Source organism: Dipodomys merriami, unplaced genomic scaffold, assembly GCF_024711535.1.
Source record: "Dipodomys merriami isolate MVZ:Mamm:240054 unplaced genomic scaffold, mDipMer1.0.p SCAF_87, whole genome shotgun sequence".
NCBI lineage: Eukaryota > Metazoa > Chordata > Mammalia > Rodentia > Heteromyidae > Dipodomys > Dipodomys merriami.
In genome coordinates, this window is record NW_027206479.1 from 2,981,412 (window position 1) to 3,248,565 (window position 267,154).

Genomic DNA, 267,154 nt, shown 5'->3' on the forward strand with positions numbered 1-267,154 from the left:
TAGGTGAGGGTTAGGGTGAGGGAGAGGGTTATGGTTAGGTTTAGAGAGAGGGTTAGGTTAGGGGTTTAGGTTAGAATTAGGGTGAGGGTTAAGGTGAGGGGGAGGGTTAGAGTTAGGGTGAGCCTTATGGTTAATGTGAGGGTTAGGGTTAGGTTGAGGATAAAGTAAGGGTGAGGGTTAGAGTTACTGTTAGATTGAGGTTTAGGTTTAGGTTTAGTGTTAAGGTGAGTGTTAGGGTGAGGGTTAGGGTTAGGCTTAGGGTTAAGATGAGGGTGAGGGTGAGGGAAAGTCTTAGTGTGAGTGTTAGGGTTAGGGTGAGGGTTAGGTACAGGGTTAGGGTTAGGGTTATTGTTAGGCTTATGGTTAGGGTGAGGGTGAGGATAAGGTTGAGTGTGAGGGTTAGGGTTAGGATTGGTGTTAGGATGAGCCTGAGAGTGAGGGTGAGGTTGAGGGTTAGGGTGAGGGTTAGGCTAAGGGTTAGGGTTCGGTTGAGTGTTAGGGTTAGGTTTAGGGTGAGGGTGAATGTGAGGGTTAGGGTTAGGGTTAAGTTTAGGCTTAGGTTTAGGCTGAGGGTGAGGGTGAGTGTGAGGTTTAGGGTTAGGGTGAGTGAGGGTTAGGTTTAGGGTGAGGGTGTGGGTTAAGGTGAGGGTTAGGGTTAGGAATAGGCTTAGGGTTAGGCTGAGGGTCAGGTTGAGGGTGAAGTTTTGGGTTAGGGCGAGGGTTAGGCTTAAGTTGAGGGTGAGTGTTAGGGATAGGGTGAAGGTTAGGGTGAGGGTGAGTGTTAGGGTGAGGGCTAGGGTGAGTGTTATGGTGCGGGTGAGTGTAAGGGTTAGGTTTAGGGTGAGGGTGAGGGTTAGGTTTATGGTTAGGATGATGCTTAGGATGAGGGGTAGGATTAGGGTTAGGTTGAGGATTAGGGGTAGGGTGAGCGTTAGCGTGAATTTTAGGGTTAGGATTAGGGTTAGGGTTAGGCTGAGGGTGATAGTTAGCGTGAAGTTTAGGGCTGGGTGAGGGTTAGGCTTAGGGTTAGAGTGAGGGCTAGGGATAGGGTAATGGTTAGGGTGAGGGTGAGCGTGAGTGTTAGGGTGCGTGTGAGGTTTAGGGTTAGGTGTAGGGCTGGGTGAGGGTTAGGGTTAGGGTTAGGATGATGGTTAGGATGAGGAGTAGGGTTAGGGTTAGGATTTGGGTTAGGGTTAGTTTGAGGGTTGGCATTAGGTTTAGGGTTAGGATGATGTTTTAGGTGAGGGTTAGGTTTAGGTTTAGAGTTTGGATGAAGGTTAGGCTGAGGGTAAGTTTTAGGGTGAGGGTTAGGGTCAGGGTTAGGGTGAGGGGTAGGGTTAGGATTAGGGTTAGGGTGAATTTTAGGGTGTCAGTGAGGGTTTGGGTTAGGGTGAAAGTGAGGGTTAGGTTTAGCGTTAAGCTGAGGGTTTGGGTGAGGTCTAAGGTTAGGAGGACTGTTAGGTTTAGTGTTAGGCTGATGGTGAGGGTGAGGGTGACTGATAGGGTTAGGGTTAGGGTGAGGGTTAGGATGAGGATGAAGGTGAGTGTTAGAGTGAGGGTGAGGGTAAGGAAGAGTATGAGGTGTGGGGTTTGGGTGAGATTTAGGTTTGGGTGAGTGTTAGGGTGACGGTGAGGTTGAGGGTTAGGGTTGGGTTTAGGGTTAGAGTGAGGGTTAGGGTGAGTGGTAGGGTTAGGGTTAAGGTTAGGGTGAGGGTTAGGGTTATTGTGAAGGTTAGGATTAGGGTAAAGTTTAGGGTTACAGTGAGGGTTCATGTTAGGTTTAGGCTTAGTGTTAGGGTGAGGTAAGGGTTAGGTTGAGGGTTAGGTTTAGGTTGAGGTTTAGGGTTAGTATGAGGGTTAGGGCTAGGGTGAGGGTAAGGGTGAGGGTTAGGTTTAGGGTGATGTTTAGGGTGAGGGTGAGGGTTAGGGTGAGTCTGAGGGTGAGGGTTCAGTTGAGGGTTGGGTTAGGGTTAGGTTGAGTTTGAGGGTGAGGGTGAGACTTAGGGTTAGGTTTAGGGTGAGAGTGAGTGTGTGGGTTAGGAATAGGGTTAGGTTTAGGGTTAGGGTTAGGCTGAGGGTGACTGTGAGCATGTTGGTTAGGGTTAGGGTGAGGGTTAGCGTTAGTGTTAGGGTGAGGGTTAGGTTAAGGTTGGAGGTTAGGGTTAGGGTGAGGATTAGCGTTAGTGTTAGGGTGAGGGTTAGGTTATGGTTGGAGGTTAGGGTTAGGGTGAGGGTTAGAGTTAGGGGTAGGGTTAGGCTAAGGGTTAGGGTGATGGTTAGGTTTACCGTGATGTTTAGGTAGAGGTTTAGGGTGAGGGTTCGGGTTCGGGTTCAGTTGAGGGTATGGGTTAGGTTTAGGGTGAGGGTGAGGGTGAGCGTGAGTTAGAGGGTTAAGTTTAGTGTTAGGATTAGGTTTAGTGTGAGGGTGAGTATGAGGGTTAGGGTTAGGGTTATTGTTAGGCTTAGGTTTAAGCTGAGGGTGAGGGTGAGTGTGAGGGTTTTGGTTATGTTGAGTGTGAGCATTATGGTTAGGGTTATGGTGAGGGTGAGGGTTAGGGTTAGGGTTAGGATTGGGGTTAGGTTTAGGCTGAGGGTGAGGGTGAAGGTGAGTGTTATGATTAGGGGGAGTGATAGGCTAAGAGTTAGATTGAGGGTTAGGGATAGGGTGATGGTTAGGGTGAGTTTGAGTCTAAGGGTGAGGGTGTGGGTGAGTGTGAGTGCTAGGGTGCAGGTGAGGTTTAGGGTTAGGTTTAGGATTAGAGTGAGGGTTAGGGTTAGGGTTAGGATGATGGTTAGGGTGAGGGGTAGGGTTAGGTTTAGGGTGAGGTTCAGGGTTAGTTTGAGGGTTACCGTTACTGTTGGGTTTAGGGTAAGGCTTAAGGTGAAGTTTAGGGTTAGGTTTAGGGTTAGAGTGAGGGTTAGGTTGAGGGTAAGTGTTAGGGTGAGTGTGAGGGTTAGGATTAGGGTGAGGATTAGGGTTATGGAGAGGGTTAGTGTTAGGGTTAGGGTGAAGGTGAGGGTGAGTGTGTGGGTTAGGGTAAGGATTAGGTTTAGGGTTAGGGTTATTGTTAGGGTTAGGGTTACGGTTAAGGTGAGGTTGCGGGTTAGGTGAGGTTTAGTGTTAGGGTTAGCGTTAGGGTGAGGGTTAGCGTGAGGGTAAGTGTTGGTGTGAGGGTTACGTTTAGGGTGAGGCTTAGGGTGAGGTTGAGGGTTAGTGTTAGAGTTAGGGTTAGGGTGAGGTTAAGGGTTAGGTTGAGGATTAGGGTGAGGGTAAGGTTTAGGGTTAGCATTAGGGTTAGGGTGAGGTTTAGGGTGAATGTTAGGGTTAGGATAGGGTGAGGGTTAGGGTGAGGGTTAGGGTTAGGGTTAGGGTGAGGGTTGGATGAGGGTTAGGGTTAGGGTTAGATTGAGGGTTAGGTTTAGGGTGAGGGTAGAGGTTAGGATTAGGGTTAGTGTGAGAGCTAGGGTAAGGGTGAGGGTTAGGTTGAGGGTTAGTTTTAGGGCTAGGGTGAGGGTTAGGTTGAGGTTGAGGTTTAGGGTTGGTGTGAGGGTTAGTGTTAGGGTTAGGCTTAGTGTTAAGTTGAGGGTAAGGGGTAGGTTGAGGGTTAGGTTTAGGGTCAGGGTTAGGGTTAGGGTGAGGGTTAGTGTTAGGTGAGGATTAGGGTGAGGTTTAGGGTTAGGGTTATGTTTGGGATGAGGGTTAGGGTGAGGTTGAGGGTGAGGGTTGTTTTCAGGGTTTGGGTTAGGGTTAGGGTGAGGTTGAAGGTGAGGGTGACGAGTAGGGTTATGGTTAGGGTGAGGGTGACTCTGAGGGTTAGGGTTAGGGTTAGGCTTAGGCTTAGGGTTAGGCTGAGGGTGAGGGTTAGGATGAGGGTTAGGGTTAAGGTTAGGGATAGGTTGATGTTTAGGGTGAGTGTTAGTGTGAGAGTTAGTGTTAGGGTTACGCTTAGTGTTAGTGTGAGTGTAAGGGTTAGGTTGAGGGTTAGGGTTAGGGTGAGCGTTAGGGTTAGGGTGAGGGATAGGGTTACGGTAAGGGTTAGGGTGAGGTTTCGGGTGACGGTGAGGCTTAGGGTTAGGGTTAGGGGGAGGGTGAGTGTGAGGGTTAGGGTTAGGGTTAGGCTTAGGCTTAGGGTTAGGCTGAGGGTGAGGGTGAGGGTTTGACTGAGGGGTAGTGTGTGGGTAAGGGTTAGGTTTAATGAAAGGTTAAGGGTTACAGTGAGTGTTAGGGTGTAAGTGAATGGTTAGGGTTACAGTTAGGGTTAGAGTCAGGGTTAAGTTTAGGGTATGGTTGAGATTCAGGATGAGGGTTAGGGTGAGCATTAGGGTTAGTTTGAGGGTTAGTGTTAGGGAAAGAGTGAGGGTTAGGATTAGGGTTAGGGTGAGGGTAAGATTCAGGGTGAGGGTTAGTGTGAGTGTGAGAGTAAGGGTTAGGGTAGGGTTAGGGTAAGGGTGAGGTTTAGGGTTACGGTTAGGGTTAGAGTTAGGGTTAGCATGAGGGTTAGGGAGAGAGTTAGGATTAAGGTTAAGGTTAGGGTTAGGGTGAGGGTTAGGGTTAGGGTGAGGGTGAGGGTGAGGTTGAGTGTTAGGATTAGGGTTAGGGTGAGAGTTAGGATGAGGGTGAGGGTTAGGGTTAAGATTAGGGTTAGGGTTAAGCTGAGGATTAGGGTGAGGGTGAGGGTGAAGTTTAGGGTTAGGGTGAGTGTTAGGGTTAGGGTTAGGGTGAGGTTTGGGGTTAGTGTTAAGTTTAGGATGTGTTAGGTTGAGGGGTACGGTTCATATTAGGGTGAGTGTTAGGTTGAGCGTTTTGGTTAAGGATAGGTTTAGGGTTAGGGTGAGGTATAGGATGAGGGTTAGGGTTAGGGTTAGTGTTTGGGTGAGGTTTAGAGTGAAGGTTAGGGTTAGGGTCAGGGTTAGGTTTAGTGTGAGGGTTAGTGTTTAGTTAGGGTTTGGGTGAGGGTTATGGTGAGGTTTATGGATAGGGTTAGGGTTAGGGTTATAGTTAGGCTGAGGTAGTGGGTCAGGATGTGGGTGAAGATTAGGTTCAGGGTGAGCTTTAGGGTTAGGGATAGCTTTAGGATGTGGGTTTGGGTTAGTTTTAGGTTTAGTATGATGGTTAGGGTGAGGGTTAAGTTTAGAGTGAGAGTAAGGGTTAGGGTGAGGGTTAGGATGAGGGTTAGGTTTAGGAATAGTTTTAGGGCTAGGGTGAGGTTTAGGGTGAGCGTTAGGGTTAGGGTTAAGGTGAGGTGTAGTGTGACGCTAAGGGTTAGGGTGAGGGTGAGGGTTAGGTTTTGGGTGACGTTTAGGGTTAGGTTTAGAGTGAGGGTGAAGGTAAGGGTTAGTGTGAGGGTTAGGGTGAGGGTAAGGGTTAGAATTAGCATTAGGGTTAGGGTGAGGTTTAGGGTGAAATTTAGGGTTGGGGTGAGGTTTAGGGTTAGGGTGATGGTTAAGTTTAGAGTCAGGGTTAATGTTAGGGTTAGGGTTAGCGTGAGGGTGAGGGTGATGATGAGGGTTAGAGTTAGGGTGAGGGTTAGGGCTAGGGTTTGGGTGAGAGTTACGGATAGGCTTAGGGTGAGGTTTAGGGTTAGATTTATGGTGAGGCTGAGGGTGAGGGGTAGGGTTAGGGTTGAGAGAGTGTGAGGGCTAGGGTGTGTGTGAGGGTTAGGGTTAGGGTTGGGGTGAAGATTATGGTGTGGGTGAGGGTTAGAGTTAGGGTGAAGGTTAGGGTTAGGTTTAGGGTGAGGTTTAGGGTTAGGGTTAGTGTGAGGGCTAGGGTGAGGTTGAGGGTTTGTGTTAGGGATAGGTGACGATTAGGGTTAGAGTTACGGTTAGGGTGAAGTTGAGGGTGAGGGTGAGTGTAGGTTTAGCATTGGGATTAGGGTGAGGGTGAGGGTTAGGGTTAGGGTTAGGGTGATAGCTAGGGTGAGGGTGGGGCTTAGGTTTAGGGTCAGGGATAGAGTGAGGATTAGGGGTAGGGTTAAAGTTAGGGTGAGGGTTAGGTTGAGGGTGAGGTTTAGGGTTAGCATTAGGGTTAGGGTTAGTATTAGGTTGAGGGTTAGTGATAGGTTTAGGTTTAACTTGAGGGTGAGGGTGAGGTTTAGCCTTAGAGGTAGAGTGAGGGTTAGGTTTAGGATGAGGGTTAGGGTCAGTGTTAGGGTGAGTGTGATTTTGAGGGTTAGGGTTAGGGTGAGAGTGAGTGTGAGGGTGAGTGTTAGGGTTATCATTAAGGTTAGGGTGAGGTTGAGTTTTAGTGTTAGGGTTAGGATGAGGTTTAGGTTTAGGGTGATGGTTAGGGTTAGTGTGAGGGTTAGTTTAAGGGTTAGGGTCAGTGTTAGGGTGAGGGTAAGTGTTAGTGTGAGGTTTAGGATTAGGGTGAGGTTTAGGGTTAGGGTTAAGTTTAGGATTAGAATGAGGGTGATGTTTAGGGTTAGAGTTAAGATTAGGGTGAGGGTTAGAGTAAGGGTTAGTGTTAGGGTTAAGGTTATGGTGAGGTTTAGGTTGGTGGTTAAGGTTAGGGTTAGGATTAGGATTAGGGATAAGGTGAGGGTGAGTGTGAGGGTTAGGGTTAGGGTTAGGGTTAGGATAAGAGTTATGGTGAGGTTGAGGGTGAGGGTTAGGCTTAGGGTGAGGGTTGGAGTTAGTGTTAGTTTCAGGGTTAGGGTGAGGGTTAGGATTAGGCTTAGGGTTAGGGCATGGGCTAGGGTGAGGGTGAGGGTTAGGGTCATGGTTAGTGTGAGGGTTAGTGTGAGGGTTAGGTTTAGGGTTAGTGTTAGGGTTAGGGTTGGGGTTAGGGATAGGCTTAGTGTTAGGCGGAGGGTTTGGGTGAGGGTAAGGTTTAGGGTTAGGGTGAGGATGAGGTTTAGGGTTAGAGTTAGCATTAGGGTGAGGGTTAGTGTTAGGGTTATGGTTAGTGTTACCGTTAGGGTTAGAGTGAGTGTTAGGGTTAGGGTTAGACTTAGGGTGAGGGTGAGGGTTAGTGTTAGGGTTAGTGTGAGGGTTAGGGTGAGTGTGAGGGTTACAGTTAGTCTTAGGCTTAGGCTTAGTTTTAGGCCGAGCGTGAGTGTGAGGGAGAGGGTTAGGGTTAGGATGAGGGTTAGGGTTTTAGGGTTATGGTGAGGTTTAGGATGAGGTGTAGGGTTAGAATTAGGGTTAGGGTGAGGGCTAGAGTGAGGGAGAGGGTTAGGGTTAGCGTTAGGGTAAGGTTTAGGGTTAGGGTCAGGGTTACGTTGAGGGTGAGGGTTTGGGTTAGGGTGAGGGTTAGGGTTAGTGTTAGGGTGAGGGTGAGGGTTAGGATTAGGTTTAGGGTTAGGGTTATTGTTAGTTTTATGGTTAGGGTTAAGTTTACAGTAAGGGGGAGGGGGAGGTTGAGGGTTAGGGTTAGGGTTAGGGTTAGGGTTAGGGTTAGGGTTAGGGTTACGGTGAGTGTGAGGGTTAGGTTTAGGGTTAGGCTGAGGTTTAGGTTTAGGGTTAGGGTTAGCGTGAGGGTGAAGTTTAGGGTTTGAGTTATGCTTAGGGGAAGGGTTAGGGTGAGGTTTAGGGTTAGTATTAGTCTTAGTGTTAGGGTTAGGGTGAGGGTTAGGTTGAGGTTTAGGGTTAGGGTTAGGGTTAGGTTTAGAATTAGGGTTACAGTCAGGGTGAGTGTGTGGATTAGGGTTAGGGTTAGGCTTAGGCTTAGTATTAGGCTGAGGGTGATAGTGGAGATGAGGATTAGCTTTTGAATGATGGTTAGGGTTATGATTAGGTTGAGGGTTAGGATGAGGGTTAGGGTTAGGATTAGTGTTAGTTTGAAGGCTAGGATGAGGGTGATGTTTAGGGTTAGGGGTAGGCTTAGACTTAGGGTTAGGCTGAGGCTGAAGGTGAGGGTGAGGTTTAGGGTTACAGTTAGGGTGAGGATTAGGATGCGGAGTAGGGTTAGGGTGAGGGTTAGTTTGAAGGGGACAGTAAGGGTAAAGTTGAGGGTTAGGCTGAGGGTGAGTGTTATGGTAATGGTGAAGGTTTGGGTTAGGGTGAGGGTTAGGGTGAGGGTTAGGGTTAAGGTTAGGGGGAGGGGGAGGGTTAGATTGAGTATTAGTGTTAGGGTTAGTGTGAGGTTTAGGGTGAGGATGAGGGTTAGGGTTAGGATGAGGGCTAGGTTGAGGGTGAGGTTTAGGGTTAGGGTTAGGGTGAGGTTTAGGGTTAGTTTGATGTTTAGGGTTAGTGTTAGGGGGATGGTTAAGGTTAGGGTGAGGGTTATGGTTAGGGTGAGTGTTAGGGTTAGGGTTAGGGTTATTGTTAGGATTAGGGTTAGGGTTACATTTTCGGTGAGTGTGAGTGTGAGGGTTAGGGTTAGAGTTAGGGTGCGGTTTAGGTTTAGGGTTAGGGTTAGAGTTAGAGTTAGGGTGATGTTGAGGTTTAGGATTAGAGTTACGGTTAGTGTTAGGTTTATGGTTAGGGTGGGGGTTAGGGTTACGGTTATGGTTAGGCTTAGGCTTAGGCTTAGGCCGAGCTTGAGGGTGAGGGTTAGGGTTAGGGTGAGGGTCAGGGTTAGGATAATGGTTAGGGTTATGGCGAGGTTGAGGGTTAGAGTTAGGGTGAGTTTTAAGTTTAAGGTGTAGTTTTAGGTTAGTGTGCGTGTTAGGGTTAGGGTTAAGGTTAGTTTTATGGTGAAGGTAAGTGTCAGGGTGAGGTTTAGGGTTAGGGTGAGGTTTAGGGTTAGAGTTAGGGTTAGGGTGAGGGTTAGGTTTAGGGTTAGTGTTAGTGTTAGGGTTAGGGTGAGGTTTAGGGTGGGTGTGAGTGTTAGGGTTAGGGTTAGGATTAGGATAACATGAGGGTGAGTGTGAGGGTTAGTGATAGGGTTAGGATTAGGATAAGAGTTATGGTGAGGGTGAGGGAGAGGGTTAGGGTTAAGGTGAGGGTTGGGGTTAGGGTTAGAGTGAGGGTTTGGCTGAGGGTTGGGGTTAGGGTTAGAGTGAGGGTATGGGCTAGGGTGAGGGTGAGGGTTAGGGGCAGGGTTAGAGTGAGGGTTAGAGTGAGGGTTAGGTTTAGGGTTAGTGCTAGGGTTAGGGTTGGGGTTAGGCATACGATTAGTGTTAGGCGGAGGGTAAGTTTGGGGGTGGGGTTTAGAGTTAGTGTGCGGGTTAGGTTTAGGGTTAGTGTTAGTGTTAGGGTGAGGGTTAGTGTGAGGGTTCGGTTAGGGTGAGTGTTACTTTTAGGGTTAGGGTGAGGGTGAGTGTGAGAGTAAGGGTTAGTCTTAGTCTAAGGCTTAGGCTTAGTCTGAGCCTAAGGGTGAAGGTGAGGGTGAGGGTTAGGGTGATGGTTAGGGTTAGGGTGAGGGTTATGGACAGGGTGAGGGTTAAGGTTATTGTTAGGATTAGGGTTAGGTTTAAAGTTACTGTGAGGGTGAGGTTTAGGGTTAGGGTTAGGGTGAGGTTTAAATTTAAGGATAGGTTTAGAGTTAGCGTTAGGGTAAGGGTGAGGTTTAGCGTTAGAGTTAGAGTTAGTGTTAGGGTTAGGGTGAGTGTTAGGGTGAGGGTTAGGGTTATGGTTAGGCTTAGGCTTAGGCTCAGGCTTAGGCCGAGCATGAGGGTGAGGGTTAGGGTTAAGGTTAGTGTGAGGGTTAGTGTTAGGGTTAGGTTGAGGGTTAGGATGAGGTTTAGGGTTAGGTTTAGGTTTAGGTTCATGGTTAGGGTTAGGGTTAGGGTTAGGGTTAGGGCGAGGGTTAGGGTTAGGGTGTGGTTTAGGGTGAGGATGAGGGTGATGATTAGTGTTACTGTTAGTGTTTTAGTGTTATGTTTAGGGTTAGGGTTAGGGTTACAGTGAGGGTTAGGGTTAGGGTTAGGTTTAGGGTTAGGGTTAGGGTTATTGTTAGTGTTATGTTTGGGTTAAAGTTGCGGTGAGGTTGAAGCTGAGGGTGAGGTTTCTGGTTAGTTTTAGGGTTAGGCTTAGTGTTAGGGTTAGGGTTAGGCTTAGTGTTATGGTTAGGGTTAGGGTGAGGTTTAGGGTGAGGTTTAGGGTTAGGGTTAGAATTAGGATTAAGGTTAAAGTGAAGGTGAGTTTGAGGATTAGGATTAGGGTTACACTTAGGATTATAGTTAGGGTGAGGGTGAGGGTTGGGATTAGGTTTAGAGTGAAGGTTAGGGTGAGGGTTAGGCTCAGGCTTAGGGTTAGGGTATGGGCTAGGGTGAGGGTGAGGATTAGGGTTAGGGTTAGGGTGAGGTTAGGGTGAGGGTTAGGGTTAGAGTTAGGGTTAGTGTTACGGTTAGGGTTGGGGTTAGGTTTTGGCTTAATATTAGGCGAAGGGTTAGTGTGAAGTTGAAGGTTAGGTTTAGGGTGAGGTAGAGGTTTAGGGTTAGAGTTAGGGTGAGGGGGAGGGTTAGGCTTAGGGTTAGGGTTAGGTTGATGGTGAGGTTGTGGTTTAGGGTAAGGTTTAAGTTTAGGCTTAGGGTTAGGGTGAGGTTGAGGTTGAGGTGAGGGTTAGGGTTAGGGTGAGGCTGAGGGTGAGGGTTGGGGTTAGGGTTAGAGTTAGGGGTAGGGTAAGGGTTAGGGTTAGGGTGAGGGTTAACCATAGGTTTAGGATTAGGGTTAGGGTGAGTGTGAGGTTTAGGTTTAGGGTTAGGGTTAGAGTTAGGATAAGGGTTAGGGTGAGGGTGAGTGTGAGGGTTAGGTTTAGGGTTAGCCTTAGACTTAGGGTTAGGCTGTGGGTGAGGTTGGGTGTGAGGATTAGGGTTAGGATGATGGTTAGGGTTAGAGTTAGGGTGAGGTTTAGGATGTGGTTTAGGGTTAGGGTGAGGTTGATGGTAAGGGTAAAGGTGTGGTTTAGGCTGAGGGTGAGGGTTAAGATAAAGTTGAGAGATAGGGTTAGGTTTAGGGTTAGTGTAAGCGTTAGGGTTAGGTTTAGGGTGCGGTTGAGGGTGAGGGTTAGGTTGACATTTAGGGTTAGGGTTAGGGTTATGGTGAGGGTTATAGTGAGGATTAGGTTTAGGGGTAGGGTAGGGGTTAGGGTGAGGGTGAGGGGTAGGATTAGGGCTATGGTTAGGGTTATGGTGGTGGTTAGAGTTAGGGATAGGTTTAGGGTTAGAGTTACAGTTAGAGTGGAGGTTAGTGTGAGGGTGAGGAATAGGGTTAGGTTTAGGGTTAGGGAGAGCTTAAGGGTTACTGTGAGGGTTAGAGTTAGGGTTAGCGTTATGTTTAGGGATAGAGTGAGGGTGAGGGTGAGGTTTATGTTGAGAGTTAGTGATAGGGTTAGGCTAGGGGTTAGGGTGAGGGTTAGTGTTATGTTTAGGCTTAGCCTTAGGGTGAGGGTGAGGGTTAGGATTAGGGTTACGGTTAGGGTTTGGGTTAGCGTTATTGTTAGGGTTAGGGTTAGGGTTAGGTTGAGGGTGAGGGTGAAGGTGAGGGTTACAGTTAGGGTTAGGTTTAGGATGAGTGCTAGGTTGACGGTTACGGTTAGGTTTAGGGTGAGGGTAAGGGTTATGGTGAAGATTACGGTGAGGGTGAGGATTAGGGTAAGGGTAAGGGTTATGGTGAGGGTTAGGTTGAGGGTTAGGTTTTGGTTGAGGGTTAGGATGAGGCTGAGGTTTATGGGGTGCGTTAGAGTTAGGGTTAGTGTTAGCGTGAGGGTTAGTGTGAGGGTAAGGTTTAGGGTGAGTGTTTTGGTTAGGGTGAGGGTTAGGGTTAGGATTAGTGTTATGATGAGGGTGAGTGTGAGGGTTAGGGTTAGGCTTAGGCTTAGGTTTAGGGATAGGCTGAGGGTGAGGGTGGGAGTGAGGATTAGGGTTAGGATGATGGTTAGGTTTTCGGTTAGGGTGAGGTTTAGGATGAGGTTTAGGGTTAGGGTGAGGATGATGGTAAGTGTAAAGGTGTCGTTTAGGCTGAGGGTGAGGGATAAGATAAGGTTGAGGGTTAGGGTTAGGGTTAGGGTTAGTGTAAGGGTTAGGGTTAGGTTTTGGGTGCGGTTGAGGGTGAGGTTTAGGTTATCATTTAGGGTTAGGATTAGGGTTATGATGAGGGTTATAGTGAGGGTTAGGTTTAGGGGTAGGGTAGGGGTTATGGTTAGGGTGAGGGGGAGGGTTAGGGTTAGGGTTAGGGTGATGGTTAGAGTTTTGGATAATGTTAGGGTTAGAGTTACGGTTAGAGTGAAGGTTAGTGTGAGGGTGAGGAATAGGGTTAGGTTTAGGGTTAGGGTGAGCTTAAGGGTTAGTGTGAGGGTTAGGGTTAGGGTTAGCATTATGGTTAGGGATAGGGTGAGGGTGAGGGTGAGGTTTATGGTGAGAGTTAGTGATAGGGTTAGGCTAGGGGTTAGGGTTCGGGTTAGGGCTAGGGTGAGGGTTAGGGTGAGGGTTAGGATGAGAGTGAGGGTTAGGGTAATCGTGAGTGTTAGGGTCATGGTTAGAGTGAGGGTTAGGGTAAGGGTTAGGCTTAGGGTGAAGTTCAGGGTTAGGGTTTGGGTGAGGGTGAGTGTTAGTGTTATGTTTAGGGTTAGCCTTAGGGTGAGGGTGAGGGTTAGGATTAGGGTTAGGGTTAGGGTTTAGGTTAGGGTTATTGTTAGGGTTAGGGTTAGGGTTAGGGTGAGGGTGAGGGTGAAGATGAGGGTTATGGTTAGGGTAAGGTTTAGGATGAGTGCTATGTTGAGGGTTACGGTTAGGTTTAGGGTGAGGGTTAGGGTTAGTGTTAGTGTTAGGGCTAGGGTTAGGGTCAGGGTAAGGGTTATGTTGAGGGTTACAGTGAGGGTGAGGATTAGAGTAAGGGTTAGGGTTATGGTGATGGTTAGGTTGAGGGTTAGGTTTTGGTTGAGGGTTAGGATGAGTCTGAGGTTTATGGGGTGGGTTAGGGTTAGGGTTAGTGTTAGCATGAGAGTTAGTGTGAGGGTAAGGGTAAGGTGAGTGTTAGGGTTAGGTTGAGGGTGAGGGTTAGGGTTAGGATTAGGGTGAGGTTAAGGGTTATTGTGAGTATTTGGGTTAGGTTGAGGGTTAGGGTGAGGGTGAGCTTTAGGGTTAGGGTTAGGCTGAGGTTGAGGGTGAGGGTTAGGGTTAGGATTTGGGTGAGGGTTAGGATGAGGGTTAGGGTTAGGAATATTGTTAGGGTTAGGGTGAAGGTGAGGGTTATGTTTATCTTTAGGGTTAGGGTTATGGTTAGGCTGAGGGTGAGCGTGAGGGTTAGTATTTGTGTGAGGGTTAGGGTTAGAATTAAGGTTAAGGTGAGGGTTAGGTTTAGAATTAGGGATAGTATGAGGTTTAGGGTAAAGGGTAAGGTTGGGTTTAAGGTTAGGCTTAGGGTTAGTGTCAGGGTTAGGTTAAGGGTTAGGTTTAGAGTTAGGTTGAGGTTAAGGGTTAGGGTGAGAGTTAGGGTGAGGTTAAAGGTTAGGTTTAGGGTTAGGGTTAGGGTGAGGGTTAGGGTGAGGGTTATAGTGTTAGGGTTAGGATTAGGGTGAGTGTTAGGGAGAGGGTTAGGGTTAGGGATAGGGTGAGGGTTAGGTTGAGGGTAAGAGTTCAGGTGAGGATTAGGGTTAGGGTGAGAGTTAGGGTTAGGGTTAGGGTGAGGGGTAGGGTGAGTTGTAGGATTAGTGTTAGGGTTAGGGTAAGATTTAGGCTGCAGGTTTTGCTTAGTGGTATGGTTAGGTTTAGGGTCAGGATTAGGTTGAGGGTGAGGGTTTGGTTTAGGGTAAGTGTAAGGATTAGCTTGAGTGTTGGGGTTAGGTTGAGGGTTATGGTGAGGGCTAGGGTGAGGGTGAGGGTTAGGGTTAGGGTTAGGGATAAGGTGATGATTAGGATTAGGTTTAGGTTTAGTGTTAGGGTAAGGGTTAAGGTGAGGTTTAGTGTTAGGGGAATGGAGAATGTTAGGTTTAGGGTTAGGGTGAGATGTAGGGTTAGTGTGAGGGGTAGGGTTAGGTTTAGGGTTAGAGTTAAGGTGAGGGTAAGTGTTCGGGTGAGGGTTAGGGTGATGGTGAGGGTTAGTATGAGCATTAGGGTTAGGGTCAGGGTAGGTTTAGCTTTAGGTTTAGGGTGAGTATTAGGGTTAGTGTGAGGGCTAGGGTGAGGTTGAGGGTAAGGGTTAAGGTGAGGGTTAGGTTGAGGTTGAGGGTTACGGTAAGGGTGAGCTTTAGGGTCAGGGTTAGGGTTAGGATTAGGTTGAGTGATAGGCAGAGGGTTAGAGTTAATATTAGGATTAGGGTGAGGGTGAGGGTTAGGGTTAAGATTAGGGTGAGGTTAAGGGTTATTGTGAATATTAGGATTAGGTTGAGGGTTAGGGTGAGTGTGAGGGTTAGGGTTAGGCTGAAGGTGAAGATGAGGTTTAGGGTTAGGGTTTGGGTTAGGGTTAGGATGAGGGTTAGGGTGAGGAGTACGGTTAGGGTTAGGGTGAGGGTGAGGGTTACGTTTAGCTTTAGGGTTAGGGTTAGGGATAGGCTGAGGGTGAGGTTGAGGGTTAGGGTTAGGGTTAGGATGAGGGTGAGGGTTAGGGTTAGGGTGAGGGTGAGGGTGAGTTTTAGGGTTAGGGTTTTTTTTAGGCTGGGGGTGAGGGTGAGGGAGAGTGTTAGGGTTGGGGTTATGTTGAGGGTTAAGGTTAGGGTGATTGTTAGGGTGAGGGTGACTATAACGGTTAGGGTGATGATTAGGGTGAAGTGAGGGTTAGAGTTAGGGATATGGTTAGGGTGAGGGTTTGTGTTAGGGTGAGGGTTAGGTTGCATGTGAGGGTTAGGGTTAGGGTTAGGTTTAGGATGAGGGTTAGGGTTGGTGAGAGGGTTAGGGTGAGGGTGAGGGTTAGGGTTAGCATTAGGGTTAGGATGAGGGTGAGGGATAGGGTTAGTTTAGGCTGAGGGTGAGGGTGAGGGTGAGTGTGAAGGTTAGGGTTGGTGTTAGTTTTAGTGTTAGGGTTAGGGTGAGGGTTAGGGTGAGGGTTAGGTTGTGGGTAAGTGTTAGAGTGAGGGTTAGAATGACGGTGAGGGTTAGGGTTAGGGTGAGTGTAAGGGTTAGTGTGAGGGTTAGGGTGAGTTTGAGGGTTAGGTTTAGCATTAGGGTTAGGGTGAGGGTGAGGGTTACGGTTAGCATTAGGGTTAGGGTGAGCGATAGGGATAGGTTTAGGGTTAGTGTTAGGGTGAGGGTGAGGGTTAGGGTGAGGCTGAGTGTGAGGTTGAGGGTTAGGATTATGGTTAGGGTGAGGGTGGGGGTGTAGGTGAGGGTTAGGGTTAGGATTAGTGTTATCGTTAGGGTTAAGCTGAGGGTGAGCTTGAGGGTGAGGGTGAGGGTTTGGTTTACGTTTAAGGTGATGGTTAGGGTTAGTGTGAGGGTTAGGGTGAGGGGGAGGGTTAATGTTATGGTTAGGGTGAGTGTTAGTGTGAGGGTTAGGGTTAGGGTTAGGATTATTGTTATGTTTAGGGTTAGGGTTAGGTTTAGGTTGTGGATAAGTGTTAGAGTGATGGTTAGGATGAGGGTTAGGGTTAGTTTTAGGGTTAGAGTTAGGGTTAGGGTTAGGGTGAGGGTTAGGGTTAGTGTGAGCGTTAGAGTTAGGTTTAGGGCTAGGATGAGGGTAAGGCTTAGGTTAGGTTTAGGGTGAAGGTGAGGGTTAGTGTGAGGGTTATTGTTTGGTTTATGGTAAGGATTATGGTGAGGTCTAATGTGAGGTTGAGGGTTAGGGTGAGGCTGAGGGTGAGGGTCAGGGATAGGATGAAGTTTAGGGTTAGAGTGATGGTTAGGGTTAGTGTGAGGTTTAGGGTTAGGGTTAGGGTTAGGGTGAGGTTTAGGGTTCGGGTTTGCATTAGGGTTAGGGTGAGGGTTAGGGTGTTTTTGAGGGTTAGGGGTAGGCTTAGGGTTAGTGTTAGGGTGAGGGTGAGGGTTAGAGTTAGGGTTAGGATGAGGGTTAGGATAAGGGGTAGGGTTAGGATTAGGGTGAATGTTAGGATTAGGGTGACGGTTAGGTTAATGGTAAGGGTTAGGGTTAGGGTGACGTTAAGGATTAGGGTGAGGCTTAGGGTTAGTGTTAGGTTTAGGGTGATGGTGAGGGTTAAAGTTGAGGGTGAGGCTGAGGGTGAGTGTTAGGGTTAGGGTAATGATTAGTGTTAGGGTTAGTTTGAGGATTAGGGTGAGGTTTTGGGTTAGGGTGACTGTTAGGGTTAGGCTGAGTGTTAGGTTTAGGGTTAGGGTGAGGGTTAGGTTTAGTGTGATGTTTAGGGTGAGGGTTAGGGTGAGGTTGAAGGTTAGGGTGAACATGAGAGTTAGGGTTACGGTTTGGGTGAGGTTTAGGTTTAAGGTTAGTGTTAGGTGAGGGTTACAGGGAGGGATAGGGTTAGGTTTAGGGTGAGAGTTAGGATTACTGTGTGGGTTAGGGTTATGGTTAGGGTGAGGGTAAGGTTAGGGTTAGGTTTAGGGTGAGGTTGAGGATTAGGGTTAGGGTTATGGTGAGGGTTAGGGTTAGGTTTATGGTTATGTTTAGGGTGAGGGTTTCAGTGAGGGTTAGGGTTAGGGCTAGGTTGAGGGTAAGGTTTAAAGTGAGGGTTAGAGTAAGGGTGATGGTTAGGGTTAGGTTTAGGGTGAGGGGTAGGGTGAGGGTTAGGGTTAGGGTGATTGAGAGGCTTAGGGTGAGGCTTTTGGTTAGTGTTAGGGTTAGTGTTAGGGTTAGGGTGAGGGTGATAGTTAGGGTTAGTGTTAGTGTTAGGGTGCGGTCTAGGGTGAGGGTGAGTGTTAGGGTTAGGGTTAGAGTTAGGGATAAGGAGAGGATTGGTGTGGGTAAAGGTTAGGGTGAGGGTTTGGGTGAGGGTGAATGTTAGGGTTAGCATTAGGGATAGGGGGAGGGTTAGAGTGTGGGTAAGGGTTTGGGTAAGTGTTTGGGTGAGGGTGAGGGTGAGGTTTAGGGTTAGGGTTTTTGTTAGGCTGAGGGTGAGGGTTAGGGTGAGTGTTAGGGTTGGGGTTAAGGTGAGGGTTACGGTTAGTGTGATTGTTAAGGTGAGGGTGACTCTTACGGTTAGGGTGATGGTTAGGGTGAAGTGAGGTTTAGGGTTAGAGATAGGGTTAGGGTGAGGGTTTGTGTTAGGGTGAGGGTTAGGTTGCATGTGAGTGTTAGGGTTAAGGTTAGGTTTAGGATGAGGATTAGGGTTGGTGAGGTGTTTTGGGTTACGGTGAGGGATTGGGTTAGCCTTAGGGTAAGGATGAGGTTGAGGGTTAGGGTTAGGTTAGGCTGAGGGTGAGGGTGAGGGTGAGGGTTAGGGTTGGTGTTAGTGTTAGAGTTAGGGTTAGGGTGATTGATAGGGTGAGGGTTAGGTTGTGGGTAAGTGTTAGAGTGAGGGTTAGAATGAGGGTGAGGGTTAGGGTTAGGGTGAGGGTAAGGGTTAGTGTGAGGGTTAGGGTGAGGCTGAGGGTTAGGGTTAGCATTAGGGATAGGTTGAGCGATAGGAATAGGGTTATGGTTAGGGTTAGTGTAAGGGTGAGTTTTAGGGTGAGGCTGAGGTTGAGGTTGAGGGTTAGGATTAGGGTTAGGGTGAGGTTGAGGGTTTGGGTGAGGATAGGGTTAGGATTAGTGTTAGAGTTAGGGTTAGGCTGAGAGTGAGCTTGAGGTTTAGGGTGAGGGGTAGGGTTAGGGTTAGGATGAGGGTAAGGATTAGGGTGAGGTTTAGGGTGAGGGTGAGGGTTAGGGTTAGGATAAGGGTAACGGTTAGTGTGAGGGTTAGAGTTAGGGTTAGGTTTAGGGTGAGTGTAAGGCTTAGGGTTAGGTTTATGGTGAAGGTGATTGTTAGTGTGAGGGTTATTGTTAGGTTTAGGGTAAGGTTTATGGTGAGGTCTAATGTGAGGTTGAGGGATAGGGTGAGGGTGAGGGTGAGCGTTTCGGTTAGGTAAGGGTTAAGAGGGTTAGGGTGAAGATTAGGGTGAGGGTCAGGGATTGGATGAAGTTTATGGTTAGAGTGATGGATAGGGTTATGGTGAGGTTTAGGGTTTGGGTTTGCATTAGGGTTAGGGTGAGGGTTAGGGTGTTTTTGAGGGTTAGTGGTAGGGTTAGGGTTAGTGTTAGGGTGAGGGTTAGGGTTAGGGTTTGGGTTAGGATGAGGGTTAGGGTAAGGGGTAGGGTTAGGGTTAGGGTGAATGTTAGGATTTGGGTGAAGGTTAGCTTAAGGTTAAGGATTAGGGTTAGGGTGAGATTAAGGATTAGGGTGTGGGTGAGGGTTAGTGTTAGGTTTAGGGTGACGGTGAGGGTGAGGGTTAGGGCTAGGTTTAGGCTTAGTTTGAGGGTTAGGATGAGGGTTTTGTTTAGTGTTCGTGTTAGGGTTAGCATGAGGTTTAGGGTTAGTGTGAGTGTTAGGGTGAGGGTGAAGGTGAGGGTAAGTGTTAGGGTGAGGGTGATGGTGAGGGTTAAAGTTCGGGCTAGGGCTAGGGTGATGGTTAGGGTTAATGTTATGTTTAGGGTGAAGGCGAGGGTGGGGGTGAGTATTAGGGTGAAAATGAGGGGTAGGGTGATGGTTTTGGTTAGGTAAGGATTAGGGTTAGGGTTAGGGTGAGTATTAGGGTGAGGGTTAGGGTTAGGATGAATGTTAGGGTTAGGGTGAGCATTAGGGTTAGGATTAGAGATAGGGTGAGGCTTAGGGTGAGGGTGAGGGTTAGGGTGAGAGTGAGCGTGAGGGTTCGGGTAAGGTTCAGGATTCGAGTTTGGGCTAGTGTTAAGTTTAGGGTGAGGGTTAGGGTGACGGTGAGGGTTAGGATTAGGGTTAGGTTGAGGGTTAGGTTTAGGGTGAGGGTTAGGGTCAGGTGTAGGTTTAGGTTTAGGGAGAGGGTTAGGGTTAGTGTGAAGGTTAGGGTTAGTTTGAGGGTTAGGGTGAAGGTGAGTTTGAGGTTGAGGATTAGGGTGAGGGTGATGATGATGGTGAGGGATAGGGTTAGGTTTCGGGTTAGGTTTAGGGTGAGGGTTAGGGTTAGGGTTAGGGTGAGGGTGAGGGTGAGGGTTAGGGTTAGGGTTAGGGTGAGGGTGAGGGTTAGGTTGTGGGGTAGGGTTAGGGAGAGCATAAGGTTTAGGGTTAGGGTGAGTGTTAGGGTTAGGTTAGGGTTAGGGTGAGGGTGAGTGTGAGGATTAGGGTTAGGGTTAGGGTTAGGGTGAGTGTGATGCTGAGGATTAACGTTAGGGTTAGTGTGAGGTTAAGTGTTAGGGTGAGGATTAGGGTGAGGGTTAGGATTAGCATAAGGTTTAGAGTGAGGTTTAGGGTTGGGGTTAGGGTTACGGTAAGAGTTAGGGTTAGGGTAAGAGTTAGGTTTAGGCTTAGCATTAGGGTTAGGGTTAGGGTTAGGCTTAGGGTTAGGGTTAGGGTAAGGGTTAGGTTTAAGGTTAGGTTAAGTTTAGGGTTAGCGTGAGGGTTAGGGTTAGGGTGATGTTTAGGGTGACGGTGAGGGTTAGGGTGAGGGTGAGGTTGAGTGGGAGGGTGACGGTGAGGGTTAGGGTTAGGGTTAGGTTTAGTGTGAGGATTAGGGTGAGGGTGAGTGTGAGGGTTAGGCGTAGGTTGAGGATTAGGGTTAGGGTTTGGTTTAAGGTGAAGTTTAGGGTGAGAGGTAGCGTTAGGATTAGGATGAGAGTTAGGCTTATTGTGAGGGTTACAGTTAGGGTTTGGGTTAGTGTGAGGATAAGGTTTAGGGTGAGGGTTAGGTTGAGACTGAGGGTTATGGTTAGCTTTACGGTAGGGTGAAGATTAGGTTGGGGGTTAGGGTGAGGGTTGGTGTTCGGGTTAGGGTTGGGTGAGTGTTAGGGTGACCGTAAGGGTTAGGGTGAGGGCTAGGTTGAGGGTGAGGGATAGGGTTATGGTGAGGGTAAGGGTTAGGTTTAGGGTGAGAGTGAGGGTTAGGGTAAGGTTAAGGGTTAGGGTCAGGGTTAAGTTGAGGGTGAGGGTTAGGGTTAGCATTAGGGTTAGGGTTAGGGTTAGGTTGAGTGTTAGGGTAAGGTTTAGGGTTATGGTGCAGATTAGGGTGAGGCTGAGGGTGAGGGTGAGGGTGAGGGTTAAGGTTAGGGTTAGGTTTAGGGTGAGGGCAAGTGTGAGGGTGATGTTTTTGTTTAGGAAACGTTTAGGGTTAGGTTTAGTGTGAGGATTAGTGTGGGAGTGAGGTTTAAGGTGAGGGTTAGGGTTAGGGAGAGGGTTAGGGTTAGGGTTAGGGTGAGGGTTAAGGTTAGGGTGATGTTTAGTGAGAGGGTGAATGTGAGAGTGAGGGTTTTGGTGAGGGTTTGGGTTAGGTTGAGGGTTAGGGTTAGGGTTACGTTTTGGGTTAGTGTGAGGCTAAGGGTTATATTGACAGTTAGCTTGAGGGTGAGTGTTAGGGTTAGGTTTAGGCTTAGGGTGAGGGTGAGGGTTAGGGTTAGGATGAGGTTTAAGGTGAGGGCTAGGGTGAAGTTTAGGGTTAGGGTTAGGGTTTGGGTTAGGGTGAGGAGAAGGGGTAGGGTGAGGATTAGGGAGAGGGTGAGGGATAGGATTATGGTGAGGGTAAGTGTTTGGCTGAGTCTTAGGTTGAGAAGGATCATTTGTCTTAGCACAGGGTTGGGTTGAGGGTGAGGGTTAGGGTTAGGCTGATGGGTAGTTTTAGGGTTAGGGTTAGGGTTAGGGTGAGGTTAAGGGTTAGGGTGTGAGTGAGCTTGAGGGTTAGGGTTAGGGTGAGGCTTATGGTTAAGGTTAGGGATAGGGATAGGGTGAGGTTTGGATGAGTGCTAGGGTGAGTGTGAGGGTTAGGTTTAGGGTTAGGGATAGGGTGAGGATTAGGTTTAGGGTTAGGGTTAGGGTTTGGGGTAGGGTTATGGTGAGGGTTAGGGTGAGTGTGAGGGTTAGGGATAGGTTTAGGGATAGGGTGAGGATTAGGGTTAGGGTTCTGGTTAGGGTGAGGTTTAGGCTGATGGGTAGGGTTATAGTTAGGGTGAGGGTTTGGTTTAGTGGAAGTGTTAGGGTAAGGTTTAGGGTGAGGTTTCGGGTGAGGGCTCGGGTTAAGGTGTGGGTGAGGGTTAGGGTTAGTGTGAGGACTAGGTTTAGGGTTAGGGGTACTGTTACGGTTAGGGTTAGGGTGAGGGTAAGGTAAGATTTAGGGTGATTGTGAGGGTAAGGGTTAGGGTTAGTGTTAAGGTTAAAGGTGAGGTTTCAGGTTAGTGTGAGGTTTAGGGTTAGGGTTAGGGTTAGGTGAATGTGAGGGTAAGGGTTAGTGTGAGGGTTAGGGTGAGGGTGAGGGTTATGATTAGAGTTAGGGTTAGGATTAGGGTTAGGGTGATGTTGAGGTTTAGTGTTAGGGTGAGGGTTAGGCTTATTGTTAGGGTTAGGATTCGGTTGAGGGTGAGGGTGAGGGTGAGGGTTAGGTTTAGGCTTAGGCTGAAGGTGAGGGTGAGGGTGAGTTTGATGATTAGTGTTAGGGTTAAGGTGAGTGTGACGTCTAGTGTGAGGGTGAGGGCTAGGGTGAGGGTGAGGTTGAGGGTTTCGTTTACTTCAGGGTTAGGGTTAAGCCTAGGTTAGGGTTAGAGTGATGGTTAGGGTTAGGGTGTGGGTGTGGGTTAAGGTTAGGGTGATGTTTAGGGTGAGGTTAAGGGTGAGAGTGAGGGTGAGGTTTAGGGTTAGTGTTAGGATTAGGGTTAATGTGATGGTGAGGTTTACGGTTAGAGTTAGGGTTGTGGGGAAGGTTAAATTGAGGGTCAAGTTTAGGGTTAGTGTTAGGGTTAGGGTTAGCATGAGGGTTAGGTTGAGGTTTAGGTTTAGGGTTAGGGTTAGGATGAGCGTTAGGCTGAGGGTTAGGGTTAGGGTTAATGTGTGGGTTAGGGTTATAGTTAGGTTATAGTTAGTGTTAGGGTTCGGTTAGTGTGAAGGTTAGTTTTAGGTTTAGGGTTAGGATGAGGTTTAGGGTGAGGGTTAGGGTTAGGGTTCGTGTGAGGGTTAGGTTTAGGGTTAGGGTTAGGGTGTGGACTATGGTGAGGGTGAGGGTTAGGGTGAGGGTTAGGGTTATGGTTAGGGTTAGGGTCAGGGGTAGGTTGAGGGTTAGGATTAGGGTAAGGAGTAGGGTTATGCTGAGGGTGAGGGTAAGGTTGTGGGTGAGTGTTAGTGTTAGAGTGAGAATTAGAGTGAGGGTGAGGGGGAGTAGGAGAGTTTGGTTTAGGGTTAGAGTTAGTATGAGGGTGAGGGTTAGGTTTAGGCTGAGGGTGAGGGTGAGGTTGAGGTTGAAGTTTAGGGTTAGGGTGAGGGTTAGGTTTAGGGATACGTTTAGGGTGAGAGTTAGCATTAGGCTTAGGGTTAGGTTTAAGTGTAATGTCAGGGTTAGTGTGAGGGTTGGGTTTAGGGTTAGGGTTAGGGTGTGGGCTAGGGTTTAGGGTGAGGGTTTAGTTTAGGTAAGGGTTAAGGTAAGGTTAGGATGAGGATTAGGGTGAGGTTGAGATTTAAGGTGAGGTTTAGAGTTAGGGTGAGTGTTAGGGTTACTGCGAGGTTTAGGGTTATGCTTAGGGTGAGGGTAAGTGTTAGGCTGAGGGTTATGGTGAGGGTGAGGGTTAGGATTAGAGTTAGGGTTAGGGTTAGGGTGAGGGTTAGTGTTAGGGTGAAGGTTAGGTTTGGGGTGAGGGTTAGGTTTAGGTTTAGGGTTGGGGTGAGGGTGAGGGTGAGGGTTAGGGATATGGTTAGGTTTAGGGTTAGTTTTAGGCTGAGGTTGAGAGTGAGGGTGAGGGTGAGTTTGAGGGTTAGAGTTAGGGTTAGGGTGAGGGTGAGGGCTAGGGTGAGAGTGAGGGTTAGTCTGAGGGTGAGGGTGAGGCTTTCGTTTATGTCAGGGTTAGGGTTAAGTTGAGGTTAGGGTTAGGTTAAGGGTTATGTTTAGGGTTAGGCTGAGGTTTATGGTTTGGGTGATGTTTAGGGTGAGGGTGAAGGTTAGGGTGAGGGTGAAGGTTAGGGTGAGGGTGAGAGTTAGGGTAAGGGTGAGGGTGAGGGTTAGTATTGGGAATAAGGTTAGGGTTAGGGTTAGGCTGAAGGTGAGGGTGAGGCTGAAGTTTAGGGTTAGGGTTAGTGTTAGGGTTATGTTAGGGTGAAGGTTATTGTTACTCTGAGGGTTATGATTATGGTTAGGGTTAGGGTGAGGGTGAGGGTAAGGGTTAGAGTGAGGTTTCGGGTGACGGTGAGGGTTAGGATTAGGGTGAGTGGTAGGGTGAGGGTGAGGGTTAGTGTGAGTTGAAGGTTGAGGGTTTCTTTTAGCCAAGGGTTAGGGTTATGGTGAGGATTCGGGTGAGGTTGAGGAATAGGTTTTGGGTTCAGGTTACGGTGTGGGTTAGGGCTAGGGTTAGGGTGATGGTTAGGGTTTGGGTGATGTTTAGTGTGAGGGTTAGGGTTAAGGTGAGGGTGAGGGTTAGGGTGTGGTTGAGGATTAGGGTTAGTTTGAGTGTTAGTGTTAGGTTTAGGATTAGTGTGAGGGTGAAGGTTAGGGGTAGTGTTAGGGTTAGATTGAGGGTTTAGATTAGGGTTAGGTTTAGAGTGAGGGTTAGCGGGAAGGGTAGGGTTAGGGTTTGGGTGCGGGTTAGGGTGAGGGTGAGGGTTAGGGTGAGGGTGTGGGTGAGGGTTAGGGTTAGGTGTAGGGTTAGTGTGAGTTTAAGGGTGAGGCTTAGGTTTAGGAATAGTCTTAGGGTTAGGGTTAGGGTGAGTGTTAGTGTGTGGGTGAGGGTTCCGGTGAGGGTCAGGTTTAGGGTGTGGGTGAGGGTCAGGTTTAGGGTGAGGATTAGTGTTAGAGTTAGGTTTATGGTGAGGGTAAGTTTTAGGGTGAGGTTTAGTGTGAGGGTTAGGGTTAGTGTTAATGCTAGGGTGACGGTTAGGGTTAGGTTTAGGGTTAGATTTAGGGTGAGGGTGAGGGTTAGGGTTAGTATTAGAGTTAGTTAACATGAGCGTGAGGGTTAGGGTTAGGGTTACTTTTATGGGTAGGGTTACAGTTAGGGTGAGGGTTAAGTTTAGGGTTAGGGTTAGGATGAGTGTTAGGCTGAGGGTTAGGGTTAGGATCAGGGTAAAGGTTAGGTTGAGGGTTATTGTGAGGGTAAGGTAAAGGTAAAGGGCGAGGGTGAGGGTTAGGGTTAGGGGGAGGGTTAGGGTTAAAGTAAGGGTTAAGGTGAGGGTTATGGTTATGGTTAGGGTTAGGGTGAGTGTCAGGGTGAGGGTTAGGTTTAGGTTGAGGGTTAGGTTTAGGGTGAGGGTTTAGGGTTAGGATGAGCACTAGGGTGATGGTGAGGGTTAGGGTCAGGGTGAGGGTTAGGGTGAGGGTGAGGGTTAGGTTGAGAGTTAGGGTTAGGGTGAGTGTTAGGGTTAGGGTTAGGGTTAGGGTGAGACGTGAGGTGTCGGGATACGGTTAGGGTGAGTGTTAGGATTAGTGTGAAGGTTAGGGTTAGGGTTAGTGTGAGGATAATGTTTAGGGTGAGGGTTAGTTTGAGGGTGAGGGTTAGGGTGAGCGTTATGGTTAGGTTCAATGTGAGGGTTAGGGATAAGGTGATGTTTAGGGTGAGGTTGAGGGTTAGTGTGAGGGTGAGGGTGAGGTTGAGGGTTAGGGTTAGGGTGAGGGTGAGGGTGAGGTTAGTTTAGAGTTTAGTTAGAGTTAGGGTGAGGCTGAGGGTGAGGGGAAAGTGAGGATGAGGGTTAGGGTTAGGGCTAGGGTGAGGGTTAGTTTGATAGTGAGGGTTATTGTGATGGTGAGGGTCAGCGTGAGGGTGAGGGTTAGAATGAGGGTGAGGGTGAGGTTGAGGGTTAGGGTTAGGATTAGGGTTAGGGTGAGTTTAAGGTTCAGGGTTAGGGTTAGAGTTATTGTTAGGGTTACTGTTAGGGTTAGGATGTGGGTGAGGGTTATTTTAGGGTTAGGGTTAGGTTTAGGGTAAGGGTGGGGTTGAGGGTTAGGATTAGGATTAGGGTTATGGTTAGGGTAAGGCTGATGGGGAAGGGGAGGTGGAGGGTGAGGGTTACGGTTAAGTTTAGGGTTAGGGTGAGGGCTTGGGTGAGGGTGAGGGTTAGGCTGAGGTTGAGGGTGATGGTTTCGGTTAGGTAAAGTTTAGGGTTAGGGTGAGCATTAGGGTGAGGGTGAGGATTAAGCTGAGGTTAGGTTCATGATGAGGGTTATTGTTAGGGTGGGGGTGAGGGTTAATTTTTGGGTAAGGGTTAGGGTTAGGGTGATGTTTAGGGTGTGGGTTAGGTTTAGGGTGAGGGTGAGGGTTAGGATTAGGAATAGGATGAGGCTTAGGGTTAAGCTGAGGGTGAGCAACAGGGTGAGGGTGAAGGTTTGTGTCAGGTTTAGGGTTAGGGTTAGAGTGAGGGTTACAGTTAGTGTGAGGTTTATTGTTAGGGTTAGGGTGAAGGTAAGTTTTATGGTTAGGGTAAGGGTTAGGTTGAGGGTTAGGGTGAGTGTGAGGGTTTGTAATAGGTTTGTGTTAGGGTTAGGGTGAGGGTTAAGTTTTGGGTGATGATTAGAATGAGGGTGAGAGTTATGGTGAGGATTAGGGTTAGGGTGAGGGTTAGTGTTAGGGGTAGGGTTAGGGATAGGTTGAGGGTTAGGGTTAGCGTTAGGGTTAGGGTGAGTGGTAGGGAGAGGGGAAGGGTTAGGTTTAGGATGAAGTTTAGGGTGAGCGTGAAGGTTAGGTTGAGAGTGAGGGTAGGGTTAGGGATAGGGTTTGGGTTAGAGTTAGCGTGAGTTTGAGGGTGAGGGTTAGGTTTAGGATTAGGGTGAGGGTTAAGGTTAAGTTGAGGGTTAGGGATAGTGTTAGGGTTAGGGTAAGGGTTAGAGTGAGTGTTAGGGTTAGGTTTAGGGTTAGAGTTAGGGTGAGTGTGAGCGGAAGGATTAGGTTAGGATTAGGGTTAGGCTGAGGGTGATGGGGAGGGTGAGGGTGAGGGTTAGGTTTAGGGTGAGGTTTAGGTTATTGTTAGGGTTAGGGTTAGGGTGAGGGTTAAGATTAGGGTGAGGGTTAGGATGAGGGTTAGGCTGAGGGTTAGGGTTAGGGTTATGGTGAGGTTTAGGGCTAGGTTTAGGGTTAGAATAAGTTTTAGGCTGAGGGTTAGGGTTAGGGTTAGTGTGAGGGTTAGGTTTAGGTTTAGGGTGAGGGTAAAGTTTAGGGTGACGTGTAGGGTGAGTGTGAGGGTTAGGGTTAGGGTGACGGTTAGTTTGAAGTTTAGGTTTAGGGTTTGGCTTAGGGTGAAGGTTAGGGTGTGGGTAAGTGTTAGGGTGAGGATTAGGTTTAGGGTTAGGTTTAGGGTGAGTGTTAGGCGGAAGGGTAGCCTTAGGGTTAGGGTGAGGGTTAGGTTTAGTGTGAGGGTTAGAGTTAGGGTTAGAGTGACGGTAACAGTTAGGGTGAGGTTTAGGGTGAGTGTGAGGATTAGGGTTAGCATTAGGTTTAGCCTTAGGTTGAGGATGAGTGTTAGGGTTAGGTTTAGGGTTAGGGTGAAGGTGAGGGTGAAGGTTAGTATTAGGGTGAGTTTAGGGTTAGGGTTAGGGTGAGGGTGAGGTTTAGGTTGAGGGTAAGTGTTACGGTGAGGGTTAGGTTGAGGCTGAGGTTTAGGGTTAGCATTAGGGTGAGGGTGAGGGTGAGGGTTAGGGTGAAGTTTTGGTTTAAGGTTAAGGATAGGGTGAGGATTAGGATTAGGGTTAGGTTGAGTTTGAGGGTTAGGGTGAGGGGTAACATTAGAATTTGGGTGAGGGTTAGGTTTAGTGTGAGGGTTAGGGTTAGGGTTAGGGTGACGGTAAGGGTTAGGGTGATGGTTAGGGTGAGGGCGCGGTAGGGTGAGGGTTAGGGTTATGCTTAGGATTAGAGTTAGGGTGAGGGTAAGGCTTAGGGTGAGGGTTAGAGTGAGGTTGAGGGTGAGGGTTAGGGTAAGGGTGAGGGTGAGCGTAAGTGTTATTGTGAGGACTAGGGTTAGGGTTAGGGTTAGGGTGAGTGTTAGGGTTATGGTGAGGGTGAGGGTTAGGGTTAGGTTCAGTATTAGGGTTAGGGTTAATGTGAGGGTTAGTGACAGGGTTATGGTTATTGTGATGGTTAGAGTTAGGGTTAAGGTAAGGGTTAGTCTGAGAGGTAGGGTTAGGGTTAGGGTGAGGGTTAGGCTTAGTGTGAGGATTATGGTTAAGGTGAGCGTTAGGGTTAGGCTCAGGGTTAGGGTGAGGGTGAGTGTGAGGGGAAGGGCTAGAATGAGGTTTTGGGTAAGGGTGAGGGTGAGGTTTTCGGTTAGGTAAGGTTTAGGGTTAGGTTTAGGGTGAGGATTATGGTGAGTTTGTGGGTTAGGGTTAGGGTGAGGGTGAGGGTGAGGGTTAGTGTTAGGATGAGGGTTAGGGTTAGGGTTAGGGTGAGGGTGAGGGTGAGGGTTAGGCATAGGGTTAATGTGAGGGTTAGGGTTACGGTGAGGGTTATGGTTAGGGTGAGGGTTAGGATTAGGTTTATGGTGAGGATTAGGTTTAGGGTGATGTTTAGTGTGAGGGTGAGGGTTAGGGTGAGGGTGAGTATTTGGGTGAGAGTTAGGGTTAGGGTTAGCATTAGGGATAAGGTTAGGGTGAGGGTAAGGTTTAGTGTGAGAATTAGGGTGAGGGTGAGAGTGAGGGTGAGGGTGAGGTTTAGGGTTAGCGAGAGGGTTAGGCTTAGTTTTAGGTTTAGGGTAGTGTGAGGGTTCAGGTTAGGGTTCAGGTTAGGGTTAGGTTTAGGGTTAGTATAAAGGATAGGGTGATGGTTAGGGTTACGGTTAGTGTGATTGTTAGGTTTATGGTTAGCATTTGGGTTAGGTTGAGGGTAAATGTTAGGGTGAGGTTTAGGGTGAGGCTGAGGATTAGTGTTAGGGTGAGGGTTAGGTTCAGGGTTAGGATTAGGGTTACGGTTAGTGTAAGGCTGAGGGGGAAGGGGAGGTTGAGGGTGAAAGTTAGAGTTAAAGTTAGGGATAGGGTGAGGATTTGGGTTACAGTTAGATTTAGGTTTAGGGTTAGGCTGAAGGGTAGGGTTAGGGTTAGGGTTGATTGTTATGTTTAGTGTGAGGTTTAGGGTTAGGGTTAGGGTGAGGGTAAGGGTTAGGGTGAGGGTGAGGTTTAGGGTTAGCATTACGTATAAGGTTAGGGATAGGATGAGGTTTAGGGTTATGGAGAGGGTGAGGGCGAGGTTTAGGGTTAGGATGAGGGTTAGGGTTAGTGTGAGGGTGAGGGTTAGGTTTAGGGTGAGGGTTAGGTTTAGGGTAAGGGTTAGGCTCAGGGTGAGGTTGAGGGTGAGGGCGAGGGTTAGGATTAATGTGAGGGTTAGGGTTAGAGTTAAGGTTAGGGTGAGGGTTAGGGTTAGGTTTAGGTTTAGGATGAGGGTTTGGCTGAGGGTGAGGGTTAGAGTTCGTGTGAGGGTAAGTTTAGGGTGAGGGTGAGGGTTAGGGTGAGGGTGTAGGTGAGTGTTAGTGTTAGGGTGAGGGTTAGGGTGAAGGTTAGTGTTAAGGTTAGGGTGAGGGTTAGGGTGAGGGGAAGTGTTAGGGTGAGGGTTAGTGTGTGGGTGAGGGATAGGTTAAGGTGAGTGTAAGGGTTAGGGCGAGGTTTAGTGTGAGGTTGAGGATTAATGTTAGCATTTGGGTTACGGTGAGGGAGAGGTTTAGTGTGAGTGTTAGTGTTAGGGTGAAGTTTAGGGTAAGGGTTAGAGTGACGGTTAGGGTTAGAGTTAGGGTTTCGTTTAGGCTTAGGCTTAGGGTTAGGCTTATGGTGAGGGTGGGGATGAGGATAAGGTTTAGAATGATGGATAGGGTTATGGTTACATTGAGTGTTAAGATGAGGGATTGTGTTAGGATTAGGGTTAAGGTGACTGCTAAGTTGAGGGTGAGGTTTAGGGTTAGGGTTAGGTTTAGGATTAGGGTTGGGCTGAGGCTGAGGCTGAGGGTGAGGGTTAGGTTTAGAGTGATGGTTAGGGTTAACTTTAGTGTGAGGACTAGGATCAAGGTTAGGGTTAGGGTGAGGGTTTGGGTGAGTGTTAGGATTAGGGTTAGGGTGAGTGTTAGGGTTAGGGTTAGGGTGAGGGTGAGGGTTAGATTGAGGGTTAGGGTTATGTTGAGTGTTATATTTAGGGTAAGGGTTAAGTTTAGGTTTAGGGTTATTGGTAGCGTTAGGGTTAGGGTTACGGTTAAGGTGAGGGTGAGGGTGAGGGTTATGGTGAGGGTTAGGGTGAAGTTTAGGTTTAGGGTTAGGGTTAGAGTTAGGGTTAGGTTGAGGGTGAGGTTTAGGCTTAAAGTTAGGGTTAGTGTTAGGGTTAGGGTTACGGTGAGGGTTAGGGTGAGGGTTAGAGTTCAGGTTTGGCTTAGGCTTAGGCCGAGCATGAGGGTGAGGGTTAGGGTTAGGTTTAGGGTGAGGGTTAGGATGAGGTTTAGGGTTAGGTTTAGGGTTAGTGTTAGGGTTAGGTTTAGGTTTAGGGTTAAGTTTAGGAATAGGGTTAGGGATAGGTTGAGGGTTAGGGTTAGGGTTTGGGTTAGGGTGAGGGTGAGGTTGAGGATTATGGTTAGGGTCAGTGTTAGGGTTAGGGTTAGATTTAGGGTTAGGGTTAGGGTTAGGGTTACAGTGAGGGTTAGGGTTAGGTTTAGGGTTATTTTTAGTGTTATGGTTAGGGTTAAGTTTGGGGTGAGGGTGAGGCTCAGGTTGAGGGTTATGGTTAGTGTTAGTGTTAGGGTTAGGGTTAGGTTTAGCATCATTGTTGGGTTAGGATTAGAGTTACGGTCAGGGTGAGAGTGAGGGTGAGGTTTAGGGTTAGTGTGAGGTTTAGCGTGATGTTTAGGGTTAGGGTTAATGTTAGGGTGCTGGTGAGGTTTAGGTTTAGAGTTAGGGATGGGGGAGGGTTAGGGAAAGAGTTAGGGTTAGGTTTAGTGTTAGCACTAGGGCGAGGGTGAGGGTTAGGTTGAGGTTTAGGGATAGGGTTAAGGTTAGGATTAGGGTTAGTGTGATAGTGAGGGTGAGGGTTAGTGTTAGGGTTAGGGTTGGGTTTAGGGTTAGGCTTAGTGTTAGTTGGAGGGTGAGGGTGAGAGTTAGGGTTAGGGTTAGGGGTAGGGTTAGGGTGAGTGTTAGGGTTCAGGTTACGGTGAAGGTGTGGGTTAGTTTTGAGCTGAGGGTTAGGGTGAGGACTAAAGTGAGGGTGAGGGTTAGGGTTAGGGTGAGGGTTAGGTTGGGGTTTAGATTTAGGTTCAGAGTTACGGTTAGGATTAGTGTTAGGGTGAGGGCTAGGGTGAGTGTGAGGTTTTAGGTTAGGTTTAGGTTTAGGCTTAGGGTTAGCCTGAGGCTGAAGGTCAGGGTGAGAGTTAGGGTTAGGGTGATGTTTAGGGTTACGGTTAGGGTGAGGGTTAGGATGAGGGTTGGGTTTAAGCTGAGAGTTAGGATGAGGGTGACAGTAATAGTAAAGATGAGGGTTAGGGTGAGGGTGAGGGTTATTGTAAGCGTGAGGGTTCGGATTAGGGTTAGGGTGAGGGTGAGGGTTAGATTGAGGATTAGTGTTAGCATTAGTGTGAGATTTAGGGTGAGGATGAGTGTTAGGTTTAGGTGGTGCTAGGGTGAAGTTGAGGGTTAGGGTTAGGATTAGGGTGAGGTTTAGGTTTAGGGTGATGGTTAGCATTAGTGTGAGCGCTAGTGTTAGGGTTAGTGTTAGTGTTAGGGTGAGGGTAAGTGTTAGGGTAAGGTTTAGGTTTAGGGTGAGGTTTAGGATTAGTGTTAGTGTTAGGGTTAGGGTGAGTGTGAGGTTTAGGGTTAGAGTTAGGGTTAGGGTGTGGTTTCGGGTTAGGGTTAGGGTTAGGTTTATTGTTAGCATTAGGGTTAGGCTGAGGTTTAGTGTAGGGGTGAGGGTTAGTGTTAGGTTTAGGATTAGTGTTAGGGTTAAGGTGAGGGTGAGTATGATGGTTACATTAGGGTTAGGGTTAGGATTAGAGTTAGCGTGAGGGTGAGTGTGAGGGTTACGGTTAGGGTGAGTGTTGGGGTTAGGGTTAGAGTGAGGGTTAAGGTGAGGGTTAGGCTTAGGCTTAGGGTTTGGGTATGGGCTAGGGTGAGGGTGAGGGTGAGGTTTAGGGTTAGGGTGAGGGGTAGGATGAGGGTTAGGGTTAGTGTTAGTGTTAGGGTTGGGGTTAGGGTAAGGCTTAATATTAGGTGGAGGGTGAGGCTGAGTGTGAGGGTTAGGGTTAGGTTGAGAGTGAGGTTTAGGGTTAGATTTAGCATTAGGGTGAGGGTTAGTCTGAGGGTTAGGGTTAGGGTTAGTGTTATGGTTAGGGTTAAGGTGAGGGTGAGTGTGAGTGTCAGGGTTAATCTTAGGCTTAGGCTTAGGCTTAGGCTCAGTGTAAGGGTGAGGGTGGGGGTTAAGGTTAGGGTTTTAGGGTTAGGGTGAGTGTTAGGATAAAGTTTAGGTTTAGCATTAGGGTGAGGGTGAGGGTTAGAGTTAGGGTGAGGGTTAGGGTTAGCGTTAGGGTGAGGTTTATGGTTAGGGTTAAGGTTACAGTGAGGGTGAGGGTTAGGGTGAGGTTGAGGGTTAGGATTAGGGTTAGGGTGAGGGTTTGGTTAGCGTTAGAGTTACAGTGAGGGTCAGGGTTTGGGTTAGGGTTAGGGTTAGTGTTACAGTTAAGGTTAGGGTTAGAGTAACAGTGAGGGTAACGGTGAGGGTGAGGTTTAGGATCAGGGTTAGGGTGAGGTTTAGGATTAGGGTTATGGTTAGGGTGAGGGTGAGGTTTAGGGTTAGAGTTAGGGTTAGGGGGAGGGTTTGGCGGATGGTTAGGGTTAGGGTTAGAGTTAGAATTAGGGTGAGGTTTAGGTTGAGGTTTAATATTAGGGTTAGGGTTAGGTTTAGGATTAGGTTTGCATTGAGGGTGAGTGTGAGGGTTAGGGTTAGGGTTTGGCTTAGGCTTAGGGTTAGGCTTAGGGTATGGGTGGGGATGAGGATTAGGTTTAGAATGATGGTTAGGTTTAGGTTTAGGTTGAGGGCTAGGTTGAGGGTGAGGGTTAGGGTTAGGGTGAGGTTTAGGGTTAGGGTTATGGTTTGGGTTAGTGTGAGGGTGGGTGTTAGGGTGAGGGTTAGGTTTAGGGTGAAGGTTATGGTTAGGATGAGGGTTTTTGTTAGGGTTAGGGTTAGGGTTAGGGTTATGGTGAGGGTGAGGGTGAAGGTTAGGTTTAGGCTTAGGTTCAGGTTTCTGGTTAAGGTTAGAGTTAGGGTTAGGGTGACTGTGAGGTTTAGGGTTAGAATTACGGTTAGTGTTAGTATTAGGGTTATGGTGAGGGTTAGGGTTAGGTTTAGGCTTATGCTTATGCTTAGGCTTAGGCTGAACATGAGGGTGATTGCTAGGGTTAGGGTTAGGGTGGGGTTTAGTTTTAGGGTTAGGGTGAGTGTGAGGGTCAGGTTGAGGGTTAGATATAGGGTTAGAAGGAGGGTTAGGGTGAAGGTTAGTTTTGGGGTTAGAGTTAGTATTAGGGTGAGAGTAAGTGTTAGGGTGAGGGTTTGGTTTTGGGTGAGGGTTATGGTTAGTGTGAGGGTTAGGAAAAGGGTTAGGGTTATTGTTAGGGTTAGGTTTAGAATTACGGTTAGGGTGAGGGTGAGGGTAAGGATGCGGTTTAGGATTAGGGTTAGGGTGAGGGTGAGATTTAGGGTTAGAGTAGGGTTAGGATGAGGGTTAGTTTGAGGGTTAGGGTTAGTAATAGCGTTAGGGTTAGGGTGAGAGTTAGGGGGAGGGTTAGGGTTAGGGTTAGCATTAGGATTAGGGTTAGGGTGAGGGTGAGTGTGTGTACTAGGGTTAGGTTTAGGGTTCGGTTTAGGGTTAGGCTGAGGGTGAGGTTGAAGGTAAGGGTTAGGGTTAGGGTTAGTGTTAGGTTTAGGGTTAGTGTGAGGGTTAGGTTTAGGGTTAGGATTAGGCTTAGGGTAAGGCTGAGGGTGAGAGTGAGGATGAGGGTTAGGGTTAGTGTGAGGGTTAGTGTTAGGGTTAGGGTGAAGTTTAGTGTTAGGGTTAGGGTTAGAGTTAGGGTTAGGGTGAGGGTGATGTTTATGGGTAGAGTTAGGTTTAGGGTGAGGGTTAGGGGTAGGGTGAGGGTTAGATTGAGGATTAGTGTTAGGATTAGGTTGAGGTTTAGGGTGAGGATGAGGGTTAGGGTTTAAGGTGAGGGCTTGGGTGAGGGTGAGGGTTAGTGTTAGGGTTAGGGTGAGTTTTAGGGTTAGGGTTATGGTTAGGGTTAGTTTGAGAGTTAGTGTGAGGGTTAGGATTAGTGTTAGGGTGAGGGTTATGGTTAGGGTGAGGGTTACTGTTAGGGTTAGGGGTACTGTTAGGGGTAGGGTTAGGGTTATGTTTCAGGTTAGGTTGAGGGTGAGGGATAGGATGAGGTTTAGGGTTAAGGTTAGAGTTAGGGTTAGCGTGAGAGTGAGGTTTAGGGTTAGATTTCGGGTTATTGGTAGCTTTAGGGTTCTGGTGAGGTTTAGGTTTAGGGTTAGGCTTAGGCCGAGCATGAGGGTGAGTGTTAGGGTTAGGGTTTGGATGAGAGTTAAGATGACCTTTAGGGTTAGGATTAGAGTTAGAGTGAGGGCTAGGGTGAGGGTTACAGTGAGGGTTAGGTTTAGGGATAAGGTTAGGTTTAGGATTGGGGTTAGGGTAGAGTTTCTTTGAAGGTTAGGATTAGGGTTAGCGTTAGGCTTAGGGTTAGGGTAAGGGTTCGGATTAGGGTTTGCATTAGGGTGAGGGTGAAGCTGAGGATTAGGGTTAGGTTTAGGGTCAGGGTTAGGTTTAGTGTTAAGGTTAGCTATAGGGTTAGGGTTAGGCTTAGGGTTAGGCTGAGGATGAGGCTGAGGGTGAGGTTTATGGTTACCCTTAGGTTTACTGTTACGGTTAGGGTTAGTGTTACTGTTAGGGTTAGTGTTATTGTTAGGATTAGGGTTAGAGTTACGTTGAGGTGGAGGGTGAGGGTGAGGGTTAGTGTTAGAGTGACGTTTAGGGTGAGGTTTAGGGTTAGGGTGAGGGTGAGGTTTAGGGTTAGAGTTAGTGTTAGGGGAAGGATTAGGGTTAGGGTGAGGGTTAAGATTAGGCTTAGGGTTAGGCTGAGGGTGAGGGTGGGGGTGAGGATTAGGGTTAGGGTGATAGTTAGGGTTAGGGTTAATGCTATTGTTATGGTTAGGGTTAGAGTTACAGTGAGCAAGAGGGTGCGGGTGAGGGTTAGGGTTAGGGTTAGGGTGGGGTTTAGGGTCAGGTTTAGAGTGAGGGTGAGGGTGAGGTTTACGGTTAGATATAGTGTTAGGGGGAGGGGGAGGGGGAGCTTTAGGGATAGGGTTAGTGTTAGGTTTAGGGTGAGGGTGAGGGTTACGTTCTAGTTTAGGGTTAGGGTTAGGGTTAGAGTTAGTGTGAGAGTTAGTTTTAGGGTTAGGGTTAGTGTTAGTGTGAGTGTAAGTGTTAGGGTGAGGGTTTGGGTTAGGGTGATGTTTATGGTTAGGGTGAGGGTTAGGATTAGGGTTAGGGTTATTGTTAGGGTTAGGTTTAGGGTTTGGGTTAGGGTTAGAGTTAGGTTTAGGGTGAGGGTGAAGTTTAGGGTTACAGTTAGCGTTAAGGTGAGGGTCAGGGTTAGGGTTAGTGTTAGGGTTAAGGTTAGTATTAGGGTGAGAGTTAGGGGGAGGGTCAGGGTAAGGGTTAGGTTTAGGGTTATGATTATGGTAAGGGTGAAGGTGAGTGCGAAGTTTAGGGTTAGCTTTAGGGATAGGGTTATTGTTAGTGTTAGGGTTAGAGTGAAGTTGAGGGTAAGGGTGAGGGTGAGGATTAGGTTTAGGGTTAGGGTGAGGGTTAGGGTTAGGGTTAGGGTGAGGGTTAGAATGAGGATTAGGGTTAGGATTCGGGTTAGGGTGAAGGCTAGGGTGAGTGTGAGGTTTAGGGTTAGGATGAGGTTGAGTGTTTGGATTAGGGTTAGGTTTAGGGTTAGGGCTAGGATTAGTGTTTTTGTTAGGGTAAGGGTTAGAGTTACTGTGAGGGTGAAGGTGAGGGTGAGGGTGAGGGTTAGGGTTAGCTTTAGGGTGAGGTTTGGGGCTAGGGTTAGGATTAGTGTAATGGTGAGGGTGAGGTTTAGGATTAGATTTAGGGTTGGGGGAGGGTTAGGTCGAGGGTTAGGGTTATGGATAGTGTTAGAGTTAAGGTTAGGGTGAGGTTTAGGTTGAGGTTTAGGGTTAGAGTTATGGTTATGGTTAGGATTAGGGTTAGGGTGAGGGTGAGTTTGAGGTTTAGGGTTAGGGTAAGGCTTAGGCTTAGGGTTAGGCTGAGGGTGATTGTGGGGGTGAGGATTAGAGTTATGGTTAGGGTTAGGCTTAGGGTTAGGGTTATTGTTAGTGTTATCGTTAGGCTTAAGTTTGTGGTGAGGGTGAGGCTGAGGGTGAGGGTGAGGGTTAGGGTTAGGGTTAGTGTTAGTGTTATTGTTAGGGTTAGGGCTAGAGTTAGGTTGAGGTTGTGGGTGAGGGTGAAGGTTAGGGATAGTTGAGTTTTAGGGTAAGGGTTAGTGTTAGCGTGAGGGTGAGGTTTAGGGTTAGAGTTAGGGTTAGCGTTAGGGTTAGGATGAGGTTTCAGGTTAGGGTTAGAGTTGGGGTTATGGTGAGTGTGAGGTTTAGGGTTAGAGTTAGGGTTAGGATGAGGCTGAAGGTGAAGATTAGCGTTAAGGTTAGTGTTAGTTTTAGGGTTAGGGTTAGGGTGAGGGTTAGGTTGAGGGTGTGGGTTAGGGTTAAAGTTAGGATTAGGGTTAAGGTTAGGGTGACTGTGAGGGTTAGGGTTAGGGTTAGTCTTAGGCTTAGGATTAGGCTGAGGGAGAGGGTGAGGGTGAGGGTTAGCTTTAGGTTGAGGGTTAGGGTTAACTTTAGCTTGACAGTTAGCGTTCAGTTTAAGTTTAGGGTTAGGGTGATGGTTAGCATAAGGGTTACGGTGAGCGTGAGGGTTAGGGTTAGATTGAGTGTTAGGGTTAGGTTTAGGGTGAGGGTTACAATTAGGGTTAGATTGAGGGCTAGAGTGAGGGTGAGGATTAGGGTTAGTGTTAGGGTAAGGTTTAAGGTTAGGGTTAGGTTTAGGGTGAGATTTAGTATGAGGGTTAGGGTTACTGTGCGGGTGAGGTTTAGGGTTAGGAATAGGGTTAGGGTGAGGGTGAGTGTTAGCATTAGGGTTAGGGTTAGGGTTAGGTTTAGGGTTAGGATTAGTGTTATTGTCAGTGTTAGGGTTAGAGTTATGGTGAGAGTGAGGGTGAGGGTGAGGGTTAGGTTTAGGGTTAGGTTGAGGTTTAGTTTTTGGGTTAGGATTAGGGTGAGTCTGAGGGTGAGGTTTAGGGTTAGGTTTAGGGTTAGTTTGAGGGTTAGGTTGAGGGTTAAGTTTAGGGTTAGATATAGGGTTAAGTTTAGGGTGAGGGTTAGAGTTAGGGCGAGGATTAGGGTTAGGGTTAGTGTGAGTGTGAGGGTTAGGGTTAGGCTTAGGGTTAGGCTGAAGGTTAGGGTGGGGTTGAGGATTAGAGATAGGGTGATGGTTAGGGTTAGGATGAGGAATAGGATGAGGGTTAGAGTTAGGATTAGGGTTAGGGTGAGGGCTAGGGTAAGGGTGTGGGTTAGTGTAAGTGTTAGGCTTAGGCTTAGGGTTAGGCTGAGCATTTGGTTGAGGATAAGGTTTAGGGTTAAGGTTAGGGTGAGGTTTAGTGTTTGGGTTAGGGTTGGAGTTAGGGTTAGGGTGAGAGTGAGGTTTAGGCGTAGATTTAGGGTTAGGTTGAGGGTTAGGGTTAGGGTGAGGGTTATGGTGGGTTTGACGGTAAGGGTAAAGTTGAGGGTAGGCTGAGGTTGAGGGTTATGTTTAGGGTGAGGGCTAGGGTTAGGGTGAGGGTTAGGGTTAGGGTTAGAGAGAGGGTGAGGGTTAGATTGAGGATACGTGTTAGGGTTAGTGTGAGGTTTAGGGTGAGGATGAGGGTTAGGGTTATGGTGAGGGCTAAGGAGAGGGTGAGGTTTAGGGTTAGTGTTAGGGTGAGGTTTAGGTTTCGGGTGATGGTTAGGGTTAGTGTGAGGTTATGTGTTAGGGTTAGTGTTAGGGTGAGGGTGTTAGGGTGAGCTGAGGGTTATGGTTAGGGTGAGAGTTAGTGTTAGGTTTAGGGTTATTGTTAGCGTTAAGATTAGGGTTAGGCTGAGGGTGAGGGTGACGTGAGGGTTAGGGTTAGTGTTAGGATTAGGATTAAGGTTAGTGTTAGGGTGAGGATAAGTGTTAGGATGAGGGTTAGGGTTAGTGTGAGGGTTATGGTTATGGTTAGGGTTACATTGAGCGTGAGGGTTAGGGTTAGGTTGAGGATTAGTTTTAGGGTTAGGGTTAGGGTGAGGTTAGGTTTAGGGTTAGTGTGAGGGTTGGTGTTGGGGTTAGTTTTAGTGTTAGGGTTAGGATAAGTGTTAGGGTCTGGGTTTGGTTTAGAGTGAGGATTATGGTTAGGTTGAGGGTTAAGATTAATGTTAGGGTTATTGTTAGGGTTAGGTTTAGGGTTAAGGTTATGGTGAGGGTGAGGGTGGGGGTTACGGTGAGGGTTACGGTGAGGTTTAGTGTTTGCATTAGGGTTATAGTTAGGTTTTGGGTGAGGGTGAGGTTTCGCATTAGTTAGGGTTAGGGTGAGTGTTAAGTTGAGGGTTAGATTTAGGGTTAAGTTTAGGTTTAGGATTACAGTTAGGGTGAGGGTGAGTGTGTGTGTTAGGGTTAGGTTTAGTCTTAGGCTTAGGGTTAGGCTGAGGGTGATCTTGAGGGTGAGGGTTTGCGTTAGGGTGAGGGTTAGGGTAAGGGTTAGGTGGAGGGTTAGGATTAGTGTTAGGGTTAGGATTAAGGTTAGGGTGAGGGCTAGGGCGAGGGTGAGTTTTAGGGTTAGGGTTAGGGTGAGAGTTAGGTTTAGGGTTAGGGTGAGTGTTAGAGTTCGTGTTAAGTTTAGTGTTAGGTTGAGGGTTAGGTTAAGGGTTATGTTGAGGGTGAGGGTTAGGGTTAGGTTGAGGGTTAGGGTTAGGGGAAGGGTTAGGGTGACGGTGAGGGTGAGGGTGAGGGTTAGGTTTAGTGTTAAGGTGAGGATTAGGATGAGGGTTCCGGTTAGGATTAGGGTTAGGGTGCGGGCCAGGGTGAGGTTGAGGTTTAGAGTTAGGGTTAGGGTTAGGTTTCGGGTTAGGGTTAGGGTTAGAGTGAGTGTGAGGGTTAGGGTTAGGGTTAGGGTTAGGGTAAGGTTTATGCTGAAGGTGATAGTGAGGGTTATGTTTAGGGTTAGGGTAAGTGTTAGGGGTAGGGTTAGGGTAAAATTTAGGGTTCAAGTTATGTTTAGGGTTAGGTTGAGGGTTAGGGTTATGGTTACGTAGAGTGTGAGGGTTATGGTTAGGTTGAGGGTTAGGCTTAGGCTTAGGTTTAGGATTAGGGTGAGGGTTAGGATTAGGGTGAGGATTAGGATGAGGATTAGGGTTAGGGTTAGGATTAGGTTTAGGGTGAGGGCTAGACTGAGGGTGAGGTTTAGGGTTAGTTTTTGGGTGAGGTTTAGGGTTCGCGTTAGGTTTAGGATGAGGGTTAGGGTTACGGTGAAGGTGAGGGTTAGTGTTAGGGTGAGGGTTAGTGTTAGGATTTGGGTTAGTGTTAGGGTGAGTTTTAGGGTTACATTTAGGTTTAGGGGGAGGGTTAGGTCGAGGGTTAGATTTAGGGTTAGTGTTAGGGTTAAGGTTAGGGTGAGGGTTAGCTTGAGGTTTAGGGTTAGTTTTAGGATTAGGGTTAGCATGAGGGTGAGTGTGAGGGTTAGGGTTAGGGTTAGGCTTAGGCTTAAGGTTAGGCTGAGGGTGAGGGTGGAGGTGAGGATTAGGGTTAGGGTGATGTTTAGGTTTAGGGTTAGGGTGAGTGTTAGGATGAGTATTACCTTTAGGATTAGGGTTAGGCTGAGGGCTAGGGTAAGGGTGAGGTTTAGGATTAGGGTTAGGGTGAGGGTTAGGCTGAGTGTGAGATTGAGGGTGAGAGTTAGGGTTAGGGTGATGGTTAGGTTTAAGGTTAGGGTGAGGGTTAGGATGAGTTTTAGGGCTAGGGTGAGGATGATGGTAAGGGTAAAGGTGAGGTTTAGGCTGAGGGTGAGGGTTAAGATAAAGGTGAGTTCTAGGGTTAGGTTTAGGGTTAGGGTTAGGGTTAGGGTAAGGGTTAGATTGAGGATTAGTGTTAGGGTTAGGGTTAGTGTGAGATTTAGGGTGAGGATGAGGGTTAGGGTTAGGGTGAGCGTGAGGGTTAGACTTAGTGTTAGGTTTAGGGTTAGGTTTAGGATTAGGCTGAGGGTTAGGGTTAGTGTGAGTGTTATTGTTAGGGTTAGGGTTAGTGTTAGGGTGAGGGTAAGTGTTAGGGTGAGGGTTTTGGTTAGGGTGAGGGTTAGGGTTAGCGTTATTGTTAGGGTTAGGGTTAGGGTTAAGGTTACGGTGAGGGTGATGGTGAGGGTTAGGTTTAGTGTTAGGGTGAGTTTTACTGTTAGGGTTAGTGTTAGAGTTAGGGTTAGGGTGAGGGTGAGGTTTAGGGTTAGAATTAGGGTTAGGGTGAGGGTTAGGGTGAGGGTTAGGGTTAGGGTGATGGTAAGGGTGGGGGTGATGGTAAGGGTAAAGATGAGGGATAGGCTGAGTGTGAGCGTTAAGGTAAAGATGAGGTTTAGGGTTAGGGTGAGGGTTAGGTTTAGGGTTAGGGTGAGGTTGAAGGTTAGATTGAGGATTAGTGTTAGGGTTAGTGTGAGTTTCAGTGTGAGGATGAGGGGTAGGCTTAAGGTGAGAGCTAGGGTGAGGCTGAGGTTTAGGGTTAGTGTTAGGGTGAGGTTTAGGGTTAGGGTGATGGTTCGCGTTAGTGTGAGCGATAGTGTTAGCGTAAGGGTTAGTGTTCGGGTGAGGGCAAGTGTTAGGGTGAGTGTTAGGGTTAGGCAGAGGGTTATGTTTAGGATGAGGGTTAGGGTTATTTTTAGGGTTAGGGTTAGGGTTAGAGTTAGGGTTCGCATGAGGGTGAGATTTAGGGTTAGATTTAGGGTTAGGGTTAGGGTTAGAGAGGGTTAGGCTTAGGCTTAGGCTTAGGCTTAGGCTGAGCATGAGTGTGAGGATTAGGTTTTGGTTTAGGCTGAGGGTTAGGTTTAGGTTTAGGGTCAGGGTTAGGATGAAGTTTAGGGTTAGGATTAGGGTTTGGGTGAAGTCTAGGGTGAGGGTTAGGGTTAGGGATAGGGTTAGGTTTAGGATTAGGGCTAGGGTTAGAGTGAGTGTGAGGGTTAGGGTTAAGGTTAGGGTTAGACTTAGAGCTCAGGTGAGGGTTAGGGTTTGGGTTAGGTTGAGGGTGAGGCTGAGGATTAGGTTTAGGTTTATGGTAAGATTTAGGGCTAGGTTTAGGGTTAGTGTTTGTGTTAGGGTTAGGGTTACGGTGAGGGTTAGGGTTAGGGTTAGGCTTGGAGTTAGGCTTAGGGTTAGGCTGAGAGTAAGGGTGGGGGTTAGGATTAGGGTTAAGTTTAGGGTTAGGCTTAGGGTTAGGGTTATTGTTAGTGTTATGTTTAGGGTAAAGTTTGTGGTGAGGGTGAGGCTGAGGGTGAGGTTTGGGGTTAGGGTTAGTGTTATTGTTAGTGTTAGGGTTAGAGTTACTGTGAGGTTGAGGGTCATGGTGAAGTTTAGGGTTAGGGTGGGGTTTAGGGTGAAGTTTAGGGTTAGGCTTAGGGTTAGGCTGTGGGTGAGACTGTGGGTTCTGGTTAGGGTTAGGGTGATGGTTCGGGTTAAGATTAGTGTAATTGTTAGTGTTAGGGTTATACTTACAGTGAGGTTGAGGGTGCGGGTGAGGGTTAGATTTAGGGTTAGGGTGGGGTTTAGGGTTAAGGTTAGGGTTAGGGTGAGGGTGAGCTTTAGAATTGGGGTTAAGGTGAGGGCTAGGGTGAGGTTGAGGGTTGGGGTTAGGGTTAGGGTGAGATTTAGGTTTAAGGTGAGGGTTAGGGTTAGTGTGAGGTTTAGTGTTAGGATTAGGATTAGTGTTAGGGTGAGGGTAAGTGTTAGGGGGAGGGTATGGGTTAGGGTGAGGGTTATGGTTAGGGTGAGGTTTAGGATTAGGTTCAGCGTTATTGTTAGGATTAGGTTTAGGGTTAAGGTAGGTTGAGAATGAGGGTGAGGGTTAGGGTTAGGGTTAGGGTGAGGTTTAGGGTTTGGGTTAGTGTTAGAGTTAGGGTTAGGGTGAGGGTGAGGTTTAGGGTTAGAATAAAGGTTAGGGTGAGGGTTAGGTTGAGGGTTAGGGTTAGGGTTATTGTTAGGGTTAAGGCTAGGGTGAGAGATAGGGGGTGGGTTAGGGTTAGGGATAAGATTAGGTTTAGGGTGAGGGTTAGGTTGTGTGTTAGGGTTAGGTTTAGATTTAGGCTTAGGGTTAGGCTGAGGGTGAGGTTGAGGGTGAGGGTTAGGTTTAGGGGAAGGGTTATGATGAGGGTTAGGTTTAGGATTAGGTTTAGGGTAAGGGCTAGCGTGAGATTTAGGGTTAGCATTAGGGTGAAGTTTAGGGCTAGTTTAGGGTTAGGGGTCCGGTGAGGGTGAGGTTTAGGGTTAGAGTTAGGGTTAGGGTGAGGCTGAGGGTGAGGGTTAGGGTTAGGGTTAGTGTTAGGTTTAGGTTTAGGGTTAGGGTGAGGGTTAGGCTGTGGGTGAGGGTAGGGTTAGGGTTAGGATTAGGATTAGGGTTAGGGTTAGGGTGAGTGTGAGGGTTAGGGTTAGGGTTAGGCTTAGGCTTAGGGTTAGGCTGAGGGTTAGGGTGAGGGTGAGGGTTAGGGTTTGGGTCAGGGATAGTGTTAGGGTTATGGGGAGGTTTAAGGTGAGGATTAGAGTTATGATTAGAGTTATGTTGAGGGCTAGGGTGAGGGTGAGGTTTAGGTTTAGGTTTAGGGTGAGGTTTAGGGTTAGGGTTAGGTTTAGGGGTAGGGTGAGGGTGAGGTTTAGGGTTAGAGTTATTGTTAAGGTGAGGCTGAGGGTGAGGGTTAGGGTTAGTGTTAGGATTAGGATTAGGGTCAGGTTTAGGGGGAGTCTTAGGATGAGGGTTAGGGTTAGTATTAGGGTTATGGTGAGCATGAGAGTGAGGGTGAGGGTTAGATTGAGGATTAGTGTTAGGGTTAGTGTGAGGTTTACCGCGAGGATGAGTGTTAGGGTTAGGGTTAGGGCTAGGGTTAGGTTGAGGCTTAGGGTTAGTGTTAGAGTGAGATTTAGGGTTAGGGTGATGGATAGGGTTAGTTTGAGGTTTAGTGTTCTGGTTATGGTTATTGTTAAGGTGAGGGTAAGTGTTAGGGTGAGGATTAGGTTTAGGGTTAGGGTAATGGTTAGGGTGAGGCTTAGGGTTAGGTTTAGTGTTTTTGTTAGGTTTAGGGTTAGGGTTATAATTACTGTGAGGGTGAGGGTTAGGTTTAGGGTTAGGGTTAGGATTAGGGTTAGTGTTAGGGTGAGAGTGTTAGGGTGAAGGTTAGGGTTATGGTGAGGGTTATGGTTAGGTTGAAGGTCAGGTTTAGGGTTAGGGTTATGTTGAGCATGAGGGTTAGGCTTAGGTTGAGGGTTAGGCTTAGGGTTCGTGTTAAGGTGAGGTTAGGGTTAGGGTTAATGTGAGGGTTAGTGTTAGGGTTAGGGTTAGTGTTAGGGTGAGGTTAAGTTTTAGGGTGAGGTTTAGGGTTAGGGTGAGGATTATGGTTAGGGTGAGTGTTAGAGTTATTGTTAGGGTTAGGTTTAGGTTTAGAGTTAGGGTTAGGGTTATTTTGAGATTTAGGGTTAGTGTTAGATTTAGCGTTAGGGTTAGTGTTAGGGTGAGGGTTAGGGTTAAGCTTAGGCTTAGGTTTAGGCTTAGGCGGAACATGAGGGTTAGGGTTAGGGTTTGGGTTAGGGTGAGGGTTAGGGTTATTGGTATGGTGAGGGTGATGTTTAGGGTTAGGTTGAGAATTTGCATTAGGGTTAGGGTGAGGGTGTCGGTTAGGGTAAATGTTCGGCTTAGGCTTAGGTTTAGGCTGAGGATTTGGTTGAGGATAAGGGTTAGGGTTAGGGTTAGGGTGAGTTTTAGTGTTATTGTTAGTGTTCGAGTTAGGGTTAGAGTGAGGGTGAGGTTTAGGGGTAGAGTTAGGGTTATGGTGAGTGTTAGGGTTAGGGTCAGGGTTAGGGTGGGGGTTACAGTAAGGGTAAAGGTGAGGGTTAGACTGAGGGTGAGGGTTAATGTAAGGTTGAGGGTTAGGGTCAGGGTGAGGGTTAGGGTTAGGGTTAGAGTGAGGGTGAGGGTTTGATTGAGGATAAGTGTTAGGGTTAGTGTTAGGGTGAGCTTAGGGTTAGGGTGAGGGTTATGGTTAGGATGAGGGTGAGGGTTAGGGTTATTGTTAGCGTTAGGGTTAGGGTTATGGTGAGGGTAAGTGTTAGGATGAGGGTTAGGGTTAGGGTGAGGATTATGGTTAGGGTTAGGGTTAGGATTATTGTTAGGGTTAGAATTACAGTTAGAGTTAGGATTAGGGTGAGGGTGAGGGTGAGATTTAGGGTTAGAGTTAATGTTAGTGTTAGGGAAGGGTTAGGGTTCGGGTTAGGGTGCGGGTTAGGGTTATGATTAGTGTCAGGTTTAGGATGAAGTTTAGGGTTAGGGTGAGGTTGAGGGTGAGGGGTAGGGTTAGGATAAGGGTTAGGGTTAGGGATAGGGTTATGTTTAGGTTTAGGGTTAGGGTGAGGATGAGTGTGAGGCTTAGGGTTAGGGTTAGTGTTAGGCTTAGAGTTAGGGTGAGGGTTAGGTTTTGGTTTAGGGTGCAGGTGAGGTTGAGGATTAGGGTTAGTTTTAGGGTTAGATTCAGGGTTAGGTTTAGGGTTGGGGTTAGTGTTAGTGTTAGGGTTAGGGTTAGGGTTATGTTTAGGCTGAGGGTGATTGTGGGGGTGAGGATTAGAGTTAGGTTTAGGTTTAGGTTTATGGTTAGTGTTAATGTTATTGTTATGTTTAGGGTTAAGTTTGCGGTGAGGGTGAGGCTGAGGGTGAGGGTTAGGGTTTGGGATAGGGTTAGTATTATTGTTACGGTTAGGGCTAGAGTTACAGTGAGGTTGAGGGTGAGGGTGAAGTTTAGGGTTAGAGTAAGTTTTAGGGTTAGGGTTAGGGTTAGGGTGAGGGTGAGTTTTAGGGTTAGAGTTAGGGTTAGGGTCAGGTTAGGGTGAGATTTCGGGTTAGGGTTAAGGTTGGGGTTATGGTGAGGGTGAGGTTTAGGGTTAGAGTTAGGGTTAGGGTGAGGGTGAGGGTGAGGGTGAGGGTTAGGGTTAAGGTTAGGATTAGGATTAGGGATAGGGTTAGGTTGAGTGTGAGGGTTAGAGTTAGGGTGAGTATTAGGGTTAGGCTTAGGGTTTGGCTGAGGTTGAGGTTGAGTGTGAGGAAAAGGGTTAGCGTGAGGGTTAGGTTTAGGATTATGGGGATGGTTAGGATGATTGTTAGAGTTAGGATTAGGTTTAGGGTGAAGGCTAGGGTGAGGGTGAGTTTTATGGTTAGGGTTAGGGTAAGGGTGAGGGTGAGTTTTAGGTTTAGAGTTATTCTTAAGGTGAGGCTGATGTTGAGGGTGAGGGTTAGGGTTAGGATTAGGGTTAGGGTAAGGGTTAGGGAGAGTGTGAGTGTTAGGGTTAGGGTTAGGATTAGCCTTAGGTTTACACTGAGGGTGAGGGTGAGGGTGAGGGTAAGGGTTAGGTTTAGGGTTAGGGTGAGGGTGAGAATTATGGTAAGGGTTAGGGGGAGGGTTAGGATGAGGGTTAGGGTTAGGATTAGGGTTAGGGTGAGGTCTAGGGTGAGGGTGAGGTTTAGGGTTAGGGTTAGGGTGAGGGTTAGGTTTAGGGTTAGGTTTAGGGTGATAGTTAGGATTCGGGTTAAGTTTATGTTTGGGGTGAGAGTTAGGTAAGATTTACGGTGAGGGGAGGGTGAAGATTAAGGTTAGGTTGAGGGTTAGGGTTAGGATTAGGGTTTGGGTGAGGGGTAGGGTTATTGTTAGGGTGAGGGTTATGATGAGGGTTAGGATTAGACTTAGGGTGACGGCTAGGCTGAGGGTGAGGTTTAGGGTTAAGGTTAGGGTGAGGTTTAGGATTAGGGTTAGGGTGAGGGTGAGGTTTAGTTTTACAGTTAGGGTAAGGGTGAGGCTGAGGTTGAGGGTTAGGGTTAGGGTTAGTGTTAGAGTTAGTTTTAGGGTGAGGGTTAAGGAGAGTGTGAGGGTTAGGCTTAGGGTTATGTTTAGGATTAGGTTAATGTTTAGGGTGAGTGTGAGGTTTAGGGTTAGGGTTAGGCTTAGGCTTAGAGTTAGGCTGAGGGATAGGGTGAGGGTTAGCTTTAGGTTGATGGTTAGGGTTAGTGTTAGCTTGAGAGTTAGGTTTCAGGTTAAGTTTAGGGGTAGGGGTAGGGTTAGGGTTAGGGTTATGGTGAGGGTGATATTTAGGGTTAGGTTGAGAGTTTGCATTAGGGTTAGGGTGAGGGTTAGGTTTAGGGTTAGGGTGAGGCTTAGGATGAGGATTAGGTTTACGATTAGGGTTAGGTTGAGGGCTAGGGTGAGCGTGAGGCTTAGGGTTAGAGTTAGGGTAAGGTTTAAGGTTAGGCGTAGGTTTAGGGTGAGGGTTAGGATGAGTGTTTGGGTTACGGTGAGGGTGAGGGTTAGGGTTAGGATTAGGGTTAGGGTGAGGGTGAGTTTTAGCATTATTGTTAGGGTTAGGGTTAGGTTTAGGTTTAGGGTTAGTGTTATTGTTAGGGTTAGAATTTGAGTTATGGTGAGGGTGGGGGTGAGGGTGAGGGTGAGTGTTAGGTTTAGGGTTAGGGTGAGGTTTAGGTTTAGTGTTAGGATTAGGATTAGGGTGAGAGTGAGGTTTAGGGTTAGGTTTAGGGTTAGTTGGAGGCTTAGGTCGAGAGTTAGGGTTAGGGTTAGTTTTAGGGTTAATTTAGGGTGAGGGTTAGGTTGAAGTTTAGGGTTACTGTTAGAGTTAGGGTTAGGATTAGGTTTAGGCTGAGGGTGAGGGTGGGGGTGAGGATTAGCATTAGGGTGATGGTTAGGGTTAGGGTTAGTTTGAGAATTAGGATGAGGGTTAGGGTTAGGATTAGGGTTAGGGTGAGGGCTAGGGTGAGGGTGTGGGTTAGGGTAAGTGTTAGGCTTAGGCTTACGGTTAGGCTGAGCATTTGTTTGAGGATAAGGGTTAGGGTTAGGTTAGGGTGAGGTTTAGTGTTAGGGTTAGAGTGAGGATGAAGTTTAGGGGTAGAGTTAGGGTTAGGGTGAGGGTTAGGGTTAGGGTTAGGCTTAGGCTTAGGGTTAGGATGAGGTTGAGGGTGAGGTTTAGCTTTAGGTTGACAGTTAGGGTTAGGGTTAGCTTGACAGTTAGGGTTCAGGTTAAGTTTAGGGTTAGTGTGAGGGTTAGGGTTCGGGTTACGGTGAGGGTGCTGTTTAGGGTTAGGTTGAGTGTTAGGATTAGGGTTAGGGTTAGGGTTAGGATTAGAGTTAGGGTGAGGGTTAGGATGAAGATTAGGATTAAGATGAGGGTTAGGTTGAGGGCTAGGGTGAGGGTGAGGATTAGGGTTAGTGTTAGGGTAAGGTTTAAGGTTACGGTTAGGTTTAGGGTGAGGGTTAGTATGAGGGTTAGGGTTATGGTGAGGGTGAGGGTTAGGGTTAGGGTGAGGGTCAGTGTTAGGATTAGGGTTAGGGTGAGGGTGAGTGTTAGCATTAGGGTTAGGGTTAGGGTTAGGTTTAGGGTTAGGATTAGTGTTATTGTTAGGGTTAGGTTTAGATTTATGGTGAGGGTGAGGGTGAGGGTGAGGGTGAGGGTTAGGTTTAGGGTTAGGGTGAGGTTTAGGTTTAGGGTTAGGATTAGGGTTAGGGTGAGGGTGAGGTTTAGGGTTAGGTTTACGGTTAGTTGGAGGTTAGGTCGAGGGTTAGGCTTAGGGTTAATTTTAGGGTTAAGGTTAGGGTGAGGGTTAGGTTGAGGTTTAGGGTTAGTGTTAGAATTAGTGTTAGGTTTAGGGTTAGGGTGAGGGTGAGGGTGAGGGTTAGGCTTAGGCTTAGGTTTAGGCTTAGGGTTAGGCTGAAGTTGAGAGTGGGGCTGAGGATTAGATTTAGGGTGATGGTTAGGGTTAGGGTTAGGGTGAGGGTTATGATTAGGATTAGGGTTAGGGTGAGGGCTAGGGTGAGGGTCTGTGTTAGGGTAAGTGTTAGCCTTAGGCTTAGGGTTAGGCTGAGAGTTTGGTTGAGGATAAGGTTTAGGGTTAGGGTTAGGGTGAGGTTAAGTGTTATGGTTAGGGTTAGAGTGAGGGTGAGTTTTAGGGGTAGAGTTAGGGTTAGGGTGAGGGTTAGGGTTAGGGTCAGGATTAGGGTGGGGGTTACGGTAATGGTAAAGGTGAAGGTTAGACTGAGGTTGAGGGTTATGGTAAGGGTGAGGGTTAGGGTTAGGGTTAGAGTGAGGGTGAGGGTTAGATTGAGCATAAGTGTTAGGGTTAGTTTGAGGTTTAGGGTGAGGATGAGTGTTAGGGTTAGGGTGAGGGCTAAGGTGAGTGTTAGGTTTAGGGTTAGTGTTAGGGTGAGGTTTAGGGTTAGGGGGATGGTTAGGGTTAGTTTGAGGGTTAGTGTTAGGGTTAGGGTTAGTGTTAGGGTGAGGGTAAGTGTTAGGCTGAGGGTTAGTTTTAGGTTGAGGTTTGTGGTTAGGGTGAGGCTTAGGGTTAGGTTTAGGTTTATTGTTTGCGTTAGTGTTACAGTTATGATTATGGTGTGGGTGAGGGTGAGGTTGAGGTTGAGGGTTAATGTTAGGGGAAGTGTTAGTATGAGGGTTAGGGTTAGGATTAGGGTTAGGTAAGGGCTAGGGTGAGGGTGAGCTTTAGGGTTAGCATTAGGGTGAAGTTTAGGGTTAGGGTTAGATTTAGGGTGAGGGTGAGGTTTAGAGTTAGAGTTAGGTTTAGGGTGAGGCTGAGGGTGAGATTTAGGGTTTGGGTTAGTGTTAGGTTTAGGGTTAGGGTTAGGGTGAGGTTTAGGCTGAGTGTGAGGGTTAGGGTTAGGATTAGGATTAGGATTAGGGGTAGGGTTAGGGTGAATGTGAGGGTTAGGGGTAGGGTTAGGGTTAGGGTTAGGCTTAGCGTTAGGCTGAGGGTTAGGTTGAGGGTGAGGGTTAGGTTTAGGGTGAGGGTTAGGTTTATGGTTATGGGGAGGGTTAGGATGAGGGTTAGGGTTAGTATTAGGGTTAGGGTGAGGGCTAGGGTGAGGGTCAGGTTTAGGGTTAGGGTTAGGGTGAGGTTTCGGGTTAGGGTTAGGTTTAGGGTTAGGGTGAGGGTGAGGTTAGGGTTAGAGTTAGTGTTAATGTGAGGCTGAGTTTGAGGGTTAGGGTTAGGGTTAGGATTAGGATTAAGGTGAGGTTTAGGGTAATTGTGAGCCTTAGGGTTAGGGTTCTGGTTTGGCTTAGGGTTACACTGATGGTGAGGGTGAGGTTTAGGATTAGGGTTCAGGTGAGGGTGAGTGTGTGTTTTAGGGTTAGGTTTAGTGTTAGGTTCAGGGTTAGTCTGATGGTGAGGTTGAGGTTGATGTTTAGGGTTAGTTTAAGGGATAAGTTAAGGGTTAGGGGGAGGTTTAGGATGAGGGTTAGGGTTAGGATTAGGGTTAGGGTGATGGCTAGGGTTAGGTTGAGGTTTAATGTTAGGGTTAGGGTGAGAGTTAGGGTTAGGGTTAGTGTGAGGTTTAGTGTTAGTTTTAGGGTTACAGTTAGGATTAGGGTGAGGGTGAGGTTTAGGGGTAGAGTTAGTGTAAGGGTGAGGGTTAGGGTTAGGATGAGTTTTAGGGTGGGGTTTTCAGTAAGGGTAAAGTGAGGGTTAGGCTGAGGGTGAGGGTTACGATAAGGGTGAGGTTTAGGTTTAGAGTGAGGGTTGGGGTTAGTTTTAGGGTGAGGGTGTGGGTTAGATTGAGGATTAGTGTTAGGGTTAGTGTGAGGTTTACCGTGAGGATGAGTGTTAGGGTTAGGGTTAGGGCTAGGGTTAGGTTGAGGTTTAGGGAAAGTGTTAGGGTGAGGTTTAGGGTTAGGGTGAAGGTTAGGGTTAGTGTGAGGCTTAGTGTTCGGGTTACGGTTAGTGTTAAGGTGAGGGTAATTGTTAGGGTGAGGGTTAGGTTTAGGGTAAGGGTAATGTTTAGGGTGAGGGTTAGGGTTAAGGTTAGTGTTTTTGTTAGGATTATGGTTTGGGTTACTGTTACTGTGAGGGTGAGTGTTAGCGATAGGGTTAGGATTAGTATTAGGGTTAGTGTTAGGGTGAGGGTAAGTGTTAGGGTGAGGGTTAAGGTGAGGGTAAGGGTTATGGTTAGGGTGAGGGTCAGGGTTAGGGTTAGGGTTACATTGAGCGTGAGGGTTAGGTTTAAGTTGAGGGTTAGGTTTAGGGTTAGCGTTAGGGTGAGTTTAGGGTTAGCCTTAGTGTGAGGGTTAGTGTTAGGGTTAGGGTTAGTGGTAGGTGAGGGTAAGTGTTAGTGTGAGGTTTAGGGTTAGGGTGAGGATTATGGTTAGGGTGAGGGTTAGGGTTATTGTTAGGGTTAGGATTAGGGTTAGAGTTAGGGTTAGGGTGAGGATAAGATTTAGGGTTAGAGTTAGGATTAGGGTGAGTGTTAGGGTTAGGGTTAGGCTTAGGCTTAGGCTTAGGCCAAGCATGAGGGTGAGGGTTAGGGTGCGGGTTAGGGTGAGGGTGAGGGTTATGGTTAGTGTCAGTTTAAGGATGAGGTTTCGGCTTAGGATTAGGGTTAGGGTGAGGGCTAGTGTTAGGGTTAGGGTGAGGGTTAGGGTTAGGGATAGGGTTAGGTTTAGGATTAGGGTTAGAGTGAGGGTGAGTGTGAGGCTTAGGGTTAGGGTTAAGTTTAAGCTTAGAGTTAGGGTGAGGGTTAGGATTACAGTTTGGGTTAGGGTGCAGGTGAGGGTGAGGATTAGGTTTAGGTTTAGGGTTAGATTTAGGGTTAGGTTTAGGGTTAGGTTTAGTGTTAGATTTAGGGTTACGGTGAGGGGTAGGGTAAGGGTGAGTGTTAGTGGTAGGGTTAGGATTACTATTAGGGTTAGTGTTAGGATGAGGGTAAGTGTTAGGGTAAGGGTTAGGTTGAGGCTGAGGGTTATGGTTAGGGTGAGGGTCAGGGTTAGGGTTAGGGTTACATTGAGCCTGAGGGTTAGGGTTAGGTTGAGGGTTAGGTTTAGGTTTAGGGTTAGGGTGAGTTTAGGGTTAGGCTTAGTGTGAGGGTTAGTGTTAGGGTTAGGGTTAGTGGTAGGTGAGGGTAAGTGTTAGTGTGAGGATTAGGGTTAGGGTGAGGATTGTGGTTAGGGTGAGGGTTAGGGTTATTGTTAAGGTTAGGTTTAGGGTTAGAATTAGGGTTAGGGTGAGGATAAGATTTAGGGTTAGAGTTAGGGTTAGGCTAAGGCTTAGGCTTAGGCTTAGGCTTAGGCTTAGGCCAAGCATGTGGGTGAGGGTTAGGCTGCGGGTTAGGGTGAGGGTTAGGGTTATGGTTAGTGTCAGTTTAAGGATGAGGTTTCGGCTTAGGGTTAGGGTTAGGGTGAGGGCTAGTGTTAGGGTTAGGGTGAGGGTTAGGGTTAGGGATAGGGTTAGGTTTAGGTTTCGGGTTAGGATGAGGGTGAGTGTGAGGCTTAGGGTTAGGGTTAGGATTAGGATTAGAGTTAGGGTGAGGGTTAGCGTGAGAGTTTGGGTTAGGGTGCAGGTGAGGCTGAGGATTAGGTTTGGGTTTAGGGTTAGATTTAGGGTCAGGTTTAGGGTTAGGTTTAGTGTTAGGTTTTGGATTAAGGTGAGGGTTAGGGTGAGGGTTAAGGTTAGGGATAGTGTTAGGTTTAGGATTAGGGTTAGGGTTAAGGTTAGGGTGAGTGTGAGGGATTAGGGTTAGGGTTAGGGTTAGGGTTAGGGTTTGGCTGAGGGTGAGGGTGAGTGTGAGGATTAGGGTTAGAGTGAGGGTTAGGGTTAGGATTATGGGGAGGGTTAGGATGATTGTTAGATTTAGGATTAGGGTTAGGGTGAGGGCTATGTTGAAGGTGAGGTTTAGGGTTAGGGTTAGGGTTAGGGTGAGGGTGAGTTTTTGGGTTAGAGTTAGGCTTAAGGTGAGGCTGAGGGTGAGGGTGAGGGTTAGGGTTAGGATTAGGATTAGGGTAAGGGTTAGGATGAGTTTGAGTGTTAGGGTTAGGGTTAGGATAAGGCTTAAGGTTACACTGAGGGTGAGGGTGAGGGTAAGAGTAAGGGTTAGGTTTAGGGTTATGTTGAGGGTGAGTGTGTGTGTTAGGGTTAGGTTTAGGCTTAGGCTTAGGCTTAGGGTGAGGGCTAGGATGAGGGTGAGGTTGAGAGTTAGGGTAAGGGTGAGGCTGAGGTTGAGGGTTAGCGTTAGGGTTAGTGTTAGGGTTAGGGTTAAGGTGAGGGTGAGGGTTAGGCTTAGGTTTAGGTTTAGGATTGGGGTAACGGTTGAGTGTGAGGTTTAGGGTTAGGGTTATGCTTAGGCTTAGGTTTAGGCTGAGGGAAAGGGTGAGGGTTAGTTTAGGTTGACGGTTAGTGTTAGGGTTAGCTTGAGAGTTAGGGTTCAGGTTAAGTTTAGGGTTAGGGTGAGGGTTAGGGTTAGGGTGAGGGTTAGGGTTAGGATTAGGTTTAGGGTGAGGGTGAGTTTTAGCATTAGGTTTAGGCTTAGGGTTAGATTTAGGGTTAGGATTAGTGTTATTGTTATGGTTAGAGTTATGTTGAGGGTGAGGGTGAGGGTGAGGGTTAGGTTTAGGGTTAGGGTGAGGTTTAGGTTTAGGGTTAGGATTAGGATTAGGGTGAGGGTGAGGTTTAGGTTTAGGTTTAGGGTTAGTTGTAGGCTTAGGTCGAGGGGTAGAGTTAGGGTTAGTTTTAGGGTTAAGGTTAGGGTGAGGGTGAGTGTGAGCGTTAGGGTTAGGCTTAGGCTTATGCTTAGTCTTATGCTTAGGCTGAGGGTGAGGGTGGGGGTGAGGATTACAATTAGGGTGATGGTTAGGGTTAGGGATAGGATGAGGATTAGGATGAGGTTTAGGGTTAGGATTAGGGTTAGGGTGAGGGCTAGGGTGAGGGTCTGGCTTAGGGTAAGTTTTAGGCTTAGGCTTAGGGTTAGGGTGAGCATTTGGTTGAGGATAACGGTTAGAATTATTGTTAGGTTGAGGTTTAGTGTTAGGATTAGTGTTAGGGTTAGAGTGAGGGTGAGGTTTAGGGGTAGAGTTAGGTTTAGGGTGAGGGTTAGGGTTAGGGTTAGGCTTAGGCTTAGGTTAGGATGAGGGAGAGGGTGAGGGTTAGCTTTAGGTTGTCGGTTAGGGTTAGGGTTAGCTTGACAGTTAGGGTTCAAGTTAAGTTTAGGGTTAGGGTGAGGGTTAGGGTTAGGGTTGCGGTGAGGGTGATGTTAAGGGTTAGGTTGAGGGTAAGGGTTTGGGTTACGGTGAGGGTTAGGATTAGGGTTAGGGTTAGGGTTAGGATGAAGATTAGGGTTACGATTAGGGTTAGGTTGAGGGCTAGGGTGAGGGTGAGGATTAGGGTTAGTGTTAGGGTAAAGTTAAGGTTAGGGTTAGGTTTAGGGTGAGGGTTAGTATGAGGGTTAGGGTTACAGTGAGGGTGAGGGTTAGGTTTAGGGTGAGGGTTAGGGTTAGGATTAGGGTTAGGGTGAGGGTGAGTGTTAGCATTTGGGTTAGGGTTAGGTTTAGGGTTAGGATTAGTGTTATTTTTAGGGTTAGTGTTAGAGTTATGGTGAGGATGAGGGTGAGGGTGAGGGTGATGGTTAGGGTGAGGTTTAGGTTTAGGGTTAGGATTAGGGTTAGGGTGAGGGTGAGGTTTAGGGTTAGGTTTAGGCTTAGTTGGAGGGTTAGGTCGAGGGTTAGGCTTAGGGTTAATTTTAGGGTTAAGGTTAGGGTGAGGGTTCGGTTGAGGTTTAGGATTAGTGTTAGAATTAGTGTTAGGATTAGGGTTAGGATGAGAGTGAGTGTAAGTGTAAGCGTTAGGCTTTGGCTTAGGCTTAGTGTTAGGCTGAAGGTGAGGGTGGGCTGAGGATTAGATTTAGGGTGATGGTTAGGGTTAGGGTTTGGGAGGGTTAGGATTAGGATTAGGGTTAGGGTGAGGGCTAGGGTGAGGGTGTGTGTTAGGGTAAGTGTTAGGCCTAGGCTTAGGGTTAGGCTGAGAGTTTGGTTGAGGATAAGGTTTAGGGTTAGGGTTAGGGTGAGGTTTAGTGTTAGGGTTAGGGTTAGAGTGAGGGTGAGTTTTAGGGGTAGAGTTAGGGTTAGGGTGAGGGTTAGGGTTAGGGTCAGGATTAGGGTCGGGATTACGGTAATGGTAAAGGTGAAGTTTAGACTGAGGGTGAGGGTTATGGTAAGGGTGAGGGTTAGGGTTAGGGTTAGAGTGAGGGTGAGATTTAGGAGTAGATTTAGGTTTAGGGTGAGAGTTAGGGTTAGGGTCAGGGTTTGGGTGGGGTTACGGTAAGGGTAAAGATGTAGTTTAAACTGAGGGTGAGGGTTATGGTAAGGGCGAGGGTTAGGGTTAGGGTGAGGGTTAGGGTTAGTGTTAGAGTGAGGGTGAGGGTTAGATTGAGGATAAGTGTTAGGGTTAGTGTGAGGTTTAAGGTGAGGACGAGGGTTAGGGTTAGGGTGAGGGCTAAGGTGAGGGTTAGGTTTAGGGTAAGTGTTAGGGTGAGGTTTAGGGTTAGGGTGATGGTTAGGGTTAGTGTGAGGGTTAGTGTTAGGGTTAGGGTTAGTGTTAGGGCAAGGGTAAGTGTTAAGGTGAGGGTTAGTTTTAGGGTGAGGTTTATGGTCAGGGTGTAGGTCAGGGTTAGGTTTAGGGTTACATTGATCGTTAGGGTTAGGGTTAGGTTGAGGGTTATGTTTAGGGTTAGGGTTAGGGTGAGTTTAGGGTTAGGCTTAGTGTGAGGGTTAGTGTTAGGGTTAGGGTTAGTGGTCAGCGAGGGTTAGTGTTAGTGTGAGGTTTAGGGTTAGGGTGAGGATTATGGTTAGGGTGAGGGTTAGGGTTATTGTTTGGGTTAGGCTTAGGTTTAGAGTTAGGGTTAGGGTGAGGATAAGATTTAGGGTTAGAATTAGGGTTACTGTTAGGGTTAGGGTGAGGTTCAGGCTTAGGTTTAGTTTTTGGATTAGGGTAATGGTTAGGGTGAGTTTGAGGTTTAGGGTTAGGGTTAGGCTTAGGCTTAGGCTTAGGCTGAGGGAAAGTGTGAGGGTTAGCTTTAGGTTGATGGTTAGGGTTAGGGTTAGCTTGAGAGTTAGGGCTCAGGTTAAGTTTAGTGTTAGGGTGAGGGTTAGGGTTAAGGTGAGGGTTAGGGTTAGGATTAGGGTTAGGGTTAGGGTGAGGGTGAGTTTTAGCATTAGGGTCAGGGTTAGGTTTAGGGTTAGGATTAGTGTTACGGTTAGGGTTTGGGTTAGAGTTATGGTGAGGGTGAGGGTGAGGGTTAGGTTTAGGGTTAGGGTAAGGTTTATGTTTAGGGTTAGGATTAGGATTAGGGTGAAGTTGAGGTTTAGGGTTAGGTTAAGGGTTAGTTGGATGCTTAGGTCGAGGGGTAGGTTTAGGAATAATTTTACGGTAATGTTAGGGTGAGGGTTAGGTTGAGGTTTAGGGTTCAGGTTAAGATTAGTGTTAGGGTGAGGGTTAGGGTTAGGGTGAGGCTTAGGCTTAGGTTTAGGCTGAGCATTTGGTTGAGGATAAGGGTTAGGGATAGGTTAGGGTGAGGTTTAGTGTTAGGGTTAGAGTTAGGGTTAGAGTAAGGGTGAGGTTTAGGGGTACAGTTAGGGTTGGGTGAGGGTTAGGGTTAGGGTTAGGCTTAGGCTTAAGGTTAGGATGAGGGAGAGGTTGAGGGTTAGCTTTAGGTTTACGGTTAGGGTTAGGGTTAGCTTGAGAGTTAGGGGTCAGGTTAAGTTTAGGGTTAGGGTGAGGTTTAGGCTTAGGGTTATGGTGAGGGTTAGGATTAGGGTTAGGGTGAGGGTTAGGATGAGGATTAGGGTTACGATTAGGGTTAGGTTGAGGAATAGGGTGAGGGTGAGGATTAGGGTTAATGTTAGGGTAAGGTTTAAGGTTAGGGTTAGGTTTAGGGTGAGAGTTAGTATGAGGGTTAAGGTTACTGTGAGGGTGAGGGTTAGGGTTAGGATTACGGTTAGGTTGAGGGTGAGTGTTAGCATTAGGGTTATGGTTAGGGTTAGGTTTAGGGTTAGGATTAGTGTTATTGTTAGGGTTAGGGTTAGAGTTATGATGAGGGTGAGGGTGAGGGTGAGCGTGAAGGATAGGTTTAGGGTTAGGGTGAGGTTTAGGTTTAGGGTTAGGATTAGGGTTATGGTGAAGGTGAGGTTTAGGGTTAGGTTAAGGTTAGTTGAAGGGTTAGGTCGAGGGTTAGGGTTAGGTTTAATTTTAGGGTTAAGGTTAGGGTGAAGGTTAGGTTGAGCTTTCTGGTTAGTGTTAGAGGTAGGGTTAGGATTAGGGTTAGGGTGAGGGTGAGTGTGAGGGTTAGGGTTAGGGTTAGGCTTAGGTTTAGGGTTAGACTGAGGGTGAGGGTGGGGTTGAGGATTAGAGTTAGGGTGATGGTTAGGGTTAGTGTTAGGGTGAGGGTTAGGATAATTGTTAGGATTTGGATTAGGGTTACGTTGAGGTTTAGGGTGAGGGTGCGGGTTAAGGTAAGTGTTAGGCTTAGGCTTAGGGTTAGTCTGAGCGTTTGGTTGAGGATAAGGGTTAGGGTTAGGCATAGGGTGAGGTTAGTGTTAGGGTTAGAGTTAGAGTTAGGGTTAGAGTGAGGGTGAGGTTTAGGGGTAGAGTTAGGGTTAGGGTGAGGGTTAGGGTTAGGGTCAGGGTTAGGGTGGGGGTTACAGTAAGGGTAAAGGAGAAGGTTAGACTGAGGGTGAGGGTTATGGTAAGGGTGAGGGTTAGGGTTAGGGTTAGGGTTAAATTGAGGGTGAGTATTAGATTGAGGATAAGTGTTAGGGTTAGTGTGAGGTTTAGGGTCAGGATGAGGGTTAGGGTTAGGGTGAGGGCTAAGTTGAGGGTTAGGTTTAGGGTTAGTGTTAGGGTGAGGTTTAGGGTTAGGGTGAGGGTTAGGGTTAGGGTTAGGGTTATTGTTAGCGTTATTTTTAGGGTTATGGTTACGGTGAGGATTAGGGTGAGGTTGAGGGTGAGGGTTAGTGTTAGGGGAAGTGTTAAGATGATGATTACAGTTAGGATTAGGGTTAGGGTAAAGGCTAGGGTGAGGGTGAGCTTTAGTGTTAGTTTTAGGGTGAATTTTAGGGTTAGGGTTAGGTTTAGGGTGAGGGTGAGGTTTAGAGTTAGAGTTAGGTTTTGGGTGAGGCTGAGGGTGAGTGTTATGGTTAGGGTTAGTATTAGTTTTAGTGTTAGGGTTAGGGTGAGGGTTAGGCTGAGGGTGAGGTTTAGGGTTAGGTTTAGGATTAGGATTAGGGGTAGGGTTAGGGTGGATGTGAGGTTTAGGGTTAGGGTTAGGGTTAGGCTTAGCGTTAGGCTGAGGGTTAGGGTGAGGGTGAGGGTTAGGGTTAGGGTGAGGGTTAGGTTTATGGTTATGGGGAGGGTTAGGATGAGGGTTAGGGTTAGTATTAGGGTTAGGGTGAGGGCTAGGGTTAGGGTCAGGTTTAGGGTTAGGGTTAGGGTGAGGTTTAGAGTTAGAGTTAGGGTTAAGGTGAGGCTGAGGGTGAGGGTTAGGGTTAGAGTTAGGATTAGGATTAAGGTGAGGTTTAGGGTGATTTTGAGGCTTAGGGTTAGGGTTCGGGTTTGGCTTAGGTTTACACTGAGGGTGAGGGTGAGGTTTAGGGTTAGGATTAGGGTTCAAGTGAGGGTGAGTGTTTCTTTTAGGGTTAGGTTTAGGGTTAGGTTCAGGGTTAGGCTGATGGTGAGGTTGAGGGTGATGTTTAGGGTTAGTTTAAGGTTTAGGTTAAGGGTTAGGGGGAGGTTTAGGATGAGGGTTAGGGTTAGGATTAGGGTTAGGGTGAGGGCTAGGATGAGGTTGAGGTTTAATGTTAGGGTTAGTGTGAGAGTTATGGTTAGGGTTACTGTGAGAGTAGGATTCGGGTTAAGTTTAGGGTTAGGGTGAGGGTTAGGGTAAGGGTTACGTTGAGGTTGAGGGTTAGGGTTAGGTTGAGGTTTAGGGGTTAGGGTTAGGGTAAGAGTTACGGTGAGGGTGAGGGTTAGGGTTAGGTTGAGGGTTAGGGTTGGATTTGTGTTAGGGTGAGGGATAGGGTGAGGGTGATTGTTAGAGTAAGGGTTTGACTTAGGGTTAAGCTGAGCATGAGGTTGAGGGAGAGGGTTAGTGTTAGGGTTAGTGTGAGGTTTATTGTTAGTTTTAGGGTTACTGTTAGGATTAGGGTGAGGGTGAGGTTTAGGGGTAGAGTTAGTGTTAGGGTGAAGGTTAGCGTTAGGGTGAGGGTTAGGCTGGGGGTGACAGTAAGGGTAAGGTGAGGGTTAGGCTGAGGGTGAGGGTTATGGTAAGGGTGAGGTTTAGGTTTAGGGTGAGGGTTAGGGTTAGGGTGAGGGTGAGGTTGTGGCTTAGAATGAGGATTAGTGTTAGGGTTAGTGTGAGGTTTACGGTGAGTATGAGTGTTAGGGTTAGGGTTAGGGCTAGGGTTTAGTTGAGGTTTAGGGTTAGTGTTAGGATGAGATTTAGGGTTAGGGTGATGGTTAGGGTTAGTGTGAGGCTTAGTGTTCAGGTTAAGTTTAGTGTTAAGGTGTGGGTAAGTGTTAGGGTGAGGGTTTGGTTTAGAGTGAGGTTAAGGGTTAGGGTGAGGGTTAGGGTTAATGTTAGGGTTTTTGTTAAGATTATGGTTAGGATTACTGTTACTGTGAGGGTGAGTGTTAGGGATAGCGTTAGGATTAGTTTTAGGGTTAGTGTTAGGTTGAGGGTAAGTGTTAGGGTGAGGGTTAGGGTTAGGGTGAGGTTTATGGTTAGGGTGAAGGTCAGGGTGAGGGTTAGGGTTACATTGAGCGTGAGTGTTAGGGTTAGGTTGAGGGTTAGGTTTAGGGTTAGGGTGAGTTTAGGGTTAGGGTTAGTGTGAGGGTTAGTGTTAGGGTTAGTGTTACTGGTAGGGTGAGGGTAAGTGTTAGTGTGATGTTTAATGTTAGGGTGAGGATTATGGTTAGGGTGAGGGTTAGGGTTATAGTTAGGGTTAGGGTTAGGGTTAGAGTTAGGGTTAGGGTGAGTGTGATATTTAGGGTTAGAATTAGGGTGAGGTTTAGGGTTAGGGTGAGGGTTAGGGTTAGGGTTAGGCTTAGGCTTAGGCCGAGCATGAGGGTGAGGATTAGGGTGCGGGTTAGGGTGAGGGTTAGGGTTATGGTTAGTGTCAGGTTTAGGATGAGGATTAGGGTTAGGGTGAGGGTTAGGGTGAGGGTTAAGGTTAGGGATAGGGTTAGGTTTAGGATTAGGTTTAGGGTGAGGGTGAGTGTGAGGCTTAGGTTTTGGGTTAGGATTAGGCTTAGAGTTAGGGTGAGGGTTAGGGTTAGAGTTTGGGTTAGGGTGCAGGTGAGGGTGAGGATTAGGGTTAGATTTAGGGTTAGGTTTAGCGTTAGGGTTAGTGTTAGGTTTAGGGTTACGGTGAGGGTTAGGGTAAGGGTTAGGGTTAGACTTAGGGTTAGGCTGAGGGTGTCTGTGGGGGTGAGAATTAGAGTTAGGGTTAGGGTTAGGCTTAGGGTTAGGTTTATTGTTAGTGCTATGGTTAGGGTTAAGTTTGCAGTGAGGGTGAGGTTGAGGGGAAGGGTGAGGGTTAGTGTTAGGGTTGGTGTTATTGTTAGGGTTAGGGCTAGAGTTATGGTGAGGTTGAGGGTGAGGGTGAAGGATAGGGTTAGGGTGCGTTTTAGGGTTCGGGATAGGGTTAGGGTGAGGGTGAGTTTTAGGGTGAGGGTGAGGTTTAATGTTAGGTTTAGGGTGAGAGTTAGGGTTAGGGTTAGGGTGAGAGTAGGATTCAGGTTAAGTTTAGGGTTAGAGTGTGGGTTAGTGTAAGGGTTACGGTGAGGTTGAGGGTTAGGGTTAGGTTGAGGTTTAGGGATAAGATTAGATTTAATGGTGGGTGAGGGTTAGGGTTAGGGTAAGGTTTACGGTGAGGGTGAGGGTTAGGATTAGGTTTAGAGTTAGGATTTGTGTTAGGGTGAGGGCTAGGGTGAGGGTGAGGGGTAGGGTAAGGTTAGGCTTAGGTTTAAGCTGAGCGTGAGGTTGAGGGTGAGCTTTAGGGTTAGTGTGAGGTTTAGTGTTAGGGTTAGGGTTAGAGTTAGGATTAGGGTGAGGTTTAGGGGAAGAGTTAGTGTTAGGGTGAATTTAGGCTTAGGGTGAGGGTTAGGTTGTGGGTGACTGTAAGGGTAAGGTGAGGGTTAGGCTGAGGGTGAGGGTCACGGTAAGGGTGAGAGTTAGGGTTAGGTCGAGGGTTAGGGTTAGGGTTAGGGTTAGGGTGAGGGTGAGGGTTAGATTGATGATTAGTGTTAGGGTTAGTGTGAAGTTTAACATGAGGATGAGTATTAGGGTTAGGGCTAGGGTTAGGTTGAGGTTTAGGGTTAGTGTTAGGGTGAGGTTTAGGGTTAGCGTGATTGTTAGGGTTAGTGTGAGGCTTAGTGTTTGGGTTAAGCTTAATGTTAAGGTGAGGGTAAGTGTTAGCGTGAGGGTTAGGTTTAGGGTGAGGGTAATGATTAGGGTGAGGGTTAGGGTTAGGGTTAGGGTTTTTGTTAGGTTTAGGGTTAGGGTTGTTGTTAGGGTTACATTTCCGGTTAAGGTGAGGGTGTGGGTTATTGTTAGGGTTAGGATTAGGGTTAGTGTTAGGGTGAGGGTAAGTGTTAGGGTGAGTTTTAGGGTTAGGGTGAGGGGTATGGTTAGGATGAGGGTCAAGGTTAGGGTTAGGGTTACTTTGAGCGTGAGGGTTAGGGTTATGTTGAGGGTTAGGGTTAGGGTGAGGTTAGGGTTCGGGTTATTGTGAGGGTTAGTGTTAGGGTTAAGGTTAGGGGTAGGGTGAGGGTAAGTGTTAGGGTGAGGTTTAGGGTTAGGGTGAGGATTATGGTTAGGGTGAGGGTTAGGGTTATTGTTAGGGTTATGGTTAGGTTTAGATTTAGGGTTAGAGTGAGGGTGAGATTTAGGGTTAGAGTTAGGGTTAGTGTTAGGGTTATTGTTAGGGTGAGGGTTAGGGTTAGGTTTTGGCTTAGGCTTAGGCTTAGGCCGAGCATGAGGGTGAGGGTTAGGGTGAGGGTTAGTGTTAGGGTTATTGTTAGGGTGAGGGTTAGGGTTAGGTTTTGTCTTAGGCTTAGGCTTAGGCCGAGCGTGAAGGTGAGGGTTAGGGTGAGGGTTAGGGTTTGGTTAGTATCAGGTTTAGGATGAGGTTTAGGGTTAAGGTTAGGGTTAGGGTGAGGGCTAGGCTGAGGGTTAGGGTTAGGGATTGGGTTAGGTTTAGGATTACGGTTAGGGTGAGGGTGAGTGTGAGGCTTAGGGTTAGGGTTAGGGTTAGGCTTAGAGTTAGGGTGAGGGTTACGGTTAGGGTTTGGTTTAGGGTTAGGGTTAGGGTTATGGTGAGGGATAGGCTTAGGGTTAGGGTTAGGCTTATTGTTAGTGTTATGGTTAGGATTAGTGTTATTGTTAGGGTTAGGTTTAGAGTTATGGTGAGTGTGAGGTTGAGGGTGAGGGTGAGGATTAGTGTTAGGGTTAGGGTCAGGTTTAGGGTTAGGGTTAGGATTAGGACAAGGGTGAGGGCGAGGTTTAGTTTTAGATATAGGGTTAGGGGGAGGGTTACTTTGAGGGTTAGGATTAGGGTTAGTGTCAGGGTTAGGGTAAGGTTGAGGGTTAGGTTGAAGTTTAGGGTAAGGGTGAGTGTTAGGGTTAGAGTTAGGCTTAGGCTTAGGGTTAGGCTGAGTGTGAGGTTGGGGTGAGGATTAGGGTTAGGGTGATGGTTAGGGTAAGTTAGGGTGAGGGCTAGGAGGAGGTTTAGGGTTAGGATTAGGGTTAGGCTGAGGGTGAGGATGAGGTTATTGTTACGGTGAGGGTTAGGGTTAGGGTTATTGTTAGTGTAATGTTTAGGGTGAAGTTTGCGGTGAGGGTGAGGCTGTAGGTGAGGGTCATGGTTATGGTTATGGTTAGGGTTAGGGTTAGGGTTAGAGTTAAGGTTAGGTTGTGGGTGAGGTTGAGTGTTAGGGTTAGGGTGAGTTTTAGGGCGAGGTTTAGGGTTAGGGTTTGGGTTAGGTTTAGGGTGAGGGTGAGGTTTAGGGTTAGAGTTAGGATTGAGGGGAGGGTTAGGGTGAGGTTTAGGTTTAGGGTTATGATGAGGGTGAGGGTTAGGTTGAGGTTTAGGGATAGTGTTAGGTTTAGGATTAGGGTTAGGATGAGGGTTAGTGTGAGGGTTAGGTTGAGGGTTAGGCTTAGGCTTAGGGTTTGTCTGAGGGTGATGGTGGGGGTGAGGATTAAGGTTAGGGTGATGGTAAGGGTTAGGGTTAGTGTAATTGTTAGGATTAGTTTTAGGGTTAGGATTAGGGTGAGGGTGAGGTTTAGGGTTAGAGATAGGGTTAGGGTGAGTGTTAGGCTTAGGGTGAGTGTTAGAGTGGGGGTGACGTTAAGGGTAAAGGTGAGGTTTAGGCTGAGGGTGAGGGTTACGGTAAGGGTTAGGGTTAGGGTCAGTGGGAGGGATAGGGTTAGGGTTAGGGTGAGGGTGAGGGTTAGGGTTAGATTGGGGATTAGTGTTAGGGTTAGTGTGAGGTTTAGGGTGAGGATGCGGTTTAGGGTTAGGTTGAGGTCTAGGGTGAGGATGAGGGTTAGGGTTAGTGTTAGGGTGAGGTTTAGTGTTAGGGTTAGGGTTAGGATTAATGTGACGGTTAAGCTTAAGGTGAGGGTTAGGGTGAGGGTGAGGTTTAGGGTTAGGGTTTGGATTAGGAATAGGGTTAGGGTTAGGGTGAGTGTGAGGTTTAGGTTTAGCGTTAGTGTTAGGCTTAGGGTTAGGCTGAGGGTGAGGGTGAGGGTGAGGGTTATTGTTAGAGTCAGGGTTAGGGTTAGGGTTAGGGTGAGAGTTAGGGTTCGGGTTAAGTTTAGGGTTAGAGTGAGGATTAGGGTAAGTGTTACAGTAAGGGTGAGGGTTAGTTTTAGGTTGAGGGTTAGGGTTAGGGTTAGGGTGAGGGTTAGGATGAGGGTTAGGGTTTGGATTAGGTTTAGGGTGAGGGCTAGGGTGAGGGAGAGGTTTAGGGTTAGGGTTAGGGTGAGGTTTAGGTTTAGGTTTAGGGTTACGAATAGGGTGAGGGTGAGGTTTAGGGTTAGAGTTAGGGTTAGGTTGAGGCTGAGGGTGAGGGTTAGGGTTAGGGTTAGTTTACGGTGAGGGTTAGGGTGAGAATGAGGGTTAGGCTTAGTGTTAGGATTAGGATTAGGGTAAGGGTTAGCATGAGGGTGAGGGTGAGGGTGAGGGTGAGGGTTAGGGATAGGGTAAGGTTTAGGGATAGGGTTAGTTTGATATTTAGGGTTCGGGTTAAGTTTAGGGTTAGGGTGAGGGTTAGGGTTAGGGTTATGGTGAGCGTGAGGGTTAGGGTTAGGTTGAGGGTTAGGGTTAGATTTAGGATTAGGGTGAGGGTTAGGTTTAGGGTTTGGGTGAGGTTTAGGGTGAGGTTTTGGGTTAGAGTTAGGTTTAGAGGCAGGGTTAGGGTGAGGTTTAGGGTTAGGGTTTGTGTTAAGGTTAGGGTAATTGTTAGGGTTAGGGTTAGGATTAGGGTTATTGTTAGTGTTATGGTTAGGGTGAAGTTTGCGGTGAGGGTGAGGCTGAGGGTGAGGGTTATGGTTATGGTTAGGGTTAGGGTTAGTGTTATTGTTAGGGTTAGGTTTAGAATTAAAGTTAGATTGAGGGTGAGGGTGAGGGTGAGTGTTAGGGTTAGAGTGAGTTGTAGGGTGAGGTTTTGGTTTAGGGTTAGGGTTAGGGTTAGGGTGAGGGTGAGATTTAGGGTTAGAGTTAAGGTTGAGGGGAGGGTTAGGGTTAGGTTTAGGGTTTGGGTTAGGATAGGGTGAGGGTTAGGTTGAGGTTTAGGCATAGTGTTAGGTTTAGGATTAGGGTTAGGTTGAGGGTGAATATGAGGGTTAGGGTGAAGCTTAGGGTTAGGCTGAGGGTGATGTGGGTGAGGATAAATGTTAGGGTGATGGTAAGGGTTAGGGTTAGTGTTATTGTTAGGGTTAAGGTTAGAGTTAGGATTAGGGTGAGGGTGAGGTTTAGCGGTAGATATAGGGTTAGGGTGAGTGTTAGGCTTAGGGTGAGGGTTAGGGTGGGTGTGAGGGTAAGTGTAAAGGTGAGGGTTAGGCTGAGGGTGAGGGTTACCGTAAGGGTTAGGGTTAGGTTTAGGGGGAGGGATATTGTTAGGGTTAGGGTGAGGGTGAGGGTTAGATTGAGGATTAGTGTTAGGGTTAGTGTGAGGTTTAGGGTTAGGATGCGGGTTAGGATTAGGGTGAGGTCTAGGGTGAGGATGAGGTTTAGGGTTAGTGTTAGGGTGAGGTTTAGGGTTAGGGTGATGGTTAGGCTTAGTGTTATGGTGAGGTTTAGTGTTAGGTTTAGGGTTAGCATTAATGTTAGGGTTAGGCTTAAGGTGAGGGTTAGGGTGAAGTTGAGGTTTAGGTTGAGGGTTAGGATGAGGGTTAAGGTGAGAATTAGGGTTAGTGTGAGGGCTAGGGTGAGGGTGAGGTTTAGGGTTAGGGTTAGGGTGATGTTTAGGGTTAGGGTTAGGGTTACTGATTGGGTGACGGTGAGGTTAAGGGTTATTGTTAGGGTTAGGGTGAGGCTGAGGTTGAGTGTTAGGTTTAGTGTTAGTGTTAGAGATAGGGTTACAGTGAGGATAAGGGTGAGGGTGAGGGTTATGCTTAGTGTTAGGATTAGGTTTAGGGTAAGGGTTAGGGTGAGTGTGAGGGTTAGGGTTACAGTGAGCATGATTGTTAGGGTTAGGTTGAGGGTGAGGGTTAGGCTTAGGATTAGGGTGAGGGTGAGGGTGAGGCTTAGGGTTATGGTAAAGGATAGGGGTAGGGTTAGGGTGAGAGTTAGGTTTCAGGTTAAGTTTAGGGTTAGGGTGAGGATTAGGTTTAGGATTAGGGTGAGCCTGAGGATTAGGGTTAGGTTGAGGTTAGGGTTAGGCTTAGGATTATTGTGAGGGTTAGGGTTAGGGTTAGGGTGAGGTTTAAGGTGAGATTTTGGATTAGGGTTAGGGTTAGGTTTAGGGTGAGGGTGAGGTTTAGTGTTAGCGTTAGGTTTAGGGGCAGGTTTAGGGTGAGGTTTAGGTTTAGGATTACGGTGAACATGCGATTTAGGGTTAGGTTGAGTGTTAGGGTGAGGATTAGGATTAAGGTGAGGGTTAGGTTTAGGGTTAGGGTGAGATTTAGGGTTAGGTTTTGGATTAGGGTTAGGGTTAGGGTGAGGGTGAGGTTTAGGGATAGAATTAGGTTTAGGGGCAGGTTTAGGGTGAGGTTAGGGTTAGTGTTAGGGTTAGGGTGAGGTTTAGGCTTAGGGTTATTGTTTGGGTTAGGGTTATTGTTAGTGGTATGGTTAGGGTTAAGTTTGTGGTGAGGGTGAGGCTGAGGGTGAGGTTTATGGTTAGGGTTAGGGTTAGAGTTAAGGGTAAGTTGAGGGTTAGGGTGAGGGGAGGGTTAGGGTGAGGTTTAGATTGAGGTTTAGGGTTAATGTTAGGATTTGGGTAAGCGTGAGGGTGAGGTTTAGGGGTACAGTTAGGGTTAGGGGAGGGTTAGGGTGAGGATTAGGTTTAGGGTTAGGTTGAGGATGAGGGTTCCCATGAGGTTCAGGGATAGGGTTAGGTTTAGGATTAGGGTTCAGGTGAGGGTGAGTGTGAGGGTTAGGGTGAGGGTTAGGCTTAGGCTGAGGTTTAGTCTGAGGGTGAGGGTGGAGGTGAGGATTAGGGTTAGGGGGATGGTAAGGGTTAGTGTTAGTGATATTTTTAGGGTTAGGGTTAGAGTTACTCTTAGTGTGAGCGTGGGGGTGATGGTTAGTGTTAGGGTTAGTGTGAGTTTTAGGTTTAGGGTTATTTTTAGGGTTATTGTGGGGTGAGGTTTAGCGTTAGTTATAGGGTTAGGGGGAGGGTTAGGGTGAGGGTGACGGTTAGGGTTAGTGTTAGAGTTATGGTGAGGTTGAGGGTTAGGTTGAGGTTTAGGGTTAGAGTTAGGGTTAGGGTTAGTGTGAGGGTTAGTGTTCAGATTAGGGTTATTTTTAGGGTGAGGGTTTGGGTTAGGGTGAGGGTTATGGTTAGGGTGAGGGTTAGGGTTAGGATTATTGTTAGGGTTAGGTTTAGGGTTATTCTGAGGGTGAGGGTGAGGATGAGGGTTAGGGTTAGGGTGAGGTTTATGGTTAGGGTTAGGGTTAGGGTTAGTGTTATTGTTAGGGTTATGGTTAGAATTAAGTTTAGGTAGAGGGTGAATGTGAGTGTTAGGGTTAGGGTGATTTTTAGGGTGAGGTTTAGGGTTAGGGTTAGGGTTAGGGTTAGGATGAGTGTGAGGTTTAGGGTTAGAGTTTGGGTTGAAGAGAAGGTTAGGGTGAGATTTAGGGTTAGAGTTAGGATGAGGGTGAGGGTTAGGTTGAGGTTTAGGGATAGGGTTAGGTTTAAGATTAGGGTTAGGGTGAGGGGGAGTGTGAGGGTTAGGGTGAGGGTTAGGCTTAGGCTTAGGGTTAGGCTGAGGTTGATGGTGGGTGTACGGATTAAGGTTAGGATGATGGTAAGGGTTAGGGTGGGTGGGACAGTAAGGGTAAACGTGAGGTTTAGCCTGAGGGTGAGGGTTACTCTAAGGGTTAGGGTTAGGGTTAGGGGGAGGGATAGGGTTTGGTTTAGGGTGAGGGTGAGGGTTAGATTGAGGATTAGTTTTAGGGTTAGTGTGAGGTTTAGGGTGAGGATGAGGATTAGGATTAGGGTGAGGTCTAGGGTGAGGATGAGAGTTAGGGTTAGTGTTAGGGTGAGGCTTAGGGTTAGAGTGATGGTTAGGGTTAGTGTTAGGGTGAGGTTTAGTGTTAGGGTTAGGGTTAGGATTAATGTGAGGGTTAAGCTTTAGGTGAGGGTTAGGGTGAGGGTGAGGTTTAGGGTTAGGTTTAGGATTAGGAATAGGGTTATGGTTAGGGTAAATGTGAGGTTTAGGGTTAGCGCTAGTGTTAGGCTTAGGGTTAGGCTGAGGGTGAGGGTGAGGGTGAGGGTTATTGTTAGGTTGAGGGTTAGGTTTAGGGTTAGGGTGAGAGTTAGGGTTCGGGTTAAGTTTAGGGTTAGAGTGAGGATTAGGGTAAGGGTTACCTGGAGGGTGAGGGTTAGGGTTAGGTTGTGGGTTAGGGTTAGGGTGATTGTTAGGGTGAGGGTGAGGGTGAGGGTTAGGGTTAGTGTTAGGGTGAGGGTTAGGATGAGGGTTAGGGTTCGGATTAGGGTTAGGGCGAAGGCTAGGGTGACGGTGAGGTTTAGGTTTAGGGTTAGGGTGAGGTTTAGGTTTAGGTTTAGTGTTAGGGAAAGGGTGAGGTTTAGGGTTAGAGTTAGGGTTAGGTTGAGGCTGAGTGTGGGGGTTAGGGTTAGGGTTAGTGTTAGAGTTAGTGTTAGAGTTAGGGATATGGTGAGGTTTAGGGTCAAAGTGAAGTTTAGGCTTAATGTTAGGATTAGGATTAGGGTAAGGGTTAGGGTGAGGGTGAGGGTGAGGGTTAGGGTTAGGGTAAAGGTTAGGGGTAGGGTTAGGGTGAGATTTAGGGTTCTGGTTAAGTTTAGGGATAGGGTGAGTGTTAGGGTTAGGGTTACGGTGAGCATGAGGGTTAGGATTAGCTTGAGGGTGAGGGTTAGGCTTAGGATTTGGGTTAGTGTTAGGGTTAGGGTTAGGGTGAGGTTTAGGGTGAGGTTTTGGGTTAGAGTTAGGTTTAGGGGCAGGGTTAGGGTGATGTTTATTGTTACGGTTAGTGTTAAGGTTAGGGGGAGGGTTACGGTTAGGGTTAGGGTTATGGTTCCTGTTAGTGTTATGGTTAGGTTGAAGTTTGCGGTGAGGGTGAGGGTTATGGTTATGGTTATGGTTATAGTTAGTGTTAGTGTTATTGTTTGGGTTAGGGTTAGAGTTAAGGTTAGGTTGAGGGTGAGGTTGAGTGTTAAGGTTAGGGTGAGGTTTAGGGTTAGGGTTAGGGTGAGGGTGAGGTTTAGGGTTAGAGTTAAGTTTGAGGGGAGGGTTAGGGTTAGGTTTAAGGTTAGGGTTAGGATGAGGGTGAGGGTTAGGTTGAGGTTTAGGCATAGGGTTAGGTTTAGGATTAGGGTTAGGGTGAGGGTGAGTATGAGGGTTAGTGTGAGGGTTAGGGTGAGGCTTAGGGTTAGGCTGAGGGTGATGTTGGGTGTGAGGATTAAGGTTAGGGTGATGGTAAGTGTTAGGGTTAGTGTTATTGTTAGGGTTAGGGTTAGAGTTAGGATTAGGGTGAGGGTGAGGTTTAGGGGTAGAGATAGGGTTAGGGTGAGTGTTAGGCTTAGGGTGAGGGTTAGGGAGGGTGTGAGGGTAAGGTTAAAGGTGAGGGTTAGGCTGAGGATGAGGGTTACGGTAAGGGTTAGTGTTAGGTTTACGATTAGGGTTACGGTGATTGTGAGTGTGAGTGTTAGGGTGAGGGTTACCCTTAGGCTTAGGTTTAGGCTGAGGCTGAGGTTGAGGGTGAGGGTTAGCGTTAGGGTGAGGGTTAGGGTAAGGTTTAGAGGGAGGGTTAGGATGAGAGTTAGGGGTAGGATTAGGGTTAGGGTGAGGGCTAGGGTTAGGGTGAGGTTTAGGGTTAGGGTTTATGTTAGGGTTAATGTTAGGGTTAGGCTTAAGGTGAGGGTAAGGGTTATGGTTAGAGTTATGGTGAGGGTGAGGTTTAGGGTTAGGGTTATGGTTACATTGAGCGTAAGGGTTAGGGTTAGGTTGAAGGTTAGGTTTAGTGTTAGGGTGAGGTTAGGGTTAGTGTGAGGGTTAGAGTTGGGGTTATGGTTAATGTTACGGTGAGGGTAAGTGTTAGGGTCAGGGTTTGGGTTAGGGTGAGGGTAATGGTTAGGTTAGGGTTAGGATTAGGGTTAGGGTTATTGTTAGGGTTAGGGTGAGGTTTAGGTTTAGGGTTAGGGTTAGGGTTAGGGAGAGGGTGAGGTTTAGGATTAGTAGGAAGGTTAGTTCGAGGGTTAGGGTTAGGGTTAGTTTTAGGGTTAAGGTTAGGGTGATGGTTAGGTTGAGGTTTAGGGTTATTGTTAGAGTTAGGGTTAGGATTAGGGTTAGGGTGAGGGTGAGTGTGAGGTTTAGGTTTAGGCATATGCTTAGGCTTAGGGTTAAGCTGAGGGTGAGGGTGGGAGTGAGGATTAGAGTTAGGGTGATTGTTAGTGTTAGTGTTAGGGTGAGGGTTAGGATGAGGGTTAGCGTAAGGATTAGGGTTAGGGTGAGGGTGAGGGTTACTGTGAGAGTTAGTGTGAGGGTTAGGGTTAGTTTTATTGTTAGGCTTAGTGTTAGGCTGAGGGTTTGGTTGAGGATGAGGATTAGGGTTAGGTTAGGGTGAGCTTTAGTGTTAGGGTTAGGTTATATTTACGGTTAGGGTGAGTGTGAGGTTTAGGGGTAGAATTAGGGTTAGGGTGAGGGTTAAGTTTAGGGTGAGGTTTAGGGTGGGGGTGATGGTAAGGGTAAAGGTGAGGTTTAGGATGAGAATGAGAGTTATGTGAGGTTTAGGGTGGGGGTGATGGTAAGGGTAAAGGTGAGGTTTAGGATGAGAATGAGAGTTATGATAAGGGTGAGGGTTAGTGTTAGGGTGAGTGTAAGGGTTAGATTGAAGATAAGTGTTAGGGTTAGTGTGAGGTTTAGGGTGAGGATGAGGGTTAGGTATAAGGTGAGGGTAAGTGTTAGGGTGGGGGTTAGGGTTAGGGGGAGGGTTATGTTTAGGGTGAGGGTGAGGGTTAGGATTAGGGTTAGGGTTAGTGTTAGGCTGAGGGTAAGTTTTAGGATGAGGGTTAGGGTTAGTGTGAGGGTTATGGTTAGGGTGAGGTTTAGGGTTAGGGTTATGGTTACATTGAGCGTAAGGGTTAGGGTTAGGTTGAAGGTTAGGTTTAGTGTTAGGGTGAGGTTAGGGTTAGTGTGAGGGTTAGAGTTGGGGTTATGGTTAGTGTTACGGTGAGGGTAAGTGTTAGGGTCAGGGTTTGGGTTAGGGTGAGGGCAATGGTTAGGTTAGGGTTAGGATTAGGGTTAGGGTTATTGTTAGGGTTCGGTTTAGTTTTAAGGTTACAGTGAGGGTGAGGATTAGGGTTAGGGTTAGGGTGAGGTTTAGGGTTAAAATTAGGGTTAGGGTGAGGGTTAGGTTGAGGGTTAGGGTTAGGGTTAGTGTTAGGGTTAGGGTTAGGGTGAGAGTTAGTAGGAGGGTTAGGGTTAGGGTTAGGGTTAGGATTAGATTAGGGTTAAGTGGAGGGTGTGTGTTAGGGTTAGGTTTAGGCTTAGGCTTAGGTTTAGGATGAGGGTGAAGTTGACGGTGAGGGGTAGGGTTAGGCTGAGGTTAAGGGTAAGGGTTAGTTGGAGGCTTAGGATGAGTGTTAAGGTTAGGATTAGGGTTAGGGTGAGGGCTACGGTGAGGGTGAGGTTTAGTTTTAGGGTTAGGGTGAGGTTTAGGGTTAGGGTTAGGGTGAGAGTTAAGGTTCGGGTTAAGTTTACGGTTAGGTTGAGGGTTAGGGTAAGGGTTATTTTCAGGGTAAGGGTTAGGGTTAGGTTGAGGGTTAGGGTTAGGATTAGGGTTAGGGTGAGGGTGAGGGTGAGGGTTAGGGTTAGTGTTAGGGTAAGGATTAGGATGAGAGTTAGGGTTAGGATTAGGGTTAGGGTGAGGGCCAGGTTGAGGTTGAGTTTTCGGGTTAGGGTTAAGGTGAGATTTAGGGTTAGGGTTAGTGTTAGGTTTAGGGTTAGCGTGAGGGTTAGGATGAGGATTAGGGTTAGGCTTAGGCTTAGGCCTAGGCTTAGGCTTAGCCCGAGCATGAGGGTTAGGGTTAGTGTTAGGGTGAGTGTTATTGTTAGGGTGAGGGTTAGGGTTAGGGTTAGGTTTAGAGTTAGGTTTAGTGTTAGCGTTAGGGTTACGGTGAGGGTAAGTGTGAGGCTTACGGTTGGGGTTAGGATGAGGTTTAGGATTAGGTTTAAGGTTAGAGTTAGGTTTAGGGTGAGTGTAAGGTTTAGGGTTAGAGTTAGGGTTAGGGTTAGTGTTAGGGTTAGGGTTAGGATGAGTGTTAAGTTTAGGATGAGGATTAGGGTGAGGGCTATTGTGAGGGTGAGGTTTAGGGTTAGGGTTAGGGTGAGGTTTAGGGTTAGGGTTAGGTATAGGGTGAGGGTTAGGTTTAGGGTTAGAGTTAGGGTTAGAGTGAGGCTGAGGCTGAGGGTTAGGTTTAGGGTTAGTGTTAGATTAAGGTTAGGGTGAGGGTTAGGTTGAGGTTGAGGGTTAGGCTTAGAGTTAGGATTAGGATTATGGTAAGTGTTAGGGTGAGTGTGAGGGTTAGGGTTAGGGTTAGGGTTAGGCTTAAGGTTAGGTTGAGGGTGAGGGTGAGCGTGAGGGTTAGGGTGAGGGTTAGGGTTAGGGTTAGGGTGAGAGTTAGGGTTCAGGTTAAGTTTAGGGTTAGGGTGAGGGTTAGGGTTAGGGTTAGGTTGAGGGCTAGGATTAGAGTTAGGGTTACGGTGACGTGAGGGTTAGGGTTAGGGTGAGGGTTAGGTTTAGAATTAGGGTTAGGGTGAGCGTGAGTGTTAGGATTAGGTTTAGGGTTAGGGTTAGGGTTAGGTTTAGGGTTAGGATTAGTGTTATTGTTAGGGTTAGGGTTAGAATTACAGTGAGTGTGAGGGTGAGGTTGAGGTTTAGGGTGAGGTTTAGGGTTAAGGTAAGGATTAGGGTTAGGGTGAGGTTGAGGTTTAGGGTTAGATTTACGGTTATGGGGAAGGTTAGGTAGAGGGTTTGGGTTAGGGTTGGTGTTAGGGTTAATGTTAGGCTGAGGGTTAGGTTGAGGTTTAGGGTTAGGGTTAAGTTTAGGATTAGGTTTAGGCTGAGGGTGAGGGTGCGCGTTACAGTTAGGCTTAGGCTTAGGGTTAGGCTGAGGGTGAGGGTGGGTGTGAGGATTAGGGTTATGGTGATGGTTAGGTTTAGGGTTAGGTGACGGGTAGGGTGAAGGTGAGGGTTAGGGTAAGGCATAGACTTAGGCTTAAATTTAGCTTGATCTTGAGGTTGATGGTGAAGGTTAGGCTTAGGGTGATGTTTAGGTTTAAGATTAGGGTGAGTGTTAGGATGAGGTTTAAGGTTAGGGTGCGGTCAGGGTGAGGATGATGGTAAGGGTAATGGTGACCTTTACGCTGAGGGTGAGGGTTAAGATAAGGGTGATGGTTAGGGTTAGGTTTAGGGTTAGGGTTAGGGTTAGGGTGAGGTTTAGATTGAGTATTAGGGTTAGGGTTAGTGTGAGGTTTACAGTGAGGCTGAGGGTCAGGGTTAGATTGAGGGTGAGCGTTAGAATTAGGGATAGTGTGAGGGCTAGTGTGAGGATGAGAGTTAGTATTAGGGTTAGGGTTAGGGTGATGTTTAGGGTGAGGGTGAGGTTTAGGGTGAGAGTTAGGGTTCAGGGAATGGGTAGGGTTAGGGTGTAGGTGAGGGTTAGTGTAAGGGTGAGGCTTAGGGTGACCATGAGGGTTAGGGTTCAGGGGAGGATTAGGGTTAGGGTTAGTGTTCGGGTTCAGGTTAGGGTGAGTGTTAGGGTTAGGTTTAGGATGAGGGTTAGGCTTTTTGGGAGGATTAGGGTTAGGGTTCGGTTTAGGGTTAATGTGAGGATAAGGGTTAGGGTAAGGGTTAGGGTGAGACTGAGGGTTAGGGTTAAGGTTAGGGTGGGGGTTAGGGTGAGGGTTAGTATGAGGGTTAGGTTTGGGTGAGGGTTAGGGTGATTGTAAGGTTTAGGGTGAGGGTTAGGTTGAGGTTGAGGAATAGGGTTTGTTTTTTTTTGTCTTTTTTTTTTAAATTGTATTTTATTTTATTTGAGAACATACTGTACAGAGGGGCTACAATTACATGGGCAGGATAATGCATACATTTCTTACCAAGCATTGCAGCCTCCTCCTTTGTTTACCCTTCACTTCCCTTCCCCACCTCCCCCCTCCCCCCACCCAATTTTACCCCCCTCCCCCCACCCAATTATACCCCCCTCCCCCCCCACACCGACATTGTAAAGCTGGTTTTGACATGACATTTTGTACTTCTCATTGTTGCCACAGGTCCACCTGAATCCTTAAACGACTTGTTTGTCCCCATCTCCTCCACATGTTATACTGACATCAAATATAGTGAAAGCGGGGGTTACACTGTGGGGGAGGGACATACAAAGCAACAAAGAAATAATCTTATAAATGCGTTAGAAACACATGCATGAAAGAAACGAAAACATTAAAATACATATTTAAGGGTTCATTTTCCTAACATCACATTATCTGACCTTTTCCGCTTGACTCATACCTATACTAGATATTGCAAATAAGGGAAACCATGGGACCTATGCTTCTTTGGGCCTGGCTTACTTCACTTAATATAATTTTTTTCAAACCTTTCCATTTCCTAACAAATGGGGAAATGTCATTCTTTCTGATGGAGGCATAGAATTCCATTGTGTATATATACCACATTTTCTTGATCCATTCATCTACTGAGGGGCATCTGGGTTGGTTCCATATCTTAGCTATGGTAAATAATGCTGCAATAAACATAGTTGTGCTGGTAGCTTTAGTGTGGTCTTGTTTGTAAACATTTGGGGAAATGCCCAAAAGTGGGATTGCTGGATCATAGGGGAGATCTATGTGAAGTCTTTTGAGGAACCTCCATACTGCTTTCCAAAGTGCTTGAACAAGTTTACATTCCCACCAACAATGAAGTAAGGTTCCTTTCTGTCCACATCCCCTCCAGCATCTGTTGTTGTTAGAGTTCTTGATTTTTGGTGTTCTAACTGGAGTGAAGTGATATCTCAATGTTGTTTTGATTTGCATTTCTTTTATGGCTAGGGATGTTGAACATTTCTTCATGTGTCTATTGGCCATCCTTCTTTCTTCTTCAGAGAAGCTTCTCTTTAAGTCTTTCGCCCATTTATTTATTGGGCAGTTGTTTCTTTGAGGATTTGTTGTTGGGTGGTTTAATTTTATGAGTTCCAAGTATATTTTAGATATGAGACCCTTGTCCGTTGTATGGCTAGTAAAGATCTTCTCCCAATCGGTGGGCTTTCTATTGATCTTGCTAGCTATGTCATTTGCCCTGCAGAAGCTCTGCAATCTTATGCAATCCCATTTGTCCAACCTTTCTTTGATTTGTTGTGCTTCCGGGTTTCTATTCAGAAATTTTCGACCTGAGCCAAGGAGACCTAGGGTTTCTCCTATTCCATCCTGTAATGTTTTCAGAGTGTCTGCTTTGAGTTCAAGGTCTTTGATCCATTTGGAGTTGATTCTGGTGCAGGGTGATATATAAGGATCTAGCTTTAGTTTTCTACATGTAGTTAACCAATTTTGCCAGCACCATTTACTGAAGAGGCTGTCTTTCTTCCATTCTATTGTTTTAGCTTCCTTATCGAAGATTAGATGGCTCTAGGTCTGTAGGTTCATTTCTGGGTTTTCAATTCTATTCCATTGGTCCTGAGGTCTGTTCTTATGCCAATACCAAGCTGTTTTGATTACTATGGCTTTATAGTAGAGTTTGAAATTTGGTATTGATATTCCTCCAGCAGTGTTCTTTCCGTTGAGGAGCGTTTTTGCTATTCGGGGTCTTTTATTGTTCCATATGAATTTTTGGATTGCCTCCTCTATTTCCTTGAAGAATGAGGGTGGAATTTTGATAGGTATCGCGTTGAATTTGTAGATAGCCTTGGGAAGTATTGCCATTTTCACGATGTTAATCTTGCCAATCCAGGAGCATGGGAGGTTTTGCCATTTTTTAAGTTCTGTGTTGATTTCCTTTTTCAAGATTTTAAAGTTTTCATCATAGAGGTCCTTCACTTTTTGGTTAAGTTAATTCCTAGGTATTTTATTTTTTGTGGGGCTATTACAAATGGAGTTGCTTTCCTAATTTCAGCCACACTTTTCTCATTGTTGGCATATAGAAAAGCCATTGATTTTTGGGGGTTAATTTTATAACCTACTACTTTGCCAAAGTTTTGAATCAGCTTGAGTAATTTGGGAGTGGAGTCTATGGGATTTTTAAATACAAGATCATGTCATCTGCAAAGAGGGAGAGTTTTATCTCTTCTTTCCCTATTTGGATCCCCTTTATGTCTGCATCTTGTCTTATTGCTGTAGCTAGGCATTCTAATACTAGATTGAAGAGAAGTGGAGAGAGTGGGCATCCTTGTCTTGTTCCTGAGTTAAGAGGAAATGGCTTTAGTTTTTCACCATTGAGTATAATGCTGGCTGTAGGTTTGTCATATACAGCCTTTATTGTATTGAGGAATGTTCCATGGATTCCTAATTTTTCCAGAACCTTCATCATAAAGGGGTGTTGGATCTTGTCAAATGCTTTTTCTGCATCTATTGAGATAACCATGTGGTTCTTATTCTTGCTCCTGTTGATGTGATGAATAATATTAATTGATTTGCATATATTGAACCAGCTGTGCATCCCTGAAATGAATCCTGTTTGATCATGGTGTATGATTTTTTGGATGAATTGTTGAAGTCGATTGGCCAAAATTTTGTTGAGAAGTTTTAGGGTTATGTTTAGCATTAAGGGTAGTGTGAGGTATAGGGTTAGAGTTCGGGTGTTGGTTAGGTTGAGGGTGAGAGTTAGAGTTAGGGTTAGGGTGAGGGTTAGGGTTGGGGTGAGTGTTAGTGTTACGGTTAGGGTGAGGGTTTGGTTTCGGGTGAGGGTTAGGGTGTGGGTTAGGGTTAAGGTTGTGGTGAGGGTAAGGGTTAGGGTGAGATTTAGGGTGAGGGTTAGGGTTAGGTTGAGGGTTAGGGTGACGTTGAGGGTTAGGGTGACAGTGAGGATTAGGGTCAGGGTTAGGCTTAGTGTGAGGGTTAAAGTGAGGGTTAGGGTTAGGGTTGGGGTTAGTTTTAAGTTTATAGTGAGGGTAAGGGTTAAGGTGAGGTTTAGGCTGATGGGTAGGTTTAGGGTAAGGGTGAGGGAGAGGGTGAGGGTAAGGATTAGAGTGAGAGTTAGGGTGAGGTTGAGGGTTAGGGTTAGCATTAGGGTTAGGGTTTGGGTTAGGGTGAGGGGTAGGGTTAGGGTTAGGGTGAGGATGAAGTTTAGGGTTAGCATTAGGTTTAGGGTTAGGTTGAGGGTGAGGGTTAGGGTTAGGTTTAGGGTGAGTGTTAGGTTCAGGTTTAGGGTCAGGGGTAGAGTGAGGGTTAAGGTTAAGGTATGGGTTCCAATTAGGGTGAGGGTGAGGCTAAGGATTCGGGTGAGGTTTAGGGTATGGGTGAGGGTTAGGGTTTGAATTAGAGATAGGGTTAGGGTGAAGGTGAGGGTGAGGGTTAGGGTTAGAGTTAGGGTTTAAGTGAGGGTCAGGGTGAGGGTGAGGGTTAGGTTTAGGGTTAGGATTAGTGTAAGGTTGAGGGCTAGATGAGGGTGAGGGTTAGGGTTTGGGTTAGGGTGAGGGTAAGTATTAGGGTGACGGTTAGGGTTAGGGTTGGGATGAGGTTGGGGGTTAGGTTTAGTGTGAGGGTGTGGGTTAGGGTTAGGGTAAGGTTAAGGTTTAGAGTGAGGGTTAGGGTGAGAGTGAGTGTTAGGGTTAGTGTGAGAGTGAGGGTGAGGGTTAGGGTGATGTTTAGGGTGACAGTGAGGGTTAGGATGAGGGTTAGGTTTAGGTTTAGTGTTAGCGTTACAGTGAGGGTTAGGGTCAGGGTTAGGATTAAGATGAGGGTTAAAATGAGGGTGAGGGTTAGGTTTAGGTTTAAGGTGTGGGTTATGGTTAGGGTTAGGATTAGGGTGAGGTTTAGGGTGAGGGGTTGGGTCAGGGTTAGTGTGAGGTTTAGGGTTAGTGTGAGGTTTTGGGTTAGGTTTAGGGTAAGTATGAGGATAAGGGTTAGAGTGAGGGATAGGGTTATTTTTAGGGTTAGGGTGAGGATGAGGTTGAGGGTGAGGGTTCGGTTAGGGTGAGGGTTAGGGTGAGGGTTAGGGTTAGGGTAAGGCATAGGGTTGGGGTTAGGGTAAGGGTGCGTGTGAGAGTGATGGTTAGTGTTAGGTTTATGGTGAAGGTGAGCGTTTGGTTTAGGATTAGGGTTAGGGTTAATTTTAGGGTGAGGGTTAGGGTTAGGTTTAGGATTAGGGTTAGGGTTAGGCTTAAGGTGAGGGTGAGGGTGTGGGTGAGGGTTAGGGAGAGGATTAGGGTTAGGTTTAGGGTTAGGGTGAGAGTGAGGGTTAGGTTGAGGTGAGGGTTCGGGTTTGGGTGAGGGTGAGGGTTAGGGTTAGAGTTAGAGTGAGGTTAGGGTTAATGTGAGGGGTAGGGTTGGGGTTAGGGTGAAGGTGAGGTTTAGGTTTAGTATGAGGGTTAGGGTTAGTATTAGGGTTATGGTAAGGTTAAGGGTTAGGGTGGGGTTTAGGGTAAGAGTGAGGGTTAGGGTTAGCGTGAGTTGGAGGGTGAGGGTTAGGGTTAGGGTGAGGGTTAGGGTGAGGGAGAGGCTTATGTTTATGGTTAAGGTGAGGGTTAGGATGAGGGTGAGGTTTAGGGTGAGGTTGAAGTTTACGGTGAGGGTGAGGTTTAGGGTTAGGGTTAGGTTTAGGGTGTGGGTTAGGTTTAGGGTTAGTGTTAGGCTGATGGTTAGGTTTGGGGTTAGGGTAAGGGTGAGGATGACGGTGAGGGTTAGGGCTAGGTCTAGGGTGAGTGTGAGGGTTAGGTTTAAGATTAGTTTTAGTATGATGGTGAGGGTGAAGTTTACAGTTAGTGTTAGCTTTGTGGCGAGGGTGAGCCTGAGGGTGAGGTTTAGGGTGTGGGTGACAGGTTTAGGGTGAGGGTTAGGGTGATGGTGAGGGTTAGATGAGGGTGAGATGTAGGTTTAATGTTAGAGTTAGGCTGAGGGTTAAGATCAGGGTCAGGATTAAGGTGAAGGTTAAGGTGAGGTTTAGGGTTAGGGTTAGGTTTAGGGTTAGTGTGAGGATTAGGATTAGGGTGAGGGTAAGCTTTAGGGTGAGGGTTAGACTGAGGGTGAGGGATAGGTTTAGTGTTAGTGTTAGGGTGAGCATTTGGGTGAGGGTTAGGTTCAGGGTTAGGGTTAGGGTGAGTGTTGAGGTGAGGGCAAGTGTTAGGGTTAGGTTTAGGTGGACGGTGAGGGATAGGGTTATGGTGAGGTGAGGGTGAGAGTGAAGGTAAGGATTAGGGTTAGCGTTAGGTTGAGGGGAAGGTATAGGTTGAGGGTAAGTACTAGAGTTAGGCTGAGGGTGAGGGTGATGTTGAGGTTTAGGGTTAGGGTAAGGGTTAGGTTTAGTGTGAGGGTTAGTGTTAGTGTTAGGGTTAGGGTTAGTGTGAGGGTAAGTGTTAGGGTGAGGGTTTGGGTTAGGGTGAGTGTTATGGTTAGGGTGAGGGTTAGGGTCAGGTTTATTTTTAGGGTTAGTGTTATGGTAATGGTGAGGGTGAAGGTGAGGGTTAATGTTAGGGTTAGGATGAGATTTAGGTTTAGGGTTAGGATTAGCGTTATGCTGAGGGTTAGGTTTAGGGTTAAATGTGAGGGTTAGGGTTAAGGTTAGGGTGAGGGGGAGGATTCGAGTTAGGGTTTGCTTGAGGTTAGGGTTAGAGTTAGGGTGAGCGTGAGGGTTAGGGTGAGGCATAGGGTTAGGGTTAGGGTGAGGGTGAGGGTTAGGTTTAGGGTGAGGGTTACGGTTAGGTTTAGGGTGAGGGTCAGGGTTAGGTTTAGGGTGAGGGTTAGGGTTAGGGTTAGGGTGAGGGTGAGGGTTATGGTTAGGGTAAGGGTAAGGGTGAGGATGAGGGTGATTGTTAGGGTTAGGTTTAGGGTGAGGGTGAGCGTTAGATTTAGGATGAGGGTTAGGGTGAGGGTGAGGGTGAGGGTTCCGGTTAGGATTAGGTTTAGGGTGAGGCTTGGGATTCGGTTTAGGATCAGGGTTAGGGTTAGGCTTAGGGTGAGGGTCAGGGTGAGGGTGAGGTTGACGGTGAGGGTTAGGGTAAGGGTTAGGGTTACGGTAAGGGTGAGGGTGAGGGTTAGGGTTAAGGTGAGTGTGAGGTTTAGGGTTAGAGTTAGGGTTAGCGTGAGGGTTTTGATAAGGTTAGGGTTAGGGTAATGGAGAGGGTTAGGGTGAGTGTGAGGTTGAGGTTTAGGGTGAGGGTGAGGGTTAGGGTGTGGGTTAGAGTTAGGGTTAAGGTGAGTGTTAGGGTTAAGGTGAGTGTGAGGGTTAGGTTTAGAGTTAGGGTTAGCATCAGGGTTATGGTTAGGGTTAGGTTTAGGGTGATGGTGAGGTTGAGGGTGAGGTTGAGGGTGAGGGTGAGGACGAGGGTTAGGGTGAGGGTGAGCATTAGGGTGAGAGTGTGGGTTCCGGTGAGAGTGAGGCGGAGGGTTATGGTTAGTGTTCGGTTTAGAGTTAGGTTGAGGGTGTGGGTGAGGGTTAGGTTTAGGATTAGGGTTAGGTTTAGGGTTAGGCTGAGGGTGAGTGTGAGGGTGAGGTTAGGGTTCGGATTAGGGGGAGGGTTAGGTTAATGTTAGCGTTAGGGTTAGGGTGAGGGATAGGGTTAGGGTTAGGGTTAGGGTTAGGATGAGGGTTAGGCTGTGGGGTAGGTTTAGGGTTAGGGTGAGGGTTAGGTTTAGTGTGAGTTTTAGGGTTAAGGTTAGGTTCAGGGTTAGGTTTATGTTGAGGAGAAGGGTTAGGGTGAGGGTTAGGTTTAGTGTGAGGTTTAGGTTTTGGGATAGGGTTAGGGTATGTTTAGGGTGAGGGCTAGGGGGGGTGTGAGTGTTAGGGTTAGGGTTAGGGATAGGGTGAGAATTATGTTTAGGGTTAGGGTTAGAGTTCGGGTGAGTCTTAGGCTGAGGGGTAGGTTTACGGATAGGGTGAGGGTTAGGTTTAGTGTGAGGTTTAGGGTTAGTGTTAGGATTAGGGTTAAGGGGAGGGTTAGATTGAGGGTCAGGGTTAGGGTTAGTGTTAGGGTTTTGGTGAGGGTGATGTTTAGGGTGAGGGTGAGGGTTAAGGGGACGGTTAGATTGTGGGTCAGGGTTAGGGTTAGTGTTAGGGTTAGGGTTAGGATGAGGGTTAGGTTGACGTTTAGGGTTAAGGTTATTGTTAGAGTTAGGGTGAGGGTTAGGCTTAGGTTTATGGTTAGGTTGAGGGTTAGGGTTAGGGTTAGGATTATGGTAAGGGTTAGGGTTAGAGTGAGAGTTAGGTTTAGGGTGATGTTAAGGGTGACTTTGAGGGTTACGGTTAGGGTGAGGTAGAGCGTGAGGATTAGGGTGCGGGTGAGGGTGAGTGAGAGGGTGATGGTGAGGATTAGGGTTAGGGTTAGGTTTAGGTTGAGGGTAAGAGTTAGGGTTTGGATTAGGGTTAGTGTAAGCGATAAGCTGAGGTTGAGGGCAAGGGTGAGGTTAAGGGTGAGGCTTTCAGTTTGGTAAGGGTTAGGGTTAGGTTCAGGGTGAGGATTAGGGTGAGGGTGAGGGTTAGGGTTAGGTTGAGCGTTACGGTTAGGGATAGGGTTAGGGTAAGGGTTTGGGTGAGAGGTAGGGTTAGGGTTAGGATGAGGGTTAGGCTTTGTGTGACCGTTACGGTAAGGGTTAGGGTTATTGTGAGGATAAGGTTTAGGGTGAGGGTTAGGTTGAGACTGAGGGTTAGGTTTAGCGTTAGGGTTATGGTGAAGCGTTAGGTGGGGTTTAGGGTGAGGGTTAGGGTTTGCGTTAGGGTTGGGTGAGGGTTACGGTGAGCGTAAGAGTTAGGGTGTGGGTTAGGTTGAGGGTTAGGGATAGGGTTATGGTGAGGGTTAGGGTTAGGGTGAGAGTAAGGGTGAGGTTTAGGGTGAGGCTGAGGGTGATGCTAGGGTGAGGGTGAGGATTAAGTTTAGGGTTAGGTTTATGGTGAGGGCTAGGGTGAGGGTGATATTTTTGGTTAGGAAAGGTTTAGGGTTAGGTTTAGTGTGAGGTTTAGGGTGAGGGTGAAGTTTAAGGTGAGGGTTAGGTTTAGGGTGAGGGTTAAGGTTAGGGTTAGGGTGAGGTTAAGGGTTCGGATGACAGTTAGGTTGAGGGTGAGGGTTAGGCTTAGGTTTAGTGTTAGGGTGAGGGTTAGGGTTAGGGTTAAGGTGAGGGTTAGGTGGAAGTTTAGGGTTAGGGTTAGGGTTCAGGTTAGGGTGAGGGATAAGGTGAGGGGAAGGGGTAGGGTGAGGGTTAGGGAGAGGGTGAGGGATAGGATTATGGTGAGGGTAAGTGTTAGGCTGAGGCTTAGGTTGAGAGTGAACATTTGTGTTAGCATCAGTGTTGGGTTTAGGGTGAGCGTTAGGGTTAGGCTGAGGGGTAGTTTTAGGGTTAGTGTGAGGGTTAGGGTTAGAGTTAAGGTTAGTGTTAGGGTGAGGTTAAGGGTTAGGGTGAGTGTGAGGGTGAGGGTTGGTTAGGGTTAGCCTTAGTGTGAGGATGAGGGTTAGGATTAGGTTTAGGGTGAGTGCGAGTGTGAGGGTTAGGTTTAGGATTAGGGTTAGGGTTAGGGTTAGGCTGAGGTTGAGGGATAGGGTTATGGTGAGGGTAAGGGTTAGGGCAACGGTTAGGATGAGGTTGATGTTTAGGCTTATCATTAATGTTAGGGAGATGGTGAGGGTTAGGGTGAGGATGAGGGTTAACCTGAGGGGTAGGATTAGGGTTAGGGTAATAGTTAGGGTTAGGGTGAGTGTTAGGGTTACGGATAGGGTTAGGGTGAGGGGTAGATTTAGGGTTAGAGTTAGGGTGAGGCTTTTGTTTAGTGTGAGGGTTAGGGTTTGGGTAAGGGTTAGGGTGATGGTAAATGTTAGGGTGAGAGTGAAGGTTAAGTTTAGCCTAAGTGTCACGTTGTGTGTTAGGGTAAGGGTTAGGGTTAGGGTTAGGGTTAGGGTGAGGGTGAGGGTTATGGTTAGGGTTAGGGTGAGTGTTAGTGTTAGGGTGATGTTTAAGGTGAAAATGAAAATTAGGGAGAGTGAGAGGGTTCGAGTGAGGGTGAGGGTTAGGTTGTGGGTGAGATTGAGGGTTTGGGTTTGGGTGAGGGTGAGGGTTAGGGTGATGTTTAGGTTGAGGGTGAGGTTTAGGGTGAGAGTTAGGCTTCAGGGAATGGAAAGGGATAGGGTGTAGGTGAGGGTGAGGCTTAGGGTAACCATGCGTTTTAGGGTTCGGGGGAGGATTAGGGTTAATGTTATGGTTCGGGTTAGGGTTAAGGTTAGGGTTAGGGTGAGTATTAGGGTGAGAGGTAGGGTTAGGTTTAGGATGAGGTTTAGGCTTAGTGTGAGGGTTACGGTTAGAGTTAGTGTGAGAATAAGAGTTAGGGTGAGGGTTAGGGTGAGACTGATGTGTAGGGTTAGCCTTAGGGTTAGGGTGAATGTTAGGGTGGGGGTTAGGGTGAGGTTTAGGGTTAGGGCTACGGTTGGGTGAGGGTTAGGGCGAGTGTAAGGGTTAGGGTGAGGGTTAGGTTGAGGTTGAGGGATAGGGTTATGGTGAGGGTAAGGGTTAGGGCAACGGTTAGGATGAGGTTGATGTTTAGGCTTATCATTAATGTTAGGGAGATGGTGAGGGTTAGGGTGAGGATGAGGGTTAAGCTGAGGGGTAGGATTAGGGTTAGGGTAATAGTTAGGGTTAGGGTGAGTGTTAGGGTTACGGATAGGATGAGGGTGAGGGTTTGGGAAAGGTTTAGGGTCAGGGTTAGGATGAGGGAGAGGGTTAGGGTTACCATTAGGGTTACGGTTAGGTTTAGGTTGAGTGTTAGGGTTAGGGTTAGGGTGAGGTTGAAGGTTAGGGTTAGCATTACTGTTAGGGTTAGGCTTATGTTGCAGGTTAGGGTTAGGTTTAGAGTGAGGGTGAAGGTCAGGGTTAGGATTAGTATTAGGTTGAGTGTTAGGGTGACGCTGAGGGTGAGGGTGAGGGTGAGCGTGAGGGTGAGGGTTAAGTTTAGCGTTAGGTTTAGGGTGAGGGCTAGGGTGAGGGTCAGGGCTAAGGTGAGGGTTAGGGTGAAGGTGAGGTTTTCGGTTAGGAAAGGTTTAGATTTAGGCTTAGGGTGAGTATTAGGGTGAGGGTGAGTTTTAAGTTTAGGGTTAGGGTTATGGGGAGGGTTAGGGTTAGGGTTAAGTTGAGGGTTAGGGTTAGGGTGATGTTTAGGGTGAGGGTGAGGGTGAGAGTGAGGATTCGTTTGAGGGTGTGGCTAAGGGTGTTGGTGAAGGTTAGGGTGAGAGTGAGGGTTCGGGTGAGGGTGAGAGTTAGGGTGTTGGTGAGGGGTAGGGTTAGGGTGAGGGTTAGGGTGAAGGTGAGGGTTACGGTCAGGTTGAGGGTTAGGATAAGTGTAAGAGTGAGGGTTAGGTTTAGGATGAGGGGTAGGGTGAGGGGTAGGGTTAGGGTTAGGGAGAGGGTTAGGTTTAGGGTTAGGATTATGGTGAGTGTTATGGTTAGAGTTAGGATGACGGTTGGGGTGAGTGTTATGTTTAGGTTTAGGGTGAGGATTAGGTTTAGTGTAAGGGTTTGTGTTAGGGTTAGTGTAAGGATCAGGGTTAGGTTGAGGATTAGGGTGAGAGTGAGGGTGAGGGTTAGATTAAGGTTTAGGGTGAGGGTTAAAGTTAGGGTTAGCATGAGGGTTAGGGTTGGGGTGAGGGTTAGGGTTAAGGTGAGGGTGAGGTTTAGGGTGAGGGTGAGGGTTAGGGTTAGAGTGAGCGATAGGGTGAAGTTTAGGGTTAGGGTGAGTGTGAGAATTAGGGTTAGGGTTACTCTTAGGGCTATGGTGAGGGTTTGGTTTAGGGTGAAATTTAGGGTGAGGGTGAGGTTTAGGGTTAGCGTTAGGGTTAAGGTGAGAGTTAGGGTGAGAGTTAGGGTTAGGGTGAGGTTAAGGGTTAGGGTTAGGGTTAGGTTTAGGGTAATGTTTAGGGTTAGGGTGTGCATTAGGGATAGGTTTATGGTTAGGGTGAGGGTTATGTTTACGGTTAGGGTTCAAGTTAAGGTGAGTGTGAGGGTGAGGGTTAGGGTTAGGATTAGGGGTCGGGTTAGTGTTAGGCTGAGGGTGAGTGTGAGAGTTAGGGTTAGGGTAATGTTTTGGGTTAGGGTTAGTTTGAGGGTTAGGTTTAGGGTTAGGATAAGGTTTAGGGTGAGCATTATGGTTAGGGTTAGGGTGAGGGTTAGGTTTAGTGTGAGGGTTATGGTTAGGTTTAGGGTGAGGGTGTGGGTAAAGGTTAGGGTGAGGGTCAGGGTGAGGGTGAGGTTTAGGGTAAAGTTTAGAGTGAGTGTTTGGGTGAGTTTTAGGTTTAGGGTTAGGGTTAGGGTGAGGGTTAGGATGAGGGTAAGGGTTTGGGTGAGGTTTAGGTTGTGGTTGAGTATTAGGGTTAGCATTAGTCTTAGGGTGAGGTTTAGGGTTGGGTATAGCATTAGGGTTAGGGTTAGGGTTAGGGTGAGGTTAGAATTAGGGTTAAGGTGAGGGTGAGGTTTAGGGTTAGCATTAGGTTTACAGTTAGGGTTAGAGTGAGGGTGAGGCTGAGGTTTAGGGTTAGGAATATGTTTAGGGTTAGGGTGAGGCTGAGGTTGAGGATGAGGTTGAGTTTGAGGGTTAGGGTTAGGGTTTGGCTTAGTGTGAGGGCTAGAGTGAGGGCGACGGTTAGGGTGAGGGTTAGGGTGAGGGTGCGGTTTTTTGTTAGGAAAGGGTTAGGTTTAAGTTTAGGGTGAGGATTAGGCTGAGGGTGTGGTTGAAGGTGAGGGTTAGGGTTAAGGTAAGGTTTAGGGTTAGGGTTAGGCTGAGGGTTAGGGTTAAGGTGATGTTTAAGGTGAGGATGAGGTTGGGGGTGAGGGAGAGGGTTAGGGTGTCGGTGAGGGTTAGGGTTAGGTTGATGCTGAGGGTTAGGTTGAGGGTTAGGGTTAGTGTGAGGGTTAGGATTAGGGTTAGTGTGAGGAAAGGGTTCGGGTGAGGATGAGGATGAGAGTAAGAGTTAGGGTTAGGTTTAGCCTTAAGGTTAGGGTGAGGTATAGGGTTAGAGTTCAGATTAGGCTTAGGTTGAGGGTGAGGGTTAGACTTAGGTTTAGGGTGAGGGTTAGGGTTGGGGTGAGTCTTAGGCTTACAGTTAGGGTGAGGGTGAGGGTGACGGTGAGGATTCTGTTGAGGTTTAGGCTGTGGGTTAGGGTTAAGTTTATGGTTAGGGTAAGGGTTAGGGTGAGGTTTACGGTGAGTGTTAGGGTTAGGGTGACATTGAGGGTTAGGGTGACAGTGGGGGTTAGGGTGAGGGTGAGGTTTAGGTTTAGTGTTAGTGTTACAGTGAGGGTGAGGGTCAGGGTTAGGATTAGGGTGAGGGTTAAAGTGAGGTTTAGGGTTAGGCTTAGGTTTAGGGTTAGTGTGAGGATTAGGGTTAGTGTTAGGTTTATAGTGATGGTAAGGGTTAAGGTGAGGGTTAGGCTCATGTGTATGTTTAAGGTAAGGTTAGGGAGAGGGTGAGGGTAAGGGTTAGGGTGAGGATTAGGGTGAGGGTGAGGGTTAGGTTTAGCATTAGGGTTAGCTTTTGGGTTAGGATAAGGGGTAGGGTTAATGTTAGGGTGAGGATGAGGGTTAGGGTTAGCATTAGGTTTAGGGTTAGGGTGAGGGTGAGGGTTAAGGTTGGGGTTAGGGTGAGTGTGAGATTGAGGGTTAGGGTTAGGGGTAGGGTGAGGGTTAAGGTTAAGGTGTGGGTTCCGTTTAGGGTAAGGGTGAGGCTAAGGATTAGGGTGAGGTTTAGGGTCTGGGTGAGTGTTAGGGTTTGAATTAGCGTTAGGGTTAGGGTTAGGGTGAGGGTGAGGGTGAGGGTTAGGGTTAGGGTTAGGTTTAGGGTTAGGGTGAGGTTCAAGGTGAGGGTTAGGGTGAGGGTTAGTTTTAGGGTTAGGGTTAGGGTTAGGATTAGTGTTAGGGTGAGGGCTAGGTTGAGGGTGAGGGTTAGGGTTTGTGTTAGGGTGAGGGTAAGTGTTAGGGTGAGGGATAGTGTGAGGGGTAGGGTTATGGTTAGGGTTAGGGTGAGGGTTACGGTTAGCGTGAGTGTGAGGGTCAGGGTTAGGGTGAGGGTTCGTGTTAGGTTTAGGATTAGGGTTGGGTTGAGGGTGAGGGTTATGTTTAGGGTTAGGGTGAGGGTTAGGTTTAGGGTGATGTTTAGGGTGAGGTTGAGGGTTAGGGTGACAGTGATGTTTCGGGTGAGGGTGAGGATTAGGGTGTGGATGAGGGTTAGGGTGAGGGTGAGGGTTAGGGTTAGATTTAGGGTGTAGGTTAGGGTTAGGGTTAGGATTAGGGTGAGGGGTATGGTCAGGATTAGGGTGAGTTTTGGGGTTAGTGTGAGGTTTAGGGTAAGTGTGAGGATAACGGTTAGGGTGAGGGATAGGGTTATTGTTAGGGTTAGGGAGAGGATTAAGGTTAGGATTAGGGTTAGGGTGAGAGTGAGGGTTAGGGTGAGGTGAGGGTTCGGGTTTGGGTGAGGTTTAGGGTGATGGTGAGGGTTAGCGTAAATGTGAGGGTGAGGATCAGAGTAATGGTTAGTGTTAGGTTTAGGGTGAGGGTGATGTTTAGGTTTTGGATTAGGGTTAGGGTTAAGCTTAGTGTGAGTGTGAGGGTGAGGATGAGGGTGAGGGTTAGGATTAGGGTGAGGGTTAGGGTTATGGTTAGGGTTAGGGTGAGGATTATGGGTATGGTTAGGGTTAGGATTAGCGTTATGCTGAGGGTTAGGGTTAGGGTTAATGTGCAGGTTAGGTTTAGGGTTAAGGTTAGGGTGAGGCTGAGGGTTTATTTTAAGTAAAGTTTAGGGTAAGATTAGGGTGACCTTTAGGATGAGGTTGAGGGTTAAGGTGAGGGTTTCGGTTAGGGTGAGCATTAGGGTTAGGATTAGGGTGAGGGTTATTTTTAGGGTGATGTTTATGGTGAGGGTGAGGGTGAAGGTTCGGGTGAGGGGGAGGGTTAGGGTTAGGGTGAGGGTTAGAGTGAGGGTGAGCGTTAGGGTGAGAGTGAGGTTTCGGGGGAGGGTTCGAAGGAGGGGGAGGGTTATGGTTAGGGTTCTGTTTAGAGTTAGGGTGAGGGTGTGGGTGAGGGTTAGGTTTAGGATTAGGGTTAGGGTTATGGTAAGGCTGAGGGTGAGTGTGAGGGTGAGGGTGAGGGTGAGGGTTAGGGTGAGGGTTAGGGTTAGGGTTAGGGTTAGGTTGAGGGATAGGGTTAGGGTTAGGGTTAGGATGAGGGTTAGGCTGTGGGGTAGGGTTAGGTTTAGAGTAAGGGTTAGGTTTAGTGTGAGTTTTAGGGTAAAGGTTAGGGTTGAGTTAGGATTAGTGTGAGGAGAAGGGTTAGGGTGAGGGTTAGGATGAGGGTGAGGTTTAGGGTTAGTAATAGGGTTAGGGTGAGGTTAGGTTGAGGGCTAGGGTGAGTGTGAGGGTTAGGGTTAGGGTTAGGGATAGGGTGAGGTTTAGGTTTAGGGTTAGGGTGAGTCATAGGCTGAGTTTTAGGGTTAGGGATAGGGTGAGGGTTATGTTTAGTGTGAGGTTTAGGGTTTGGGGTAGGGTTAGGGTGAGGGATAGGGTGAGTGTGAGGGTTAGGGTTAGGTTTAGGGATAGGGTGAGGTTTAGATTTAGGGTTAGGCTTCGGGTGAGGTTTAGGCTGATGGGTAGGGTTACAGTTAGGGTGAGTGTTAGGTTTAGTGGGAGTGTTAGAGTTAGTTTTAGCGTTAGGGTTAGGGTTCGGGTTCAGGTGAAAGTTTGGGTTAAGGTGTGGATGAGGGTTAGGGTTAGTGTGAGGACTAGTTTTAGGGTTAGGGTTACTGTTAGGGTTAGGGTTAGGGTGAGGGTAAGGGTTAGAGTTAGGGTGATTGTGAGGGTAAGGGTTAGGATTAGTGTTACGTTAGGGTGATGGTTCGGGTTAGTGTGAGGGTTAGGGTTAGGGTTAGGTGAAGGTGAGGGTAAGGGTTAGGGTGAGGGTTAGGGTGAGGGTGAGGGTTCGGATTAGAGTTAGGGTTAGAATTAGGGTTAGGGTGAGGTTGAGGTTTAGTGTTAGGGCGAAGGATAGGGTTATTGTTAGGGTTAGGGTGCAGGGGAGGATGAGGGTTAGGGTTAGGGTAGGGTTAGGTTTAGGCTGAGGGTGAGGGTGAGGGTGAGGTTGATGGTTAGGGTTAGGGTTAGGGTGAGGTTGAGGCCTCGGATGAGGGTGAGGGTTAGTGTGAGATTGAGGACGATGCTTTCTTTTACGTTAGGGTTAGGGTTAGGGTGAGGATTAGGGTGAGGGTGAGGGTGAGGGTTTCGTTTACATCAGGGTTAGGATTAAGCTGAGGTTAGTGTTAGTGTGAGGGTAAGGGTTAGGGTTAGGGTATGGGTTAAGTTTAGAATGATGTTTAGTTTGAGGGGGAGGGTTAGGGTCAGAGTTAGGATGAAGTTTAGGGTTAGTGTTAGGATTAGGGTTAGGCTGAGGGTGAGGTTTAGGGTTAGAGTTAGGGTTATGGGGAGGGTTAAATTGAGGGTCAGGGTTAAGGTTAGTGTTAGGGTTAGGGTTAGCATGAGGGTTAGGCTGAGGATTAGGGTTAGGGTTAGTGAGAGGGTTAGGGTTCGGTTAGGGTTAGGGTTAGGGTTTGGTTAGGGTGAAGGTTAGTTTTAGATTTAGGGTTAGGATAAGGTTTAGGCTGAGGGTTATGTTTAGGTTTAGTGTGAGGGTTAGGTTTTGGGTTAGGGTGTGGACTATGGTGATGGTGAGGGTTAGGGTGAGGGTTAGGGTTAGGGCTGGGGTTAGCGTCAGGGGTAGGCTGAGGGTTAGGATTAGAGTATAGACTAGGGTTAGGGTGAAGTTGAGGGTGAGGTTAATGTTGAGCGTTACTGTTAGAGTGAGGGTTAGAGTGAGGGTGAGGGGGAGTTGGAGTGATTTCTTTAGGGTTAGAGTTAGGTTGATGAGTGTTAGGATTAGGGTTAGCACTAGGTTTAGGCTGAGGGTTAGGGTGAGTTTGAGGGTGAGGTTTTCGGTTAGGGTGAGGGTTAGGGTTAGGGTTAGTTTTAAGGTAAGGGTTAGGGTTAGGGTTAGGGTTAGGATGAGCATTAGACTGAGGGTTAGGGTTAGGGTTAGGGTTAGGGTTTGGTTAGGGTGAAGGTTGCTTTTAGGTTTAGGGTTAGGATAAGGTTTAGGATAAGGTGAGGGTGAGGGGTTAGGGTGAGGTTGTGGGTTTGGGTTATGGTTAGGTTTAGGGTTAGGGTTAGGGTGAGGGGAAGGGTTAGAGTGAGCTTTAGGCTGAGGGTAAGTTTTAGGGTTAGGGTTAGGATTAGGGTGAGGGCTAGGGTGGCGATGAAGGTTAGTGTGAGGGTTAGGGTGAGGGTTTCTTTTAGCCAAGGTTTAGTGTTATGGTGAGGATTAGGGTGAGGGTGAGGTTTAGGGTTAGGGTTAAGGTTATGGTGAGAGTTATGGCAAGGGTTAGGGTGAGAGTTAGGGTTTGGGTGATGTTTAGTGTGAGGGTGAGGGTTAGGGTGAGGATGAGGGTTCGAGTGAGGGTAAGGGTTCGAGTGATGGTGAGAGTTAGGGAGTGGGTGAGTATTAGTGTTAGGTTGAGTGTTAGGGTTAGGTTTAGGATTAGTGTTCGGGTGAGGTTTAGGGCTAGGGTCAGGGTTAGGTTGACGGTTAGGATTAGGGTTAGGCTTAGTATGAGGGTTAGGGTGAAGGGTAGGGTTAGGGTGAGGGTGAGGGTTAGGGTGAGGGTGAAGTTTAGGGTGAGGGTGTGGGTGAGGTTTAAGTTTAGGTGTAGGGTTAGGGTGAATTTGAGGTTGAAGCTTAGGTTTAGGATTAGGATTATGGTTAGGGTTAGGAAGAGAGTTTGGGTGTCGGTGAGGGTTCGGGTGAGGGTCAAGGTTAAGATGTGGGTGAGGGTTAGGTTTAGGGTGAGCATTAATGTTAGAGTTAGGTTTATGGTGAGGATAAGGGTTAGGGTGAGTTTTAGTGTGAAAGTTAGGGTTAAGTTTAGGCTGATTGTGAGGGTGAGGTATAGGGTTTGGGTTATGGTTAGGGTGAGGGTTAGGGTTAGGTTTAGGGTGAGGGAGAGGGTGAGGGTGAGGGTTAGGGTTAGGTTTTGTTTTAGAGTTAGGGTGAGGGTGAGGGTTAGTATTAGGGTTAGTATTAGAGTTAGCCTGAGCGTGAGGGTAAGGTTTAGGTTTAGGGTGAGTGTTAGGGTTAGGGGTACGGTTAGGGTGAGGGTTAGGATTAGGGTTAGGGTTAGGATGAGCATTAGGCTGAGGTTTAGGGTTTGAGTTAGTGTGAGGTTTAGGGTTAGGGTTAGGGTGAGGGTTAGGGTTAGGTTTAGGTTTAGGATAAGGGTTACGTTGAGGGTTATGTTAAGTGTTAGTGTGAGGGTTAGGTTTAGGTTTAGGGTTAGGGTTAGGGTCAGGGTAAAGTTTAGGGTGAGGGTTAGGGTTAGGGTGAGAGTAAACATTACTGTGAGGCTTGGGGTCAGGGTGAGGATTAGGGTGAGTGTGAGGGGGAGTGTGAGGTTTTGGTTTAGGGTTAGAGGTAGGGTGAGTGTGAGGGTTAGGATTAGGGTTAGCACTAGGTTTTGGGTGAGGGTGAGGGTGAGGTTGAGGGTGAGGTTTAGGGTTAGGGTGAGGGTTAGGGTTAAGATTAGGTTTAGGGTGAGGGTTAGTGTTAGGATTAGGATGAGCATTAGGCTGAGGGTTAGGGTTAGGGTTAGTGTGAGGGTGAGAGTAAGGGTTAGGGTGAGGGTTATGGTGAGGTTGAGGGTTAGGATTAGAGTTAGGGTTAGGATCAGGGTGAGGGTGAGGTGAGGGTTAGTGTTAGGGTGAGGTTTAGTGTTGGGGTGAGGGTTAGGGTTGGGGTGAGGGTGAGGGTGAGGTTTAGGGTTAGGGTTAGGATTAGGTTTAGGCTGAGGTTGAGGGTGAGGTTGAGGGTTATAGTTAGGGTTAGGGTGAGGGTGATGGCTCGGGTGAAGGTGATCGTTAGGGTGAAGGTGAGGATAAAGGTTAGTGTGAGGGTTAGGGCGAGGCTGAGGGTTAGGTTTAGGGTGAGGGTTATTGTGAGGGTTAGGGTGAGGGTAAGGGTTAGGGTGATGGTAAGATTGAGTTTGAGGGATAGCATTATGTTGTGGGTAAGGGTTAGGGTGAGGGTTATGGTGAGGGTTTGGGTTAGAGTGGGGGTTAGGGTTAGGATTAGGTTGAGGGTTAGGGTTTAGGTGATGTTTAGTGTGAGAGTATGGTTTAGGGTGAGGGTGAGTGCTCGGGTGAGCATGAGGTTTAGGATGAGGGTGAGCGTTATTGTTATAGTTAGGGTTAGGGAGAGGGGTAGGGTGAGCATTAGGGTTAGGATTAGGGTTAGGATTAGGGTTAGAGTGAGGATTAGTGTGAGATTTAGTGTGTGGGTAAGTGTTATGGTTAGGGTTAGTGTTAGGGCTAGGGTGAGGGTGAGTGTTAGTTTGTGGGTGAGGGTTTTGTTTAAGTTACGGTTAGGGATAGGGTGAGGATTAGGTTGAGGGTGAGGGTTAAGCTGAGGTTAGGTTTAGGGTGAGGGTTAGTGTTAGGGTGATATTTAGGGTGAGGGTGAGTGTTCCGTGAGGTTGAGGGTGAGGGTTAGTGTTAGCGTTAGGTTTAGGTTGAGGGTGATTGTGAGGGTTAGGATTAGGAATAGGGTTAGGGTTTGGGTGAGGGTAAGTGTGAGGGTGAAGCTTAGGGTTAGGGTTAGGGTTATGGATATTTTGTAGGTTACGGTTAGTGTGAGGGTTATGATTAGTGTTAGGTTTAGGGTTACAGTAAGCGTAAGGGTTAGGGTGAAAGTTAGGGTGAAGGTGAGGGTTAGGGTTGGGTTAGGGTTAGGGTGAGGGTGATGTTTAGGCTGAGGGTGAGGGTTAGGGTGAGCGTGAGGGCTAGGGTTAGGGTTAGGGTTAAGCTTAGTGTGAGGATCAGGGTGAGGGTGAACGTTAGCGTCAGGTTTAAGGTTAGGGTTAGAGTGAGGCTTACGGTTATTGTGAGTGTTATGGTTAGGGTTAGGGTCAGGGTAAGGGTTAGGGTGAGGGTAAGGTTTAGGGTGAGGGTTAGGTTGAGTGTGAGGGTTTGGACTAGGGTATGGGTTAGGGTTGGGGTGAGGGTTAGTGTTTGGGTGATGTCTTGAGTGAGGGTGAGGGTTAGGGTGAGGATGAGGGTTTGGGTGAGGGTGAGGCTCGGTTGACTGTGAGGGTTAGGGTGTGGGTGAGGATTAGGCTTAGGGTGAGGGTAAGCGTTAGGGGTAGGGTTAGGGTAGGTTTAGGGTTAAGGTAAGAGTTAGGGTGAGGGTAAAGGTAAGGGTGAGAGTCAGGGGAAGGGTGAGGGTTAGGGTTAGGGTGAGGGTTAGGATAAGGGTGTGGGTAAGTGTTAGGGTAAGGTTTATGGTGACGGTGCGGGTTAGCATCAAGGTTAGGTTTAGGGTTCGGGTTAGGGTGAGGGTTAAGTTTTGGGTAAGTGTTAGAGTGAGGTTTAGGGTGAGGGTGAGGGTTAGGGTTAGGGTGAAGGTAAGTGTTAGGGTTAGGGTTAGGGTGAGTCTTAGTGTTAGGGTTAGCATTAGGGTGAGGGTGAGGGTGAGAGTTAGGGTTAGGATTAGAGTTAGGGTGAGGGCAAGGCTTAGGGTGAGGGTTAGGGTGAGGTTGAGGGTTATGATTAGGGTGAGGGTGAGGGTAAGTGTTAGAGTGAGGACTATGGTTAGGGTTAGGATTAGGATGAGTGTTAGGGTTAGGGTGAGGGTGTAGGTAAGTGTTAGGGTGAGGGTTAGGGCGAGGTTGTGGGTTAGGTTTAGGGTATGGGTAAGGGTTAGGGTGAGGGTAAGGGTTAGATTGAGGGTTAGGTTGAGGGTGAGGGTTAGGGTTAGCATTAGGGTTAGGGTGAGGTTGAGGGTTAGGGTGTGGTTTAGTTTTAGTGTGAGATTTAGGTTTAGGGTTAGGCTTAGGATGAGTGTTAGGGTTAGGTTGAGGGTGAGGTTGAGGGTGAGGGCTAGGGTTAGTGTTAGTTTGAGGGTTAGTGTTAGGGTGAGTGTTAGGTTTAAGGTGAGAGTTAGGGTTAAAGTAAAGTTTAGGGTGAGGGTTAGCGTTAGGGATAGGGTTAGGGTGAGGATTAGGGTGATTGTTAGGTTTAGGTTGAGGTTTAGGTTTAGGGTGAGGGTTAGGGTTAGGGTGAGCGTTAGGGTGATGTTGAGGGTTAGGGTGAGTGTTAGGGTTAGGGTTAGGTTTAGGGTGAGAGTTAGGGTGAGGTGTCAGGATACGGTTAGTTTGAGGGTTAGGGATAGTGTGAAGGTTAGGGTTAGGGTTAGTGTGAGGATAATGTTTAGGGTTAGGGTTAGTTTTAGGGTGAGAGTTAGATTGAACATTAGGGTTAGGTTAGGTGATGTTTAGGGTGAGGTTGAGGGTTAGTGTGAGGGTGACAGTGAGGTTGAGGTTTAGGGTTAGGATTAGGGTTAGGGTGAGTTTTAGGGTTAGGATTAGGGTTAGAGTTATTGTTAGGGTTAGGGTTTGGGTTAGGATGAGGGTGAGGGTTATTGTTAGGGTTAGGGTTAGGGTGAGGGTGGGGTTGAGGGTTAGTGTTAGGATTAGGGTTATTGTTAGGGTAAGGCTGAGGGGGAATGGGAATTTGAATGTGAGTGTTAGGGTTAAGGTTAGGGTTAGGGTGAGGGCTTGGTTGAGGGTGAGGGTTAGGCTGAGGGTGACGGTGAGGGTTTCGGTTAGTTAAAGGTTAGGGTTATGGTGAGGATTAGGGTGAGGGTGAGGATTAAGCTTAGGTTAGGTTCAGGGTGAGGGTTCGGGTTAGGGTTAGGGTGAGGGTTAGGGTTAGGGTGATGTTTAGGGTGAAGGTGAAGGTTAGAGTTAGGGTGAGGGTTAGGGTTAGGGTTAGGTTTAATGTGAGGCTGAGGGTTAGGAATAGGAATAGGATTAGGGTTAGGGTTCAGCTGAGGGTGAGGATCAGGGTGTGGGTGAAGGTCAGGATCAGGGGTACGTTTAGGGCTAGAGTGAGGGTTACGGTTATTTTGAGGGTTATGGTTAGGGGTAGGGTGAGGGTAAGGGTTAGGGTGAGGGTAAGGGTTAGGGTAAGGGTTAGGGCGAGTGTGAGGGTTTGGAATAGGGTTTGGGTTAGGGTTAGGGTGAGGGTTAGGTTTTGGGTGATGTTTAGAGTGAGGGTGATGGTTAGGGTGAGGATGAGGGTTTGGTTGAGGGTGAGGGTTCGGTTGAAGGTGAGGGTTAGGGTGTGGGTGAAGATTAGGGTTAGGGTGAGGGTACGGTTGAGAGTGAGGGTGAGGGTTAGTGTTAGGGTTTGGGTTAGAGATAGTGTGAGTTTGAGAGTGAGGGTTAGGTTTAGGATTAGGGTGAGGGTTAGGGTTAGGTTGAGGATTAGGTATATTGTTAGGGTTAAGGTAAGGGTGAGGGTGGGTGTTATGGTTAGGTTTAGGGTTAGAGTTAGGGTGAGGGTGAGGGTGAGGGTTATGATTAGGTTAGGATTAGGGTTAGGCTGGAGGTGAAGGAGAGGGTGAGGGTGAGTGTTAGGTTTAGGGTGAGGTTTAGGTTTACGGTTAGGGTTAGGGTGAGGGTAAGGATTAGGGCTATGGTTAGGATGAGGGTTAGGCTGAGGGTTAGGGTTAGGATTAGGGTGAGGTTTAGGGCTAGGTTTAGGGTTAGGATAAGGGTTAGACTGAGGGTTAGGGTTAGGGTTAGTGTGAGGGATAGGCTTAGGTTTAGGGTAAGAGTTAGGGTGAGGGTAAAGGTTAGGGTGAGAGTTAGAGTGAGGGTGAGGTTTAGGGTTAGGGTAAAATTTAGGTTTAGGGTTAGGGTTAGGGTGAGGTTAAGGGTGTGAGTAAGTGTTAGGGTGAGGTTTAGGGTGAGGATGAGGGTTAGCGTCAAGGTTAGGTTTAAGATGATGGTTAGGGTTTGGGTAAGTGTTAGGGTGAGGTTTAGGGTGAGGGTGAGGGTTAGGGTTAGGGTGAGGGTAAGTGTTAGGTTGCGGGTTAGTGTGAGTCTGAGCGTTAGGGTTAGCATTAGGGTGAAGGTGAGGGGTAGGGTTAGGATTAGAGTTAGGGTGAGAGTAAAGCTTAGTGTGAGGGTTAGGGTGAGGTTGAGGTTTAGTGTTAGGGTTAGTGGGAGGGTAAGTTTTAGTTTGAGGACTAATTTTAGGGTTCAGATTAGGGTGAGTGTTAGGGTTATTGTGAGAGTGAGGGTGAGGGTTAAGTTCAGTATTAGGTTTAGGGTTAGTGTGAGGGTTAGTGATAGGGTTAGGGTTAGGGTGAGGGTCATAGTTAGGGTTAAGGTGAGGGTTAGTCTGAGAGGTAGGGTTAGGGTTAGGGTGACGGTTAGGCTTAGTGTGAGGGTTAGGGTTAGGGTGAGGGTGAGTTTGAAGGTGAGGGTTTGGGTTAGGGTGAGGGTTAGTGTTAGGGGGAGGGCTAGGTTGGGGGTTAGGGTTTGGGTGAGGGTGAGGTTTTCGGTTAGGTAAGGTTTAGGGTTAGGGTTAGGGTGAGGATTAGGGTGAGGTTGTGGGTTAGGTTTAGGGTGAGGGTGAGGGTCAGGCTTAGTGTTAGGATGAGGGTTAGCTTTAGGCTTAGGGTGAGTGTGAGGGTTCGGGTTCGGGTGAGGGTGAGGGTTAGGGTGTGGGTTAAGTTTCGGTTTAGGGTGAGGCTTAGGGTGACGGTGAGTGTTAGGGTGAGGGTGAGGGTTAGGATTTGGTTTAGGGATAGGATTAGGGTTAGGTTTAGGGTAAGGGTTAGGGTTAGGTTGAGGGTTAGGTTTAGGGTTAGGGTGAGCGTTAGGGTTTGGTTTAGGTTTAGGGTAATGGTTAGGGTTAGGATTAGGGTGAGCCTGAGGGTTAGGTTGAGGGGTAGGTTTAGGGATAGGGTAAGGGTTAGGGTTAGGGTGAGGGTTAGGTTTAGGGTTAGGGTTAAGATGAGGGTGAGGGTGAGGATTAGGGTTAGGGCTAGGGTTAGGGTGAGGGATAGTGTGAGGGTTAGGTTTAGGTTTAGGGTAAGGGTTAGATTTATGGTAAGGTTTAGTTTCAGGTTTAGGGTTAGGGTGAGGTTGATGCTGAGGGATAGGGTTCGAGTTAGTGTGAGGATAAGGGGTAGGGTGAGGATTAGGGTGAGGGTGAGTTTTAGGTTTAGCATAAGGTTTAGGGTGAGGGTTAGGGTTAGGGTTAGGGTTAAGGTTAGGGTAAGGGTTAGGGTTAGGCTTATGGTTATGGTTAGTGTTAGGGTTAGTGTGAGGGTTAGGCTTAGGGTTAGGTTTAGGGTGAGGGTTAGGCTGAGGGGTAGGGTTAGGGATAGAGTGAATCTTAGGTTTAGTGTGAGGATTAGGGTTAGGGTGAGGTTTAGGTTGAGGGTGAGGTTGAGGGTGAGGGCTATTGTTAGGGTTAGTTTGAGCGTTAGTGTTAGGGTGAGCGTTAGGTTTAAGGTGAGTGTTAGGGTTAAAGTAAGGTTTAGGGTGCGGGTTAGCGTTAGGGTTAGCGTTAGGGTGAGGGTCAGGGAGAGGGTTATGTTTAGGTTGAGGGTTATGTTTAGGGTGAGGGTTAGGGTTAGGGTGAATATTAGGATGATGGTGAGGCTTAGGTTTAGGGTGAGAGTAAGTATTAGGGTTAGGGTTAGGATGAGGCTTAGGCTGAGGCTTAGGGTTAGGGTTAGGGTGAGGTTTAGGGGTAGGATAAGGGTTGGGCTGAGGGTTAGGGTTAGGGTTAGTGTGAGGGTTAGGTTTAGAGTTAGGGTAAGTGTTAGGGTGAGGGTAAATGTTAGGGTGAGAGTTAGGGTGAGGGTGAGGTTTAGGGTTAGGGTGAGGGTTAGGGTCAATTTCAGGTTTAGGGTTAGGGTTAGCGTGAGTGTAAAGTTGTTGGTAAGTGTTAGGGTGAAGTTTAACATGAGGGTGAGGGTTAGTGTCAAGGTTGGGTTTAGGGTTAGGGTTAGGGTGAGGGTTAGGGTTTGGGAAAGTTTTAGGGTGAGGTTTAGGTGAGGGTGAGGGTTAGGGTTAGGGTGAGGGTAAGTGTTAGTGTGAGGGTTAGGGTGAGTCTGAGGCTTATGGTTAGCATTAGGGTGAGGGTGAGGGTGAGGGTTAGGGTTAGGATTAGAGTTTGGGTGAGGGTATAGCTTAGGGTGAGGGTTAGGGTGAGGTTGAGGGTGAGGGTAAGTGTTAGGGTGAGGACTACGGAAAGGGTTTGGATTAGGGTGAGTGTTAGGGTTATGGTGAGGGTGAGGGTTAGGTTCAGTATTAGGTTTAGGGTTAGTGTGAGTGTTAGTGATAGGGTTACGGTTAGGGTGAGGGTTAGTCTGAGAGGTAGGGTTAGATTTAGCATTAGGGTTAGGGTTAGGTTTAGGTTTAGGGTGAGGGTGAGTGTGAGGGTGAGGGTTAGGGTTAGGGTGAGGGTTAGTGTTGGGGGGGCTAGGTTGAGGGTTAGGGTTTGGGTGAGGGTGAGGTTTTCGGTTAGGTAAGGTTTAGGGTTAGGTTTAGGGTGAGGTTTTTGGTTAGGGTTAGGGTGAGGGTGAAGGTGAGGGTTAGTGTTAGGATGAGGGTTCGGTTTAGGGTTAGGGTGAGGGTGAGGGTGAGGGTGAGGGTGAGGGTTAGGGTTTGGGTTAAATTTCGGTTTTGGGTGAGGGTTAAGGTGACGGTGATGCTTAGGGTGAGGGTGAGGATTAGGATAAGATTTAGGGTGAGGGTTAGGGCGAGGAGTAGGGTTAAGGTTAGGAAGAGGGTTAGGGTTTGTCTGAAGGTTAGGGTTAGGGTTAGAGTTAGGTTTAGTATGAGAATAAAGGTTAGGGTGAGGGTTAGGGTGAGGGTTAGGCTTAGTGTGAGGGTTAGGGTTAGGGTTAGGGTTAGGGTTAGGTTTAGGGTAAGTGTTAGAGTTAGGGTGAGGGTTAGGTTTAGGGTTAGCGTTAAGGTTAAAGTTAGGGTTAGGTTTAGGGTGAGGGTCAGGGTTAGGGTTTGGGTGAGTGTGAGGTTTAGGTTGAGGTGTAGGGTTATGGTTAGGGTAAGGGACAGGGTTAGGGTAATGGTTATGTTTAGGGTCAGGTTTAGGGTGAGGGTGAGGGTTAGGGTTAGGTTTACGATTAGGGTGAGGGTTAAGGTTAGGTTCAGGCTTAGAGTCAGGGTTAGGGTTAGAGTGAGGGTTATGTTTATGGTTAGGGTTAGAGTGAGGGTGAGGCCGAGGTTTAGGGTTAGGGTTACTTTGAGGATAAGGATTAGGGTGAGGTTTAGGGTGAGGTTGAGGGTTAGGGTTAGCATTAGGGTTAGGGTGATTTTTAGGGTGATGGTGAGGGTTAGGGTGAGGGTGAGATTGAGCATGAGGGTTAGGGTGAGTGTGAGGGTGACGGTTAGGGTTAGGTTTAGGGTGAGGATAAGGGTTAGGGTTAGGATTAGGGTTAGTGTAAGGGTTACGCTGAGGTTGAGGGTGAGGGTTAGGGTGAGGGCTATGGTGAGAATGAGGGTTAGTGAGAGGATGAGAGTGAGGTTGATTGTTTCGGTTAGGTAAGATTTAGGGTAATGGTTAGCATGAGGATTAGGGTGGGGTATGAGGTTTAGGCTGAGGGTTAGGGTTAGGGTGAGGGTTAGGGTGAGGCTGAGGTTTAGTGTGAGGGTTAGGGTTACAGTGAGGGTTAGGGTTAGGGTTAGGTTGAGGATGAGGTTTAGGTATAGGTTAAGGGTTCGGTTACGCTGAGGGTTAGGGTTAGGGCAAGTGTTAGGGTGAGGATGAGCGTTAGGTTTAGGGTCAGGGTGAGGTTTAGGGTTAGGCTTAGGGTTTGTGTAAGAGTTAGAGTTAGGGTAAAGGTTAGGGTTAGGGTTAGGATTAGGGTTAGGGTTAGGGTTAGGGTGAGGGTTAGTGTTAGGGTTAAGGTTGGGGTTAAGGTTGAGGGTACGTGTTAGGGTGAGGGTTAATGGTAGGGTGAGGGTTATTGTTAGGGTGAGGGTTAGGATTACAGTTATTGTTAGGGTGAGAGTTTGGTTTAGGGTTACGGTTAGGGTAGGGGTTAGGGTTAGCGTGAGGGTTAGGTTTAGAGTGATGTTTAGGTTGACGGTGAGCATTAGGGTGAGGGTGAGGGTGAAGGTGAGGGTTAGGGTGAAGGTTAGGGTTAGGGTTAGGGTTAGGATTAGGGTTAGTGTTAGGGTTAGGGTAAGGTTTAGGCTGAGGGTGAGGGAGAGGATGAGGTTGCGGGTGAGTGTTTCGGTTAGGTAAGGGTTAGGTTTAGGTTTAGGGTGAGGATTATGTTGCGGGGCAGGGTTAGCTTGTGGGTGAGGTTGAGTTTTAGGTTGAGGGTAAGTGTTAGGGTGATGTTTAGGGTGAGGGTGAGTTTTAGGGTGAGAGTTAGGGTTCAGGGAAGGGGAAGGGTTAGGGTGTAGGTGAGGGTTCGTTTTCGGGGGCAAATTAGGGTTAGGGTTAGAGTTCAGGTTAGGGTTCAGTTTAGGGTTAGGGTGATTGTTAGTGTGAGAGGTAGCGTTAGGGTTAGGATGAGGGTTAGTCTTAGTGTGAGGGTTACGGTTAGGGTGATTGTTAGGGTTAGTGTGAGGATAAGAGTTAAGGTGAGGGTTAGGGTGAGACTGAGGGTTAGGGTTAGCCTTAGGGTTAGGGTGAAGGTTAGGGTGGGGGTTAGGGTGAGGGTTAGTGTTAGGGTTAGGGTTGGGTGAGGGTTTGGGTGAGTGTAAGGGTTAGGGTGAGGGTTAGGTTGAGGTTGAGGGATAGGGTTATGGTGAGGGTAAGGTTTAGGGTGACGGTTAGGGTGAGGTTGATATTTAGGGTTAGCATTAATGTTAGGAAGAGTGTGAGGGTTAGGGTGAGGGTAAGGGTTAGGCTGAGTGGTAGGATTAGGGTTAGGATTAGAGTTAGGGTTAGGGTGAGTGTTAGTGTTACAGATAGGGTGAGGGTGAGGGTTAGGGTAAGGGTTAGGTTCAGGGTTAGAGTTAGGGTGAGGGTTAGGGTTAACATTAGGGTTAGGGTTAGGTTTAGGTTGAATGTTAGGGTAAGGTTTAGGGTGAGGCTGAGGGTTAGGGTTAGCATTAGGGTTAGTGTTATGCTTATGGTGCAGGTTAGGATTAGGTTTAGAGTGAGGGTGAGGGTCAGGTTTACGGATAGGATTAGGTTTAGGGTTAGGGCTAGAGTTTGGTTTAGGGTTAGGGTGAGGGTGAGGTATAGAGTGAGTGTTAGTGTTAGGGTGAGGGTTAGGTATATGGTTAGGGTGAGTTTCAGGGTTAGGTTTAGAGTTAGGGTGAGGGTGAGTGTTAGGATTAGGGTTAGGGTTAAGGTTAAGGATAGGGTGAGGATTAGGGTTAGGGTTAGATTTAGGGTGAGTGTTAGGCTGAGGGGTAGGGTTAGGGATAGTGTGACTGTTAGGTTTAGTTTGAGGATTAGGGTTAGGGTGAAGTTTAAGTTTAGTGTGAGGTTTTGGTTTAGGGTTAGGGTTAGGATGAGTTAGGGTTAGGTTGAGGGTGAGTGTGAGGTTGAGGGCTAGGGTTAGGGTTAGTGTGAGGGTTATTGTTAGGGTAAGCATTAGGTTTAGGGTGAGGGTTAGGGTTAAAGTAAGGGTTAGGGTCAGGGTTAGCGTTAGGGTTAGGGTTAGGGCGAGGGTCAGGTTGAGGGTTATGTTTAGGTTGAGTGTTAGGTTTAGGGGGAGGGTGAGGGTTAGTGTAAGCGTTAGGGTGATGGTGAGGGTTAGGGTGAGGGTGAGGGTGAGGTTTAGAGTTAGGGTTAGGGTGAGAGTTAGGGTGAGGTGTCGGGATACGGTTTGCTTGAGGGATAGGGTTAGTGTGAAGGTTAGGGTTAGGGTTTGGTTTAGTGTGAGGATAATGTTTAGGGTGAGGGTTAGTTTGTGGGTGAGACTTAGGGTGAGCATTAGGGTTAGGTTCATTGTGAATGTTAGGGTTAATGTGATATTTAGGGTGAGGTTGAGGGTGAGTGTGAGGGTGAGTGTGAGGTTGAGAGTTAGGGTTAGGATTAGGGTTAGGATGAGTTTTAGGGTTAGGGTTAGGGTTAGAGTTATAGTTAGGGTTAGGGTTAGGGTTAGGATGAGGGTGAGGGTTATTGTTAGGGTTAGGGTTAGGGTTAGGGTGAGGTTGGGGTTGAGCATTAGTGTTGCAATTAGGGTTATGGTTAGGGTAAGGCTGAGGGTGTAGGGGAGCTTGAGGGTGAGAGTTAGGGTTAAGGTTAGGGTTAGGGTGAGGTCTTCGATGAGGGTGAGGGTTAGGCTAAGGGTGAGGGTAAGGGTTTCGGTTCGGTAAAGGTTAGGGTTAGGTTGAGGATTATGCTGAGTTTAGGTTCAGGGTGAAGGTTCGGGTTAGGGTTAGGGTGAGGGTTAGGGTTAGGGTGATGTTTAGGGTGAGGGTTAGGGTTAGGGTGAGGTTGAGGGTGAGGATTAGGGTTAGGGTTAGGTTTAGTGTTTAGGGTTAGGGTTAGGTTTAGGGTTAGGGTTAAGCTGAGTGTGATGATCAGGGTGTGGATGAAGGTTAGGGTGAGGGTTAGGGTTAGGGTTAGAGTGAGGGTTACGGTTATTGTGAGGGTTATGGTTAGGGTTAGGGTGAGGTAAGGGTTAGGGTGAGTGTACAGGTGAGGGTGAGGGTTTGGATTAGGGTGTGGGTTAGGGTTAGGTTGAGGGTTAGTGTTTGGGTGACATTTAGAGTCTGTGTGAGGGTTAGGGTGAGGATGATTGTTTGGGTGAGGGTGAGGGTTTGGTTGAGGGTGAGGGTTAGGTTGTGGGTGAGGATTAGGTTAGGGTGAAGATTAGCGTTAGGGATAGGGTTAGGGTTAGGTTGAGGGTTAGTTAGGGTTAGCATTAGGGTTAGGGTGAGGGGTAGGGAGAGGGGTGGGCTTAGGGTAAGGGTGAGGGTGAGTGTTAGGGTTAGGTTTAGGGTTAGAGTTAGGGTGAGGGTGAGGGTGAGTGTTAGGTTTAATATTAGGACGAGCGTTAGTGTTAGGTTGAGGGTTAGTGATAGTGTTAGGATTAGGGTAAGGGTGAGGGTGAGTGTTACGGTTAGGTTTAGGGTTAGAGTTAGGTTGATGGTGAGGGTGAGACTTATGATTAGGTTAGGATTAGGGTTAGGCTGAGGGTGATGGGGAGGGTGAGGGTGAGGGTTAGGGTTAGGGTGAGGTTTAGGTTTACGGTTAGGTTTAGGATGAGGGTTAGGATTAGGGTTAGGGTTAGGATGAGTGTTAGGCTGAGGGTTAGGGATAGGGTTAAGGTGAGGTTTAGGGTTAGGTTTAGTGTTAGGATAAGTGTTAGGCTGAGGGTTAGGGTTAGGGTTAGTGTGAGGGTTAGGTTTAGGGTTAGGGTAAGAGTTAGGGAGAGGGTAAACGTTAGGGTGAGAGTTAGGGTGAGGGTTAGGGTCAAGTTTAGGTTTAGGGTTAGGTTTAGGGTGAGGGTAAGGGTGTGGGTAAGTGTTAGGGTGAGGTTTAGGGTGAGGGTGAGGGTTAGCGTCAAGATTAGGTTTAAGGTTAAGGTTAGGGTGAGTGTTAGGGTTTGGGTAAGTGTTAGGGTGAGGTTTAGGTTGAGAGTAAGGGTTAGGGTTAGGGTGAGGGTAAGTGTTAGGGTGAGGGTTAGGGTGAGTCTGCTGGTTAGGGTTAGCATTAGGGTGAGGGTGAGGGTTAGGGTTAGGATTAGAGTTAGGGTGAGGGTAAGGCTTAGGGTGAGTGTTAGGGTGAGGTTGAGGGTTAGGGTTAGGGTGAGTTTGAGGCTAAGTGTTAGCGTGAGGACTACGGTTAGGGTTAGGAGTAGGGTGAGTGTTAGTGTTATGGTGAGGGTGAGGGTGAGGGTTAGGTTCAGTATTAGGGTTAGGGTTAGTGTGAGGGTTAGTGATATGCTTAGGCTTAGGGTGAGGGTTAGAGGTAGGGTTAAGGTGAGGGTTAGTCTGAGAGGTAGGGTTAGGTTTAGTGTAAGGGTTAGGCTCAGTGTGAGGGTTAGTGTTAAGGTAAGAGGGTTAGGTTTAGGGTTAGGGTGAGAGTGAGTGTGAGGGTTAGGGTTAGGGTGAGCATTAGTGTTAGAGGGAGGGCTAGGTAGAGGGTTAGGGTTAGGGTGAGGGTTACTGTTAGGTTTAGGCTTAGTATATGGGTTAGGCTGAGGGTAAGCCTTAGGGTTAGTTTGAGTGTTAGGTTTAGGGTTAGGGTTTGGCTTTTGTTGAGGGTAAAGGTTAGGGTCAGGGTTAGGGAAAGGGTGAGGATTAGATTTATGGTGAGGGTTCGGGTTATGGTTAGGATTAGGGTTATTTTTAGGGTTAGCGTGTGGGTAAGCGGAAGGTTAGGTTTATTTATAGGGTTAGGGTGATGGTTAGGGTGTCAGTAAGTGTTAGAGTGAGGGTTAGGGTGAGGTTAGTGTTAGGGGGAGGGGGAGGGTTAGTGTTAGCATTAGGGTTAGGGTGAGGGTGAGGGTTAGGTTGAGGATTAGGGTTGAGTTTAGGGATAGGGTGTGGATTAGGGTTAGAGTTATATATAGGGTGAGGGTTAGGGTTAGGATTATGGTGAGGGTAAGGGTTAGGTTGAGGTTTAGGGTGAGCGTGAGGTTTAGGGTTAGCATTAGGTTTAGGTTTAAGGTTAGGATGAGGGTTAGGTTTAGGGTGAGGCTGGGTGTTAGAGTTAGAGTGAGGGTGAGGGTGAGGGTGAAGGTTAGGATTAGGGTTAGGGTTAGGGATAGGATCAGGTTGAGGATGAGGATTAGGGTGTTTTTGAGGGTTAGGGTTAGGGTGAGGGTGAGGGTTAGGGTTAGGGTTAGGATGAGTGTTAGGGAAAGGGGTAGGGTTAGGATTAGGCTGAATGTTAGGATTAGGGTGAGGGTTAGGGGCAAGGTAAGGGTTAGGGTTAGGGTGAGGTTAAGGATTAGTGTGAGGGTGAGGGTTAGGGTTAGGGTTAGGGTGAGGGTTATGTTGAGGGTGAGGGTGAGGGTGAGGGTGAGGGTGATGGTGAGGGTTAGGGTGTTGTTTAGTGTTCAGTTTAGGGTGAGGGTTAGGTTGACGGTGAGCGTTAGGGTGAGGGTGAGGGTTAGGATACAGGTTAGGGTGAGGGTTAGAGTGAGGTGTAGGGTTAAGTTTAGGGAGAGAGTTAGGGTTTGTGTGAGGGTTAGGGTTAGGGTTAGAGTTAGGGTGACTATGAGGATAAAGTTTAGGATGAGGGTTAGTGTGAGGGTTAGGGTTCAGATTAACGTTTGGGTTAGGGTTAGGGTTACGTTTAGGGTAAGTGTTAGGGTTACGGTGAGGGTTAGTTTTAGGGTTAGCATTAGGGTTAGAGTTAGGTTTAGGGTGAGGGTCAGGGTTAGGTTTTGGGTGAGGGTGATATTTAGGTTGAGGGGTAGGTTTAGGGTTACGGTAAGTGTTAGGGTTAGGGTGAGGGTTATATTTAAGCTTAGGTTTATGATGTGGGTGAGGATGATGGGTAGTGTTAGGGTTACGGTTAGGGTGAGGATTAGGGTTAGGTTTGGGTTAGGGTAAGGGTTAGGGTTAGAGTAAGGTTTAGGTTTAGGGTTAGGGTTAGGGTGAGGGTGAGGCTGAGGGTGAGGTTTAGGGTTAGTGTGAGGATAAGGTTTACGGTGAGGTTTAGGTTGAGGTGGAGGGTAAGAATTAGCATTAGGGTTAGGGTGAGAGTTAGGGTTATGGTTAGGGTAAGGGTTAAGTTTAGGGTGAGGGTTAGGGTTAGGGTGATTTTTAGGGTGACGTTGAGGGTTAGGGTGAGGGTGAGGCTGAGCGTGAGGGTTAGGGTGAGGGTGAGTTTGAGTGTGAGTTTGACGGTTAGGGTTAGGTTTAGGGTGAGGATAAGAATTAGGGTTAGGTTTAGGGTTAGTGTTAGGGTTAGGGTTAGGGTGAGGGTGAGGGTGATGGTTAGGGTTAGACTTAGTTTTATTGTTAATGTTATGTTTAGGGTGAGAGTGAGGGTGAGGGTTAACATGTGGGTTAGGGTTAGGGTTATGGTTAGAGTGAGGGTGAGGGTGAGGGTTAGGGTTAGGATTAGTGTTAGGGATAGGTTTAGGATGAGGGTTTGACTGAGTGTTAGAGTTAGGGTTAGTGTGAGGCTTAGGGTTAGGTTTACAGTTAGGTTGAGGGCAAGGGTTAGGGTAAGGTTTAGGGTGGGTTTGAGGGTTAGGGTTAGGGTGAGGTTTATGGTGAGGGTTTGGGTGAGGGTTAGAGTTAGGGTGAGAGTTAGGGTTAGCGTTAGTGTTAAGATGAGAGTTAGGTTGAGAGTTACGGTTAGGGTGAGTGTGAGGGTTAGGGTTAGGGTTAGGGTGATGTTTAGGGTTAGGGTGTAGGTTAGGGATAGGTTTATGGTTAGGGTGATGGTTAGGGTTAGAATTAGTGTGAGTGTGAGGGTGAGTGTTAGGTTTAGGATTAGGGTTAGGCTTAGTGTTAGGCTGAGGTTGAGGGTGAGGGTGAGGGTGGGGGTTAGGGTTTGGGTAATGTTTATGTTTAGGTTTAAGTTGAGGGTTATGTTTAGGGTTAGGATGAGGGATACGGTGAGGATTATGGTTATGGTTCAGGTGAGGGTTAGATTTAGTGTGAGGGTTAGGGTTAGGGTGAGGGTAAGTGTTAGCGTGAGGGTTAGGGTGAGGGTGAGCGATAGGGTGATTGTTAAGGTTAGGTTGAGCGTATGGATGAGGGCTAGGGTGAGGGTGAGGATTAGGGTTTGGGTTAGGGTTAGGGTAAGTGTTATTGTGAGGGGTAGGGTTAGGGTAATGGTTAGGGTGAAGGTTAGGATGAGAGTGAGGGTTAGGGTTAGTGTGAGTGTGAGGGTGAGGGTTATGGTGAGGGTTCGTGTTAGAGTTAGGATTAGGGTTGGGGTGAGGGTGAGGGTTATGTTTAGGGTTAGGGTGCGGGTTAGGGTTAGGGTGATTTTCAGGGTGAGGTGAGTGTTAGGGTGACTGTGAGGGTTCGGGTTTGGGTTCAGATTAGGGTGTGGATGAGGGTTAGGGTGAGGGTGAGGGTTAGGGTTAGGTTTACGGTGTGGGTTAGGGTTAGGGTTAGGATTAGGGTGAGGTTTAGGGTGAGGGGTAGGGTCAGGGTTAGGGTGAGGTTTAGGGTTAGTGTGAGGTTTAGGGTTAGGTTTAGGGTAAGTGTGAGGATAATGGTTAGGGTGAGGGATAGGGTTATTGTTAGGGTTAGGGTGAGAATGAGGGTGAGGGTTATGGTTAGGGTAAGGGTTAGGGTGATGGTTAGGGTTAGGGTAAGGCTTAGGGTTAGGGTTAGGGTAAGGGTGCGTGTGAGGGTGATGGTTACTGTTAGGTTATGATGAAGGTGAGGGTTCGGTTTAGGATTAGGGTTAGGGTTAGGTTTATGGTGAGGGTGAGGGTTAGGATTAGGATTAGGTTTAGGGTTAGTCTTTAGGTGAGGTGAGCGTGAGGGTGAGGGTTAGGGAGAGGATTAGGGTTAGGTTTATGGTTAGGGTGAGAATGAAGGTTAGGTTGAGGTGAGGGTTCAGGTTTGAGAGAGGGTTAGGGTGATGGTGACGGTTAGGGTGAGGGTGAGGTTTAGGTTTAGTGTTAGCTTTAGGGTGATGGTTAGGATCAGGTTTAGGATTAGGGGGAGGGTTAAGATTAGGGTTAGGGTTAGGGTTAGGGTGAGGGTGAGGGTTAGGTTTATGGTTAGGGTTAGGGTAAATGTTAGGATTAGGGTAAGGGTGAGGGCTAGGGTGAAAATGAGGGTTAGGATTAGGTTTAGCGTGAGGGTTAGGGTTAGGCTGAGGTTTAGGGTGAGAGGTAGGGTTAGGGTTAGTGTGAGGGTGAGGGTTAGGTTTAGTGTGAGTGACATGGTTAGTGTTAGGGTTATGGTAAGTTTAAGGGTTAGGGTGAGGTTTATGGTAAGAGTGAGGTTTAGGGTTAGCATGAGTTTGAGGGGGAGGCTTAGGTTTAGGGTTAGTGTTTGGGTGAGGGTGTGAGTTATGTTTAGGGTTAGGGTGAGAGTTAGGGTTAGGGTGATGTTTAGGGTGAGGGTGAGGGTTAGGATGAGGGTGAGGTTTCGTGTGAGGGTGAAGGTAAGTGTGAGGGTGAGGTTTAGGGTAGGGTTAGGGTTAGGGTTAGGTTTAGGGGGAGGTTTAGGGTGAGGGTTAGGGTTATCATTAGGGTTAGGGTGAGGGGGAGTTTGAGGGTTATGGTGAGGGTTAGGGTTAGGCTGAGGGTTAGGTTTGGGTTTAGGGTAAGGGTGAGGGTGAGAGTGAGGGTGAGGTTTAGCGTGTGGGTGAGGGTTAGGTTTAGGGTGAGGGTTAGGGTGACGGTGAGTGTTAGGTGTGGGTGAGGTTTAGGTTTAGTGTTAGAGTTAGTTTGACAGTTAGGGTCAGGGTTAATATTAAGGTGAGGGTTAAGTTGAGGGTTAGGGTTAGGGTTAGGTTTAGGGTTAGTGTGAGGATTAGTTTTAGTGTGAGGGTAAGCATTAGTGTGAGGGTTAGACTGAGGGTGAGGGTTAGGTTTAGTGTTAGGGTTAGGGTGAGCATTTGGGTGACTGTTAGGTTCATGGTTATGGTTAGGGTGAGGGTTAGGGTGAGGGCAAGTGTTAGGGTCAGGTTTAGATTGAGGGTGACGGATAGAGTTATGGTGAGGTGAGTGTGAGGGTGAGGGTGAGGGTTAGGGTTAGGGTTAGGGTTAGTTTGAGGGTGAGGTACAGGGTGAGGGTTAGGACAAGGATTAGGCTGAGTTTGAGGGTGAGGTTTAGGGTGAGGTTTAGGGTTAGGGTGAGGGTTAGGGTGAGTGGGAGTCAGAGGGTGAGCGTTAGGTTTAGGGTTAGAGTAAGGGTTAGGTTGAGGGTTAGGATTAGGTTAGGACTAGGTTTAGGCTGAGGGTGAGGTTGAGGTTGAGGTTGAGGGTTAGGATTAGGGTGAGGTTTAGGGTTAGGGTTAGGGTTAGGGTTTGTTTAGGGTGAAGGTTAGTTTTAGGTTTAGGGTTAGGATAAGGTTTAGGCTGACGGTTAGGGTTAGGGTTAGTGTGAGGGTTATGTTTAGCGTTAGGGTAAGGGTGTGGGCTAGTGTGAGGATGAAGGTTAGGTTGAGGGTTTAGTTTAGGTAAGGGTAAAGGTTATGTTAGGGTGAGGATTAGCGTGAGGTTGAGGGTTAAGGTGAGGGTTAGGGTTAGGGTGAGCGTTAGGGTTATGATTATGGTTAGGTTTAGTGTTAGGGTGCTGTTTAGGGTGAGGGTGAGTGTGAAGGTTCGGGTGAGAGGGAGGGTTAGGGTTAGGGTTAGAGTTAGGGTGAGCGTGAGTGTTAGGGTGAGGGGTAGGTTTAGGGATAAGGTGAGGATGAGGGTTAGGTTTAGTGTTTGGGTTAGGGTTAGGGTGAGGGTCAGGGTGAGGGTTAGTGTGAGGATTATGGTTAGGGTGAGCATGCGCGTGAGATTGAGGGTGATGGTTAGGGTTAGGTTTAGGGTGAGGGTGAGCATTAGGGTGAGAGTGTGGGTTCAGTTGAGGGTGAGGGGTAGGGGGAGGGTTATGGTTTGGGTTCGGGTTAGAGTTAGGATGAGTGTGAGGGTGAGGGTGAGGATTAGGGTTAGGTTGAGGGTTATGGTTAATGTCAGGGTTAGGGTTAAGTTGAGGGATAGGGTTAGGGTTAGGTTTAGGATGAGGGTTAGGCTGTGGGGTAGGGTTAGGGTTAGGGTGTGGGTTAGGTTTAGTGTGAATTTTAGGGTTAAGGTTAGGGTCAGGGTTAGGATTAGGGTGTAGGTAAGGGTTAGCTTGAGGGTTACATTGAGGGTGAGGTTTAGGGTTAGGGATAGGGTTAGGGTGAGGTTAAGGTGAGAGCTAGGGTGAGGGTGAGGGTTAGGGTTAGGGTTAGGGATAGGGCTAGGATTAGGTTTAGGGTTAGGGTTAGGGTTAGGGTTAGGGTGAGTCTTAGGCTGAGGGGTAGGGTTAGGTATAGGGTTAGGGTTAGGTTTAGTGTGAGGGTTAGGGTTTGGTGTAGGGTTAGGGTGAGGGCTAGGGTGAGTGTGAGGGTGAGGGTTAGGTTTAGGGATAGGGTGAGGATTAGGGTTAGGTTTACGGTTAGGGTGAGGTTTAGGGTGATGGGTAGGGATACAGTTAGTGTGAGGGATAGGTTTTTCTGGGAGGTTTAGGGTTAGGTTTAGGGTTAGTGTTAGGGTGAGGGTTCGGGTGAGGGTTCGGGTTAAGGTGTGGTTGAGGATTAGGGTTATTGTGAGGACTAGTTTTAGAGTTAGGGTTACTGTTAGGGTTAGGGTTAGGCTGAGGGTAAGGGTTAGAGTTAGGGTGATTGTGAGGGTAAGGTTTAGGGTTAGTGTTACGGTTAGGGTGAGGGTTCGGGTTAGTGTGAGAGTTAGGGTTAGGGTTAGGTGAAGTTGATGTAAGGGTTAGGCTTAGGGTTAGGGTGAGGGTGAGGGTTAGGATTAGAATTAGGGTTAGTATTAGGGTTAGGGTGAGGTTGAGGTTTAGTGTTAGGGTGAGGGTTAGGGTTATTGTTAGGGTTAGGGTGCGAGTGAGGGTGCGGGTGAGGGTGAGGTTTAGGGTTAGGGTAGGGTTAGGTTTAGGCTGAGGGTGAGGTTGATGGATAGTGTTCGGGTAAGGGTGAGGGCTAGGGTGAGGGTGAGGGTTAATGTGAGGGTGAGGGTGAGGGTTTCGTTTATGTCAGGTTTCGGGTTAAGGTGAGGATTAGGGTGAGGGTGTGGGTTTCGTTTACATCAGGTTAGGGTTAAGCTGAGGTTAGGGTTACAGTGAGGGTTAGGGTTAGGGTTAAGGTGTGGGTTAAGGTTAGGGTGATGTTTGGTGTGAGGGTCAGGGTTAGGGTGAGAGTTAGGGTGAGGTTTAGGGTTAGTGTTAGGATTAGGGTTTGGGTGAGTGTGAGGTTTAGGGTTAGAGTTAGGGTTATGGGGAGGGTTAAATTGAGCGTCAGTGTTAGGGTAGTGTTAGGGTTAGGGTTAGGATGAGGGTTAGGTTGAGGTTTAGGGTTAGGGTTAGTTTTAGGGTTAGGATGAGCGTTAGGCTGAGGGTTAGGTTTAAGGTTAGTGTGAGGTTTAGGTTTAGTTTAGGGTTAGGGTTAGGGTTTGGTTAGGGTGAAGGTTAGTTTTAGGTTTAGGGTTAGCATTAGGTTTAGGCTGAGCGTTAGGGTACGGGTTAGTGTGAGGGATAGGTTTAGGGTTAGGTTTAGGGTGTGGACTATGGTGAGGGTGAGGGTGAGGGTTAGGGTTAGTGTTAGGGTTAGGGTTAGGTTCAGGGGTAGGTTAAGGGTTAGGATTAGGTTAAGGACTAGGGGTTAGGCTGAGGGTGAGGGTGAGGTTGAGGGTGAGGTTTAGGGTTAGAGTGAGGGTTAGATTAAGGATGAGAAAGAGGGGGAGATTTTGGTTTAGGGTTAGAGTTAGGTTGAGGGTAAGGTTTAGGATTAGGGTTAGCACTAAGTTTAGGCGGAGGGTGAGGGTGAGGCTGAGGGTGAGGTTTAGGGTTAGGGTGAGGGTTAGGGTTAGGGTTAGTTTTAGGGTGAGTGTTAGGGTTAGGGTTAGGGTTAGGGTTTGGTTAGGGTGAAGGTTAATTTTAGGTTTAGGCTTAGATTAAGGTTTAGTCTGAGGGTTAGGGTTAGGGTTAGTGTGAGGGTTAGGTTTAGCGTTAGAGTTAGGGTGTGGGCTAGGCTGACGGTGAGGGTTAGGGTGAGGATGAGGGTGAAGGATTAGTTTAGGTAAGTGTTAAGGTTAGGTTAGGGTGAGGATTATGGTGAGGTTGAGGGTTAAGGTGAGGGTTAGGGTTAGGGTGTGGGGTAGGGTTACTGTGAGGGTTAGGATTAGGGTTAGGGTGAGGGTGAGGGTAAGGGTTAGTGTGAGGGTTAGGGTGAGGGTGCGGTTTAGGGTTAGAGTTATGGTTAGGATTAGGGTGAGGGTGAGGATTAGGATAAGTGTTAGGGTGAGGGTTAGGGTTGGGGTGCAGTTTAGGGTTAGGGTTTGTGTTAGGGTGAGTGTGAGGGTTAGGGTTAGGTTTAGTGTTAGGAATAGGCTGAGGGTGAGGGTTAGGGTGACGTTGAGCGTTAGGGTTATGGTTAGAGTGATGGTGAGGGATAGGTTGAGGGCGATGGTTATTGTGAGGGTGAGGGTGAGGTTTTCGTTTACATCAAGGATAGGGTTAATCTGAGGTTAGTTTTAGGGTGAGGGTTAGGTTTAGAGGTAAGGTGAGGTTTAGTGTTAGGTGATGTTTAGGGTGAGGGTGAGGGTTAGGGTGAGGGTGAGGATTACGGTATGGGCGAGGGTGAGGGTTAAGATTGGGAATACGGTTAGGGTTAGGGTTAGACTGGAGTTGATGGTGAGGGTGAGGGTGAGGGTTTGGTTTAGGTTCGGTTTAGGGTTAGGGTGAGGGTTACGGTTTCTGTGAGGGTTATGGTTAGGGTTAAGGTTAGGGTTAGGGTGAGGGGAAGGGTTCGAGTGAGGTTTAGGGTGAGGGTGAGTTTTAGGGTTAGGGTTAGATTTAGGGTGAGGGCTTGTGGGAGGGTGAGGGTTAGTGTGAAGGTAAGGGTGAGGGGTTCTTTTAGCCAGGGTTTAGTGTTATGGTGAAGATTAGGGTGAGGGTGAGGGTTAGGTTGAGGGTTAGGTTTAGGGTGAGGGTTAGGGCAAGGGTTAGAATGAGGGTTATGGTTTGGATGATGTTTAGCATGAGGGTGAGGGTTATGGTGAGGATGAATTTTCGGGTGAGGGTCAGGGTTCAAGTGAGGGTAAGAGTTAGGGTGTGGTTGAGGATTAGTGTTAGGTTGAGTATTAGCATTAGATTTAGGGTTAGTGTGAGGGTGAGGGTTAGGGCTAGGATTAGGTTTAGGTTGACGGTTAGGATTAGGGTTAGGTTTAGTAGGATTGTTAGGGTGAAGGGTAGGGTTAGGGTTAGGGTTAGGAAGAGTGTTATGGTGTCAGTGAGTGTTGGGGTGAGGGTCAGGGTAAGGGTATGGGTGAGGGTTAGGTTTAGGGTGAGGATTAGGGTTAGAGTTAGGTTAATGGTGAGGGTAAGGGTTAGGGTGAGGTTTAGTGTGAGGCTTAGTCTTAGGGTTAGTGTTAGGGTTAGGTTGAGGGTGAGGGTGAGGTATAGGGTTTGGGTTAGGGTTAGGGTGAGGGTTAGTGATAGGTTTACGGTTAGGGTGAGAGTGAGGGTGAGGGTTAGGGTAAGGTTTAAGGTTAGAGTTAGGGTGAGGGTGAGGGTTAGTATTAGGGTTAATATTTGAGTTAGCCTGAGGGTGAGGGTGAGGGTTAGGTTTAGTGTAAGTGTTAGGGTTAGGGTTACGTTTAGGGTGAGGGTGAGTGTTAGGGTTAGGGTTAGGATGAGCCTTAGGCTGAGGTTTAGGGTTAGGGTTAGTGTGAGGGTTAAGAATTAGGGTTAGGGTTAGGGTTAGGGTGAGGGTTGGGGTTAGGTTTAGGATTAGGATAAGGGTTAGGTTCCCAGTTAGGCTTAGTGTTAGTGTGAGGGTTAGGTTTAGGGTTAGAGTTAGGTTTAGGGTCAGGGTAAATGTTAGGGTGAGGGTTGGGGTGAGGGTGAGGGTTAGGGTTAGGGTGAGGGTTAGGGTGAGGGTGAGGGGGAGTGTGAGGGTTTGGTTTAGTGTTAGAGTTAAGGTGAGTGTGAGGGTTAGTAGTAGGGTTAGCTCTAGGTTTAGGCTGAGGGTGAGGGTGAGGTTGAGTGTGAGGTTTAGGGTTAGGGTGAGGGTTTGGGTTAGGATTAGGTTTAGGGTGAGGCTTAATGTTAGGGTTAGGGTTAGGATGAGTTTGTTAGGCTGAGGGTTTGGGTTAGGGTTAGTGTGAGGGTTAGGATTAGGGTTAGGGTTAGGATTAGGGTTTAGTTAGGGTGAAGTTCTGTTTTAGGTTTAGGGTTAGGATAAGTTTTATCCTGAGTCTTACGGTTAGGATTATTGTGAGGGTTAGGTTTAGGGTTAGGGTTAGGGTGTGGGCTAGGTTGAGGGTGAGGGTGAGGGTTTAGTTTATGTAAGGGTTAAGGTAAGGTTAGGTTGAGGATTAGAGTGAGGTTGAGGGTTAAGGTGAGGGTAAGGGTTAGGGTTAGGGTTAGGTTTACTGTGAGATTTAGGGTTACGCTAAGCGTGAGGGTGAGGGTTAGGGTTAGGGTGAGGGTTACGGTGAGGGTGAGGGTTAGGATTAGAGTTAGGGTTAAGATTAAGGTGAGGTGGAGGGTGAGGGTTAGTGTTAGGGTGAAGGTTAGGGTTGGGGTGAGTCATAGGGTTAGGGTTAGGTTTGGGGTGAGGGTGAGGTTGAGGGTGAGCGTGAGGTTTTTGTTTACGTGAGGGTTAGGGTTAAGATGAAGTTAGGGTTAGGGTAAGGGTTAGGGTTATGGTTAAGGTGAGGTTTACGGTTAGTGTAAGGTTTAGGGTGAGGGTGAAGGTTAGGGTGAGGGTGAGGGTTAGGGTAAGTGTCAGGGTGAGGGTTTGGATTGGGAATAGGTTAGGGTTAGGGTTGGGCTGAAAGTGAGGGTGAGGGTGAGGGTGAGGCTGAGGGTTAGGGTTAGGGTTAATGTTAGGTTTAGGGTTCGGGTGAGGGTAATGGTTACTGTGAGGGTTATGGTTAGGGTTAGGGTTAGGGTAAGGGTCAGGATTAGAGTGAGGTTTAGGGTGAGGGTGAGGTTTAGTGTTAGGGTTAGGATTAAGGTGATGGCTAAGGTGAGGGTGAGTGTTAGTGTGAGTTTTAGGTTGAGGGTTTATTTTAGCCAAGGATTTGGGTTTTGGTGAGGAATAGGGTGAGGTTGAGAATTAGGTATTGGGTTAGGGTTAGGATGAGGGTTAGGGCTAAGGTTAGGGTGAGGGTTAGGTTTTGGGTGATGTTTAGCATGAGGGTGATGGTTAAGTGAGGGTGAGGGTCAGGCGGTGGGTGAGGATTAGGGTTAGGTTGAGTATTAGTGTTAGGTTTAGGTTTAGTGTGAGGGTGAGGGTTATGGGTAGCATTAGGGTTAGGTTGAGGGTTTGGATTAGGGTTAGGGTTAGTCTGAGGGTGAGGGTGAATGGTAGGGTTAGGGTTTGGGTGAGGTTTAGGGTGAGGGTGAATGTTAGGGTGACGGTATGGGTGAGGGTTACTGTTAGGTGTAGGGTTAGGTTGAGTTTAAGGGTGAGGTTTAGGTTTAGAAATAGGGTTAGGGTTAGGGTGAGGGTGAATGTTAGGTTTAGGGTGAAGATTAGGGTTAGAGTTAGGTTTATGTTGAGGTTAAGGGTTAGGGTGAGGTTTAGTGTGAGGGTTATGGTTAGGGTTAGGGAGAGGGTGAGGTATAGATTTTGGATTACCGTTAGGGTGAGTGTTAGGTATAAGTTTAGGGTTAGGTTGAGGGTGAGGGTGAGGGTTAGGGTTAGGTTTAGGGTTAGAATTAGGTTGAGGGTGAGGGTTAGGCTTAGTATTAGAGTTAGCCTGAGGGTGAGGGTGAGGGTTAGGGTTAGTGTGAGGGTTAGGGTTAGGGTTAGGGAGAGGGTGAGGTTTAAGTTTAGGGTTAGGATCAGGGTTAGGTTGAGGGTTAGGTTTAGGGTTAGTGTGAGGGTTAAGTTAAGTGTTAGGGTAGGGTTAGGGTCAGGGTAAAGGTTAGGGTGAGGTTTAGGGTGAGGGTGAGGGTAAAGGTTAGTGTGAGGGTTAGGGTGAGGGTGAGGGTTAGGGTTAGGGTGAGGGTTAGGATAAGGGTTAGGGTGAGGGTAAGGGTTAGGGTGACGGTAAGGTTGAGGGTGAGGGATAGGATTATGTTGTGGGTAAGGGTTAGGGTGAGGGTTAGCGTGAGGTTTAGGGTTAGGGTGGGGGTTAGGGTTAGGGTTAGATTGAGGGTTAGGGTTAGGGTGATGTTTATTGTGAGAGTATCCTTTAGGGTGAGGGTGAGTTTTCGGGTGAGCATGAGGGTTAGGATGAGGGTGAGGGTTAGGGTTACAGTTAGGATTAGGGAGAGGGGTAGGGTGAGCATTAGGGTTAGGATTAGGGTTAGAGTGAGGATGAGGGTGAGCGATAGGGTGTGGGTAAGTGTTATGGTTAGGTTTAGGGATAGGGCTAGGGTGAGGGTGAGGGTTAGTGTGAGGGTTAGTGTGAGGGTGAAGGTTTCCTTTACATTAGTGTTACGGTTAGGGTGAGGATTAGGTTGAGGGTGAGGGTTAAGCTGAGGTTAGGATTAGTGTGATGGTTAGGGTTAGGGTGATGTTTAGTGTGAGGGTGAATGTTCGGTGAGGGTGAGGGTGAGGGTGAGGATTAGTGTTAGGGTTAGGTTTAGGTTGAGGGTGATTGTGAGGGTTAGGATTAGGAATAGGATTAGGGTTAGGGTTAAGCTGATGCTGCGGGTCAGGGTGAGGGTGAAGATTAGGGTCAGGTTTAGGATTAGGGTTAGAGTGAGGGTTACAGTTAGTGTGAGGGTAATGGTTAGGGTTAGGATGCGGGTAAGGATTAGGGTGAGAGTAAAGGTTAGGGTGAGGGTTAGGGTGAGTGTGAGGGTTTGGATTATGGTTTGTTTTAGAGTTAGGGTGAGGGTTAGGATTTGGGTGATGTTTAGAGTGAGAGTGAGGGTTAGGGTGAAGATGAGGGTGCGGGTGAGGGTGAGGGTTCGGTTGAGGGTGAGGGTTAGGGTGTGGGTGAGGCTTAGTTTTAGGGTGAGGGTTAGCGTTAGGGGTAGGTTTAGGGTTAGGTTGAGGGTTAGGGTTAGGGTTAGGGTGAGGGGTAGGGACAGGGTTAGGGTCTGGTTTAGGGTGAGGTTTATGGTGAGTGTGAGGGTTTGGTTGAGGGTGAGGGTGAGGGTTAGGGTTAGGGTTTGCGTTAGACTTAGGGTGAGTTTGAGGGTGAGGGTTAGGTTTAAGATTAGGGTGAGGGTTAGGGTAAGGTTGAGGGTTAGGGATAGTGTTAGGGTTAGGGTAAGGGTGAGGGTGAGTGTTAGGTTTAGGTTTAGGGTTAGAGTTAGGGTGATGATGAGGGTGAGGCTTAGGATTAGGTTAGATTTAGGGTTAGGCTGAGGGTGATCGAGAGGATGAGGTTGAAGGTTAGGGTTAGGGTTAGGTTTAGGTTTCCGGTTAGGGTTAGGGTGAGGGTTAGGATTAGGGTTATGGTTAGGATGAGGGTTATGCTAAGGGTTAGGGGTAGGGTTAGGGTGAGGTTTAGGGCTAGGTTTAGGGTTAGGATAAGGATTAGGCTGAGGATTAGGGTTCGGGTTAATGTGAGTGTTAGGTTTAGTTTTAGGGTAAGAGTTAGGGTGAGGGTAAAGTTTAGGGTGAGGGTTAGGGTGAGGGTGAGGTTTAGGGTTAGGTTGAGGGTTAGGGTCAATTTTAGGTTTAGGGTTAGGGTTAGAGTGAGGGTAAGGGTGTGGGTAAGTGTTAGGGTGAGGTTTAGATTGAGGGTGAGGGTTAGTGTCAAGGTTAAGATAAGGATTAGGGTTAAGGTGAGGGTTAGGGTTTGGGTGAGTGTTAGGGTGAGTTTTGGGGTGAGGGTGAGGGTTAGGGTGAGGGTAAAGTGTTAGGGAGAGGCTTACGGTGAGGCTGAGGGTTATGGTTAGCATTAGGGTGAGGGTGAGGGTTAGGGTGTAGTTTTGGGTTAAGGTTAAGGATAGGGTGAGGATTAGGATTAGGGTTAGGTTGAGGGTAAGGGTTAGGGTGAGGGGTAACATTAGAGTTTGGGTGAGGGTTAGGTTTAGTGTGAGGGTTAGGGTTGGTTTACGGTGACGGTAAGGGTTAGGGTGACGGTTAGGTTGAGTGTGAGGTAGGATGAGGGTTAGGGTTAGGGTGAGGGTTAGGGATAGGTTTAGGGTTAGAGTGAGGGTTAGGGTTAGGGTTAGGATTAGAGTTAGGGTGACGGTAAGGCTTCGGGTGAGGGTTAGGGTGAGGATGAGAGTTAGAGTTAGGGTGAGGGTGAGGGTAAGTTTTAGCATGAGGACTAGTGTTAGTTTTAGGATTAGGGTGAGTGTTAGGGTTATGGTGAGGGTGAGGGTGAGGGTTAGGTTCAGTATTAAGGTAAGGGTTAGTGTGAGGGTTAGTGATAGTGTTAGGGTTAGGGTGAGGGTTAGAGTTAGGGTAAAGGTGAGGGTTAATCTGAGAGGTAGGTTTAGGTTTATGGTGAGAGTTAGGCTCAGTGTGAGGGTTAGGGTTAGGGTGAGGGTTAGGGTTAGGTTTAGGGTGAAGGTAAGGGTGAGTGTGAGGGTGAGGGTTAGGGTTATGGTGAGGGCTAGTTTTAGGGGGAGGGCTAGGTTGAGGGTTAGGTTGAGGGTGAGAGTAAGTGTGAGGTTTTCGGTTAGGTAAGTTTTAGCGTTAGGGTTATGGTGAGGATTAGGGTGAGGTTGTGGCTTAGGGTTAGGGTGAGGGTGAGGGTTAGTGTTAGGATGAGGGTTAGCGATAGGGTTAAGGTGAGGGTGCGGGTGAGGGTGAGGATTAGGCTTCGTGTTAATGTGAGGTTTAGGGTTACGGTTAGGGTGAGGGTTAGGGTTAGGGTTAGGTTGAGGGTTAGTGTTAGGTTGATGTTTAGTGTGAGGGTGAGGGTTAGGGTGTGGGTGAGTGTTTGGGTAGAGATAGAGTTAGGGTTAGGGATAGGGTTAGGGTTTGGGTAAAGTTTAGGGTGAGGGTGATGATTAGGGTTAGCGTGAGGGTTAGGGTTAGATTTAGGGTTAAGATGAGGTTTAGGCTGAGGGTTTGGGTTAGGTTTAGGGTTAGTGTGAGGGTTCAGGTTAGGGTGAGGGTTGGATTTAGGTTTAGGGTTAGTATAAGGGATAGGGTGAGGGTTAGTGTTACGGTTAATATGAGTGTTAGGTTTAGGGTTATGGTTTTGGTTAGGTTGAGGGTAATGGTTAGGGTGAGGGTTAGGGTGAGGCTGAGGGATAGGTTTAGGGTGAGGGTTAGGTTGAGTGTTAGGATTATGGTTATGGTTAGGGTAAGGCTCAGGGGGAAGGAGAGGTTGAGGGTGAGCATTAGGATTAAGATTACTGATAGGGTGAGGATTTCGGTTAAGGTTAGATTTAGGGTGAGGGTTAGGCTCAGGGTATAGGGTTAGGGTTAGGTTGAGGGTTAGGTTTAGTGTGAGGTTTAGGGTTAGGGTTAGAGTGAGGGTTAGGTTTAGTGTGTTGGTTAGGGTTAGGGTTAGGTTGAGGGTAAGGGTTAGGGTGAGGGTTAGGGTGAGGCTGAGGTTTAGGGTTAGCATTAGTTTTAAGGTTAGGGTTAGGATGAGGGTTAGGGTGAGGGAGAGGGTGAGGGTGAGGTAAGGGTTAGGATGAGGGTTATATTTAGTGTGAGGGTGAGGGTTAGGTTTAGTGTGAGGATGAAGTTTAGGTTTAGGGTGAGTATTAGGGTTAGGGTAAGGGTGAGGGTTAGGGTTAGGGTTAGGGTGAGGGTGAGGGTCAGGGTGAGGGATAGGTTTAGGTTGAGGATTAGATTCAGGGTGAGGTTTAGGATTTGGATTAGGGTGAGATTTAGGGTTAGGGTGATGTTTATTGTGAGGGTGAGTGTTAGGGCGAGTGTGAGTGTTCGGGTGAGGGTGAGTGTTCGGGTGAGGGTGAGGATTAGGGTGTGGTTGAGGGTTAGGGTTAGTATGAGAGTCAGGGTGAAGTGTAGGGATAGGGTTAGAGTGTGGATTAGGGTTAGTGTGAAGGTTAGAGTTAGGGTTAGGGTTAGCGTTAGTGTGAGGATAAGAGTTAGGGTGTGGGTTAGTGTGAGGGTGAGGGTTAGGGTTAGCGTTAGGGTTAGGGTGAGCGTTACGGTGAGGTTTAGGGGTAAGGTGAGGGTTAGGATGAGGGTTAGTGTGAGGGTTAGTGTTGGGGTGATGTTTAGGGTGAAGTTGAGGGATAGTGTGAGGGTGAGAGTGAGGGTGAGGGTTAGTGTGAGGGTGCGGGTGCGGGTGAGGGTGAGGGTGAGGGTTAGGGTTAGGTTTAGGGTAAGGGTGAGGGTTAGGGTTAGGATTAGTGTTAGGGTTAGGCTGAGGGTGAGGATGAAAGTGAGGGTGAGGGTTAGGGTTAGGGTTAGGGTGAGGATTCGAGTTAGTGTGGGGGTTAGTGTGATGGTGAGGGTCAGGGTGAGGGTGAGTTAGAATGAGGGTGAGGGTGAGGGTTAGGGTTAAGATTAGGTTAAGGTGAGTTTTACGGTGAGGGTTAGGGTTAGGTTTATTGTTAGGGTTAGGGTTTGGGTTAGGTGAGGGTGAGGGTGAGGGTTTGCGTTAGGGTTAGGGTTAGGGTTAGGGTGAGTGTGGGGTTCAGGTTTAGGTTTAGGATTATGTAAAGGGTAAGGCTGAGGGGGAAGTGGAGGTTGAGTGTGAGGTTTTGGGTTAGGGTTACGGTTAGGGTGAGGGTTACTGTTAGGTTTAGGTTTAGTCTAAGGTCTAGGCTGAGGGTAAGGGTTAGATTTAGTGTGAGTGTTAGGTTTAGGGATAGGGTTTGGGTTAGGTTGAGGGTAAAGTTTAGAGTGAGGTTTATGGAGAGGATGAGGGTTAGGGTTACCGTGAGAGGTCGGGTGAGGGTTAGGGTTAGGGTTATGGTTAGGGGTAACGTGAGGGTTAGGGTGAAGGTTAGGTTTAGGGTTAGGGTTCGGGTGTGGGTTAGGGTGTGGGTAAGTGTTAGAGTGAGAGTTAGGGTGAGGGTGAGGGTTAGGAGGAGGGTGATGGTTAGTGTTAGCATTAGGGTTAGGGTGAGGGTGAGGGTTAGGTTTAGGGTGAGGGTTAAGGTGAGGGTTAGGTTTAGTGTGAGGATTAGGGTGATGTTTAGGGTGAAGTTTAGGTTTAGTGTGAGGGTTAGGGTTAGTTTTAGGGTGAGGGTAAGGGTTAGGGTGAGGTTTAGGGTGAGGGTGAGGTTTAGGGTTAGCGTTAGGTTTAGGTTTAAGGTTAGGATGAGAGTTAGGGTTAGGGTGAGGGTGAGAGTGAGGGTGAGGCTTATGTTTAGGATGAGGGTTAGGGTTAAGGTGGGGGTTCGGGTAAGGTTTAGGGTGAGGGTTAGGGTCAGGGTAAGTGTTAGAGTGAGGGTTAGGGTTATGGTTAGGTTTAGTGTGAGGGTCAGGGTGAGGGTTAGGGTTAGGTTGAAGGTTAGGGTTAGGGTTAGGGTGAGAGTTAGGGTTAGGGTTAGTGTTAGGGTGAGGGTGAGGGTTATGGTCAGGGTTAGGTGGAGGATTATGGTGAGGTTTAGGGTTAGGATAAGTGTGAGGGTTAGGGTTAGGCTGAGGGTGAGGGTGAAAGTGAGGGTGAGGGTTAGGGTTAGGGTTAGGGTGAGGGTTAGTGTGAGGGGTAGTGTTAGGTTTAAGGTGAGGTTAGTGTTAGGGTGATGTTTAGGGTGAGGGTGAGGGTTAGGGTGAGGGTGAGGGTGAGGGTGAGGGTAAGGGTTAGGGTTTTGTTTTGGGTGAGGCAGAGGGTTAGTGCTAGGAATAGGATTAAGGTTAGGGTTAAGCAGAGCCTGAGGGTAAGGGTGAGGGTGAAGGTTAGGGTCAGGGTTAGGATTAGGGTTAGAGTGAGGGTTATGGTTAATGTGAGTGTTATGGTTAGGGTTAGGTTGAGGGTAAGGGTTAGGGTGAGAGTAAAGGTTAGGGTGAGTGTTAGAGTGAGTGTGAGGGTTTGGATTAGGGTTTGTGTTAGGATTAGGGTGAGGGTTAGGATTTGGTTGATATTTAGAGTGAGAGTGAGGGTTAGGGTGTAGGTGAGGATTAGGTTTAAGGTGCGGGTTAGCGTTAGAGGTAGGTTTAGGGTTAGGTTGAGGGTTAGGGTTAGGGTTAGGGTGAGGAGTAGGGACAGGGTTAGGGTCAGGTTTAGGGTGAGGTTTAGGGTGAGTGTGAGGGTTAGGTTGAGGGTGAGGGTGAGGGTGAGGGTTAGGGTTAGAGTTTGCGTTAGACTTAGGGTGAGTTTGAGGGTGAGGGTTAGGTTTAGGATTAGGGTGAGGGTTAGGGTTAGTTTGAGGGTTAGGGATAGTGTTAGGTTTAGGGTAAGGGTGAGGGTGTTTGTTAGGTTTAGGTTTAGGGTTAGAGTTAGGGTGAGGGTGAGGGTGAGGTTTAGGATTAGGTTATTATTAGGGTTAGGCTGAGGGTAATGGAGAGGGTGAGGTTGAGGGTTAGGGTTAGGGTGAGTTTGAGGGTGAGGGTTAGGTTTAGGATTAGGATTAGGTTTAGGGTTAGGGTGAGTGTTACAGTGAGGGTGAGGGTGAGGGTGAAGGTGAGGGTTAGTGTGTGGGTGAGGGTTAGGGTTAGGGTGAGGATTAGTTTTAGGCTTAGGGTTAAGGTTATGGTGAGGGTAAAGTTTAGGGTTAGGTTTAGTGTGAGGATGAGGGTTAGGGTTAATTTTAGGGTTAGGGTGAGGGTTACGGTTAGGGTTATGGTTAGGGTTAGGGTGAGGGTGTGGTATAGGTTGAGGGTTAGGGTTAGGATGAAGGTTAGGGATAGTGTTAGGTTAGGGTGAGGGTGAGGGTGAGTGTTAGGTTTAGGTTTAGAGTTAGGGTGAGGGTGAGGGTGAGGGTTAGGATTAGGGTTAGGGTTATGGTTAGGTTGAGGGTTAGGCTGAGGGTTAGGGTTAGGGTTAGTGTCACCGTTAGGGTTAGTGTGAGGGTTAGGTTTAGGGTTAGGGTAAGGATTAGTGTGAGGTTAAAGTTTATGTTGAGGGTTACGTTGAGGGTGAGGGTTAGGGTCAGTGTGAGCGTTATGGTGAAGGTTAGGTTTAGGGTTAGGGTGAGGGTGAGGGTGTGGGTAAGTGTTAGGTAGAGTGTAAGGGTTAGGGTGAGTGTACTGGTGAGGCTAAGGATTAGGTTTAGCGTTAGGGTTAGGGTTAGGGTAAGGGTTAGTGTGAGGTTTTTTTTTTTCACAGAGAAACAGAATTTATTTAAAATTTAAAAACAACAGTAAATTCTCAATATCATCAAGTGTCCAGATACTGTTGAAATTGTCTCGTTTCATGAATCATTTTTTTCCCAGTTCATTTGTGTTATTACCCCCTAATAAACTCTGTAGCCTGCCTTGGCTGATAAATTGCTTAAGTTGCTTTTGATCTACAAGTTTTCTGTGTGTTTGTTACTTGTTTATCATTTGAGAGCTGCTTACAATTCAATTAATGATTGTACCCTTCTGGTGGGGTTTAACATGTTCTTTTTTTTTTTTAATTGTATTTTATTTTATTTGAGAACATACTGTACAGAGGGGCTACAATTCCATGGGCAGGATAATGCATACATTTCTTACCAAGCATTGCAGCCTCCTCCTTTGTTTACCATTCACTTCCCTTCCCCGCCTCCCCCCTCCCCCCACCCAATTTTACCCCCCTCCCCCCACCCAATTATACCCCCCTCCCCCCCCACACCGACATTGTGAAGCTGGTTTTGACATGACATTTTGTACTTCTCATTGTTGCAACAGGTGTGAGGTTTTGCCTTAAGCTTAAGGATATGGTGAGGATTGGGGTTAGGGTTAGGTTTATGGTGAGGTTTAGGCTGAGGGGAAGGCTTAGGGTTAGGGTGAGGGTGAGGTTCAGTGTTAGGTTTAGGGTTAGGGTTAGGGTGACGGTAAGTGTTAGGGTGAAGGTTAGGGTGATTGTGTGGTTTATGGTTTGCATTAGGTTTAGAGTTAGGGTTAGGATGAATGTTAGGGTTATGTTTAGGGTTAGGGTTAAGGTGATGGTGAGGGTTGGGGTTAGGTTTAGTGTTAGGGTTAGTTTTAGGGTGAGGGCAAGGGTGAGGGTGAGGTTTAGGGTGAGAGTGAGGGTGAGGGTGAGGTTTTCATTTAAGTAAGTGTTAGGGTTAGGGTTAGGGTGAGGTGTAGGGTGAGGGTGTGGGTTGGGGTTAGGGTTAGGGTGAGGCTGAGGGTGAAGGTTAGTGTTAGGATGAGGATTAGGGTTAGGGTGAGGGTGAGGGTGAGGGTAAGTGTTAGGGTTAGGATTAGTGTGAGAGTTAGGGTTACGGTGAGGGTTAGGGTTAGGGTGAGGAGTAGGGTTAGGGTTATGGTGAGGGTTAGGGTTGGGTGATGTTTAGTGTGCGGGTGACTGTTAGGGTGAGGGTGAGTGTTCTGTTGAGAATTAGTGTTAGGGTTAGGAATTGGGTTAGTGTGAGGGTAAGTGTTACGGTGAGGGTTAGGGTGAGGGTGAGGTTTAGGGTTAGGGTGAGTGTTAGGGATAGTGTTATGATGAGGGTGAGGGTTAGGGTGAGCCGTAGGTTTAGGGTTAGGGTTAGTTTGCGGGTTAGGGTGAGGGTAAGCGTTAGGGTGAGGTTAAGGGTGAGGGTGAGTTTTAGGGTTAGGGTGAGTGTAAGGTTTAGGGTGAGGGTTAGGATTAGGGTTAGTGATAGGGTAAGGATTAGTGTTAGTGTGAGAGTTAGGGTGACGGTTAGGATTAGTGTTAGTGTGAGGATAAGTGTTAGGGTGAGGGTTAGGGTGAGGGTGAGGGTTAGGATTAAGTTTATTGTGAGGATAAGGGTTAGGGTGAGGGTTAGAGTAAGGGTGTGGTGTTGGGTTAGTGTTAGGGATAGGGTGAGCGTAAGGGTGAGGGTTAGGTTTAGGGTGAGGGTTATGTTTAGGTTTAGGGTGAGGGTGAGGGTGAGGTTCAGCATTAGGGTTAGGTTTAGGGTTAGGGTGAGGGTCGGTAGAGGGTTAGGGTTAGGATTAGTGTTAGGGTTAGGGTGAGGGCTAGGGTGAATGTGAGGTTTGGGTGAGGGTGAGGGTGAGTGTTTCAGTTATGTAAGTGTTAGGGTTAGTGTGAGGATTAGGGTGAGGGTGAGGGTTAACCTGAGGTTAGGTTTAGCCTGATGGTTAGGGTTAGGGTTAGGGTGAGGTTTAGGGTTAGGGTGATGGTTAGGGTGAGGGTGAGCCTGAGAGTTAGGATTAGGAATAGGGTTAGTGTTAGGGTCAGACTGAGGTGAGGGTCAGGGTGAGGGTGAAGGTTCGGGTTAGGGTTAGAGTTAGGGTGAGTGTTAAGCTTAGTGTGTGGGTTAGGGTTAGGTTTATGTTTAGGGTGAGGTTTAGGATTATATTTAGGGTTAGCATAAGGGTTAGGCTGAGGGTTAAGGTTAGGGTTAGGCTGAGGGTTAGGTGTAGGGTTAGGGTAAGTCTAACGTTTAGGGTGAGGGTTAGGATAAGTGTGAGGGTTAGGGTTAGGGTGAAGGTTAGGGTGAAGGTTAGGTTTACGGTTAGGGTTAGGGTGAAGTTTAGGGTGTGGGTTAGTGTAATGGTGAGCGTTAGGGTGAGGGTTAGGATTAGGGTTAGCATTAAGTTTAGGGTGAGCATGAGGGTTAGGGTGAGGGTTTGGGTTAAGGTTAAAGATAGGGTGAGGATTAGCTTTAGGGTTAGGTTTAGGGTGAGGGTTAGAAGGAGGGGTAGGCTTAGGGTTAGGGTGAAGGTTAGGTTTAGTGTGAGAGTTAGGGTTAGTGTTAGGGTGATGGTAAGGTTTAGTGTGAGGGTTAGGGTGAGTGTGAGGTTTAGGGTTAGCATTACGTTTAGCGTTAGGTTTAGGATGAGTGTTAGGGTTAGGTTTAGGGTTAGGATGAGGGTGAGGGTGAAGGTTAGAGTTAGGATGAGGGTAGGGGTTAGGGGTAGGGTGAGGGTTAGGGTTAGGGTTACTGTGAGGGTTAGGATTATGGTGAGGTTTAGGGTGAAGGTGAGGGTTAGGTTTAGCATTAGGGTAAGAGTTAGCTTTAGGGTGATGTTTAGTGTCCGGGTGAGGGTTAGGATGAGGGTGAGTGTTCTGCTGAGATTTAGGATTAGGGTTAGGGTCAGGGATAAGTTTATTGTGAGGGTAAGGGTTAGGGTGAGTGTTAGGGTGAGGGTCAAGTTTAGGGTTAGGGTGAGCATTAGGGTTAGGGTTAGGGTTATGTTTAGGGTGAGGGTTAGGGTGAGCGGTAGGTTTAGGTTTAGGGTTAGTTTGCGGGTTATGGTGAGGGTAAGGGTTAGGGTGAGGTTTAGGTTGAGGAAGAGGGTTAGGGTTAGGGTAAGTGTAAGGGTTAGGTTGAGAGTGAGTGTGAAGGTGAGGGTTAGGGTTAGCATTAGAGTTAGGGTGAGGGTGAGGGTTAAGGTGAGGTTTAGTTTGAGGATGAGGATTAGGGTTAGTGTGAGGGTTAGGGTGAGTGTTAGGGTGAGGGTTAGGGTTAGGGTTTGGGTTAGGGTGAGGGTGAGGTATAGGGTGAGGGTTAGTGTTAGGGTGAGGGTTAGGGATAGGGTTAGGGTTAGGGTTAGGGTTAGGGTTAGAGTTAGGGTTATGGTTAGGGTGAGTGTGAGGGTGAGAGTTAGGATTAGCAATAGGGTTAGGGTTAGGGTTAGGCTGAGAGTGAGGGTCAGGGTTAGGGTGAGGGTTAGGGTTTGGGTGATGTTTAGGGTGAGGATGAGGGTTAGGGTGAGGATGAGGGTTTGGGTGAGGGTGAGGGATCGTGTTAGGGTGTGGGTGGGATTAGGGTTATGGTGAGGGTTAGCATTAGGTTTAGGGTTAGTGTGACAGTGAGGGTGAGGAGTAGGGGTAGGGTTAGATTGAGTGTTAGGGTTAGGGTTAGGGTGATGGTTAGGGAGAGGGGTAATATTAGGTTTAGGGTGAGGTTTAGGGTGAGTGTGAGTGTTAGGGTTAGGTTGAGGGTTAGGTTTAGGGTTAGGTTTAGGGTGAGGGTTAGGGTTAGATTTAGGGGTAAGGTGAATTTGAGGGTGAGGGTTAGGTTTAGGTTTAGGCTTAGGGAGTAAGGTTATGGTGAGGGTAAGTGTTATGGTGAGGTTTAGTGTGTGGATGAGGGTTAGGGTTATTATTAGGGCTAGGGTGAGGGTGAGGGTTAGGGTTAGGTTTAGTGTTAGGGTGAGGGTGAGGTATAGGGTGAGGTTTAGGGTTAGTGTGAGGGGTAGGGATAGTGTTAGGTTAGGGTGAGGGTGAGGATGAGTGTTAGGTTTAGGTTTAGGTTTAGAGTTAGGGTGAGGGTGAGGGTGAGGGTGAGGGTTAGGATTAGTGTTAGGGTTAGGGTTCGGATGAGGGTTAGGCTGAGGGTTAGGGTTAGGGTTAGGGTTAGCACAGTGTTTAGGCTGAGGATTAGGGTTAGGCTTAGGGATAGGTTTAGGGTGAGGGTTAGGCTGACGGTAAGTGTTAGGGTGAGGTTTAGGTTGAGGTTGAGTATTAGGCTTAGCATCATTCTTAGGGTGAGATTTAGGTTTAGGTATAGCATTAGGGTTAGGGTTAGGATTAGGTGAGGATAAGGATTAGGGCTAAGGTGAGGGTGAGGTTTAGGGTTAGCATTAGGTTTAGGGTTAGGGTGAAGGTTAGGTTTAATGTGAGAGTTAGGGTTAGGGTTAGGGTGATGCTAAGGGTTAGTGTGAGGGTTAGGGTGAGTGTGAGGTTTAGGGTTAGCATTAGTTTTAGCATTAGGTTTAGGATGAGTGTTAGGGTTAAGTTTAGGGTTAGGGTGAGGGTGAGGGTTAGGATGAGGTTTAGGCTGAGGGTTAGGATGAGGGTTAGGCTGAGGGTTAGGCTGAGGGTTAGCATAATGTTTAGGCTGAGGGTTAGGGTTAGGCTGTGGGATAGGGTTAGGGTGAGGGTTAGGCTGACGGTAAATGTTAGGGTGAGGTTTAGGGTGAGGTTTCCTATTAGGCTTAGCATCATTCTTAGGGTGAGGTTTAGGTTTAGGTATAGCATTAGGGTTAGGGTTAGCGTGAGGTTTAGGATTAGGGCTAAGGTGAGGGTGAGGTTTAGGGTTAGCATTAGGTTTATGGTTAGTGTTAGGGTTTGGGTTACAGTGAGGGTTACCTTTCATGTGAGGTTTAGGTTTAGGATGAGGCTTAGGGTTGGTGAGAGTGTTAGGCTGAGGGTGAGGGTTAGGGTTAGCGTCAGCGTTAGGGTGAGGTTGAGGGTTAGGGTTATGTTAGGCTGAGGGTGAGGGTGAGGGTGAGGGTTAGGGTTGGTGTTAGTGTTAGTGTTAAAGTTAGGGTTAGGGTTAGGGTTAGGGTGAGGGTTAGAGTGAGGGTTAGAATGAGGGTGATGTTTAGGATAAGGGTGAGGGTAAGGGTTAGTGTGAGGGTTAAGGTGAGGGTGAGGGATAGGGTTAGCATTAGGGTTAGGGTTAGGCTGAGCGATCAGGATAGGGTTAGGGTTAGGGTTAGGGTGAGGGTGAGGGTTATGGTGAGGCTGAGGGTGAGGTTGAGGGTTAGGGATAGGGTTAGGGTGAGGGTGAGGGTGTGGGTGAGGGTTAGGGTTAGGATTAGTGTTAGGGTTAGGGTTAAACTGAGGGTGAGCTTGAGGGTGAGGGATAGGGTTAGGTTTAGGTTTAGGGTGAGGGTTAGGGTTAGTGTGAGTGTTAGGATTAGGGTGAGGGTTAGGTTTACTGTTAGGGTGCTTGTTAGTGTGAGGTTTAGGGTTAGGGTTAGGTTTAGGTGAGGCTTAAGGTGAGGGTTAGGGTTAATTTTAGGGTTAGGTTGAGGATGAGGGTTAGGGTGATGGTAAGAGTTAGGGTTAGGTTTTAGAGTTAGGGTTAGTTATAGGGTGAGGCTTAGGGTGAAGGGTAGGGTTAGGGTTAGGAAGAGGGTTAGGGTTAGTGTGAGGGTTAGAGTTAGGGTTAGGGTTAGGGTGAGGGTATGGATTAGGGTGAGGTTTAGTGTGAGGGTGAGGGTTAGTGTGAGGGTTTTTGTTAGGTTTAGTGTAAGTTTTATGGTTAGGTCTAATATGAGGTTGCGGGTTAGGGAGAGGGAGAGGGTGAGGGAGTGCGTGTCAGTTAGGTAAGGGTTAGGATTCGGGTCAGGGTGAGGATTAGGGTGAGGGTTAGGGATAGGATGAATTTTAGAGTTAGGCTGATGGTTAGGGTTAGTGTGAGGTTTAGGGTTAGGGTTAGGGTTAGAGTGAGGTTGAGGGTTCAGGTTTGCATTAGGGTTAGGGGGAGAGTTAGGGTGTTTTTGAGGGTTAGGGATAGTTTTAGGGTTAGTGTTAGGGTGAGGGTTAGGGTTAGGATTAGGTTTAGGATGAGGGTTAGGGTAAGGGGTAGGGTTAGGGTTAGGGTGAATGTTAGGATTAGGGAGAGGGTTAGTGTAAGGGTAAGGGTTAGGGTTAGGGTGAGGTTAAGGATTAGGTTGAGGGTGAGGGTTAGTGTTAGGTTTAGGGTGATGTTGAGGATGAGGGTTAGGGTGAGGGATAGGATGAGGGTTTTGTTTAGTGTTAGTGTTAGGGTTAGGGTGAGGCTTAATATTAGTTGTGATGGTTAGGGTGAGGGTGAGGGTGAGAGTAAGGGTTTGGGTGAGGGTTAGGTTGAGTTTTAACGTTCCGGTTAGGGCTAGGGTGAGGCTAATGGTGAGGGTCAGGGTTAATGTTATGTTTAGGGTGAGGTTTAGAGTTAGGGTTAGGGTTAGGGTGAGGATTAGGGTGAGGGTGAGGGTTAGGATGAAGGTTAGGGTTAGAGTGAGTATTAGGGTTAGGGTTAGGGTTAGATTAAGGTTTAGGGTGAGGGTTAGGGTAAGGATTAGGGTTAGGGTAAGGGTGAGGATGAGGGTTAAAGTTAGGGTTAGGGTGAGATTTAGGGTTGGGATGAGGGTTAGGGTTTGGGTTAGGGTGAGGCTTAGGGTGAGGTTTCGGATGAGTGTGAGTGTTAGGGTGTGGGTGACGGTTAGGGTTAGGGTGAGGGCTAAGGTGACATTGAGGGTTAGGGTGAGGGTGAGGGTAAGGGTTAGGGTGAGTGTGAGGATTAGGGTTAGGGTTACCCTTAGGGTTATGGTGAGGGTATGGGTTAGGGTGAGGTTTAGGGTTAGGCTGAGGGTTAGGGTTAGGTTGATGTTTAGGGTGAGGGTAAGTGTGAGGGTGAGGGTGAGGATTAGGGAATAGGTGAGGGTTATGTTTAGGGTGAGGATTAGGGTGACGGTGAGGGTTAGGGTGAGGGTGTTGAAAAGGGTTAGGTTAGGTTCAGGGTGAGGGTTAGGGTTAGGTTTAGGGTGAGGGTTTGAGTTAGTGTACGGGTTAGGGTTAGGGTTAGTGTGAGGAAAAGGGTTAGGGTGAGGATTAGGATGAGAGTAAGATTTAGGGTTAGGTTTAGCTTTAGGGTTAGGGTAAGTTTTAGGGTTAGGGTTCGGGTTAGGGTTAAGTTGAGGGTGAGGGTTAGAGTTAGGGTTCGGGTTAGGGTTAGGTTTGGGGTGAGTGTTAGGGTTACGGTTAGGGTGAGGGTGAGGGTGAGTTTTGGGTTTCGGGTGAGGGTTAGGGTGTGGGTGACGGTTAGTGTTAGGGTTTAGAATTAGTGTATTAGGTTTAGGGTTAGGGTTAATGTTATGGAGAGGGTAAGGGTCAGGGTGAGGTTTAGGGTGAGGGTGAGAGTTAGGGTTAGCATTAGGGTTACAGTGAGGGATAGGGTTCGGGTTACGGTTAGGGTGAAGTTGAGGGTTAGGATTAGTGTTAGGATGAGGTTTAGGGTTAGGGTGAGGGTTAGGGATAGGGTTAGGGTTATGGTGAGGGTTAGGGTTAGGGTTACGTTTTGTGTTGGGTGAGTATGAGGGTGAGCTTTATGGTTAGGATTAGGGTTAGGGTTAGTGTTAGGCAGACGGTGAGGGTGAGGGTGAGGGTTAGGGTTAGGGTCAAGTTTAAGGATAGGGTTAGTGTGAGGGGTAGGGTTAGGGTTAGGGAGAGGGATAGGGTTAGGGTGAGGGATAGGGTGAGGGTTAGGGTCACGGGTAGGTTTAGGGTTAGGTTGAGGATTAGGGTTAGTGTGAGGGTTAGGGTTAGTGTTAGGGTGAGGGTAAGTGTTACTGTGAGTATTAGGGTGTGGTTGACAGTTAGGGTTAGCTTTAGGTTTAGGGTGAGGTGAGGTTTCGGGTTTGCATTAGGGTTAGAGTGAGAGTTATGGTGAGGGTTAGGGTTAGGGTTAGGGTGAGGGTGAGGGTGAGGGTTAGGATTTGGGTGATGGTGAGAGTGAGGGTGAGGTTTAGTTTTAGGTTTAGGGTTAGGGTTAGGGTTAGATTTAGGGTGAGGGTGAGGGTGAGAGTTAGGATTAGGGTGAGGGTGAGAGTGAGGTTTAGGGTTAGGGTTAGTATCAGTTTGAGGGTTAGGGTTAATGTGAGGTTTAGGGTGAGGGTGAGGGTAAGGGTTAGTGTGATTGTTAGGGTGAGGGTTAAGTTTAGGATGAGGGCTAGAGGTAGGGTTAGGGTTAGGTTTAGCGTTAGGATTAGGCTGAGGGTGAGGGTGAGGGTGAGGGTGAAGTTGAGGTTTAGAGTTAGGGTTAGGGTGAGGGTGAGGGTGAGGGTTAGGTTTAGGGTTATGGTGAGTGTTAGATTTAGGTTGAGTGTTAGGGTTAGGGTTAGGTTTAGGGTGAGGGTGAGGGTGAGGGTTAGGGTGAGGGTAAGGTTGCAGGTGAGGATGAGGGTTAGGGTTAGGTTTAGGGTGAGGGTGAGGGTGAAGGTAATGGTTAGGTTGAGGGTGAGGGTTAGGGTTAGGGTTAGTGTTAGTTTGAGAGTTAGGGTTAATGTGAGGTTTAGGGTGAGGGTGTGGGTAAGGGTTAGTGTGAGGGTTAGGGTGAGGTTGAGGGTTAGGGTTAGGATCATGGTTAGCGTTAGGGTTCGTTTGAGGATTAGGGTGAGGTTTTGGGTTAGGGTGGCCGTTAGGTATAGGCTGAGTGTTAGGTTTAGGTTTAGGGTGAGGGTTAGGGTTAGTGTGATATTTAGGCTGAGGATGAGGCTGAGGGTGAGAGTTCGGGTTCTCTAACGGTTAGCTTTTGGGTGACGGTAAGGATTAGGGTTAGGGTTAGGGTGAGGTTGAAGTTTAGGGTGAGGGTGAGGGGTAGGGTTAGGGTTAGGGTGATTTTTAGGTTTAGGGTTAGTGTTAGGTGAGGGTGAGTGTGAGGGTGAGGGTGAGGGTTAGGGTTATGTTTAGTGTTAAGTTTAGGGTGAGGGTTACGTTGAGGTTTAGGGTTAGGGTTATGGTGAGGGTAAGGTTTAGAATGAGGGTTAGATTGAGGGTGAGGGTTAGGTTAGGGTTTGGGTGAGGGAACGGGTGAGGGTTAGGGTTAGGTTGGTGGTGATGGTTAGGGTGAGAATTTTGGTTAGTGTTAGGGTTAGTGTTAGTGTGAGGGTGATGGTTATGGTTAGGGTTAGTATTAGGGTGAATTCTAGGGTGATGGTGAGGGTTAGTGTTAGTGTTAGGGTTAAGTATAGGGTGAGTATTAGTGTTATGATTTGGGTGAGGGTTAGGCTGAGTGGTAGGGTTAGGGTTAGGTTTAGTGTGAGGATTCGGATTAGGTTTAGGATTAAGGTGAGGTTTAGGGTAAGGGATAGCGTTAGGGTGAGGGTTAGGTTTAGGGTTACGTTGAGGGTTAGGGTTAGGTTTAGGTTTAGGGTGAGGGTTAGTGTTAGGATAAGGGTGAGGATGAGGGTTAGGTTGAGGGGCAGGTTTAGGGATAGGGTAAGGGTTAGGGTTAGGGTGAGGATTAGGGTAAAGTTTAGGGTTAGGGTGAGGGTGAGGGTGAGGGTTAGGGAGAGGGGTAATGTTAGGGTTCGGGTGAGGTTTAGGGTGAGTGTGAGGGTTAGGGTTAGGTTGAGGGTTAGGGTTAGGGTGAGGGTTAGGGTTAGGGTGAGGGTTAGGATTAGAGTTAGGGGTGGGTTGAGTTTGAGGGTGAGGGTTAGGTTTAGGATTAGGATTAGGGTTAGGGTTAGGGTTAGCTTAAGTGTGTGGGTGAGGGTTAGGTTTAGGGTTAGGATTAGGTTTAGGCTTAGGGTTAAGGTTATGTTGAGGGTAAGTGTTAGGGTGAGGTTTAGTGTGTGGATGAGTGTTAGGGCTATTGTTAGGGTTAGGGTGAGGGTTAGGGTGAGGGTTAGGGATAGTTTTAGGTTAGGGTGAGGATGAGGGTGAGTGTTAGGTTTAGGTTTAGATTTAGAGTTAGGGTGAGGTTGAGGGTGAGAGTTAGGGTTAGAATTAGGGTTAGGGTTAGGGTTAGGATGAGGGTTAGGATTAGGTTTAGGATGAGGTTTAGGGTTAGGGTGAGGGTTAGGGATAGAGTTAGGGTTATTGTGAGGGTTAGGGTTAGGGTTACAGTTTGAGTTAGGGTGACTATGAGGGTGAGCTTTAGGGTTAGGATTAGGGTTATGGTTAGTGGTAGGCAGATTGTGAGTGTGAGGGTTAGAGTTAGGGTGAGGTTTAGGGTTAGGTTTAGGGTAAGGGTTAGGGTTAGTGTTAGGGAGAGGGATAGGGTTAGGGTGAGGGTTAGGGTCACAGGTAGGTTTAGGGTTAGGTTGAGGGTTAGGGTTAGTGTGAGGGTTAGGTTTAGAATTAGGATGAGGATAAGGGTTACTGTGAGGTTTAGGGTGAGGGTGACAGGGTTAGCTTTTGGTTTAGGGTGAGGTGAGGTTTCGGGTTTGCATTAGGGTTAGGGTGAGGGTTATGGTGAGGGTTAAGGTTAGGGTTAGGGTGAGGGTGAGGGTGAGGGTTAGGTTTAGGGTTATGTTGAGTGTTAGGTTTAGGGTGAGGGTTAGGGTTAGGGTTAGGATTAGGGTGAGGGTGAGGGTGAGGGTGAGGGTGAGGGTTAGGGTTAGGGTGAGGGTGCGGGTGAGGTTTAGGGTTAGGTTAAGGGTGAGGTTGAGAGTGAGGTTTAGGTTTAGGTTAAGTTTACGGTTTAGGGTTAGGGTTATCGTGAGGGTGAGGGTGATGGTTAGGGTTAGGGTGAGGGTGAGGGTGAGGGTTAGGGTTAGGGTTAGTGTTAGTTTTTGTGTTAGGATTAATGTGAGGTTTAGGGTGAGGGTGAGGGTAAGGCTTAGTTTGAGGGTTAGGGTGAGAGTTAGGGTTAGGTTGAGGGATAGAGGTAGGGTTAGGGTTAGGTTTAGGGTTAGGATTAGGCTGAGGGTGAGGGTGAGGGTGAGGGTGAAGGTGAGGTTTAGAGTTAGGGTTAGGGTGAGGGTGAGGGTGAGGGTTAGGTTTAGGGTTATGGTGAGTGTTAGGTTTAGGTTGAGGTTTAGGGTTAGGGGTAGGTTTAGGGTGAGGGTGAGGGTAAGGGTGAGGATCAGGGTTAGGTTTAGGGTGAGGGTGAGGGTGAAGGTTAGGTTTAGGGTGAGGGTGAGGGTTAGGGTTAGGGTTAGAGTTAGGGTTAGGGTTAGTCTGAGTATTAGGGTGAAGTTTTGGGTTAGGGTGACCTTAGGTATAGGTTAAGTGTTAGGTTTAGGTTAGGGTGAGGGTTAGGTTTAGTGTGATGTTTAGGGTGAGGGTGAGGCTAAGGGTGAGGGTTCCGTTTCTCATGAGGGTTAACGTTTGTGTGACAGTTAGGGTTAGGGTGCGGGTTAGGGTGAGCTTGAAGGTTAGGGTGAGGGTGAGGTGTAGGGTTAGGTTGAGGTTTAGGTTTAGGGTTAGTGTTAGGTGAGGGTTATAGGGAGTGTTAGGGTTAGGGTTAGGGTTAAGTTTAGGGTGAGGGTTATGGTGAGGGTTAGGTTTAGAGTGAGGGTTAGAGTGAGGGTGAGGGTTAGGGTTAGGGTTTGGGTGAGGGAAAGGGTGACGGTTAAGGTTAGGGTGAGGGTGATGGTTAGGGCGAGAGTTTTGGTTAGTCTTAGGGTTAGGGTTAGTGTGAGTGTTAGTGTGAGGGTGATGGTTAGGGTTAGGGTTAGTATTAGGGTGAGGTCTATGGTGATGGTGAGTGTTAGGTTTAGGGTTAGGGATAGGGGGAGGATTAGTGTTACGATTTGGGTGAGAGTTAGGCTGAGCGGTAGTGTTAGGGTTAGGTTTAGTGTGAGGATTTGGGTTAGGCTTAGGGTTAGGGTTAAGGTGAGGGTAAGAGTTAGGGTTAGATTTAGCATTAGGGATAGGGTGAGGGTTAGGGTGTGGGTAAGGGTCTGCGTAAGGTTTAGGGTGAGGGTGAGGGGTAGAGTTAGGGTTAGGAAGAAGGTTAGTGTTAGGGTGAGGTTTTGCGTTAGTTTGAGGGTTAGGGTGAAGGTGAATTTGAGGTTGAGAGTTAGGGTGAGGGTGATGGTGACGGTAAGGTTTAGGGATAGCAAATGGGTTAGGGTTAGGGTGAGGGTTAGGGTTAGGGTTAGGGTTAGGGTGAGGGTGAGGGTGAGGGTGAGGCTTAGGGTTAGGGTTAGGTTTAGGATTAGAGTTAGGTTTAGGGTAAAGGTTAGGGTTAGGGTGAGGTTTAGCTTTAGGGTTAGGGTTAGGGTTAGGTTTAAGGTGAGGGTTAGTGTTAGGATTAGGGTGAGGATGAGTGTTAGTTTGAAGGGTAAGGTTAGAGAGAGGGTAAGGGTTAGGGTTAGGGTTAGGGTTAGGGTGAGGGTGAGGGATAATTTTAGGGTGAGGGTTAGTGTGAGGGTTAGTGTGAGGTTTAGGTTTAGGGTTAGGGTAAGGGTTAGGTTTAGGGTGAGCGATAGTTTTACGTTTAGGAATAGGTTGAAGTTAATGCTGAGGGTTATGGTTAGTTTAGTGTGAGGATAAGGGTTAGGGTGAGGATTAGGGTGAGGATGAGGGTTAGGGTTAGCATAAGTTTTAGTGTGAGAGTTAGGGTTAGGGTTACGTTTAGGGTAAGGGTTAGGTTTAGGGTAAGGATTAGGGTTCGGCAGGTTAGGGTTAGGGTTAGGGTTAGGGTGATGTTTAGGCTTAGGGTTAGAGTTAGGTTGAGGGTTAGGGTTAAGTTTAGGGTTAGGGTAAGGTTTAGGGTTAGTGTGAGGTTTAGGGTTAGGGTGATGTTTAGGGTGATGGTGAGGGTTAGGGTGTGAGTTTGAGAGTGAGGGTTAGGGTGAGGTTGAGGGTGAGAGGGATGGTGACGGTGAGGATTAGTGTTAGGTTTAGGTTTAGAGTGAGGGTAAGAGTTAGGGTTAGGATTAGGGTTAGGGTAAGGGTTAGGCTGAGGTTGAGGGAGAGGGTGCGGTTGAGGGTGAGGATTTTGGATAGGTAAGCGTTAGGATTAGGTTTAGGGTGAGGATTAGGGTGACGTGAGGGTTAGGGTTAGGTTGAGTGTTAGGGTTAGGGTGAGGGTTAGGGTGTGATGTAGGGTTAGGGTTAGGATGAGGATTATGTTGAGGGTGAGGAATAGGGTTTTGGTGAGTGTAAGGGTTAGGGTTATGGTGAGAGTGAGGGTGAGGGTAAGGGTAAAGGTTAGGGTCAGGGTTAGGGTGAGGGTGAGGGTTAGGGGTAGCATTAGAGTTAGGGTTAGGGTAAGGTTGAGTGTTAGGATTAGGGTTAGGGTTAGGGTTAGGGTGCAGGTTAGGGTTAGGGTTACACTGAGAGTGAGGTTCAGAGTTAGGGATAGGATTAGGTTTAGGGTTAGGGTGAGGCTGAGGGTGAGGGTTAGAGTGAGGATTAAGTTTAGCGTTAGGTTTAGGTGAGGGCTAGGATGAGGGTGATATTTTTGGTTAGGAAAGGTTTAGGGTTAGGTTTAGGGTGAGGATTAGGGTGAGGGTGAGGTTTAAGGTGAAGTTTAGTGTTAGGGTTTGGGATAGGGTGAGGGTTACGGTGAGGGTTGGGTTGTGGGTAAGTGTTAGCGTGAGGGTTAGAATGAGGGTGAGGGTTAGGGTTAGGGTGAGGGTAAGGGTTATTGTGAGGGTTAGCGTGAGGGTGACGTTTATGGTTAGCATTTGGGTTAGGGTGAGGGTTAGGATGAGCGATAGGGATAGGGTTAGGGTTAGGGTTAGGGTGAGAGTGAGGGTTAGGGTGAGGATGAGGGTGAGTTTGAGGGTTAGGGTTAGGGTTAGGGAGACGGGGAGGGTGTGGATGAGGCTTAGCGTTAGGATTATTGTTAGGGTTAGGGTTTGGCTGAGGATGAGCTTGAGGGTGAGGGTGAGTGTTAGGTTTAGGTTTAGGGTGAGGGTTAGTGTTAGTGTGAAGGTTAGGGTTACGGTTAGGGTGAGTGTTAGTGTGAGGTTTAGGATTAGGATTAGGTTTAGGTGAGGGTTAATGGTAATGTTAATGTTAGGTTGAGGGTGAGGGTTAATGTGACAATGAGAGTTAGGTTTGGGTTTAGGATAGGGTTAGTTATAGGGTGAGGCTTTGGTTGAGGGGTAGGGTTAGTGTTAGGATGAGGGTTAGGGTTAGTATGAGGGTTAGAGTTAGGGTTAGGGTTAGGGTGAGGGTAAGGATTGGTGTGAGGTTTAGGGTGAGGGTGAGGGTTAGGGTTAGCTTTCGGATTAAGGTGAGGGTGAGGTTTAGGGTTTCCATTAGGGTTAGGTTGAGGGTTAGGTTGAGGTTTAGGTTTGTGTATAGTGTGAGGGTGCGGGTGAGGGTTAGGGTTAGGGTTATGGTGAGGGTTAAGGTTAGGGTGAGGGTTAGGTTTAGGGTTAGGGGGAGAGTGAGGGTGAGGGTTAGGGTTAGGGTGATGGTGAGGGTGAGGTTGAGGCTTAGGTTTAGGTTTAGTGTGAGGGTGAGGGTTAGTGTGAGGGTTATTGTTAAGTTTAGTGTAAGGTTTATGTTGATGTCTAATGTGAGGTTGCGGGTTAGGGAGATGGAGAGGGTGAGGGAGAGCGTTTCAGTTAGGTAAGGGTTAGGATTAGGGTTAGGGTGAGGGTCAGGGATAGGATGAAGTTTATGGTTGGGGTGATGGTTACAGTTAGTGTGAGGTTTAGGTTTAGGGTTAGGGTTAGGTTGAGGTTTAGGGTTCGGGTTTGCATTAGGGTTAGGGTGAGGGTTAGGGTGTATTTGAGGGATAGGGATAGGGTTAGGGTTAGTGTTAGGGTGAGGGTTACGGTTAGGGTTAGGTTTAGGATGAGGGTTAGGGTAAGGGGTAGGGTTAGGGTGAGGGTGAATGTTAGGATTAGGGTGAGGGTTCGGGTAAGTGTAAGTGTTAGGGTTAGGGTGAGGTTAAGGATTAGGGTGAGGGTGAGGGTCAATGTTAGGTTTGGGGTGATGGTGAGGGTGAGGGTTAGGGTAAGGTTTAGCCTTAGTTTGAGGGATACGATGAGGGTTTTGTTTAGTGTTAGTGTTAGGGTTATGGTGAGGTTTAGGTTTAGTGTGAGGTTTAGGGTGGGGGTGAGGGTGAGTGTATGGGTTTTGGTGAGGATTAGGCTGAGGGTTAAAGTTCTGGTTAGGGCACAGGTGAGGGTTATGTTGAGGGTTAAAGTTAATGTTATGTTTAGGGAGAGGGTTAGGGTTAGGGTTATGGTGAGGGCGATGGTGAGAGTGAGCATTAGGGTGAGGATGAGTGTGAGGATGAGGGTTTCGGTTAGGTAAGGATTAGGGTTAGGGTTAGGGTGAAGGCGAGGGTTAAGATGAATTTTAGGGTTAGGGTGAGTATTAGGGTTAGGGTTAGGGATAGGGTGAGCCTTAGGGTGAAGGGTAGGTTTAGGGTTAGTGTGAGGGTTATGGTTAGTGTGAGGGTTAGGGTTAGAGTTAGGGTGAGGGTAAGGGTTAGGGTGAGCTTTAGGGTGAGGGTGACTGTTAGGGTTAGCTTTAGGTTTAGGGTGAGGGTGAGGATTTGGTTTTGCATTAGGGTTAGGGTGAGGGTTATGGAGAGGGTTAGGGTTAGGTTTAGCGTGAGGGTGAGGGTGAGGGTTAGGGTTAGGGTTATTGTGAGTGTTAGGGTTAGGGTTAGGGTGAGGGTGAGAGTTAGGGTTAGGGTGAGTGTGAGGGTGAGGGTGAGGTTGTGGGTTAGGTTTAGGTGTAGGGTGAGGGTCAGGGTGAGGTTTAGGGTGAGGGTTAGGGTTGGAGTTAATGTGAGGTTTATGGTGAGGGTGAGGGTAAGGGTGAGGGTGAGTGTGAGGGTTAGGTTTAGGGGTAGGGGTAGATGTAGGTGTAGTGTTAGGTTTAGGGTTAGTATTAGGGTTAGGGTTAGGATTAGGGTGAGGGTGAGGGTGAGGGTGAGGGTGAAGGTGAGGTTTAGAGTTAGGGTTAGGGTTAGATGTATAGTTAGGTTGAACGCTAGGATGAGGGTTAGGGTTAAGGTGAGGCTGAGGTTGAGAATATGATTAAGACTCACCCTAGCTTTCATGGCTATGGTTAGGGTGAGGGTTGGGGGAACGGGTAGATTTAGTGTTAGATTTAGGGTGAGGGTTAGGTTTAGTGTGAGAATTAGGGTTAGGGTTAGGGTTAGGGTGATGTTAAGTGTTAGAGTGAGGGTTAGGGTGAGAGTGAGGGTTAGGGTGATGTTTAAGGTGAAGGTGAAATTTAGGGAGAGTGAGAGGTTTCGGGTGACGGTGAGGGTTAGCTTGTGGGTGAGGGTGAGGGTTAGGGTGAGCGAAAGTGTTAGGGTGAGGGTCAGGTTTAGGGTGAGAGTTAGGGTTCAGGGTAGAGGAATTGTTAGGGTGTAGGTGAGGGTTAGGGTAAGGGTGAGGCTTAGGGTGACCATGAGTGTTAGGGTTCAGTTGAGGATTAGGGTTAGGGTTAGTGTTTGGGTTGGGGTTAGGGTTAGGGTTAGGGTGAGTGTTAGGGTGAGAGGTAGGGTTAGGGTTAGTATGAGGGTTAGGCTTAGTGTGAGGGTTTCGGGTTAGGGTTAGGGTTAGTGTGAGGATAAGGCTTAGGGTGAGGGTTAGGGTGAGACTGAGGTTTAGGGTTACCCTTAGGGTTAGGGTGAAGTTTAAGGTGGGGGTTAGCGTGAGGGTTAGGTTTAGGGCTAGGGTTGGGTGAGGGTTAGGGTGAGCGAAAGGGTTAGGGTGAGGGTTAGTTTGAGGCTGAGGGATAGGGTTATGGTGAGGGTAAGGATTAGGGAAACGGTTAGGGTGAGGTTGAGGATTAGGGTTAGCATTAGTGTTAGGGTGAGGGTGAGGGTTAGGGTGAGAGTGAGGGGTAGGCTGAGGGGTAGGGTTAGAATTAGGGTCAGGGTTAGGGTGAGGGTGAGGGTTAGGGTTAGCATTAGGGTTAGGGTTAGGTTTAGGGTGAGTGTTAGGGTTAGGGTTAGGGTAAGGTTGAGGGTAAGGTTTAGCATTAGGGTTAGGGTTAGGGTTAGGTTGCAGGTTAGGGTTAGGGTTAGAGTGAGGGTGAGGGTCCGGGTTAGGGTTAGGTTTAGGATTAGGTTTATGGTGAGGCTGAGGGTGAGGGTGAGCGTGAAGGTGAGGGTTAAGTTTACCATTAGGTTTAGGGTGAGGTCTAGGGTTAGGGGGAGGGCTAGGGTGAAAGTTAGGGTGAAGGTGAGGTTTTCGGTTAGGAAAGGGTTAGGGTTAGTTTTAGGGTGAGGAATAGGGTGAGGGTGAGGTTTATGGTGAGAGTTAGGGTTAGGGTGAGGGTTAGGGTTAGGGTGAGGGTGATGTTTAGGGTGAGGGTGAGGGTGAGAGTGGGGGTTCGGCTGAGGGTGTGGGTTAGGGTATTTGTGAGGGTTAGGGTGAGGGTGAGGGTGAGAGTGAGGGTTAGGATGTTGGTGAGGTTTCATTTTAGTGTGAGGTTTAGGGTGAGTGTTATGGTTAGGGTTAGGGTGAGGGATAGGTTTAGTGTGAGGGTTAGAGTTATACTTAGTGTAAGGATAAGGGTTAGGTTGAGGATTAGGGTGAGAGTGAGGGTTAGGGTTAGATTAAGGGTTAGGGTTAGGGTAAGGGTTAGGGATAGGGTTAGGGTTGGGGTGAGTGTGAGGCTTAAAGGTAGTGTTAGGGTGAGGGTTAGGGTTTGGGTGAGGGATAGATTTAGGGTTAGGGTGAGGGTGAAGGTGAGGATTCGGGTGAGTGTGAGTGTTAGGGTGTGGGTGACGGTTAGGTTTAGGGTGAGGGTTAAGGTGACGGTGAGGGTTAGGGTGAGGGTGAGGGTTAGGGTTAAGGTGAGCGGTAGGGTGATGGTTAGGGTTAGGGTGAGTGTGAGGATTAGGTTTAGGGTTACCCTTAGGGTTATGGTGAGGGTATGGGTTAGAGTGAGGTTTAGCGTGAGGGTGCGGGTTAGGGTAAGCGTTAGGGTTAAGGTAAGAGTTAGGGTGAGGTTTAGGGTTAGGGTGAGATTGAGGGTTAGGGTTAGGGTTAGGGTGATGTTTAGGATTAGGGTGTGGGTTAGGTTTACGATTAGGGTTCGAGTTAGGGTGAGTGTGAGGGTGAGTGTTAGGGTTAGGATTAGGGTTAGGGTTATTGTTAGGCTGAGGGTGAGGGTGAGGGTTAGTGTTAATGTAATGTTTAGGGTTAGGGTTTGGTTGAGGGTTAGGGTTAGAATTAGGAGGAGGGTTAAGGTGAGAATTATGGTTAGGTTTAGGGTGAGGGTTAGGTTTAGTGTAATGGTTAGGTTTAGTGTGAGAGTAAGCGTTAGGGTGAAGGTTAGGGTGAGGGTGAGGGTGAGTCGGAGGGTGACGGAGAGGGTTAGGGTTAGGGTTAGGTTTAGGTTGAGGGTAAGAGTTAGGGTTAGGATTAGTGTTAGGGTAAGGGTTAGGCTGAGGGTGAGGGAGAGGGTGAGGTTAATTGTGAGGGTTTCGGTTACGTAAGGGTTAGTGTTAGGTTTAGGTTGAGGATTAGGGTGAGGGTGAAGGTTAGGGTTAGGTTGAGCGTTAGGGTTAGGGTTAGGGTTAGGTTGAGAGGTAGGGTTAGGGTTAGGATGAGGGTTATGCTTTTTGTGAGGTTTATGGTTAGGGTTAGGGTTAGTGTGAGGATAAGGGTTAGGGTGAGGGTTAGGTTGAGACTGAGGGTTAGGGTTAACGTTGGGGTTAGGGTGAAGGTTAGGCTAGGGGTTAGCGTGAGGGTTAGGGTTCCGGTTAGGGTTGGGTGAGGGTTAGGTTGAGAGTGAGGGTGAGGGTAAGGGTAAGTGTTAGGGTCAGTGTCAGGGTTAGGGTGAGGGTGAGGTTAGGGTTAGGATTAGGTTTAGGGTTAGGGTAAGGTTGAGTGTTAGGGTTAGGTTTAGGGTTAGGGTGCAGGTTAGGGTTAGGGTTACAGTGAGGGTGCGGGTCAGGGTTAGGGTTAGGATTAGGTTTAGTGTTATTGTGAGGCTGAGGGTGAGGCTGAGGGTGAGGGTGAGTGTGATGTTTAAGGTTAGGGTTAGGTTTAGGGTGAGGGCTAGGTTGAGGGTGAAATTTTTGGTTAGGGTTAGGTTTAGGGTGAGGATTAGGGTGAGCGTGAGGTTTAAGGTGAGGGAAAGTTTTATGGTGAGGGTTAGGGTTAGGTTTAGGGTGAGGGTTAGGGTTACGGTGATGTTTAGGGTGAGGGTGCAGGTGAGAGTGAGGGTTCGGGTGAGGGTTAGGGTTAGGGTGAGGGTTAGGGTTTGGGTTAGGGTTAGGGTGAGAGTAAGGGTTAGGATGACAGTTGGGGTGAGGGTGAAGGTTAGGGTTAGGTTTAGGCTGAGGATGAGGGTTAAGGTGAGGGTTAAGTTTAGGGTCAGGGTGAGTGTTAGGGTGAGGTTTAGGGTTAAGTTTAGGGTTCGGGTTAGGGTAAAAGTTAGGGTTAGTGTGAGTGTTAGGGTGAGTGGTAAGCTTAGGGTTAGGATGAGTGTTAGGCCTATTGTGAAGGTCATGGTTACGGTAAGGGTTAGTGTGAGGATAAGGGTTAGGGTGATGGTTAGGGTGAGACTGAGGGTTAGGGTTAGCCTTAGAATTATGGGGCAGGTTAGGGTGGGGTTTAGGGTGAAGGTTAGGGTTAGGGTTAGGGTTGGATGAGGGTTAGGGTGAGTGTAAGGTTTACGGTGAGGGTTAGGTTGAGGTTGAGGGATAGGGTTATGGTGAAGGTAAGGGTTAGAGCGACGGTTGGGGTGAGGTTGATGGTTAGGATTAGCATTAATGTTAGTGAGAGGGTGAGGATTAGGGTGAATGTGAGGGTTAGGCTGAGGGATAGGATTAGGGTTAGGGTTAGATTTAGGGTTAGGGTGAGTGTAAGGGTTAGGAATAGAGTGAGGGTGAGGGTTAGGGTAAGGGTTATGGTCAGGGTTATGGTGAGGGTGAGGGTTAGGGTTAGCATTAGGGTTAGGATTAGGTTTAGGTTGAGTGTTATGGTTAGGGTTAGGGTGAGGTTGAGGGTTAGGGTAAGCATTAGGGTTAGGGTTAGGCTTAGGGTGCAGGTTAGGGTTAGGTTTAGAGTGAGCGTGAGGGGCAGGGTTAGGGATAGGTTTAGGTTTAGGGTTAGGGTGAGACTGAGAGTGAGGGTGAGGGTGAGGGTGAGCATGAGGGTGAGGGTTAAGTTTAGCGTTAGGTTTAGGGTGAGGGCTAGGGTGAGGGTGAGGGATAGGGTAAGGGTTAGGGTGAAGGTGAGGTTTTCGGTTAGGAATGGTTTAGGATTAGGTTTAGGGTGAGGGTGATATTTAAGTTGAGGGTTAGGTTTAGGGTGCGGGTTAGGGTTAGGGTTAAGTTGAGGGTTTGCGTTAGGGTGATGTTTAGGGTGAGGGTGAGGGTGAGAGTGAGGATTCGGTTGAGGGTGTGGCTTAGGTTGTTGGTAAGGGTTAGGGTGAGAGTGAAGGTTAGGGTGAGGGTTAGAGTTAGGGTGTTGGTGAGGGTTAGGGTTAGGGTGAGTGTTAGGTTGAAGGTGAGGGTTAGGGTGAGAGTGAGGGTTAGGTTTAGGGTTAGGATTAGGGTGAGGGTTAGGGTTAGGGTGAGGGTGAGGGTTATGGTTAGGGTTAGGGTGAGGATTTGGTTTAGTGTGAGGGATAGGGTTAGGGTTAGTGTAAGGATTAAGGGTTAGTTTGAGGATTAGGGTGAGAGTGAGGGTTAAGGTTATATTAAGGGTTAGGGTGAGGGTTAGGTTAAGGGTTAGGGTTAGGGTTAGGGTGAGTGTGAGGTTTAAAGTTAGGGTTAGGGTGAGGGTTAGTGTCGGTGAGAGGGTTAGGGTTAGGGTTACGGTGAGGCTGAGGGTGAGGGTGAGGGTGAGTGTGAGTGTTAGGGTGTAGGTCATGGTTAGGTTTAGGGTGAGGGATAAGGTGACGGTGAGGGTAAGGGTGAGGGTGAGTGTTATGGTTAGGGTGAGGGTGAGGGTTAGGGTTAGGTTTAGGGTGATGTTTAGGGTTAGGGTGTGGGTTAGGGATAGGTTTATGGTTAGGTTGAGGGTTAGGTTTACGCTTAGGGTTCGAGTTAAAGTGAGTGTGAGGGTGAGTGTTAGGGTTAGGATTAGTTTTAGGGGTAGTGTTAGGCTTAGGGTGTGGGTAAAGGGTTAGGGTTAGGGTGAGGGTGAGGGATACAGTTAGTGTTGGGGTTAGGGTGAGCGTTTGGATGAGGGTTAGGTTTAGGGTTAGGGTGAGGGTTAGGGTTAGGGTTGAGTTTAGGGTTAGAATTAGGATGAGGTGTAGGGTAAGGGTTAGTGTTAGTGTGAGGAAAAGGGATATGGTGAGGGTTAGGGTGAGGGTGAGGAATAGGATTAGTGTAAGGGTTAGGGTGAATGTTTGGGTGAGCGTTAGGTTTAGGTTTAGGGTTAGGGTTAGAGTTAGGATGAGGCTAAGTGTTCAGGTGAGATTTAGGTTGTGGTTGAGTATTAAGGTCAGCATTAGTCTTAGGGTGAGGATTAGGTTTAGGTATAGCATTAGGGTTAGGGTTAGGGTTCCGGTGTGGGTTAGGATGAGTGTTAAGGTGAGGGTGAGTTTTAGGGTTAGCATTAGGTTTAGGGTTAGGATTAGTGTGAGGGTGAGGGTGAGGGTTAGGGTTAGGATTAGGTGTAGGGTTAGGGTGAGGCTGCGGTTGAGGATGAGTTTGAAGGTGAGGGTTAGGGTTTGGCTTAGGCTTATGGTTAGGGTGAGGGCTAGGGTGAGGGCGAGGGTTAGGGTGATGGTTAGGGTGAGGGTGCGGTTTTCTGTTAGGAAAGGGTTAGGGTTAGGTTTAGGGTGAGGATTAGGCTGAGGGTGAGGTTGAAGGTGAGGTTTAGGGTTAAGGTGAGGGTTAGGGTTAGCGTTAGGCTGAGCGTTAGGGTTTGGGTGATGTTTAGGGTGATGTTTAGGGTGAGGGTGGGGGTGAAGGTGAGGGTTAGGGTGTAGGTGAGGGTTAGGGTGAGGGTGAGGGTTAGGGTGATGGTGAGGGTTAGGTTTAGGGTTAGTGTGAGGAAAAGGCTTAGGGTGAGGATTAGGATGAGAGTAAGTGTTAGGGTTAGGGTTAGAGTTAGGGTTAGGGTGAGGTATAGGGTTAGAGTTCGGGTTAGGGTTCAGTTGAAGGTAAGGGTTAGAGTTAGGGTTAGGGTTAGGGTTGGGGTGAGGGTTAGGGTTATGGTTAGGGTGAGGGTGAGGGTGAGGGTTCAGGTGAGGGTTAGGGTGTGGGTTAGGGTTAAGGTTATGGTGAGAGTAAGGGTTAGGGTGAGGTTTAGGGTGAGGGTTAGGGTTAGGTTTAGGGTTAGGGTTAGTGGTACTGTTAGGATGAGTGTTAGGTTGAGGGTTCGGTTTAGGGTTAGTGTGAGGGTTAGGATTAAGGTTAATGTTAGGGTTAGGGTTTGGTTAGGGTGAAGGTTAGTTTTAGGTTTAGGATAATGTTTAGGCTGATGGTTAGGTTTAGGGTTAGTGTGGGGGTTATGTTTAGCGTTAGGTTAGGGTGTGGGCTAGGGTGAGGGTGAGGGTTAGGTTGAGGGTTTAGTTTAGGTAAGGGTTAAGGTTAGGTTAGGGTGAGGATTAGTGTGAGATTGAGGGTTAAGTTGAGGGTTAGGGTTAGGGTGAGCCTTAGGGTTATGATTAGGGTGAGGGTTAATGTTAGGGTGATGTTTAGGGTTAGGGTGAGGGTGAAGGTTCGGGTGAGGGTGAGGGTTAGGATTAGGGTTAGTGTGAGGGTTAGGGTTAGGTTTAGGGTTAGAGTTAGGGTGAACGTGAGGGTTAGGGTGAGGGGTAGGTTTAGGGTAACGGTGAGGGTGAGGGTTAGGTTTAGTGTGCGGGTTATGGTTAGGGTTAGGGTGAGGTTGAGGGTTAGGTTGAGGGTTAAGGTTAGGTTAAGGGTGAGGATGAGGATGAAGGTGATGGTTAGGGCTACGTTTAGGGTTAGGGTGAGGCTTAGGTTTAGGATCAGTGTGAGGGTGAGTGTTACGGTTAGGATTAATTTTAGGGTGAGGGTGAGGGTTAGGTTTAGGATTAGGCTTAGGGTGAGGGTGAGGGTGAGGGTTAGGGATAGGGTGAGGGTTAGGGTTATGGTTAGGGTTAGGGTGAGGGTTAGGGTTAGGGTTAGGTTTAGGATGAACGTTAGGCTGAGGATTAGGGTTAGCGTTAGTATGAGGTTAGTTTTAGCGTTGGGTTAGGGTGAGGGTGAGGGTTTACTTTAGGTAAGGGTTAGGGTAAGTTTAGGGTGAGGATTAGGATGAGGTTGAGGGCTGAGGTGAGGGTTAGGGTTAGGGTGAGTGTTAGGGTTAGGATTAAGGTGAGGGTTATTGTTAGGGTGAGGGTGAGGGTGAAGTTTCAGGTGAGGGGAGGGGTTAGGTTTAGGGTTAGCGTGAGGTTTGTGGTTAGGGTTAAGTTTAGGGTGATGGTGAGGGTTAGGGTGAGTGTGAGGTTGATGGTATGTGTGAGGTTTAAGGTTAGGGTGAGGGTTAGGGATAGGGTTAGGGTTAGGGTGAGGGTGAGTATTAGGGTGAGAGTGAGAGTTCGGGTGAGGGGGAAGGGGAAGGGGAGGGGGAGGGTTATGGTTAGTGTTCGGGATAGAGTTAGGGTGTGTGGGTGTGGGTTAGGTTTTGGATTAGGGTTAGGGTGAGGGTTGGCTTAATATTAGGGTTAGGGTTAGGGTGAGGGATAGGGTTAGGATTAGTTTTAGGATGAGGGTTAGGCTGTGGGGTAGGGTTAGTGTTAGGGTGAGGGTTAGGCTTAGTGTGAGATTTAGGGTTAAGATTAGGGTCAGGGTTAGTTTGGGTGAGGGTAAGGGTTAGTGTGAGGGTTAGGATGAGGGTGAGGTTTAGGGTTAGGGATAGGTTTAGGCTGAGGTTAGGGTGAGGGCTAGGGTTAGTGTGAGGGTTAGGATTAGGGTTAGGGATAGGGTGAGGGTTATGTTTAGGTTTAGGTTTAGGGTTAGGGTGAGTCTCAGGCTGAGGGGTAGGGTTAGTGTTACAGTTAGGGAGAGGGTTCGGGTTAGTGTGAGGGTTAGGGTTAGGTTTAGGTGAAGGTGAGGGTAAGGGTTAGGGTGAGGGTTAGGGTGAGGATGAGGGTTAGGATTAGAGTTAGGGTTAGGATTAGGGTTAGGGTGAGGTTGAGGTTTAGTATTAGGGTGAGGGTTAGGGTTATTGTTAGGGTTAGGGTGCGGGTAAGGTTGAGGGTTAGGGTTAGGTTAGGGTTAGGTTTAGGCTGAGGGTGAGGGTGAGGGTGAGGTTGATGGTTAGTGTTAGGGTGAGGGTGAGGGTGAGGGCTAGGGTGAGGGTGCGGGTTAGAGTGAGGGTTAGGGTGAGGGTTTCTTTTACATCAGGGTTAGGGTTAGGGTGAGGATTAGGGTGAGAGTGAGGGTGAGGATTTCGTTTACATCTGGGTTAGGTTTAAGCTGTGGTTAGGGTGAGGGTGAGGGTTAGGGTTAGAGTTAGGGTGTGGGTTAAGCTTAGGGTGATGTTTAGGGTGAGGCTGAGGGTTATTGTGAGAGTTAGGGTGAGGTTTAGGTTTAGTGTTAGGATTAGGGATAGGTTGAGGGTGAGGTTTTGGGTTAGACTTAGGGTTATGGGGAGGGTTAAATTGAGGGTCAGGGTTAGGGTTAGTGCTAGGGTTAGGGTTAGGATGCAAGTTAGGTTGAGGTTTAGGGGTAGGGTTACAGTGAGGTTTAGAGTGAGGGTGAGGTGAAGGGGGAGAGTTTGGTTTAGGGTTAGAGTTAGGTTGAGGGTGAGGGTTAGGATTAGGGTTAGCACTAGGTTTGTGCTTAGGGTGAGTGTGAGGTTGAGGGTGAGGTTTAGGGTTAGGTTGAGGGTTAGGGTTAGGTTTAGCATGAAGGTTAGGGTTATGGTTAGGGTTAGGATGAGCATTAGGCTGAGGGTTAGAGTTAGGGTTAGTGTGAGGGTTTGGGTTAGGGTTTGATTAGGTTGAAGGTTAGTTTTAGCTTTAGGGTTAGGATAAAGTTCAGACAGAGGATTAGGGTTAGGGTTACTGTGAGGGTTAGGGTTAGGGTTAGGGTTAGGGGGTGGGCTAGGTTGAGGGTGAGGTTTAGGGTGAGGGTTTAGTTTAGGTAAGGGTTAAGGTTAGGTTAGGGTGAGGATTAGGGTGAGGTTGAGGGTTAAGGTGAGGATTAGGGTTAGGGTGAGGGTTAGGATTACTGTGAGGGTTAGGGTTAAGGTTAGGGTGAGGGTGAGGGTAAGGGTTAGGGTGAGGTTTAGGGTGAGGGTGAGGGTTAGGATTAGAGTTACGGTTAGGATTAGGGTGATGGTAAGGATGAATGTTTAGTGTTAGTGTGAGGATTAGGGTTGGGTTGAGGGTGAGGGTGAGGGTTAGGGTTAGCTTTAGGGTTAGGTTTAGGCTGAGGGTGAGGGTGAGTGTGAGGTTGATGTTTAGGATTAAGGTTAGGGTGAAGGTGATGGTTAGGGTGAGGGTAGGGTTAGTATGAGGTTTACGGTGAGGGTTTCATTTACCTCAGGGTTAGGTTTAACCTGAGGTTAGGTTTAGGGTTAGGGTTAGGGTTAGGGTTAGGGTGAAGTTTAGGGTTAGGGTGATGTTTAGGGTGAGGGTGAGGGTTAGGGTGAGGGTGAGGGTTAGTGTAAGGGTGAGGGTGAGGTTTAGGTTTGGGAACAGGGTTACGGTTAGGGTTAGGCTGAAGGTGAGGGTGAGGGTGATGGTGAGGGTGAGGGTGAGTGTTTGGGTTAGGGTTAGGGTTAGGGTTAAGGTGAGAGTTACGGTACTGTGAGGCTAATTGTTAGGGTTAGGGTTAGGGTAAGGGGAAGGGTTAGAGTGAGGTTTAGTGTGAGTGTGAGTTTTAGGGTTAGGGTTAAGATTAGGGTGAGGGCTAGGGTGAGGGTGAGGGTTAGTATGAGGGTTAGGGTGAGGGTTTTTTTTTTTTAATTTTTTTTTGGGTCCGGTCATGGGGCCTGAACTCTGGGCGTGGGCGCTGTCCCTCAGCTCCTCAGCTCAAGGCTAGCGCTCTACCACTTGAGCCACAGTGCCACTTCCGGCTTTTTTCTTTTTGCTTATGTGGTGCTGAGGAATCGAACCCAGGGCCTCAGGCATGCAAGGCAAGCGCTCTACCACTGAGCCACCTTCTCAGGCCAGGGTGAGGGTTTCTTTTAGCCAAGGTTTAGTGTTATGATGAGGATTAACGTGAGGGTGAGGGTTAGGTTGAGGTTTAGGGTTAGGGTGAGGGTTAGAGCAAGGGTTAGGGTGAGGGTTAGGGTTTGGTTGATGTTTAACGTGACGGTGAGGATTAGAGCGAGGATGAGGGTTCGGGTGAGGGTAAGGGTTCGAGTGAGGGTGAGAGTTAGGATGTGGGTGAGCATTAGTGTTAGGTTGAGTGTTAGCATTAGGTTTAGGGTTAGTGTGAGGGTGAGGGTAAGGGCTAGGGTTAGGATTAGGTTGACGGTTAAGATTAGGGTTAGGATTAGTATGAGTGTTAGGGTGAAGGGTAGGGTTAGGGTTAGGATGAGGGTTAGGGTGAGGGTGAGAGTGAAGGTTTAGTTTAGGTAAGGGTTAAGGAAAGGTTAGGTTGAGGATTAGGGTGAGGTTGAGGGTTAAGGTTAGGGTTAGGATTAGGTTGAGTGTTAGGGTTACTGTGAGGTTTAGGGTTACACTTAGGGTGAGGGTGAGGGTATGGTTTAGGATGGGGGTTATGGTGAGGGTGAGGGTTAAGATTAGAGTTATGGTTAGGATTAGGGTGAGGGTGAGAGTGAGGGTTAGTGTTAGGGTGAGGGTTAGGTTTGGGGTGAGGGTTAGGGTTAGGGTTAGGTTTGGGGTGAGGGTGAGGGTGAGGGTTAGGGTTAGGCTTAGGGTTAGGTTTAGGCTGAGGGTGAGGTTGAGGGTGAGGTTGAGGGTTATATTTAGGGTTAGGGTGAGGGTGAGGGCTAGGGTGAGGGTGAGGGTTAGTGTGAGGTTGAGGGTGAGCGTTTCGTTTATGTCAGGGTTAGAGATAAGATGAGGTTAGGGTTAGGGTAAGGTTTAGCGTTAGGGTTAGGGTGAGGTTTATTATTAGGGTGATGTTTAGGGTGAGGGTGAAAGTTAGGGTGAGGGTGAGGGTTAGGGTAAGTTTGAGGGAGAGTGTTAGGATTGGGAATAGGGTTAGGGTTAGGGTTAGGCTAAAGGTGAGGTTGATGGTGAGGGTGAGGCTGAGGTTTAGGTTTAGGGTTAGTGTTAGGCTTAGGGTTAGGGTGAGGGTAAGGGTTAGAGTGAGGTTTAGGGTGAGGGTGAGGGTTAGGGATAGGGTTAGGATTAGGGTGATGGTTAGGGTGAGGGTGAGGGTTAGTGTGAGTTTCAGATTGAGAGTTTCTTTTAGCCAAGCGTGAGGGTTATGTTGAGGAATAGGGTGAGGTTTATGATTAGGCTTTGGATTAGGGTTAGGTGAAGGTTATGGCTAGGGTTAGGGTGAGTGTTAGGGTTTGGGTGATGTTTAGAGTTAGGGTGAGGGTTAAGGTGAGGGTGAGGGTTAGGGTGTGGGTGAGAATTAGGGTTAGATTGAGTGTTAGTGTTAGGTTTAGGTTTAGTGTGAGGTTGAGGGTTAGGGGTAGTTTTAGGGTTAGGTTGAGGGTTTGGATTAGGGTTAGGGTTAGTGTGAGGTTTAGGGTGAAGGGTAGGGTTATGGTTAGGGTGAGGGTTAGGGTGAGGGTGAGGGTGAGGGTGAGGGTGTGGGTGAGGGTTAGGCGTAGGTGTAGGGTTAGGGTGAGTTTAAGGGTTAGGTTTAGGTTGAGGAATAGTGTTAGGGTTAGGGTTAGGGTGAGTGTTAGGTTTTGGGTTAGGGTTCCGCTGGGGGTGAGGTTTAGGTTGTTGGTGAGGGTTAGGTTTAGGGTGAGGATTAGGGTTATAGTGAGGTTTATGGTGAGGGTAAGGGTTAGGGTGAGGTTTAGTGTGAGGGTTATGGTGAGGGTTAGGGTGAGGGTGAGGTATAGTTTTTGGGTTAGGGTTAAGGTGAGGGTTAGGGATATGTTTAGGTTTAGTGTTAGGTTGAGTGTGAGGGTTAGGGTTAGTATTAGAGTTAGCCTGAGGGTGAGGGTGAGGGTTAGGTTTAGTGTGAGATTTATGGGTAAGGTTTGGGTTAGGGTGAAGGTTAGGGTTAGGGTTAGGGTTAGGATGAGCATTAGTCTGAGGGTTAGAGTTAGGGTTAGGTTGAGGGTTAGGGTTAACCTGATATTTATTGTGAGAGTATCGTTTAGGTTGAGGGTGAGTGTTCGGGTGAGCATGATGGTTAGGATGAGGGTGAGGGTTAGGGATACAGTTAAGGTTAGGGAGAGGGGTAGGGTGAGCATGAGGGTTAGGATTAGGGTTAGGATTAGGGTTAGAGTGAGGATGAGGGTGAGGGTTAGGGTGTGGGTATGTGTTATGGTTAGGGTTAGGTTTAGGGCTAGGGTGAGGGTTAGTGTGAGGGTGAGGGATTCGTTCACGTTAGTCTGAGGGTTAGGGTGAGGATTAGGTTAAGGGTGAGGGTTAATCTGAGGTTAGGTTAGGGTGTGGGTTATGGGTAGGGTGATGTTTATGGTGAGGGTGAGTGTTCAGTGAGGGTGAGGGTGAGGGTTAATATTAGAGTTAGGTTTAGGTTGAGGGTTAGGAATAGGAATAGGGTTAGGGTTAGGGTTAGGGTTAGGGTTCGGGTTAGGTTTAGGGTGAGGGCTAGGATGAGGGTGAGGGTTAGTGTGAGGGTTAGGGTGAGGGTTCCTTTTAGGTCAGGGTTAGGTTTATGGTGAGGATTAGTGTGAGAGTGAGGGTTAGGTTTAGGGTGAGGGTTAAGGTTAGGGTTACCATGAGGGTGAGGGTTTGGGGGATGTTTAGTGTGAGGGTGAGGGTTAAGGTGAGGGTGAAGATTAGGGTGTGGTTGAGGATTAGGTTTAGGGTTTGGGTTAGGGTAATGGTGAGTGTAAGGTATAGGGTGAGGTTTATTGTGAGGATGAAGTTTAGGTTTAGTGTTAGGGTTAGGGTGAGGTTTAGGGTGAGCATTAGGTTTTGGTTTAGGGTTAGGGTGAGGGTGTGGTATAGGGTGAGTGTTAGTGTTAGTGTGAGGGATAGGTATATGTTTAGGGTGAGGTTGAGGGTTAGGGTTAGAGTTAGGGTGAGGGTTAGGGTTAGGATTAGGGTAAGGATTAGGTTTTGGCTGAGTTTGAGGGTGACTGTAAGAGTGAGGGTTAGGTTTAGGGTGAGGGTTAGGGCTAGGGTTAGGGTTAGGGTAAGGGTGAGGGTTAGGGTTAGGGTGAGGGTATGGGTAAATGTTAGGGTGAGGGTTAGGGCGAGAGTGAGGGTTAGGGTTAGGGTCAGGTTAAGGGTTAGGTTGAGGGTAAGGGTTAGGTTGAGGGTTAGGGTGAGGGTGAGGCTTAGGGTTAGCATTAGGGTTAGGGTGAGGGTGAGGGTTAGGGTGAGGGTTAGGGTTAAGGTTAGGGATAGGGTGAGGATTAGGGTTAGGGTTAGGTTTAGGGTGAGGTTTAGGATGAGGGGTAGGGTTAGGGATAGAGTGATTTTTAGGTTTATTTTGAGGATTATGGTTAGGGTGAGGTTTAGTTTTACTGTGAGGTTTAGGTTTAGGGTTAGGGTTAAGATGAGTGTTAGGGTTATGTTGAGGGTGAGGGTGAGGGATAGGGCTAGGTTTAGGGTTAGTGTGAGTGTTATTGTTAGCGTGAGGGTTAGGTTTAGGGTGAGGGTTAGTGTTAAAGTAAGGGTTAGGGTGAGGGTTAGGGTTAGGGTGAATTTTAGGGTGATGGTGAGGGTTAGGGTGAGGGTGACTGTTAGGTTTAGAGTTAGGGTTAGGCTGAGTGTTAGGGTTAGTGTTAGGGTTAGGGTGAGAGTTAGGGTGAGGTGTCGGGATACGGTTAGACTGATGGTTAGAGTTAGTGTGAAGGTTAGGGGTAGGGTTAGGTTTAGTGTTAGGATAATGTTTAGGGTGAGGGTTAGTTTGAGGGTGAGGGTTAGAGTGAGCGTTACGGTTAGGTTCAGTTTGAAGTTTAGGGTTAAGGTGATGTTTAGGGTGATGTTGAGTGTTAGTGTGAGGGTGAGGGTGAGGGTGAGGCTGAGGAGGAGGGTTAGGGTGAGGGTAAGGTTAGTTTAGGATTAGGGTTAGAGTTAGGGTTGGGCTGAGGGTGAGGGGGAAAGTGAGGGTTAGGGTTAGGGTTAGGGCTAGGGTGAGGGTTAGGGTTAGTGTGTGGGTTAGTGTGATGGTGAGGGTCAGCATGAAGGTGAGGGTTAGAATGATGGTGAGGGTGAGGTTGAGGGTTAGGGTTAGGATTAGGGTTAGGGTGAGTTTTAGGGTTAGGGCTAGGGTTAGAGTTATTGTTAGGGTTAAGGTTAGGATGAGGGTGAGGGTTATTGTTAGGGTTAGGGTTAGGGTGAGGGTGAGGGTGAGCTTGAGGGTTAGGGTTAGGCTTAGGGTTATGGTTAGGGTAAGGCTGATGGGGAAGGGGAGGTTGAGGGTGTGTGTTAGGGTTAATTTTAGGGTTAAGGTGAGGGCTTGGGTGAGGGTTAGGGTTAGGCTGAGGGTGAGGGTGAGGGTTTTGGTTAGGTAAAGGTTAGGGTTAGGGTGAGGATTTGGGTGAGGATGAAGATTAAGCTGAGGTTAGGTTCAGGGTGAGGGTTAGTCTTAGGGTTAGGGTGAGGATTGGGGTTAGGGAGATGTTTAGGCTGAGGTTGAGGGTTAGGGTGAGGGTTAGGCTGAGGGTGAGGGTTAGGGTTAGCATTAGGGTTAGGTTTAGGATTAGCTTGAGTGTTAAGGTTAGGGTTAGTGTTAGGGTTAGGGCTAGGGTGTAGGTTAGGGTTAGGTGAGTCTGAGGCTGAGGCTGAGGCTGAGGGTGAAGGTGAGGAGGAAGGAAAGGATTAAGGTTAGGGTTAGGTTTAGGGTGAGGACTAATGTGAGGGTGATGTTTTTGTTTAGGAAAAGTTTAGGGTTAAGTTTAGGGTGAGGATTAGGGTGAGGGTGAGGTTTAAGGTGAGGGTTAGGGTTAGGGTCATTGTTAGGGTTAGGGTTAGGGTGAGGGTGAGGGTTAGGTTGATGTTTAGTGTGACGGTGAAAGTGAGACTGAGGGTTCGGGTGAGGGTTAGGGTTAGGGTGAGGGTTAGGTTTAGGATTAGGTTTAGGTTTAGGGTGAGGGTAAGGCTTATGATGACAGTTAGGGTGAGGGTGAGGGTTAGGGTTAGGGTTAGGGTTAGGGTGAGGGTTGGGGTGAGGGTTAGGGTTAGGGTTAGGGTGAGGGTTAGGGTGAGGGATAGGGTTATGGTGAGGGTAAGGGTTAATCTAAAGGTTAGGGTGAGAGTGAGCATTTCTGTTAGCATCAGGGTGGGGTTGAGGGTTAGGGTTAGGGTTAGGCTGAGGGGTAGTTTTCGGGTTATGGTGAGGGTTAGGGTTAGGGTTAGGGTGAGGGTAAGAGTTAGGATGACAGCTAGGGTGAGGGTCAGGGTTAGGGTTAGGTTTAGGTTGAGGGTGAGGGTTAGGGTGAGGGTTAGGGTTAGGGTTAGGGTGAGGGTTAGGGTGAAGTTTAGGGTTAGGGTTAGGGTTTGGGGTAGGATGAGGTTTAGGGGGAGGGGAAAGGGTAGGGTGAGGGTTACGGAGAGGGTGAGGGATAAGGTTATGTTGAGGGTAAAGTTTAATCTAAGGGTTAGTTTGAGAGTGAGCATTTGTGTTAGCATCATGGTTGGGTTGAGGGTTAGGGTTAGGGTTAGTTTGAGGGGTAGTTTTAGGGTTAGGGTGAAGGTTTTGGTTAGCGTTAAGGTGAGGTTAAGGGTTTGGCTGAGGATGAGGGTGGGGGTTAGGGTTAGTCTTAGGGTGACGGTGAATGTTAGGGGTAGGGATAGGGTGAGTGTGAGAGTGAGGATTAGGTTTAGGATTAGGGTTAGGGTTAGGGTTAGGGTTAGGCTGAGGTTTAGGCTGATGGGTAGGGTTACAGTTAGGGTGAGGGTTAGGTTTAGTGGGAGTGTTAGGGTTAGGTTTATGGTTAGGGTTAGGGTGAGGGTTCAGGTGAGGGTTCAGGTTAAGGTGTGGGTGAGGGTTAGGGTTAGTGTGAGGACTAGCTTTAGGGTTACGGTTATTGTTAGGGTTAGGATTAGGGTGAGGGTAAGGGTTAGGGTTAGTTTTATGGTTAGGGTGAGGATTCGGGTTAGTGTGCGGGTTAGGGTTAGGGTTAGATGAAGGATCGGGTAAGGGTTAGTGTGAGGGTTAGGGTGAGGGTGAGTATTATGATTAGGTTGAGGACTAGGGTTAGGCTGAGGGTGAGGGTGAGGTTGAGGTTTATGATTAGGGTTAGGGTGAGGGTTAGGTTTAGGGTGATGTTTAGGGTGAGGGTGAGGGTTAGGGTGAGGGTGAGGGTTCGGTTGAGGGTGAGGATTAGGGTGTGGATGAGGGTTAGCATGAGGGTGAGGGTTACAGTTAGGTTTAGGGTGTTGGTTAGGGTTAGGTTTTGGATTACGGTGAGGTTTAGGGTGAGGGGTAGGGTCAGGGTTGGGGTGAGGTTTAGGGTTAGTGTGAGGTTTAAGGTTAGGTTTAGGGTAAGTGTGAGGATAAGGGTTAGTGTGAGGGATAGGGTTATTGTTAGGGTTAGGGTGAGGGTTATGGTTAGGGTTATGGTGAGGGTTAGGGTTAGGCTAAGGTTTAGGGTTGGGGATAGGGTAAGGGTGAGTGTGAGTTTGATGTTTAGAGGTAGATTTAGGGTGAAGTTGAGGGTTCGGTTTAGGATTAGGGTTAGGGTTAGGGTTAGGGTGAGGGTGAGGGTTAGGTTCAGGATTAGGGTTAGGGTTAGGCTTAAGGTGAGGGTGAGGTTGAGTGTTAGGGAGAGGATTAGGGTTAGGTTTAAGGTTAGGTTAAGGGTGAGGGTTAGGTTGAGGTGAGGGTTCGTGTTTGGGTTAGGGTTAGGTTGATGGTGAGGGTTAGGGTGAGGGTGAGGTTTAGGTTTAGTGTAGCTTTAGGGTGAGGGTTAGGATCAGGGTTAGGATTAGGGTGAGGGTTAAGGTGAGGGTTAGGGTTAGGGTTAGGGTGAGGGTGAGGGTGAGGGGTAAGGTTAGGTTTAGAGTTAGGGTGATGGTGAGGGTGAGGGTGAGGGTTAGGTTTGGGGTGAGGTTTAGTGTTAATGTTAGTGTTAGTGTTAGGGTGAGGGATAGGGTTAGGGTTAGGGTTAGGATGAGGGTTAGGCTGTGGGGTAGGGTTAGCTTTAGGGTGAGGGTTAGGGTTAGTGTGAGTTTTAGGGTTAAGTTTAGAGTCAGGGTTAGGATTAGGTTAGGGGTGAGGGCTAGGTTGAGGGTGAGGGGTAGGGTGAGGGGTAGGGTTAATGTTAGGGTGAGGGTGAGGGTTAGGTTTAGTGTGAGGGTTAAGTTTAGTGTGAGTTTGAGGGTTAGGGTTAGGGTGAGGGTTAGGGTTAGGGTTAGGGATAGGGTGAGGGTGAGCGTTACGATTATGTTGAGGGTTAGGATGAGGGTAGGGTTAGGGTAAGGGTGAGGGTGAGGCTTAGTTTAGTGTGAGGGTTAGGGTTAGTGTAAGGTTAAGGGTTAGGGTGAGGTTTAGGGTAACAGTGAGGCTTAGGGTTAGGTGAGTTTGAGGGTGAGGGTGAGGTTTAGGGTTAGGTTTAGCGTTAGGTTTAAGGTTAAGGTGAGGGTGAGCCGTAGGGTGAGAGTGAGGGTTCGGGTGAGGGTTTGCGTGAAGGGGGAGGTTTATGGTTACGGTTCGGGTTAGAGTTAGGGTGAGGCTGTGGGTGAGGGTTAGGTTTAGGATTAGGGTTAGTGTTAGGATTAGGCTGAGGGTGAGTGTGAGGGTGATGGTGAGGGTTAGGTTTTGGGTGAGGGTTCAGGTTAATGTTAGGGTTAGGGTTAGGTTGAGGGATAGGATTAGGGTTAGGGTTAGGATGAGGAATACGCTGTGGGGTAGGGTTAGGATTAGGGTGAGGGTTAGGGTTAGTGTGAGTTTTAGGGTTAAGGTTAGGGTCAGTGATAGGATTAGGTTAGGGGTAAGGGTTAGGGTGAGGGTTAGGATGAGGGTGAGGTTTAAGTTTAGGGATAGGGTTAGGATGAGGTTAGGGTGAGGGCTAGGGTGAGTGTGTGGGTTAGGGTTAGGGTTAGGGATAGGGTGAGGATTAGGTTTAGGATTAGGGTTAGGGTTAGGGTGAGTCTTAGGCTGAGGGGAAGGTTTAGGGATAGGGTGAGGGTTAGGTTTAGTGTAAGGGTTAGGGTTTGGGGTAGGGTTAGAGTGAGGGCTAGGATGAGTTTGAGGGTTAGGGTTTTATTTAGGGATAGGGTAAGGATTAGCGTTAGGGTTAGTGTTAGGTTGAGGTTTAGGCAGATGTGTAGGGTTACAGTTAGGGTGAGGGTTAGGTTTAGTGGGAGTGTTAGGGTTAGGTTTAGGGTTAGGGTTAGGCTGAGGTTTCGGGTGAGCGTTCGGGTTAATGTGTGGGTGAGGGTTAGGGTTAGTGTGAGGACTAAGTTTAGGTTTAGGGTTACTGTTAGGGTTATGTTTAGGGTGAGGGTAAGGGTTAGGGTTAGTGGTATGGTTAGGGTGAGGGTTCGGGTTAGTGTGAGGGTTAGGATTAGGTTTAGGAGAAGTTGAGGGTAAGGGTTAGGGTGAGGGTTAGGGTGAGGGTGAGGGTTAGGATTAGAGTTAGTGTTAGGATTAGGGTTAGGGTGAGGGTGAGGTTGAGGTTCAGTGTTAGGGTGAGGGTTAGGGTTATTGTTAGGGTTAGGTTGCGGGTGAGGGTGAGGGTGAGGGTGAGGGTTAGGGTTGGGGTAGGGTTAGGTTTGACTGAGGGTGAGGGTGAGAGTGAGGGTGAGGGTTAAGTTTAGGGTTAGGTTTAGGGTGAGGGCTAGGGTGAGGGTGATATTTTTGGTTAGGAAAGGTTTATTGTTAGGTTTAGTGTGAGGATTTGGGTGAGGGTGAGGTTTAAGGTGAGGGTTAGGGTTAGGGTGAGGGTTAGGGTTAGGGTTAGCGTGAGGTTTAGGGTTAGGGTGATGTTTAGGGTGAGGGTGAAGGTGAGAGTGAGGGTTCAGGTGAGGGTTAGGGTTAGGGTGAGGGTTAGGGTTAGGGTTAGGGTTCGGGTGAGGATAAGGGTTAGGATGACAGGGTGAGGGTGAGTGGTAGGGTTAGGTTTGGGTTAGGGTGATGTTTATGTTGAGGGTGAGGGAAAGAGTGAGGATTCGGTTGAGGGTGTAGCTTAGGGTGTTGGTGAGGGTTAGGGTGAGAGTGAGGGTTCGGATGAGGGTGAGAGTTAGTGTGTTGGTGAGGGTTAGGGTGAGGGTGAGTGTTAGGGTTAAGTTTAGGATGAGGATGAGGGTTAGGGTTAGGGTTAGGGTGAGGGTTAGGGTGAGGGTTATGGTTAGGGATAGGGTGAGGATTAGGGTTAGTGTGAGGGTTAGGGTTAGGGTTGGTGTAAGGATAATGTTTAGGTTGAGGATTAGGGTGAGAGGGAGGGTTAAGGTTAGATTAAGGGTTAGGGTGAGGGTTTGGCTAAGGGTTAGGTTTAGGGTTAGGGTGAGTGTGAGGGTTAAAGTTAGGGTTAGGGTGAGGGTTAGGGTTGGGGTGAGGGTTAGGGTTAGGGTTAGGGTGAGGGTTTGGGTGAGTGTGAGTTTTAGGGTGCCTGTGACGGTTAGGGTTAGATTGAGGGATAAGGTGACGGTGAGGGTTAGGGTGAGGGTGAGGGTTAGGGTTAAGGTGAGTTATAGGGTGAGGGTTAGGGTTAGGGTGAGTGTGAGGATTAGGGTTAGGGTTACCCTTAGGGTTATGGTGAGGGTATGGGTTAGGGTGAGGTTTAGGTTGAGGTTGAGGGTTAGGGTTAGCGTTAGGGTTAAGGTGAGAGTTAGGGTGAGGGTTAGGGTTACGGTGAGGGTGAGGGTTAGGGTTAGGGTTAGGGTGATGTTTATGGTTAGAGTGTGGGTTAGGGATAGGTTTATGGTTAGGGGGAGGTTTAGGTTTATGGTTAGGGTTCCAGTTAGGGTGAGTGTGAGGGTGAGTGTTAGGATTAGGATTAGGTTTAGGGTTAGTGTTAGGCTGAGGGTGAGGGTGAGGGTGAGGGTTAGGGTTAGGGTTAGGGTAATGTTTAGGTTTAGGTTTAGGTTGAGGGTTAGGGTTAGGGTTAGGATTAGGAATAGGGTGAGGATTATGGTTAGGGTTAGGGTGTGGGTTAGGGATAGGTTTATGGTTAGGGTTAGCATTAGGTTTACCATTAGGGTTAGAGTGAGGGTGAGGTTGAGGATTAGGGTTAGGATTAGGTTTAGGGTTAGGGTGAGGCTGAGGTTGAGGATATGTTTGAGGGTGAGGGTGAGAGTGAGGGTTAGCTTTAGGCTTAAGGTGAGGGCTATGGTGAGGGCGAGCGTTAGGTTGAGGGTTAGTGTGAGGGTGCAGCTTTCGGTTAGTAAAGGTTTAGGGTTAGGTTTAGGGTGAGGATTAGGCTGAGGGTGAAGTTGAAGGTGAGGGTTAGGGTTAAGGTGAGGGTTAGGGTTAGGGTTAGGGTTAGGTTGATGTTTAGGGTGAGGGTGAGGGTGAGGGCTGTGGTTAGGGTAATGTTTAGCCTTAGGGTTAGGTTGGGGGTTAGGTTTAGGGTTAGGATGAGGGTTAGGGTGAGGATTATGGCTAGGGTTGGTGTGTGGGTTAGGTTTAGTGTGACCGTTAGGGTTAGGGTGAGGGTAAGCGTTAGGGTGAGGGTTAGGATGAGGGTGCGGGATAGGGTTAGTGTTAGGGTTAGGGTGAGAGGTTGGATGAGGGTTAGGTGTAGGGTAAAGGTGTGGGTTAGTGTTAGGGTTCAGTTCAGTGTTAGCGTTAGGGTGAGGTGTAGGGTTAGGGTTAGGGTTAGTGTGAGGATAAGGGAATGTTGAGGGTTAGGGTGAGGGATAGGGTTAGTGTAAGGTTTAGGGTGAGTGTTTGTGAGAGGGTTAGGTTTAGTTTTAGGGTTACGTGAGGGTTAGCATGAGGGTAAGTTTTAGGGTGAGGTTTAGCAAGAGGTTGAGTATTAGTGTTAGCATTAGTGTTAGGGTGAGGGTTAGGGTTAGGTATAGCATTAGAGTTAGGGTGAGGTTTAGGATTAGGGTAAAAGTGAGGGAGTGGTTTAAGGTTAGCATTAGGTTTACGGTTAGGTTTAGAGTGAGGGTGAGGGTGAGGAATAGGGTTAGGATTAGGTTTAGGTTTAGGGTGAGGCTGAGGTTTAGGGTGAGGGTGAGTGTTAGGGTTAGGCTTAGGGTGAGAGCTACGGTGAGGGCTAGGGTGAGGGCGAGGGTTAGGGTGAGAGTTAGGGTTGGGGTGAATGTTAGGATTACGGTTAGGGTGAGGGTGAGGGTGACGGTGAAGGTGAGGGTTAGGGTGTGAGTTAGGGTTAAGGTTATGGTGAGGGTAAGGGTTAGGGTGAGGTTTAGTTTGAGGGTTAGGGTTAGGGTGAGGATTATTGTGATGTTGAGTGTTAAGGTGACAGTGAGGGTTAGGGTGAGGGTGAGGTTTAGGTTTAGTGTTAGCATTAGGGTGAGGGTTACGGTCAGTGTTAGGATTAGGGTGAGGGTTAAAGTGAGGGTTAGGGTTTGGGTTAGGTTTAGGGTTAGTATGAGGATTAGGGTTTGGGTTAGGTTTATAGTGAAGGTAAGGGTTAAGGTGAGGGTTAGGCTGAAAGGGTAGGTTTAGGGTAAGGGTGAGGGAGAGTGTGAGGGTAAGGGTTAGGGTGAGGGTTAGGGTGTGGGTGAGGCTTAGGGTTAGCATTAGTGTTAGGGTTAGGGTTAGAGTGAGTGTGAGGTTTAGGGTTAGGGTCAGGGTGAGGGTGAGGGTTAGGGTGAGGGTGAGGTTTAGGTTTAGGTTTAGGGTTATGGTTAGGATTAGTGTAAGGGTGAGGGCTAGTGTGAGGGTGAGGGTTAGGGTTTGGGTTAGGGTGAGGGTAAGTGTTAGGGTGAGGGGTAAGGTGAGGTGTAGTTTTAGGGTTAGGGTGAGGGTTAGGGTTAGCGTGAGGTTTATGGTGAGGGTTAGGGCTAGGGTTAGGGTGTGGGTTAAGGTTAGGGTGATGTTTAGGCTGAGGCTGATGGTTAGGGTGATAGCTAGGGTGAGGTTTAGGGTTAGTGTTAGGATTAGGGTTAGGGTGAGGGTGAGGTTTAGGGTTAGAATTAGGGTTAGGAGAGGTTTAAATTGAGGGTCAGGTTTAGGGTTATCGTTAAAGTTAGGGTTAGAATGAGCGTTAGGTTGAGGTTTAGGGTTAGGGTTAGGGTTAGGTTTAGGATGAGCGTTAGGCTGAGGGTTAGGGTTAGGCTCAGGGTTAGGGTTAGGGTTAGTGTGAGGGTTAGGTTTAGGGTTAGGGTTAGGTTGTGGACTGTGGTAAGGGTGAGGGTTAGGGTGATGGTTAGGATTACGGTTAGGGTTAGGGTCAGGTATAGGTTGAGGGTTAGGATTAGAGTAAGGACTTGGGTTGGGCTGAGGGTGAGGGTGATGTTGAGGGTGAGGGTTAGGATTAGAGTAAAGGTTAGAATGAGTGTGAGGGGGAGGGGGAGAGCTTGGTTTGGGGTTAGAGTTAGGTTGAGGGTGAGGGTTAGGGTTAGGGTTAGCACTAGGTTTAGGCTGAGGGTGAGGGTGAGTTTAGGGTTAGGGTGAGGGTTAGGGTTAGGGTTAGGTTTAGGTTGAGGGTTAGGGTTAGGGTTAGGGTTAGGATGATCATTAGGATCAGGGTTAAGTTTAAGATTAGTGTGAGGGTTAGGGTTAGGGTTAGGGTTAGGGTTTAGTTAGGGTGAAGGTTAGTTTTAGGTTTACGGTTAGGATAAGGTTTAGGCTGAGTGTTAGGTTTAGGGTTAGTGTGAGTGTTAGGTTTAGGGTTAGGGTTAGGGTGTGGGCTAGGGTGAGGGTGAGGGTTAGGGTGAGGGTGAGGGTGAGGGTTTAGCTTAGGTAAGGGTTAAGGCTAGGTTAGGGTGAGGATTAGGATGAGGTTGAATGTTAAGGTGAGGGTTAGGATGAGTGTTAGGGTTACTGTGAGGGTTAGGGTTAGGGTTAGGGTTAGGGTTAGGGTTAGGGTTAGGGTTATGGTGAGGGTAAGGTATAGGGTGAGGTTTATTGTGAGGATGAATGTTAGGGTTAGTGTTAGGGTTACGGTGAGGTTTAGGGTGAGGGTTAGTTTTTGGTTTAGGGTTAGTTTGAGTGTGAGGTATAGGATGAGTTTTAGTGTTAGGATTAGGGTTAGGGATATGGTTTGGCTGAGGGTCAGGGTGACTGTAAGTGTGAGGGTTATGGTGAGGGTTAGGGTTAGAGTGAGGGTGAGGGTGAGGATTAGGGTGAGAGTATGGGTTAGGTTGAGGATTAGTGTGAGGGTGAGGGTTACGGTTAGCCTTAGCGTTAGGGTGAGGGTTAGGGTTAAGGTTAGGGATAGGATGAGGATTAGGGTTAGGGTTAGGTTTAGGGTGAGGGTTAGGATGAGGGATAGGGTTAGGGATAGAGTGACTGTTATGTTTACTGTGAGGATTAGGGTTAGGGTGAGGTATAGGTTTAGTGTGAAGTTTAGGTTTAGGGTTAAGGTTAGGATGAGTGTTAGGGTTAGGTTGAGGTTGAGGGGGAGGGTGAGGGCTAGGGTTAGGGTTAGTGTGAGGGTTACTGTTAGGATGAGGGTTAGGTTTAGGGTACAGGTTAGTGTTAAAGTAAGGGTTAGGGTGAGGGTCAGGGTGAGGATTAGGTTTAGGTTGAGGTTTAGGTTTAGGGTGAGGGTTAGGTTTAGGGTGAGCGTTAGGGTGATGGTGAGGATCAGGGTGAGGGTGAGGGTTAGGTTGAGAGTTAGGGTTAGGGTGAGTGTTAGGGTTAGGTTTAGGTTTAGGGTGAGAGTTAGGGTCAGGTGTCGTGATACGGTTAGAGTGAGGTTTAGGGTTAGTGTGAAAGTTAGGGTTAGGGTTAGTGTGAGGATAATGTTTAGGGTGAGGGTTAGAGGGTGAGGGTTAGGGTGAGCGTTAGGGTTAGGTTCAGTGTAAGGGTTAGGGTTAAGGTTATGTTTAGGGTGAGGTTGAGGGTTAGTGTGAGGGTGAGGGTGAGGTTGAGGGTGAGGGGTAGTATGAGGGTGAGGGTGAGGTTAGTTTAGGTTTAAGGTTAGAGTTAGGATTAGGCTGAGGGTGAGGGGTAAAGTGAGGGTGAGGGTTAGGGTTAGGGCTAGGGTGATGGTTAGGGTTTTTGTGAGGGTTAGTGTGATGGTGAGGGTCAGCGTGAGGGTGAGGGTTAGAATGAGGGTGAGGGTATGGTTGAGGGTAAGTGTTAGGATTAGGGTTAGGGTGAGTTTTAGGGTTAGGGTTAGAGTAATTGTTAGGGTTAGGATTAGGGTTAGGATGAGGGTGAGGGTTATTGTTAGAGTTAGGGTTAGGGTTAGGGTGAGGGTGGGGTTGACGGTTAGGGTTAGGATTAGGGTTATGGGTAGGTTAAGGCTGAGGAAGGGGAGGTTGAGGGTGAAGTTTAGAGTTAAAGTTAGGATTAGGTTGAGGGCTTGTGTGAGGGTGCGGGTTAGGCTGAGGGTGTGGGTGACGGTTTCGGTTAAGTAAAGGTTAGGGTTAGGGTGAGGATTAGGGTGAGGATGAGGATTAAGCTGAGGTTAGGTTCAGGGTCAGGGTTGGGGTTAGAGTGAGGCTTAGGGTTAGGGTGATGTTTAGGGTGAGGGTGAGGGTGACGGTTAGGATGAGGGGGAGGGGGAGGGTTAGGGTTAGAGTTAGGTTTAGGGTGAGTGTGAAGTTTAGGATTAGGAATAGGATTAGGATTAGGGTTAAGCTGAGGGTGAGGGTCAGGTTGAGGGTGAAGGTTAGGGTCAGGGTTAGTGTTAGGATTAGAGTGAGGGTTACGGTTAGTGTGAGGGTTTTGTTTAGGGTTAGGTTGAGGGTTAGTGTTAGGGTGAGAATAAGGGTTTGGGTGTGGGTTAGGGTGAGTGTGAGTGTATGGATAGGGTTTGTGTTAGGGTTAGGGTGAGGGTTAGGGTTTGGGTGAAGTTTAGAATTAGGGTGAGGGTTAGGGTGAGGATGACGGTTCAGTTGAGGGTGAGAGTTCCTTTGAGGGTGAGGGTTAGGGTGTGGGTGAGGATTAGGGTTAGGGTGAGGTTTAGCATTAGGGGTAGGGTTAGGGTTAGGTTGAGGGTTAGGGTTAGCATTAGGGTTAGATGAGGGGTAGGGAGAGGGTAGGGTTAGATTTAGGGTAGTTTTAGAGTGAGTGTGAGGGTTAGGTTGAGGCTGAGGGTGAGGGTTAGGGTTAGGTTTAGGATGAGGGTTTGGCTGACGGTTAGGTTTAGGCTTATGGTTAGGGTAAGGTTTAGGGTGAAGGGGAGGGTTAGCTTTAGGATTAGGGTTAGGGTTAGTGTGATCGTTAGGGTTAGAGTTAGGGTGAGGGTTAAGTTGAGTATTAGGGTTAGTGTTGGGGTGAGGGTTAGGGTGAGGTTTAGGTTTAGAGTTAGGGTTAGTGTGAGGATAAGGGTTAGGCAGAGGGTAAGGGTGAGGGGGAGGATGATGGTGAGGGTTAGGGTGAGGGTGATGGTTACGGTTAGGTTTAGATTTAGGGTGAGAGTGAGGTTAAGGGTTAGGTTTTGGATTAGGGTTAGGCTTAGGCTAAGGGTGAGGCTGAGGGTCAGGGTGAGGGTTAAGGCTAGGGTGAGTGTTCGGGTTAGGGTTAGGGTTAAGGTTAGGTTGAGGGTTAGGGTTAGGGTTAGGATTAGGATGAGGGTTAAGCTGAGGGTTAGGTTTAGGTTTAGGGTGAGGGTAAGGTTTAGGGTGAGGTTTATGGTGAGGGTGAGGGTTAGGATTAGTCTTAGGTTTAGGGTGAGGGTTAGGGTTAGGGAAAGGTTTAGGGCTGAGTGAGGGTTAGGGTGAGGGAAAGGGTTAGGGTGAGAGTTAGGGTAAGGGTGCGGATAGGGTTATGGTGAGGGTAAGGTTTAGGGCAAATTTTCGGGTGAGGTTGAGGGTTAATGTTAGCATTAGGGTTACGGTGAGCATGAGGGTTATGGTTAGGTTGAGGGCTAGTGTGAGGTGAGGGTTAGGGTGAGGGTGAGGGTTCTGTTGAGAATTAGAGTTAGGGTGAGGGTTAGGGATAGGGTAAGTGTGAGCGTAAGTGTTAGGGGCAGGGTTAGGGTGAGGGTGAAGGTTAGGGTTAGGGTGAGGGTTAAGGTTAGGGTTTTGGTTTGGGGGAGGGCTAGGGTGAACCGTAGGTTTAGGGTTAGGTTTAGTTTGCAGGTTAGGGTGAGGGTAAGGGTTAGGGTGAAGTTTAGGGTGAGGGTGAGGTTTAGGGTTAGGGTGAGGTTAGGGTGAGGGTTAGGGTTAGGGTTAGGGATAGGGTGATGATAAGGGTTAGTGTGATGGTTAGGGTAAGGTTGAGGATAAGTGTTAGTGTGAGGATAAAGGTTAGGTTGAGGGTTAGGGTGAGAGTGAGGGTTAGGTTTAGGTTGAGGTTATGGGTTAGGGTTATGGTTAGGGTGAGGTTTACAGTGCGCTGTAGGTTACGGTTAGGGATAGTTGGCAGTTTAGGGTGAGGGTAAGGTTTAGGGTGAGGTTTAGCGTGAGGGTAAGAGTTAAGGTTGGAGTGAGGTTAAGGATTAGGGTGAGGGTTAGGGTTAGGATTAGTGATATGGTGAGGATTAGGGTTAGTGTGAGGGTTAGGGTGAGGTTTAGGATTAGGTTCATTGTGAGGAGAAGTGTTAGGGTGAGGGTTAGGGTGAGGGTGAGGTGTTGGGTTAGCATTAGGGATAGGGTGAGCATTAGGGTGAGGGTTAAGTTTAGGGTGAGGGTAGGGTTAGGTTAAGGCTGAGGGTTAGGGTTAGGTTGATATTTATGGTGAAGTTGATTGTTAGGGTGAGGGTGGGGGTGAAGGTTAGGTTAAGGGTTAGGGTTAGGGTGAGGTGAGTGTGAGGATGAGGGTTAGGTTTAGGATTAGGGTTAGGGTTTTGCTTAGTGTTAATGTTGGTGTGAGGATGTGGGTTCAGGTGATGGTGAGGGTTAGCGTGTGTGTGTGGGTTAGGGTTAGGCTGAGGATTAGGGTTAGGGTTAGGATTATGGTGAGGTTAAGAGTTAGGGTGAGGTTTATGGTGAAGGTGATGGTTAGGGTTAGCATTAGAGTTAGGATGATGGTTAGGGTGTGGGTGAGGTTTAGGGTTAGGGTTAGGGTGAGTTTGAAGGTGATGGTGAGATTTAGTGTTAGGATTAGTGTTAGGGTTATGGTTAGAGTGAGGTTGAGGGTTTTGGTTAGGGTGAGGGTTAGGGTGAGGGTTATGTTTAGGGTGAGGGTTAGGGTTAGGTTAAGGGTTAAGGTTAGGGTGAAGTTTAGCATTAGGGTGATGTTTATTGTGAGGGTGACTGTTAGGGTGAGGGTGAGTTTCAGGGTCAGGGTGAGGGTTTGGATGATCGTGAGGGTTACGCTGTGGTTGAGAGTTAGGGTTAGAGTGAGGTAGGGTGACGGTGAGTGTTAGGGTGCAGGTTAGATTTAGTGTTAGGGTTAATGTGATGTGAGGGTGAGCGTGAGGGTGACGGTTAGGGTGAGGGTGAGTGTGAGCGTAGGGTTTAGGATTAGGGTTAGGGTGAGTTTTAGGGTTAGGGTTAGGGTTAGTGTGAGGATAAGGGTTAGGGTGAGACTGAAGGTTAGGGTTAGCGTTACGGTTAAGGTGAGATTTAGGGTGAAGGTTAGGGTCAGGGTTCGGGTGAGGGTTTGGGTGAGGGTGTTGTTAGAGTGTGGGTGAAGTTTAGGGTTAGGGTGATCGTTAAGTTGATGTTGAGTGATAGGGTGAGAGTGAGTGTTAGGGTTACGGTGAGCGTTAGGGTTAGGGTAAGGGTTAGGCGAAATGTGAGGATTAGGGTTAGAGTTAGGGTTATGGTGAGGGTACGGGTTAGGGTGAGGTTTGTGGTGAGGGTGAGGGTTAGGGTTAGCGTTAGGGTTAGGGTGAGGTTTAGGGTGGGGGTTAGGGTTAGGGTGAGGGTGCCTGTTAGGGTTAAGGTTAGGGTGAGGTTTAAGGTTAGGGTGAGGGCTAGGGATATGGTTAAGGTTTGGGTGAGGGTCAGAGTTAGCGGTAGGGTTAGAGTTAGGGAGAGGGTGAGGGTTAGAGTTAGGGTTAGGATTAGGTATACGGTTAGGCTGAGGGTGAGGCTTAGGTTTAGCGTGAGGGTTAGGGTTAGGTTTAGGGTTAGGGTTAGGTTGAGGGTTAGGGTTAGGTTTAGGATGAGGGTTTGGCTGAGGGTTAGGTTTAGGGTTAGGGTGAGGGTTAGTGTTAGTGTGATGGTTAGGGTTAGGGTTTTGTTTACGGTGAGAGTGAGGGTTAGGTTTAGGTTTAGGGTGAGGTGAGCGATAGGTTGAGGGTTTGGGTTAGGTTTAGTATTAGGGTGAGGGTTTAGTTAGGGTGAGGGTTAGTGTTAGGTTTAGGGTTTGGGTGAGGGTTAGGGTTAGGGTTAGAGTTCGGATGAGGGTGAGGTTGAGGGTTAGCGTTTGAATTAGGGTTAGGTTTAGGGTTATGCTGAGGGTGAATTTGAAGGTGAGGGTGAGTTTTAGGGTTTGGGTGAGGGTTAGGGTTATGGTTAGGGTTAAGGTGAGGGTGAGGGTTAGGTTTAGGGTTAGGGTTAGGATGAGGGGTAGGCTGAGTGTTAGGTTTAGGCTTAGCGTGAGGGTAAGGGTTAGGGTGATGGTGAGGGATAGGTTTAGGATTCAGGTTAGGGTTAGGGTGATGGTTAGGGTTAGGGTTAGGCTTAGGGTGAAGGTTAAGGTGAGGGGTAGGGTTAGGGTTAGTGTTAGGGTGAGGATTAGGGTTAGGGTGAGGGTAAGGGTGAGGGGTAGGTTTAGGTTTAGGGTTAGTGGGAGGGTAAGGGTTAGGGAGAAGGTTAAGGTGAGGGTGAGGATGAGGGTGAGGGTTAGTGTGAGGGTGAAGTTATGGGTTAGGTTTAGAGTTAAGATGAGAGTGAGGGTGAGGATTAGGTTTTGGATTAGGGTTAGGTTTAGGTTTACTCTGAGGGTGAGGTTAAGGGGAGGGTGAGTTTGAGGGTTAGGTTGAGAGTTAGGGTTAGGGTTAGGGTTAATGTTAGGGTGAGGGATAGGGTTAGGGTTAGGGTTTGGATCAGGATTAGGCTGAGGGTTAGGATTAGTGTTAGGGTGAGGATAATGGTTAGGGTGAGGGTTATGGTGAGGGTGAGGGTTGGGGTTATCTTAGGGTTAGGGTGAGGGTTAGGGTGAGTTTTAGGGTGAGGGTTAGGGTGAGAGTTAGTGTTAGGGTTAGGGATAGGGTTGGGTGAGGGAACGTGTTAGGGTGAGGGTTAGTGTGGGGATGAAAGATATGGTTATGGTGAGGGTAAGGGTTAGGGCGAGGTTTAGGGTGAAGTTGAGGGTTAATGTTAGCATTAGGGTTATGGTGAGCGTGAGGTTTAGCGTGAGCGTTATGGTTAGAGTTAGGGTTAGGGTGAGGAATAGGCTGAGTGGTAGGGTTAGGGTTAGGGTTATGGTGAGGCTTACTGTGAAGGGTAGGGTTAGGATGAGGGTGAGGGTTAGTGTTAGGGTTAAGGTGAGGTTGAGGGTGAGGTTAAGTGTTAGGGTGAGGGTTAGGTTGAGGTTGAGGTTGAGGTTTAGGATTAAGGTTAGGGTTAGGTTTAGGGTAAGGGTTAGGGTTAAGTTTAGGGTAAGGGTGAGGGTGAGGGTGATGGTTAGGGTTAGGGTTAGGATTAATTGCTAGGATTAGGGTTAGCCTGAGTGTGGGGGTGAGGGTTAGGGTTAGGGTTAGGTTTATGGTTAGGTTATGGTGAGCGTGAGGGTTAGAGTTAGGGTGTTGGTTAGGGTGAGTGTTAGGGTGACTGTGAGGGTTAGGGTTAGGGTGAGGGTTAGATTTAGAGTGAGTGATAGGGTTATGGTTAGGGTTAGGGTGAGGGTGAGGGTGTGGGATTGGGTGAAGGTTAAGTTTAGGGTTTGGGTTTAGTTTAGGTTGAGGGTTAGGCTGAGTGTTAGGTTTAGGGTTAGGTTGAGGATAAGGGTTAGGGTGAGGGTGAGGCTTAGGTTTAGGATTAGGGTTAGTTTTAGGGTGAGGGTAAGGAATAGGGCTAGAGTTAGGTTTAGAGTTAGGGTGAGGGAGAGAGTAAGGGTTAGGTTTTGTATTAGGGTTAGGTTTAGGGTTAAGCTGAGGGTGAGGTTGAGGGTGAGGGTGACGGTTAGGGTGAGGGTTAGGTTTAGGGTTAGGATGAGGGTTAGGCTGAGGTTTAGGGTTAGGGTTCGGTAAGGGTAAGGGTTAGGGTGAGACTGAGGGTTAGGCTTTGGCTTAGGGTTAGGGTGCCGGTTAGGGTGAGGTTTAGTGTTAGTGTTAGGTTTAGGGTTAGAGTGAGGGTTAGGGTGAGGGTAAGGGTTAGGGTTAGGGTTAGGTTGATGTTGATGGATAATGTTAAAGTGAGGGTAAGGGTTAGGGCGAGGTTTAGGGTGAGGCTGAGGGTTAATGTTAGCATTAGGGGTATGGTGAGGGTGATTGTTAGGGTGAGGGTTATAGTTAGGGTTAGGGATAGGGTGAGGATTAAGGTTAGGGTTAGGTTTACAGTGAGGGTTAGGTTTACAGTGAGGGTTAGGCTGAGGGGTAGCGTTAGGGTTAGTGTTAGGGTGAGGGTTAGGGAGTGGGTTAATGTTAGGGTTAGGGTTAGGGTGAGGTTGAGGGTGAGGGTTAGGGTTAAGGTGAGGGCTATGGAGAGGTTGAGGTTTAGGGTTAGCCTTAGGGTTAGGCTTAGGTTTAGGGTTGGGGTGAGGGTGAGGTCTAGTGTTAGTATTAGGGTTAGGGTTAGGGTTAGGGTGAGGATGAGGTTTAGAGTGAGGGTAAGGGTTAGGGCGAGGTTTAGGGTGAGGTTGAAAATTAATGTTGGCATTAGGGTTACTGGGAGGGTGAGGGTTAGGGTGAGTGTTATGGTTATGCTTAGGGATACAGTGAGGATTAGGGTTAGTGTTAGGTTTAGGGTGAGGGTAAGTCTGAGGGCTAGGGTTAGGTTTAGCGTTATGGTGAGGGTTAGGGTTAGGGTGAGGGTTAGGATTAGGGTTAGGTTCAGGTTGAGGTTGATAATGAGGGTAACGGTTATGTTGAGGGTTAGAGTGAGGTTGAGGTTTAGGGTTAGCATTAGGGTTAGGGTTAGGGTTAGGGTGAGGGTTAGGGTTAGGCTTACGTTTAGGGTAAGGGTTAGGGTTAGGGTGAGGGTTAGGGTTAGGGTGATTTTTAGGGTGACGGTGAGGGTTAGGGTGAGGGTGAGGTTGAGCGTGAGCGTTAGGTTGAGGGTGAGTGTGAGTGTGAGGGTGACGGTGAGGGTTACCGTTAGGGTTAGGTTTAGGGTGAGGGTAAGAGTTAGGGTTAGCTTAGGGTTAGTGTAAGTGTTAGGCTGAGGGTGAAGGTTAGGGTGAGGGTTAGGGTTAGGTTTAGGGTGAGGGTTAGGGGTAGTGTGAGGGTTATGGTTAGGGTGAGGTTGAGGGTCAGGGTGAGGTTGAGAGTGACGTTGAGGGTGAGGGTTAGGGTTACGGTTATATTTAGGGTGAGGTGAGGGTGAGGGTTAGGTTTAGGGTGAGGGTTAGGGTTTGGTTTATGGTTAATGTTTCGGTTAGGGTAAGGGTGAGGGTAAGGATTACATTGAGAGTTATTTTGCGGGTGAGTGTTAGGGTAAGGGTGAGGGTAAGGGTTAGGGTGAGGGTTATTGTGAGGGTTTGGGTTCGGGTTAGCATTAGGGTTAGTTTGAGAGTGAGGGTTTGGGTGAGGGTTAGGGTTAAGGTTAGGGATAGCGTGAGGATTAGGTTTAGTGTGAGGGTGAGGGTCTGGGTAAGGGTTAGGGTTAGATTTAGGGTGAGGGTGAGTGTGAGCATTAGAATTAAGATTAGGGTTAGGGTTAGAGTTAGGTGAGATTGAGGGTGAGGGTTAGGGTTTGGGATAGAATTAGCGTAAGGGTGAGCATGAAGTTTAGGTTTAAGATTAGGGTTAGGGTTATGGTGAGGGTTAGGGTGAGGGTGAGAGTGAGGCTTAGGCTTAGAGTTAGGGTGAAGTTTAGGTTTACGGTGAGGGCTACGGTGCGGGTGTGTTTTAGGGTGAGTGTGCGGGTGAGGTTGAGGTTTTTGGTTAGGTAAGGGTTATGTTTAGGGTTAGGGTGAGGATTAGGGTGAGGGTGAGGGTTAAGGTGAGGCTCAGGGTTAGGGTGAGAGTTAGGGTAACGGTGAGGGTTACGGTTAGGGTTAGGTTGAGGCTGAGGGTTAGTTATAGGGTAAGGGTTAGGGTTAGTTTGAGGCTGAGGGTGAGGTATAGAGTAAGGGTTAGGGTTATGGTGAGGGTTAGGGTTAGGTTAAGTGTTAGGGTGAGGGTGAGGTTTAGGGTTAGGGTTATGGTGAGGTTTAGGGTTAATGTTAGGGTTAGTGTAAGGGTTAGAGTTAGGGTGAAGGTTAGATTTAGAGTTAGGATTAGGGTTAGGGTAAGGTTTAGGGTGAGGGTGAGGGTTAGGGTTAGGTTTAGGGTGAGGTTGAGGGTGAGGGTTAGGGTGAGTGTGAGTGTGAGGGTTTCGGTTATGTAAGAGTTAGGGTTAGGGTTAGGGTGAGGATTAGGGTGAGGGAGAGGGTTAGGGTTAGGGTTAGGTTTAGGGTGAGGTTAAGTGTTAGGGTGAGGGTGAGGGTGAGGGTGAGTGTTAGGGTTAGGGTGAGTGTGAGTGTGAGTGTGAGTGTGAGGGTGAGGGTTTCGTTTAGGTAAGGTTTAGGGTTAGGGTTAGGGTCAGGATTAGGGTGAAAGTGAGGTTTAGGTTGAGAGTTAGGGTTAGGGTGAGGGTTAGGTTTAGGTTTGAGGTGAGGTTTATGGTGACGTTGAGAGTTAGGATGAGGTTGAGGGTTAGGATTATGCTTAGGGTGAGGGTTAGGTTTAGTGTGAGTGTTAGGGTGAGGGTTAGGGTTAAGGTTAGGGAGAGGGTTAGGGTTAGGGTGAGGGATAGGGTTAGTTTGAGGGTTAGGGTGAAGTTGAGTTTGAGGTTGAGGCTTAGGGTGAGGGTGATGGTGACGGTGAGTGTTAGTGTTAGGATTCAGGTTAGGGTTAGGGTGATAGTTAAGGTTAGGTTTAGGGTTAGGGAGAGGTTGATGGTGAGGATGAGGTTTAGGTGTAGGATTAGGTTTAGGATTAGGGTGAGATTTAGGTGAAGGGTTAGGGTTAAGGTGAGGGTTAGATTTAGGGTTAGGGTGAGGGTTAGGGTTAGGGTTAGGTTTAGGGTGAGTTTAAGTGTTAGGGTGAGTGTGAGTGTGAGGGTTAGGTTTAGAATTAGGGTTAGGTTTAGGGTTAGGCTCAGGTTGAAATTATGAGTGAGGCTCACCCTAGCACTCACGGCTAGGGTTAGGTTGAGGGTTAGGATGCTGGGTAGATTTAGGGTTAGAATTAGGGTGAGCGTTAGGTTTAGTGTGAGGGTTAGGGTTAGGGTTAGGGTTAGGGTGATGGTAAGTGTTAGAGTGTGGGTTAGGGTGAGAGTGAGGGTTAGGCTGATGTTTAATGTGAAGGTCGAAGTTAGAGAGAGTGAGAGGTTTCGGGTGAGGTTGAGGGTTAGGATGTGGGTGAGGGTGAGGGTTAGGGTGAGGGTAAGGGTTAGGGTGATGTTTAAGGTGAGTGTGAGGTTTAGGGTGAGAGTTAGTGTTCACGGAAGGGGAATTGTTAGGGTGTAGGTGAGGGTTAGGCTAAGGGTGAGGCTTAGGGTGACCGGGATGGTTAAGGTTCAGGGGAGGATTAGGCTTCGGGTTAGTCTTTGGGTTCGGGTTCGGGTTAGGTTTAGGGTGAGTGTTAGGGTGAGCGGTAGGATTAGTGTTAGGATGAGATTTAGACTTAGGGTGAGGGTTACGTTTAGGCATAAGGTTAGGGTTATAGTGAGGATAAGGTTTAGGGTGAGGGTTAGTGTGAGACTGAGGGTTAGGGCTAGGCTTAGGATTAGGGTGAGGGTTAGGGTTAGGGTTAGGTTTCGGTGAGGGTTAGGGTGAGTGAAAGGGTTAGGGTGAGGGTTAGGTTGAGTTTGAGGGATAGGGTTATGGTGAGGGTAAGGGTTAGGGCGACGGTTAGGGTGAGGTTGAGGGTTAGGGTTAGCATTAGTGTTAGGGTGAGGGTGAGCGTTAGGGTGACGGTGAGGGGTAGGCTGCGGGGTAGGGTTAAGGTTAGGGTTAGGGTGATGGTTACATTTAGGGTTAGGGTGAGGGTGAGTGTTAGGGTAATGGTTAGGGTCAGGGTTAGGGTGAGGGTGAGGGTTAGGGTTAGCATTAGGGTTAGGATCAGATTGAGTGTTAGGGTTTGGGTTAGGTTGAGGTTGAGGGTTAGGGTTGGCATTAGGGTTACGGTTACGTTTAGGGTGCAGGTTAGGTTTAGGTTTAGAGTGAGGGTGAGGGTCAGGGTTAGGGTTAGGATTAGGTTTAGGGTTAGGGTGAAGCTGAGGGTGAGGTTGAGTGTGAGGGTGAGCGGGAAGGTGAGGGTTAAGCGTTTAGTTTAGGGTGAGGTCTAGGGTGAGGGTGAGGGCTAGGGTGAGGGTTAGTGTGAGGGTTGTGGTTAGTGTTAGGTGAGGGTTAGGGTTAGGATTAGTGTAAGGATAAGGTTTAGGTTGAGGATTAGGGTGAGAGTGAGTGTTAGGGTTAGATTAAGATTTAAGGTGAGGGTTAAGGTAAGGGATAGGGTTAGGAATAGAGTGAGGGTGAGAGTTAAAGTTAGGTTTAGTGTGAGGGTTAGGGTTGGGGAAAGGGTTAGGGTTAGGGTTAGAGGTAGAGTTAGGGTTAGGTTGAGCAGGAGGATGAGGGTGAGGTTTAGGGTTAGCGTTAGTTTTAGGGTGAGGTTTAGGGTGAGAGTTGAGTGTTAGGGTTAGGGTTAGGGTGAGAGTGTGGGTTAGGTTTAGTTTGAGGGTGAGGGTCTGTGTTAGGATTAGGGTTAGGCTTCGATTTAGGATGAGGGTGATGGTGAGGGTTAGAATTAGGATTAGGGTTAGGGTTAGAGTTAGGTGAGAGTGAGGATGAGGGTTAGGGTTTGGGTTAGAATTAGGTTGAGGGTGAGCATGAGGGTTAGGGTTAGGATTAGGGTTAGAATTATGGTTAGGGTTAGGGTGAGAGTGAGGGTGAGGCTTAGGGTGAGGATGAGGTTTAGGTTGAGTGTTAGGTTGAGGGTGAGGGTTAGGATGAGGGTGAGGGTGAGGGAGAGCATGAGGGTTCGGGTGAGTGTGGGAGTTCGGTTGAGGTTGAGGGTTCGGGTGTGGGTCAGGTTTAGGTTTAGGGTGAGGGTTAGGGTGACGGTGAGGGATAGGGTGAGGGTGAGGTTTAGGATTGGGGTTAGGGTGAGGGTTAGGTTTAGGGTGAGTGTTAGGATGAGGGGTAGGGTTAGGGTTAGGCAGAGTGTTAGGGTTAGGGTGAAGATTAGGGTTAGTTTGAGGGTTAGGGTGAAGGTGAGTTTGAGGTTGAGGGTTAGGGTGAGGTTGATGGTGACGGTGAGGGTTAGGGTTAGGATTCGGGTTAGGGTTAGGTTGAGAGTTAGGGTTAGGGTTAGGTTTAGGATGAGGATGAAGGTGAGGGTGAGGGTTAGGGTTAGGGTTAGGTTTAGGATTAGGTTTACGTTTAGGGTAAGTGTTAGGGTTAGGGTTAGGGTGAGGGTTAGGTTTAGGATTAGGGTAAGGGTTAGGGTTAGGGTTATGTTTAGAGTGAGGGTTAGGGTTAGGATTAGGACGAGGGTGAGGGTTAGGTTGAGGGGTAGGGTTAGGGATCGGGTAAGGGTTAGTGTTAGGGTGAGGGTTAGGTTTAAGGTTAGGATTAGGGTGAGGGTGAGGGTGAGGGTTAGGGTTAGGGTTAGGGTAAGGGTTAGGTTTAGGGTGAGGGTTAGTTTTAGGTTTAGGTTTAGGGTGAGGGTGATGCTGAGGGTTAGGGTTAGGGTTAGGATTAGGGTGAGGGTGAGGGTGAGGGTTAGGTTTAGGGTTAGGGTCAGGGTTAGGTTTAGGGTGAGGGTTAGTTTTAGGTTTAGGTTTAGGGTGAGGGTGATGCTGAGGGTTAGGGTTAGGGTTAGTGTGAGGATAAAGTTTAGGGTGAGGATTAGGGTTAGGGTGAGGGTTAGGGTTAGCATAAGTTTTAGGGTGAGGGTTAGGGTTAGTGTTAGGGTTAGGGTAAGGGTTAGGGTTAGGGTAAGGGTTAGTGTTCGGCTTACGGTTAGGGTCATGGTTAGGGTTAGGGTCAGGGTAAGGCTTAGGGTTAGGGTTAGGGTGAAGGTTAGGGTTAAGTTTAGGGTTAGGATAAGGTTAGGTTAGCGTTAGGGTTAGGGTTAGGGTGTTGTTTAGGATGATGTTGAGGGTTAGGGTGAGGGTGAAGTTGAGCGTGAGAGTTAGGTGAGTGGGAGGGTGATGGTGAGGGTTAGGGTTAGGGTTAAGTTTAGGGTGAGAATAAGTGTTATTGTTAGGATTAGGATTAGGGTAAGTGTTAGGCTGAGGGTAGGGTGAGGGTGAGGTTTTCGGTTAGGGAAGGATTAGGGTTAGGTTTAGGGTGAGGATTAGGGTGAGGGTGAGAGTTAGGGTTAGAGTTAGGGTTAGGGTGAGGGTTAAGCTTAGGGTTAGGATGAGGGTTAGGCTTAGTGTGAGAGTTACAGTTAGGGTTTGGGTTAGTGTGAGGATAAGTGTTATGGTGAGTGTTAGGTTGAGACTGAGGGTTAGGGTTAGAGTTAGGGTTAGGGTGACGTTTAAGTTGGGTGTTAGGGTTCTGGTTAGGGTTGGGTGAGGGATAGTGTGAGCCTAAGGGTTAGTATGAGGGTTAGGTTGAGGGTGAGGGATAGGGTTATGGTGAGGGTAAGGGTTAGGGTTAGGATGAGAGTGAACGTGAGGGTAAGGGAAGGGTTAGGGTCAGGGTTAGGGTTAGGCTGAGGCTTAGGTTGAGAATGAGCATTTGTGTTAGCATCAGTGCTGGGTTGATGGTGAGGGTTAGGGTTAGGCTGAGGTGTAGTTTTTGGTTTGGGTGAGGGTTAGGGTTAGGGTTTGGGTTAGGGTGAGGTTAATGGTTAGGGTGTGGGTGAGTGTGAGGGTTGGGGTTAGCCTTAGGGTGAGTGTGAGGTTTAGGTTTAGGGTTACAGTGAGTGTGAGTGTGAGGGTTAGGTTTAGGATTAGGGTTAGGGTTAGGATTAGGCTGAGGTTGAGGGTGAGGGTGAGGGTGAGGGTGAAGGTGAGGTTTAGGGTTAGGGTTAGGGTTAGAGTTAGTTTTAGGTTGTGCGCTAGGATGAGGATGAGGGTTAGGGTTAGTATTAGGGTGAGGTTTTTGGTGAGGGTGAGGGTTAGGGTTAGGGTTAGGGTGAGGGTGAGGGTTAGGGTTAGGGTGATGGTGAGGATTAGGAATAGGGTGGGGGATAGAGTTACAGTGAGGGTGAGGGTGAGGGTGAAGGTTAGGATTATGTTTAGGGTTAGGGATAGTGTGAGTATGAGTGTTAGGGTGTTTTTGAGGGTTAGGGATGGGGTTAGGATTAGTTTTAGGGTGAGGGATAGAGTTAGGATTAGGGTTAGGATGAGGTTTAGGGTAAGGGACAGGGTTAGGTTTAGGCTGAATGTTAGGATTAGGGTGAGGGTTAGGGTAAGGGTAAGTGTTAGGGTTAGGGTGAGGTTAAGAATTAGGGAGAGGGTGAGTGTTAGCGTTAGGGTAAGGTTGAGGGTTAGGGTGGGGCTTAGGGTTATGTTTAGAGTTAGGGTGAGGGTTAGGGTTAGGGTTAGTGTGAGGTTTAGGTTGAGGGTGAGGGTGAGGGTGAGGGTGAGGGTAAAGTTTAGGGTGTGGGTTAGGGTTTGGTTTAGGGTGAGGGTTAGTGTTAAGGTGAGGGTTAGTGTTAGGGTGAGATTTAGGTTATGGTTTAGGGTGAGGGTTAGGGTTAGGGTGAGTGTTATGGTGAGGGGTAGGTTTAGGGTTAGGGAGAGGGTTAGGGTTTGTGTGAGGGTTAGGGTTACGGTTAGAGTTAGGTTTAGTATGAGGATAAAAGTTAGGGTGAGGGTTAGGGTTAGGGTTAGGGTTAAGTTTAGGGTTAGGGTTAGGTTTAGGGTAAGTGTTAGGGTTAGGGTAAATATGAGGTTTAGGGTGAGGGATAGGGTTAGGGTGAGTATTAGGTTTAGGGTTACGGTTATGGTGAGCGTGAGGATTAGGTTTAGGGTTAGGGTTAGGGTGAGGGTGAGGGTGAGTTTTAGGGTTAGGGTGAGGATTAGATTTAGGTTTATGGTTAGGTTAAGAGTTAAGATTAGGTTGAGGGTTAGGTTTAGGGTTACGGTTAGGGTGAGGGTGAGTCTGGGGGTTAAGGTTAGTGTGAGGATAAGGGTTAGGGTGAGGATTAGAGTGAGGTTGAGGGTTAGGGTTAGCATTAGGGTTAGGGTGAGGGTTAGGGTTAGGGTTAGTTTAAGGGTTAGGGTTAGGGTTAGGGTAAGGGTTAGGTTTAGGCTTAGGGTTAGGGTTAGCATTAGGGTGAGGGTGAGGCTTAGGGATAGTTTTAGGTGAGGGTTAGGTTTAGGCTTAGGGTTAGGGTAAGGGTTAGGGTTAGGGTGAGGGTTAGGGTTAGGGTGATTTTTAGGGTGATGGTGAGGGTTAGGGTGAGGGTGAGGTTGAGCATGAGGGTTAGGTTGAGTGTGAGTGTGAGTGTGACAATGAGGGTTATGGTTAAGGTTAGGTTTAGGGTGAGGGTAAGGGTTAGGGTTAGGATTAGTGTTAGTGTAAGGGTTAGGCTGAGGGTGAGGCTGAGGGTTAGGGTTAGGGTTAGGGTGAGGGTTAGGGGTAGTGTGAGGGTTAGGTTGAGGATGAGGTTTAGGGTCAGCGTGAGGTTGAGGGTGACGTTGAGGATGACGGTTAGGGTTAGGGTTATGGTTAGGTTGAGGGTGAGGGTGAGGTTTAGGGTTAGGGTTAGTGTTATTGTTATAGTTAGTGTTAGGGTTAGGATTAGTGTGAGAGCGAGGGTGAGGGTTAAGTTTAGATTTACGGTTAATGTGAGGGTGAGGGTGAGGGTTAGGGTTAGGATTAGGGTTAGTGTTAGGGTTAGGATGAGGGTTAGGCTGAGGGTTATAGTTATGTTTAATGTGAGGGTTAGATTTAGGGTTACGGTTCGGGTGAGGGCAAGGGTTAGGATGAGGTTTAGGGTGAGTTTGAGGGTTAGGTTTAGGGTGAGGGTTAGGGTGAGATTTAGGGTTAATGTTAGGGTTAGGGTTAGGGTGAGGTTAATTGTTATAGTGAGAGGTATTTTGAGGGTGAGGTTTAGGGTAAGGGGGAGGTTAAGTTTTAGGGTGAAAGTTATTGTGATGGTTTGGGTTCGGGTTAGCATTAGGGTTAGGTTGAGGGTGAGGATTAGGGTGAGGTTTAGTGTTAGGGTTAGGGATAGGGTGAGGATTAGGGTTAGTGTGAGGGTGAGGGTCTGGGTAAGGGTTAGGGTTAGATTTACGGTGAGGGTGAGGGTGAGCATTAGAATTAGGTTTAGGGTTAGGGTTAGAGTTAGGTGAGATTGAGAGTGAGGGTTAGGGTTTGGGTTAGAATTAGGGTGAGGGTGAGCATGAGGGTTAGGGTTAGGATTAGGGTTAGGGTTATGGTGAGGGTTAGGGTGAGGTTGAGGTTAAGGCTTAGGTTTAAGGGTAGGGTGAGGGTTAGGGTGAGGTTTAGTGTTAGTGTTGGGGTTACCGTTAGGGTGAGGGTTAGGGTGAGCCTAAGGATTAGAGTGAGTGTTAGGGTGATGGTGAGGTTTAGGTATAGCATAAGTCTTAGGGTTAGGATTACAGTGAGGTTTAGGGTTCGGTTTAGGATTAGGTTGAGTGTGAGGGTTTTGGTTATCCTTAGTGTTAGCGTTAGGTTTAGGGTGAGGGTTAGGGTGAGGATTAGGGTGAGGGTTAGGGTTAGGGTGAGGGTTAGTGTTAGGGTGAGGGTGAGGGTAAGGGTTAGGGTGAGGGCTACGTTTAGGGTTAGGGTTATGTTGAGCTTTAGGTTTAGGGTGAGTGTGAGGGTGAGGGTTTGGTTTAGGATGAGGCTTAGGTGTAGGGTTAGTCTTTGGGTGAGGGTGAGGTTGAGGGTAAGTTTTAGGTTTAGGTTGAGGGTTAGGGTTATGTTTATTGTTAGATTGAGGCTGAGGGTTAGGGTGAGGGTGATGGTGAAGGTGAGGGTGAGGGTGATGGTTAGGTTTAGGGTGAGGGTTAGGGTAATATTTAGGGTCAGGGTGAGGGTGAGTGTTAGGGTGAGGTTGAGGTTTAGGGTTAGCATTAAGGTTAGGGTTTGGGTTAGGCTGAGGTTTAGGGGTAGGGTGAGGGTTAGGGTGAGGTTCAGGGTTAGGGTTTGGGTGAGGTTGAGGTTTAGGGTTAGCATTAAGGTTAGGGTTAGGGTTAGGCTGAGGTTAAGGTGTTGGATTAGGGTTAGGGTGAGGTTGAGGTTGAGGGTGAGGTTGAGGGTGAGTGTGAGGTTTAGGCTGACATGTAGGGTTAGGTTTAGGGATAGGGTGAATTTTACGGTTAGGGTTAGGTTTAGGGTGAGTGTTAGGCTGAAGGGTAGGTTTAGGGTTAGTGTGAGGGTTAGGGTGAGGTTTAGGGTTAGGGTTAGCGTTAGGGTGAGGTTGAGGGTGTGGGTAAGGTTGAGCGTGATGGTTAGTGTGATTTTGAGGTTTAGGGTTAGCATTAGATTTAGGGTGAGCCCTAGGCTGAGGTTTAGGGTTAGGATTAGGGTTGGGGTGAGGGTGAGGTCTAGTGTTAGCATTATGGTTAGGTTTAGGTTTAGGATTAGGGTTAGTGTGAGTGTTAGGGATAGGGTAACCGTAAGGATGAGGGTAAGGGTTAGGGTTACAGTAAGGGTGAGGGTGAAGGTTAGGTTTAGTGTTAGGATTAGGGTTAGGGTTAGGGTTAGGCTGAGGGTGGGGGTGAGGTTGAGGGTGAGGGTTAGAGTTAGGGTTAGTTTTAGCGTGAGGGCTAGGGTGAGGGAGAGGTTTAGTGTGAGGGTTAGGTTGAGGGTATGGGTTTCGGTTAGGAAAGGCTTAGGTTTAGGGTTAGCTTGAGGATTGGGGTGAGGCTGAGGTTTAAGGTGAGGATTAGGGTTAGGGTGAGGATTAGGGTTAGGGTTAGGGTGAGGTTGAGGATTAGGATGATGTTTAGGGTGAGGGTGAGGGTTAGGGTGAGGGTGAGGGCTAGGGTGTAGGTGAGGGTTAGGGTTAGGTTGAGGTCTAGGGTTAGGGTTAGGTTTAGGGTGAGGTTTAGGTTTAGTGTGAGGGTGAACGTGAGGGTTAGGTTTAGGATTAGGCTTAGGTGTAGGGTTAGGCTTAGGGTGAGGGTGAGCGTCAGAGTTAGGATTAGGATGAGGTTTAGGGTTATGGTTAGGGTCAGGGTGAGGGTGAGGGTTAGGGTAAGAGTGATGTTGAGGGTGAGGGTTAGGTTTAGGGTGAGGGATAGTGTTATGGTTAGGGTTAGGCTGAGGGTGAGGGTGTGGGTTATGGTGAGGGTGATGGTGAGGTTGAGGGTGAGAGTGAGGATTAGCGTTTGGGTGAAGGTTAAGTTTAGGGTTTGGGTTAAGGTTAGGTTGAGGGTTAGGGTTAGGGTTAGGATGAGGGTTAGGCTGAGGTTTAGGTTTAGGGTTAGGGTGAGGGTGAGGTTTAGGGTGAGGGTGTGCGTTAGGATTAGGATTAGGGTTAGTTTTAGGGTGAGGGTAAGGGATAGGTTTAGGCTTAGGGTGAGGGTTTTGGTTAGGGTTAGTTTTAGAGTTAGGGTGAGGGTGAGGGTTAGGGTTAGGTCTTCTATTAGGTTTCGGGTTAGTGTTAGGCCGAGGGTGAGGTTGAGGTTGAGGGTGACAGGGTGAGGGTTAGGTTTACGGTTAGGGTTAGGATGAGAGTTAGGCTGAGGATTAGGATTAGGGTTCGGGTAAGGGTAAGGGTTAGGGTGAGATTGAGGGTTAGGTTTAGGCTTAGGGTTATGGTGACGGTTTGTGTGAGGTTTAGTGTTAGGGTTAGGGTTAGGGTTAGAGTGAGGGTTAGCGTGAGGGTAAGGGTTAGGGTGAGGGTTAGGCTGATGGTGAGGGAGAGGGTTAGTTTGAGGGTTAGGGTGAGGGTGAGGGATTTGGTTAGGAAAGGCTTTGGGTTAAGGTTAGGGTGAGTATTAGGGTTTGGGGTGAAATTTAACTTGAGGATTAGGGTTAGGGTGAGGATTAGGGTTAAGGTTAGGGTTAGGGTGATGTTTAGGGTGAGGGTGATGGTTAGGGTGAGGGTTAGGATGAGGGTGAGGGTGAGGGTGTAGGTGAGGGTTAGGGTCACGGTGAGGGTCAGTGTGAAGTTGAGGGTTCAGGTTCGGTTTAGGTTTAGGGTAAGTGTTAGGGTTAGGGTTAGGGTGAGGGGTAGGGTGAGGTGTAAGGTGAGGGTTAGGGTTAATGTGAGGGTTAGGGTTAGGGTTAGTGTGAGGATAAGCATTAGGGTGAGAGTGAGGGTTAGGTTTAGCGTTAGGGTTAGGGTGAGGGTTAAGTTGAGGGTTAGTATGAGTTTGAGGGTTAGAGTTAGGTTTAGGTTGAGGATTAGGTTTAGGGTGATATTTAAGGTAGGGTTAGGGTGAGTGTGAGGGTGAGGGTGAGGGTTAGGGTTATGGTGAGGATTATGTTATGGTTAGGCTTATGGTGAGGGAAATGGTTAGGATGAGGGTTAATGTGAAGGTGACGGTGAGGGATAGGGTTAGATTTAGTGTGAGGGTTAGGGTGAGGGTTAGGTTTCAGGTTAGGTTGGGTGAGGGTGAGGGTTAGAGTTAGGTTTATGCTGAGGGTAAGGTTTAGGGTGAGGGTTAGCGTGAGGGTGAGGGTTAGGGTTACGTTGAGGGTTAGGGTGAGCATTAGGGGGAGGGTTAGATTTAGGATTAGGGTTAGGGTGAGGGTTAGGGTGAGGTTTAGTTTTAGTGTTAGGGTTAGGATTAGGGTAGGGGTTAGGGTGAGGGTAAGGGTTAGAGTGAGGTTCATGGAGAGGGTGTGTGTTAGGGATAGCATTAGGGTTAAGTTTAGATTTAGGGTGAGGGTTAGGGTTAGCATTAGTGTTAGGTTTAGGGTTAGGCTGAGGTTTAGGTTTAGGTGTAGGTTGAGGGTGAGTGTTAGGGTTAGGGTTAGGGTGAGGGTGAGGGTTAGGTTTAGGGTGACGGTGAAGGTAAGGGTTAGGGTGAGGGCTAGGGTTAGGGTTATGGTTAGGGTAAGGTTTAGGGTTAGGGTGAGGGTGAGTGTCAGAGTTAGGTTTAGGGGGAGGTTTACAGTAATGGTTAGGGTTAGGGTGAGGGTGAGGGTGAGGGTTAGAGTGACGGTGAGGGTGAGGGTTAGGGTTTGGGTTAGGTTTAGGGTTAAGGTTAGGGTGCGGGTTATTGTTAGGGTTATGGTTAGGATGAGTGTTAGGCTGCGGGTTAGGGTGAGTGTAAGGTTTAGGGTGAGGGTGAGGGTTGGGTTTAGGATTAGAGTTAGGGTTAAGGTGAGGGTTAGGATTAGGGTGAGGGTTTTGTACAGGGTTAGGTTTAGAGTTAGGGTGAGGGTGAGGGTGAGAGTTAGCGTTTGGATTAGGTTTAGTGTTAGGGTTAGGCTGAGGGTGAGTTTGAGGGTGAGGGTGAGGGTTAGGATTAATGTGAGTGTTAGGGTTAGGTTTAGCATGATGCTTAGGGTGAGCGTTAGGGTTAGAGTTAGGAAGAGGTTTAGGCTAAGGGTTAGGGTTAGGGTTCGGGTGAGGGTTAGGTTTAGGGTGAGGGTTAGGGTGAGGGTTAGGCTTAAGGTTAGGGTTAGGGTTAGGTTTAGGGTTAGGGTTAAGGTTAGTGTGAGGGTTAGGGTTAGGGTTAGGGATAGGGTGAAGGTTAGGCTTAGGGTGAGGGTTAGGGTTAGCATTAGGGTGAGGGTTAGGTTTAGGATTAGGCTTAGGTGTAGGGTCAGGCATAGGGTGATGGTGAGGGTGAGGGTCAGAGTTAGGTTTAGTGTTATGGTTATGGTTATGGTTTGGGATAGGGTGAGGGTTATGGTGAGGGTGAGGGTGAAGGTTAGGTTTAGGGTGAGGATTAGGGTTATGGTTAATGTTAGAGTGAGGATGAGTGTAAGGGTTAGTGTGAGTGTGAGGGTGAGGTTGAGGTTGAGGGTAAGGGTTAGGGTTTAGGTGAGGGTCAGGTTTACGGTTAGGGTAAGGTTAGGTTGAGGGTTAGGGTTAGGTTTAGGGTCAGGGTTAGAGTTTGCGTTAAGCTTATCGTGAGGGTTAGGGTTAGGGTTAGGGTTAGGTTTAGGGTTAGGGTGAGGCGTAGAGTGAGGGGTAGGGTTAGGTTTAGGGTGAGGGTTAGGGTTAATGTGAGGATTAGGGTTAGGGTTAGTGTCAGTGTAAGGATAAGGGTAAGGGTGAGGGTTAGGGTGAGAGTGAGGGTTAGGGTTAGCGATAGGTTTAGGGTGAGGGATAAGGTGAGGGTTAGGGTTAGTATGAGGGTGAGGCTTAGAGTTAGGTTTAGGATAAGGGTCAGGGTTAGGGTGAGGTTTAGGATAGGGTTTGGGTGAGGGTGAGGGTTTGGGTGAGGGTGAGTTTTAGGGTGTGGGTGACGGTTAGGGTTATGGTGAGGATTAGGGTTAGGGTTAGGGTTAGGTTTATGGTGAGTGTAAAGGTTAGGATGAGGTTTAGGGTGAGGGTGAGCTTTAGGGATAGCGTTAGATTTAGGGTGAGGGTTAGGGTGAGAGTTAGGATCCAGGTTAGGTTAGGTGAGGGTGAGGGTTAGAGTTAGGTTTAGGGTTAGGTTTAGGGTGAGGGTAAGGTTTAGGGTGAGCATTAGGGTGAGAGTTAGGGTTAGGTTGAGGGTTAGGGTGAGCGTTAGGGTGAGGGTTAGGTTTATGTTTAGGGTTAGTGTGAGGGTTAGGGTGAGGTTTAGTGTTAGTGTTAGGATTAGGGTTACTGTAAGGGTTATGGTGAGGGTAAGGGTTAGAGTGAGGTTTAGGATGAAGGTGAGGGTTAGGGATAGCATTAGGGTTAAGGATAGGTTTAGGGTGAGAGTTAGGGTTAGGGTTAGGGTTACGGTGAGGGTTACGGTTAGCGTTAGGGTGACGGTGATCTTAAGGTTCAGGGTGAGGACTAGGGGTAGGGTTAGGTTTAGGTTAAGGTTTAGGTTTAGAGTGAGGGTGAGAGTGAGAGTTAGGTTTAGGATTCGGCTTGGGTGTAGGGTAAGGCTTAGGGTGAGGGTGAGGGAGTGTGTCAGAGTTACGTTTAGGGTGAGTGTTAGGGTTATCGTTATGGTTAGGGTGAGGGTGAGGGTGAGGGTGAGGTTTAGGGTGAGGGTGAGGGTGAGGTTGAGGGTGAGGTTGAGGGTTAGGGTTTGGTTGAGGGTTAGGGTTAGAGTTAGGATGAGGGTAAGGGTTAGGGTGACGGTTAGGGTCAGGGTGAGGGTTAGGGTTAAGCTTAGGGTTAGGGTGAGGGGTAGGGTGAGGGTTAGTGTTAATGTTTGGGTTACGGATATGGTGAGGGTTAAGGTGAGTGTAAGGCCTGGGGTGAACGTTTGGGTGAGGGTGATGGATAGGCTGCAGGTGAGGGGAAGGGTTAGGGAGTGGTTTAGGGTGAGGCTGAGTGTTAACATTAGCATTGGGGTGACGGTGAGTGTGAGGATTACGGTGAGATTTAGGGTTATGGTTAGGGATAAGGTGAGGATTAGGGTTAGGGTTAGGTTTCGGGTGAGGATTAGGTTTGAGGGGTAGGGTTAGGGTTAGAGTTAGGGTGTGGGTTAGGGTGAGGGTAAGTGTTAGGGTGAGCATTAGGGTTAGGTTGAGGTTTAGGGTTATGGTGAGGGTGAGGGTGAGGTTGGGGGTGAGGTTGAGGGTGAGGGTTATGGTTAGGGTTAGTTTTAGGGTGAGGGCTAGTGTGAGGATGAGGGTTAGGGTGAGGTTTAGGGTAGGGTGAGGGTGAATGTGAGGGTTTGGTTTAGTGTGAGTTTTAGAGTGTGGGTGACAGGGTTAGGGTGAGGGTTAAGGTGACGTTGAGGGTTAGGGTGAGGGTGAGGGTTAGGGTTAAGGTGAGGATTAGGGTTAGGTTTGGTGTTAGTGTTATGGTGAGGGTAAGGGTTAGGATGAGTTTTAGGGTGATGTTGAGGTTTAGGAATAGCGTTAGAGTTAGGGTGAGGGTTAGGGTGAGGGTTAGATTGGGGTGAGGGTGAGGGTTAGAGTTAGGTTTATGGTAAGGGTTAGGGTGAGGGTAAGGTTTTGGGTGAGTGTTAGGGTCAGGGTGAGGGTTAGAGTTAGGTTGAGGGTTAGGGTTAGAGTTAGGGTGAGCTTTAGGGTGAGGGTTTGGTTTAGGTTTAGCGTTAGGGTGAGGGTTAGGGTGAGGTTTAGTGTTAGTGTTAGGTTTAGGTTTAGGGCTTGGGTTAGGGTGTTGGTAAGGGTTAGAGTGAGGGTTAGGGTGAGGTTTAGTGTTAGTGTTAGGTTTAGGTTTAGGGCTTGGGTTAGGGTGTTGGTAAAGGTTAGAGTGAGGGTTAGGGTGAGGGTAAGGGTTAGAGTGAGGGTTAATTTTAAGGTGACGGTGAGGGTAAGGGTTAGTTTGAGGGCTAGTGTTAGGGTTAGGGTAAGGTTTAGGATTAGGGTGAGGGTGAGGGTTAGGGTTAGGGTTATGGTTTGTTTGAGGGTTAGGGTTAGCGTTCGGGTTAAAATTAGGGTGATGGTTAGGGTTAGGGTTAGGATGAGGGTTAGGCTGAGGGTTAAGGTTAGGATTAGTGTGAGGGTAAGGGTTAGGGAGAGGGTGAGGGTAAGGTTTAGGATTAGGGTTAGGCTTAGGGTGAGGGTGTGTGCTAGGGTTAGTATTAGGTTGAGGGTAATGGTTAGGGTTAGGTTTAGAGTTAGGGTGAGGGTGAGGGTTAGTGTTTGGAGTAGTGTTAGGGTTAAGTTTAGTCTGAGGGTGAGGTTGAGGGTGAGGACGAGGGTTAGGGTAAATGTGAGGGTTAGGGTTAGAGTTAGCATTAAGGTTATTGTCAGGGTTAGGGTTAGGGTTAGGTTTAGGATGAGGGTTAGGCTGAGGGTTAGGGTTAGGGTTCGTGTGAGGGTGAGGGTTAGGGTGAGGGTTAGGGTGAGGGTGAGGTTTAGGTTCAGGTTGTAGGTTAGTGTTAGGGTTTGGGTGAGGTTTAGGGTGAAGGTTAGTGTTAGGGTTAGGGTGAGAGTTAGGGTGAGGGTGAGGGATAGGGTGAGTGTTAGTGTGAGGGTGAGGGATAGGGTTAATGTGAGTGTAAGGGTTAGGGCGAGGATTAGTGTGAGGTTGAGGATTAATGTTAGCATTAGGGTTAAGGTGAGGGAAAGGTTTAGGGTGAGTGTTAGGGTTATGGTTAGGGATACCCTGAGGATTAGGTTTAGGGTTAGGTTTAGGGTGAGGGTTAGGCTGAGGGGTAGGGTTAGGGTTAGGGTGAGGGTTAAGTTAAGGAGTAGTTTTAGGGTTAGAGTTAGTGTGAGGGTGAGTTTGAGGGTGAGGGTAAGGGTTAGTTTGAAGGTTAGGGTGTGGTTGAGGTTTAGCGTTATCATTAGGGTTAGGTTTAGGGTTAGGGTTATGATTAGAGTTAGGGTGAGGGTGAGGGCTAGTGTCAGCATTAGGGTTAGGGTTAGGGTTAAGGTTAGAGTGGGGGTGAGGGTGAGGTTTAGGCTTAGTGTTATGAATAGGGTTAGGGTTACCCTGAGGGTGGGGGTGACTTTGAGGGTGAGGATTAGGTTTAGGGTTAGTTTTATCGTGAGTGCTAGGGTGAGGGTGAGGTTTAGGGTGAGGGTTAGGGTGAAGTTGAGGTTTTTGGTAAGGAAAGGCTTAGGGTTAGTGTTAGTGTGAGGGTGAGGGTGAGGTTTAAGGTGAGGTTTAGGGTTAGGGTTAGGATTAGGGTGAGGGTTAAGGTGAGGGTTAGGTTAGGGTGAGGGTTAGGGTGAGGCTGAGGGTGAGGGTGTAGGTGAGGGTTAGTTTTAGGGTAAGGGTTAGGGTGAAGGTGACATTGAGGGGTAGTGCAAATTTGAGTGTTAGGGACAGGGCTAGGGTGAGGGTTAGGGTTAGGGTTATGGTGAGGGGTAGGGTGAGGGGTAGGTTTAGGGTGAGGGTGAGGGTTAGCATTAATGTGAGGGTTAGGGTTAGGGTTATGGTTAGTGTGAGGATAAAGGTTACGGTGAGGGTTAGGGTGAGAGTGAGAGTTAGGGTTAGCTTTAGGGTTAGGGTGAGGGTTATGGTGAGGTTTAAGGTGAGGGTTTGGGTTAGTATGAGGGTGAGGTTTATAGTTCGGATTAGGGTGAAGGTTAGGGTTAGGGTGAGGTTTAGGGTATGGTTAGGGTGAGGGTTCGGGTTCAGGAGAGGGTGAGTTTTAGGGTGAGAGTGATGGTTTGGGTTAGGGTGCGGGTTAAGGTGACAGTGATTGTTAGGGTGATGTTCAGGCTTAGGGTTACTGTGAGGATTAGGGTGAGGGTTATCGTTAGGGTTAGGGTGAGGGTAAGTTTTAGGGTGAGGGTTAGGGTGAGGTTGTGGTTTAGGTTTAGGTTGAGTGTTAGGTTGAGCGTTAGCGTGAGGGTTAGGTTTAGGTTTAGGGATAGGGTGAGGGTTAGGGTGAGGTTTAGTGTTAGTGTTAGGGTTAGGGTTAGGGTGAGGGTTAGGGTTAGGGTAAGGGTTAAGAGTGCGGTTTAGGGTGAGACTGAGGGTTACATATAGTATTAGGGTTAAGGTTAGGTTTAGGGTGAGGCTTAGGTTTAGGGTTATGTTGAGGGTGAGTGTTAGGGTTAGCATTAGAGATAGGGTTAATGTGAGGGGGAGGGTTAGGGTTAGGGTTAGGGTTATGGTGAGGGCTAGGATTATGGTTAGGTTAAGCTTTAGGTTTAGGGTGAGGGTAAGGGTGAGGGTTAGGCTTAGGTATAGGGTTAGGCTTAGGGTGAGGGTGACAGTAAGGGTAAAGTTGAGGGTTAGGCGGAGAATGAGGATTATGGTAAATGTGAGGTTTAGGGCTAGGGTGAGGGTTAGAGTCAGGGTTAGGGTGAGGGTGTGTTTTAGATTAAGGATTAGTTTTAGGGTTAGTGTGAGGTTTAGGGTGAGTATGATAATTATGGTTAGGGTGAGGGCTGGGGTGAGAGTGAGGGTTAAGTTTAGGGTGAGTGTTAGAGTTAGGGTGATGATTAGGGTTAGTGTGAGGATTAGTTTTAGGGTTAGGGTTAGTGTTAGGGTTAGTGTTAGGTTTAAGGTTAGGGTTAGCATGAGGGTTAGGGTTAGGATTAGGGTTAGGGTGAGTGCTAGGGTGAGGGTTATGGTTAGGGTTAGGCTTAGGGTTAGGCTTAGGCTTAGGCTGAGGGTGAGGGTGAGGTTGAAGTTTAGGGTTAGCGTGATGGTTAGGGTTACAGTTAGTCTGAGGGTTAGGCTGAGGGTTAGGGTTAGGGTTAGGGTTAGGGTTAGGATGAGGGTGACAGTAAGGGTAAAGGTGAGGGCTAGGGTTAGGGTGAGGGTTAGGGTGAGGATTAGATTTAGGGTTAGGGTGAGGGTGAGGGTTAGATTGAGTATTAGTGTTAGGGTTAGGGTGAGGGCTAGGGTGAGGGTGAGGGTTAGGGATAGTGTTAGGTTGAGGTTTAGGGTTAAGGTGATGGTTAATGTTAGTGTGAGGGTTAGTGTTAGGATTAGGGTTAGTTTTAGGGTGAGGGTAAGTGTTAAGGTGAGGGTTATGGTTAGGGTGAGAGTTATGGTTAGGGTTAGGATTAGTCTTAGGGTTAGGGTTATTTTTAGGGTTAGGGTTAGGCTTATGTTTAAGGTGACGGTGAGGGTGAGGTTTAGGGTTAGAATTAGGGTGAGGTTTACGTTTAGGGTTATGGTTAGAGTCCGGGTTAGGTTTAGGGTGAGGTTTAGAGTTAGGGTTAGGGAGAGGGTTATGGTGAGTTTTAGGGTTAGGGTTAGGGTTATTGTTAGGATAAGGGTTAGGGTGAGGGTGAGTGTGAGGGTTAGGGTTAGGGTTAGGCTTAGGCATAGGTTTAGGCTGAGGGTGAGGTTGAGGGCAAGGGTTAGGTTTAGGGTGAGTGTTAGGGTTAGGGTTAGGTTGAGGGTTAGGATGAGGTTAAGGTTAGGTTTAGGGTTAGAATGAGGGCAAGGGTGAGGGTGAGGTTTAGAGTTAGCATTATGGCGAGGTTTAGTATTAGGGTTAGGTTTAGGTTTAGGGTGAGGGTTAGGGTTAGGGTTACTGTGAGGGTGAGGGTTAGGGTTAGGGTTAGGTTTAGAGTGAGGTATATTGTTAGTGTTATGGTTAAGGTTAAGTTTACAGTGAAGGTGAGGCTGAGGGTGAGATTTAGGGTTAGGGTTAGGGTGAGGTTTAGGGTTAGGGTTAGGGTTAGGGTGAGGGCTTCGGTTAGGGTTAGGTTTACGATGAGTGTGAGCGTTAGCGTTAGGGTTAGGGTTAGTGTAACTCTTATCCTTAGGGTTAGGGTTAGAGTTACGGTGAGGGTGAGGGTGAGGGTTAGGTTTAGGGTTAGGCTTAGGCTTAGGGTTAGGCTGAGGGTGAGGGTGGGGATGTGGATTAGGTTTAGGGTGATGGTTAGGGTTAGAGTTAGGTTTAGGGTTAGGATTAGGGTTAGGGTTAGGATTAGGGTTAGGGTGAGGTCTAGGGTGAGGGTGAGGCTTAGGGTTAGGGTTAGGCTTAGGGTTAGGGTTAGGCTGAGGCTGTGGTGTTGGTGAGGGTTAGGGTTAGGTTGATGCTTAGGGTTACAGTCAGGGTGAGGGTTAGGATGAGGGTTAGGGTTAAGGTGAGGGTTAGCGTGAGGGTGACAGTAAGGGTAAAGGTGAATGTGAGGATTACGGTAAGGGTGAGGGTTAGGGTTAGGTTGAGGGTTAGGGTTAGGGTTAGGGTGAGGGTGAGGTTAAGATTGAGGATTAGTTTTAGGGTTAGTCTGAGGTTAGGGTGAGGATGAGGGTTAGGTTTAGGGTGAGGGCTAGGGTGAGGGTGAGGGTTAGGGTTAGGGTGAGGTTTAGGGTTTGAATGACGATTAGGGTTAGTGTGATGATTAGTGTTAGGGTTAGGGTTAGTGTTAGGGTGAGGGTTAGTGTTAGGGTGAGAGTTAGGGTTAGGGTTAGGGTTAGAATGAGGGTTAGGGTTAGGTTTAGGATTATTGTTAAGGTTAGGGTTAGGGTTACGGTTACAGTGAGGATGATGGTTAGGGTTATGTTTAGGGTGAGGTTTTTGTTTAGGGTTATGGTTAGGGTGAGTGTGAGGTTTAGGGTTAGAGTTAGCGTTAGTGTTAGTGTTAGGGTTAGGGTGACAGTGTGAGGGTTAGGTTAAGGTTTAGAGTTAGGGTTAGCATTACGGTTAGGATTAGTGTTAGGGTGACTGTGAGTGTGAGGGTTAGCGTTATGGTTAGGCTTCGGCTTAGGGTTAGCCTGAGGGTGAGGTTGGGGGTGAGGATTAGGGTTCGGGTGATGGTTAGGGTTAGGGATAGTTTCAGTTATAGGATCAGAGCAAGGGTTAGGATTAGGGTTAGGGTTAGGGCTAGGGTGAGGTTTAGGGTTAGGGTTAGGTTTAGGCTTAGGCTTAGGGTTAGTCTGAGGGTGACGTTGAGGATGAGGGTTAGGGTTAGTGTTAGGGTGAGGGTTAGGCTGAGTTTTAGGGTTAGGGTTAGGGTTAGGTTTAGGATTAGGGTTATGCTGAGGGTGAGTGTGAGGTTTAGGGTTAGGGTTAGGCTTAGGTTTAGGCTTAGGCTGAAGGTGAGGTTGGGGATGAGGATTAGGTTTAGGGTGATGGTTAGGTGTAGGGTTAGGTTTAGGGTTAGCATTAGGGTTAGGGTTAGAATTAGGGTTACAGTGAGGTCTAGGTTGACGGTGAGGTTTAGGGTTAGGGTTAGGCTTAGGTTTAGGATTAGGCTGAGGCTCTGGGTCAGGGTGAGGGTTAGGGTTAAGGTGATGCTTAGGGTTACAGTCAGGGTGAGGGTTAGGATGAGGGTTAGGGTTAGGGTTAGGGTTAGGTTGAGGGTGACAGTAAGGGTAAAGGTGAATGTTAGGCTGAGAGTGAGGATTACGGTAAGAGTGAGGGTTAGGGTTAGGTTGAGGTTTAGGGTTAGGGTTAGGGTGAGGGTGAGGTTAAGATTGAGGACTAGTTTTAGGGTTAGTGTGAGGTTTAGCATGAGGATGAGGGTTAGGGTTAGGGTGAGGGCTAGGGTGAGGGTGAGGTTTAGGGTTAGGGTTAGGATTAGGGTTAGGTTGAGGGTTAGGTTTAGGGTTAGTGTTAGGGTTAGGGTTAGTGTGAGGTTTAGGTTGAGGTTTAGGGTTAGGATTAGGGTTAGGATTAGTATTAGGTTTAGGGTGACAGTGTGTGTGAGGGTTAGGGTTAGGCTTAGGCTTAGGCTTAAGGTTAGGCTGAGCGTGAGGTTTGGGGTGAGGATTAGGGTTCGAGTGATGGTTAGGGTTAGGGTTAGATTGAGGGTTATGATGAGGGTTAGGGTTAGGATTAGGGTTAGGGTGAGGGCTAAGGTGGGGTTGAGGGTTAGGGTTAGGTTTAGCCTTAGGCTTATGTTTATTCTGAGGGTGATGTTGAGGGTGAGGGTTAAGGTTAGTGTTAGGGTTAGGATTAGGGTGAGGGTTAGGCTGAGGGTGATTACTAGGGTGGTGGTTAATGACAGGGTTAGAGTTAGGGATAGGGTTAGGTTTAGGATTAGGTTTAGATTGAGGGTGAGTGTGAGGGTTAGGGTTAGGGTTAGGGTTAGGCTTAGGGTTAGAATGAGTGTTAGGGTTAGGGTTGGGTTTAGGCTGAGAGTGAGGGTTAGGGTTAGGGTGGGGGTGAGGTTGAGGGTGAGGGTTAGGGTTAGGTTTAGTGTGAAAGTTAGGGTTATGGTGAGGGTTATGGTTAGGGGGAGGTTTATGGTTAGGATTAGGCTTAGGGTGAGGGCTAGGGTGAGAGTGAGGGTTAGGGTGAGGGTGAAGTTACGGTTAGGTTTAGAGTTAAGATGAGAGTGAGGGTGAGGATTAGGTTTTGGATTAGGGTTAGGTTTAGGTTTACTCTGAGGGTGAGGTTAAGGGTGAGGGTGAGTTTGAGGGTTAGGTTGAGAGTTAGGGTTAGGGTTAGGGTTAATGTTAGGGTGAGGGATAGGGTTAGGGTTAGGGTTTGGATCAGGATTAGGCTGAGGGTTAGGATTAGTGTTAGGGTGAGGATAAGGGTTAGGGTGAGGGTTATGGTGAGGGTGAGGGTTAGGGTTAGGGTTAGTGTGAAAGTTAGGTTTATGGTGAGGGTTATGGTTAGAGGGAGGTTTATGGTTAGGATTAGGCTTAGGGTGAGGGCTACGGTGAGAGTGAGGTTTAGGGTTAGAGATAGGGTGAGTTTAGGGTGAGGGTGATGTTTAGGGTTAGGGTTAGGGTGAGTTTTAGGGTTATGGTTAGGGTAACCTTTTAGGCGAGGGTGAGGGTTAGGGTTAGATTTAGGATTAGGGTGATTGTTAGGGTGAGGGTTAGGGTGAGGGTTAGGGTTAGTGTTAGTGTTAAGGGGAGGGTTAGGATGAGGGTTAGTGTGAGGGTGAGGGTTAGGGTAAGGTTTAGGATTAGGATTAGGGTTAAGGTGAGGGTGAGTGTGAGGGTTATTGTTAGGGTTAGTATTAGGGGTATGGTGAGGGTCAGGGTTAACTTTAGGGTTATGTTTAGAGTGATGGCTTATGTGAGGGTTAGGCTGAGGGTGATTGCTAGGGTCGTGGTTAATATGAGGGTTAGGGTTAGGGATAGGTTTAGGTTTAGGATTAGGTTTAGATTGAGTGTAAGTGTGAGGGTTAAGGTTATGGTTAGGCTTAGGCTTAGGTTTAGAGTGAGTGTTAGGGTTAGGGTTTGGTTTAGGGTGAAGGTGAGGGTTAGGGTTAGGGTTAGGGTGAGGGTGAGGGTGAGGGTGAGGGTTAGGGTTAGTGTGAAAGTTAGGGTTATGGTGAGGGTTATGGTTAGGGTGAGGGTTAGGGTTAAGGTTAGGCTTACGTGAGGGCTAGCGTGAGAGTGAGGTTTAGGGTTAGGGTTAGGGTGAGTTTTAGGGTGAGGGTGAGGTTTAGGGTTGGGTTTAGGGTGAGTTTTAGGGTTATGGTTAGGGTTAGAGTTAAGGCGAGTGTTAGGTTTAGGGTTAGATTTAGGTTTAGGGTGAGGGTTAGGGTGAGGGTTAGGGTTAGTGTTAGTGTTAGGGGCAGGGTTAGGATGAGGGTTAGGGAGAGGGTGAGGGTTAAGCTAAGGATTAGGATTAGGATTAGGGTTAAGGTGAGGGTGAGTGTGAGGGTTAGTGTTAGGGTTTGTATTAGGGGTAGGGTGAGGGTGAGGGTTAACTTTAGGGTTAGGTTTAGAGTGAGCGTTAGGGTGAGTGTTATGCTGAGGGTTATTGCTAGGGTGGTGGTTAATATGAGGGTTAGGTTTAGGGATAGGGTTAGGTTTAGGATTAGGTTTAGTTTGAGGGTAAGTGTGAGGGTTAGGGTTAGGGTTAGGCTTAGGCTTAGGGTTAGAGTGAGTATTAGGGTTAGGGATTGGTTTAGGGTGAAGGTGAGGGTTAGGGTTAGGGTTAGGGTGAGGGTGAGGGTTAGGGTTAGGGTTAGTGTGAAAGTTAGGGTTATGGTGACTGTTATAGTTAGGGTGAGGGTTAGGGTTAGGGTTAGGCTTAGGGTGAGGGCTAGGGTGAGAGTGAGGTTTAGGGTTAGGCTTAGGGTGAGTTTTAGGGTGAGGGTGAGGTTTAGGGTTAGGGTTAGGGTTAGTTTTAGGGTTATGGTTAGGGTTAGGGTTAAGGCGAGTGTGAGGGTTAGGGTTAGATTTAGGGTTAGCGTGAGGGTTAGGGTGAGGGTTAGGGTTAGTGTTAGTGTTAGGGGCAGGGTTAGTATGAGGGTTAGGGTGAGGGAGAGGGTTAGGGTAAGGGTTAGGATTAGGATTAGGGTTAAGATGAGGGTGCATGTGAGGGTTTGTGTTAGGGTTAGGATTAGGTATAGGGTGAGGGTGAGGATTAGCTTTAGGGTTAGGTTTAGAGTGAGAGTTAGGGTGAGGGTTATGGTGAGGGTTAGGGATAGGATTAGCGTTAAGGTATGTGCTAGGATGAGCGACAGTGTTAGGGTTAGGGTTAGAGTGAGAGTTAGGGTGAGGGTTAGGTTTAGGGTTAGTGTTAGGTTTAGGGTTGGTGTTAGGGTTAGGATTAGGGTAACGATGACTGTGAGTGTGACAGTTAGGGTTAGGGTTAGTGTTAGACTTAGGGTTAGGCTGAGGCTGAGGGTGAGGGTGAGGGTTAGATTTAGGGTGACCGTGTTGTTTAGGGTTAGAGTGAGGGTTAGGGTGAGGGTTAGGGTTATGATTAGGGTTAGGGTATGTCCTAGGGTGAGGATTAGAGTTAGGGATACGTTTAGGGTAAGGTTTAGCACTAGGGTTAGGTTGAGGGCTAGGGTTAGGGTGAGGGTTTGGGTTAGGGTTAGAGTTACGGTGAGGGTGAGTTTTAAGTTTAGGTTTAGGATTATTGTTATTCTTAGGGTTAGGGTTAAGGTTAAGGTTAAGGTAAATATGAGGGTGAGGGTGATGTTGAGGGTTAGGGTTAGGGTTAGGATGAGGTTTAGAGTTAGGGTTAGTGTTAGGGTGAGGGTGAGGTTTAGGGTTATTGTTAGGGTTAGGGTTAGGGTTAGTGTGAGTGTTAGGGTTAGGTGTAATGTTATGGTTTGGGTTATGGTGAGGGCTATTGTTAGGGTGAGGGTTAGGGTTAGGGTTAGGCTTAGGCTTAGGGTTAGGCTGAGGGTGAGGATGAGGGTTAGGTTTAGGGTGAGGGTGAGGTTTAGGGTTAGTGTTAGCGTTAGGGTACGGGTTAGTGTGAGGGTTAGGGTTAGGGTTAGTGTTACGGTTACGGTGAGGGTGAGGGTGACTATGATGGTTAGGCTTAGCCTTAGGCTTAGGCTTATGCTTAGGCCGAGCTTGAGAGTGAAGGTGAGGGTAAGGGTTAGGGTGATTGTTAGGGTTTTAGGGTTAGGGTGAGGGTTAGGGTTAGGGTTAGGGTGAGGTTTAGGGTGAGGTTTAGTTTTAAGATTAGGGCTAGGCTGAGTGCTAGGGTGAGGGTGAGGGTTAGGGTTAGAGTTAGGGTGAGGTTTAGGGTTAGGGTTAGGGTTAGGGTTAGGGTGAGTGTTAGGGTGAGGATTACGGTGAGGGTGAGGGTTAGGGTTAGGGTGAGGGTTAGGGTTAGGGTGAGGGTGATGGTGAGGGTTAGATTAGGGTTAGGGTTAGTGTTATTGTTAGTGTTATGGTTAGGTTTAAGTTTACCGTGAGGGTGAGGCTGAGGGTGAGGGTTAGGTTTAGGGTTAGGGTGAGGTTTAGCTTAGGGTTAGGGTAAAGGTTAGGGTGAGGGTTTGGGTTAGGGTTAGGATTACGGTGAGGGTGAGTGTGAGGGTTAAGGTGATGGTTAGTGTTATTGTTAGGGTTAGGTTTAGAGTTACGGTGAAGGTGAGGGTGAGTGTGAGGGTTAGGGTTAGGGTGAGGTTTAGGGTTAGGGTTAGCTTTAGGGTGAGGGTGAGGATGAGGTTTAGGTTTAGATTTATGGTGAGGGTGAGTTTTAGGTTGAGGTTTAGGGTTAGGGTTAGTGTTAGGGTTAGGGTTGGGGTGAGGGTTAGGATGAGGGTGAGGGTTAGGGTGAGGGTTAGGATTAGGATTAGGGTTAGGATTAGGGTTAGTGTTAGGGTGAGTGTTTGGGTTAGGCTTAGGGTTAGGGTTAGGCTTAGTGTTAAGCTGAGGGTGAGGGTGAGGGTGAGGTTTAGGGTTAGGGTTTGGGTTAGGGTTAGCGTTTGAGTGAGAGTTAGGGTTAGGGTGAGAGTTAGGATGAGGATTAGGGTTAGGATTAGTGTTAGGGTTAGGGTTAGGGTGAGGGTTATTTTGAGGTGATGTTTATTATTAGGTTAGGGTGAGTGTGAGGGTGAGTTTCCAGTTTAGGGTAAGGGATTGGGAGAGGTTTAGGGTTATGCTTAGTGTTAGGTTTAGCTTTAGGATGAGGGTTAGTTTTAGGGTGAGGGTAAGTGTTAGGGTGAGGGTTAGGGTTATGGGTGACGGTTATGGTTACAATGAGGGTTAGGGTTAGGTTTAGGGTTATTGTTAGGGTTAGGGTTACGGTTAATGTGAGGGTTAGGGTTAGTTTTAGGGTGTGGTTTATATTCAGGGTTAGGGTTAGAGTTAGTGTTAGGGCGAGGGTTAGGTTTAGGGTTAGATTTAGCGTTAGTGTTAATGTTAGGTTTAGGGTGAGGGTTAGTGTGAGGGTTAGGGTTAGGGTTAGGGTGAGTGTTAGGATGAGGTGTACGGTTAGGATTAGGGTTAGGGTGAGCGCTAGGGTGATGGTTAATGTGAGGGTTAGTGTTAGGGATAGGGTTAGGTTTAAGATTAGGTTTAGATTGAGGGTGAGTGTGAGGGTTAGGGTTAGGGTTAGAGTGAGTGCTAGGGTTAGGGTTTGGTTTAGGGTGAGGGTGAGGGTTAGGGTTAGGGTTAGGGTGAGGGTGAGGGTGAGGGTTAGGGTTAGGGTTAGTGTGAAAGTTAGGGTTATGATGAGGGTTATGGTTAGAGTTATGGTTAGGGTGAGGGATAGGGTGAGGGCTAGGGTGAGAGTGAGGTTTAGGGTTAGGGTTAGGGTGAGTTTTAGGGTGAGGGTGCGGTTTGGGGTTAGGGTTAGGATAAGTTTTAGGGTTATGTTTAGGGTTCCGGTTAAGGCGAAGGTGATGGTAAGGGTTAGATTTAGGGTTAGGGTGAGGTTTAGGGTGAGGTTTATGGTGAGTGTTAGGGTTAGGAGTAGGGTTAGGATGAGGGTTAGGGTGAGGATGAGGGTTAGGGTAACGGTTAGGATTAGGATTAGGGTTAAGTTGAGATTGAGTGTGAGGGTTAGTGTTATGCTTAGGGTTAGGGTTAGGATTAGGGGTTGGGTGAGGTTGAGGGTTAGCTTTAGGGTTAAGTTTAGAGTGAGGGTTATGGTGAGGGTTAGGGATAGGATTAGCTTTAGGCTATATGCTAGGATGAGCAACAGGGTTGGGTTAGGGTTATAGTGAGGGTTAGGGTGAGGGTTAGGTTTAGGGTTAGGGTTAGGTTTAGGGTTGGTGTTAGGGTTAGGATTACAGTTACGATGACTGTGAGTGTGACAGTTAGGGTTAGGGGTAATGTTAGGCTTAGGGTTAGGCTGAGGCTGAGGATGAGGGTGAGGGTTAGATTTAGGATGAGGGTTTGATTTAGGGTTAGAGTGAGGGTTAGGGTGAGTGTTAGGGTTAGATTAGGGTTAGGGTATGTCTTAGGGTGAGGATTAGGGTTAGTGTTAGGTTTAGGGTAAGGTTTAGCGTTAGGGTTAGAGTCAGGGTTAGGGTTAATGTGAGGGTTTGGGATAGGGTTAGAGTTACGGTGAGGGTGAATTTTAAGTTTAGGTTTTGGGTTATGGTTATTCTTAGGGTTAGGGTTAAGTTTAAGGTTAAGGTAAGGGTGAGGGTGAGGGTGATGTTGAGGGTTAGGATTAGGGTTAGGGTGAGGACTAGGGTGATGTTGAGGGTTAGGTTTAGGTTTAGGCTTAGGCTTATTGTTAGTCTGAGGGTGAGGTTGAGGTTGAGGGTTAGGGATAGTGTGATGGGTAGGGTTAAGTTTAGGGTAAGTTTTAGGATGAGGGTTAGGGTTAGGCTGAGTGTTACGGTGAAGGTGATGGTAAGCGTAAAGGTGAGGTTTAGGCTGTTGGTGAGGGTTAAGATAAGGGTAAGTGTTAGCTTTAGGGTTTGGGTTAGGGTAAGAGTTACTGTTAGAATTAGGATTAGGGTGAGGGCTAGAGTGAGGGTGAGGGTTAGGGTTATGGTGAGGTTTAGGGTTAGGTTGAGGGTTAAGATTAATGTGAGGGTTAATGTTAGGGTTAGGGTTAGTGTAAGGGTGAGGGTAAGTGTTAGGGAGAGCGTTAGGGTTAGGGTGAGTATTATGGTTAGGGTGAGTGTTAGAGTTAGGGTTAGGGTTATTGTTAGGGTTTGCGTTAGGGTTACCCTTACAGTGAATGTGAGGTTTAGTGTTAGAGTTAGGGTTAGTATTAGGGTTAAGGTGATGGTGAGTGTGTGGGTTAGGGTTATGTATAGGGTTAGGCTTAGGGTTAGGCTAAGGTTGAGATTGAGGGTGAAGGTTAGGGTTAGGGTGAGGGTTAGGTTTAGGGTTAGGTTGAGGGTGAGTGTATGGGTTAGGGTTAGGTTTAGGTTTAGGCTTAGGGTTAGGCTAAGGGTGAGGTTAAGGTTGAGGGTTAGGGTTAGGGTGAGGGTTAGGTTTAGGTTTAAATTGAGGGTTAGGATGTGGGTTAAGGTTAGGATTAGGGTTATAGTGAGGGCTAGTGTGAGGGTGAGGGTTAGGGTTAGGGTTAGGGCGAGGTTTAGCGTTAGGGTTAGGTTTAGGGATAGGTTGAGGGATAGGGTTAGGGTTATGGTGAGGGTGAGGTTTAGGGTTAGTTTGAGGATTTGGATTAGGGCTAGGTTTAGGGTGAGGGTTAGTGTTAAGGTTAGGGTGAGGGTTATCATGAGGGTTAGGGTTAGGATTAGGGTTAGGATGAGGGCTAGGGTGAGGGTGAGTGTTAGGGTTAGGGTTACACTGAGGTTTAGGGTTCGGGTTAGCTTTAGGGTTAGGGTGAGGGTTATGATTAGGGTGAGGGTGAGGGTTCACGTTAGGTTTAGGGTTAGGATTAGGGTTAGGTTGAGGGTGAGTGTGTGGGTTAGGGTTATGTATAGGGTTAGGCTTAGGGTTAGGCTAAGGGTGAGTTTGATGGTAAGGGTAAGGGTTAGGGTAAGGGTTAGAGTTAGGGTTAGGTTGAGGGAGAGTGTGTGGCTTAGGATTAGATTTAGGGTTAGGCTAAGGGTGAGGTTAAGGGTGAATGCTAGGGTTAGGGTGGGGGTTAGGTTTAAGGTTAGGGTGAGGGTTAGGATGAGGGTTAAGGTTAGGATTAGGTTTAGTGTGAGGGCTAAAGTGAGTGTGATGTTTAGGGTTAGGGTTAGGGGGAGGGGGAGGGAGAGGTTCAGCATTACAGTTACGGTTAGGGTGAGGGATAGGGTGAGGTTTAGGGTTAGGGTTAGTGTTAAGCTTAGGGTTATGGTGAGGGTTAAGGTTAGGGTGAGGGTTAGGTTTAGGGTTAGGATTAGGATTAGGGTTAGGGTGAGGGTGAGTGTGAGGGTTAGGGTTAGGGTTAGGGTTAGGCTTAGGGATGGGCTGAGGGTGAGGGTGAGGGTGAGTGTTAGGGTGAGGGTGAGGGTGAGGTTTAGGGTTAGAGTTAATGTTAAGGTGAGGGTTAGGGTTAGGGTGAGCTTGAGGGTGAGTGTTAGATTGAGGATTAGTGTTAGGTTTAGTGTGAGGTTGATGGTGAGGATGAGGGTTACGGTTAGGGTGAGGGCTAGGTTGAAGTTGAGGATTAGGGTTAGGGTTAGGTGAGGTTTAGGTTTAGGGTGATGGTTAGTGTTAGTGTTAAGGTTAGGGTTAGGATGTGGGTTAGGGTGAGGTTTAGTGTTCAGTATAGGGTTACGTTTAGGATTAGGGTTTGTGTGAGGGTGAGTGTGAGGGTTATGGTTAGGGTTAGGGTTAGGCTGAGGGTGAAGTTGAGGGTTAGGGTTAGAGTGAGGGTTAGGGTTAGGGTTAGGGTGAGGGTTAGGGTGAGGGTTAGGTTTAGGATTAGGTTTAGCAGGAGGGCTAGCATGCTGGTGAGTGTTAGGGTTAGGGTTAGGGTGAGGTTTAGGTTTAGGGTTAGGTTGAGAGTTAAGATTAGGGCTAGGTATAGGGTGAGGGTTAGGGTTAGGTTGAGGGTTAGCATGAGGGTTAGGGTTAGGATTAGGGTTAGGATGAGGGCAAGGTGAGGGTGAGGGTTAGGGTTAGGGTTATGGTGAGGTTTAGGTTTCGGGTTAGGTTTAGTGTTAGGGTGAGGGTTAAGGTTAGGGTTATGGTGAGAGTCAGTGTTAAGGTATGGTTGAGGGATAGAATTAGTTTTAGGGTTAGGGTGAGGGTTAGGGTTAGGATTAGGATGAAGGTTAGGATGTGGGTTAGGGTTACAATTTGGATTAGGGTGAGGGGGAGTGTTAATGTTAGGTTTAGGGTTAGGTTTAGGGTTAGGGTTAGGGGTAGGGTTAGGGTGAGATTTAGGTTTCGGGTTTTGGGATGAGGGTTAAGTTGGAGGTGAGCTTTAGGATGAGGACTAAGGTGAGGGTGAGGGTTAGGGTTAGTGTTAGGGTTAGGGTGAGGGTTAGGTTGAGGTTTAGGTTTAGGTTTAGGGTTAGGGTTAGGATTAGGATTAAGGTGAGGGTTAGTGTGAGGATTAGGGTTAGGGTTAGGCTTAGGCTTAGGGTTAGGCTGAGGGTGAGGGTGGGGATGAGGATTAGGTTTAGAGTGATGATTCCAGTTATGGTTAGGTTGAGAGTTAGCATGAAGCTTAGGGTTAGGATTAGGTTTAGGGTTGAGAGCTAGGAAGAGTGTGAAGTTTAGGGTTAGGTTTAGCCTTAGGGTTAGACTGAGGCTGAAGGTGAGGGTGAGCATTAGGGTTAGGGTGATGGTTAGAATTACGGTTAGGGTGAGGGTTAGGATGTGGGTTAGGATTAGGGTGAGGGTTAGAATGAGTGTGACAGTAAGAGTAAAGGTGAGGGTTAGGCTGAGGGTGAGGGTTATGTTAAGGGTGAGGGTTCGGATTAGGGTTAGGGTGAGGGTTAGGGTTAGATTGAGGGTTAGTGTTAGGTTTAGTGTGAGGTTTAGGGTGAGGATGAGGGTTAGGCTTTGGGTGAGGGCTAGGGTGAAGTTGAGGGTTAGGGTTAGGGTTACTGTTAGGGTTAGGGTTAGTGTGAGGTTTAGTGTGGGGGTGAGGCTTAGTGTTAGGGTTAGGATTAGGCTTAGGGTTAAAGTGAGGGTGAGTGTGAGGGTTACGGTTAGGGTGAATGTTGAGGTTAGGGTTAGAGTGAGGGTTGTGGTGAGGGTTAGTCTTAGGCTTAGGGTTTGGTTATTGGCTAGGGTGAAGGTGAGGGTTAGGGTTAGGGTTAGGGTGAGGTTTAGGGTTAGGGTGAGGATTAGGGTTAGTGTGAGGGTGAGGTTTAGGGTTAGAGTTAGGGTTAGGGGGAGGGTTAGGGTTAGGGTGAGTTTTAGGTTGAGGTTTAGGGTTAGGGTTAGTGTTAGGTTTAGGATTAGGGTTAGGGTGAGGGTGAGTGTGAAGGTTAGGGTTAGGCTTAGGCTTAGGCTCAGGTTTAGGCTGAGGTTGATGGTGGGGGTGAGGATAAGGGTTCAGGTGATGGTTAGGGTTATGATTAGGGTGAAGGTTAGGATGAGGGTTAGGTTGAGGGTGAGAGTTAGGGTTAGGGTGATGTTTAGGGTGACGGTTTGGTTGAAGGTTAGCCTGAGGTTTAGGGATAGGGTGAGGGTTAGGGTGAGTGTGATGGTAAGGGTAAAGTTGAGGGTTAGGCTAAGTGTGAGGGTTAAGTTAAGGTTGATTGTTAGGGTTAGGGTGAGGGTTAGGGTAAGGGTGAGGGTTAGGTATTAGGGTGAGGGTGAGGGTTAGATTGAGGATGAGGGTTAGGGTTAGGGTGAGGGAAAGGGTTAGAATTAGGTTTAGGGTGAGGGCTAGGGTGAGAGTGAGGGTTAGGGTTAGGGTGAGGTTAAGTGTTCGGGTGAGGGTTAGGGTTAGTGTTAGGGTTATTGTTATTGTTAGGTTTAGGTTTACGTTTAGGGTGAGGGTGAGGGTGAGGTTTAGGGTTACAGTTAGGCTTAGGTTGAGAGTTAGTTTGTGGGTTAGGGTTAGGGATAGGGTTAGGTTTAGGATTAGGGATAGGTTGAGAGTGAGTGTGAGGGTTAGGGTTAGGGCTAGACTTAGGTTTAGGGTTAGGGTTTGGTTTAGGGTGAGGGTGAGGTTTAGGTTTAGGGTTAGTGTTAGTGTTAGGGTTAGGCTTACAGTGATGGTTAGGGTTAGGGTTAGGTTTAAGCTTAGGCTTAGGTTTAGGCTGATGGTGAGGGTGGAGATGAGGATTAGGTTTAAAGAGATGGTGAGTGTTATAGTTACCTTGAGGGTTAGGATGAGGGTTAGGGTTAGGATTAGGCTTAGGCTGAGGCGGAGGTTGAGGGTGAGGTTTAGGGTTAGGGTGATGGTTAGGGTTAGGTTTAGGGTGAGGGTTAGGATGAGGGTTAGGTTTAGGGTGAGCGTGACGGTAAGGTAAAGGTGAGGGTTAATGTTAGGGTGAGGTTTACGGTAAGGGTGAGGATTAGGGTTAGGGTGAGGGTTAGGGTGAGGGTTAGGGTTAGGGTTAGGTTGAGTGTGAGGGTTAGATTGAGGGTTAGGTTTATGTTGAGGGTTATGGTTAAGGTGAGGGTTAGGTTTAGGGTTAGGGTTCTTGTCACGGTTATGTTTAGGGTTACGGTTACGGTGAGAGTGAGGGTGAGGCTGAGGGTTAGGGTTAGGGTGAGCTTTAGGTTTAAGGTTCGGGTTAGAGTTAGGCTTAGTGTGAGGGTGAGGTTTAGGGTTAGAGTTAGGGTTAGTGTTAAGGTTAGGGTTAGGGTGAGGGTTAGGGTTTGTGTTAGAGTTCGGTAAGGCTTAGGCTTAGGCTTAGGCTGAGCTTCAGGGTGAGGGAAAGATTTAGGTCAAGGTTTAGGGTTAGGATTAGGGTTAGGGTGAGGGTGAGGGTTAGGGTAAGGGTTAGGCTTAGGCTTTGGGTAACCTTAGGGTGAGTGTGAGTGTGAAGATTAGCGTTAGGGTGATGGTTAGGGTTAGGATTAGTGTTATTGTTAGGGTTAGGGTTAGATTTAAGTTGAGGGTGAGGGTGCGGTTGAGGGTTAGGGTTAGGGTTAGGGTGAGGTTTAGGGTTAGGGTTAGAGATAGGGTTAGGGTGAGGTTGAGCTTTAGGGTTAGAGTTAGGGTTAGTGTTAGGGTTAGGCTTAGGGTTAGGCTTAGGGTTAGGCTGAGGGTGAGGGTGGGGATGAGGTTTAGGGTTATGATTAGGGTTAGGGTTAGGTTTAGGGTTAGGGTGAGGGTAGGTTTGGGGTTAGTGTTAGCCTTAGGGTGAGGGTGAGGGTTAGGTTGAGGTTTAGGGATAGAGTTAGGGTTAGTATTAGGGTTAGGGTGACTGTGAATGTGAGGGTTAGGGTTACAGTTTGGCTTAGGCTTATGGTTAGGATTAGGGTGAGGGTTAGGGTGATGGTGAGGGTGAGAGTTAGCGTTAGGTTTAGGGTGAAGTTTAGGCTTAGAATACGTGTGAGTGTTGGTGTTAGGGTTAGGGTTAGGGTTAGGTTTAGTGTTACGGTTACGGTGAGGGTGAGGGTGAGTGTGAGGGTTAGGCTTAGCCTTAGGCTTAGCCTTATGCTTAGGCCGAGTTTGAGGGTGAAGGTGAGGGTTAGGGTTAGGGTGATTGTTAGGGTTTTAGGGTTAGGGTGAGGGTTAGGATTAGGGTTAGGGTGAGGTTTAGGTTTAAGACTAGGGCTAAGGTGAGTGCTAGGTTGAGGGTGAGGGTTAGGATTAGAGTTATGGTGAGGTTCAGGGATAGGGTTAGGTTTAGGGTTAGGGTTAGTGTTACGGTGAGGGTTACAGTGAGGGTGAGGGTTAGGTTTAAGGTAAGGTTTAGGGTTAGGGTGAGGTTGAGGGTAAGTTTAGGGTTACGGTTATTGTTATTGTTATGGTCATGGTTAGGTTTAAGTTTACAGTGAGGGTGAGGCTGAGGGTGAGGGTTAGGTTTTGGGTTAGGGTGAGGTTTAGGTTAGGGTTAGGGTAAGGATTAGGGTGAGGTTTTGGTTTAGTTTTATGATTATGGTGAGGGTGAGTGTTAGGTTTAGGGTGAGGGTTAGTGTTATTTTTAGGGTTAGGGTTAGCGTTACGGTGAAGGTGAGGGTGAGTGTGAGGGTTATGGTTAGGGTGAGGTTTAGGGTTAGGGTTAGGTTTAGGGTGAGGGTGAGGGTGAGGTTTAGGGTTAGATTTAGGCTTAGGGTGAGGTTTAGATTGAGATTTAGGTTTAGGGTTATTGTTAGGGTTAGTGTTAGGGTGAGGGTTAGTATGAGGGTGAGGTTTAGGTTGAGGTTTAGAGTTAGGGCTAGGATTAGGATTAGGGTTAGCATTAGGGTGAGTGTTTGGGTTAGACTTAGGGTTAGGGTTTGGCTTAGCATTAAGCTGAGGGTGAGGGTGAGGGTGAGGATTAGGGTTTTGGTTTGGGGTAGGGTTAGCATTTGGGTGAGAGTTAGGGTTAGGGTTAGGGTGACAGGATGAGGATTAGGGTTAGGATTAGTGTTAGGGTTAGGGTTAGGGTGAGGGTTAGGATGAGGGTGATGTTTAGGATTAGGGAAAGGTTTGGGTTGAGGTTTAGGGATAGGGTTAGGGTTAGGATTAAGGTTAGGTTGAGGTTGAGGGTTAACTTTAGGCTTAGGTTTAGAGTGAGGGTAAGGTTGAGGGTTATGGTGAGGGTTAGGGATAGGATTAGCGTTAGGGTATGTGCTAGGATGAGCAATAGGGTTCAGGTTAGGATTAGAGTAAGGGTTAGGTTGAGGTTTAGGTTTAGGTTTAGTGTTAGGGTTAGGGTTGGTGTTAGGGTGAGGAGTAGGGTTACGGTGACTGTGAATGTGACAGTTATGGTTAGGGTTAGTGTTAGGCTTAGGGTTAGGCTGAGGCTGAGGGTGAGGGTGAGGGTTAGACTTAGGTTGAGGGTTTGGTTTAAGGTTAGAGTGAGGGTTAGGGTGAGCGTTAGGGTTAGATTAGGGTTATGGTATGTCCTAGGGTGAGGATTAGGGTTAGTGTTAGGTTTAGGGTGAGGGTGAGGGTGAGGTTTAGGGTGAGGTTTAGGGTGAGGTTTAGTGTTAGGTTTAGGGTTAGGGTGAGGGTTAGGATGAGGGTGAGGGTTAGGGTGAGGCTTAGTGTTAGGGCTAGGATTAGGATTAGGGTTAGCATTAGGGTTAGTGTTTGGGTTAGGCTTACGGTTAGGGTTAGGCTTAGTATTACGCTGAGGGTGAGGGTGTGGGTGAGGATTAGGGTTAGGGTTAGGGTTAGGTTTAGGATTAGGTTTTGGGTGAGGTTGAGTGTCAGGGTTATCGTTAGGGTTATGATTAGGCTTAGGGTTAGGCTGAAGGTGAGGGTGAGGGTTAGGGTTAGGGTGAGGGTTAGGTTTAGGGTTAGGTTGAGGGTTAGGATGAGGGTTAGGTTTAGGATTAGGATTAGGGTGAGGGCTAGCATGAGGTTGAGGGTTAGGGTTAGTGTTAGGGTGAGGTTTAGTGTTAGGATTAGGTTTAGGCATAGGGTGGGGGTTAGGGTTAAGGTTATGATGAAGATGAGGGTTAGGGTAAGGTTGAGGGTTAGGATTAGGTCTAGGTTTAGGGTGAGGTTTAGGGTTAGGGTGAGGGCTACAGTGAGGGTGAGGTTTAGGTTTAGGGTGAGGTTTAGGGTTAGGGTGATGGTTAGTGTTAGTGTGAGGATTAGTGTTAGGGTTAGGGTTAGTGTTAGTGTGAGGGTAAGTGTTAGGGTGAGGGTTAGGTTTATGGTGACGGTTATGGTTACAATGAGGGTTAGGTTTAGGCTTAGTGTTATTGTTAGAGTAAGGGTTAGGGTTACGGTTACTATGAGGGTGAGGGTTAAGGTTCAGTTTAGGGTGAGGTTTATATTAAGGGTTAAGGTTAGAGTTAGGGTTAGGGTGAGGGTGAGGTTTAGGGTTACAGTTAGCGTTAGTGTTAGTGTTAGGGTTAGGGTGGGGGTTAGTGTGAGGGTTAGGGTTAGGCTTAAGCTTAGGGTTAGGCTTAGGCTTAGGCCGAGATTGAGGGTTAGGTTTAGGGTTAGGGTGAGGGCTAGGGTGAGAGTGAGGTTTATGTTTAGGGTTAGGGTGAGGTTTAGGATGAGGGTGATGTTTAGGGTTAGGGTTAGTGTGAGGTTTAGGGTTATGTTTAGGGTTACGCTTAAGGCGAGGGTGAGGGTTAGGGTTAGAGCTAGGGTTAGGGTGAGGGTTAGGGTGAGGATTAGTGTTAGTTTTAGTGTTAGGGGTAGGGTTAGGCTGAGAGTTAGGGTGAGGGTTAGGGTTAGGGTAAGGGTTAGGATTAGGATTATTGTTAAGGTTAGGGTGAGTGTGAGGTTACTGTTAGTGTTAGGGTTAGGGTTAGCATTAGGGTTAGGGTGAGGGTGAGGGTTACCTTTAGGTTTCGGTTTAGAGGGAGGGTAAGGATGAGATTTATGGTGAGGGTTGGGGATAGGATTAGCGTTAGGGTATGTGCTCTGATGAGCAATAGGGTTAGGGTTAGCTTTAGAGTGAGGGTTAGGGTGAGGGTTAGGTTTAGGTTTAGTGTTAGGGTTAGGATTAGGGTTACGGTGACTGTGAGTGTGACAGTTAGTGTTAGGGTTAGTGTTAGGCTTAGGGTTAGGCTGAGGCTGAGGGTGAGGTTGAGGGTTAGATTTAGGGTGAGGGTTTGGTTTAGGGTTAGAGTGAGGGTTAGGGTGAGGGTTAGGGTTAGATTAGGGTTAGGGTATTTCCTTGGGTGACGATTAGGGTTAGTGTTAGCTTTAGGGTGAGGTTTAGCTTTAGGGTTAGGGTCAGGGTTAGGGTTAGGGTGAGGGTTTGGGTTAGGGTTAGAGTTACTGTGAGGGTGAAGTTTAAGTTTAGGTTTAGGTTTATGGTTAATCTTAGGGTTAGGATTAAGTTTAAGCTTAAGGTAAGGGTGAGGGTGAGGGTGATGTTGAGGGTTAGGGTTAGGGTTAGGATGATGTTTTGAGTTAGGGTTAGTGTTAGGGTGAGGGTGAGGTTTAGGGTTATTGTTAGGGTTAGGGTTAGTGTGAGTGTTAGGGTTAGGTTTAGTGTTATGGTTAGGGTTATGGTGAGGGCTATTGTGAGGGTGAGGGTTAGGGTTAGGGTTAGGCTTAAGCTTAGTGTTAAGCTGAGGGTGAGGGTGAGGGTTTGGGTTAGGGTTAGGGTTAGGCTAAGGCTTAGGGTTAGGCTGAGGTTGAGTGTGAGGGTTAGGGTTATGGTTAGGCTTCGTGTTAGGCGGAGTTTGAGGGATAGTGTGTGGGTTAGGTTTAGGTTGAGTGTGAGGTTTAGGGTTAGGGTGAGCGTTAGGGTGCGGGTTAGTGTGAGGGTTAGGGTTAGGGTTAGTGTTACGTTTACGGTGAGGGTGAGGGTGAGTGTGAGGGTTAGGTTGAGCCTTTGACTTAGGCTTATGCTTAGGCCGAGCTTGAGGGTGAAGGTGAGGCTTAGGGTTATGGTGATTGTTAGGGTTTTAGGGTTAGGGTGAGGGTTAGTGTTAGGGTTAAGGTGAGGTTTAGGGTGAGGTTTAGGTTTAAGATTAGGGCTAGGGTGAGTGCTAGGGTGAGGGTGAGGGTGAGGGTTAGAGTTAGGGTGAGGTTTAGGGTTAGGTTTAGGTTTAGGGTTAGGGTGAGTGTTAGGGTGAGGATTACGGTGAGGGTGAGGGTTTGGGTTAGGGTGAGGGTTAGGGTTAGGGTGAGGGTAAGGATGAGGGTTAGATTAGGGTTAGGGTTAGTGTTATTGTTAGTGTTATGGTTAGGTTTAAGTTTACAGTGAGGGTGAGGCTGAGGGTGACGGTTAGGTTTAGGGTTAGGGTGAGGTTTAGGTTAGGGTTAAGGTAAGGTTTAGGTTGAGGTTTTAGGTTAGATTTAGGGTTACGGTGAGGGTGAGTTTTAGGGTTAGGTTTAGGGTTCGTGTCATTGTTAGGGTTAGGGTTAGAGTTATGGTGAAGGTGAGGGTGAGTGTGAGGGTTAGGGTTAGGGTGAGGTTTAGGGTTAGGGTTAGGTTTAGGGTGAGGGTGAGGGTGAGGTTTAGGGTTAGATTTTGGGTTAGGTTGAATCTTTTGGTGAGGTTTAGGGTTAGGGTTAGTGTTATGGTTAGGGTTAGGGTGAGGGTTAGGATGAGGGTGAGGGTTAGGGTGAGGGTAAGGGTTAGGTTTAGGATTAGGAATAGGGTTAGTGTTAGGGTGAGTGTTTGGGTTAGGCTTATGGTTAGGGTTAGGCTTAGCGTTAAGCTGAGGGTGACGGTGAGGGTGAGGGTTAGGGTTAGCGTTTGGGTGAGAGTTAGGGTTAGGGTGAGAGTTAGGGTGAGTTTAGCGTTAGTGTTAGTGTTAGGGTTAGGGTTAGGGTGAGGGTTAGTGTTAGGGTGAGGGTTAGGTTTAGGGTTAGGATTAGGATTAGGATTAGGATTAGTGTTAGGGTTAGGTTTAGGGTGAGGGTTAGGATGAGGGTGATGTTTAGGGTTAGGGTTAGGGTGAGGATGAGGGTGAGTTTAGGATTAGAGTTAGGGTTAGGGTGAGGGATAGGGTGAGGTTTAGGGTTAGTGTTCGTGTTAGGGTTAGGGTTAGGATGAGGGTTAGTGTTAGGGTGAGGGTTAGGTTTAGGGTTAGGATTAGGATTAGGGTTAGTGTTAGGGTGAGTATGAGGGTTAGGGTTAGGGTTAGGTTTAGGCAAAGGGATAGGCTGAGGGTGAGGGTTAGGGTGAGGGTTAGGGTTAGGGTGAGGGTGAGTTTTAGGGTTAGAGTTAGTGTTAAGTTGAGATTTACTGTGAGGGTTAGTGTTATGTTTAGTGTTAGGGTTAGGGTTAGGGTGAGGGTTAGGGTGAGGATTAGGGTTAGGGATAGGGTTAGGTTTAGGATTAGGTTTTGGGTGAGGTTGAGTGTGAGGGTTATGGTTAGGGTTATGATTAGGCTTAGGGTTAGGCTGAGCGTGAGGGTGAGGTTTAGGTTTAGGGTGAGGTTTAGGTTTAGGGTTAGGGTGAGCGTTAGGAGGATGAGGGTTAGGTTTAGGTTTATGGTTAGGGTGTGGGCTATCATGAGGGTGAGGGTTAGGGTTACAGTTAGTGTGAGGTTTAGGGTTAGGATTAGCTTTAGGCATAGGGTGGGTATTAGGGTTAAGGTTATGATGAGGTTGACGGTTAGGGTAAGGTTGAGGGTTAGGATTAGGTCTAGGTTTAGGGTGAGGTTTAGGGTTAGGGTGATGGTTAGGGTTAGTGTGAGAATTAGTGTTAGGGTTAGGGTTAGTGTTAATGTGAGGGGAAGTGTTTTGGTGATTGTTAGGTTTATGGTGACGCTGAGGGTTACAATGAGGGTTAGGGTTAGGTTTAGTGTTATTGTTAGAATTAGGGTTAGTGTTATGGTTACTGTGAGGCTGAGGGTTAGGGTTCGGTTTAGGGTGAGGTTTATATTAAGGGTTAAGGTTAGAATTAGGGTTAGGGTGAGGGTGAGGTTTAGGGTTTGAGTTAGCGTTAGTGTTACTGTTAGTGTTAGGGTGAGGGTTAGTGTGAGGGTTAGTCTGAGGGTTAGGGTTAGGCTTAAGCTTAGGTTTAAGTTTAGGCTTAGGCCGGGATTGAGGGTTAGGGTTATGGTTAGGGTGAGGGCTAGGGTGAGAGTGAGGTTTAGGGTTAGGTTTAGGGTGAGGTTTAGGGTGAGGGTGAGGTTTAGGGTTAGGGTTAGGGTGAGGTTTAGGGTTATGTTTAGGGTTACGGTAAAGGTGAGGGTGAGGGTTAGGGTTAGAGTTAGGGTTAGGGTGAGGTTTAGTGTGAGGATTAGTGTTAGTGTTAGTGTTAGGGGTAGTGTTAGGCTGAGAGTTAGGGTGAGGGTGAGGGTTAGGGTAAGGTTTAGAATTAGGATTACGGTTAAGGTGAGGGTGAGTGTGAGGTTAGTGTTAGTGTTAGCGTTAGGGTTAGCATTAGGGTTAGGGTGAGGGTGAGTGTTAGCTTTAGGGTTAGGTTTAGAGTGAGGGTAAGGTTGAGGCTTATGGTGAGGGTTGGGGATAGGATTAGCGTTAGGTTATGTGCTAGGATGAACAATAGGGTTAGGGTTAGCTTTAGAGTGAGGGTTACGGTGAGGGTTAAGATTAGGTTTAGTGTTAGGGTTAGGGTTGGTGTTAGGGTTAGGAGTAGGGTTACGGTGATTGTGAGTGTGACAGTTAGGGTTAGGGTTAGTGTTAGGCTTAGGGTTAGGCTGAGGCTAAGGGTGAAGGTGAGGGTTAGATTTAGGGTGAGGGTTTGGTTTAGGGTTAGAGTGAGGCTTCGGGTGAGGGTTAGGGTTACATTAGGGTTAGGGTATTTCCTAAGGTGAGGATTAGGGTTAGTGTTAGGTTTAGGGTGAGGTTTAGCGTTAAGGTTAGGGTCAGGGTTAGAGTTAGGGTGAGGGTGAAGTTTAAGTTTAGGTTTAGTGTCATGGTTATTGTTAGGGTTAGGGTTAAGGTTATGATGAGGGTGAGGGTTAGGGTAAGGTAGGGGGTTAGGATTAGGTCTAGGTTTAGGGTGAGGGTTAGGGTTAGGGTGAGGACTAGGGTGACGGTGAGGTTTAGGGTTAGGGTGAGGTTTAGGGTTAGTGTGATGGTTAGTGTTAGTGTGAGGATTAGTGTTAGGGTTGGGGTTAGTGTTAAGGTGAGGGTAAGTGTTAGGGTGAGGGTGAGGGTTATGGTGACGGTTATCTTTACAATGAGGGTTAGGTTTAGGTTTAGTGTTATTGTTAGGGTTAGAGTTAGGGTTACGGTTACTATGAGGGTTCGGGTTAGGGTGAGGTTTAAGGTGAGGTTTATATTAAGTGTTAGGGTTAGAGTTAGGGTTAGGGTGAGGGTGAGGATTAGGGTTAGAGTTAGCGTTAGTGTTAGTGTTAGGGTTAGGATGAGGGTTAGTGTGAGGGTTAGGGTTAGGCTTAAGCTTAGGGTTAGGCTTAGGCTTAGGCCGAGAGTGAGGGTGATTGTTAGGGTTAGGGTTAAGGGTAAGGGTTAGGCTTAGGGTTAGGGTGAGTGTTAGGATGAGGTGAAGTGTTAGGATTAGGGTTAGGGTGAGCACTAGGGTGATGGTTAATGTGAGGGTTAGGCTTAGTTATAGGGTTAGGTTTAGGATTAGGTTTAGATTGAGGGTGAATGTGAGGGTTAGGGTTAGTGTTAGGCTTAGGGTTAGAGTCAGTGTTAGGGTTAGGGTTTGGTTTAGGGTGAGGGTGAGGTTTAGGTTAGGGTTAGGGTGAGGGTGAGGGTGAGCGTTAGGGTTAGGGTTAGTGTGAAAGTTAGGGTTATGGTGAGGGTTATGGTTAGGGTGAGGGTTAGGGTTAGGTTTAGGGTTAGGGTGAGGGCTAGGGTAAGTGTGAGGTTTAGGGTTAGGGTTAGGGTGAGGTTTAGGTTGAGGGTGAGGTTTAGGGTTAGTGTTAGCGTGAGGTTTAGGGTTATGGTTAGGGTTACGGTTAAGGCGAGGGTGAGGGTTAGGGTTAGAATTAGGTTTCGGGTGAGGGTTAGGGTGAGGGTTTGTGTTAGTGTCAATGTTAGGGGTTGGGTTAGGATGAGGGTTATGGTGCGGGTGAGGATTATGGTAAGGGTTAGGATTAGGATTAGGTTTAAGGTGAGGGTGAATGTGAGCATTAGGGTTAGGGTTAGGATTTGCATATGGGTTAGGGTGAGGGTGAGGTTTATCTTTAGGTTTAGGTTTAGAGTGAGGGTCTGGGTGAGGGTTATGGTGAGGGTTAGGGATAGGATTAGCGTTAGGGTATGTTCTAGGATGAGCAATAGGCTTAGGGTTAGGATTAGAGTGAAGGTTAGGGTGAGGGTTAGGTTTAGGGTTAGTGCTAGGGTTAGATTTGGTGTTAGGGTTAGGATTAGGGTTAAGGTGACTGTAAGCATGACAGTTAGGTGTAGGGTTAGTGTTAGGCTTAGGGTTAGGCTGAGTTTGAGTGTGAGGGTTAAGGTTAGGTTTTGGGTTAGGGTTAGGCTTAGTGTTAGGCAGAGGGTGAGGGTGAGCGTGAGGGTTAGGGTGATTGTTAGGGTTTCAGGGTTAGGGTGAGTGTTAGGGTTAGGCTTAGGGTGAGGTTTTGGTTTAAGATTAGGGCTTGGGTTAGTGCTAGGGTGAGGGTGAGTGTTAGGGTTAGAGTTAGGGTGAGGTTTATTGTTAGGGTTAGGTTCAGGGTTAGAGTAAGTGTTACGTTGAGGGTGAGGGTTAGGGTTAGGGTGAGGTTTAGGGTTAGGGTGAGGTTTAAGTTATGGTTAGGGTAAGGGTTAGGGTGAGGGTTTGTGTTAGGGTTAAGGTTACGGTGAGGGAGAGTGTTAGGGGTACCGTGAGGGTTCGTGTTATTGTTAGGGTTAGGGTTAGAGTTACGGTGAAGGTGAGGGTGAGTGTGAGGGTTAGGGTTAGGGTGAGTTTTAGGGTTGGTGTTAGGTTTAGGTTGAGGGTGAGAGTGAGGGTGAGGTTTAGGGTTAGATGTAGGGTTAGGGTTAGTGTTAAGGTGAGGTATAGGGTTAGGGTTAGTGTTAGGGTTAGGGTGAGGGTTAGAATGAGGGTTAGGGTTAGGGTGAGGGTTAGGGTTAGGGTTAGGATTAGGATCAGGGTTAGTGTTAGGGTGAGTGTTTGGGTTAGGCTTAGGGTTAGGGTTAGGCTTAACATTAAGCTGAAGGTGAGGGTGAGGGTGAGGGTTAGGGTTAGGTTTTGGGTTAGGGTTAGCATTTGTGTGAGAGTTAGGGTTACGGTTAGGGTGAGAGTTAGGATGAGGAATAGGGTTAGGATTAGTTTTAGGATTAGGGTGAGGGTTAGGATGAGGGTGATGTTTAGGGTTAGATTTAGGGTGAGGGTGAGGGTGAGGTTTAGGGTTAGAGTTAGTGTTAGGGTGAGGGATAGGGTGAGGTTCAGGGTTAGGGTTAGTGTTAGAGTTAGGGTGAGGGTTAGTTTTAGTGTGAGGGTTAGATTTAGGTTAGGATTAGGATTAGGGTTAGTGTGAGGGTGAGTATGAGGGTTAGGGTTATGGTTAGGTTTAGGCTTAGGGATAGGCTGAGGGTGAGTGTGAGGGTGAGGGTTAGGGTTAGAGTTAGTGTTAAGTTGAGGTTTAGTGTGAGGGTTAGTGTTAGGGTTAGTGTTAGGGTTAGGGTTAGTGTGAGGGTTAGGGTGAGTGTTAGGGTTAGGGATAGGGTTACGTTTAGGATTAGGTTTTGGGTGAGGTTGAGTGTGAGGGTTATGTTTAGGGTTAGGATTAGGCTTACGGTTGGGCGTAGGGTGAGGGTGAGGTTTAGGGTTAGGGTGAGGGTTAGGATGAGGGTTAGGTTTAGGATTAGGGTTAGGATGAGGGCTAGCATGAGGGTGTTGGTTAGGGTTGGGATTAGGGTGAGGTTTAGGTTTAGGATTAGGTTTAGGCATAGGGTGGGGGTTAGGGTTAAGGTTATGATGAAGGTGAGGGTTAGGGTAAGGTTGAGGGTTAAGATTAGGTCTAGGTTTAGGGTGAGGGTTAGGGTTAGGGTGAGGGCTAGGTTGACGGTGAGGTTTAGGGTTAGGGTGAGGTTTATTGTTAGGGTGATTGTTCGGTGTTAGTGTGAGGATTAGTGTTAGGGTTAGGGTTAGTGTTAGGGTGAGGGTAAGTGTTAGGGTGAGGGCTAGGATTATGGTGACAGTTATGGTTACAATGAGGGATAGGGCTAGGTTTAGCGTTATTGTTAGGGTTAGGGTTACCGTTACGGTTACTGTTAGGGTGAGGCTTAGGGTTCGGTTTAGGGTGAGGTTTATATTAAGGGTTAGGTTTAGAGTTAGGGTTAGGGTGTGGGTGTGGTTTAGGGTTAGAGTTAGCGTTATTGTTAGGGTTAGGGTGAGGGTTAGTGTGAGGGTTAGGGTTAGGCTTAAGCTTAGGGTTAGGCTTAGGCTTAGGACGAGAGTGAGGGTAATGGTTAGGGTTAGGGTTCGGGTTCGGGTTCGGGTTCGGGTTAGGGTTAGTGAGTGTTAGGATGAGGTGTAGGGTTAGGATTAAGTTTAGGGTGAGCGCTAGAGTGATGGATAATGTGAGGGTTAGGGTTAGGGATAGGGTTATATTTAGGATTAGGTTTAGATTGAGGGTGAGTGTGAGTGTTAAAGTTAGGGTTTGTTTTAGGGTGAGGGTGAGGGTAAGGGTTAGGGTTAGTGTGAAAGTTAGGGCTATGTTGAGGGTTATTTTTAGGGTGAGGGTTAGGGTTAAGGTTAGGATTAGGCTTAGGTTTAGAGTGAGTGTTAAGTTTAGGGTTTGGTTTAGGGTGAGGGTGAGGGTGAGTTTTAGGGTTAGGGTTAGTGTGAAAGTTAGGGTTATGGTGAGGGTTAGGGGTAGGGTGAGCGTTAGGGTTAGGCTTAGGCTTAGGGTGAGGGCGAGGGTGAGAGTGAGGTTTAGGGTTTGGTTTAGGGTGAGTTTTAGGGTGAGGGTGAGGTTTAGGGTTAGGGTTAGGGTGAATTTTAGGGTTATGGTAAGGGTTAAGGCGAGGGTGAGTGTTACAGTAAGGGTGAGGGTTAGGATGAGGGTTAGGATTAGGGTGAGGGTTAGGATGAGGGTGAAAGTAAGAGTAAAGGTGAGGGTTAGGCTGAGGGTTAGGGTTATGGTAAGGGTGACGGTGAGGGTTAGGGTTAGGGTGAGTGTGAGGGTTAGATTGAGGATTAGTGTTAGGGTTTGTATGAGGTTTAGGGTGAGGATGATGGTTAGGGTTATGGTGAGCGATAGGGTGAAGTTGAGGGTTAGGGTTAGGGTTTGGGTGAGGTTTAGGTTTAAGGTGATGGTTAGCGGTAGTGTGAGGGATAGTGTTAGGGTTAGTGTTAGTTTTAGGGTTATCGTAAGTGTTAGGGTAAGGTATAGTTTTAGGGTGAGGTTTAGGATTAGGGTTAGGGTTTGGGTTATGGTGAGGGTGAGGTTTAGGGTTAGAGTTAAGTTTAGGGTGAGTGTTAGGGTTAGGGTTAGGGTTAGGTTACTGTTAGGTTAGGGATAAGGTGAGGTTTATTGTGGGGGTGAGGTTTAGTGTTAGGGTTAGGATTAGGATTAGGGTTAAGGTGAGGTGAGTGTGAGTGTTAGGGTTAGGGTTAGGATTAGGATTAGAGTTAGGGTGAGGGTGAAGTTTACGGTTAGGGTGAGTGTTGGGGTTAAGTTTAGTTTGAGGGTTAGGGTGAGGGTTAATCTTAGACTTAGGATTTGGGTGTGGGCTAGGGTGAGGGTGAGGGTGAGGGTTAGGTTTGGGGTGAGAGTTAGGGTGAGGGTTAGTTTCGTGTTAGGTTTAGGGTTGGGATTAGGGTTAAGCGAAATGTTAGGCTGAGGGTGAGGTTGAGGGTGAGGGTTATGGTGAGGTTGAGGGTTAGGGTTAGGGTTAGGGTGAAATTTAGTGTTAGGGTTAGGGTTAGTATTAATCTTAGGGTTAAGTTGAGAGTTAGGGGGAGGTTTAGGGTTAGGGTGAGACTTAGGTTTAGCATTAGGGTTAGGGTGAGGTTGAGGTTTAGGGATAAATTAGGGTTAGGGTGAAGCTGAGGGTGAGGGTTAATGTTAGGGTTAGTGTTAGGGTTAGGGTTAGGGTGAGGGTTAGGGTGAGGGTGAGGATTAGGGTTAGGGTTAGGATTAGGATTAGCGTTAGGGTTAGTGTGAGAGTTAGGGTTAGGGTTAGCCTTAGGTTTAGGCTGAATGTGAGGGTGAGGGTTAGGGTTAGGTTTAGGTTGAGGGTTAGGTTTAGGGTTAGGGTGAGGATTATTGTTAGGGTTAGGGTTAGAATTAATATTAGGGTGAGGGTGAAGTTTAAAGGTAGAGTAAGGGATAGGGTGAGGGTTAGGGTGAAGTTTAGGGTTAGGGTGAGGTTTAGGGTGTGGGTGACGATAAGGGTAAACATGAGGGTTAGGCTGAGGGTGAGAGTTACTGTAAGGGTGAGGGTTAGGTTTAGGGTGAGGTTTAGGATGAGCATGAGTGTAAGGGTTAGGGTGGGTGCTAGGGTGAGGGTGAGGGTTAGGGTTAGGGTTAGGGTGAGGGTAAGTGTTAGGTTGAGGGTTGCGGTAAGGTTGAGGGTTATGGTTTGGGTGAGGGATAGGATTAGGGTTAGGGTTATTGTTATGTTTAGGGTTAGGGTTTAGGTTATGGTGAGGGTGAGTGTGAAGGTTAGGGTTAGGCTTAGGTTTAGGCTTAGGGTTAGGGTGAGGTTTAGGGTTACAGTTATGGGGAGGGTTAGGATGAAGGTTAGGGTTAGGATTAGGGTTAGAGTGAGGGCTAGAGTGAGGGTGAGGTTTAGGGTTAGGGTTATGGTGAGGTGTAGGGTTAGGTTTAGGGTTAGGGTTAGGGTGAGGTTGAGATTTTGGGGTTAGCATTAGGGTTAGGTTGAGCCTGAGGGTGAGGGTTAGGGTTAGGGTTAGTGTTAGGGTGAGGATTAGGTTGAGGGTTAGTGTGAGAGTGAAGGTTAGGGTTAGGTTTAGGATTAGGATTAGGGTTAGTGTCAGGGTTAGGGTTAGGATTAGGATTAGGGTGAGTTTGAGTGTTACGATTATGGTTAGGTTTAGGGTTAGGGTTAGGTTTAGGGTTAGGATTAGTGTTATTGTTAGGGTTAGGTTTAGGGTTAGGCTGACCGTTAGGCTGAGTGTGAGGTTTAGGATGAGGATGAGCGTTAGGGTTAGGGTGAGGGCTAGGTTGAGGGTGAGGGTTAGGGTTAGTGTTAGGATGAGGGTTAGGATTAGGGTGATGGTTAGGGTTAGTGTGAGGGTTAGTGTTAGGGTTAGGGTTAGTGTTAGGTTGAGGGTTAGGGTTAGGGTGAGTGTTATGGTTATGGTTAGTGTGAGTGTTAGGATTAAGGTTAGGGTTATTGTTCGTGTTAGGATTAGGGTTATGTTTAAGGTGAGGGTAAGGGTGTGAGTTAGGTTTGGGGATAGGATGAGGTTAAGGTTTAAGATTAGAGTTAGAATTAGGGTTAGGGTGAGGGTGAAGTTTAGGGTTAGAGTTAGGTTTAGTGTTAGGGTTAGGGTTAGGGTTAGGGTTAGGCTTAGACTTAAGCTTAGATTTAGGCCGAGCATGAGGGTGAGGGTTAGTGTTAGGGTTAGGATGAGGGTTAGGGTTAGGGTTAGGTTGAGGTTTACGTTTAGGATTAGGGTTGGGGTGAGGGCTAGGGTGAGGCTTAGCATGAGGGTTAGGGTTAGGGATAGGGTTAGTTTTAGGATTAGGTTTAGGTTGAGGGTGAGTGTGAGCGTTAGGGTTAGGGTTAGGCTTAGGCTTAGGGTTACGGCTTGGGTTAGGGTGAGGGTGCGGTTGAGGGTTATGGTTAGGTTTAGGGTTAGGTTTAGGGTTAGGGTTAGTGTTCGGTTGAGGGTTACAATGAGGATTAGTGTTACGCCTAGGGTTAGGCTTAGGGTTAGGCTGAGGGTGGGGGTGGGGGTTAGGATTAGGGTTAGGTTTCGGGTTAAAATTAGTGTTATTGTCAGTGTTATGGTTTTGGTTAAGTTTGCAGTGAGGGTGAGGCTGAGGGTGAGGGTTATGGTTAAGTTTAGGCTTAGGCTTAGGGTTAGGCTGAGGGTGAGGTTGGGGGTGAGAAATAGGTTTTGGGTGATGGTTAGGGTTCGGTTTAGGGTGAGGGTTAGGATGAGGGTAAGGGTTAGGATTAGGTTTAGGGTGAGGGCTAGGGTGAGGTTGAGTGTTAGGGTTAGGCTTAGGCTTAGGCTTAGGTTTAGGCTGAGGGTGAGGGTGCGGGTGAGGGTTAGGGTTAGGGTTATGGATAGGGTTAGGTTTAGGGTGAGTGTTAGAATGAGGGTTAGGGTTAGGGTGACTGTTAGGGTGAGCGTGATGGTCAGAGTAAAGATGAGTGTTAGGCTGAGGGTGAATATTCCCCTAAGGGTGAGGGTTAGGATGAGGGTGATTGTTAGGGTAAGGATTAGGGTGAGGGTGAGGGATAGATTGAGGATTAGGGTTAGGGTTAGTGTGAGGTTTAGGGTGAGGATGAGGGTTAGTGTTAGGGTGAGGGTTAGGGTTAGAATTAAGGTTAGGGTGGGGGCTAGGGTGACGCTGAGGGTTAGGGTTAGGGTGAGGTTTAGGGTTAGGGTGACAGGGTTACTGTGAGGGTTAGTGTGAGAGTTAGGGTTAGTGTTAGGGTGAGGGTAAGTGTTAGGGTGAGGGTTAAGGTTAGGTTAAGGCTTAGGTTTAGGGTGAGGGTTAGGGTTAGGGTTTGGGTTAGGGTGTGGGTGAGGCTGAGGATTAGGGTTAGGTTTAGGGTTAGGGTTAGGGTTGGGTTTAGGGTTAAGGTTAGGATTATGGTGAGGGTTAGGGTTAGGGTTAGGCTTAGGCTAAGGGTTAGGCTGAGGGTGAGGGTGAGGGTGGGGGTGCGGATTAGGTTTAGGGTTACGGTTAGGTTTAGGTTTATTGTTAGTGTTATGGTTCGGGTTAAGTTTGCGGTGAGGGTGAGGCTGAGGGTGAGGGTTATGGTTATGGTTAGGGTCAGGGTTAGGGTTAGGGTTAGGGTTAGTGTTATTGTTAGGGTTATGGTTAGAGTTACGGTGAGGTTGAGGGTGAGAGTGAGGGTTTTGTTTAGGGTGAGGGTGAAGTTTAGGGTTAGAGTTAGGGTGAGGGGGAGGGTTAGGGTGAGGTTTAGGGTTAGGTTTAGTGTTAGGGTTAGGGGGAGGGGGAGGGTTAGGTTGATGTTTAGGGATAGGGTTAGGGTTAGGATTAGGGTTAGGGTGAGGGTGAGTATGAGGGTTAGTGTGAGGGTGAGGCTTAGGCTTAGGGTTAGGCTGGGGGTGAGGTTGGGTGTGAGGATTAGGGTTAGGGTGATGGTTCAGTTTTGGGTTAGTGTTATTGTTAGGGTTAGGGTTACAGTTACGGTGAGGGTGTGGGTGCGGGTGAGGATTAGGGTTAGGGTTTGGGTGAGGGTTAGGATGAGGATTAGGGTTAGGATTAGGGTTAGGGTGAGTGCTAGGGTTTGGGTGAGGGTTAGGGTTAGTGTTAGGGTGAAGTTTAGGATTAGGATTAGGGTTAGAGTGAGGGTGAGTGTTAGGATTAGGGTTGGGTTTAGGGTTAGGTTTAGGTTTAGGGTTAGGATTAGTGTTATTGTTAGGGTTAGGGTTAGAGTTATGGTGATGGTGACGGTACGGGTGAGGGATTGGGTTAGGGTTATGGTGGGGTTTAAGGTTAGGGTTAGGGTTAGGGTTAAGGTGAGGGTGAAGTTTAGGGTTAGATAGAGTTTTAGTGGGAGGGTTAGGGTGAGGGTTAAGTTTAGGGTTAGTGTTAGGGTTAGTGTGAGGGTGAGAGTTAGGCTGAGGTTTAGGGTTGGGATTAGGTTTAGTGTGAGGGTTAGTGTTAAGGTTAGGATTAGTGTTAGGTTGCGGGTATTTGTTAGAGTGAGGGTTTGGGTTAGGGTGAGGGTTATGGTTCGGGTGAGGGTTCGGGTTAGGGTTAGGTTTAGGGTTAGGGTTAGAGTCAGGGTTAGAGTGAGAGTGAGGTTTAGGGTTAGAGTTTGCCTTAGTGTTACAGTTAGGGTTACGGTGAGGGTTAGGGTTAGGATAAGGCTTAGGCTTAGGCTTAGGCCGAGCATGAAGTTCAGGGTTAAGGTTAGGGTTAGGGTGAGGGTTAGGGTTAGGGTTAGGGTGAGGGTGAGGGAGAGGTTTAGGGTTAGAGTTAGGGTTAGGGGGAGGTTTAGGATGAGGGTTAGGGTTAGGATTAGGGTTAGGGTAAGGGCTAGTGTGAGGGTGAGTTTTAGGGTTAGGGTTAGGTTGAGGTTTAGGTTAGGGTTAGGGTTAGGGTTAGCCTGAGGCTGAGTGTGAGGATTAGGGTTAGGGTGAGTGTTAGGGTTAGGGTTAGGTTGAGGGTTTAGCTGAGGGTGAGGGTTAGGGTTAGGGTTAGGATAAGGATTAGGGTTAGGGTTTCAGTGAGTGTGAGGGTTAGGGATAGTATTAGGTTGAGGGTTAGGTTTAGGGTGAGGGTTATGTTTAGGGCTAGGTTTACGGTTATGATGAGGGTGAGTGTGAGGTTTAGGGTTAGGGTGAGGTTTAGTTTTAGGGTTAGGGTTAGAGTTAGGCTTAGGATGAGGGTGAGGTTTAGGGGTAGAGTTAGGGTTAGTTAGGGGGGTTAGGGTGAGGGTTATAGTTAACGTGCGGGTTAGGGTGGGGGTGACGGTAAGGCTAAAAATGAGGGTTATGCTGAGTGTGAGGGTTATGGTAAGGGTGAGGGTTAAGTTTAGGGTGAAGGTTAGGGTTAGGGTTCAGGTGAAGGTGAGGGTTAGATTGAGGTTTAGTGTTAATGTCAGTGTGAGGTTTAAGGTGAGGATGAGAGTTAGGGTTAGGGTGAGGGCTAGGGTGAGGGTGTGGTTTAGGGTTAGTGTTAGGGTGAGGTTTAGGGTTAGGGTGATGGTTAGGGTTAGTGTGAGGGTTACGGTTAGGTTTAGCGTTAGTGTTAGGTTGAGGGTTAGGTTTAGGGTGAGGGTTATGTTTATGGTTATGGTTAGGGTGAGGGTTAGGGTTAGGGTTAGGCTTATTTTTAGTGTTAGGGTTAGGGTTATGTTTACCGTGAGGGTAAGGGTGTGGGTTAGGGTTGGGGTTAGAATGAGGTTAGGTTTAGGATTAGGTTTAGAGTTAGGGTTAGGGTGAGGGTGAGGTTTAGGGTTAGAGTTAGGGTTAGTATTAGGGTTAGGGTTAGGGTTAGGGTGAGGGTTAGTTTTAGGATTAGTGTGAGGGTTAGGGTTAAGTTTCGGCTTAGGTTTAGGCTTAAGCTTAGGCTTAGGCTTAGCATGAGTGTGAGAGTTAGGGTTAGGGTTAGGGTGACGGTTAGGGTTAGGGTTAGGATGAGGTTTTGGTTTAGACTTACGGTTAGGGTGAGGGCTAGGGTGAGGGTTAGTGTGAGGGTTAGGGTTAGTGATAGGTTTAGGTTTCAGATTAGGGTTAGGGTGAGGTTTAGTGTGAACGTTAGGGTCAGGGTAGGTTTAGGCTTAGGGTAAGGGTGAGGGTGAGGCTGAGGACTAGGGTTAGGTTTACGGTTAGGTTTAGGGCTAGGGTTACAGTGAGGGTTAGGTTTAGGCCTAGGGTTATGCTTAGGGTTAGGCTGAGGGTGAGGGTGGGTTAAGGTTAGTGTTATTGTTAGTGTTAGGGTTAGACTTACGGTGAGGTTGAGGGTGAGGGTGAGGGTTTTGGTTAGGGTGAGGTTTAGAGTGAGTTTTAGGGTTAGGGTTAGTGTTAGGGTGAGGGTGAGGTTTAGCGTTAGATTTAGGGTGAGGGTGAGGGTTAGGGTGAGCGTTAGGGTTAGGTTTAGTGTTAGGGTTAGGGGGAAGGTGAGGGTTAGGTTGAGGTTTATGGATAGGCCTAGGTGTAGGATTAGGGTTAGGGTGAGAGTGAGTATGAGGGTTAGTGTGAGGGTTATGCTTAGGCTTAGCATTAGGCTGAGGGTGAGGTTGGGTGTGAGGATAAGGATTAGGGTGATGTTTCGGTTTGGGATAGTGTTATTGTTAGGGTTAGGGTTAGAGTTACAGTGAGGGTGAGGGTGGGGGTGAGGGTTAGGGTTAGGGTTAGGGTGAGGGTTAGAATGAGGATTAGGGTTAGGATTAGGGTTAGGGTGAGTGCTGGATTTTGGGTGAGGGTTAGGGTTAGTGTTAGCTTGAGGTTTGGGATAGTGTTATTGTTAGGGTTAGGGTTAGAGTTACAGTGAGGGTGAGGGTGGGGGTGAGGGTTAGGGTTAGTGTTAGGGTGAGGGTTAGAATGAGGATTAGGGTTAGGATTAGGGTTAGGGTGAGTGCTAGGTTTTGGGTGAGGGTTAGGGTTAGTGTTAGCTTGAGGTTTAGGGTTAGGATTAGGGTTAGGGTGAGGGTGAGTTTTAGAATTAGGGTTGGGCTTTCCGTTAGGGTTAGGTTTAGGGTTAGGGGTAGTGTTATTGTTGGGGTTAGGGTTAGAGTTATGGTGAGGGTGACGGTACTGGTGAGTGTTTGGGTTACTGTTATTGTGTGGCTTAGGTGAGGGTTAGGGTTAAGGTGAGGGTGGGGTTTAGGGTTAGATCGAGTTTTAGTGGGAGGGTTAGGGTGAGGGTGAAGTTTAGGGTTAGTGTTAGGGTTAGTGTGAGGGTGAGGGTTAGGTTGAGGTTTAGGGTTAGGATTAGGTTAAGTGTGAGGGTTAGTGTTAGGGTTAGGGTTAAGGTTAGGCTTAGTGTGAGGTTTAGGATGAGGATTTGGGTTAGGATTTGGGTTAGGGTGAGGGCTAGGGTGAGGGTGAGGATGAGGGTGTGGGTTAGGGTGAGGGTTAGGGTGAGGTTTAGGGTTAGGGTTAGGATTAGTGTTAGGGTGAGGGTGAGGTTTAGGGTTAAATTTAGGGTTAGGGGGAGTGTTAGGTCGATGGTTAGGGTTAGGGTTAGTGTTAGGGTTAAGGTTAGGGTGAGAGTTAGGTTGAGGTTTAGGGTTAGGGTTATTGTTAGTGTTAGGATTAGGGTGTGGGTGAGGGTGAGTGTGAGGTTTAGGGTTAGGTTTCAGCTTAGTCTTAGGGTTTGGCTGAGGGTGAGGGTGGGGGTGAGGATTAGGGTTAGGGTGATGGTTAGGATTAGGGTAAGGGTGAGGGCTCGGGCTTGGGTGAGGGTTAGGGTAAGGCTTAGGCTTAGGGTTAGGCTGAGGGTGAGGTTGAGAGTGAGTGTTAGGGTTAGCGTGATGGTTAGGTTTACGGTTACGGTGAGGGTTGGGATGAGGTTTAGGGTTAGGGTGAGTTTAGGGTGAGATTTATGGTAAGGGTAAAGGTGAGGTTTACGCTGAGGGTGAGGGTTAAGATAAGGGTGAGGGTTAGGGTTAGTTTTAGGGTTAGTGTAAGGGTTAGGGTTAGGGATAGGATGAGGGTTAGATTGAGGATTAGTGTTAGGGTTAGTGTGAGGTTTAGGGTGAGGATGAGGGTCAGGTTTAGGGTGAGGTTGAGGGTTAGAATTAGGGTTAGGGTGAGGGCTACGGTGAGGGTGAGGGTTAGGTTTAGTGTGAGGGTTAGTGTTAGGGTTAGGGTTAGTGTTAGGGTGAGGGTTATGGTTAGGGTGAGTGTTAGGGTTAGGTTGAGGGTTATGGTTAGGGTGAGTGTTAGGGTTTGGGTGAGGGTGAGTGTGAGTGTGAGGGTTAGGCTTAAGTTTAGGTTTAGGGTTAGGGTGAGGGTTAGGGTTAGGGTTTGGGTTAGGGTGAGGGTGAGGCTGAGGATTAGTGTTAGGTTTAGGGTTAGGGTTAGGATTATGGTGAGGGTTAGGGTAAGGGTTAGGCTTAGGCTTACGTTTAGGCTGAGTTTGAGGCTGAGGGTAAGGGTTATGTTTAGGGTTACGGTGAGGGTTAGGGTTAGGGTAAGTGTTATTGTTAGGGTTAGGGTTCGAGTTATGATGAGGTTGAGGATGAGGGTGAGGGTGAGGGTGAGGTTTAGGTTTTGGGTTAGGGTTAGATTTAGGGTTAGGGTGAGCGGGTCGGAAAGATTAAAGGTGAGGGTTAGGCTGAGGATGAGGGTTACGGTAAGGGTAAGGGTTAGGTTTAGTGCTAGGGTTAGGGTTAGGATTGGGGTGAGAGTTAGGATTTGGGTTAAGTTTAGGGTTAGGTTGAGGGTTTGGTAAGGGTTACGGTGAGTGTGAGGTTTAGGGTTAGGTTGAGGGTTAGTGTTAGGATTAGGGTTAGGGTGAGGGTGAAGGTTAGTGTTTTGTTAGGGTCAGGGTTAGGATGAATGTTAGGGTTAGGATTACGGTTAGGGTGAGGGCTAGTTTGAGTTTGCGGTTTAGGGTTAGCGTTAGGGTGAGGTTTAGGCTTTGGGTTAAGGTTAGAGTTAGGGTTATGGTGAGTGTGAGGTTTAGGTTTAGAGTTAGGGTTAGGGTGAGGGTTAGGTTGAGGTTGAGGGTTAGTGTTAGGGTTAGGGTTAGTGTTAGGGTGAAAGTTAGGGGGAGGGTTAGGGTTAGGGTTAGGGTTAGCCTTCGGTTTAGGGTGAGGTTGAGGTTTAGGATTAGATTGAGGCTGAGGGAGAGGGTAAGTGTTAGGGTTAGTTTTGGGTTAGGGTGTGTTTGAGGGTGAGCGTGAGGGTTAGGGTGAGTGTGAAGTTGAGGGTGAGGGTGAGGTTTAGGGTGAGGGTGAAATTGAGGGTGAGGGTGAGGGTTAGCGTTAGTGTTAGGTTGAGGTTTAGGCTTAGTGTGAGGGTGGGTTTGTGTGAGGTTAAGGGATAGGGTGAGGGTTAAGGTGAGGGTGAGAGTTAGGTTTAGGGTTAGGGTTAGGGTGAGGGTTCGTGTGAAGGGTAGGGTTAGGTTTAGGGTTAGTGTGAGGATTAGGGTTAGGGTTAGGGTGACAGTTAGGGTTAGTGTGAGGGGTAGGGTGACTGTGAGGGTAAGGGTTAGGGTGAGGCTGTGGGTTAGGTTGATTGTTAAGGTCAGGTTTAGGTTTAGGTTTAGGTTTATGGTGTGGGTTAAGATTAGGGTTGGGTTTAGGGTTGGGTTTATGGTTAGGATGAGTTTTAGGGATAGGGTGAGGGTGAAGGTCAGGGTGAGGGTTAGGGATAGGGTTAGGGATAGGTTTAGGGATATGATGAGGGCTAGGGTGAGGGTGAGGATTAGGGTTAGGGTGAGGGTTCAGGTGAGGGGTACTTTTAGGGTAAGGGTTAGGGTGAGGGTAAAGTTTCGGGTGAGGTTTAGGGTGAGGGTGAGGTTTAGGGAGAGGCTGCGGTTAGGGTGAGGGATAGCATTAGGATTAGGGTGAGGGTATGTGTTAGAGTGAGGGTTAGGGTTAGGGTTAGGATGAGGGTTAGGGATAGGCTTAGGGTTATGGTTGGGATGATGATGAGGGTAGGGTTAGTTTAGGGTTAGGTTCAGGGTGAGGGTGAGTTTCAGTGTTAGGATTAGTGTTAGTGTTAGGGTTAGGCTGAGGGTGAGGGTAAGACTGAGGGTTAGGGTTAGGGTGAGGGTGAGGGTTAGGGTTAGGTTTAGGGTGAGGGTTAGAGTTAGTGTGAGGATTAGGGATAGGTTTAGGGTGAGAGTAAGGGTTATGGTGAGGTTTAGGTTTAAGGTTAGCGTTAGGGTTAGCATGAGGGTGAGGGAGAGGTTTAGGTTTAGAATTAGGGTTAGGTTTATGGTTAGGCTTAGGGTGAGGGTCATGGTGAGGGTGAGGGTTAGGGTGAGAGTTAGGATTAGTGTGTGGGTTAGGGTTAGGATGATGGTAAGGTTTAGTGTGAGTGTTATTGTGAGAGTGTGGGTTAGGTTTAGTGTGAGTGTTAGGGTGAGGGTTAGGTTTAGTGTTATGGTTAGGGTGAGGGTGAGGGTTAGGGTTAGGGTGAGGGTGAGGGTTAGGGATAGGTTTAGGGTTAGGGTTAGGGTTATTGTTAGGGTTAGGGTTAGGTTTAGGGTTAGGGTGAGGGTGAGTGTTAGGGTTAGGGATAGCATTAGGGTTAGCATGAGGGTGAAGGAGAGAGTTAGGTTTAGGCTTAGGGTTAGGGTGATGGTTAGGGTGAGGCTTCAGGTCAGGGTTAGGGTTAGGGTTAGGGTGAGGGTTAGTGTTAGGGTGAGATTTAAGGAAAGGGTGAGGATTAAGGTGAGGGTGAGGGTTAGGGTGATTGTGAGCATTAGGTTTTGGGTGAGGGTTAGGGTGATTGTGAGGGTTACGGTGAGGGTGAGGGTTAGGGTTAGCATTAAGGTGAGCGTTAGGGTTAGGGTTATGTTGAGGATGAGTTTTAGGATTAGGGTTATGTTGAGGGTGAGGGTTAGGGTTAGGGTTAGGGTTAGGTTTAGCTTTAGGGTTAGCGTGAGGGTGAGGGAGAGGGTTAGGTTTAGGATTAGGGTTAGGTTTGGGATTACGCTTAGGGTGAGGGTGATGGTGAGGATGAGGCTAAGGGTCAGTGTTAGGTTTAGTGTTAGGGTGAGGGTTAGTGTAAGTGTGATATTTAGGGAAAGGGTGAGGGTTAGGTTGACGGTGAGGGTTAGAGTGAGGGTGATGTTTAGGGTTATGGTTAACATTAGTATGAGTGTTAGGGTTAGGGTTAGTGTGAGGTTTAGGGTTAGGGTTATGGTTAGTGTGAGGGTAAGTTTTAGGGTGAGGTTTAGGTTGAGAGTGAGGTTTAAGGAGAGGGTTAGGTTTAAGGTGAGGGTTAGTTTGAGGGTTAGGGTTAGGATTAGGTTGAGGGTCTGTGTTAGGGTGAGGTTAAAGTTAGGGTGAGGGTTAGGGATACGATTAAGGTTAGGGTTAGGGTGAAGGTGAGGGTGAGTTTTAGTTTTAATGTTAGGTTCAGCGTGAGGGTGAGGTTCATGGTTAGAATTAGGGTTAGGGTTAGGGTTAGGCTAGGGTGAGGGTGATGGTGAGGGTTAGGGTTGGGGTGATCTGTAGGGTTAGGGAGAGGTTTAGGATTAGTTTTAGGATGAGGGGTGGGGTTAGGATAAGGGTTAGGGTGAGGGTTAGGGTTAGGTTTAGGGTTATTGTTAGGGTTAGGCTTAGGTTAGAGTTAGGGTTAGGGTGAGGGTGAGGATGAGTGTTAGGATTAGGCTTAGGAATAGGGTTTTTGTTAGGGTTAGGGTTAGCGTTAGGGTGAGGGTGAGGGTTAGGTTTAGGATTAGCGTTAGGATTATTGTTAGGGTTAGGGTGAGGGTGAGGGTTAGGTTTAGTGTGAGGTTAGGTTAAGGGTTAGCTTTAGGATGGGGTTAAGTTTTAGGGTGAGGGTTAGGGTAAGGTTGAGCTTTAGGGTTAGCATTAGGGTTAGGGTTGGGGTGAGGGTTAGGGTTAGGGTTAGGGTGAGCGTGAGGGTGAGGGTTAGGTTGAGGGTGAGGTTGAGGGTGTGGGTTAGATTTAGGTAAGGGAGAGGGTGAAGATAAGGTTTAGGGTTAGGTTTAGGGTTAGGGTTAGGGTGAAGTTGAGGGTTAGGGTAAAGGTTAGGTTGAGGTTTAGGGTTAGTGTGAGGGTTGGTTGAGCATGAAGGTAAGGGTTAGGGAGAGGGTTATTGTGAGGGTGAGACTTAATGTTAAGGTTAATGTTAGGGTGAGGGTTAGTGTGAGGGTAAGGGTTAGTGTTTGGTTTAGGTTTAGTGTGAGGATGAGGGTTAGGGTTAGGGTTAGGGGGAGGGTTAGGGTTAGTGTGAGGGTTAGGGTGAAGGTGAGGGTAAGGGTTAGGGTGAGGGTTAGGGTTAGGTTTAGGGTTATGGTTGGGGTTAGGGTGAGGTTTGGGGTTAGGTTTAGGGTTATGTTTAGGATGAGGGTTATGGTGAGGGTGAATGTTAAGGTGAGGGTGAGGGTTAGTGTGAGGGTGAGGATTAGGTTTAGGTGAGTTTTAGGGTTAGGATTAGGGTTAGGATGAGGGCTATGGTGAGGGTGAGGGTTAGTGTTAGGGTTAGGGTTAGGTTGAGGGTTAGGGTTAGGGTGAGGGATCGGGTGAGGGGTACGTTTAGGGTTAGGTTTAGGGTGAGGGTAAAGGTTAGGATGAGTTTTAGGGTGAGGATGAGGTTTAGGGAGAGGAATAGGGTTAGGTTGAAGGTTAGGGTTAGGATTAGGGTGAGGGTATGTTTTAGGGTGAGGGTTAGGGTGAGGGTTAGGGTTAGGTTGAGGGTTAGGGATATGGTTAGGATTATGGTTAGAGTGACAGTGAGAGTGAGGGTTAGTTTTAAGGTTAGGGTTAGGATTAGGGTTAGGGTTAGGGATACGGCTAGGTTTAGGGTTAGGGTGACAGTGAGGGTTAGGGTTAGGGATAGGGATATGGTGAGGGTAAGGTCTAGGGTGAGGTTTAGGGTGAGGGTGAGGTTTAGGGTGAAGGTTAGTGTGAGGGTTAAGGTGAGGGTGAGTTTATGTGTTAGATTGAGGGTTAGGTTGAGGGTTAGGGTTAGGGTGAGGTTAGTGATAGATTTACGGTTAGGGTTAGGGTTAGGGTGAGTGTGAGGGTTAGGGTTAGGGTTAGGTACAGAGTGAGGGTGAGGTTCAGGGTTAGGATTAGGGTTAGGTTTAGGGTTAGGCTGAAGTTGAGGGTGTGAGTGAGGGTTAGGGTTCGGGTGAGGGTGAGGATTAGGGTGAGTTTTAGTGTGTGGGTTAGTGTTAGGGTTAGTGTGAGGATTAGGGTTAGGGTTATGGTGAGGGTAAGGGTTAGTTTTAGGTTTAGGGTAATGTTTAGTGTTAGGGTTATGGTGAGAGTGAGGGTTAAGTTTAGTGTGAGTGTTAGGGTGAGGGTTAGGTTTAGCGTTAGCTTTAGGGTGAGAGTTAGGGTTAGGTTGAGTATGAGGGTTAGGGTTTGGGTGAGGGTTAGGGTAAAGGTGAAGGTTAGGGTGAGGGTGAGACTTAGAGTTAGGGTTACGGTTAGGGTGAGGGTTAGTGTGAGGATAAGGGTTAGGGTTATGTTTAGGTTTAGTGTCAGGATTAGGTTTAGGGTGAGAGTTAGAGTTATGGTGAGGGTGAGGGTTAAGTTTAAGGTTGTGTGAGGGTTAGGGTTAGAGTCAGGGTTAGGGTTAGGTTTTGGGTTAGGGTGAGGGTGAGGGTGAGGGTGAAGTTGAGGGCGATGGTGAGGGTTAGGGTTAGGGTTAGGTTGAGGTTTAGGCTTAGTGTGAGGGTTGGGTGAGGGTTAAGGTGAGGGTGAGAGTTAAGGTTAGAGTTAGGGTTAGGTTGAGGGTTCGTGTGAGGGTTAGGGTTAGGTTTAGGGTTAGTGTGAGGTTTAGGGTTAGGGTGAGGGTAAGTGTTAGGGTGAGGGTTAGGATTAGGGTGAGGGTTATGGTTAGGGTGAGGGTTTGGGTTAGGGTTATTGTTAGGGTTAGGTTTAGGGTTAAAGTTAAGGTGAGTGTGAGGGTGAGAGTTAGGGTTAGGGTTAGGGTGAAGTTTAGTGTTAGGGTTAAGATTAGAGTTAGGGTTAAAGTGAGGGTGAGGTTTAGGGGTAGAGTTAGGATTAGGGTGAGGATTAGGGTGAGGATTAGGGTGAGGGTTAGTGTTAGGTTGCGGGTTAGGGTGGGGTTGAAGGTAAGGGTAAATTTGAGGGTTAGGCTGAGGGTGAAGGTTACAGTAAGGTTGAGGGTTAGGGTTAGGGTGAGCGTTAGTGTTAGCATTAGGGTTTATGTTAGGATGAGGGTAAGTGTTAGGGTGAGGGTTAGGGTTAGTGTGAGGGTTATGGTTAGAGTGAGTGTGAGGGTTAGGGTTATATTATTGTTAGGGTTAGGGTTAGGGTTAGGGTTATGCTTAGGGTTAGGGTTAGGGTTAGGGTTAGGATGAAGTTTAGTTTTAGGGTTAGGATTAGAGTTAAGGTTAGAGTGAGGGTGAGATTTAGGGTTAGAGTTACGGTTAGTGTTAGTGTTAGGGTGAGGGTTAGGTTTAAGCTTAGGCTTAGGCTTAGACTTAGGCTGAGCATGAGGATGAGTTTTAGGGTTCGGGTTAAGGTTCGGTTAGCCCGAAGGTTAGATTGAGGTTTAAGGTTAGGATTAGGGTAAGGGTGAGGGCTAGGGTTAAGGTTAGGGTGAGGGCTAGGATTAGGGATAGCGTTAGGTTTAGGATTAGGGTTAGGGTGAGGGTGAGTGTGAGGTTTAGTGTTAGGGTTAGGCTTAGAGTTAGGGTGAGGGTTAGGGTTAGGGTTTGGGTTCTTGTGAGGGTGAGGCTGAGGATTAGGGTTAGGTTTAGCTTTAGGGTTAGTGTTAGTGTTAGGGTTAGGTTTAGGGTTAGGATTAGGGTGAGGGTATGATTTAGGGTGAGGTTTAGGGTGAGGGTTAAGGATACGGTTAGGGTTATGTTTAGAGTGACGATGAGAGTGAGTGTTAGTTTTAAGTTTAGGGTTAGGGTTAGGCCTAGGGTTAAGGATACGTTTAGGGTTAGGGTGATGGTGAGGTTTAGGGTGAGGTTCAGTGTGAGGGTGAGGTTTAGGGTGAAGGTTAAGGTGAGGGTTAGGGTGAGGGTGAGGGTATGTGTTAGATTGAGGTTTAGGTTGAGGGTTAGGGTTAGGGTGAGGTTAGTGATAGGTTTACGGTTAGGGTTAGGGTGAGGGTGAGGGTGAGGTTTAGGGTTAGGGTTAGGTTCAGAGTGAGGGTGAGGTTCAGGGTTAGGATTAGGGTTAGAGTTAGGGTTCGGCTGAAGGTGAGGGTGTGGGTGAGGGTTAGGATTAGGGTGAGGGTGACGTTTAGGGTGAGTTTTAGTGTGTGGGTTAGTGTTAGGGTTAGTGTGAGGATTAGGGTTAGGGTTATGGTGAGGGTAAGGGTTAGGTTTAGGTTTAGGGTAAGGTTTAGTGTTAGGGTTTTGGTGAGAGTGATGGTTAGGTTTAGTGTGAGTGTTAGGGTGAGGTTTAGGTTTAGTGTTAGCTTTAGGGTGAGGGTGAGGTTTAGGGTGAGTGTGAGGGTTAGGGTTTGGGTGAGGGTTAGGTGAAGGTGAAGGCTAGGGTGAGGGTGAGACAGAGTTAGGGTTAGGTTTAGGGTGAGGGTTAGTGTGAGGATAAGTGTTAGGGTTAGGTTTAGGGTTAGTGTGAGGATTAGGGTTAGGGTGAGGGTTAGAGTTATGGTGAGGGTGAGGGTTAAGTTTAAGGTTGTGTGAGGGTTAGGGTTAGGCTGAGGGTTAGGGTTAGGTTTTGGTTTAGGGTGAGGGTGAGGGTGAGGTGGAGGCTTAGGGTGAGGGTGAAGTTGAGTGTGATGGTGAGGGTTAGGGTTAGGGTTTGGTTGAGTTTTGGCTTAGTGTGAGGGTTGGGTGAACATGAGGTTAAGGGATAGGGTGATGGTTAGGGTTAGGGTGAGGGTTATGGTTAGGGTGAGTGTGAGTTTTAGGGTTATTGTTAGGGTTAGTGTTAGTGTTAGGGTTATGGTTATGGTTAGGGTTACAGTTACGGTTAGAATGAAGTTTAGTTTTAGGGTTTGGGTTAGAGGTAAGGTTAGGGTGAGGGTGAGATTTAGGGTTAGAGTTAGGTTTAGTGCTAGTGTTATGGTTAGGTTGAGGGTTAGGGTTAGGCTTAGGCTTAGGCTTAGGCCGAGCATGAGGGTGAGTGGTAGGGTTCTGGTTAGGGTTCGGGTTAGGGTGAAGGTTAGATTGAGTTTTAGGGTTAGGGTTAGGGTGAGGGCTAGGGTTAGGGATAGGTTTAGGTTTAGGATTAGGGTTAGGGTGAGGGTGAGTGTGAGGTTTAGGCTTAGAATTAGGGTGAGGGTTAGGGTTAGGTTTTGGGTTAGTGTGAGGGTGAGGCTGAGGATTAGGCTTATTTTTAGGGTTACGTTTATTGTTAGGGTTAGTGTGGGGTTAGGGTTAGGGTTATGGTGAGAGTTAGGGTTAGAGTTAGGATTAGGCTTAGTGTTAGGATGAGGGTGAGGGTGGGTTTGAGGATTGGAGTTAGGGTTAGGGTTAGGCATAGGGTTAGGCTTATTGTTTGTGTTATGCTTAGGGTTAAGTTTGCGGTGAGCATGACGCTGAAGGTGAGGGTTATGCTTATGGTTAGGGTTAGGGTTAGTGTTATTCTTAGGGTTAGGGTTAGAGATACGGTGAGGATGAGGTTGAGGGTGAGGGTTAGGTTTAGGGTGCGGTTTCGGGATAGGTTTAGAGTAAGGGTTAGGGTGAGGGTGAGGTTTAGAATTAGAGTTATTGTTAGGGGGAGGGTTAGGGTTAGGGTTTGCGTTAGGGTGAGGGTGGGGGTGAGGATTAGGGTTAGGTTTAGGGTTAGGGTTAGGGTTAGGTTTTTAAGATAGGGTTAGGGTTAGGGTTACTATGAGGGTTAGGGTTAGGGTTAGGCTTAGGGTTAGGCTGAGGGTGAGAGTGGGTGTGAGGATTAGGGTTAGGGTTAGTGTTAGTGTTAGGGTTATTTTTAGTGTTATGGTTAGGGTTAAGTTTGCTGTGAGGGTGAGTCTGAGGGCGAGGGTTTTGGTTATGGTTATGGTTAGGGTTAGGGTTAGAGGTATTGTTAGGATTAGGGTTAGAGTTACAGTGAGGGTGAGGGTGAGGGTGAGGTTTAGGGTTCAGATTAGGGTTCGGGTTAGAGTGAAGGTTAGATTGAGGTTTAGGGTGAGGATTAGGGTAAGTGTGAGGGCTAGGTTTAGGGTTAGGGTGAGGGCTAGGGTTAGGGATAGGGTTTTCTTTTGGATTAGGGTTATGGTGAGGGTGAGTGTGAGGTTTAGGATTAGGGTTAGGCTTAGAGTTAGGGTGAGGGTTAGGGTTAGGGTTTGGGTTAGTGTGAGGGTGAGGCTGAGGATTAGGGTTAGGTTTAGGGTTAGGTTTAGGGTTAGGGTTAGTGTTAGGTTTAGGGTTAGGATTAGGGTTATGGTGAGGTTTAGGGTTAGAGTTAGGATTAGGCTTAGGGTTAGGATGAGGGTGAGGGTGGGTTTGAGGATTAGAGTTAGGGGTAGGGTTAGGCTTAGTGTTAGGCTTATTTTTAGTGTTATGCTTAGGGTTAAGTGAACATGAGGTAATCATGAGGCTGAAGCTGAGGGTTATGGTAAGGGTTATGGTTAGGGTTAGGGTTAGTGTTATTCTTAGGGTTAGGGTTAGAGATATGGTGAGGATGAGGTTGAGGGTGAGGGTTAGGGTTAGGGTGCGGTTTAGGGATAGGTTTAGGGTAAGGGTTAGAGTGAGGGTGAGGTTTAGAATTAGAGTTATTGTTAGGGGGAGGGTTAGGGTTAGGGTTTGGGTTAGGGTGAGGGTGGGGCTGAGGATTAGGGTTAGGTTTAGGGTTAGGGTTAGGGTTAGGTTTTTAGGTTAGGGTTAGGGTTAGGGTTACGGTGAGGGTTAGGGTTAGGGTTAGGCTTAGGGTTAGGCTGAGGGTGAGGGTGGGTGTGAGGATTAGGGTTAGCATAAGGGTTAGTGTTAGGGTTATTGTTAGTGTTATGGTTAGGGTTAAGTTTGCTGTGAGGGTGAGTCTGAGGTTGAGGGTTATGGTTATGGTTAGGGTTATTGTTAGAGTTATTATTAGGGTTAGGGTTAGAGTTATGGTGAGGGTGAGGGTGAGGGTGAGGGTTAGGGTTCAGGTTATGGTGAAAGTTAACTTGCGGTTTAGGGTTAGGATTAGGGTAAGGGTGAGGGCTAGGGTTAGGGTTAGAGTTAGGGTTAGGGGGAGGGATAGGGTTAGGTTTAGGGTTAGGTTTAGGGTTAGGGTTAGGATTACGGTGAGGGTTAGGGTTAGGATTAGACTTAGGCTTACAGTTAGGCTGAGGTTGAGGCTCAGGGTGAGGGTTATGGTGATGGTTAGGGTTAGGATTAGGGTTAGGGTAAGTGTTATTGTTAGGGTTAGGGTTAGAGTTATTGTGAGGTTCAGGGTGAGGTTGAGGGTTAGGGTTAGGTTGAGGTTTAGGGTTAGGTTTAGTGTTAGGGATAGTGTTAGGGTGAGAGTATCGGTAAGGTTAAAGTTGAGTGTTAGGCTGAGCATGAGGGTTACGGTAAGGGTGAGGGTTAGGCTTAGGGTGAGGGTTAGGGTTAGGGTTGGGGTGAGAGTTAGGGTTCGGGTTCAATTTAGGGTTAGGTTGAGGGTTAGGGTAAGGGTTACGGTGACGGTGAGGGTTAGGGTTAGGTTGAGGGTTAGTGTTAGGATTAGGGTTAGTGTGAGGTGAAGGTTAAGGTTAGTGTTAGGGTGAGGGTTAGGATGAGGGTTAGGGATAGGATTAGGGTTAGTTTGAGGGCTAGTTTGAGGTTGAGGTTCAGGGTTAACGTTAGGGTGAGGTTTAGGGTTAGGGTTAGGGTTCGGGTTAGCGTGAGGGTGAGGTTTACGGTTAGAGTTATGCTTAGGGTGAGACTGAAATTGAGGGTTAGGGTTAGGGTTAGTGTTAGATTTAGGGTTAGGGTGAGGGTTAGGTTGAGGGTGAGGGTTAGGCTAAAGGTTAGGATTAGGATTAGCATAAGGGTTAGGGTGAGTGTGATGGTTAGGGTTACTGTTAGGCTTAGGGTTAGGCTGAGGGTGAGGTTGAGAGTGAGGGTTTGGGTTAGGTTTACTGTGAGAGTTAGGGTTCGTGTAAATTTAGGGTTAGGGTGAGGGTTAGGGTTAGGTTTATGGTGAGCTTGAGTTTTAGGGTAAGTTTGAGGCTTAGGGTTAGGATTATGGTTAGGGAAAGGGTTAAGGTAAGGGTTAGGGTGAGGTTAAGAATGAAGATTAGGAATAGGGTGAGGGCTAGGTTGAGGGTGAGCTTTAGGGTTAGATTAAGGTTTAGGGTTAGAGTTAGGGTTAGGGTGAGGGTTAGGTTGAGGGTTAGATTTACGGTGAGGGTGAGGGTTAGGGTTAGGGTGAGGGTTATGGTGAGGATGATGGTAAGGGTAAAGGTGAGGTTTAGGCTGAGGTTGAGTGTTAGGGTGAAGGTTAGGGTTAGGTTTAGGGTTAGGGTAAGGGATAGGGTTAGGTTCAGGGTGAGTGTTAGATTGAGGATTAGGGTTACTGTTAGTGTGAGGTTTAGGGTGAGGATGTGGGTTAGGTTTAGGGTGAAGGTGAGGGTTAAAATTAGGATTATGTTGAGGGCTAGGGTGAGGGTGAGTGTTAGGGTTAGGGTTAGGGTTATGGTGAGGTTTAGGATTAGGTTGAGGGTTAGCGTTAGTGTGAGGGTTAGTGTTCAGGTTAGGGTCAGTGTTAGGGTGAGGGTAAGTGTTAGGGTGAGGGTTAGGTTTAGGGTGAGCGTTATGGTTATGGTGAGGGTTAGGGTTAGGGTTATTGTTAGGGTTAGGGTTAAGGATACGGTTACGGTGAGTGTGAGTGTGAGAGTTAGGGTTAGGTTTAGGGTGAAGTTTAGTGTTAGGGTTAGGGTTAGGGTTAAGGTGAGGGTGAGGTTTAGGGGTAGAGTTAGGTTTAGGGTGAGGGTTAGGGTCAAGGTTAGGGTTAGGGTCCGGTTGAAAGTAAGCGTAAATTTGAGGGTTAGGCTGAGGGTGAGGTTTACAGTAATGGTGAGGGTTAGGGTTAGGGTGAGGGTTAGTGTTAGGGTTAGAATGAGGGTGAGGGTTAGATTGAGGATTAGTGTTAGGGTTAGTGTGAGGTTTAGGGTGAGCTTGAGAGTTAGGGTTAGTGTTAGGATGAGGTTTATGGTTAGGGTGATGCTTAGGGTTAGTGTGAGCATTGGTGTTAGCGTTAGGGTTTATGTTACGGTGAGGGTAAGTGTTAGGGTTAGGGTTAGGTTTAGGGTGAGAGTTATGGTTAGGGTGAGTGTGAGGGTTAGGGTTAGGGTTATTGTTAGGGTTAGGGTTAGGGTTATGGTTAGTGTTAGTGTTAGGGTTAGGGTTAGGGTTAGGGTTAGGATGAGGTTTAGTTTTAGTCTTAGGATTAGATTTAAGGTTAGGGTGAGAGTGAGATTTAGGGTTAGAGATAGGTTTAGTGCTAGTGTTAGTGTTAGGGTGAGGGTTAGGGTTAGGTTTAGGCTTAGGCTTAGGCTTGGGCTTAGGCCGAGCATGAGGGTGAGGGTTAGGGATCGGGTTAGGGTTCGGGTTAGTGTGAAGTTTAGATTGAGGTTTAGGGTTAGGATTAGGGTAAGGGTGAGGGGTAGGGTTAGGGTTACGGTATGGGCTAGGGTCAGGGATAGGGTTTGGTTTAGTATTAGGGTTAGGGTGAGGGTGAGTGTGAAGTTTAGGGTTAGGGTTAGGCTTAGAATTAGGGTGAGGGCTCACACCAATTCTCCTCCAACTCTTCAATGAAATTGAAAGAGAAAGCTCACTACCGAACACATTCTATGAAGCCATCATAACCCTCATCCCAAAACCAGGCAGGGACTCATCAAAGAAAGAGAACTATAGACCCATTTCTTTGATGAACATTGATGCAAAAGTTCTCAACAAAATTTTGGCCAATCGACTTCAACAATTCATCCAAAAAATCATACACCATGATCAAACAGGATTCATTTCAGGGATGCAAAGCTGGTTCAATATACGCAAATCAATTAATATTATTCATCACATCAACAGGAGCAAGAATAAGAACCACATGGTTATCTCAATAGATACAGAAAAAGCATTTGACAAGATCCAACACCCCTTTATGATGAAGGTTCTGGAAAAATTAGGAATCCATGGAACATTCCTCAATACAATAAAGGCTGTATATGACAAACCTACAGCCAGCATTATACTCAATGGTGAAAAACTAAAGCCATTTCCTCTTAACTCAGGAACAAGACAAGGATGCCCACTCTCTCCACTTCTCTTCAATCTAGTATTAGAATGCCTAGCTACAGCAATAAGACAAGATGCAGACATAAAGGGGATCCAAATAGGGAAAGAAGAAATAAAACTCTCCCTCTTTGCAGATGACATGATCTTGTATTTAAAGAATACCATAGACTCCACTCCCAAATTACTCAAGCTGATTCAAAACTTTGGCAAAGTAGCAGGTTATAAAATTAACCCCCAAAAATCAATGGCTTTTCTATATGCCAACAATGAGAAAAGTGTGGCTGAAATTAGGAAAGCAACTCCATTTGTAATAGCCCCACAAAAAATAAAATACCTAGGAATTAACTTAACCAAAGAAGTGAAGGACCTCTATGATGAAAACTTTAAAATCTTGAAAAAGGAAATCAACACAGAACTTAAAAAATGGCAAAACCTCCCATGCTCCTGGATTGGCAAGATTAACATCGTGAAAATGGCAATACTTCCCAAGGCTATCTACAAATTCAACGCAATACCTATCAAAATTCCACCCTCATTCTTCAAGGAAATAGAGGAGGCAATCCAAAAATTCATATGGAACAATAAAAGACCCCGAATAGCAAAAACGCTCCTCAACGGAAAGAACACTGCTGGAGGAATATCAATACCAAATTTCAAACTCTACTATAAAGCCATAGTAATCAAAACAGCTTGGTATTGGCATAAGAACAGACCTCAGGACCAATGGAATAGAATTGAAAACCCAGAAATGAACCTACAGACCTATAGCCATCTAATCTTCGATAAGGAAGCTAAAACAATAGAATGGAAGAAAGACAGCCTCTTCAGTAAATGATGCTGGCAAAATTGGTTAACTACATGTAGAAAACTAAAGCTAGATCCTTATATATCACCCTGTACCAGAATCAACTCCAAATGGATCAAAGACCTTGAACTCAAAGCAGACACTCTGAAAACATTACAGGATGGAATAGGAGAAACCCTAGGTCTCCTTGGCTCAGGTCGAAATTTTCTGAATAGAGACCCGGAAGCACAACAAATCAAAGAAAGGTTGGACAAATGGGATTGCATAAGATTGCAGAGCTTCTGCAGGGCAAATGACATAGCTGGCAAGATCAATAGAAAGCCCACCGATTGGGAGAAGATCTTTACTAGCCATACAACGGACAAGGGTCTCATATCTAAAATATACTTGGAACTCAAAAAATTAAACCACCCAACAACAAATCCTCAAAGAATCAACTGCCCAATAAATAAGTGGGCGAAAGACTTAAAGAGAAGCTTCTCTGAAGAAGAAACAAGGATGGCCAATAGACACATGAAGAAATGTTCAACATCCCTAGCCATAAAAGAAATGCAAATCAAAACAACATTGAGATATCACCTCACTCCAGTTAGAACAGCAAAAATCAAGAACTCTAACAACAACAGATGCTGGAGGGGATGTGGACAGAAAGGAACCTTACTTCATTGTTGGTGGGAATGTAAACTTGTTCAACCACTTTGGAAAGCAGTATGGAGGTTCCTCAAAAGACTTCACATAGATCTCCCCTATGATCCAGCAATCCCACTTTTGGGCATTTACCCAAATGTTTACAAACAAGACCACACTAAAGCTACCAGCACAACTATGTTTATTGCAGCATTATTTACCATAGCTAAGATATGGAACCAACCCAGATGCCCCTCAGTAGATGAATGGATCAAGAAAATGTGGTATATATACACAATGGAATTCTATGCCTCCATCAGAAAGAATGACATTTCCCCATTTGTTAGGAAATGGAAAGGTTTGGAAAAAATTATATTAAGTGAAGTAAGCCAGGCCCAAAGAAGCATAGGTCCCATGGTTTCCCTTATTTGCAATATCTAGTATAGGTATGAGTCAAGCGGAAAAGATCAGATAATGTGATGTTAGGAAAATGAACCCTTAAATATGTATTTTAATGTTTTCGTTTCTTTCATGCATGTGTTTCTAACGCATTTATAAGATTATTTCTCTGTTGCTTTGTATGTCCCTCCCCCACAGTGTAACCCCCGCTTTCACTATATTTGATGTCAATATAACATGTGGAGGAGATGGGGACAAACAAGTCGTTTAAGGATTCAGGTGGACCTGTTGCAACAATGAGAAGTACAAAATGTCATGTCAAAACCAGCTTTACAATGTCGGTGTGGGGGGGAGAGGGGGGTACAATTGGGTGGGGGGAGGGGGGTAAAATTGGGTGGGGGGAGGGGGGAGGCGGGGAAGGGAAGTGAAGGGTAAACAAAGGAGGAGGCTGCAATGCTTGGTAAGAAATGTATGCATTATCCTGCCCATGTAATTGTAGCCCCCCTGTACAGTATGTTCTCAAATAAAATAAAATACAATTTAAAAAAAAAAAGAATTAGGGTGAGGGTTAGGGTTAGGGTTTGGGTTAGTATGAGGGTAAGGCTGAGGATTAGGGTTAGTTTTAGGGTTAGGTTTAGGGTTAGAGTTATGGTTAGGCTTAGGCTTAGGATGAGGGAGAGGGTGGGGTTGAGGATTAGAGTTAGGGTTTGGGTTAGGCTTACAATTAGGTTTATTGTTAGTGTTATGATTAGGGTTAAGTTTGCGGTGAGCATGAGGCTGAAGGTGAGGGTTATGGGTAGGGTTAGGGTTAGGGGGAGGGATAGGGGGAGGTTTAGGGTTAGGGTTAGTGTTAGGGTAAGAGTGAGGGTGAGGGTTAGGTTGAGCTTTAGGTATAGGGTTAGGTTTAGGATTAGGGTTAGGGTGAGACTGAGTGTGAGGTTTAGGGTGAGGATTAGGCTTAGGCTTATGGTTAGGCTAAGAGTGAGGGTGGGGGTGAGAATTAGGGTTAGGGCTAGGCTATGGCTTAGGCTGAGGGTGAGGATGGATGTGAGGATTAGGGTTAGTGTGATCGTTAGGATTAGGGTAAGGGTGAGGGCTCGGGTGAGGGTAAATGTTAGGGTCAGGCTTTGGCTTAATCTTCCAGTTAGACTGAGGGTGAGTTTGAGGGTGAAGGTTAGGGTTAGCGTAATGGTTAGGTTTATTGTTAGGGTGAGGGTTAGAATGAGGTTTAGTGTTCGGTGAGGTTAGGGTGAGGATGATGGTAAGGGTAAAGGTGAGGTTTACACTGAGGGTAAGGGTTAAGATGAGGGTGAGGGTTGAGGTAAGGGTGAGGGTTAGGGTTAGGGTGAGGCTGAGTGTGAGGTTTAGGGTGAGGATTAGGTTTAGGTTTACAGTTAGGCTAAGGGTGAGGGTGGGGGTGAGGGTGGGGGTGAGGATTAGGGTTATGGTGATGGTTAGGGTTAGGGTTAGTGTTATTGTTAGGGTTAGGGTTAGAGTTACGTTGAGTGTGATGGTGCAGGTGAGGGTTAGGGTTAGGGTTAGGGTGGGGTTTAGGGTTGGGTTAGGATTATGGTTAGGGTGAGGGTGAGGTTTAGGGTTAGATATAGTGTTAGGGGTAGGGTTAGGGTGAGGGTCAGGGATAGGGTTATTGTTACTGTTAGGGTGAGTGTGAGGGTTAGGTTGAGTTTTAGGGTTATGGTTACGATTAGGGTTAGTGTGAGGGTTAATGTTATGGTTAGGGTTAGTTTTAGGGTGAGGGTGGTTGTTAGGGTTTGGGTTATTGTGAGGGTTATCGTTGCGATGAGGGTTAGGATAAGGGTTAGGGTTATTGTTAGGGTTAGGTTTAGTGTTTCGGTTACGATGAGGGTGAGGGTTAGGGTTAGGTTTAGGGCGAGGTTTAGGGTTTGGTTTAGGGTTAGAGTGAGGGTTAGGGTGAGTGTGAGGATTAAGGTTAGAGTTAGGTTTAGGGTGAAGGTTAGGTTGACCTTTAGGGTTAGGGTTAGTGTTAGGGTTAGGGTTAGGCTGAGAGTTAGGGGGAGGGTTAGGATTACAGTTAGGTTTAGGTTAATGGTTAGGGTTATCTTAGTGATAGGGTGAGGGTGAGGTTTAGAGTTAGAATTAGGGTTAGGGTGAGGCTGAGGCTGAGGGTGAGGGTTAGGATTAGGGTTAGCATTAGGATTAGGGTTTGGGTTAGGATGAGTGTGAGGGTTAGGGTTAGGGTTAGGGTTAGCCTTAGGTTTAGGCTGAGGGTGAGGGTGAGGGTGAGGGTTAGGGTTAGTTTAAGGGTTAGGGTTAGGGTTAGGGTGAGGTTTAGTGTTAGGGTTAGTGTTAGAGTTAGGGTTAGAGTGAGGGTGAGGTTTAGGGGTACAGATAGGGTTAGGGTGAAGGTTAGGTTGAGAGTTAGAGTTAGGGTGAGGGTTAGGATGGGGGTGAAGGTAAGGGTAAACGTGACAGTTAGGCTGAGTGTGAGGGTTATGGCAAGGGTGAGGATTAGGGTTATGGTGAGAGTTAGGGTTAGGGTTAGTGTGAGAGTTAGGGTTCGGGTTAAGTTTAGGGTTAGGGTTAGGGTTAGGCTAAGAGTTTCGGTGAGGGTGAGGGTTAGTGTCAGTTTGAGTGTTAGGGTTAGGATTAGGGATAGGGTGAGGGTTAGTGTTAGGGTTAGTGTTACGGTGAGGGTTAGGATGAGGGTTAGGGTTAGATTTAAGTTTAGGGTGAGGGTTAGGGTTAGGGTTAAGGTTAGGGTGAAGTTGAGTTTCGGGTTAGAGTTAGGGTTAGGGTGAGGCTGAGGTTGAGGGTTAGGGTTAGGGTGAGGTTTAGTGTTAGGATTAGTGTTAGAGTTAGGGTTAGAGCAAGGGTTAGGTTGGGGGTGAGGGTTAGGCTTAGCGTTAGGATTAGGTTTAGGCTGAGGGTGAGGGTGAGTTTGAGGGTTATGGTTAGGTTGAGGGTTCGGCTTAGGTTGAGGGTTAGGTTTAGGATTAGGATTAGGGTGAGGGTTAAGTTTAGGGTTAGGGTGAGGGTAAGAATGAGGATTAGGGTTAGGATTAGGGTTATGGTGAGGGCTAGGGTGAGCGTGAGGGTTAGGGTTAGTGTTAGATTAAGGTTTAGGGTTAGGGATAGCTTTAGGGTGAGGGTTCGGTTGAGGTTAGGGTTATAGTGAGTGTGAGGGTTAGTGTTAGGGTTTGGGTTAGGGTTAGGATTAGGGTTAGGTGAGAGTGAATGTTAGGATTAGGGTTAGGTTTAGGTTTAGGGTTAGGTTTAGGGTTAGGGTGAGGGTTAGGGTTAGGATGATGGTAAGGGTAAAGGTGAGGTTTAGGGTGAGGCTGAGGGTTAAGATAAGGGTGAGGGTTAGGTTGAGGCTTAGGTTTAGAGTAAGGGGTAGGATTAGGGTCAGGGTGATTGTTAGATTGAGGATTAGGGTTAGGGTTAGTGTGAACTTTAGAGTGAGGATGAGGGTTAGGGTTAGGGTGAGGGTGAGGGTTAGAATTAGGTTTAGGGTGAGGGCTAGGGTGAGGGTTAGGGTAAGTGTTAGGCTTAGGCTTAGGATTAGGCTGAGCGTGAGATTTCAGGGTGAGGGTTAGGGTTAGTGTCATGGTTAAGTTTACAGTTAGGGTTAGGGTTAAAATGAGGTTTAGGGTTAGGGTGAGGGTTAGGATGAGGTTTAGTGTTAGGGTTAAGGTTAGACTTAGGTTTATGGTGAGGGTGAAGTTCTGTGGTACAGTTAGGGTTAGGAGGAGGGTTACGGTTAGGGTGCAGGTTATCCTGAGGGTGACGGTTAGGGTAAAGGTGAGGGTTAGGCTGAGGTTGAGTGTTCCGGTAAATGTGAAGGTTAGGGTTAGGGTGAGGGTTAGTGTTAACATTAAGGTGAGGGTGAGGGTTAGATTGAGGATTAGTGTTAGGGTTAGTGTGAGGTTTAGGGTGAGGATGAGGGTTAGGGTTAGGGTGAAGGCTAGGGGAGAGTGAGGGTTCGGGTTAGGGTTAGGGTGAGGGTAAGTGTTAGGGTGAGGGTTAAGGTTAGAGTGAGGGTTATGGTTAGGGTGAGGGTTAGGGTTAGGGTTAGGTTTATTGTTAGGTTTAGGGGTAGGGTTACTGTTACTGTGAGGGTGAGCGTGAGGATTACGGTTAGGGTTAGGATGAGGTTTAGGTTTAGGGTTAGGGTTAGAGTCAGGGTTAGGGTGAGGGTTAGGCTTAGGCTTAGGCTTAGGCTTAGGCTTTGGCCGAGCATGAGGTTGAAAGTTCGGGTTCGAGTTCGGGTTTGGTTTAGGGTTAGGTTTAGGGTTAGGTTGAGAATTAGGTTGAGGTTTAGGGTTAGGATAAGTTTAAGGTTGAGGGCTAGGCTGAGGTTTAGGGTGAGGGTTAGGGTTAGGAATAGGGTTATGTTTAGGATTAGGGTTTGGGTGAGGATGAGTGTGAGGGTTAGGATTAGGGTTAGGGTTAGGCTTAGAGTTAGGATGAGTGTTAGGGTTAGGGTTTGGGTTAGGGTGAGGTTGAGGCTGAGGGTTAGGGTTAGGTTTAGGCTTACTGTTAGTGTTAGGGTTAGGTTTAGGGTGAGGGTGAGGTTTAGATGTAGTGTTAGGGGGTGGGTTAGGGTGAGGGTTAGGGTTAGGGGTAGTGTTTGGTTTAGGTTGAGGGTGAGTGTTAGATTGAGGTTTAGTGTTAGTGTTAGGGTTAGGGTCAGTGTGAGGGTTAGTGTTAGTGTTAGGGTTAGTGTTAGGGTGAGGGTAAGTGTTCGGGTGAGGTTATGGGTTAGGGTGACGGTTATGGATAGGGTGAGGTTTAGAGTTAGGGTTAGAGTTATTGTTAGGCTTAGGTTTAGGGTTACGGTTACGGTGAGAGTGAGTGTGAGGGTTAGGTTTAGTGTTAGGTTGAGGTTTAGGGTTTGGGTTAGGGTTAGAGTTAGGGTTAGGGTGAGGGTGAGGTTTAGTGTAAGAGTTAAGGTTAGGGTGACGGTTAGGGTTAGGTTAGGGTGAGAGTTAAGGGGAGGGTAAGGCTTAGTGTTAGGTTTAGGGATAGGATTAGGGTTAGGGTTAGGATGAGGGTCCGTGTGTTTGTTAGGGTTAGTTCTGGGGTTAGGCTTAGGTTTAGGCTGAAGGTGAGGGTGATGGTTAGGGTTAGGGTTAGGTTTAGTGTTAGGGTTAGGGGGAGGGTTAGGATGAGGGTTAAGGTTAGGATTAGGGTTAGGGCAAGGGCTAGGGTGAAGTTGAGGTTTAGGGTTAGAGTTAGGTTGAGGTTTATGGTTATTGTAAGGGTTAAGGTGAGGGTGAGGTTTAGAGTTAAAGTTAGTGTTAGGGTGAGGCTGAGGGTGAGGGTTAGGGTTAGGGTTAGTGTTAGGTTTAGGGTTAGGGTTAGGGTGAGGGTTAGGGTGAGTGTTAGGGTTAGGTTTAGGGTTAGGTTTAGGCTGAGGGTGAGGGTGAGGGTGAGGGTTTGGGTGAGGATAAGGGTTAGGGTTAGGATGAGGGCTAGGGTTGGGTGAGGGTTAGGGATAGGGTTATCGTGAGGTTTAGGGTTAGGGTGATGGTTAGGGTTAGTGTGAGGGTTAGTGTTAGGGTTAGGGTTATTGTTAGGGTTGGGGTAAGTGTTAGGGTGAGGTTTAGGGTTAGGGTGATGGTTATAGTTAGGGTGAGGGTTAGGATTATGGTTAAGTTTATTGTTAGGGTTAGGGTTAGGATTATGGTGAGGGTGAGGGTGAGGGTTACGGTTAGGTTTAGGATGAGGTTTAGGTTTAGGGTAAAGGATAGAATTAGGTTTCGGGGGACAGTGAGGTTTAGGGTTAAAGTTAGGGTTTTTGATAGGTTTAGGATTAGGGTGAGTGTTATGGTTAGGCTTAGGCTTAGGCTTAGGCTGAGCATGAGGGTGAGGGTTAGAGTTAGGGTGATGGTTCTGGTCAGGATTATTGTTATTGTTAGGGTTAGGGTTAGAGTTACAGTGAGGGTGAGGTGCAGGTGAGGGTTAGGGTTAGGGTTAGGGTGGGGTTTACCATTAGGGTTAGGGTTAGGGTTAGGTTGAGGGTGAGGTTTAGGGTTAGATTTATTGTTAGTGTTAGGGTGAGGTTTAGTGTTAGAGTTATGGTTAGGGTGAGGCTGAGGGTGAGGGTTACTGTTCGGATTAGGTGTTGGGTTAGGTTGACGGTGAGCATTAAGTTTAGTGTTAGGGTGAGGGTTAGGATGAGGGTTAGGGTTAGGATTAGGGTTAGGGTGAGTGCTAGGGTGAGGGTGAGGTTTAGGGTTAGAGTTATGGTGAGGTTTAGGATTAGGGTTAATGTTAGGGTTAGGGTGAGTGTAAGGTTGAGGATTAGAGTTAGGGTTAGGGAGAGGCTGAGTTTGAGGGTTAGGGTTAGTGTTAGTGTTAGATTTAGGGTTAGGGTGAGGGTTAAGTTGAATGTGAGGGTTAGGCTAAGGGTGAGGATTAGGTTTAGGGTAAGTGTTAGGGTGAGTGTGAGCGATATGGTTAGGGTTAGGGTTAGGCTTAGGTTTAGACTGAGGGTGAGTGCTGGGGTGAGGGTTAGGTTAAGGGTGAGTGTGAGGGTTAGGGTTAGGGTGAGGGTTAGGGTTAGGGTTACTGTGAGCGTGAGGGTTAGGGTAGGTTGAGAGTTAGGGATAGTGTTAGAGTTGGGGTGAGGGTTCATGTTAGGGTTAGGGTGAGGGTAAGGATGAGGATTAGGGTTAGGATTAGGGTTATGGTGAGGGCTAGGGTGAGGTTGAGGGTTAGGGTTCGTGTAAGATTAAGGTTTAGGTTTAGGGTTAGGGTTAGGGTGAGGATTAGGTTGAGGATTATGGTTACAGTGAGGGTGAGGATAAGGGTTAGGGTTAGGGTTAGGGTTAGGATTAAGGTTAGCTTGAGGGTGAGTATTAGCATTAGTGTTAGGGTTAGGGTTAGGGTTAGGTTTAGGGTTAGGATTAGTGTTATTGTTAGGGTTAGGGTTAGAGTTATTGTGAGGGTGAGGGTGTGGGTGAGGGTTAGGGTTAATGTTAGGTTGAGGTTTAGGGTTAGAGATTAGGATTAGGGTAAGTGTGAGGGTGAGGTTTAGGGTTAGATTTAGGGTTAGTTGGAGGATTAGGTCGAGGGTGAGGGTTAGGTTTAATTTTAGTATTGAGGTTAGGGTCAGGGTTAGGTTGAGGTTTAGGCTTACCGTTAGGGTTAGGGTTAGGATTAGGTTTAGGGTGAGGGTGAGTGTGAGCGTTAGGGTTAGGCTTAGGCTTAGGCTTAGAGTTAGGCTGAGAGTGAGGGTGGGGGTGAGGATTAGGTTTAGGGTGATGGTTAGGGTTAGGGTTAGGGTTAGGGTTAGGATGAGGGTTAGGATTAGGATTAGGGTGAGGGTGAGGGATAGGGTGAGGGTGAGGGTTAGGGTAAGGGTTAGGCTTAGGATAAGGATTATGCTCAGCTTGAGGTTGAGGGTGTAGGTTATGGTTAGTATGATGGTTAGGTTTACAGTTAGGGTGATGTTTAGGATGAGGCTTAGGGTTAAGGTGTGGGTTAGGGTGAGGTTTAGTGTTTGGGTTAGGGTTAGACTTAGGGTTATGGTGAGGTTGAGGTTCTGGGGTACAGTTAGGTTTAGGATGAGGGTTAGGGTTAGGGTGCAGATTAGCCTGGGGTTGACGGTAAGGGTAAAGGTGAGGGTTATGATGAGGGTGAGGGTTTCCCTATGGGTGAGGGTTAGGGTTAGGGTGAGGGTTAGTGTTAGCATTAGATTGAGGGTGAGGGTTAGATTGAGGATTAGTGTTAGGGTTAATGTGAGGTTTAGGGTGAGGTTGAGTGTTAGGGTTAGGATGAAGGCTAGGGTGAGTGTGAGGGTTAGGGTTAGGGTTAGGGTGAGGGTAAGTGTTAGGGTGAGGGTTAAGGTTAGAGTGAGGGTTATGGTTAGGGTGAGGGTTAGGGTTAGGGTTAGGTTTATTGTTAGGTTTAGGGGTAGGGTTACGGTTACTGTGAGGGTGAGGGTGAGGATTAGGGTTAGGGTAAGGTTGAGGTTTAGGTTTAGGGTTAGGGTTGGAGTTAGGGTTAGGGTGAGGGTTAGGCTTAGGCTTATGCTTAGGCCGAGCATGAGATTGAGGGTTCGGGTTCGTGTTGGGATGAGGGTTAGGTTTAGGTTTAGGGGTAGGTTGGGAGTTAGGTTTAGGTTAAGGTTTAGGATTAGTTTAACGGTGAGGGCTAGGCTGAGGGTTAGTGTGAGGGTTTGGGTTTGGGATAGGGTTAGGTTTAGGATTAGAGTTAGGGTGAGGGTGAGTGTGAGGGTTAGGATTAGGGTTAGGGTTAGGCTTAGAGTTAGGATGAGGGTTAGGGTTAGGGTTTGGGTTAGGGTGACGTTGAGGCTGAGGATTAGTGTTAGGTTTAGGGTTAGGTTTAGGGTTAGTGTTAGTGTTAGGGTTAGGGTTAGGGTTAGGGTTAGGGTGAGGGAGAGGTTTAGATATAGGGTTAGGTGGAGGGATAGGGTTAGGTTTAGTGTTAGGTTTAGGTTGAGTGTGAGGGTTAGGTTGAGGTTTAGGGTTAGGGTTAGGTTTAGGGTCAGTGTGATGGTTAGTGTTATTGTTAGGTTTAGTGTTAGGGTGAGGGTAAGTATTAGGGTGAGGTTATGGGTTAGGGTGATGGTTATGTTTAGGGTGAGGGTAAGGGTTAGGGTTAGGGTTATTGTTAGGTTTAAGTTTAGGGTTACGGTTACGGTGAGTGTGAGTGTGAGGTTTAGGGTTAGGGTTAGGTTGAGGTTTAGGGTTTGGGTTAGGGTTAGAGTTAGGGTAAGGGTGAGGGTGAAGTTTAGGGTTAGAGTTAGGTTTAGGGTGACGGTTAGGGTTAGGGTTAGGGTGAGAGTTAGGGGGAGGGTAAGGGTTAGTGTTAGGGTTAGGGATAGGATTAGGGTTAGGGTTAGGGTGAGGGTCAGTGTGTTTTTTAGGATTAGGTCTAGGGTTAGGGTTAGATTTAGGCTGAGGGGGAGGTTGATGGTTAGGTTAGGGTTAGGGTTAGGGGGAGGGTTAGGATGAGGGTTAGGTTTAGGATTAGGGTTAGGGCAAGGCCTAGGGTGAGGGTGAGGTTTAGCGTTAGAGTTAAGGTGAGATTTATGGTTAGGGTTAGGGTTAGGGTTAGGGTGAGGGTGAGGTTTAGGGTTAGAGTTAGGGTTAGCGTGAGTGTTAGGTTTAGGGTTAGGGTTAGGCTTAGTGTTAGGTTTAGTGTTAGGGTTAGGGTGAGGGTTAGGGTGAGTATTATGGTTAGATTTAGGATTAGGGTTAGGCTGAAGGTTACGTGTGGGTGAGGGTTAAGGTGAGGATAAGGGTTAGGTTTAGGGTGAGGGCTAGGTTTGGGTGAGGTTTAGGAACAGGGTTAGCGTGAGGTTTAGAGTTAGGTTTATTTTTAGGGTTAGGCTAAGTGTTAGGGTTAGTGTTAGGTTGAGGGTGAGGTTTAGGGTTAGATTTAGGGTGACGGTTAATGTTAGCGTTAGGTTCAGTTTTAGGGTGAGTCTAAGGGTTATGGTGAGGTTTTGGGTTAGGGTGAGGTTTATGGTTAAGCTGAGGGTTAGGAATCGGTTTAGAGTTATTGTTAGGGTTCGGTTTAAGTTTACGGTTACAGTGAGGGTGAGGATGAGGGTTAGGATTAGGCTTAGGATGAGGTTTAGTGTGAGGTTGAGGTTTAGGGTTAGAGTCAGTGTGAGGGATAGGTTGAGGGTTTGGGTTAGGGTTAGTGTTAGTGTTAGGGTTAGGGTGAGAGTTAGGGGGAGGTTTAGGGTTAGGGTTAAGTTTAAGATTAGGTTAAGAATGAGGGTGAGAGTGTGTGTTAGGGTTTGGTTTAGGGTTAGGCTTAGGGTTAGGCTGAGGGTGAGGTTGAGGGTGAGGGTTAGGGTTAGGGTTAGGGTTAAGATTAGGGTTAGGGGGAGGGTTAGGATGAGGGTTAAGGTTAGGATTAGGGTTAGGGTGAGGGATAGGGTGACGGTAAGTTTTAGGGTTAGGGTTAGGGTGAGGGTTAGGGTTTTGTTTAGGGTGAGCATTAGGGTTTGGGTTAAGTTTAGGTTTAGGGTGAGCGTTAGGGTAAGGGTTACAGTGAGGGTGAGGTTTAGGGTTAGGTTGAGGGTTAGGGTTAGGATTAGGGATAGTGTGAGGGTGTGGGTGTGGGTTGGGGTTTGGGTTAGGGTGAGGTTTAAGATGAGGGTTAGGGTTAAGATTAGGGTAAGGGTGAGGGCTAGGGTGAGGGTGAGGGTTAGGGTAAGTGTAAGGCTTAGTCTTAGTGTTAGGTTGAGTGTGAGGTTGAGGGTGAGAGTTAGAATTAGGGTGATGGTTAAGTTTACACTTATTGTTAGAGTTAGTATGAGGTTTAGGCTTAGGGGGATTTTTAGGGTGAGGATGATGGTAAGGGTAATGGTGAGGTTTAGGCTGAGGGTGAGGGTTAAGATAAGGGTGAGCGTTAGGGTTAGGTTTAGGGTTAGATTAAGGGCTAGGGTTAGGGTTAGGTTGAGGGTTAGATTGAGGATTAGGGTTAGGGTTAGTGTGAGGTTTAGAGTAAGGATGAGGGTTAGGGTGAGGGTTAGGGTTAGGGTGAGAGTTATGGTTAGGTTGAGGGTTAGGGTTAGCATTAGGGTGAGGTTTAGTGTTAGGGTTAGGGTTAGAGGGTGAGGTTTAGGGTGGAGTTAGGGTTAGGGTGAGGGTTAGGATGAGGGTTAGTGTTAGTGTTAGGCTTAGTGTGAGAGTTAGGGGCAAGGTTAGGGTTAGGGTTAAGTTTAAGATTAGGGTTAGGATGAGGGTGAGTGTGTGTGTTAGGGTTTGGTTTAGGGTTAGGCTTAGGGTTAGGTTGAGGGTGAGGTTGAGGTTGAGGGTTAGGGTTAGGATTAGGGTTAGGGGGATGGTTAGGATGAGGGTTAAAGTTAGGGTTAGGGTTAGGGTGAGGGTTAGGGTTTTGTTTTGGGTGAGCGTTAGGGTTCGGGTTAAGTTTAGGTTTAGGGCGAGCGTTAGTGTTCCGGTGACAGTGAGGGTGGGGTTTAGGGTTAGGTTGAGGGTTAGGGTTAGGATTAGGGTTAGTGTGAGGGTGTTGGTGAGGGTTAGGGTTAGGGTTAGTGTGAGGGTTATGGTTAAGATTAGGGTTAGTGTGAAGGCTAGGGTGAGGGTGAGAGTTAGGGTAAGTGTAAGGCTTAGTCTTAGGGTTAGGCTGAGTGTGAGTTTGAGGGTGAGGGTTAGGGTTAGTGTGATGGTTAAGTTTACAGTTAGTGTTAGAGTTAGTATGAGGTTTAGGGTTAGGGGGATTTTTATGTTGAGGGTGATGGTAAGGATAATGGTGAGGTTTAGGCTGAGGGTGAGGGTTAAGATAAGGGTGAGCGTTAGGGTTAGGTTTAGGGTTAGATTAAGGGCTAGGGTTAGGGTTAGGGTGAGGGTTAGATTGAGGATTAGGGTTAGGGTTAGTTTGAGGTTTAGAGTGAGGATGAGGGTTAGGGTGAGTGTTAGGGTTAGCGTGAGAGTTATGGTTAGGTTGAGGGTTAGGGTTAGGGTTAGGGTGAGGTTTAGTGTTAGGGTTAGGCTTAGAGTTAGGGTCAGGGGGAGGGTGAGGTTTAGGGTGGAGTTAGGGTTAGGGTGAGGGTTAGGATGAGGGTTAGTTTTAGAGTTAGGTTTACCGTGAGGTTTAAGGTTAGGGTTAATGTTAGGGTTAGGTTGAGAGTTAGGGGGAGGTTAGGGTTAGGGTTAGGGTTAGGGTTAGTTTTAGTGTTTCGGTTACGGTGTGGGTGCGGGTTAGGATTAGGGTTAGGGTAAAGATGAGGTTTAGGGTTAGAATTAGGGTTAGGGTGAGGCTGAGGGTGAGGGTTAGGGTTAGGGTTAGGATTAGGATTAGGGTAAGGGTTAGGGTGAGTGTGAGGGTTAAGTTTAGGGTTAGGGTTAGCATTAGATTTAGGCTGAGGGTTTGGTTGAGGGTGAAGGTTAGGGTTAGTTTGAGGGTTAGGGTTAGGGTGAGGTTTAGTGTTAAGTTTAGGGTTAGAGTTATGTTTAGGGTGAGGGTGAGGTTTAGGCGTACAGTTAGTTTTAGGGTGAGGGTTAGGGTGAGTGTTTGGGTTATGGTGAGGGTTAGGGTAGGGGTGACGTGAAGGGTAAAAGTGAGGGTTTGGCTGAGGGTGAGGGTTACAGTAAGGTTGAAGGTTAGGGTTAGGGTGTGGGTTAATGTTAGGGTTAGGGTTAGAGTTAGGGTTCGGTTTAAGTTTAGGGTTAGGGTGAGGGTTAGAGTAAGGATTACGGTGAGGGTGACGGTTAGGTTTATGTTGAGGGTTAGGGTTAGGATTATGGTTAGGGTGAGGGTGAGGTTTAAGGTTAGTGTTAGGGTGAGGGCTAGGAAGAGGTTTAGGGTTAGGATTAGGGTTAGGGTGAGGGCTAGGGTGAGGGTGAGGTTTAGGGTTAGGATTAGCGTGAGGTTTAGGGTTAGGGTTAGGGTTAGGTTGAGGTTTAGGGTTAGGGTTAGCGTTAGGGTGAGGGTGAGTGTGAGGTTTAGGGTTAGGGTTAGGCTTAGGCTTAGGGTTAGGCTGAGGGTTAGGGTGGGGGTGAGGATTAGGGTTAGGGTGATTGTTAGGGTTAGGGTTATTGTGAGGGTTAGTGTTAGGGTTAGGGTTATACTTAGGGTTAGGTTGAAGGTGAGGTTTCGGGGTAGTGTTAGGATTAGGGTGAGGGTTAGGGTTAGAGTGAGGGTTAGGTTGGGGGGGGGACGGTAAGGGTAAATATCAGGGTTAGGCTGAGTGTTAGGTTTACAGTAAGGGTGAGGGTTAGGTTAGGGTGAGTGTTAGGGTTAGGTTTAGGGTGAGGTTGAGTATTAGATTGAGGATTAGTGTTAGGTTTATTGTGATGTTTAGGGTGAGGATGAGCTTTCTGGTTGAGGGCGAGGTCTAGGGAGAGTTTGAGGTTTAGTGTTAGTGTTAGGGTGAGGTTTATGGTTAGGGTGATGGTTAGGGTTAGTGTGAGGTTTAGTGTTAGGGTTAGGGTTAGTGTTAGGGTGAGGGTAAGTGTTAGGGTAAGGGTTAGGGTTAGGGTGAGGGTTATGTTTAGGGTGAAGGTTAGGGTTAGTGTTAGGGTTATTGTTAGTGTTAGGGTTAGGGTTAAGGTTATGGTGAGGGTGAGGTTAAGGGTTAGGGTTAGGTCTAGGATGAGGTTTAGGGATAGGGTTAGGGTTAGGGTTAGGGTCAGGGTGAGGTTCAGTGTTAGATTTAGGTTTAAGGTGAGGCTGAGTGTGAGGGTTAGGGTTAGGATAAATGTTAGGGTTAGGCTTAAGGTGAGGGTTAGGTTGAGGGTGAGGTTTAGGGTTAGGATTAGGAGTAGGATTAGGGATAATGTTAGGGTGAGCCTGAGGGTTAGGGTTAGGGACAGGCTTAGGGTTAAGCTGAGGTTGAGGGTGAGGGTTAGGTTTAGGGTGAGGTTTAGGGTTAGGGTTAGGGTGAGTGTGAGGGTTATTGTTAGGTTTAGGCTTAGGATTAGGCTGAGAGTTAGGGTGTGGATTAGGGTTAGGGTTAGTGTTAGGGTGAGGTTTAGGGTTTGGGTTAGGGTTAGAGTTAGGATTAGGGTGAGGGTGAGTTTTAGGGTTAGAGTTAGGGTTACGGTGAGGTTTAGTTTGAGGGTTATGGTAAGGGTTAGTTTTGGGTTAGGGTTAGGGTGAGAGTTAAGGGAAGGGTTAGGGTTAGGGTTAGGGTTAGGGATAGGATTAGGGTTAGAGTGAGGGTGAGTTGTGTGTTAGGTTTAGGTTTAGGGATAGGCTTAGGGTTAGGCTGAGGGTGAGGTTGAGGGTGATGGTTAGGGTTAGGGGAGGGTTAGGATGAGGGTTAGGGTTAGGATTAGGGTTAGGGTAAGGTCTAGGGTGAGTGTGAGGTTGAGGTTTAAGGTTATGGTTAGGGTTAGCGTTAGGGTGAGGGTGAGGTTTAGGGTTAGATTTAGGGTTAGGGTGAGGCTGAGGGTGAGGGTTAGAGTTGGGGTTAGGATTAGGTTTAGGGTAAGGGTTAGGGTGAGTGTGAGGGATACGGTTATGCTTAGGGTCAGGCTGAAGGTGAGGGTGAGGGTGAGGGTTAGGGTTAGGGTTAGAGTGAGAGTTAGGGTTCATTTATGTTTAGGGTTAGGTTGAGGGTTAGAGTTTTTCGGAGCGTGAGGTTTAGGGTTTTGTTGAGGGTTATGGTTAGGGTTAGGGAGAGGGTTAAGGTTAGGGTTAGGGTGAGGTTAAGGGTGAGGATTAGGTTTAGCATTAGTGTTAGGGTGAGGGCTAGGTTGAGGGTGAGGGTTAGGGTTAGTGTTAGGTTAAGGTTTAGGGTTAGGGTTAGGGTTAGGGTTAGGGTGAGGGTGAGGGTGAGGTTGAGGGTTAGGGTTAGGCTTAGGCTTAGGCTTAGGGTTAGGCTCAGCGTGAGGTTGAGGGTGAGGGTTAGGGTTAGGGTGATGGTTAGGTTTATGGTTAGGGTGAGTGTTAGGATGAGGTTTAGCATTAAGGTGAGGGTTAGGGTGATGATGATGGTAAGGGTAAAGATGAGGTTTAGGCTGAGGTTGAGGGTTAAGGGTGAGGATTAGGTTTAGCATTAGTGTTAGGGTGAGGGCTAGGTTGAGGTTGAGGGTTAGGGTTAGTGTTAGGTTAAGGTTTAGGGTTAGGGTGAGGGTTAGGGTTAGGTTTAGGGTTAGGGTAAGGGTTAAGGTTACATTTAGAGTTAGGGTGAGGTTTAGATTGAGGATTAGGGTAGGTTTATTGTGAGGTTTAGGGTGAGGATGAGGGTAAGGGTTAGGGTCAGGGTGAGGTTTAGGATTACGGTGAGGGTTATTGTTAGTGTGAGGGTTAGTGTTAGGGTTATGGTTAGTGTTAGGGTGAGGGTAAATGTTAGGTTGAGTGTTAGGTTTAGGGTGAGGGTTATGGTTAGTGTGAGGGTGAGGGTTAGGATTAGGGTTAGAATGAGGTTTAGTGTTAGGGTTAGGGTAAGTGTTAGGGTTAGGGAGAGGGTGAGGTATAGGGGTACATTTAGGGTTAGGGTGAGGGTTAGGGTTAGGGTGTGGGTTAACATGGGGGTGACGGTAAAGGTAAAGGTGAGGGTTAGGCTAAGGCTGAGGGTTACGGTAAGGGTGAGTGTTAGGGTAAAGGTGAGGGTTAGTGCTAGCGTTAGGGTGAGGTTGGGGTTTCGATTGAGGATTAGTGTTAGGGTTAGTGTGAGATTTATGGTGAAGATGAGGGTTGGGGTTACCCTGAAGTCTAGTGTGAGGGTGAGGGTTAGGGTTAGAGTTAAGGTGAGGTTTAGGGTTAGGGTGATGTTTAGGGTTATTGTGAGAGTTATTGATAGGATTAGGTTTAGTGTTAGGGTGAGGGTAAGTGTTAGGGTGAGGTTTAGGGTTAGGGTGAGGGTTATGGTTAGGGTGAGGGTTAGGGTTAGGATTAGATTAAGGGTGAGGGCTAGGTTAAGGGTTAGGCTGATGGTTAGGGTTAGGGATAGGGATAGGTTTAGGATTAGGGTTAGGGTGAGGGTTAGGACTAGGGCTATGGTTAAGCTTAGAGTTAGGATGAGGTTTAGGGTTAGGGTTTGGGTTAGGGTGAGGGTGAGGCTGAGGATTAGGGTTAGGTTTAAGGTTAGGTTTGGGTTAGGTTTAGCGTTAGTGTTAGTGTTAGGGTTAGTGTTAGGGATCCAGTGAGGGTTGGTGTTAGGGTTAGGGTTAGGTTTAGGCTTAAAGTTAGGGTGAAGGTTAGAATGAAGATTAGGTTTACGATTAGGGTTAGGGTCAGGGCTAGGGTGAAGGTGAGCATAAGGGTTAGTGTTACGGTAAGATTTAGGGTTAGTGTTAGAGTTAGGGTGAGGGTTAGGATGAGCGTTAGGGTTACAGTGAGGATGAGGGTTAGGGTGAGGGTGAGGATTAGGGTTAGGTTTAGGGTTAGGGTGAGGTTGAGTGTTAGCATTAGGGTTAGGGTTATGGTTAGGGTTAGGTTTAGGGTTAGGATTACTGTTATTGTTAGGGTTAGGATTAGAGTTATGTTGAGGGTGAGGGTGAGGGTGAGTGTTAGGGTTAGGGTGAGGTTTAGGGTTAGGGTTAGGATTAGGGTTAGGGTGAGGGTGAGGTTTATGGTTAGATTTAGGATTAGTTGGAGGCTTAGGTGTAGGGTTAGGTTTATGGTAAGTGTTAGGGTTAAGTTTAGGTTGAGGGTTAGGTTGAGGTTTAGGGTTAGGGTTAGGATTAGGTTTAGAATTAGGGTAAGGGTGAGGGTGAGGGTGAGGTTTAGTGTTAGGCTTAGGCTTAGGCTTAGGGTTCGGCTGAGGCTGAGGTTGGGGGTGAGGATTAGGGTTAGGGTGATGGTTAGTGTTAGGGTTAGTTTTAGAGTTAGGGTTAGGGTTAGGATTAGGGTTAGGGTGAGGTTGAGTGTTAGCATTAGGTTTACGGTTACAGATTGGGTTAAGTTTATTGTTAGGATTAGTGTTATTTTTAGGGTTAGGGTTAGAGTTATGGTGAGCGTGAGGTTTGGGGTGAGGGTTAGGGTTAGGGTTAGGGTGAGGTTTAGGGTTAGGGTTAGGATTAGGGTGAGGGTGAGGGTGAGGTTTAGGTTAGATTTAGGTTTAGTTGGAGGGTTAGGTCGAGGGTTAGAGTTAGGGTTATTGTTAGGTTTAAAGTTAGAGTGAGGATTAGGTTGAGGTTTAGTGTTAGGGTTAGGTTTAGGTTTGGAATTAGTGTTAGGGTGAGGGTGACTGTGAGTTTTAGGGTTAGGGTTAGGCTTAGGCTTAGGGTTAGGCTGGGGGTGAGGGTTGGGTTGAGGATTAGGGTTAGGGTGATGGTTAGGGTTAGGGTTATGGTGAGGGTTAGTGTTAGGGTTAGGTTTAGAGTTAGGGTTAGGGTGAGGGTGAGGTTTAGGGGTAGAGTTAGGTTTAGGGTGAGGGTTAGCGTTAGAGTGAGGGTTAGTGTGGGGGTGACGGTAAGGGTAAAGGTGAGGGTTAGGCTGAGGGTGAGGGTTACAGTAAGGGTGAGGGTGAGGGTGAGGGTGAGCGTTAGGGTGAGGGTTAGGGTGAGGGTTAGATTGAGGGTTACTGTTAGGGTTAGTGTGAAGTTTAGGGTGAGTATGAGGGTGAGGGCTAGGGACAGGGTGAGGTTTAGGGTTAAGTTTAGAGTGAGGTTTAGGGTTAGGGTGATGGTTAGGGTTAGTGTTAGGGTTAAGGTTAGTGTAAGGGTGAGTGTAAGTTTTAGGGTGAGGGTTAGCGTTAGGGTGAGAGTAAGTTTTAGGGTGAGGGTTTGGGTTAGGGTGAGGGTTATGCTTAGGGTGAGGTTAAGGGTTAGGGTTAGGTCTAGGATGAGGTTTAGGGATAGGGTTAGTGTTAGGGTTAGGGTCAGGGTGAGGTTCAGTGTTAGAGTTAGGGTTAGGTTGAGGCTGAGGGTGAGGGTTAGGTTTAGGATTAATGTTAGGGTTAGGCTTAAGGTGAGGGTTAGGTTGAGGGTGAGGGTTAGGTTTAGGATTAGGAGTAGGATTAGGGTTAATGTTAGGGTGAGCCTGAGGATTAGGGTTAGGGACAGGCTTAGGGTTAAGCTGAGGTTGAGGATGAGGGTTAGGGTTAGGGTGAGGTTTAGGGATAGGGTTAGGGTGAGTGTGATGGTTAGGGTTAGGTTTAGGCTTAGGATTCGTCTGAGAGTTAGGGTGTGGATTAGGGTTAGGGTTAGTTTTAGGTTGAGGTTTAGGGTTTGGGTTAGGGTTAGAGTTAGGGTTAGGGTGAGGGTGAGATTTAGAGTTAAAGTTAGTTTTAGGATGAGGGTTCGGGTGAGTGTTAGTGTTAGGGTGAGGGTTAGGGTAGGGGTGATGGTAAGGGTAAATGTGAGGGTGAGGCTGAGGGTGATGGTTACGGTAAGGTTGAGGGTTAGGGTTAGGGTGAGGGTTAGATTTAGGGTTAGGGTGAGAGTTAGGGTTCGGGTCAAGTTTAGGGTTAGGGTGAGGGTTAGAGGAAGGGTTATGGTGAGGGTGAGGGTTAGGGTTAGGTTGAGGTTTAGGGTTAGGATTAGGGTTAGGGTGAGGGTGAGGGTTAGTGTTAGTGTTAGGGTGAGGGTACGTGTTAAGTTGAGGGTTAGGGTTAGGTTGAGGGTTATGTTTAGGTTGAGGGGTAAAGTTAGGGTTAGTGTTAATGTTAGGGTTAGGGTTAGGGTTACCATTATGGTGAGGGTGAAGGTGAGGGTTAGGGTTAGGGTTAGGCTGAGTGTGAGTGTGCGGGTGAGGATTAGAGTTAGGGATAGGGTTAGGGTTATTGTTAGTGTTATAGTTAGGATTAAGTTTGCAGTGAGGGTGAGGCTGAGGGTGAGGGTTATGGTTAGTGTTAGGATTAGGGTTAAGTTAGTGTTATTGTTAGGGTTAGGGTTGGAATTACAGTGAGGTTGAGGTTGAGGGTTAGGTTTAGGGTGAGGTTTAGGTTTAGAGTTAGGGTTAGGGTTAGGGTGAGGGTGAAGTTTAGTGTTAGAGTTAGGGTTAGGGGGAGGATTAGGGTGAGGTTTAGGGTTAGTTTTAGGGTTAAGGGGAAGGTGTGTGTTAGGTTGAGTTTTAGGGATAGGCTTAGGTTTAGGATTAGGGGTAGGGTGAGCGTGAGTATGAGGGTTAGGGTGAGGGTTAGGCTTAGGCTTAGGGATAGGCTGAGGGTGAGGGTGGGGGTGATGATTAAGGTTAGGGTGATAGATAGGGTTAGGGTTAGTGTTATTTTTAGGGTTAAGGTTCATGTCAGGGGGAAGATGAAAGTACGGGTGAGGGTTAGGGTGAGGGTTAGGGTGAGGGTTAGGATGAGGGTGAGGATTAGTGTTAGGTTAGGTTTAGGGTGACTTTTAGGATTAGTGTGAGGTTTAGGGTTAGTGTGAGGGTTAGTGTTAGGGTTAGGGTTAGTATTGGGGTGAGTGTAGGTGTTAGGGTGAGGGTTAGGTTTAGGGTGAGTGTTATGTTTAGGGTGAGGGTTTGGGTTAGTTTTAGGGTTACTGTTAGGTTTAGGTTTAGGGTTACAGTTACGGTGAGGGTGAGCGTTAAGTTTAGGGTTACAGTGAGGTTTAGTGTTAGGGTTAGGGTTAGAGTAAGGGTTAGGTTGAGGGTGAGGTTTAGGGGTACAGTTTTAGTTAGGGGGGTTAGGTTTATGGTGCGGGTTAGCGTGGGGGTGACGGTAATGGTAAAGGTGACAGTTAGGCTGAGGGTGAGGGTTACGGTAAGGGTGAGGGTTAGGGTTAGGGTGAGGGTTAGAGTTAGCGTTAGGGTGAGGTTGAGGGTTAGATTGAGGATTAGTGTTAGGGTTAGTGTGAGGTTTATGGTGAGGATGAGGGTTAGGGTTAGGCTGAAGGCTAGGGTGAGGTTGAGGGTTAGGGTTAGTGTTAGGGTGAGGTTTAGGGTTAGGGTGATGTTTAGGGTTAGTGTGAGTGTTAGTGTTACAGTTAGGGTTAGTGTTAGGTTGAGGGTAATCGTTAGGGTGGGGGTTAGTGTTAGGGAGAAGTTTATGGTTAGGGTGAGGGTTAGGGTTAGAATAAGTGTAAGGGTGAGGTCTAGGCTGAGGGTTAGGGTGAGTGTTAGGGTTAGGGATAGGCTTAAATTTAGGATTAGGTTTAGGTTGAGGGTGAGTGTGAGGGTTAGGATTAGGGTTAGAGTTAGGCTTGGAGTTAGGAGGAGGGTTAGGGTTAGGGTTTGGGTTAGGGTGAGGGTGAGGATGAGGATTAGGGTAAGGTTTAGTGTTAGGTTTAGGGTTAGTGTTAGGGTTAGGGTTAGTGTTAGTGTTACAGTGAGGGTTGGGCTTAGGGTTAGGGTTAGGGTTAGGCTTAGAGTTAGGGTGAGTGTTAGGATGAGAATTAGGTTACAATTAGGGTTAGGGTGAGGGCTAGGGTGAAGGTGAGCTTTAGGGTAAGTGTTAGGCTAAGGTTTAGGGTTAGGATTAGGGTGAGGGTGATGGTTAGGGTTAGGATTAGGGTTAGGGTTAGGATTAGTGTTAGGGTGAGGTTACTGTTAGCATTAGGTTTAGGGTTAGGGTTAGGGTTTGGTTTAGGGTTAGGATTACTGTTATTGTTAGGGTTAGGGTTAGAGTTATGGTGAGGGTGAGGGTGAGGATGAGTGTTAGGGTTAGGGTGAGGTTGAGGGTTAGGGTTAGGGTTAGGATTAGGATTAGGGTAAGTGTAAGGGTGAGTGTGAGGATTAGGGTTAGGGTTAGGAATAGGCTTAGGGTTAGGCAGAGGTTGAGGGTGAGGGTTAGGGTTAGGGTGAGGTTTAGGGTTAGGGATTGGGTGAGTGTGAGTGTTAGGTTTAGGGTTAGCCTGAGGGTGAAGTTGTGGGTTAGGTTTAGTGTTAGTGTTAGGGTGAGGTTTAGGTTTTTGGTTAGGGTTAGAGTTAGGCTTAGGGTGAGGGTGAGGTTTAGCGTTAGAGTTAGGGTTAGGGCGAGGTTTAAGTTGAGGGTTAGGGTAAGGGTTAGTTTTAGGGTTGGGGTTGGGGTGAGAGTTAGGGGGAGGGTTAGGGTTAGAGTTAGGTTTAGGGATAGGATTATGGTTAGAGTGAGCGTGAATGTGTGTGTTAGGTTTAGGTTTAGGGTTAGGCTGAGGGTTAGGCTGAGGGTGAGGTTGAGGGTGAGGGTTAGGGTTAGGGGGAGTGTTAGGGTGAGGGTTAGGTTTAGGGTAAGGGCTAGGGTGAGTGTGAGGGTGAAGTTTAAGGTTAGGCTTAGGGTTAGCGTTAGGGTGAGGGTGAGCTTTAGGGTTAGAGTTAGGGTTAGGGTGAGGCTGAGGGTGAGGTTTAGCGTTAGGGTTATTGTTAGGTTTAGGGTTCGGTTTAGGGTGAGGGTTAGGGTGAGGGTGAGGTTTAGGATTAGGATTAGGGTTAGGGTTAGGGTGAGTGTGAGGGTTAGGGTTAGGTTTAGGGTTAGGCTTAGCGTTAGGCTGAGGTTGAGGTTGAGGGTGAGTGTTAGGGTTAGGGTGAAGGCTAGGGTGAGGGTGAGGGTTAGGGTTAGTTTTAGGGTGAGTGTTAGGGTTAGGGTGATGTTTAGGGTTAGTGTGAGAGTTAGTGTTAGGGTTAGGCTTAGTGATAGTGTGAGGGTAAGTGTTAGGGTGAGGGTTAGGGTTAGGGTGAGGTTTATGGTTAGGGTGAGGGTAAGGGTTAGGATAAGTGTAAGTGTGAGGGCTAGGCTGAGGGTTAGGGTGAGGTTTAGGGTTATTTATATTGTTAGGTTTAGGATTAGGGTTAGGGTGAGGGTGAGTGTGAGGGTTAGGATTAGGGTTAGGGTTAATCTTAGAGTTAGGATGAGGGTTAGGGTTACAGTTTGTATTAGGGTCAGGGTGAGGCTGAGGATTAGGATTAGGTTTAGTGTTAAATTAAAGGTTAGGTTTAGGATTAGGGTTAGTGTTATGGTTACAGTGAGCGTTGGGGTTAGGATTAGGGTTAGGCTTAGAGTTAGGGTGAGGGTTAGGATAAGGATTAGGTTTACAACTAGGGTTTTGGGTGAGGGCTATGGTGAAGTTGAGGATTAGGGTTAGTGTTAGGGTAAAGTTTAGCTTTAGGGTTAGGTTTAGTATGAGGGTTAGTATGAGGGTTAGGGTTACGGTGAGAGTTAGGGTTAGAGTTAGCGTGAGGTTGAGTGTTAGCATTAGGTTTAGGTTAGGGTTAGGGTTAAGTTTAGGGTTAGGATTACTGTTATTGTTAGGGTTAGGGTTAGAGTTATGGTGAGGGTGAGGGTGAGGGTGAGTGTTAGGATTGTGGTGAGGTTTAGGGTTAGGGTTAGGATTAGCGTTAGGTTGAGCTTGAGGTTTAGGGTTAGATTTAGGTTTAGTTGGAGGGTTGCGTCGAGGGTTAGGGTTAGGGTAAGTGTTAGATTTAAGGTTAGGTTGAGGGTTAGGGTGAGGTTTAGGGTTAGGTTTAGGGTTAGGATTAGGTTAGGGTGAGGGTGAGTGTGAGGTTTAGGGTTAGGTTTAGGCTTAGGCTTAGGGTTAGGCTGAGGGTGATGGTGGGGGTGAGGATTAGGCTTAGGGTGATGGTTACAGTTAGGGTTAGGGTGAGGGTTAGTTATAGGCTCAGGGTTAGAGTTAGGGTTAGGGTGAGGGTGAGGTTTAGGGGTAGAGTTAGGGTTAGGGTGATGGTTACAGTTAGGGTTAGAGTGAGGGTTAGGGTGGGGGTGATGGTAAGGGTAAAGGTGAGGGTTAGGCTGAGGGTGAGGGTTATGGGAAGAGTGGCTTTTAGGGTTAGGGTGAGGGTTAGGGTTAGGGATATGGTGAGGGTGAGGGTTAGATTGAGGATTAGTGTTAGGGTTAGTGTGAAGTTTAGGGTGAGGATGAGGATTAGGTTTAGGGCGAGGTCTAGCGAGAGGGTGAGGTTTAGGGTTAGTGTTAGGGTGAAGATTATGGTTAGGGTAATGGTTAGGGTTAGTGTGAGGTTTAGTGTTAGGGTTAGGGTTAGTATTAGGGTGAGGGTAAGCATTATGGTGATGGTTAGGGTTAGGGTGAGGGTTAGGGTTAGGGTTAGGTTTATTGTTAGTGTTATTGTTAGGGTAAAGGTTATGGTGAGGGTGAGGGTGAGGGTTAGGGATAGGGCTAAGATGAGGTTTAGGGATAGGGTTAGGTTTAGGGTTAGGGTCAGGGTGAGGTTTAGTGTTAGAATTAGTGTTAGAATTAGGGTGAGGCTGAGGGTGAGATTTCGGGTTAGAATTAATGTTAGGGTCAGGCTTAATGTGAGGGTTAGGATTAGGGTTAGTGTTAGGGTTAGGGTTAGGGTGAGTGCTAGGGTGAGGATGAGGTTTAGGTTTAGGGTCAGGGTGAGCTTTAGTGGTATAGTTAGTGTTAGGGTGAGGCTGAAGGTGAGGGTCGGTTAGGATTAATGTTAGGCTTAGCCTTAAGTTGAGGTTTAGGTTGAGGGTGAGGTTTAGGATTAGGGTTAGTAGTAGGATTAGGGTTAGGGATAGGGTTAGGGTTAGGCTGAGGTTGAGGGTGAGGGTTAGGGTTAGGGTGAGGTTTAGGGTTAGGTTTTGGGTGAGTGTGAGGGTTAGGGTTATGGTTAGGCTTAGGATTATGCTGGGGGTGAGGGTGTGGGTTAGTGTTAGGGTTAGGGTTAGGGTTATGGGGAGGGTTAGGATGAGGGTTAGGGTTAGGGTGAGGTTTAGGGTGAGGGTGAGTGTGTGTGTTAGGGTTAGGTTTAGGGTTAGGCTTAGGGTTAGGCTGAGGGTGAGGTTAGAGTTAGGGTTAGGCTTAGGCTTAGGCTTAGGGTAAGGCTGAGACTGAGGGTGAGGCTGAGGGTTAGTGTTAGGGTGAGGGTTAGGGTAAGGGTTAGGGGGAGGGTTAGGAAAAGGGATAGGGTTAGGATTAGGGTTGGGTGTGGTTAGGGTGAGAATGAGGTTTAGGGTTAGGGTTAGCTTGAGGGTTAGTATTATGGTAAGGATGATAGTGTTCGGGTTAAGTTTAGGTTTAGGTTGAGGGTTAAGGTAAGGGTTACAGTGAGGGTGAAGGTTAGGGTTAGAATGAGGGTGATTGTTTGGATTAGGGTTAAGGTTAGCGTGAGGGTTATGGTTAGTGTTAGGGTGAGGGTTAGGATGAGGGTTAGGGTTAGGATTAGTGTTAGGGTGAGGGCTAGGGTGAGGGTGAGGTTTAGGGTTAGGGTTAAGGTTAGGGTGAGGTTTAGGTTTAGAGGTAGGGTTAGTGTTAGGGTGAGGGTGACGTTTTAGGTTAGAGTTAGGGGTAGGATGAGGCTGAGGTTGAGGGTTAAGGTTAGGGTTAGTGTTAGATTTAGGGTTAGGGTGAGGGTTAGGTTGAGGGTGAGGCTTAGGCTTAGGGTTAGGATTAGGTTTAGGGTAAGAGTTAGGGTGAGTGTGAGAATTAGGGCTAGGGTTAGGGTTTGGCTTAGGGTTAGGCTGAGGGTGAGGGTGAGGGTTAGGGTTAGTGTTAGATTAAGGTTTAGGATTAGGGTTAAGGTTAAGGTGAGAGTTAGGGCTTGGTTATGTTTATGGTTAGGGTGAGGGTTAGGGTTAGCGTTAAGGTGAGCATGAGGTTTATGGTTACTTTGAGGATTACCCTTAGGGTTAGGGCTAGGGTGAGGGTTAAGTTTAGGGTGATGGTGAGGGTAAGGATGAGGATTAGGGTTAGGATTAGGGTTAGGGTGAGTGCTAGGGTGAGTGTGAAGGTTAGGGTTAGTGTTAGATTAAGGTTTAGGGTTTGGGTTAGGGTGAGGGTAAGTTTGAGAGTTAGGTTTCCGGTCAGGGTGATGATTAGGGTTAGGGTGAGGGTTAGGTTTAGGATTAAGGTTATTGTAAGGGTGAGTGTTAGGATTAGTGTTATGGTTAGGGTTAGGGTTTCGGTGAGTGTGAGGTTTAGGGTTACAATGAGAATTAGGGTTAGGTTTAGGGCTAGGGTGAGGGTTAAGGTTAGGGTAGGGTGAAGGTAAGGATGAGGATTAGGGTTAGGCTTAGGGTTAGGGTGAGGACTAGGGTGAGGTTCAGGGTTAGGTTTAGTGTTAGATTAAGGTTTAGGGTTAGGGTTAGGGTTAGGGTGAGGGTTAGGTTGAGGATTATGGTTATGGTCAGGGTAATGATTAGGGTTAGGTTGAGGGTTTGGTTTAGGATAATGGTTAGCTTTAGGGTGAGTGTTAGGATTAGGGTTAGGTTTAGTGTTAGCGTTTGGATTAGGGTTAGGGTGAGGGTGAGGGTTAGGGTTAGGGTGAGTGTTAGGGTTAGGGTTAGGGTGAGAGTTAGGGTTCGGTTATGTTTAGGGTTAGGGTGAGGGTTAGGATTAGGGTTAATGTAAGCATGAGGTTTAGGGTTACATTGAGGATTAGACTTAGAGTTAGGGCTAGGGTGAGGGTTAAGGTTACAGTTAGGGTGAGAGTAAGGATGAGGATTAGGTTTAGGATTAGGGTTAGGGTGAGGGCTAGGCTGAGGGTGAGGGTTAGGGTTAGAGTTAGATTAAGGTTTAGGGTTAGGGTTAGTGTTAGGTTAAGGGTTAGGTTGAGGGTTAGGGTTACCGTGAGGTTGAGGATTAGGTTTAGAGTGAGGGTTAGGGTTAGGATTAGGGTTAGCATGAGAGTGAGTGTTAGGATTACAATTAGGGTTAGGATTAGGATTAGTATTAGTGTTATTGTTAGGTTTAGGGTTTTAGTTATGGTGAGGGGGAGAGTGAGGGGGAGGGTTAGGGTTAGGGTTAGGGTGAGGTTTAGGGTTAGGGGTAGGATTAGAGTTAGAGTGAGGGTGAGGATGAGGGTTATTGTTAGGGTGAGGGTTAGGATAGGGTTAGGGGCAGGGTTAGGATGAGGGTTAGGGAAAGGATTAGGGTTAGGGTGATGGCTAGGGTGAGGGTGAGGTTTAGGGTTAGGGTTAGGGTGAGGTATAGGGTTAGGTTTAGTGTTAGGGTGAGAGTGAGGTTTAGTGTTAGAGTTAGGGTTAAGCTGAGGCTGAGGGTGAGGGTCAGTGTTAGGTCTAGGATTAGGATTAGGGTAAGGGTTAGGGTGAGTGTGAGGTTAGGGTTAGGGTTATGGTTAGGCTTAGGGTTACAGTGAGGATGAGGGTGAGGGTGTGGTTTAGGGTCAGGATTAGGGTTATGGTGAGGTGAGTGTGTGTGTTAGAGTTAGGTTTAGGGTTAGACTTAGGGTTAGGCTGAGGTTGAGGTTGAGGGAAAGGGTTAGGGTTAGGGTGAGGGTTAGGGTAAGGGTTTGGGGGATGGTTAGGATGAGGTTTAGTGTTAGGGTTAATGTTAGGGTGAGGGCTAGGGTGAGGGTCAGGTTTAGGTTTAGGGTCAGGGTGAGGATTAGTGTTAGAGTTAGTGTTAGGGTGAGGCTGACGGTGAAGGTTAGGGTTAGGATTAATATTAGTGTTATCCTTAAGTTGAGATTTAGGTTGTGGGTTAAGATTAGGGTTAGGAGTAGGATTAGGGTTAGGGTGAGGGTGAGGATTAGGGTTAGGGTTAGGGAAAAGCTTAGGGTTAGGCTGAGGTTGAGGGTGATGGTTAGGGTTAGAGTGAGGTTGAGGGTTAGGGTTAGGGTTAGGATTATGATTAGGGTTAGGGTTAGGGGGAGTGGGAGGGTTAGGGTTAGGTTTAGGGTTAGGCTTAAGATTAGGCGGAGGGTGAGGCTGAGGGTGAGGGTTAGGGTTAGGGTGAGGGTTAGGGTGAGGGTTATGGGGAGGGTTAGGATTAGGGTTAGGGTTAGGATTAGGGTTAGGGTGAGGGCTAGGGTGAGGGTGAGGTTTAGGGTTAGTGTTAGGGTAAGGTGTAGGTTTAGGGGTAGGGTTTGGGTTAGGGTTAGGATGAGGGTTAGTGTTAAGATTATGGTTAGGGTGAGTTTTAGGATTAGGGTTAGGGTTAGGGTTATGTTTAGGGATAAGATTAGTGTTATTTTTAGGGTTAGGGTTAGAGTTATGGTAAGGGTGAGGGTGAGGGTTAGGGATAGGGTTAGGGTGAGGTTTAGGGTTAGGTTTAGGATTAGAGTTAAGGTGAGGGTGAGGTTTAGTGATAGATTTAATGTTAGTTGGAGGGTTAGTTCGAGCGTTAATGTTAGGGTTAGTGTTAGGGTTAAGGTTAGGGTTAGGGTTAGGCTGAGGTTTAGGGATAGGTTTAGGTTTAGGCTTAGGGTTAGGATTAGGCTTAGGGTTAGATTGAAGGTGAGTGTGAGGGTAGGGTTAGGCTTAGGCTTACGCTTTGGGTTAGGCTGAGGGCGAGGGTGCTGCTGAGGATTAGGGTTAGGGTGATGGTTATGGTTAGGGTTAGGGCGAGGGTTAGGATGAGGGTTAGGGTTAGGATGAGGGTTAGGGTTAGGATTAGGGTTAGCGTGAGGGCTAGGATGAGGGTGAAGTTTAGGGTAAGGGATAACCTTAGGCTTAGGGTTAGGCTGAGCATGAGGTTGAGGGTTAGGGATAGGGTAAGGTTTAGTGTTAGGTTTAGGGTTAGAGTCAGGGTTAGGGTGAGAGTGAGGTTTAGGGATAGGTTTAGGGTCAGAGTGAGGTGTAGGGTTAGGGTGAGGGTTAGGGTGGGGGTGACGGTAAGGGTAAAGTTGAAATTTAGGCTGAGGGTCAGGGTTATGGTAAGGGTGAGGGTTACCTTTAGGGTGAGGGTTAGTGTTAGGGTGAGGGTGAGGGTGAGGGTGAGTGTTAGATTGAGGATTAGTGTTAGGGTTAGTGTGAGGTTTAGGGTGAGGATGAGGGTTAGGGTTAGGGTGATGGCTAGGGTGAGGGTGAGGTTGAGGGTTAGATTGAGGATTAGTGTTAGGGTTAGTGTGAGTTTTAGGGTGAGATTGAGATTTAGGGTTAGGGTTAGGGTTAGGATTAATGTTAGGGTTAGTCTTAACATGAGGGTTAGGGTGAGGGTGAGGTTTAGGGTTAGTGTTAAGATTAGGATTAGGGTTGGGTTTAGGGTGAGTGTGAGGGTTAGGGTTAGGATGAGTGTTAGGGTTAGGGTTATGGTGAGGTTAAGTGTTAGGTTTAGGGTTTGGGTTAGGGTGAGCGTGAGGTTTAGGGTTAGATGTAGCTTTAGGGTGAAGCTGAGGGTGAGGGTTAGGGTTAGAGTTAGTGTTAGAGTTATTGTTACTGTGAGGGTTAGGGTGAGGGTGAGGGTAAGGCTTCGTGTTAGGATTGGGATTAGAGTAAGGGTTTGGGTTAGTGTGAGGGTTAGGGTTAGGGTTAGGGTTAGGCTTAGGGTTAGGCTTAGGGTGAGGGTGAGGGTGAGGGTGAGGGTTAGGGTTAGGGTGAGGGTTAGGTGTAGGGTTAGGGTGAGAGTTAGGGTTCTGGGTAAATTTAGGTTTAGGGTGAGGGTTAGAGTTAAGGTTACAGTGAGGGTGAGGGTTAGGGTTAGTTTGAGGTTTAGGGTTAGGCTTAGGATTAGGGTGAGGTTTAGGGTTAGGGTGAGGGTGAGGTTTAGGGTTAGATATAGGGTTAGGGTGAAGATTAGGGTTAGGGTTAGGGTTAGGGTTAGGGTGAGGTTTAGTGTTAGGGTTAGAGTTAGCGTTAGAATTACAGTGACGGTGAGGGTGCAGGTTAGTGTGAGGTTTAGGTTTAGAGTTAGGGTTAGGGTTATGCAGAGTGTTAGGGTTAGGGTTAGTGTTAGAGATAGGGTTATGGTGAGGGAGTAGGGTGAGGGTGAGGATAAGGCTTAGTGTTAGGATTAGCAATAGGGTAAGGGTTAGGGTGAGTGTGAGGGTTAGGTTTAGGGTTAGTGTTAGGCTTAGGGTAAGGCTGAGCATGAGGTTGAGTGTGAGGGTTAGGGTTAGGGATATGGTAAGGTTTAGTGTTAGGGTTAGGGTTAGATTTAGGGTTAGGGTTAGGATGAGGGTGAGGGTGGGTCTGAGGATTAGGTTTAGGCTTAGGGTTATTGTTAGGGTGATGGTGAGTTTTAGGGTTAGAGTTAGGATTGGGGGAGGGTTGGGGTGAGGTTTCGGGTTAGGGTTAGTGTTAGGGTTAGGGTGAGGGTGAGGGTTAGGTTGAGGTTTAGGGATAGGGTTAGGTTTAGGATTAGGGTTAGGTTGAGCATGAGTATGAGGCTTAGGGTAAGGGTTAGGCTTAGGCTTAGGGTTATGCTGAGGGTGAGGGTGGGGGAGAGGATTAGGTTTAGGGTGATGGTTGGGGTTAGGGTTAGTGTTATTGTTAGGGTTAGGGTTTGCGTTCCGGTGACAGTGAGGGTGTGTGTGAGGGTTAGGTTTAGGGTTAGGGAGGGGTTTAGGGTTAGGGTTACGTTTAGGGTGAGGGTGAGGTTTAGTTTTAGATATAGGGTTAGGGGGAGGGTTGGGGGAGCGTTAAGTCTAGGGTTAGTTTTAGGGTTAGGTTCAGGTTGAGGGTTAGGTTTTGGGTTAGGGTTAGGGTGAGGGTGAGTGTGCATATGAGTGTGAGGTTTAGGGTTAGGTTTATGCTTAAGCTTAGGTTTATGCTTAGGGTTAGGCTGAGGTTGAGTGTTAGGGTTAGGATGAGGGTTAGGGTTAGGTTTATGGTTAGGGTTAGGATGAGGGTTAGGGTTAGGATTAGTGTTAGAGTGAGGGCTAGGGTGAGGGTTATGTTTAGGCTTAGGATTAGGGTGAGGTTTATGGTTAGGGTTAGGGTGAGGGTGAGGTTTAGGGTTAGACTTTGGGTTAAGGTGAGGCTTAGGGTGAGGTTTTGGATTAGGGTTAGGATTAGGATTACAGTAAGGGTTATGTTGAGTGTGAGTGTTAGGGTGAAGTTTAGGTTTAGGATTAGGGTTAGAGTCAGGGTTAGGATGAGGTTTAGAGTTACATTGAGGGTGAGGGTTAGGGTTAGGTTGTTGGTTAGGGTTAGGGTTAAGGTGAGGTTTAGGGTTAGGTTTATTGTGAGGGATAGGATGAGTATTAGGGTTACGATTAGGGTTAGGGTGAGGGCTAGGTTGAGTGTGAGGTTTAGTGTTAGTGTTAGGGTGAGGTTTAGGGTTAGGTTTAGGGTTAAGGTGAGGGTTAGGGTGAGAGATATGGTTAGGGTGAGGGTTAGGTTTAGGATTAATGTTATTGTTAGGTTTAGGGTTAATGTTATTGTTAGGGTTAGGGTTACTGTTATGGTGAGGGTGAGGGTTATGCTTAGGGTTAGGATAAGGTTTAGGTTTAGGGTTAGTGTTAGAGTTAGGTTTAGGGTGAGGGTGAGACTTAGGGTTAGAGTTAGGTATAGTGTTAGGGTTAGGGATAAGGTGAGGTTTAGGGTTAGACTTAAACTTAGGCTTAGGCTTAGGCCTAGCATGAGGGTGAGGTTTAGGGTTAGGGTTAGGGTGAGGGTTAGGTCAGGGTTTGGGTGAGGTTTATGATGAGGTTTAGGGTTAGGATTAGGTTTAGGGTGAGGGCTAGGATGAGGTTTAGGAATAGGTTTAGGTTTAGCATTTGGGTTAGGGTGAGGGTGAGTGTGAGGGTTAGGAGTAGTGTTAGGGTTAGGCTTAGGGTTAGGGTGAGGGTTAGTGATAGGATTTGGGTTAGGGTGAGCGTGAGGCTGAGGATTAGGGTTAGGTTTAGGGTTTGGTTTAGGGTTAGGGTTAGTGTTACCTTGAGTGTTAGGGTTAGGGTTAGGGTTAGGCTGAGGGTGAGGGTGGGTGTGAGGATTAGGGTTAGGGTTCGGGTTAGGGTTATTGTTAGTGTTATGGTTAGGGTTAAGTTTGCTGTGAGGGTGAGGATGAGTGTGAGGGTTATGGTTAGGGTTAGGATTAGGGTTAAGTTTAGTGTTATTGTTAGGATTAGGGTTAGAGTTACAGTGAGGTTGAGGTTGAGGGTGAGGGTTAGGTTTAGGGTGAGGTTTAGGGTTAGAGTTAGGGTTAGGGTTAGGGTGAGGGTGAGGTTTCGGGTTAGAGTTAGGGTTAGGGGAAGGGTTATGGTGAGGTTTAGGGTTAGGGTTATGGTTATGGTGAGGGTGAGGGTGAGGGGTAGGTTGAGGTTTAGGGATAGGGTTAGCGTTAGTATTAGGTTTAGGTTGAGAATGAGTATGAGGGTTACCCTGAGGGTTAGGCTTAGGCTTAGGGTTAGGCTGTGGTTGGGGGTGGGGGTGAGGATTAGGGTTAGGGTGATGGTTAGGGTTAGGGTTAGTGATATTGATAGGGGTAAGGTTCGAGTTACGATGAAGTTGAGAGTGCGGTTGAGGGTTAGGGTTAGGGTTAGGCTGGGGTTTAGAGTTAGGGTTAGGGTTAGGGTAAGCGTGAGGGTGAGGTTTATGGTTAGATAAAGGGTTAGGATGAGGGTTAGGGTGAGGGTTAGGGTTAGAGTTAATGTTAGGGTTAGGGTGAGGGTGATTTTTAGGGTTAGACATAGGGTTGGGGGAGGGTTAGGGTTAGGGTTAGGGTTACGGTTAGGGTGAGGTTTAGGGTTTGGGTTAAGGTTAGGGTTAGAGTTACTGTGAGGATGAGGGTTAGGGTTAGGATTAGAGTTAGGGTGAGGTTTAGGGTTAGTGTTAGGGTTAGGTTTAGAATTACAGTGATGGTGAGGGTGCAGGTGAGTGTGACGTTTAGGGTTAGAGTTAGGGTAAGGTTTAGGCTGAGTGTTAGGGTTAGGGTTAGTGTTAGGCTTAGGGTTAGGCTGAGCATGAGGTTGAGTGTGAGGGTTAGCGTTAGGGATAGGGTGAGGTTTCGTGTTAGGGTTAGGGTTAGATTTAGGGTTAGGTTGAGGTTGAGGTTTAGGGGTAGGGTTAGGTTCAGGGTGAGGGTTAGGATTAGGGTGAGGGTGAGGGTTAGATTGAGGATTAGTGTTAGGGTTAGTTTGAGGTTTAGGGTGAGGTTGAGGGATAGGGTTAGGGTGAGTGCTAAGGTGAGTATGAGGGTGAGGGTTAGATTGAGGATTAGTGTTATGGTTAGTGTGAGGTTTACGGTGAGTATGAGGTTTAGGGTTAGGGTTAGGATTAGGATTAATGTTAGGGTTAGGCTTAAGGTGAGGGTTATGATGAGGGTGTGGATTAGGGTTAGTGTTAGAATTAGGATTAGGGTTAGGTTTAGGGTGAGTATGAGGGTTCGGGTTAAGGTTAGGGTTAGGCTTAGTGTTAGGCTGAAGGTGAGGGTTAGGGTGAAGGTTAGGGTTAGGGTGAGTGTTAGGGTTAGGATTAGGGTGAGAGTTAGTGTTCGGGTTAAATTTAGGGTTAGGGTGAGTGTTAGGGTATGGGTTACAGTGAGGGTGTGGGTTAGGGTTAGGTTGAGGGTTAGGGTTATGGTTAGTGTTAGGGTGAGGGTTAGGATGAGGGTTAGGGTTAGGATTAGGTTTATGGTGAGGACTAGGGGGAGCGGGAGGTTGAGGGTTAGGGTTAGGGTGAGGTTTAGGGTTAGGTTAAGCGTTAGGGTTAGGGTGAGGGTGAGGTTTAGGGTTAGAGTTAGGGTTAGGGAGAGTCTGAGGGTGAGGGTTAGGATTAAGGTTAGTTTTAGAGTTAGGGTTATGGTGAGGGTTAGGGTGAGGGTAAGGCTTAGTCTTAGCATTAGGATTAGGGTAAGGGTTAGGGTGAGTGTGAGGGTTAGGGTTAGGCTTAGGCTTAGGCTTAGGGTTAGGCTTATGGTGAGGGTGAGGGTGAGGGTTAGGGTTAGGGTGAGAGTTAGGGGTAGGGTTACGATGAAAGTTAGGGTTCGGGTTAAGTTTAGGGTAGGGTGAGTGTTAGGGTTAGGGTTCCATTGAGGGTGAGGGTTAGGGTTAGGTTGAAAGTTAGGGTTAGGGTTAGGATTAGGGTGAGTGTTAGGGTTAGGTTTATGGTGAGGGTTAGGATGAGGATTAGGGTTAGGATTAGGGTTCGGGTGAGGGCCAGGGTGAGGGTGAGGGTTAGGGTTATTGTTTGGGTGAGGTTTTGGATTAGGGTTAGGGTTAGCGTTAGGGTTAGGGTTAGGTTGAGGGTCAGGGTGGGGGTGAGTATTAGGGTTAGGCTTAGGGTTATTGTTAGGGTGAGGGTGAATTTTAGGGTTAGAGTTAGGTTTAGGGGGAGTTTTAGGGTGAGGTTTATGGTTAGGGTTAGTGTTAGGGTTAGGGTGAGGGTGAGGGTTAGGTTCAGATTTAGGGATAGGATTAGGTTTGGGATTACGTTTAGGGTGAGCATGAGTATAAGAGTTAGTTTGAGGGTTAGGATTAGGCTTAGGGTTAGGCTGAGGATGAGGGTGGGGGTGAGAATTATAGTTAGGGTGGTGCTTAGGGTTAGGGTTAGTGTTATTGTTAGGGTTAGGGTATTAGTTTTGGTGAGGGTGAGGGTGCGGGTGAGGGTTAGAGTTAGGGTTAGGTTTAGGGTGAGGGTGAGGTTTAGGGTTAGATATAGGTTTAGGGAGAGGGTTAGGTTGAGGTTGAGGGTGCGGGTGAGTGTGAGGTTTAGGGTTAGGTTTATGCTTAAACTTAG